We start from the raw sequence: 288,358 nt of genomic DNA on the forward strand, positions 1-288,358 counted from the left end.
ATGCTGTTTACCAGATGAGTCTATCCTCGTCTCTAAGATAAAGGGAAGTTTTAGGAAGGGCACCCTCCACCGTGAGCCTATTTGGGAGGACAGGTGGGGCGAGGGAGGGAGTGTGGGCTCTGAGCGGAAGGAAGCTTGATGGTTCTACACACAAGCCCAGTCCCCTCCCCAAGACGATGGGAGCAGCAGGCTGGTTTGAATACGATCCCTTGGTGAGGGAGCATCTAAGACTTCACAGACTCAGCCCTAGACACACGCGTCATCAGGCCAGCGTGTCGGAGGGGAGCTCAGCCTGTAGACACCTGTAGCATTTTACCTGCGTCTAAACAAATGGCGACTCAGTTTGACTGCACCTGGGCGGCCAGGCAAACACAAGTTGCCCTGAAGCAACTCCTGGGCTTAGGTTTGTTCTTCCTTTTAGGGCTCATCAGAAAGGAATATTTTTACTGTGAAGGCGAAGAACGGTGAAGCGGCATCAGGAAGGCAGTTTTGAGCATTGACATGACACCTTTCTGCATTAAAAACCAAGCTGATGTATGTTATGGGGAGTGTGAAGAAAAGCAGTCAGAGAAACTGACTTGGGCACGTGCGGCTGCTATGAACAAGCACCCACCACCCACGCCCGGTGTTCAGCGTTTAGCCTCCTGTCCACTTGAGCCAGGCTTTCCACCCTCTGCCCCAGAATTAGATCTGGTTATACTGATCCCTATAGACCCTTTGCTAAGGGTTTTCCCCACAGGACTTGGCCACTCCTTTCTGCAGAAATCAGAATGCTTTCCCAAGATGAAAATGCTTGGTTAGAATAAATCACTGTGGACCTCAGGGTGACAAGCGTCCTTACAACTGGTCCTGGAAAGAGCACTGCTGATAAAAATACCTGAGACGTGATTCCAAAAGGCAGCGGTAATTCGGAATCAGAAAATTAGTTGCTGCTTCTGCTAGTTTTTATCCATATCCTTCCTAAATTAGGCTACCACTAAGTCCATTAGGCAGCACTCGTACCTACCTGTTCTCTTCGCTGCAGGAGGGAAACTAATGGTCAAAGGACTGTCAGGCTGGTGCCCATGGCAAATGTTTACTGGACTCACTATTCTGTCAAAAGCAAATTTGGGATCTTACAGGACATTCACTGAAAAATCGCCGGTGGGCATCTGCTCAGAATTGGGCTGTGTGTGTGCTCTGTGTGCTAGGATATACTTAGGGATAATAGGGAGAAATCTGATGTAGTTGCTATTTTTCCAAGGGGCAACACTTGAGAGTTCCTGTTCTGATTATGACTCCAGGCAGCCTCTTAGCATGCTTCTTAGCTGCCCGTTTGGCATTAAAAATACAATATTTCAATTATTTAACAGGGGAGAGTCTTCAGTGGAAAAGTTGGATCACTCCTGGAACACAGTAGCTTCGACACCAGCAGTATTACAATTGCATTCATTGTTCAATAGATCTAGGGAAATCTGGGATTTGTTTGAAATCGGATTCCCTAATGGAGTTCATGAAATTATAAGGCTTAAGAAATTCAATTGATTCTTTGCAACAGCAGGTATAAAAGTAGGTCTGCATTTTACTTTCTTACCAAATCTCTAAATTGAAGCCATATTTTCTCTATTTAGTTTGCTATTCTCCTTTCGGCACTTTGGTGAAATAGTGGATATTTAAAGACTGATATTTTGGAACTGTGCAAACCACATAAGTGTTTTTGCTAGAAGAAGTTATTTCTGTTAGTTGCCTTCTTTACTTGCCAGTTAACTGGAATTGTCATGAAGTTTACGCCCTATATAAATTGCTTTCATTATGTTGGGTTTATGTAACTTCTTTGTGTTTGTATAGGCTAAATTTATGCATGAAATTTTTCTATAAACTCTAGAAGCATGTCGAATGTCATAGTAAATAAATACAACCATAGTTAAATGAATGTATTTATTCTGACTGGTTTTATTAAGTCGAGATCACCAAGATCATTGTCTTTGTACGACGATACTTCATTTTGGTAATTAAGTGGGAAGAACAGGACAGTATTCTCCCAAAGCAATCCCAGATGGCAAGTATAATTTTTAGACTTCCAGTTTACCAACATAAGAATCCTTCCTACCCTCTCCGGTGTCCCACAGAAACAAACATGGCCCAGATGCCGTGATAATGTGTGGGATTCATCCTATATTCTTGAAGAAACATTTGTCATGGCCAACTCTAATTTAAGACCAAGAAATGTTCTCAGCTGTTTCTATCCAGTTGCTAAATCAAATGGCAGTACCAGAAAGAAATTCGAGGAATTTGGAAATGGCTGAAAAGCTAATATACTATGAAAGTCTCAATAGAAAATAAAAAATGCCAGCATAATACCTGCGACACACATTTTGGTTTACCCAACAGTCTGAAGTCAAATTTGACATTGTCGCATAAAATATAACAAAACTTCAAGGCAGTTAGAAAATTTAATCATTGCCCATATTAACTGTACTAATTGCTGTCTGGTTAACTGATAAGGTAGTTGCACATAGTATTTAAGCACGTTCTGAATATCCTCCTTTTAGTGGATACTTCTATATCCTTTCTGTTTTAATTCTCTTCCATTTTACCTGTCTTGATAGTTCACAGTACATTGACTATAAATAGAACTGAAGAATGTCACAACCTGCCTTCCTTGTTTTTTTTTTTTTTTTTATTTCATCTTATTGTTATGGGGGATACAGAATTGCAGGTTACATACATTGCCCATGTACCGCCTGTCCCCCCAAGTCAGAGCTCCAGGCGTGTCTCTTCCCCAGGTAGTGCGCGTTGCACCCATCATGTAGGTATATATCCTTCCCGGTTGTGATAATGTTGTCCTAGTGAAAAATCCAGATCCTCTGAAATCTTACGTTACTACCTAATATCCAATTCCTGCCTCATCAAGGACTAGACTTATGTTGGTAAACATTTATAGATTATTCAGAAAATGGCCTAGTTGATGATATGAGGGACATTTTATTCATGAGTAGATAACAAAGTGAGTAAAGTGCTGAGGAGATGAGAATTAGATAGAAAATATAAAACTTCTCAGGGTCATCCTCCCTTGTACTCTGCTTTGTGCTCATTTGCAAGCTCACATATACCAATTGGGTTCTTATAGGCCTACTATATGGAAAACTCTGGGTTGGGCACGTGAAAAAAATCATATCACCAGTTATCTAGGATAGGATTTTGGTGTTACAGATACACAATGAGTTTCTTAAGTAAATAATATAAGTAAATGTTTATAATTGGTTTTAGTAATAATTTAAATTATATATTTCCTAGGGCTGCCATAACAAACTGTCATAAATTGAGTAACTTAAAACAACAAAAACTTGTGTCTCCCAATTATGGAGGCTGGAAGTCTGGAATGAAGATGTTGCCAGGGCCACGCAGCCTCTGAACCCTGTAGCGGCGGACCCTCCCTTGGCTCCCTCTCCCTTGTGATGGCTTGTTGGCGATCCTTGGCCTCCAGCTGTAGCACTTTAAAGCTGTTCCTCTCCCATATGTCTTGGCTTCACATGGCATTTCCTCCTTGTGTGCCTCTCTCTTCTTATACAAACCTCTCTCATTTGCATGAAGGCCCACTGTACTCCAGTATGGCCTCGCCTTATCTTGATTACATTTGCAAAGACTTTATTTCCAAAAATAACGTCACTTTCATCGGTACCGGGGATTAGGACTTCAGCATGACTTTTGAGGGGGAAACAATTCAATCCATAACATGTATGTTTTTATTTCTCCAGTCTAGGGTGTTGGTGACAAGCACAGAAGAAACCCTGGCTAGCTTGGCCAAAGGAAAGTGATTGTGCGGTTATCTGGGAGTGACATGGCGCATGGGAGACTGGAGGACTGACCCAGGAGAATAGGCAGGAACCAGGTACAGGAGGACAGGTAGGCAAGATTGCAGCCAAGGTCATGTCCCAGGAGCAGTCTGACCTCCATTCTTCTCCTGCCCCATGACTAATCTGCGCTCAACTGTTTAGATCAGCATCTCAGGAATGAGTGTCTGGTTGGCTGAGTGTAGGACCTGGCTGTGCCAATTGTGCGTGGAAGAAAAATCTGCCACCCTGAGCTTATGAAGTGGGAGTCAGTCAGCTGGAGTTTCCTTCTTGTCAACACTATAGTCAATAACGAATTTTCTCGAAATGATGATGCTGGTGCCATTAGGAAAAGGGAAGGGGATCAGACACTAACTATCCCCATATGACAAATGTCTCCCACAGGAAGGTAAAGTCCATGGCACCAAACTAAAATCTCCAATTTCTCAGGTTTTAAAAATATCTTCAAGTTCATAAATAAGCTGGATTTGCTTTGTTTTCTACTGAGTTATATGTTGGCCACCAATACTGGAAGGAATACCGGTGACAAACACTTAACATTTTGGAATCTGTTTCCATGTCTATAAAGCCAGGAATCTAAGACTGCTGTGAAGATAAGAGATTATGGATGTAAAGGAGCTTGTGCAGTGCCTGTGGTAAAAGGAAGACATCCCACAAGTGACAGTTATTAGTTGTTTCACAGCTGAACGGCAGAGCTTTAGGATGGTGGGTTAGAGGCAGCCTGCACAGTACCACTGTCATGGAGAGGACTAAAATTGGCAGTTAGACATTCACCTTCAGATCAATAGTCTAAGAGAGAGTATTGGGAATTAACAGAGAGGCAATGGCCTGGCTCGGTGGCTCACGCCTGTAATCCTAGCACTCTGGGAGGCCGAGGTGGGAGGATCGCTTGAGATCAGGAGTTCGAGACCAGCCTGAGCAAGAGCGAGACCCCATCTCTACTAAAAATAGAAAGAAATTATCTGGCCAACTAAAAATATATATAGAAAAAATTAGCCGGGCATGGTGGCACATGCCTGTAGTCCCAGCTACTCAGGAGGCTGAGGCAGGAGGATTGCGTGAGCTCAGGAGTTTGAGGTTGCTGTGAGCTAGGCTGATGCCACGGCACTCTAGCCTGGGCAACAGAGTGAGACTCTGTCACAAAATAAAATAAATAAATAAATAAATAAATTAGAGAGGCAACAAGAGGCACCCAGAGTGAAGAGGAGGGAAGTGGGGTGACCAACTCAGCAATATTGGAGGTACCTGGGGATGTTGCATGTGGGGGGACAAAGGAGAGAGCCCCGGGGCCCTACCCCTCCCCTGTGGACACTGCAGCCAGAGCTGAGGGAGGGCCCCTCCACGGCAGCAGGACTCCAGACTGATACAGAGAGGTGACCGGAGGCTGTGCAGTTGCCTTGGGCCAAAGGGAAGTCACAGTTGGCTTCTGAACCCTCGCTGCTTCATTGTTAGGTCTCAGCCCCAGAGCACTGTGTCTACCTGCGGGTAAGATCCACGGCTGCTGCTTCGCCATTGTGCCTGCCAGGCCAGGGAGGGGAAGGGAAAGCTGGGTGCTCTTGCGTGCCCTGTGGGTGACAGCTGCACACGCCTACCACCCCTGGGGACCTGGGCAAAGCAGGTGTGCACAGACCCGGCATCCGCTGCCATAGCCCGGGTGACCCTTCACACTTCCCATGGGTCCCCCTGGACTTTGGCACCTATTGTTTGCCCTCTGGAGGTGCAACAGCCACTGCTGCCTTGGAAACCCTGCTGCAGATGGATCGGGGTGGGGTGAACGCTGATGTAGCCACAGCCACTGCCACAAGACCTGGGCAGATGGCCCAGCTGCGGGGCTGCCCCACCAAGTGCCCGTGAAAACCAAAGGGGAAAGGTGAGACACAGGCGAGCATTAGTGTTAAAGGCTCACACTATAGCCCCCCGCCCCCTGCCTCCTGCCTGGCCAATCTCCTGGAGCAGGACAGAAGCATGCCATCCATGGACCTCTCCTTCTCCACACTGAGCAACAGAGGCCTCAGCAGAGGAGAGCTGGGGTACCACAAAGTTATCTATTTTGAGCAGAGAGAAGAGGTTCAGGTGAGAAAGAACCAGCATAAGAACTTTGGCAACATAAAAAAAAAAAAAACAAAAACGGCTGCCTTGACACCCCAAAGGATCACAATAGCTCTCCAGCAATGAACTCCAATCAAAAGGAAATTGTTGAAATGTCAGATATAGAATTCAGAATGTGGATGGCAAGTAAGATCGATGGTATTGATAAGATAGTGAAAAACCAACACACACATGAAAAAAAAAACAACCAAAAACCCAAAAAAGAGATTCAAGACGTGAATGAAAAATTCAGTAAAAAGATAGATAATATAAGAGAAAATAGAACATCTGGAAGTGAAAGAGTCATTTAGGGAATTTCACCAGATGACAGAAAGTTGTAATAACAGACTAGACCAAGCAGGAGAAACAATTTCAGAGTTTGAAGACAAGGCTTTTGAATTAATCCAGTCATTCAAAAATGTAGAAAAAAGAATCAAGAAGAATGAACAATCTCTCTGAGAAATATGGGACTAGGTAAAGTGAGTGAATAGAAAAATCATAAGTATCCCTGAGGGAGAAGAAGAAAAAGCAAAAGGCATGGAACACCTACTTGAGGGAATAATTAAGGAAAACTTCCTTGGTGTCGCTAGGTTCAACATCCAGATACAGGAAGGTCATGAAACACTTGGAAGATTCATGGCAAATAGGACATCACCAGGCACATAGACATCAGTCTGGCAAAAGTTAAGGAAAAAATCCTACAGGCTGCAAACGAAAGTAGCACGTAACTTACTAAGGAAAGGCCATCAGACTAAAGGCAGATTCTCAAAAGTAACCTTGTAAGCCAGAAGGGATTGGGGTCCCATTTTTAGTTTCCTTAAACAGAATAATTGCCAGCCAAAAATTTTGTATCCTGTAAAACTAAATTTCATAAATGAAGGATAAATGGTCTTTCCCAGACAAGCACATGCTAAGGGAATTTGTCATCACTAGACCTACCCTACAAGATATGCTTAAAACAGTTCTGTACGTAGAATAGCACCATTGATAGCCACCAGAGTAAAAACATGCCAAAGTTACAACTCACAGCTTTTATAAAACAGTCACACAAGAGAGAAAACAAAGCAACTGGGTAACAAACAGTATGATGAGCAGAACAGTATCTCACATATGAATATTAACATTGAATGTTCATGGTCTTAATGTTCCACTTAAAAGATCTAGATTGGATGAATGGATAAAAAACCACAATCTAAATATACACAGTCCCTAAGAAACCCACTTACCTCTTAACTCACAAAGGTTTTCATATACTCAAGGTTTAGGGGTGGAAAATATATTCCATGCAAATGGAAACCAAGAGTGAGCAGGTGTAGCTATTCTCATGTCAGATAAAATATGTTTTAAATCAACAATGGCGAAAAAAGACAAAAATGGTCATTATATAACGGTAAAGGGAGCAATTCAACAAGAAGATATAACAATGCTGAATATATATGCACCTAACACAGGAGCTCCTGGAGTCATAAAGCAAATTCTACTAGATCTAAACAAGGAAATACATAGCAACATCATAACAGCCAGGAATTTCAACGTGCCAGTAACAGAACTGGACAGATCCTCAAGGCAAAAAATCAACAAAGAAACACTGGATGTAAATGGGACTCTGGAACAAATGGACCTAACAGACATTTACCGAACAATCTACCCCCAAACTGCAGAATATACCTTCTTCTCATCAGCACAAGGGACATTTTCCAAGATACACTAATAACAGTCAAACTGAGAGTCAACTCAATAACTGAATACTTTTACAGTAGGTGCAAAGAAAATCAAATACCTAGGAGTATACTTAACTCATGAGGTGAAAGATCTTTATAAGGAGAACTACAAAACACTGATGAAAGAAACTATAGATGACACAAACAAATGGAAAAATGTCCCATGGTCATGGGTTGGAAGAATCAACACTGTAAAAATGTCCTTACTGTCCAGTGATTTCCAGATTCAATGCAATTCCCACCAAAATACCAGCATCATTTTCCAAAGAGCTAGAAAAAATTAACCTAAACTTCATTTTGGAACCAAAAGGGATCTCAAATAGTCAAAGCAAATCTAAGCAAAAAGAACAAATTTGGGGGCATCATGTTATCTGAATTCAAATTACACTACAAGGCTATAATAACCAAAACAGCATGGTACTGGCATAAAGTTAGCCACATAGACCAATGGAACAGAATAGAGAACCCAGAAATAAAACCATATACCTACAACAAACTGATCTTCAACAAAGCAGAAGAAAACATACACTGAGGAAAAGACATCCTATTCAATAAATGGTGCTGAGAAAATTAGATTTCCATATGCAGAAGAATGAAAATAGAACCCTATCTCTCACAATATGTAAAAATTAACTCAAGATGGATTAAAGACTTAAATGTAAGACCTGATACCATAAAAATTCTAGAAGAAAATGTCACAAAAATCTTTTCTGGACATTAGCCTAGGTAAAGAATTTATGAGTTAAGACCTGAAAAGCAAATACAGCAGCAACAAAAAGAAATAAATGGGATTTAATTAAATTAAAATGCTTTGTCACAGCAAAAGAAATAATCAACAGAATAAATACACAGCCTAAAGAATGGGAGAAAATATTTGCAAAGTATACATATGACAAAGAACTCCTATCCAGAATCTACAAAGAACTCAAATAAATTAGCAAGAAAAAACCCAAATAACCCCAACAAAAAGACAGGAACAGTTTTTCTTTTCAGAAGAAAATAGACAAATGGCCAACAAACATATGATAAAGTGTTTAACATCATTAATTATCAGGGAAATGCAAATTAAAACCACAGTGAGAAACCACATCATCCCTGTCAGAATCGCTATTATTAAAAAGTCAGAAAACAAGATGTTGGCACAGATGTGGGGAAAAGAGAATGCTAATAAATTGTTGGAGGAACTGTAAACTAACACAGCCTTTATGGGAAACAGTATGGAGATTCTTCAAAAAATTAAAAGTGGAGCTGCCATTCCATCCAGCAGTCCCACTACTATCTACTCAAAGGAAAAGAAGTCATTTTATCAAAAAGACACCTGCACCCTAATGTTTATCACAGCACAATTCACAATCACAAAGATATGGAATCACCCTAAGTGCCTGTCAACTGATGAGTAGATAAAGAAAATCTGGAACATATTCACCATGGAATGATCATTAGCCATAAAAAGAAATGAAATAATGTATTTTGCAGCAACTTGGGTGGAACTGGAGATCACTATCTTAAGTGAAATAGCTCAGAAATGGTAAAATATATACTACATGTTCTTGCTTATAATTGGGAGATAAACGAGGGATATATATAGTCATGAAGTGGTGTAATCTGCATTGAAAACTAAGAAGGGGGAGGATGGGAGGGGGCCGAGTTTATAAAAACCTACTTACCAAGTACAGTGTTTACTATTCTGGTGACTGGTACAATGAAACCCCTGACTTTTCAGCATTGCACAATTTATCCATGTAACAAACATTTGTACCCCTGAATCTACAGGGGGAAAAAAAAAAAGGTGAATTTTCATTCCACTTTCACATGGAGGATTTTAATTTATATAGGTCCTTGAGAAAATAATTGAAATTTCTCAAAACGAATGGTAGAGAACATTTTGTTTTAAAATATAAAATACAGGCATTATAATAAATGCCCTGAATGGCAGATTGTTCCTGTAGAATGTTTTGCTTTTAATTTGAATGAATGTTTTTGTGTCCACCCGGAAATCTAAATGGCTCAGAGAATCAATTGCAAAAAGAGGTGAAGCAAAAGATATCCCTGGTTATGTAGAAAAGGACGTCTGTCCAAAACCCCAAAGTTTCAGGCGACCTACAAGCTATTTTGTATGCAGGTCAGAGACTCTTCCAGAAACTGTGTGATCAGTGTGCTCCACAAGTTCTACACCTTAGGTCTCTTTGTTCCAAATTACTTTTTTCCCTTCCTTATTACTTTGGGTTTTTTCAAATGGAGAAGTGATGCAATAATGAAGAATATGAAAATTAAAATAAAAAATTTCCTTAGTTTTACTACCTAAATTAATTTTTTTCCTATTCATGCTACCATGATTATATATTTCTACATAGTTATTTAAATCTGCACTACATAATGTTGTGTTCTATTTCATGTGTTATGTGTTCTTTTCTACTTAGATTTCATAATAACAATGTTGTGATGAGTCCCCTATTCCCTCACTCTCTAACTTTTCCTTATTTTTATCTTTTCATAGCATTTATTGTTGCTTGGCGTTAATAAATACACTAATTTCTTTAATAGCTATTCCTCCCACTATAAAATAAACTCAAGGTAGAAAGGCAAGGAGAAGTGCCCAGAACATAGTGAGCACTGAAGAGACACTTGTTGACTAAATGGATTGATGAATGTCTAAAACCCTGTTGTTGGCTGTTTAGATGAATTTCACTCTTCTGTTATTGCAATTAATTCAGTAATGAACATCCTACTGCCTGTAGGTTTTTATTTCTTTTGGATTTTTTTCCTTATGATTACACTAATAAACAAAATTTATATTTTTGTTCACTCTTTTTATTCAGCCATTTATTCATTGATTCACCTAATATTTAAGTGTTTGTGATGGTCATTGTTTTATGTCTGGAGATAAAGTTGTGAAAAAAGTGAAGGAAGTTCCTGTCTATGGAGTTCGTATTTTGGTGGGGCTGCCAAAAAGACATAAACCATTAAGTACGTGACAGATGATCACAGAGTGCTAGGTGCTGTGGAGGGAAATAAAATAGAGAGGAAAAGTTACGCTGCTGTAGGTAGGAATGTCAGGGAAGGCCTTTCTGAGAAGGTATGTTTTGAGAGAATTCTTTTTTTTTTTTCAGGATAGAAAAAAGAAGTTTATTTACTTTTCCAGAGGCAGGAAAAGGGCCAGCACAGAGTGAACGAGGTAGAGAGTGTTGGGAGAGAGAACCAGGTATTCAGGCTAAGAATTCTTCAATGGAGTAAGACGTTCAGGCATCTGAATAGATGAAGTAGATGGAACAGCAAATGCAAAAATCCGTTACAGTCAATATTTTCTGTATGTTGCAATGTCACGTTCCAATGGAGTTGTATCTCATCAATTTTGCTTGCTCTTAGTTAAAATTTTTATTTTTGTGCTAATTCATCAAGTGCAAATTCTTAGGATAGTTTTTTTTAAAATGGATTTAGTTATGATTTTTAATTAATTTATTTATTTTTAAATTTTTAATTATTATGGGTACATAAAGGTTGTAAACCTTTATAGGGTACATATGATGTTTTGATACAGGCATACAATGTCCATTAGTCAAATCAGGGTAATTGGAGTATACATCACCTCAGGCATTTAACATTTGTCTTTGGAACTTTCTGATTCCACTCTTTTAGTTATTGTTGATTATAGTTACTTTGTTACTTTGTTGTGCTATCATATAGTGTTCACTGTGTCTGTTTAACTTTATTTTTGCTTCCCTTTACCATCCCCACTTTGCCTGGCCCTCCCCGCTACCCTTCTCAATCATCATTCTACTCTCTGTCTCCATGAGATTGTTTTTAAAAGTTAGCTCCCACATATGAGTGAGAACATATGAGATTTTTCTTTCTGTGCTTGGCTTATTTCACTTACCATAATGTTTCTCCAGTTCCATCCATGTTGTTGCAAATGGCAGGATTTCATCCTTTTTTGTGGTTATGTAATATTCCATTGCCTATATGTAGCACAATTTCTTTATCCATTCATCTGTTGATGGACACTTGGGTCGATTCTTGGCTATTATGAATAGTGCTGTAATAAATATGGGAGTGCAGGTATCTTTTTGATATACTGAATTCCCTTCTTTTGGATATATACCCGGCAGTAGGGTTGCTGGATCATATGGAAGTTCTATTTTTAGTTTTCTGAGGAACCTCCGTACTGTTCTCCATAGTGGTTGCACTAATTTACATTCCCACCTGCAGGGTATGAGTGTTCCCCTTTCTCCACATCCTTGCCAATATTCATTATTGACTGTCTTTTTGATAAAAGCCATTTTTTTTTTTTTTTTTTTGAGACAGAGTCTCAATCTGTTTCCCAGGCTGGAATGCCATGGCGTCACCCTAGCTCACAGCAACCTCAAACTCCTGGGCTCAAGTGATCCTCCTGCCTCAGCCTCCCGAGTAGCTGGGACTACAGGCATGTGCCACCATGCCCAGCTAATTTTTTCTATATATCTATTTTTAGCTGTCCAGATCATTTCTTTCTATTTTTAGTAGAGACGGGGTCTCGCTCTTGCTCAGGCTGGTCTCGAACTGCTGAGCTCAAACAATCCACCCGCCTTGGCCTACCAAAGTGCTAGGATTACTGGCATGAGCTACCACGCCCGGCCGATAAAAGCCATTTTAACAAGAGTGAGATGATATCTCATCGTAGTTTTGATTTGCATTTCTCTAATGACTAACGGTGTTGCGCATTTTTTCGTATACCTGTTGGCCATTTGTATGTCTTCTTGGTGTATCACAAATTAGGATAAATATTTGTTTCATTTACTTGTCCACTGCTTGCATTTCTTCTTAAATGAACTTTTTTCCTGTCCTTTGGGAATTTACCATTGGAATCTTGACGTTTTTTCTTATAAATATGAATGTGATCTTTATATATCAGAGATGAAAACGTTTCTCCCAACGTGTCACTATCGTTTTAATTTTGGGTCTACTACTTGTCATTGTATGGCTTTTCCTTCTGGTTTCGTATGCCTTTTAATGGGATATACTGACATTAAGAAGTGTCTGTGGTAGATTGGTTGAATTGAGACCTGATTTTTCTCCCTTCCCTGTATCCACGTATCTATGGTTTTTGCCATGTGCCTTTTGATTCTCTCCACGTTGACTAGGGTCAGCCATGTGCCTTACTTTGGGCGATGACATGCAGAAAATGTAACAATAGAAGCTGGAAAATACTTGTGCATTTGCTGCATCTCTCTTGTTCTCTGAAGTTGCCGTAAGATTGCCCGGGCTGCACTGTTGGTGGATGGGAGATGCTGTGCAGAGCCAAGTTGCAAAGTCCCAACCCGGCCACCCTAGGTCAACGCAGTCGGTGACTCCCAGCAAGACCAGCAGAGTCATGCTCTTCCCCAGGGGACATCAGACCATGGTGCTTGGTGATTATCAGGTAACTAGTATCATATCAAGAAAGAGCTTCATTCCAGCTGCCTATTGTTTGTCCATCAAACCTGTAATGGCCCCTGGCCCTGAGAAAAACTTGGTGTCTAGTGTGAGGTAAATAAAACAGATAAGACAATAACAAGTTCTGTGTTTGCGCCACCACACTCTAATAAATGAGATTCTGCTTGAAGTGCTCATGTCAGGAGTGCTTTTCTGCTAAGCTTACAGTCTAGGAATGAAAATAGATCTGATGGATAACAGACTTAAACCTACGGCGTGAAACCTTAAGAATTCTAGAAGAAAATGATGAGAAAACTCTTAATAGACATCGGCCTAGACAAAGAATTCATGAAGAAGGCCCCCAAAGCAATCACAGCAGCAACAAAAATAAATACACGGGTCCTGATCAAATTAAAAAGCTTCCACACAGCCTAGGAAACTATTATTAGAGCAAATAGACAACATACAGAATAGGAGAAAGTATTTGCATGCAACACATCCGATAAAGGGCTGCTAACAAGAATCTATATAGACCATAAGAAAATTAACAACAAAAAATCAAACAACCCCATCAAAAAATGGGCAATGGACATGAACCAAAACTTTTCAAAAGAAGACAGAATAATGGCCAGCAAACATATAAAAAAATGCTGAACACCTCTAATCATTAGGAAAATGCTCAAAACCACAATGAGATATCACCTAATTCCAGTGCGAATGGCCTTTATCAAAAAGTCCCAAAACAAAAAATGCTGGTGTGGATGTGGAGAGATAGGAACACTCTTACACTGCTGGTGGGACTGCAAATTAGTACAACCTCTGTGGAAAGTAATTTGGAGATACCTCAAAGAGCTAAAAATAGAACTACCATTTGATCTAGCAATCCCACTGCTAGGCATCTATTCAAAGGAAAAAAAGACATTCTACAATAAAGACATCTGCACTCAAATGTTTATGGCAACACAATTCACAATTGCAAAGATGTGGAAATAACCCAAGTGCCCATCAGTACATGAGTGGATTAATAAAATGTGGTATATGTATACCATCGAGTACTACTCAATTACAAAAAATAATGGTGAACTAGCACCGCTTATATTATCGTGGATAGAGCTTGAGCCCATCCATCAAAGTGAGGTATCACAAGAATGCAACAACAAGCACCACATGTACTCACCATCAAATTGATACTAACTGATCAACACTAAGGTGCTCACATGTTAGTAATATTCATTGGGTGCCGGTCAGGTGGGAGGGGGGGGGTGTGGGTAAATTCACAACAAATGGATGCGGAGCCCACTGTATGGGGGAAGGGCACGCCTGTAGCCCTGGCTTGGGTGAAGCTAAGACATTTTGTGTAACCAAAATGTTTGTACCCCTGTAATATTCTGAAATAATAAATAAATAAATAAATAAATAAATAAAAAGAAAACAGATCTGAGCAATTGCTGTCTTGACTCAGACTAACTGGGTCCACCCATCAGCATTCGATTCGTCAGTTTTTTCCCTTTGTGTATCCACTATATTTCAAAACTGAGAAAGTTATAATCCAACCACAGACTTGATAAATGTTTCATTTTTGTGCCAGATTTTCTAAAGTTTGTTTTTCTGTCATCTGGATCTTCAAAGTAGGATTTAAGTCAAATTATGAGGTTATTAATAATGAGGGTCTGAACATATTTAAAGAGGATATAATCATATTCAACACAATCTGAAATTTTTATGTCAAGAACAGAGCTAACAGAATAAGAACTAATCAATGAATAATTTAATGCTGATGCCTTGGTTATAGATGTAAGTAAAATTCTTCCTGAATTTGTGATTTGGTATTTTTAGATTTTGATGAAAAATGAGTTTAATGAAGGTCATTGATTTCACTAAATATCCTTGGAGAAATAACTTAAACAAGATCTAGATGCCACAAATCGGTAGGCAATGAGTAATGTTTTGGCTGCACCTGTGGTCCTGGCATTTAAATTTCCCATTCAAGCTGTAAGCTATTATGTGCTTGATTATATAAAGTTCAAAAGGATTTCAAATTGATTATAAGCATCTGACTAATTTGATGCTATTGTATTAGATTGATATGAAAGTTGAACTTATGTCAAGAGGAATAAGTTATTTTATGAATCAGGTAACCCAGAAGATGACCTCATACATTTTAGTCATTTAAGAAACACCAAATAAGCACCTGCTCTGGTGACGGTGCCCAAAATGAGACTTGAGTATCAGGGTAAATAGATTGGAAATTTGAGTGAACTGAAATGTTATCAGATAAAATCTAATTAGTGAAAATCTGAGTTAAATATAGAATGTGGATGTGACACAGTGTGCCAAGCAGAGCTCCATGGAGGAAACAGAAACCACCCTGGATATTTGAATCAAAAAGGGATTTAATAAAGGGAATTAAGAGCTTAAATCATTTAGAGATCCAGAGTGGCTGGTTCGGGTTAACACCACTACAGCCAAGATCCAGCGGTCAGGCAGCCACCACTGATGCCACCGCTGATGCCACCACTGATGCCACCACCAATGCCACCACTGAGGCCACCACCGAGGCCACCACAACTGCCTCAAAGCGTGGAGCTGGTGACTGGACTCAGGAATGTGGATCCCATCAGCCTCAGACACCAACGTGGGTGGGTCCTCGCCAGACACTGCCGTGGCGGAGCGACGTCCTCTTTCCCAGCCTCATCATTCCTATCTCCCACGAGACTGTGTCACGGGCAGACTGTACGTCACTTGTGGCCCCCGCCTGCCGGGGAGCCCGAGCATCGTAGCGTTTGCCTCAGTACCGCAGCCTCACAGAAGGGGTGGAAATGGTTGCTGAATCCACATCCGGAAGACCCCCGCTGGCTTCCTGTCTGTTTTTAGAGAGATGAGCAAAAATAGCAGGAAACCTTCCTGGAACTAGTCTACATTTATAGGTAGCTTCCTAAATGACCAAAGTTTGACTTTGTCAGACTTTAATACAGGTTCCTATGGGTCCAAGAACTTTAGACGTGCAGTCCAAAATTAATTTTCAAGTAAAATTTTAGCATCTGTATTGAGTACAAAGAAACATGTTATCACCTCAATTGCAATGTCCCTGAGGACACCGAATCCAGCTTTACCTAATTGTTGCATTTCAACATAAGAACTAATGGTGCTGCTGCTGCTGATACTGAAATAATCATTCAGCGTTGGAGGATTAGCCAAATTTCAGGTGTTTGATAAGCATTACTTGTTTCATCTTCACAAGCACACAATGAAGTAGCATCATCATTACATGCGTTTTAATTCTCCATAGGAAATGGAGAATTAGATGAATTGATCTGATCAATGTCACACAACCCATCAGAACTCATTCTGTCTTCTCCATCGCAGCAAATGATACCGTCACCCACCAAATTGCAAGGCAAGAAATTCAGCCATTATCCACATTGTTTTTTCTTACCCCAACATCAAAGCCATCAGTAAACCCTGTTGACTTTATCACCAAAATATGTTTGAGGTATGCCTCCTCTCTCTGTCACCCTGTTGTCACTGTATCCAACCAGCTGTGACCTCTCGAATACTACACCTTACCCCTGCTCCTGACCCTACTGTCCGTCCTCCATCCTGCAGGAAGTTTGATTCTTTTCTGCTGAAAACCAGTCAACGGCTCCTCATTGCGCCTAGAATAAAACCCCAAACTTCTTACCTAATGTTGCGCCTACTCACCGCTCCAAACTCATTTCATGGCTCTCGCTTATCATCTACGGTCTGTGCACACGGATTGTGTCAGTTTAGTAGGGTCGCCGTTACAGCAACAAAACCATGCGAACTGCGTGGCTTAAACAACAGGAATCTTTCCTGTCACAGTTCTGGAGGCTGGAAATTGGAGATGGAGGCGCCAGCAGTGTGGCTCCTTCCCAGGGCCTTGAGGGAAAGATCTGCTGCAGGCTTCTGTCCCTGGTAGGTGCAGGGCTGTCCCTTGCGAGCTGTGTGCGGGCAGAGAGCTTGACCCGTTGTCAGCAGTGTCTGGCACAGGCGAGACGAGAAGAAAGAACCAACGGCTCGGCAGCGGCTTCAGCGTTTGACATAGTTCAGTCTAGAGCAACCCTTAATGGTCTCACGCCAACTAAGTGGGACCAAACTGGATGGTGATTTGAAGATGTGATAAAACTGTAGTGTTTTATCTAGAGATATGTTTACAAATTCCTTTGTTTGATGACAGGTGACAGCTGTCAGATTAACTTTATTCTGAGTGAAACTAACTTGTATTATTTGCAGAATTCAGAACCTAAGCTTTCACTTTTTGCTGGCCAGGTGCAAATTGCATCATGCATCCCATTGCTTTATGCTAACCAGGTGCAAATATGTGTCGTGCACGCCACCGTCCTCCCGCCCCCACACTGTCACCGACGGCGGGCATCATTAGTTGATCACGATGTAGGTTCCCGTTGAACACAGGTTTCACACCCCGTCTCAACACGTCATGCCAGGCGTCCCTTGCCAATCTTTCTTTTCTCACTCTTTGGGGAACTTAGGCCAACTTACACGTACATAAAATGTAAGCCAGCGTTTCTCAACCTTTGTGGGTTTATTTCAGGATTAGTTTTCGAAACTTTGATGTACATATATGTTATTTAAAGCAGAATAAAATACACAGTGTTTTCCAAACTCACTGATCACAGGACATCTTAATTCGCTTACCCCCTATGAATTTCTTGAAACACAACCTGGGCAATACTGCTGTCCTTACCTGACCATTCTTGGTTTTTCCCCCTGGTGCTGCTGTGTATGGGCGAGCCAGGTGTTCACGCATGCTATAATCACATGCCACAAGGCTGTGCAAAGCAGCCAGCCAGAACAAGCTCACGCAAAGCAGCCATAGCACTAACATCTCCAAGAGGTTTATTTTTTGCCAGCGATCTTCATTGTCCATTTACTCTCAGCCAAAATGTCCCAAGAACGTAGGTCTCATTTAAGTAGAATGACCACACCCCCCAGCTGACGCCTGAGGCAATCCCAGTTTCCCCTAGTTTTCCACCATAAACATAGTGCTCCCTTCTGCAATCCAAAGTGTCCTCTTTGGATGATAAATTAGTTAAATGACCTCTCCACATTTAATTCTCCAACAACTTATAATGTTGGTATTATTACCCCCATTTTATCAATGATGAACTTAGGGTCAGGGACAGGGAAGAACCGGCTTTGCCCACAGAGCTGGCACTCGGCTGAGCGCAGACGCAAACGAGGCTGCGCTGACACCAAAGTTCCTGCTCCTGCCTGCAGCACTGCGCTGCGCATTTAAATACACGCTGGCATTTAACACCCATAAAGTTATGTAAGAAACATTGCCATCTGCATTTTATTTTATTTTTATTTATTTATTTTTATTTTTCATTTTTTTATTTATACATAATAATTGTACATATTCATGGATTACAGGTTACATCTTGAAACAAGCACACAACATACAATGGTCAAATCAGGGTAACCAGGACAAGATTCACCTGAAACATTCATCATTGCTTTATGTTGGGAGCATTTGAAAACTTCTAGCTATTCTGACATCAGTAAACTATCATCAACTATAGTTGCCCCATCGTACCACTGAACATCAGAACTTCTTCCTTCTATTAAACAGAATTACCCCTTCACCAACATCTCTTTGTTACCTCATCCCACCACCCTGACCAAATCATCTACATTTGGAAGATGAGAATACTGAGTTATGAGAGAGATGAGAATACTCCGTTTATAAATTGGAGGTCTGTGGTACAGAGAGTCTTACCTGCCTCTACAGGTGGGCCCCACAACACGTGGCAGGCCCAGTGTGGCTGGCAGGTGCGGCTGTAGACAGGCTTCATGCCAGCCTTGTGCCCATTAGCTGGAACCCACCAGATTAGGCAGATCCGTCTCCTAAATATTTACTCACGTAGTGACGCAGTATGAAGTGAAAATTCCAGGTAAGCCCAAGTTATTAAAATCAAACCCACTGAGCATTATGGGAAACAAGAAGGAACTGAGATGATCAAATACTTCGTGCACAAATGAGATGAAATGACTCAGATTACAAGGCCACTGTCATTTGAAAATTCGAGAGTAGTCCTGTTTTCTAAAAATTAAAGTTTCCATTGGTAGAAAACTCTAATATTGATTTATGAAAATATACTAGACTCATCCACTCTTCTGAATGCTCTATTTCATGATCCGTTTAAGCTTAAGCGATGTCCACTTCAAAATTAAGACATGCACTTACGCTATCATGGGGTTTCTACTTTCAGAAAACTCTGTACACAGTTAACTGTTTTTATTTTAACATTGTTTTAAGTATGAATCACGTTTACTTTATAGTCTCGACCAGGGTTTCTCAGTCTTGGCACTGTTGACATTCTGGTCTGGTGGTCGCCGGTCCGCTGTGTCGCAGAATGTTTGCTGGCGTCCCCGGCCCTGCACCTGGGTGCCGGCAGCACCTCGTCCAGTCACGACGATCCAACCTGTCTCCGACAGTGCTGGGTACCCAGGGGCTGGGGAGCAAAACTGTCCCACTTCAGAACTCACTGGTGGACAGGTACTCTCTTTGTTAGCCTAGAAAATTGCCTATGTAGAAACTAAGGGACTTACTATAAAAAATAAAACTCTTGATAACATTTAGTACCAGTTCACATTTTTCTAAAAGTCAGAGTGCTGGTAAATTTAAGAATCTGAGAAAGGGGATGCCTCTTGGCTAACGTTAGGAGCAATGGCTTGAGAATATGTCTGATTTGAAGAAGGGATGACGAAAACCATAAGGTCTATTAACTCCTGGCTGCTCCGGCTTCCAGATACAGAATAAAATCTTCAGAAGATCTCACGTGTAGGCCTTTCCTTCCTGGCAGTGACTAGGCCTCTTTTAGAAATGCTCCAAATCCGCAAAGAAAGGCCAAGTCTTTTTGTTCCACTTCCCTGCCCCTTTGCTGCTGTTCCCTGATCTCTTCCACCAACAAGGAGAGGCGTCTGTCACGTGGTTCAAGTTCAAGGGCCAAGCATACGAAGACGCATAATTTGCATATATGGGCTTCATCCCAAAGCTGGAGAGAGGCTGCTTCCCTACGAAGCATTTTCAGTTGGGATCATTCCTACACTGGGATTATCCTTTCTACCCCTTTGCATTTCTTTATTTTTCATTTCTGTCTTCCATGCAACAGGTATGATAAGGTCTCTCTGGCACCCCGACTTCAGCCTTCTCTAACCATCTCCGCGTCCCTCCCAAAGCCTAACCAGTCCAGGACAGTGGCCACGGCCGAAGACGTGTAAGAAGGACTCAGTTACTTCTGGATTCCTTTTTCTACGTTTCTTTGTGATGAAAAAGTAGTAAGATTTCAAGGGCCCGAGAGTCAGGGAAAGAGGCTGTGAAGGGGGCCTTTGCCCACGGTTTTGATCTAAGCCAGCCCAGTTCCTGGCAGTCGTATTTGGAAGTCCTGATTTCAGATTTCTATCTGGGCTACAGACCTATAACACGTGGGGCTCATCTCCTACTTCTACCCTTCGTGGAGCCTCAGGTAAGAAGCGATTTAAGTGTGATATAATTAGAGAAGTTGACATTGTACCTATCATTGTGTTTTATGTTTTTAATAAGAATAAAGCCAGTGATGGGAATGGAGGTATCAGTCACAGGCCAATATGGAAGTTCTTCCTTTAGAAATGATATATTCCTTTACATTTTATAAATTTAGAAAATTATAGAAAAGCAGTCAGTTTCCTATAGTTTTTCCTAGTTCTTTGCACGGGACAGTCCACAGAAATGGGGCTGAGTGTGAGGAAAGGAATGCCAGTTCTTGTAATCTCTAATGTCAAACTATGGACTGAATTTCCAAATTTCATCATCAAAACCTCCTTCTGTTAGGGATTAATCAAGGAAACTTGAGCTTATTTGAGAATGTTAGTAGTTATTAGAAACCCATGATAAATGTTTCGTAGAGTTACCTTAAATAGATATATTTGTCACTGGTTAGAAATTAGAAAAAAATCAATTGTGTTTACTATATGGGCCCTATACAGTAACTATTCTTGAGTTTCTTTATTTTTAAAATTTTTGGTAGACCTCTGCCTTTATACTGGTAGGCAGAAAAATGTATTGGTTAATTCTCATACATTTATTTTGGAAAGTCAGACAGAGCTTTAAACACTTGATTAATTTGTGGCGTTTGTACATGGAAAGTACAGTATGATAAAGCTGCATTCTATTCTGAGCTAGTTAGTAAATTGTTTCTAAGAAATAGGTTGTTGAAATTGTAAGACTTTTAATAAAGAATACAGGTTATAGAAATGTCTATTAATTTGAGACGTAGAAAATTTTTCAAACAATATTCTCAGGGTTATATGCAAATAGGCAGTAAATAAGAGATGGCTTCTACAAACATGATGCAATAATAACAATTAAAACTGTGAGTGTGACAAACCTAGAACGTGGACCAGCCATTGAAAAGGCAACTGTATAAGTGAATTTGTATGTTCATGGTTTATTCTAAGGAAAGCAGAACTAATCTATGAAGGCAAATGCCCCAAGCAAACCCAATAACTTTGCTACACAGCATTTAAGTTCTCTGCCTCTGTTTTCTTTTATTTTTCAAAATGAGAACTAGCAAAAGGCAAAGTGCATTGTAAAATGCAAGAATTTTCAAAGAACGCGATTGTTCTATGGCATTGTTTTAATACTGATAAACCCATATGAAGCAGGTATAATGCCAATAAATTGTGGCAAAAACAAATTCTGAAACCCAGGGTCTTGCTTCTGCTTTCATAATATAGATTTGCTCTGGAGAGAGCAGGGAATCCAAATGTAAGCTTGTTTCACCCCGAAAGCACAATGTCTGCAGATTCTTGAGTTTCATATAATAATCTGAAAATGAGATCATAGGAAATGTGTTAGTGAATAACAGCTCCTCAGTTGAAATTGATTAGCTAGCATAAAATCACCCCATACATAAACCTTTCTAAGGAACAATCACCTTTAGCTTGAAAAATGCATGTTTATCCTTTTAGAAGAAGACAAATGAAATATTTAAAGCATTCTGTTTTCTAGACAAATGATTCCTTCAAGTCTCTAACAAGCCTGCTTTAGGTTTTCGAAAAAATAGATATATAGCTAATATTTTACCTTCTTTAATGATCTTTCCTGCAACAGAAACCAAGTTCCTTTTCAGCCTGGAGTCGAGCAGGAAGCTGAAAAAGAAAAAGATACAGAGCTAGCATTTTTCCATTTTGATGTTGAACAAAGAAATATGGTAAAGTTATAGTTGCTCCTCACATCATGGAGAAGCAGCTGTGTAGACGCAGCTGGCAAGACAATCTCCATCTTGATAGGAAACAGAATCATTGCAAAGTTCACCTGCAACCGAGTCCTTGGACTCAGATTTTATTTCCATTTTGAGGGAGAACAGCTTAAGCATTGGGAATTTGGATTCTTTTCCTCCTATTCAAAATCTTGCTCTCAAAAAACTATGCCATCGTGGTATAGTCCTTCAGGCCTTGTGAAAGAATCTTTTTTTGACAAGATTTTTTTTATAAACTCTCATTGGTGGGCCACAGAATGATCCAGATATGGAAGATCAGCTCTTAAAGGTGAATGAATTTTACGAATACTTGTGACTTATCTGAAACACAGGAGGAGCTTAGAAGGTTCCTAAGATTTGGAAAACTACAATTAGCTCATTATAAGAACTTCCCAAGGACTCTATGATTCTGGATTTTAGCCTTAAGCTGCCACGTGGCCCTGGGTAACAGTGAAAATGTTCCACATCCCATATGCAGATAGTTAGAATAACCTGATTTTTATGAAGAAGAATTTGTGATCAGGACATTATCAGTGTTGTTTTGAATTGGTCTTGGCTTTCGATGGCTGCTGTCTTTGCTGAGTGTTACTTTTAGCTTCTCATTAGCAATTTATTTTCCAGTTAGCTCTATGATGTGAAGTGATGCATCAGCAATATTTTGGGACTGTATTTTTCCTATTAGACTTTAAGAACTGTGTACATTGCGGTTCAAATACAGTAGGTTCATCATATTCCTATTGCTAAAACACATGTACTCATAATTCCTCTAAGATTTATTTGGTCTGTACCTGTTGAATTTAGACACACATTGGCCTTGGTGGCTTTTTCCTTTGAGTTCCTTCTTGGTTTTCTTTTAAATAGTTAATTTCCTGAAATTACTGGCCACAGATTTTGCACCCAAATGCTTACCTAACCTATTTTGTTTATGTTTGTTAGACTATTTCAAAGCACACACAGGATGGCAGGTTTTAATGTTCTTTTTCAACCAAGAAGTTACTTCTTTGCTTTTTACAAAAATGCAAATACATACAACCTACCTGATTGCTGAAGGCCATGTTATACAACACACTCTCACTGTGGGCAATTTCCTTACCTAGAAATACAAACTCTGTTACTGTCGTTTCAGTCATTCACACATTTGATGATTCATTTATTCAGCACTTCTTAAAAATGATTTCTAGAAACAGCAGGGTATAGGTGAAGGGAAAAATGACTAACGAGATAAAAAGGGCACATTGGAAAAGGAACTCTTGGCAAGAATGGGATTTTCTCCTGCTTGTGTGCACTGACTTGGAGAGAACACTGAGGGGACCCTGCAGTCACTTCAGTTCGGAAATAATCTCTCCAGCACCTTTGAGTAACAACCTCCACTCGATCGCAGCTTGTTTCTCTTCTCCTCGTGCGCCAGGACCGGCTCCTTGCGAAGCACCGTGCTGTGTGGACGCCTGTCCCCACCACCCACCCCGGGCCTGTCCCACTGCTCCTGCTGCCGTCCCCACGGCTGCCCACGGTCCAGCCCAGCCACACCGCAGCCTCTACTCTTCATCCCACAGTCAGTGCTTTGGCCCAGGCTGTAGACAGTTGCTTCTGGACTATTCCACAGCTCCCTAGCTGGCCTCCAGCTCTGCATCGCCCTCCCAGTATTTGGCACACCTTCCTCCCCCCTCGCGTTGAAAGGAGTCACCCTCTCAAGTGTCACTCAGATGTCATTTGCTCCATCAGTAATTCCCGCACACCACGCATCAGCCTCATTCACACAAATCATTATCGGTCTTTACAGCAGTTCGCCCCGGCACAATTCTTATCTACATTTTACATATGAGGAAACTGAGTTACCTACAGAGCCACAGTGTTTGGCCAAAGGTCACAACTAGAAAGCTGTGCACAGCCGAGTCAATCGCAGTCGAAAGCACACGGTTCTTTTACTGTATTACGCTGCCTCTAGCACTGCTATTCTATAGTCACATCACGTTTATTTTGGATGTACAGTGCTGTTGGAAATAAATATAAAGTCTGAATTTTTACACTGACCTGCCTGATCATATTAGGTTTACCTTAACATTGAAATCGGTTTACTATATACTTTGCTTTAGTCTTAAATCCTTCAATAAAAACCAAGCACTTACCACCTGGATGGTGCACGATGGTGAGCTTATCTAGAAAACAAAAAACAAAAAAGCACATTCTACCGAGTTTTTTTTCAATATTTATCTAAACTCTCCCTCTCTCTCTCTCTTTTTTTTTTTTTATTTCTTGACCACTTTGAGGTGACTATGAAATCTCACAATCTAATCCAAAAATACTCACCCCAAATTTACCTACCTAGGGCCACTAAGCATGACACCATGTCTTTGGTTACTTTTGCCTTTCCCCCCCCAACCCTCGTCTCGAGGCATGTGGCTGTGACACGTTTGACACAGGAAATGCTTCATGCTCAGCCTTCTTTAATATTCTGTTGCCTGAGCCCCTCTACTCTTTTTAAAAATCTACATTATTCAGGAATAATTTTGCAGTACAATTCAAACATCTTTAAGTGTATAGGTCGATGACTTTTGACAAATCCATACAGCCATGAACCTAACAACCCGATAAGACAGAGACCATTTCATCACCCTAGACTATTCCCTCACCCCCTTTAGGTCAGTCCTCACCCAGACATTACTTACAGCAACTCAGGATCTGATTTCTGTCTCTATAGATTAGTTTCGTCTACATTAGTTGTATCTAGAATTCCAAATAAAGGCAATCTTACAGCACGTACTGCTTTGCGTCTGGTATCTTTCACTCAGGATAACGTCTGTAAGATTCTTTTATATTGTTGTGTGTAATAGTAGGTATTTTTTTCATTGCTGAGTAGTATTCCACAGTATAAATATACCACGATATAATTATCTATTCTCTTACTGGACATTTTGATGGTTTCCAGTTTGGCTATTATGAATGAAACTGCTATGAACTTTTGTAAACAGATCTTTGCGTTTATTTGTCTTGGGAAAATACTTAGCGGTGGAATATCGAGGCCATGGAACAGATGCATATCTGACTTCTCCATCATCATCACCCCACTTCGTACCCCCATCAGCAATGCACGTCCAGTCCCACAGTCTAACCGCTACTCAGGTCTGACAGTCTTTTCAAATTATAGTCATCGTAGCTTTTGTGTATGGGCATCTCATTGCAGTTTAATTTGCCTTTTCCTAATGATTGATGACGTTGAGCATCCTTCCCCATGCGTCTGAGCATTTGCTGGTAAGCCGTGGGTGCTGGGTGTGCTCATCGGTGCTGGGAGACAGAGCCAGGGAAATGCACACGTTTGTGCACACAAGTGTATTTCTATGTTTATCTATCTGTGATCATATGTTAACAGCCATTATTTGTTATGTTTTTATCTCTTCCAGTGCAACACCACAACACGCTTTCCAGCTTCCTTCTTTCCTGGTTATAGCTCATTTCTCTGACAATAGGAAATCTGGCTCTTGTTATCCATAGTACATTTATAATATTTATTTTTGCTTACATTCTATTTGCCTCCTGTCGCTGCCATGTCTTTGTTTATTGAATATGTGGAATATTAACAAAGTTCTAAAAGTAGAACTGTACAAAGAGGTATACTCAGAGAAGTGTTGATTTTTCTTTTCTTTTTAAGTCAGTTTTGGTAAATTTTGTTTTTCAAAATTTGTTCTTTTTTTGTCTAAGTCATTTAAGATACTGGCAAAAAGTAAATTATATTGTCTTAGTATCTTTTTAATGTCTATTGTGATAACCCACTTTAATTTCTAATATAGATAACTCTTGTTTTCTTTTTTTTTTCCTTGATCATTCTTTCCATGGGCTTATCAATTTTATTTATATTTTCAAATAACTAATTTTTGGTTTTGTTAATTTTCTTTTTCCTTTTTTTATATATCAATTTCTGATCTTATCTTAATTATTTATTTCCTCTTGCCTCTTTTTGGATTTAGTTTGCTTTTCATTTTCTAGTTTCCTAAGGTAGAAACATAAATCATCGATCTTAAGCTTTTTATCTTTTCTAGCATAAAATAAATTTTCCTCTAATTTAACTGTTAACTGCATAACTGTTTTAGCTGCAATACGCAGATTTTGATTTTTTTTCATTATAATTTAGGTTGAAATATTTTCTTATGATTTCTTATTTGACCCATGGGTTATTTTGAATGTTTTATTTAATTCCTAAATATCATGGGTGACTTTCTAGACCTCTAATTCTTAATTAATTTCTAAATTTACTTCTGTTGTGGTGAGAAAATATAAGATTTCAAATGACCGAAATCGTTGCGAGATTATACTCTGAAGATTTCAGTCTTTTGAAATGTACTGAAATTTTTTTGATAGTCCAGCATGTGTTCTATCTTGGTGAACTTCCATGCACGCCTTTAACAAACACATATTCTGAATTTTTTCAAGGTCTTGTTTTGTAAATGTCAATTAGGTGAAATCAGTTGATAGTGTTGTTTAGGTCTTCTGTATCTCTGCTGATTTTTGTCTATTTGTTCTATTGCTTACTAAGAAAGAAGTGAAAACATCTCTGAGTACTGTCAGATTTTGCTTCATGTATTTTGATATAACTCATAAATACATATATAATAAAAATGCATAATTATTTATGCCATTTTATTCTTCTGTAATATCCCCTTTAATCTGTTGTAATAATCTTTGCCTTGGCATTTATCTGGTCTTACACTGATATATCCATGGCAGCTTTCTGATCATGATGCTTATTCTTGGCATAGTAGACCCTTTACCATCTTTACTTTCAAACTATCTGTCTTCTGTTTACAATGTATGTCTTTTAGATGGCATAACGTTAGGCATTTCTGTTTTATCCAGTGTGAAAATGTCTGCCTTTTAAATGATGTGTTTACTCCATTTGTCTTTAATATACTTATTGTTATGCCTTAGTTTAACACTGCCATCTTGTTGAATCAAATAGTTTTTTAATGCTCCATTTTATTCCCTCTATAGGTTTCCTAAGTGTACGTCTTTTTATTTAATTTTTCAGTGGTTGCTTTATGACTGTATTTTCACAGTGTGCATCTGTAACGCATCAGAGTCTATTTTGAGACAACAATGTGCCCCTTCTTGCCTCACACCGTACACCGAACACTTGATATTTCCTGCTTTACCTTCTTCTGTTCTGACTTTATACCTGAGTCGTTACATTCCACACTTCATGCTTCACCATATGAAAACGTTGCAAGTATATAATTCCACTCATCTGTGCCCACTGTCCTTTGTGTGACAGTTCTCATATCTTTTCCTTCTTCATATTATATATCAATAAATCCCAATTCATATATTATTATTTTTGTTTCAGTCTTCAGCTGCCCACTGTCCGCCTCCCAAAATCAGTTGCTGATATCTTTGCTTTGTATCAACATTCCGTACACTGGGAAGATTTGTCTGGTGCTATTTATTCTATTGTGGCTTAAAGGAGAACTAATTGAGTCTTAATTAAGACATCAATGATTCAGAGCGTTGATTTTGAATTAAATGGAAATAGACTGTAGTTTCTAATCTGTGTGTCCACTTGTTTTTTTTTTTTAGTTTCTCAGACCCTCAGTTTCCTCATTTATAAATTGGGAATAATATCTATCGCATAGGCTATCATTTTAAGAAACAATAGTGTATGTAGATACTTAGTAAAGGTTAGCTGCTTAATATTTCTTAGTAAAACTATTTATATAACTTGTAATTTTATAAATTGTTACAATTTTAATCTTATTCCACATGAGAATGGAGGTCTGTAGACCTCTATTGGCTCAAAATTAGCCCTGACTCCATGACCTTAATTATTTCAGAAAGTACTTTTCTGTTTTAGAAAACATTTCTAAGAGTGCTTAAAGAATTCTTTATGGAAAAGTAGATAATAGTTCAATAACGTGAAGAGAAGTGAATTTCAACGTGAAGGACTAGCTAAAAGCTATGCAATATTATTGAAAATGGAAGATATAGAAGCTTTCACACTTTTTTAGAGGTTGTTAGTTTTGAATTATCTGTGCAAGAGTAGAGACTTGGGGAAAGACTGGTGAGATGGCGACAGTATAATTTATTTTCAATATTGGAATGTGTTGTTTAGCTTTGGGGAAGATTTACCGTCTTAATAACGCTGAGTTTGCATTGAGTTTGACCCTCTCACTCCCCCGCCGCCAGGGCAACTGTTAATTATTAGCAATGATCCACATACGGAAAATTTTGAGACTTGACCACGTTGAGAATATTCCAACTCATTAAAAAGGATGGCTCCTTAATTATTGATTCCCTATATAATGGATTATAAAAATGTAGAGCAGAATTCTCTCATTTGCAACTTACATAGAAAGCAAAAGAAAGTAATGAGCATTTATTGAGGGTTCATTATGGATCAGAGAATGTGATAAATATTTTACGTGTTAACTCCCACAGGCAATCCCAGATGCAAGTATAATTATTTGGTTTTGCAGACAAGGAGGCTGAGTCCTAGAGTTTCTCTCGCCCGTTCAGACAGCTGGGAGGTGATGAGGCGAGGATTTGAACGTAGGCTTGTTTGACTCTACAGTCCCTGCATTTCCACTTCGTCATGCTATCTTTTTTGAATAGCAGGCAAATTTTACTTACCGCAGACATTTTCTTCCTCTGGCCTTTTCCCAATAATGCAGTCTCGTAGTTGGCGTAGCTTTTCCTTAACGAGGAAACAACCAGGGCACACAAGTCATGAGTTACGAATGTTTTATGGGTCAAGATGAAAACATCAGCCACTGTTAGCAATACCAACCCTGCTACTTACTTAGTATTAATTTACTACCTATGATGTCCTGATGATCATTCTTGGTACTTTCATGTATTATCTCACTTAATCCTTACAACTTCATGAAGTGGATGTAAAATGTCATCATCCCATTTTACAGATACGAAAACAGAGGGACAGAGAAAGGGAAGTAACTGTCCCAAATTACACAGTTATAAGTGGCAGAGTCAGTATTGGATCTCAGAGACCGAATGTTTTGGAAGACGTTTTCCCAGTTTCATGCACTGGTTATTTAGTGTCCCAAAGCAGAGGCGCGACACAGTGACACTTTGTTGCTGTCTGAGCCCACGTCCTTGGGTAAAGTCCTTGCTGGTGTTCTAGTTCTAAAAATTACAGACTCTAAGTCTCTAAGCCAATGACACACAACTAGAATCCCCTTCATAGCACATTTGCGATAACTTTTTGTTTTTCAAATATTTTACATTGAATATTATCTTTTTTAGGCAAAAAGTAATACAAGTGAACATTCAATAAATCCCCTTTCAGAAGACAATCTAAAAGTGGCACTTTTTCCTCAGGGTTTCCTGGGAAATCTAGAAAGCATTTCCCATTTGGTTGTTGCATTGCCTTGCAGACCCTCTCCTACGCGTGGGGCTGAGACCGTCCTCAGGCGCTCTGTGACTGTGAGCAGGAGGGAGAGGAGGGGGAAGGGCAAGGGTTTCACCTTCACCACCATCTTATCCTCAAAGCCAGACGTTCTACACGGTTCTTCATCATCCTGCAAACTAGCTTCCACCACTAACTCCAAGTTTGCACCATTTTTCAAAGTTTAGTTGCCTGAGATAATTCCTCCATCAAATCCAACAATACTAATATAACTTCACAATGACTGCTGATAGAGTCACTTCTAGGATACAAATGAATACTTTTGCAAACTGCAAGAGGAATATTGAAAAGTAAATGGGAATAAATATGTGTATGTGTGTGTGTGTTTGTGTTTGGGAAAGGGAAAGAACATTCATCTTTCTGTTCTTTGGACTTTGGCCCAGGCCCCTATTTTAAGGACTGGCCGATTCCTCTAACAGTGTTTGGCCAGAGTCACTGCATTTTTGGCTCTTACGGAAAGTAGTCTTAGTGTGTCTGTGGCTTGCATTTGCAGGCTAAAGAAAAATAATTTTTATAAACACTAATATATTCATCATCCCACATGTATTTCTTGTGAAGACAAAACACAAAGAGTCTAGGCGCTCCACAAGGGAGAGAATGTTCCAGAAGGAATTGGGGTCAGCATTACCTGCTGAATCATTTCCAGGCCGCTCTTTCCCATCTGCCAGTGTTTAAATTTCTCCAAGGCTTCGTCCACAGACATTTTCCCATTCTTGACTTTCTCCTGCAGGAGGATGAGTTCTTCCTGCCCAGCGGTCAGACTCTCCATCCGGGCTCTGTCTGGGATACGAGGGGAGGGTGGTTTAACATGAATTCATGTGTGGACAACGGGGGAAGGAAAGCAGCCTAAAAAATAAGACCTTGGAGTTTCTTCTTCTTAACTGTTTATAAGCACCTATGGAATAAACCAGCACAAAATGTTGAGTGAATTTTTATCTAAGGCTAGTGGTGCCTGGTGCCTAGTGCTATGGGTAAGAAGATTGTGTCTTATCACTAACAAAACAGAAAGGGCCAAGGAGGAAAAAGACAGTAGCAAAAGTTCTTCACTGGACTTCTCGAGGGCAGTGCCAACTTCATATTCTTTTTGTGAGGATTAAAACAGATCACGGGCACACAGTACTTGGCATAGTGCCTGCCACGTGGTATGCTAAATGCACATTGACACTGTTATTAAAAATAATTATTTGTAGAGTAAGCAATCTCTCTAACTTCGGGAAAAGAGATCTCAACCAACATCTAAATGTCATGAAAGGCTTAGGATCATTTGTAAATTTATTCCTGAAAGATTAAAAATAAATAATCGGTCGTTTTGTACTGAAATGCTTCCTTTTCAAAAGCGTTTATTTTGGAGCATGACGCATCTTTGCACGGCACCTTAGAACATCAGGTGGCAGTTTCTGGTGTGCTGCTAACGCCACCCCAGAGACAGCCTGCGGCGCAGTGGCAGCGAATTGGCAGGTCATGGGCAGATTCGATGTTTCTTTTGTCCGCCATGATGTTGGAAGGCATAAAAGGGCCTGCGTGCCTTTGGGGGGCGTGTCTGCTCTCCACGTTACCCCAATCCCTGCCACTCCTGATGGTCACTGAATGACAACACACTCTTGCTACCTGTCTGGCCACCAGAACTCATCTGAGTTTGTACCTGCTCATTTGTATATCTGCATTAAGTCCAACATACCTTTTGTGCCATTTCAGGAGGGACAGGGTAGCTGGGCAGCTGCACATGTCTTAACATCCTGTCAAATCTAAACGTGCCCACAGAGCCCAGAAGCAGAGAATAGCTGGTCCTGCCCAACTGTATACCGGTGAGCTGTTCCTGGAGAAATCTGCTCATTTCTGGAAGCACTTCTTCAGGAAAGAAATAGATAAACTAGACTATAGCTAGACCATGTTGGCAAGGACTTGGGAAATGAGGAAGGCATTCATATTCTATGGTACTTAGGATTCATTGATAGAATTGGGGTTTGGTTATCCTGGGAAGGAGAAGTTTCAAGTATTTGACAGCAGGTTTTAAGCATCTGAAGGGGAATCGAGGCTTGGGGCTGTCCTGGATGACCTCTAATGTCCCTTGCAGTTTTGAGAAAGACTGCAACAATGAATCTTGGGACAGGGCCGTGGAGAGGGCTCCTTTCCAAAAAGATCCCCATGCACATAAAACTGCTCCATGGCCAATCACTCTGATTCCCACGGGGGCTGTCCTAACTTGGCTTTTCTCTTTGGAAGTCTATTTCCTCAGAACTAACAAGATGTTAACAGACTTTCTATGCTGAATCTTCCTTCAGGGGCCATGCGGCCTGAGATCCCAGGGGAACTGGAGAAGCACAAGTGAGCCAGAGGGCTAACTGGTTCAGCAGCAAAAAGCACAGATAACAACTGAGATCCTGCTTCTTATACCATTTGCTTTTCATAGGCTCCTCACTCCAATTCAATTCATGAAACGCAGTTTGCGGGAGAATTCTATGAGCCCGGCTGCTGGAGCATGGCGGTTTAGCATCATCCTTTAAGAGCAAGGCCATTTAACCGTCACTTCACTCCCATCATCCTTTTGCCTAAGTGTGAACCCATTTTTATCTCACGTAGCCCAGACAGCCAGAGTTTCTGCGTTTGGAAATGATCTCAAGGAAAGTCTTCCCAGGAAGCCTCATCAGCTTCAGTTTTGCTTTATGTGCTAGTTTAGCTGAATTAAAAACAACAACAACATTGAATCCTTTTAATAATATGCATTTCAATTACTCATGCATATTTCATATTCTAGTTAAAAAAGATGACTTTTTTTTTTTTTTTTTGAAGGGACAGTCGTGTTCAGTTGCAAGATTGTGCAGCGAGAACAAAAGAACAAAAGTCAGGAGCAGCAGATGTCTTAGGTATCAAGTCCTGAAAGTGAGTTGTTATAACTAGACTCATTTTACATTCATCTGCTCTTACTTTTTTTTCATGCTAAAGAGATTTAAAGCATTTTTCTTGATAAATTACTACTAGGCATGACAAATTGCAAAGAAAAACAATTTAGGCCTTTAACTACCTCTTTTTCTAAGGGCAGACAAGTCAAACCAAAACGTGCAACCTGGAGTTTTTGGTAGGGTTTGCCAGATGGCTTTATCACATTTAGATTATTGTTTGTTGGGGAAGAGGAAGTGGTGTAAAATATTCCTTCCTCCTAATTTTATGTTTCTTTTTAGTTTACTTTCAGAAGAATTACTATAAGTTTAACATGATTTTCATTAAAAAGCATTTGTCAGACTTCTACCTATACATATTGTATTACAGATTCTTGGTCTCTTATTGTAAAAGCTTCATGACAAATTACTTTCTAAAGTCATAGTACTTTTTGGATAAATTTCTCCTTACGAGGTTTTCTATTTGATCAAATATTGATCAATTCCTTTTGGATACATTTCTCTTGACTTTCTATTTGATCAAATATTGGTCGTATAAGCATCAAGCAACTCATGGTAGCAAGTCTGTACATCTATAGATAGGCAAGAAAGCACATTGGGTTTTACATGAATATGCTATTATTGAGTGACTCACTAGAAGAATTTTTTTTGCAGCAAATTTTTACTAGGAAACATTTTTTACTGAAATGTTTCCTTCTGAAAGGAAACAACTTGATTGCCCAACAAAAAGGAATGTAAAATAGGAAATATTTACTTAATAAATACATAGTCATCAAAATAATAATAATAAAGATCATGTATCTCAGTTACCTTTTTTCAGCCTTAGAATTAGTTGGAGTTAGTCTCAGATTCTAGCAATTTTGTTTTTCAGTCTTTGTTCTCACTATTAGGAATTTTTTTTTTTTTTTTATGCCTTGACTTCATTTCTGAGAGAGGCCACTGTGGGTGGGAACTCAGCTATCACACCAAGTTTTCAAGGTGTGACTTTAGCAACAGCAACAGAAAACTTTTTGTGAGCAACATGACAAATGGAAATGCAAGTTGGACTGGAAAAGAGAACCGAGGCCATTATTGTTTTATGGAGTACAAATGACCACGTTTGACAATTTTCCCACTTTTCTGTTTAATATATCCAGTTCTGGCAAAAACAGCCCGATGAAAGCACCTCAGAGCTCAGCATTCTCTTTTCCCCACGTAAGGGTAATACCGTCCACATTTCCCCAGGTCTCCTGCTTATAGACAATTTTATTAGTTAACATTTATCACATCGCTGCAGCACTGGACACTTAGAGAACACAGAAAAATTACATTGCCTGACTATATTTTTCCCCCGAGCACACGTGGCCCTCCCCACAATGGACCAGCCAATAATGACTTTGGAGTCTGGAGTGAAGATTGGTGGCCAGGGACTGTAGCAGGGGTTGCAAACTCATAAGCCTACAGGGGCCAGACAGATAAAATCACTTAGCAAATAAGGTTTAGTACCTGCTTATTAAATATATCTAATAAATATTATCACAAATATCTGTGATAATGAAGACTACTCATTATCACAAATAAAAATATTCTTTCATTTTTTTTCTTTATAACATGACTCTCTTGATGTACCTTTTACTTTCCCACTTTTTATAAAATTATGACTTAAGGAAATGTGTCTCAAATATAAGAAAACAACATGGAGGGCAGGACAACAAATAACAGCAAAAGTCATTTGTAGCAAATGGTACATTTATATAATAAGGAGTGGTTGGAAATTTGAATTTTTATAGGAAATATGGTCCTAAGTGATGGCAAAAAAATTAGATTATGTTGCATGGGTTATTGTTAAAATATATTTAGGGGCTCAGTTTGATCACATGTGGCCTCTGACATAGTCTTACGTACCATCTAGTCACTGGGAAGCAATTTTCCTTATTAACGGTTTAATATTAATAGATTGGAATTGGGGATAATAAATCAGTCCTCTGTGAGCTTGGATAATATAACCCTGACTTTGCAACCCTGATCAACACCAAGCACACAGACAAAATCCAGTTCTCTGGTCTGCAGCGTTGAAGAACAACCCTTAACTTCCATGTGAGGCTCAATTTTGGGAAGGGGGTGTCAGTGCAGTGGCAGCTTATTCTGTGACACTACTCTTCGGCATTTTCTAATTTCAATTCCAACTTGGGAAAATTGATTTTAAAACTATTTTGATGGAAAATTTTATCTGTGATCCAAAGTCCTCAGTATTTTTCCTTATATTTTTTCAAGACACGAAAATTGAATTGAAAGAAATCTGTTGAGTTTCCACGGAAATGGTGCCAATTATTATTATTTTTTTCTGTTTCTTAGGAAAATTCCTTGACTTAGCAATAATGTAACTTCCTGGCAATCCCTTGGCAGTTTTGAACTTAGAGCATTTGAAATGCTTACGCTTTCAATGGGAAAATAGTTGGCTCTCACAATCCCTTTTCCTTCCAGCCTACAGAGGAAGAATTAAATAATTCCTTTCACTTTCTTTGGAGAACTTGTCTAATCCCTGTAGAAAATCTTGACTCTGACAAACATTTCATAAAAGGCCCTTTTCATTGTTTTCTACCAAATAAAGAAATTATCATTGCTGAAGTATGTATTTGTACCGCTTTCATATTATACCACGAAATCCCAGAATATTTGAAGAGTGTTTATTAGTTCATTAATAAGCAGTTTTCATTGCCTAGTATGTTCCCTGGACGGCACAGTCATAAGATCTGAAGCAATTTAGAGAAAAATAGTTGAATGCAATAAGCCCGTTTAGGTGCTTAGATACTTCATTCTTTTATTTCAAAATATTTCCAATTATGTCCAGTTATCATTTTTTTCTCATGCTAGATTCTGATTTCCCTGCAGACTGTAGTCATCAGGGAGGGTTTTATTTTTAATATTTCATGAGGTTTTATGTTCCCTTAGTCTGTACAAATAGACCAATATTCTGTTCCATTCTGGTAAGTTACCCATGTCCAGGTTTAAAGAACTTTAGGGAAGCTGCTCTAAGGTGACTTATCAAAAATATCTTTGATAAGTTGAATTTTAGTATGTAGAGAGAAAAAATTTCCCATAAAATATGATTAAAATTATAGTTTCTTAGTCCCCAAAGTTGTAAAAAAATCTAGTGATAATTGACATTAATGATGCAAATTAGCTAGTAAAATATGGACAGTAATCCAATGAAATATTGTATAATTAGGTCCTTGTTTCTCTTCACTACTCTCTCCTCCTCTTTTTTTGGTACTAATATAGTTACTACTTTTCTAAACAAATGGTAGAATAATGCTTGGGCTTTCCTGGTCTTAATGGAGACCAGCACCTTTTCCTGACATCGCTTTCTGCGGGGCGGACAGAAGGGTAATTGATAAGATCAAGTGTTCCAGGGATTTCTTCATCACACTTGATACTTGTCACTTTTCCCTCATCTCCTGTAGCCCTCTTCATAGTGTCCCCTTAATTCTAACAGAGTTTAATTAAAACATAATTGAATAATTCATAAGAAAAACGTTCAGGGGTTTTTCTCCCAAAGAGCTCAAAGCATCTCCTCTCTTTATTCTTTGCAAAGCTCTGAGAGCTACGTGGGGGACCCCAGGAGGAATAATCTTACCCCCTGTGCTTAGTCCTTCAGCCGCTGTTCTGATCCTAACGGTGCCATGATCTCACGGAGAGCTTTGCATTTATTTCTTGAGAGAGCTAGAGGCAGACTGGGAGGATCATAGTGGATTTAAAAAAGATCTATCTCTCTCCCCCCCCATATGCAATCACTAAAAATGGAAAATTGCCAAAGAAAGAGAGGTTTTTGCATGCCAGTTTACAAGCAGTCTGTGCAAGTGATTCATGGCAGAACAGAAGTTCAGTTTCATCATGCGTGACATTCACCCGCCATGCACTCCACTGGAGGAACGACCCGCGTGCAAACTTGCTGCTGCGGGAAACGCCACTTGCGGTGATGAGTGAAGATCACGCACTTCAGAGCCCACCTCTGTCCAGGGGACCGTGCACAGGGCCCGGCGCAGGTCCGCTGAGGTTCTGTATGTCACAGTTCAGCGGGTGGGAGCAGTTGGCACGATCCCTACTCAGCCCCCTCCCCAGCGCACAAAGGAGACTGACCATGGGCGCGTTTGGTGGCTGCCGTGAAATAACTCCCTGGCTGCCTTTTCACATCTTTCTTACCAATGTCCAGGCTCGAGTCACTGTGGAGGGGCTGGGCCTCCACACGCCTGCCAGTCACCAGGCAGGCTAAGGCGACCCTACTTCTGCTGTCTTTTAAGTTGTTCATTTCTGAATACAGAGTAAGGTCTTATCGTCAGAAAAAAATTATAACAATTTGTTAGAGTTTCTCCTTTCAATAGAAGACAAGCGTTTCATGGAAAACTGGAAGCACAAAATATTCCTCCTGTGTGAGCTAATTCTGTGGCTACAGTTTTCAGCTTTTCTCTCTGAGCGGCAACCAATTGCTCCAAAAATGTTGGATCAAGTGCTGAAGGCAAGAAAATAGGGGAATAGGGTGCAGTCTTTGACTGACATGTAAAGCAGGGCAGGGACAACCGACACTGGTCCCCTCCTTTGGGGAGCAATCATCGCCCCTCCCACCAAGTTGCATTCCAGAGACTTCCCTCTGCAGGTCTACGAATCTGCAGCCTCTGCTGCCCATAGAGAATTCTTCTTCCTCAGCCTTCCCGAAGGCCTTACACAACGCCAACACCGTCACCACAAACACCCTCACAAGGCCATTTCCTGCCTTTGGGAATGAAAATAATTTTTTTGCACTGATTTTATTATGGAAACGTTATATTTGGGCGAGCCACTAACTCAAGAGTAAAATTAATCAAGCACACAATTACTTACTTCTGTCCTGGGATGCTTTATTCAGTATTCATAAGATTTCTGTAAATCTTACTTAGAGATTATTGAATAGGCTGAAGTTAGTGTCAGTACCTTGTTTCTTAGGGACACCATGAAACTTGTCATCATCAGACTGTCTTCTGGGTGTCTTTTTTTGGAACACTGTAAAAAAACACAGAACATAGTATCTATTTAACAAAAACAAAACAAAACAAAAACAAACAAACAAAAAAAAACCCACACCGTAGAAGTCTCCAGGAAGCTAGAGTGCAATATATCATTTTCCTTAGTAACAATTCCCCAATTGCGCTATTTTTGAGCAGGCAGTTTATTAAATTTATAATTTTCTCATTTGTGCAGCCCATCAGTCATTCTGGAAAGCATTTTCTCTGAGCAGCGTGGTAGAATGCTGAGGCAACGCTGCACTGAACCGCTTACATCAATATGTGATTCCATCGGATACCGGGTTAAAATAAAAGCTGCATTGTTAAAAGCGATAAATGTTAAAATCACATGAAAAATTTCATTTGCACAGAAATTACTCATGCTGACTTTCTGGTGATAAGCAAGGATAATGGCTGTTTCTTCTTAAACGGATGAAAAGACTGCTGTAGTTCACAGATGCGGTAATAAAGAGACACTTATTCTTGTATCATCTATCTAGACCTCAGACCTATTAAAGCAGCTTATTCGAATTACTTCATTATCTGAAAAGAGCTTTGTTCTCATTTATTTCTCACACGAAGTTCTGGGAGACAAGTCAGCATTACTCACCCCATTTTGCAGATGAAAGATAAAATTGATTGCTTAATATTTATTGAGCACCCACAAAGTTTCGTACAGCTTCTGGCATTTGTTAATGAAAAAGTCCAGACCCTTTACAACTTTACTTTAGAAAACAAACATTGCAGAGTTACATTTATTTTTTTATGGGCAGTCTGAATTACAGTGTTTGGGAACTGCAAGGGGCCTTGGAGATTTAGTCCAACCTCCTATGTTTAAAGATGAGGGAGGTGGAAGGAACCAGCTTGTAAAAAGGCTAGGTAATTTTGCAATGATCCCAGAGGTATGGTTAGCAGAGATGTGATTTAGACCCTCGAGCCTTGAACTTCAATCTGTTCCCCTCCATAACTCTTCCCTTTTAAAGGTAGAGAAGGAGACAGAGGTTGAAGATTAGAAGAAACCTAGAGCATTTGCCACATGGTTGTATCTGTTACTCCTTTTAGCAGCTCAGCGAGATTTCCTAGGATGACTGAACGTGCTCCAGCTGGGTGGGCTCTGACCACTCTGACTGGGAGAAACATCCCAACAGCTACCCCGGATCTCTGTCTTTGGTTTTAATAGTCTTTAAACCAATCTAACCCATGAAATCAACAATTATTTGCTAAGCATATATAATTTGCCAGATGCTGTTAGGAGAAAGGGTACTCCCATCTACTGTGCTCCTTCAAACAGAAGAGGCAAATAGATTTGCAAAATATAATGTGTTTGAGAAAAAGTGTACATTGAAATATCATTTCTGGTTGAAAATCAGTTTTCTGCCTTCAAGTTAGTATTTGGAAAACTTGCTAAAATACAACTAACTGGCAAGTTCTGGGTTTGAGGCTTACATTTTTCCTAAAATAAAATATATTCAGGAATATATGGGATGTGAATATATTTTAGGATATCAGAAGAATTTTTAAAGAGGTGCCTGTTTTTTTCCCCATTGGCCAGTTCTAAAAGTCTTTTAAAAATGCTATGTTTTGAAATTTTAATAACATGCAGTCTCTGTGCTTTTTTTTGCCAATATTGTTAAGGTGTAATTGAGAATATCTAAGGCTAAAAAGCTGTAATCTGGCCTCATTAATCAGGCAAATGACCTGATCCAAAGATAAATTCAGATAATAAACTCTTCAAATAAAAATTACATTAAGTGATAAGAATTACATTAAATTTTAAGAATTTAGCTGAGGTTTGAAGCTGCAAAGTACTTGAAAATAGAGTTATTTTCTAGCTTTTGGCCTTAATTTGTTAAAAATTATTTTACACCCTACATTTTATTGGGATACTTTTTGCTGATAACAAATGCTCAGCCTGTGTAAAATATAGTAAATGCTAAACAAACAAATGCTCTCTTTCAGTTACTAGACTACGAACTTACAGGTACCATATTTATTCATTGCTGAGATTTCACCAGGGCTTATACTTGGACCAGCCTGGGACGAGGCGTGAATATTGGGATGTGAGAGGAGGATGCAATGGGGCAATTACGAAAAGGCTGATGACAGGAGTCTTTGAAAGCAGATGTGCAGTAGGTCTCGCCCCACAGTGTAAAGGTCGTCTCTACCAGAATCCATCTTGGAAATGTCTTTCAATTCCCCTCCAGCTGCGCCCGCTCCGCCCTGTTTCCTTTCTCCCACCTACATGAGCCTCACTTCCTGACTAGGAAAAAAAAACCAAAAAAACAAAAAACAAAACAAACAAATAAAAACCACAGAAGCACAAAAAAAAAAAAAAACAAAAAACTGGCAATTAACACATTGCCAAACACATTGTCTTCCCATCGCTTTGAATGTTAGGAGTATTTTTAAATATGAGGTAATCTTGGGAAAAGGCCTATTTTAATTTGTTTCCCAGAGAAAGAGCTAGCCCATCCAAATGATCACTGAAGCAAACATGTATATCAAGAATACAGACTCCATCAGCCTTAGGAAAAAGAATAGGTAGATGTAAAATCCCGAAATTTGTTAATCTTTCTTTTTTGTTAATATTTGCTGAAACATTTAAAATTGCTTCCACCAGCAATACCTTTGTTTTTAAACGTTTTACACACTTTATGTTGACCATGTTCTGCCTTCCCACACAACATTTACAGGAGACAAAGCTATGAATAAAATCCATAATAGAGTGAGAACTGGGTGTTGGGTTATGGGTCACTAGATTTGTATACAAAGTACATAGTTTTGTAAAGTGAGATTTGTGGTGAGTTAGATGAGAATCTGTTTTAAACATACAGTCATTGAAAAAAATCTTTATACCAGAATTTTAAGCAGCTTGGCCCAGTGGAAGGGTATAGTTTTGTCTTCATATCAACAACATACATGGCATGGGCAAGGGGCTTTCCCCTCTTTCTCCTCCAAGACCTTTATCTTCTCGCCAATAAAATTAGGGATTATGTGTGATGGTCTGTCACGCTTCGCTCAGTTCTAACGTTCTAAATTGTTACCAATTCTTATTTCCCAAGTCATCCCAGGTCCAATGGTGCTGGGGTAAATTCTTAAGACAGTATGAGTCCAGTTAGAGTGCTATGTTGTAAGGAAGAGATTATTTGTAATCTAGAGATTTGGAGATTCAGACTAGTAGAAAAGGTAGATCATAAACAAATGCTAATTTTTGTATTAATATATTGATAGGATCCTTTCCCTATATGTTGAATTCCTGGAGAATATGATTTCAACCACATTTTATCTCATCAACGTTCAAAAAAGACTATCAAGGCACTTATGACATTCGTCCCTTTGGCTGACTCTGCTCCAGTGCAATCTTATCTTGCTCTTCCTGCCTGAAATTTGAAGTTGGGAAACACAAATGCATTGTCAGTTGTTAGCACGACCTTTAGACATAAAAAGTCCACAGAGAAGGAAAAACATTCTTTGAGGTATAAAATAATGCCAAACAATACAGATGTCCCAAATAACACTCCGTTTTAAATAGTGGTGAAATGACTTCTGTAAAATTTTCTCCAGAATAGGTATGACATTGAATGGAAAAAAAATTAGCATAGTATTAAATATTCAAAATGTTAAGCAAAGGAGAACTAGCAGAAGAGCAGAGGGGGAGGAGGAGGTGAAATTTAACGAATTCGCTTGCTCCATTTGTCTATTCAGGCTGCTTCTGCAAGAACATTCTTCACGGCAACCTCATTTGTATCCTGCTTCGAGCAGAGAGACTCTTCCATAGCTGCCCTTCCTAGAAAATCTGATAAAGCCTCTTTTGAATTATTTTATAAGTGGCCAAGGTGATCAAAAGTCTGTGCAGCAGCCAACTGCATTCTTGTGAATTATAAACCACAAAGCTCGTATGTCCCGTGCCCATTAGAAGTGGGAAACAATATGTTATTTAGATCTGTACGCATATCATTTATGATCATTCTTGAAACTAGAGATTAAATATAAAATAAAACATACAGATCTACATTGTTTTCTGGGATTTCAGCGAATGCTACTGTACGGGGCAGCAGCAGAGTGTTTATTACCCAAACAATAACTGCGTAGCCATGTGCTCTCCTAGGTTCTGAGGATGCAGAAGTAAATAAGGAACAGTCACGGTTTCCATGCTGTCCTCCATTTTGGTGTATTCATTTAAGTCAAGGCCAAATGTCTCACTAGTGCCCATCAATGAGAGAAGATGGGGACGAGCAACAAGCAGGAAGAGCAAGGTCATGATTCAACCCTCCCAGCCCCATTTTCCCTACCTTGTTGCTCCGGTTTACACCGCGTAAAAGCTAATTGCATAAAGGCAGAATGAGGTAAGAGATGGCAGTGTCTCCCATCCAAGTACTCAACAACCCCTTTGCACAGCCGGTAAATACAAGGCACAGAATGTTCTCACCCTGTAAGTAGTTATAGTGACTAGTCTGCAGCTTAAAGGAAAGATGAATATAGCCTGTTTGCAAAGGGACTGAAAGAGATTGAGCACTTTGGTCAGCTTAAAACCACCATTTTGTTGTGCTAGCAACAGGTTATTAATTTCAACACATTTATCGAATACAGCAACTAAATTTGAACAGACACACTCAAGCTGGGGTGACTAACATGGGTTACAGCTCACTCTTGAGATCGGCAGAGATGGAAAGTTGGAAAACACATTTCTACCTGAAGGAAAATGGCACAGAAATTCTAATTCGATGGTGGTATCGATGAGTGCTTTAGTTTCCTAAGGAGAAAATATTAATTTTCTTTCCAATTTGTAACAGAAACTTTGTCTGATGGAAATGTGCCCATTAAAATCCTCTCTCAAACCAGGAAATCTTACTGTAAGTGATTTTTTTTTTCTCCTGCTAAGGAAGCAAATTTTTACTGCAGTAGAACACAAACTGTTTTTATTTGCATAGGTATTGTTTCTGATGCAAGCATGACTTTTTCTATTCTAGAAATATTTATAATCCAGGAAGTTGAGACATTCGGAGAGAGGACTGTTGGTTTGTGGAATTCTCTGCAATTACAGCTTGAGGCCATATCAAGGAGTCTGTCAGTAAAACCTCCTCTCGTCCTAGGTGGGCCGTTTTCCTTCCTCTTGGCACTGGGCACCCACAGCCTGCCTGGCACTCCACGGGGAGTCACTCTTCTCCCATGAAAACCTGTTTAGGCTCCTCACTTTCCTTCTCTTCTTTCCCATTTGTACCAATAAGGAAATGGCATAAGTGCAGACATTACTCTAGTAATATTCTAAGTAATTTTTCTTTTGTTTCAAAGATATGTGGTTTGTGTAGCAAGGGAGCCACTGGAAGACTCTGGAAACTACAGAGTTCACATTTTGGTTCCTGCTTCCTGATGACCAAAAGTAACTTCTATTGCCCGCCCCCGCCCCCATATCAGGAAATGTTGCCATCCTAAGAAATACCAGTGGGATCATGATTTGCATTGTGTCATATTTCATGGGATGATAAAGCTTGGTACTCTAAATCTTTTTCTCCCCTGAACTTCAAGCTAAACCATCTGATTAGGCTCCCTTTGAACACACGTTAAATACTAGTTCTGCTAATAAGACGCACATTATATAAATGCAGATTGGAAATTCCAAAAGGACAGGGTTATGCCCGTTTGTTCTAGATAGTCTGCTATTAGTAGTTAATAAATACTTTGGAAAAGTCATACAAGATGATGTGCTGGCGTACAAAAGCCATGCAAGAGGCAAGAGGCAAAAGGCATCCTAACCGGGATCTGCCGCCAGCCCTGTGTCTGCAGAATCCTTTCTGTCGTGGTGACTGTCATTTCCTGCATGCTACTCTGTGCCAGCCACTGTACATACGTAGCTTTAGTTCTCGTGAAAACCCTGTGAAGTAGATATTACCGTTCCTTTACAAACAAAAACAAAAGCAGCAAGGGCGTGTAACTTGCAGAGTAACACAGCCCTAAGCGGCAAAGTCTTAAGTCCGATTCAGTCCATCTGGCTCCACGGTCTTCATGAGCCTCACCCCGCCACGCTGCTGGGCTCCCAGGGCAGACTCCTCGCAATGCGCCGACCCCAGGGAGCATCTTATTTTTGTCTAACTGCTACTTATTTAGAGTTAAAAAGATGCACCCGTTAAAAGTCCTGGTGGAAAATATTGTGAATTCAGGAAATGTTAAGTGAGTAAAAGGCAGTATGTGTGGATAGCTGTTTTATATAGTTTGATACACCTATGATTTCACCTTTGAATGACCATTCTTTAAAGTATTTAAATATTTAAGCTGGCTTAAAAATGGAAATAATCTGGGTCACAGGTGCTAAACAGTGGCACTGTTGAAATTTTTTTTTTTTTTTTCTTTTGAGACAGAGTCTCACTCTGTTGCCCAGGCTAGAGTGAGTGCCGTGGCGTCAGCCTAGCTCACAGCAACCTCAAACTCCTGGGCTCAAGCGATCCTCCTGCCTCAGCCTCCCGAGTAGCTGGGACTACAGGCATGCGCCACCATGCCCGGCTAATTTTTTCTATATATATTTTTTAGCTGTCCATATAATTTCTTTCTATTTTTAGTAGAGATGGGGTCTCGCTCTTGCTCAGGCTGGTCTGGAACTCCTGAGCTCAAACGATCCGCCCACCTCGGCCTCCCAGAGTGCTAGGATTACAGGCGTGAGCCACCGCGCCCGGCCGTAGCACTGTTGAAATTTTAGACTGGACTGTTTGTGGGGGGCTGGCTTGTGCCCTGTGGGCTGTGTAGCAGCGTCCTGGCCTCTGCCCGCTAGATGCCACTAGCATTGTCCCCGTCCTGACAATCAAAATGTCTCCAGATGTTGCCAAATGTCTTCTGAGACGCAAATCGCCCCTAGTTAAGAAATACTGCGGTAGGTCAATTAAACTTCTTACTAAAGATGCACTTAACAAATAGTTTAGTAGCATCACATGTTAGGTGGAAAAAGACCAGAATTCACTCTGCTTCTGAATGGCAATCTAAGTGCGTGATAATATTTGCATTCATTTTCTCAGGTAACGCAAATAATTTGATGTCAGTTCACACCACAGTTGATAATCGCCTCCTTCCCACTTCACTAACGCAAAGGAATTGAATCGTTGGAAGATGAGGCTGGAAAAGTCCATCATTATTATGCCAGTACTCTAGCAGATGGTCTGCAAAGCCTTCTCATGTTTCCTTTAGTGTCTCTGTGCAAACGCCAGGGGATCATGATGTTCTGGTGCGAGAAGGAAGGACAAAGCAAATCAAAACACCTGGGTTCCACAAGCAGCCCCGTCCCCTCCCATGGGAAGTACGAGCACAGTCAGAACGATTGTTCCTTTGCAGAGCGACACCAGCACCCTGTCAAGGAAAGGGGAGATGCAGAGTCACAGGAGAAAGGCAGGAACACGAGGCTTCCACACAGAATGATAACTACGTCACTCTATTCTGAGAGCGCCTGTGATATCCATGCTATGTTCCACAGCTAAATGCTTTGGATAAGGTCACCCAGCCAGAGAGGGGACCCAAGGCACTTGATCTAAGACCTACTTTAATCCACTTGATCATATTTACCAATGAGGACAGAGACCACTCTACCCTGTCCCATTTACAGTGATACAAATTAATTTTCCTAAGAGTTTCTACAAGGTCTTTTTTTTTTTTCTATCCACATTTCAATTGCATTGTACATGATCAATTTCAAGTACAAGTGACTTGCAAGCGGAAAATTTCTGAGAGCAACTGAGTTGTACTTGACATTTTGGGGTCCCAGTAGCTGAGTAGCTCTCAAAAAGGTCATACACAACTTTGTTGCACTGCAAAATGCCAAGGGCAACTCGGTAGCGATTGGAAATTGGAAGGGAAATTATATTCTACCCCAGATCAGTCACATGGACTCTGAAGAAGGATCTTTGTTCTATTAATTGTGTGATGGGAAATGGAAAACTCTCCACTGATGGTGAAAAATTTTACCCAATAGGCATTCATCTCTTTGCATGATTTGTGAATACAGTTTTACGACTGAGCTATCCATGCTATGCCAAGAGCTCATTTTCTTTCCTTGATTTGTCTTAAATCAAGAATTCTGTCACTAAAGAAGACTATAAATCCATGTTAATTCCTGTATATTCTTGAAGCTTAATGTACCTGATCCTTTTCAATATCCCAGGGAGAAAAAAGGAGAGAGAATATGATATCTGAAAAGACAGACTTCAAAAATTTTCTGTTTAAGAAAAATGAGTTATTCTTGTTGTGCTTGTTAACCTAAGATTAGATTTAGTACAACAGCAATGGGATAAAAAAATCAGAAACATATCTCTTGGTAAAATAAACCAACGTGGGTTCAGTTTAGCATTAATAAGTTCTATTTCTAGGGGTGGGGATGGCAGTGATGGTCGAAATAGAGCTTTTCTCACATAAATTGGACTTTGTGAGAACAGAATGTTTAGCTGTATGTGAATATCCCCAAGCGTGGCCCCTCGACCAAATCTAAACTTCACAGAACAAATCCCTTTATTAAGAGGATTTGTTCTGTACAATTTGGATTCACTCAGAAGGCCACACTCAAGGGCCCAGAAGGCCACACGTGGCCCCAAGGCCGCAGGCTGCCCACCCTGGCTTCCCTTCAAATCAGCAGTGCTTTGGCCATGGGGTGGTTTAAAACAGGAGAAATTTAGGAATTAGTGGAGTAATATATTCTTCTGACTATCTTTCAGAGTGTTAATGAAGTCTTCTAGCCACACTGACGTGGACCTTATCAATTATATAATTTTATTTAGTAAATATTCATCAGATAGGCGTAGTTTCTGTTAGCAATTCAGCATTAATCTTGGCAGCAGAGATATAATGATAGGCAAAACCAGGTGAAGTTGATTTCTTCCATCATGGATCTTATGGGTCAGAAGGGAGACATAAGTATTGATGAATGATCCAGAAATAAAGACATCAGTGAAGGTAACATGCAGTGCCACGTGGGAAACAGACTACTGTGGGTCTGACTCCCACCTCTTCCTTTCCCTAATTTTATCACCTTGGGAGAGAAACTGAACTCACTGAATATCAGTTTTCTTACTTCTAAAATGAGGCTATTCCTAGCAACGAGGCGGGACTGCTGCATGAATTAGAAAGTACCATGAAAGTTGCCTGATAATAGATTGAGCCAACTTGTCCCATTAGAGGACAAAGGCCTTCCTTCTCCGTCCACTCCGGCACATCATCTTCCTTAACTTCTGACTCCCCCAGAATCCAAGAGACACGCAGACATTTTCTCTATAATTTAAAGTTATTTTATCCAAGTCATCTTCTGCTCAGAAACTGAACAAAGACAAAGTAGAATTGCTTTTAACTATAATGTGTTGAACATATACTAAATACCAAGTATTGTCCTGGGTATTTACTAATTTCATCTCATTTAAAGATTATAACAATCCTTGGAGTAGGTATGATTTTTATCCCCAATTAACAATGAGAAAATCAAATCTCAGACATGAAGTTTCTTGCTTACGTATTGTCAGCTGAATCTGAATACAGGTCTTTCCCCAAAGTCAACACGGTTTTTCTGTATATGCCTGGTTTTCCTTTGCCTAGTCTCTTTGCTAGTATTTTCTCGAGTTTCTGGAATAGTTAAGTTAGGATTCTGCATCCTGTATTCTTCCTCCATCCTCTCTGTTCTACATCTTTCCCTTTTGGCTACGCTAACGCACCCTGCATATGCCAACATTCTGCTCCCACTTTTGTCTTCTGGGAAGAATTAGGGCAAATTAATGTTCTTCTAATTGAATGGACGGCTTTCTGGGAAATAGTGGCAATTCTATTTAAGAGATCTGCCTGAGCTAGGAAGAAAAAAAAAAAGAAAAGAAAAGAAAAGATGTGATGAAGGACTTTTACCCTGTGAAATGCAAAGAACATCAAGAAAGAATTAGCTGATGAGGCAATGTCTTCCTAATGTGGGAACAGAATGATCAACAATCAATTGCATCAAAGAAGAAAGCAGGAAAGTATATCCCAGTGAAACAGAAAAGAAAAAAAAAAATGCAAGGGGATTTTGGTGACCTCATTTACAATATAGCTTTTGCTACTGATTTGGGATGTGGTGCAAACAACCATACCTGTTTTATATACTTAATTGCAAATACAAACAAAATATAACACTGGTTCCTATCTCCATGTAATACAAATATCATAAGAACAAATTACGTTGTATACTTTAATTAGAAAATGTGTTATAAATGTTGAAGGCTACCAGGCTTGGGATAGGTAGGTGAGATAAATAACCTTTAAAAATTTCTTAGGAACTCAAGATTTCTAAGATTCTTTAAAGTTCTTATGGATGCATATACATATAGGACAGATCATACCACTGCATGTAGGGAACTCTCATAATTAATACACAGAAGGATTTATGATTGGTAATAAATCTTTACATAATTAATAAATAAACAAATGAGAAGAAAATCATCACAATGCACTTATTTAACATGGGGATTATTTGAATGTCTAAAGTAGCCATAGCCCCAAATTCTTTCTTCAATGTTGTGAAAATGAGGCAATCAGCCACGATGGAGATTCATTCATAGAGAGAAATTGAAAGGAAGTAGTTCTGGACACGGGACACAAGGCACAGTGGGTGGCAGGAGTCACACACTAGACAGAAAACAGGGAGAACAAGTTAAATTGTGCATTCTGAATGGCGAAATTCCCCGTCTTCTTTCCACACTCTGATCTCAATGTGCTGGCAACCAGATATGTAAGTGTAGACTAGAGTTAGTTGGATTTTATTCTAGCAAAATGAGAAAGCATAGAATAGAGCTGCATAAACTAACATTTGGGGTTATTCAATGAAAAAACTAGTTACTTACCTCCCTATTACCCTATAGTCCACAAGTTAACAAGTAGAGCTTCCATTCGGGCTTTTGTTGCTTCATTCTTAAACATAAAAGCATAGCTAAGAATAGACATATTTGATGAAAGTGTCAAACATAGCAGATAGAACAAACAAACAGCACATAAAGACAACAGAGACCATATGAGAGCAGAAGAAAAATAAAAGTCAAAACAAAAGATATTTAAAAACCCAAATAAAAACAAAATGAAACAAAACTGTAACAAAGATATTGAATTTCACTTCTCCCCATCCCCTATCTCCCCCCAAAAAGAGAAAAGAATGCTATAAAAAAAGAACAAAGAGATCTTGGAAAACAAGAATATGACTGCCAATAGAAAGATGGGAAGATAAAGCCCAAAACAGAACAACACAACATGGGATTCAATATTTGTGATCCTGAGAAACTCTCTAAGGATTGAAGTATAAAAGATGATGTATCTCGCCAAAAATTTCTAGAATATAACTAAATTCTTGTATCAAGCTATATTTATTTTTTCTATTTAAAAGTATTTCTTGGGATTTAGCAAACTTGTCAAAGAGATAGCAATATCTTAGAGATCACTATGATAGGCAATCTGAGAATTTCTAATTAAAGCTTATTCTCTGCCTTCACAATTTAGATAATTGTTTCAATTCACATTTTACTTTAGCTGAAACATTAATTTTTTATAGTTTTTTGAGAATTATCAGCAGTAGATCACTGTTAAGTAAGTATATTGTACAGTAATAAATAACTATATATAATCACTAAATTTTCTTATACTAATGTCTCAATATATATAGCGTTAGGAATACAATGGTTTCTTTTGAAAATATTAAGCAGAGATGAGTAATTGTGCTTCTCTTAGTAGATTATGCTTCTCTTATATGGTATATATTTAAATGTCCTTGTGTTGTACATTATTTATAGGAGCTGAGCTTCCCTCTTCAAGAATTATGAAGGAGGTATCAAACAGAATTTCTACATATACACTATGGTTTCATGTTCCCTGGATGGTTTGTCAAAATTATCCTTCTTAATGAAAAATTAGAAACTGGTACCCAATCTATCATTCCTATTTTCTTCATTCACTATGTTTCTAAATTTAAAAAAATGGGGCCAAACAACTCACCTGTGACTTGAAGACATTTCTAATCTTTGGAATTTTAGAGCACTAACCACATCACCTATACCCTCCTCCCATACACAAAAGGAAAAAAAAAATCAACAATGATAAAACATTACCTTGAGCTATGTAAGGTGTGGTTTTTTCTTTTGGAGGCATATTTGTGGGTCGGGGTGTGGGGGCAGGAGGTCTGTTTATAATGAAAGACCGACTTCCAGTTTTTTTCTTTATACTCAGACTGGCCAGTATCATGTCGTAGTCACTGTCATCAATCTCAGCAAAAGTGTATGGGTCTTCTTCCTCCTCCTGCTCCTTTTCGTCTTTCTTTTCTTCATCTCCTTTAGGTTCATCTCCTGTTTCTTGTCTTATACCACGATCACACCAGGTTTGACTGCTCTCCATGTGGCCTTCCACCATTGTCCCTGCTAATGAAAAATTTAGACTGTGTTTACTCTTCTATTATATGCATTATTATTGATGTCCATCTACTACTTGCTTGAGCTTCCCAGAGTAGCTTAGTCAAATGCCATGGGATACAATATAAGAGACAAGCTTCTGTCCTCAGAAAAATAATTTATACATTATCCCATAAATTCTAAAGGAAAAGTGAGCTGTATAATGTACTAACATATCCTCCTACAGTTTGTGATTGTTAATTTTATTAAGAAAAACACTTTGATTAAAGCACGGAATAAAATGCTAGCAAAGAAAATTCAACAGCACATCAAAAAAATAATCCAGAACTCTGGCAAAAGGGAGAATATAAAAGTAAATGTAATTCCAGAGAAAAATAATAATCCACCATGACCAAGTGGGCTTCATCCCAGTGATGCAAGGATAGTTCAACATATGTAAATCAATAAATGTGGTTTACCACAAAAACAGAAGCAAAAACATAGACCACATTTAACAAAACTCGGCACCCTTTTATGATGAAAATCCTCAACAAACTAGGCATAGAAGGAACATATCTCAAAATTATAAAAGCCATAGATGATAAACCCATAGCCAACATCATGCTGAATGGGGAAAAGTTGAAAGCATTCCTCTTAAGAACTGGAGCAAGACAAGGGTGCCCACTGTAACCACTTTTATTTGACATAGTTCTGGAAGTCATAGCCATGGCAATCAGACAAGAGAAAGAAATAAAGTGTACCCAAATTGGGAAAAAGGATGTCAAACTATTGTTTTTTGCTAACAATATAATCTTGCACCAAGAAAACCCCAAAGTTTCCACCAAGAAATTCCTGTAATTGATAAATAAATTCAGCAAAGTCTCAGGTTACAAAATCAATGTGCATAAATCACAAATGTCCATAAATCAGTAGCATTTCTATATACCAATGATAAACTGAGAGTCAAATCAAGGACTGAATACCATTCACAATAGCTACAAAGAAAATAAAATATTTAGAAATATACTTAATCAAGGAGGTGAAAGATCTCTACAAAGGGAACTATGAAACACTGAGGAAAGAAATCGGTGAAGACACAAACAAATGAAAAAAAAAATCTTGCTCATGGATTGGTAGAATCAACATTGTTAAAATGTCCATACTACTCAAAGTGATTTACAGATTCAATGCAATCCCCATCCAAATACCAATGTCATATATCACAGATCTAGAAAAATTAGTTCTATGCTTTGTTTGGAAGCAGGAAAGAGCCTGAGTAGCCAAAGTATTCTTAAGCACAAAGAAAAAATGTGGAGGCATCACATTATCAGACTTTAAACTATACTATAAGGCTATCATAACCAAAAGATCATGATACTGATGCAAAAATAGAGACATAGACCAATGGAACCAAATAGAGAACCCAGATAGAAAATGATCTACCTATAGGCAAGTGATCTTTGATAAAGCAGACAAGAATGCACACTGGGGAAATGAAGCTCTATTCAATAAATGGTGCTGGGAAAATTGGATAGCCACATACAGAAGAATGAAACAGGACCCCTATCTCTCAGTACTTACAAAATTAATTCAAAATGGATAAAAGACTTAAATCTAAGACATGAAACCATAAGAACTGTAGAGGAAGATGTAGATAAAAACTCTTCTAGATGTTACCTAAGAATGTATGTCTAAGACCCCAGTGGTAATCACAGCAACAATGAAAATGAATAGGATTTGATTAAACTAAAAATGTTCTGCACAGGTAAGGAAATAATCAACAGAGCAAACAGACAACCTGCAGAATGGGAGAAAATATTCACCAGCTGTGTATCTGATAAAGGGCTAATATACAGAATCTACAAAGAACTCAAGCAAATCAGCAAGACAAAAAACAACCCCATTACAAAGTGGGCAAAAGACACGAACAGAAGCTTTTCAAAAGAAGATACACAAATGGCCAATAAACATATGAAACAATGCTCAATGTCACTAATCATCAGGAAATTAAAACCACAATGAGGCAGAACCTGACCCTAGTTAGAGTGGCTTTTATTAAAAAGTCAAAACCAGCAGATGTTAGTGTGGATGCAGAGAGAAAGGAACGCTTATGCATTGTTGGTGAGACTGCAAATTAGTAAAATCTTTATGGAAAACAGTATGGAGATTCCTCAGAGAATTAAAATTAGACCTAACATTCGATCCAGCAATCCCACTACTGGGCATGTACCCAAAGGAAAAGAAGTCATTTTATCTAAAAGACACCTGCACTCAAATGTTTATTGCAGCACCATTCAGAATTACAAAGATATGGAATCAATCTAAGTGCCCATCAACTCATGAGTGGATTAACAAAATGTGGTATATGTATGCCATGGAGTAATATTCAGCCATAAAAATGGTTGAATTAATGTCTTTTGTAACAATCTGGATGGAAAATGGAGACCATTATCCCAAGTGAAGTATCTAAGGAATGGAAAAACAAACACCACATGTACTCACTATTAAACTGGAACTAACCAATAAGCACATATGTGCACAGAGGGAAATAAAACTCAGTGGAAATCAAGTGGGCATGGGGGGAGGAGGGGAGTGACAAAAACCAACCTAATGGGTGCCATGAACACTCTTTGGGTAATGGGCACACTTATAGCTGTGACTCAAGCATTACAAAAGCAATCCATATAAGCAAAAACATTTGTACCCCCTTTAATACTTTGAAATTTAAGAAAAAGACATGGATTTCTTTGAAATATATAAACATTTTTCACATTTCCCTATTATTTTGTGAATATGATAATATATATAACAATAATAGAGACACATATATGTAAAATGAATGATTTAATATCAGGACAATGGAGTTATAAATCTAAGTTTCAAACTCCAAACACTTTGAAAACTTATATTTTTCAAGCATAATACTCTTAGATTTTCTTTTCTTCATTTGAAGTTGTTTTACCTTTCTTACTGCTTGCACTGGATGTTTTGCCTCAAATTAAATGTCTCTGAAAGTGACAGGGGGAAACAGCCAATGGCACCATCGCTTGGTTTCCCAACAGTTGCTCCCTGGCCATCACAGACTGACCTTCAGACACACAACTCCTCATTTCCACAAGCCACCATGAGCCTTATTCGCAGGCAAAGGACAGCAGAAGTGGGGTTCATGGCATAAAAGGCAGTATGGATAATCAATGGTTTGAGAATTAGTTCATATGAAAAAGAATAAAATCACAGGTTTCAGAAATTTGTATGGTTTTTATATTCAGTACAATGTTTACATATTTTTATGAAAATGTGTAAAGATATTTTAGTAGCAGTTATTTAGAGGACAAAGATATGATATATTTGATTAATACATAAATCGAAAAGAGATTTTATGTCTCTCTATAAGACCAATGAGAGTTTCTTTCTCTCTCTCTCTCTTTTTTTTTTTTTTTCCAATTTGCTCTTTGGTGAGTAAGAATCTGATCCTCCCCCCACCAAAAAAATTAGTTTACCTATGGGGATTTTAGTGGAAAATCTTAGAAGCTAAGGGGAAAGATGAATAGTCGAGCTCAATAAAAGGATATTATTAGGATATTATTAGAGCAAGATTCAGCAATTGTTATATGTAGGTTTATGAGGCGAGGCCAAGGTAAGCTCCCAACAGAGTTTTAAATCTTATTGTTTCAGTTTAACCTAAGAGGTAGTAATTATCTAAATCCCTAGCACTAACTTTAAAATCACCACAACTTGCCTTCTCGCCTGTGAATAATACGGTTCTAAGATTTTGACTTTCTGACTTCTGTTCCACCGACAGCATCACGGGGGAGCCCGGATTAAGTGTGTGGGAACCACTTTACGGTGTTTCATTTTTAGCGGAATGTGTCAGCTCTCTCGCTTTTATGAACTGATTTCCTGAGTTGTTAACTCTGGTTCCCCACCCACCTCTCTTCCCAGCTATTTCTAAAGTTGGGTTTGCACTAGAGATATTACATTTTACTTTTTATTTTCCAGAGTATCCGATGATACTTTTCGGGTAAGAATAGGACCTAAGGCCGGGCGCTGTGGCTCACGCCTGTGATCCTAGCACTCTGGGAGGCCGAGGCAGGTGGATTGCTCGAGGTCAAGAGTTCGAGACCAGCCTGAGCCAGAGCAAGACCTCCGTCTCTACTAAAAATAGAAAGAAATTAGCTGGACAACTAAAAATATATAGAAAAAATTAGCCGGGCATGGTGGCACATGCCTGTAGTCCCAGCTACTCAGGAGGCTGAGGCAGGAGGATCGCTTGAGCCCAGGAGTTTGAGGCTGCTGTGAGCTAGGCTGACGTCACGGCACTCTAGCCCAGGTGACAGACTGAGACTGTCTCAAAAAAAAAAAAAAAAAAAAAAAAATACTGGTATTTTATTTGACACTCACTTCCAATATCAGCTCTATGAAAAGATGAGATCAAAAGTAGCACTGCATATAAAATGTAAAAAAAGAGTTTTGAAATAAAACAGTGGGTTTTATTTGATTTTCCTTGTTACATTTGGTAGTTTTCAGGAGATGTACTACCCAGCATTACATTTGTGTCTCAGTTATCTGGCGAACACTCTGGGTAGAGCAGTTTTAGATCTGCTGACCAACATACCATAGATAGAAATTTACATTAGGAAAAACACGATTGAATATCAGTTCTTTTAAGAGATTTAATCGGACACAAGACAACCTTGCCTTCTGAACAATGAATTTTATTATATAAAATTAGTCGAATCCAGAAATGTGAGAAAAATATGCCAGAATTTTGTTGTCAGTGTACTATGTTTTCTTCCCCCAAAATATTAATATATCTCCTCTATTGATATGTCTCCAAGAGCTTGGGACATAATGAATGAATGAATGAATCAGAGGAGGGCTCCTTAGGTTTCAACACTTTCCACCCCTAATTACAGTGCATGACCTTAGGACGGCTCATGCTGATAAACTCGGGCCTGAGCAGAGACAGAGCCTTCAAGCACACAAATGCTAAAGTTCACTGCATCAAAATTCACTTTTCGAAACAGCGTTTACGTATTAAACACTTTTCAGCCTTCTAGGACTTGACAACTGAAGTATAGTGAGAAACGGGGTTTTGATAATGGGCATTTTTCCCCATCTTTCTTATTGAATTTTTTTCGTAAGAACATTTTATGAATTTGGAAAGTAAATATAAACTAATGATAAAGAACATGCATGATAATTAGTGACCGTAAGAGGAAAACGGGAGCCGGAAGCTTTCCTGGCTGTTGCTAATTCCAGGCAGAGAAGCCCAGTGTGGGAAGGCCCCTGTGTGCCCTCTGCAGGGTTGAAGGTCACCTTCGCACCCTCTGCCTGTCCTCTCCAACTCCCGCACCCGGGAACAGGCCAGCGCCAGCTGTGCTAGCTGCCCTTGAACTTGGGCCATGGACGGGGTGTCCCCAGACCCTGGTGTCAGGGCCCTGTGCAGTAAACCCTTACCCTCTCAGCTCTTCCACAGCTACTAGCCAGTGAAGTGCCCAAGGCCATCTGCAAATCGTCTGTAAAACATTAGCCTTTCCCTCTTGCCTGAAGATTAACAGTATTTTTTTTTTTTTTTTTTTTTTTTGAGACAGAGTCTTGCTCTGTTGCCCAGGCTAGAGTGAGTGCAGTGGCGTCAGCCTCGCTCACAACAACCTCAAACTCCTGGGCTCAAGCGATCCTCCTGCCTCAGCCTCCTGAGTAGCTGGGACTACAGGCATGCACCACTATGCCCGGCTAATTTTTCTATGTATATTTTTACTTGTCCAGATAATTTCTTTGTATTAGTAGAGATGGGGTCTCGCTCTTGCTCAGGCTGGTCTCAAACTCCTGAGCTCAAATGATCCACCTGCCTCGGCCTCCCAGAGTGCTAGGATTACAGGCGTGAGCCATAACAGTATTTTTTAAAAGCAATGTTGTCATTTGCTTTTCCACAGGCTGCCTGAGGTTCATTTTACGTGAAGTCCTACAGACTCCTTTCAAGTTTTATTTCTTTACTTTCTTCAGTGAGACTTTGTTTCAGGAGGGAGAGAGCAGAAAAGAAGGAAGGAACAAAGGAACGGGGTGGTGGCAGATGTCTCTCTCTTCCTGTCCCAGGCCCTGGGCATGAAAGAACAGGAGGAGAGTTGCTCCTGGTTTCCAAAGCTGCTCTTCCCTGCATAGATCTGCCACCGCGCCACATGCTACCTAAGCCTGTCAGAGGTGGCTTTTGTTTTTAATACCTGAAACTGACCTTGCAAAGTGAAGTGAGGCTTTTCCAGCTGGAAGGCCGCAGCCACAGGTCGCGGTGGCGGGGGAGGGGGTCGGCTGCCGGCAGGTGGCTCTTGGGAATTACCCGCTGGGTCGACTCCGGGGATGGACACGTACAAGTCGTCATACTGGTCCTCTGGGGGGCTGCGCTCAGCCTCCTCGTCTGATCCGTCCTCCTTTCCTCCCCCCGCAGGCTCGCCGGCCCCCGCTGCCTCTGCGCCCCGCACGCGCGTCTTCCCACTTTCGTGATGAAACCCGGGGCTCTCTGCGGCTGTTTGCGACGAAGATTGCGTGATGTCAGTTAAACACACCATCTGGAGGCATCTCATATTTGTAAATTCGTGTAGAAACGGTAGTACCGCTAATAAAACTTTTATCACCTGATATCGTGGGAAGCCGGCAAATGCATAACTTTTAGTGAACAGTCATTTATTTCTGGGCTTTTAAAATACCCACCAAAGTAACAAAGCTTCATTATATCTTGCTACATCAGTATATGACACACTCATGCATATAATGACATCATGATTGTAGAGTTATTGGTCGAGCAGATTCACATATATTCGATAGTATCCTTGCATTTTTATTACAAAACATTAACTGACCTAATAAAGTAAGTAATAAGCGATAGGAAAGGTAAAGAAAAGGGAAAAGAAATAAACCTTGTAAATAATGATCGCAAATTAATCTGTGACTCTTATTTAATTATTTTAATATATGTTTATATACATATTAATTTTTATAGCTGCTATGCTAATTTCATAGTTTATTATGATAAATTGATTACAGACATTATATTAGTTTTGAAAACATTACTTGGACGAAAGGTTAATATTTTTTGATGGGGAAGGCATCCAAATCACCAATGGTAGGCAAATTTTTCAGAGGCTCAGTTTTTTCACATATAAAATGCATTCTGTCCTAAAATTTAACCAAAAGATTCAAATTCCCTCTACTCAAAGAACCATGCCATCATTTTTTTTATATGATATACAATAAATGCTCTTTAACCATGCAGGAAGAAAATAGAAAAAAAAGATATTATAATATAAGAACTAAATCTTCAAAAATTTTTTATTATATTTTCTATATAAAAACTTTCTCAAAATAAAGGATTCAAAACAATTTAAAACAGACTTTTGGAACTTCTAAACAGACTCTGGAACTTCTATAACAGACTTTAGAATATATGAATTGTTGTATTATCAATGCAAGTAATGGTGTTGAAATGTTGCTAAACTAAAATATATCTAAAAAAACCAGACATCAGAGTGTAGAGAAGGAATTTATTTTAAATGAAGAATTACATTGTTGGAATTTTTCTAAAATAGGAGAAAAATTAGTCATGTAGAAAAATATTGCTGATGAAGGTAGTCCGCATTACTACCCAAAATTTTCTTTTCTTTTTTCTTTTTGTCTTTCATGTGAGAAAGAAGATATCATTTCCAGAGTACTACAACTGAACCAAGATGGGCACAGCAGATGTACGTTCATTTTTGCACAATCTGTCTACACAGATATCATTCATCTTTCTACTCTTAACACAAAACACTGCGCCTGAAAAAGAGGAGCATCTAGAAATGTTGATGGAGGAGAAGATGGAATGAGTGAAAAATCATTGCTCAGGCTAGCAAAGGGACGTCACTGTTTCACTCTGGGCAAATCAGTCAACTTATAATTATATTCATGCTATAGGAAATTACTCCTAGCCACACCTCTGTTCATGTATTCAGTATTTCTTAATCCTGAACAAACTACAGTGTCTCCATGCTACTTGTATAATATGCCCAGACCTGGAACGCAGACCTGAAAAGTCTGGGTTGGTGGGTCGGTGGGTTTCAACATGCTTCTGACTTTGAAATCTGCTGACTTCGGACGTTCTATGCTTCACCCCCTCTCTCAGGAAAGAGCCTGGGCCTGAGCCCGGTCACACGGTGCTTCAGATACCAGAGACTCCACAGTTCCAAACTGTAGAAATGAGACTTTTCTTTACAAGGAACCAAAATAATGTTTTCTTACAGAGTCAGTTCTTCTGAAAATTAAATGTCATGATGAATATAGTCATTATCAATAATGACCTTTATCATCATTTTGTATTGTCATTAAAAATGATAAGATATATAACTTTCAAACTTGGTGCATTAGTCCATTAATTTAATAGTTAGCATTTTTGTATTCTGCAATGATGTTTGAAGGAGTTTACTAATTTTGCTGAAGCATGCTAGTTAAGTCTTTTATTAAATAATTACATTTAATTTTATTTGATTTGTAGCTCAGCCTGCCATTTGAAAAACCTGTGGCCGATAATGTTTAATTGAGCTTAGACTAGGTACTGTTACCAATGCTGGAGATACAATAAAAACAAAAACGTCCTGATCCCTTTAAGAATATACTTTAGAAGGAGAGGACAGGCAATAAACGACAATCAGATATAATAAATAAAATATAACTTTAAATATTGTTAACTGCAATGAAGAAAAAAAGCAGCAAAAGGGAATTTAAAAGCAATCACAGAAGAGGGGTCTTATTATGAAGGAAGAAATGACGAAGCCAGCGACGTGGGTTTATGCAGGAAGTGCAGAGAAGGAGCTCATGCCCCGAGGCAGGAGCATGCTTGCTGCGTGAGATGGCAACAAGCCAGGGAGGGGTCAGAGATGGGACCAAAAGATCATCTAGGGACTTGCAGGTGATGAGAAGGATTATGAGTACAATGGGAAAGTGTTGGAGGGACTGGAATAGAAGAGTAATTAGTTCCTCCAGGAAGCATAGAACATGAGGGGCAGCAAAGGGAGAAATTGCTACTGTAGTGTTTCTTGGCAATTGTAGTACTATTGACATTTTGGACTGGATAATCCTTTGTCGTGAGAGCCTGTCCTGAGCCTTACAGGATATTTAGCCTTTCATTTCTCTACTGTGATACTGCAACAATCCAGCGGAGAGCTGATGATAGCGCAGACCAGCATAAATAACAGTGAAAGAGGAGAGACATGCTTAAGTCCTGGCAATATTTTGAAGGTAAATGAACAGTATTGTATGACAGATTGGATACGGGGCAGGAGAAAAGCAAAAAAGCCAAGATGAATCCAAGAATTTGAAATGATTTGAACAAAAGAGGGAAGGCGTTTTCAGGTACTGAGATGGGGAGTCAGCAGGGGGAGAGGTTTGGGAACGGAGGCAAGCAGGGTTTCCAAAATTGTCATCTGTGAGATGCCTATCAGACATGCTGGTGAAGAGGCTGAGCAAGCCGTCGCAACCTGGTGGAACTTGGCGTAACAGGGAGAGAGTTTACATACGTGTAAGAACACTGCATTAGTCTTCAGACATTGGAATATATTAATAGAATTACAACTATTAGAGCCAGGGAAGACCTTAGCGTGTCCTAGTCTAACCATCTCATTTCCTAACTGAGAAAACTAAGGTCTGCAAAGAATGTGGTTATGTTTAAAAAAAAAAAAAACAAACAAAAACGAAAAAATATAGTTACAAAATAGAGTATTTATAGCAATAGGACTTGTGCATTCTCTTCGGGAAGGAAAAACTACTGTTTGATTATTAAACCTTGAGCTTATTACACATATTTAAATTAGCAATATAATGTAGTGTAATATAATGTAGCAATATAATCAGCAATATAATGTAGCTAATATAATGTAGCAATATAATCTCTACCTTATTATAGATTAAAAGCCATTCAGTTAATTACCTTTCCACATTGTCTTCAGCTTCCTTTTCCGGTTACACATACCATAACATAAAAGTCACTTATATACATAACATATGGAAAACTTACAAGGAATGTATGTGGAAAATGAGATAATATCCTGTTCATAATCATTTTCTTGCTCATAATTTCTGCCCATTTCTTGGATCTGAAAAAAAGAATGTAATTTTCAATAATATGCATTAACCTTAATAAATCTGCATTTGATGCCTGTGCAAATAAGAAGCAGTTTTAAAGTTTTTATTTAAATACTTTATTATGTTACAGATCGATAATATATTTGTGCCATCTATAAGTGCTCAATGACACATAGTACTAAAATAATAACTGGGGAAATAGAACGTATGTAATAAACAATAAATTAATGTAAAATGAAACTTACTGCAACTACTTTAAAATGCAAAGAAAGCAATAATCATAAAATTTAAGGGCAATAAAGAACTTCTGAATAAAATTAGACACAACTATTTTTCTTAAAGAGCTATGAGCATTGCTTCTCCTCTAACATTCTGTATCTTCTACAGTTCAAAAGATATTCTTAATTACATCGAGTATTACAATACAGTGAAAGACAATAACATAATAAAGTGTTTTCTCTCCATCTTTAAAAACAAGAAAGAAACTGAGTAAGGGTATTTCTGTTTGTCTTTCTGAAATAAGTTCCACTACCTGTTCTTAGAAGACAAAATTAACTGAGAAAGGACAGAAACCTCTTATCCTCAGAATTGCTAGTGTTCGTTTATAATCTCTGAAGGTGACATAAAGTCTACAGTTATGGAGCATACTGATGCTCACAGAGAAAGCTAAACAACACCAGTGAGAGTTCCATTTGTGCAAAAGCATCTAGGGAAAGAGATGGCGCTTAGCTGGATTTAACATAGGTCACATTTTGTTACCATAACTTCAAGTGACTATTCAAATGATTTATGGTTTTGTTCTTAATAAAAGTGACCGAAATGATTAGGCAAGTGCTGTGCATTTGGAATGTCCCTTTAAGAATACGAAGCATCCTTCATGATAAATTGGAAAATAAAAATATAATACAGAGGATCAATGGAACAAAAAGTTGGTTCTTTGAAAATATAAACAAAATTGACAGACCTTTTGCTAGATTAATCAAGAACAGAAAAGATCCAAGTATGTTCAGTCAGAAATGAAAAAGGAGACATTACAACTGATACTGCAGAAATACAAAACAACATCCATGAATACTACGTAAATCTTGATGCACGTAACTAGAGAACATACAGGAAATGGATAAATTCCTGCAAACAAAAAGCTCCCAAGACTGAAACAGGAAGAAATAGAACTCCTGAATAGACCAATAATGAATAGTGAGATTGAAACGGTAATAAAAACCCTCCCAAGATCAAAAATAAAGCCATGGGCCAGATGGATTCACAGCTGAATTCTGTCAGACCTACAAAGAAGACCTGGTATCCATACTACAAAAATTATTCTGTAATATTGAGAAGGAGGGAATCCTCCCCAACATATTCTATGAAGCCAGTACCACCTTGATATCAAAACCAGGAAAGGACACTAGAAAAAAAGAAAAATACAGACGAATATCCCTTATGAATATAGATGCAAACATCCTCAATAAAACACTAGAAAACCAAATTCAACAGCACATGAAAAAAAAATATTAATCCACCAGGACCAACTGGGCTCCATTCCAGGGAGGTAAGGATGGTTCAACATATGTAAATCTATAAATATAATTCACCACAGAGACCATATGATCATCTCAACAGACGCAGAAAAAGCATTTGAAAACATTCAGCACCCTTTCATGATAAAAACGCTCAAACAAACTAGTCATAGAAGGAACATATCTCAGAATTATAAAATCCATAGGTGACAAACCCACAGCCAGCACCATATTGAATGGGTAAAAGATAAAAGCATTCCCACTAAAAACTAGAACTAGACAAGGATACCCACTGTCATCACTTCTATTCAACATAGTGCTGGAAGTCCTAGCCAGAGCAATCAGGCAAGAGAAAAAAATAAAGTGTATCCAATCAGAAAAGAGGAGGTCAAACTATTGCTCTTTGCTGATGATATGATCTTGTATCTAGAAACCCTAAATATTCCACCAAGAAACTCCTGGAGTTGATAAATAATTTCAGCAAAGTCTCAGGATACAAAATAAATGTACATAAATCAGTACCATTCCTATAGACCAATAACACTCAAGGTGAGAGTCAAATCAAAGACTCAATACCATCCACAAGAGCTACAAAGAAAATAAAATACCTAGGAATATACTTAACCAAGGAGGTGGAAGATATCTACAGGGAGAATTATAAACTCTGAGGAAATAAACCACAGAGGATACAAATAAATGAAAGCCCGAAGGAATTTATTAATTTTCTTTATTTAAAGAAACAATAATGTGCAGAGAAGCACCATGACCCCTCATTTCCAGTGGAATTTTGTAAATAAACATATTTTAAGCATTTTTCTAGTGCGCCTGATGTAGTAACTCATTTTATATTTCCATTATATTTTCCCTTTGGTAGATTTCACTGAATGGTAATACGAAAAATCATGTAGCTTTAGTAGAAGGTTTGACATGACTGATATTTTTATGGTTTGGTATTAGAATCATTGTTTAATATAGCTATTCTTTGTTTCCAATTAGCCTGACCTATATATTTCATAAGGTAGGTTAAGAATGTATTTTTAAATATCCATAGTACTCTCTAAACCATATCAACGAATTTTTTACTAATTGAATAACAGGAATGATTTTCAAGGATTTCAGGAATTGTACAAAAATTACTATATATTGTTCACCATCTTCGGCATTATGAGCTCAAAATCATTGTGAATTAATAAGAGACACCGGGAAAAATGTGTAGATGCCTGTGCATGTATACTGAGGTTGATACCTAATAGAATCATTTTTTTTATCATAACACCCTTAAGCCATATGACATTTCCACAAAAATATAAACCTAACCCAAGAATGTCTGAAAGAAACCTTCTTCCAAATTAAGAAAAAATAGCCTACTTTGACTAATTTGAGCACTTTTGTAAATAGTATGTACAATTGATACTTTGTATAATCAGGCTATGAAGATATTAATTGTTTTCTCAAGAATAAGAGGATCTTAGAAATATTTATGCTAAAAACCAAATGCTTCTTTTTGGGGTTCCTTACACTTACAATCATATTTATTTTGAAAACCATGCTAGAGCTAATGATATATTAATAACTGTTTAATAAAATCAATGATGGCTTCAGAGACAAGTTTCACGGCACGCTGAGATCTAATCACTTGAATGCTTGGCTGTGTGGTGTGGTGGACAGACCATGGACTTGACAGTCAATTTAAGAACAAATCACAGCTCAATTATTTATTAGCTGCTGTGTGATATTGGGTGAGATCCTTAACTCCAAGCCTCAATATTAGACCATGCAAAATCTATATAGTAATATCTATGTCATCAGTTTGCTGGAAGGGTTAAGTTGGAATAATGTAAGAAAAACACACATCACATCTTCATAGCAAGGGCCCAATAAATGTAATCTGCACATGTTGGAATTTCCTTCATTGTACAAAACAGACATCTACTTTTTGGCAAGCATGCTTTCTTTTTCTGGGGCTAGAGTTTGACTTTATTCATTCGTCAAGTATGTATGTAGGACTACCACATGCTAAATACTCTGTTAGCTCTTAAGGAAAGTAAATTAAAAATAGAAAAAGAGACACAATTCCCACCTGAAAAACATCACATTTTGATTGGAAGAGGAAGATAAATAAAATGATTAGAATACAATATTTTACTTATGTCACTACAATAAACTCAGTCCTTTTAGCTGAAACGGAAAATAAAGAAATAGATAATCAGGGCAAAAGTCTTATCCATTTGCTTTTGGGTGAGGAGATTGGATTAAAACTTATCTTTGTGCTTACACTGATTCTCACTTGTCGAAATGAAAGGTCAAGATTAAATGACAAAATCTATTAGTTAAATAGGCTCAATGTAATATTTCCACCTATCGATAATCCTTGCAACACACAATGTTTATTAAGATTAAAATCAGACATTATCAAAGATAAACTAAAAAGAGAACTTCTTGATGACTGAGGTATATCAAGCTCCACATGGCTTCGGCATCTGGTCCTGTACAAACTGATCATAATATTCAGATTCTGAGGGAGTGAATAAAAACAATCTTCACATGGCAGTTGGATTCCAGATCATTTTATGAGACTCTGATTGGCCCAACTCTTGTCCAACTTTCCACAGTGTTGATTTTAAATGATTTTACCAGCTTTTAAAACACATGGCAGTCTGTGGGATGAGAAGACAACATATGCTATAAGAGTAACAAATTGACCTTGTAATATTTTAAATATTACCCCAAATGAATGTACTCGGCTAAAGAAGCTGAGATAATATTCAAATGGAAATAACAGAGATTATTCTTACTACACGTTAAGAATAAATGACCAATATTATACTAAAGCCACAAATATAGAGTCCCAAAAATAAAATTTTAAGGGCACATTGTGACAGTGTAATATCTTAGCTCTAATGACATCTTTTAATGTTTGCCCTTAGGTAGTCTAGGAATATGGCCTAAAAGCAGATTCATATCACTTCCCATGAAAGTTTCTTTTTATACTATAGAAATTAAAATGCTGAGTGAACAAAATGAAATAGGGACTCCATCCTTGTCCATTAATAAAGATCTGTAGAGGAAATACAGAATGCCACTATGTCAAAAGTATAAATTATTATGCTGCTTTGAATATCCCAATCAATCCAAATTTTTAAAACACACTTTAATTTGGAGAAAACTACACAGAAAGTAAATAATAGATGCAATTACATGTTTCCAAGTCAGTAGACTGAAGTTAGAGAAGAGGAACTCAGGATTGCATTTATGTAGACTATTGCAAAGAGCCAATTCTTTTCTTTTTTTTTGTTGTTTCTTCTGAAGCTTTGATAATTTAAGTAAGGGTCAAAGAGAATCAAATGTGCAAAAACAAGCCAAATAATAAAAGACTAGCATTGTCATCATAGCATTTATCTCAAACAGAGGAGCAAGTGGCTTCTGAAATTCAAGCCAGAAGCAAACATAAAATACCACTTAGAGACCTAGCAATTTCCCTCAAAGTTTATACTCTTTAGTTGTTAGATAAGTGTCATTTGACAAATGAAATAAAAGACACTTGAAGTTTCTATTATCACTAGTATCAGAAAATAAGTGTTATTTGACAAATTAAATAGAGAGATTCTTAAAACTTATATTTGTTGCAAATCTATTCCCAGTAAATGTTCGCGTGGCTGAAATAATCCCTAGCTTCCAAATACAAAATGAGAAGTATCAATTCTTATTGATCAGAGTATTTAAAATATGAAAAATCTACAGGTAAAAAAGGTAAATCATAAATTCAATGAAGACATAGTGGAAGAATAAGGGAACAGACACGCCTGGAGCTCTGACTTGGGGGGACAGGCAGTACATGGGCAACGTATGTAACCTGCAATTCTGTATCCCCCATAACAATAAGATGAACTAAAAAAAAAAATTTGAGGGCAAGTAACAATTCATAGGGCATTATTCCTGTGGGGGAAAATTATAATAGGTAAGATTATACAAAAGGTCCACATGTCTATATCTCTCTTTATACATAGATATGTATCCATCGTTCACCACATTCATCCCCTCCCAGCTTGCCAGAGTCCATCAGACAACCTTTCCTATCACACTTAACTTTGGTGAGTATATTTGTAGGATCTGTCCTCTTAGATTTTACCTAAATGCAGATCTATTTAAGGAACATTATTTCTCAACAAAAATTCATTTTATGCACCAAAATAACCAAAAACTACCATAGAATAAATTTGATAAGTTGATACTAGAAAAAATATGTTAAAAGTAAATTTGCAGCAGATTTAAGGTAAAATACAACGGAAAACTTTTCTAGTAGAAGAAACAACACTGTGATTAAAGAAATATACTTCCCCTACACCAGCATGTAGAAGCAAAATAGAAGAGAATCCGTAAAACCAATAAGCTCACTTTGGAAGAAAAATATCAGAAATCTGAAATTTTAAACTTGTAATGATGAAATAAATTTTGTTCTGTGGGGGCTCTAACCGAGGCTGATTATGTTCTGCAAACCCTGTGCCACGAGCTCAGCCCACCTCATTCTGCCACCGAGAATCACACAACCTCCTCGTTGTGAACTGACAGCTTAGCATTTTAAAACTTCAAGTGATTTACTAGACATATTGCAGCGACTTTTAAAAATACTTCCTAATTTTCATAGCCATAGCCTAAACCAAATCAGGATGCGTCTAACAGAAAATCAGTGTGTCTAATATCCATCTTAATTTGGAAGTGACTCCTGTGAATGTGTAGCCTTACATGAAGTTTAAACAAATTTGTGCAGATTAACTTCAGCTTTAGCGTTACATAGCTTTTGAGAGGGATTTTTCTGGTTCCAGACGTAGACAGCTGTTCATTTCCAAATGGTGAGGCCATGGCATTTGACGGAAGGATGGTTTCACAATAAGATATGTGTAAATTTAAAACAGTCTCTTTAAATTCAAAACAAAATTCATGTGACAATTGATAGAGGATTAATGTTATTCATTTTGTCTGAAAGTGCCTCTGAAATAGTTTAAAATTCTATAAAAATGAAATAGCTTTATAAAATAGCTTTAGCACATATAAGCATAACATTGAAATAGTGGGTCACATCTAGTTTTCTATTAATAGCATATTCTATGTTAACATTTTGTCTAGATATTAGAACAACTGTACCTTGTTATGGATCCTGTAATTAAACTAGTAAGGTAAGGACTCAGTTACTTTATCTGGGCTTTGCATTTATTAACAGCTAAGCTAAGTGAATAGATAAAAAATTAATTGTTGTACCCGGAGTGTGAGGACATTTTGAAGTTTTATAAAGATTTATTTCTCACTAAAATGTTGAACTGCTTAGAAATTCATCAAACTAAAGCAATTTCAACTCAGTTTAGGCAAAGTTCAATCTTCAGAGAATTACAACAACAATGGCAATTTTATTTACTTATTTTAAAAATACATTGAGAACCTACTAAATATCAGAAACTGGGTTAGGCAATGGGAATATAAAGAAGGATAAGTTCAACTTCTCTTAGAAAACACAGATATATACATCCACATTTATAATATATATGAGAGGTACAATCATATTACCACAACTAACAATTTACATAATATTTGCTATATACCAGACGTTGGTCTAAGGTCTATACTTATTTATATTAACTTATTTAATCTTCAAAACAATTTTCTGAGGTAGGTTTACCGTTGTAATCCTCATTGAATGAATGAAAAAATTAGGCACAATGAGGTTAAATGACTTTCCCAAGGTTACAAAGCTAATGTCTCTACTGGGGCCCAAAACAATAAGGGAAATAATGAAATAAGAATATACAAGGAAGAATGTGCCAAGTCACCTAGCAGTACTATGAATCGAGAGCCAGACTCATAGGAGAGACTGCTGACAGAATTTTCCAAGAAATGCACAAGCCCAGGGTGGTAGCATTTGAGACATCTTTGAAAGATGATAAAACATTCAAAAGCAGGGTAGATTCACAATCTCAAAGATGTGGAAACAACCCAAATGCCCATCAATTCATGAGTGGATTAGTAAAATGTGGTATATGTATACCATGGAGTATTACTCAGCTATAAGGAATAACGGTGATATAGAATCTCTTATGTTCTCCTGGATAGAGCTGGAAGCCATTCTACCAAGTGAAGTATCCAAGAATGGAAAAATAAGCACCACATGTACTCACCATCAAATTGGTTTCCCTGATCATCACCTAAGTGCACATTTGGGAATAATATTAATTGGGTGTCGGGCAGATGTGGAGGGGAGGGGATGGGTGAATACCTACATAATGAGTGTGATGCGACTGTCTGGGGGATGGACACGCATGAAGCTCTGACTTGGGGGGGTGGGGAGGCAAGGGCAATATACATAACCTAAACTTTTGTACCCCCATAATAAGCTAGGGTAGAGACAGGGCAGGGCATCGTGGGCAGTTAAAGCCAAATAATCGAAGTGCGGATGTGGGAGGCTGCAGGTCGTGCTGGTAGACCAGGAGTCTTCCAGCGTGGCTGGAGGGTAGGAGCAAGAGACACCTGTCTGTGGGGCACAGATAGGGGACCCCAGTTGTTTTTGCTGTTTCCTCACCGCTTTCCAGCATGCGGGTCCAGCAGCCAGAGTCGAGCTGTTTGCCAAAACTGCCTACAGAGCACACACTGGGTAAGTGCTGTATCGGCTGCTGCCTGAGTTAGGAGGGAGCAGAAGGCCCACTCTCAGCTGCCAGAGAGGAGATGGGCAAAACAGCACTAATGGCATTTGAAAGCAAGAGCGAGGCATCACAGCACCGTGGCACACAGGTGCCAATGCAGCAGCGCTAATGGAAAGGCTGGGGCCCGGGGCCAGGAAAAGCAGGTGAGCCTTAGCAAGATGACTCTGCTGCCTCCGCCTGCAAAAGAGCCAAGTGTGTTTTGAGAGCCGGGAGACAGCCACAATCTTACACTTGGCTTCGATGCAAATACAGTGAAAGTATCTTCTGCATGTTTCTTGTGCTCTGAGAAATAACCGATGAGGTGAATGGAGATATGTTATAATCAGAGGATGTTGCTTTAGGCCCAGTCTTAAAAAAAAAAAAAAACGAAAAAAAAAAAAAACGGAAAAAAAAAAACCTGTTGTAAGATGAAAACGCTGCAAGTAAGAACATGCGGGTTTCACAGTGCTATAGTCTGATGCGTTAAGGGTCTGCATCTCATTGGTAGCACAGAACTAAAGTGTGTCTGGCTATTCCTTCCAAACCCACCTCAAGCAATACATGCAATTACATGTTACTATACTTATATCACAAATGCGATAACAGAGGCTGAGAAGTTTTGTTAATGATTTGTTATGATCACTAGATGCAGTGAGTTTCTTGTAATCGGAGTTTTATCTACAACTCCTTTCTCAGATATATGTGACGTATCAAAGCACTAACCTCTATTTTGCTGTCAAACAGGAAGAGATGCAGATTCCATGATTTAGGAAGACCTTGATGACAGTTCTCTATATGTATAAAACAATGAATGGTTTTCAAAGCAGTTTCACACTTATGACACTCCTCCTATCAACCCAGCAAGACAGGGAGGGGGCATCCTGCAGATGGGATATTAAGACAAAGGGATGTTGGTTTGTTCACGCTCCATAAAGTAAAAAGCAGATATTCACATCCAGAATAACTCAGGGCTTTGGGATCTGTATGTTGTGAATCCAAACCCAGCACGCTTTACACTGTAACATGAGGCTTTCTTCCCGTGTCAAAACCACCTGTACTGTGGACAGGTGACGCTTACAGAGACACAGTAAAAGATAATAGATTTTGGGAAACAAAATTTCTTACTAAACAAAGAAATCACGTTTGACTATAGCTTAAAGTTCTACTCCATAAATGAGAAGGAAAGTTTAAAAATTTATGTTGGTAGTAAAAACAAATTTGAGATTCATATCTTCTATTTCTGACTAATAAAGGGATATTCTAAAGAGTAAGAATAAGGGAGAAAATTTTGGAATTAATTCAACAAAATTTAGTAATCAATTAAAATCATCTGATACAGGTCAGGAGGAAGGATGACCACTATGATTTTAAAGACATTAAAAGAGGATGCCGAATATTCCTAATGATACTAGAACAGAAAAGTCTGTATTTTACTATTTCTTTGCCAGCAATTGAATTTTCCAGAACTTGTTACCCTTTTCAGAGGAGAAACATTTTTATCAGGTAGACTTTGCCTATCTTTTGGTAGATGTAATTGATATGGAAAAGTATAATTCCACACATTATAGTTACTTTTCTCTAAGTTTTGTGACAAGAAGATTAAAATTAATTTTAAATTGTGGTTTCAGATTACCTTGTTTCCCTGGCCGCATCACCACAGCAAATTTTATGTCCATGCTTGCTTTCTTTTTCCCAGATTTTTAGCTAACATTTCAAAAATGTCCAAGCACTTAGCGTTTTAGCTCTGATGATGCTTGAACACAATACCCACAATAATTATCAACTCTTCCAGCACAAAGCCTACTGCCGGGGCATTGGCTGAAACAGAATTGTCAGATCTGTGTTTCTCTCTTTTCATTCTTTTTATCTGGTCAAATAACAGCTGTCCAGATAAGCGTTTTCACTTTATCAAACACCTACCACATTCTGATCCAGATTTAGGTATTATTTTAGGGACTAGATTTTTTTTTAACCTTATAACATTCTTTTTCAAACTTGTCCATTAGCTCAATGTTTTCTTACTTGTTCTTTCAGTTTTAAAAAGAAATAAATATAGACCACAGAAGGATGTGCTTTTACATAATGAAGTAATAATCTTTGCTGCCACCTATAATGTAGTTTGCTGAGACACTTGCATGATTCAGGTGACCACTGTGTCACTCTTCTATGAATCAGAGCCGCAGTAGCTAGAAAAGTGTGGGCCAGGTTTACTAAAGATAAAATTACAGTAATACGTCAGTAAATTAAATAGATCACATATCATAGAAAGATTATCTGTCATGCAGACCAGAGAAAAATGAATTAAAGATGATGACATCTTATCCAAAACCACCTAATATTTGTGAATGGCTTAAGAAATCCACTTCACATCTAACGCCCATGTCTTGTGTCTCAAAACTCATACTAAAAAGTATGTAAGGTTTTCAGGCCGGGCACGGTGGCTCACGCCTGTAATCCTAGCACTCTGGGAGGCCGAGGTGGGTGGATCATTTGAGCTCAGGAGTTCGAGACCAGCCTGAGCAAGAGCGAGACCCCGTCTCTACTAAAAATAGAAAGAAATTAGCTGGACAACTAAAAATATATAGAAAAAATTAGCCGGGCATGGTGGCGCATGCCTGTAGTCCCAGCTACTCGGGAGGCTGAGGCAGGAGGATCACTTGAGCCCAGGAGTTTGAGGTTGCTGTGAGCTAGGCTGATGCCATGGCACTCTAGCCTGGGCAGCAGAGTGAGACTCTGTTTCAAAAAAAAAAAAAAGTATGTAAGGTTTTCAGTGGCTTAAGTTTCCTGTTTATACCTTCCTCGTCCTGGAAAGAACAATCTAGATTATAATATTTTAGAGGCTGAGATCAAAGATAATTTTAAGCTGAGGAACAGTTTCCGGTGTGTAATGGTTCTTTGCCCCAAATGCATGTTAATTTATGTGGGAGCTTTTATAAACTGCCTATTCCCAGGCCCACCCAAGACCAGTTAAAATAGAATTATCTAGAAGTGGAATCCAGCCACTGGCTTCATTAAGGGCTCTGCTGGGAATTCCACTGTGCTTCCAGGAGGGAGAACCATGAAGACGGAGATTACGAGAACAGATCTGGATTTGGAAGACCTACATTCAAAGTGGTTCTTGACTACTGATGATCAACAAATTGTTTAATCTTTCTCAGAACCAGTTTTCATCTGTAGATCAAGTATCTACTCCTTTGGATTCTTTCACAGATTAGATGAGCTAGTCCTTGGCGTAGATTAAGGACTATTACTATCATGCAACAGGGAAAGAACCACTTCTTACGCAGGTGACATAGGACAGTGTGTGCCGATCTCTGAATTTGCATTTTAGTTCTTGTACCCCGACACCTGATGGCATTCCAAATTTCTACTATTTCATCACCTCCTGGATTAGAACTGAAAATTCTTCTTAATAGGTGATGTTGTACCTTTTTGAAGAAATATAGCAGTGTGGTTAAGAGCTTGAACTCTGGAGCCCATAGCCAAGCGTAAATCCTGACTGTGCCCTCTGTTAGCTCTGTGGTATTGGCCAAATACTTAACTCTTTGTCCTTCAGTGTGCTCATCTATAAAATGGGCTATTAATGGTAATTGTCTCAAAAGAATGTTGCAATGAGTAAACTCATTAATACATAATGCATATAGTATTTAATATGTTTGTGGCACATTATAAAGTACTCAATAAATATTGTCTATCATGATGATGACAATGATAATGATGATGGTGGTAGTGAGCTCCTTTATTTATATTTCAGCCAAAGGTTGAATGGAAAAGTCTACCACTGTGCCGGCCATTGCTGTCCTCCCACGCATGGCCACTGGAACTACCTGTGAAGAATAGTTTTCAAGAACTCGGCCCACATTCCTCTTATCTACTACTTCACAGAACTTTTTGAATTAATGATTCACATCCATAACCACTTCTTAAAAATGGGTCTGAAAGACCATGTCATCTTAATAAGTAGCATCTTCTTGTCCATGTGTCTATTCTATAAACACTTTTGATCATATAATTTATGGTTATATGTGATCCCAGATTGATGCTGATACTAGAATAAAAAATTAAGAGAATTCATAGATTATTGCTGTGTCGCAGTTCTCATAGAGAAGCTTCTTTTTTGGGATTTAATAGAAATATTCTTGATGGCATCTTGAATATAGAGATGTTTGATTTTCCCCAAATAGTGTTGAATATCACAATTTAGCACTTAATATTATTCTTTTGGCATCTGTAATCAAAATTTAAGATTTTCAGAATGCTGTACCACAGAAACTTTATGTAATTCATGAATTTTCTAGTTGTTTCTCCCCACTAAAGCTATTAGGTAGGGAAGGTTTCATCAGAACCGAACCTTCCATGGAGGAGATCACACAATAGTGTCAAGAATCCGAGTGAATATCACACTTAGCATCCAATATAAGGTGTTTACAGCTAAAGCTGTGGCGGTACTTGTCACAAGGGATTCCTTACAATGTATCTCATATCTGACAAAAGGCACATAATCATCTTTTATTGCTTTGTATGCTTTGAGGGCTTTAATTTTTCTAAAGCCAAACAAGATCTTTTCTCATGATTTTTACTTGACCCTTAGTGTGTCAAAAGATGTGTGAGTAGCAACTTCCACATTTTCTGTAATAAACGCTGTTATGAGCTACCGAAAACACCTACAGGCAAAGCAGGCAGCTGATTAAGTACGACTTTATGAGGCTTCGAGATTCCAGCTTGTGGAAGGCAAACGGAACCCTTGCATCTGGCTCTGCGTTTCCATAACGCTTCACAGCTGCCATCCAAATTCCCTCTACTGAAGCTCCTAGCAATGGCTGGGCGATGAAAGAAATACAATGCAGAGGAAAAGTGGTTACAGAGGTTACATTTCCCATAGGATTGGAAACGTAGGTGTCAGGACCTTCAGACATTCTTGCTCTGTCATGTTGGTCAATGGGTTACGGGTGGAAGAGAGTGCCATGAACCTCTCCTTTCACCCACGTCTCGGTGTCCAGCCCGAGAGCCAGCACCTATGCTGGTAAACCAATGGTCCTATCTATTGGAGGTTACACCCATCCACGCACACATCCGTGCGCTCAAAGAGAAGACTGAGTTCCCATTATGTGCCAGGCCATGTTCTGGGTAATAAAGACATATCAGCAAATAAAATATGATAAAGTTCTGGCCTCCGTGGAGCTTCATTCTATGGAGGGTACGTGGACACTAAACACATAAATACACGATATGCCAGGTGGTTATAACTGCTGTGGAAGAAAATGGAGATAGGCCGTGTGAGAGGAGAGTTGTTATACACATGTTGTTATACAGAGCTCGAACAGTTCATACATTGGTATGTACATATATAAATACGTATATGTACATATGACTATGAAATATATTTGAATATGATATACATACATATAAATGCAGAAGTATGCATATTTGGTTATGAAATATATATCACATATTTACATACATGTGCATGCATATATATAATACCTTTCCTAGCCCCGCTATTTCCCACTCCACATGCTCCTTCAGAACCTTGCCACCTCCCACCAACAGCAAGTATTTATGTCACCTCTCTTTGAAAAGGAGGGGACCTTTTTGATTGCCTTAACTAAAGAGTAGGGCAGAAGCACACCTGTAGGACATTTTGGGGGTTTTCTTGAGACAGGGTCTCACTCTGTCACCCAGGCTAGAGTGCAGTGGCATCATCATAGCTCACTGTAACCTCGAATTCCTGGGCTCAAGTGATCCTCCTGACTCATCCTCCCGAGTAGCAGGGACTACAGGTGCACGCTGCCATGCTTGGCTAATTTTTCACAGGGAAAGGTGGAGCAACACGGGAAGCTGGAAGACAATGGGGGCGATGCCGTACAACTTCCAGGAGAAAATGATTTCCAAACTAGATTTTTATATCCAGCCAAATTATCCAGCAAGTTTGAGCTCAGAATACAGGTATTTTCAGCTGTACAATTCTCGAAATATTTTATGCTCCTCGCACCTTTTATCAGGATGTTACTAAAGAATATGCTCTTCCAAATACAGAAGAAGCAGCAAGACATGGGATCCAGGAACCGGAGAATTCGAAGGTGAGAGACAATGAGAGGCCCAAAATGAATGAAGCAGGGGGACGCCTGCAGGCCCAGGAAGCCATCGATGTGTGCTAGAGCACCACGGCCCCAGGGACAGATGAAATTAGTGAATCATCTGATGATTTTGATGACTTGAGGTTTACATTTGTGTCAGAGGGTTTGGGTGTGAATTGTTCATAGCGATGCAGCGTAGTAACAAGCAACAGTAACGACTAAACCACACTAACTCCAGGGGTGAAAAACGTGGACCAAGACAGGAAATGCAACGGCTCAGCTGTGAATATGATTTAAATAATTATATCACTGAAAAAAATGCAATGTAAACACTGAATATTAACCTAATTAAAATGAACGCTAGGACTACACTGGGAAGATGGGGTGGGTGGAGAGAAGGGTGTCTGGGTGTAGACGGGCATGAAGAGCTCAGTTCTCACCTTCTGTATCAGCAGGTCCACGCATGGCATCTAAAACCAATGATCGAGAGCTGACATTCAATAGTATAAAATATTTAGGACTGTGAAAGCAAATATTAAAAGGAACAGCTAAAGAAATAACTGTGGGCGCCTCTGGGGCGTCACATTGCGAGTGGGAAGAGGCGGAAAATATCTATTTTATTTGTAATAAACCTTGTGGAATGTTTGGCTTTTCATCTGTGCCCCTGTGAATTATTTTTTTTACATTAAACAACTTTTAAAACTTTGTTTCTTCTAGTTTCACTCTCATTTTAGCGTCAAAGGAATTTTAAAATATCAGAAGTAATGTACTCCCATGAATGAGAAAGATATTGCAGGAATCAGGAGAGCCACGTTTTGTGCTTTGCCAACAATTAGCTGAGTGTTTTTCCTCATCTACAAAGCGAGGTAGCTGGACTAATTGATCTCTGAGGCCCCGATCAGCTCTAACATTCTGTCTCTGATTTCGTTGTTATGCACCAGGCACAACTGTATGTAGCCATATCGTTTTGATTTTTTTTTCACATGAAGCATTTACAAAAAAGAAAAAAAAAAAAAAACCCACATAGATTTTTATCAATTAATTCAGGAAACAAATAATTGCTAACATTAGACAGATGGTGAAACCGTCACAAGGTAGAGCCAACAGGATAATGTACCATCCCGTCCCAAAGCAAAAGGGTCATTGATGAGTGCATCCCAGCCTTTGCAGAAATCCCCCAGATGTTTTCTTTCCACCAGGAACAGTCCACGAATTGCCATAAGCATTTGCAGCACACATCACACCAGCCCCTGGGCTCTGCATACTCTACGTGGCAAACTAAAAGCCAGATGACAGAACTCATTCTTTAAGTGAAATTTAACAAAATTGAAATACACTCCTTTTTTCTTTTTTGAAACCTCTGAAAGAAATTTTCTTCCCTACTTATTGATCCTCAACCTTTAATCTAAATTGAGCCATGAAATAGGAAGGCCGGAGGGGACCCTAGTCCAAAGGTCCCACCTTGCAGATAAGGAAACCAAAGCCTGGTGGGACGAAGAGCTGTGCCCCAGGTCACAGACACAGGGGTCAGTAGCACTGCGGGGTCGGGGCCCGGGCAGCTGCATCTGTGCCTCCACGCTGGCAAAGATAAAAACAGCTAATACAGCCTGTGTGAGCTTGTTATTAAAATAAAAATAAATCAAAAGAAACCAAGCAAATATAAAAACGGTAGGAAAAGCTTAAACTGCAAGTCCTTGGTGGATCTTTCAAAAAATAGAATCCGGAAGGCATTTAACCAAAAGCTTGACATCATCTACTGTGTTGTGCCAGATTTTTTAATTTGGCAGAAAGAAAAGAATATTCTCTGTAATCAAACACCCTGCCTATTCTGGGCTATAATAAATTAATGAAGTGAGTTTCTCCACTCTATTAGATTATCAGTGGCTACCATTTTCCAAGACAGAGATAATAAAATATCATACCATAAAGTGCTCTATCAGCAAGCATTTCTTGAGTGCCAAGAAATTATTAATGCTGGAAAGGAAATATGCGTGGTCAGCTCTGCATCTAAAACGTCAGGCCCTGGAAGTTTCTATACATCCCCCTACCCCAATTTCCACACTTACTCCCTCAGCTCTACCTCCTCCTTTCTATTGCTTTCCGTAACGGAGAATTCTAGAATCAGAAAACTTGAAGGGTTTTATAGGGATCCACTAGGCTAGTAGTTCAGGAGAGAATAAAGTAAATTATCTGAAAGAAATCCTGATTGCTACTGCCGGTGAAAGCCTAACCACAGAGAATCAGAGGACTACATACAACTTGTGCAATTGTTTCAGGGCTCCTCTCTGCCGGAGTTACTTCCCCCTTCTTTCAAAACTGGAGCATGATTTGGGCAGATATATTACAAAACCTATGGCTAGATGCATAGTTAATAGTGTCCATAAAATTGTAACCCCGAAAGATGGAAAATAATTTGCAGCCTCCATGAGAACTGAATGCGCCTTTATGAGTGCTCTAAATTCGCTTGGGGATAAACAACAGTTTCTGTGGGGGGCTGTGAAGCTACACGTCCACTCGGGTTCGGGCTGATTGTAGGGTGACCAACCAGAGACTGTCTAGGTTTTGGCCCTGCAAATCCTGAATCTTCAGAAACCCCTCAGTTCTGAGCAAACGGGGAGTCCCCCACGGGGTGGTGGTGTTTCTTAAAATACCTGTTTTAGATGTTCGAGTATTTGGGTAAAATCCTAAGATGATATTTTGACATAAAATGAAAACACATTCTTGCAACTTAAGTAATAGGCATTTACTTCCAAAATATTTGATGTTTAGCAGGTCACCTTGCATATGTTATGAGCTTTGAGAAATGTGCCGTCTTGCTCGTTGTTTGCAGTTTAAACGTCTCACCAGCAGCTGGGTGGGCAGGGGTAATGTGCAGAGTAAGTCATCCTCAAAAGAGATGTGTAAAAAAAGAAATCTTGGGTAATATTGCTACACTCTATTCTAATGCAGTTTCTATGAATCGCTGTGCCCATCATACTTATGTCTTTAAACACAAGCTCTATAGAAAGACTGATAAGATAATAGCAAAAAATTTTGAATTTAAAATCTTGCAATTTAAGATATTCTTGGTAGAACAAATGGAAATGCTTGTGCCCATATTTCCTATGCCATCATCGTGAGATTTTCGTTGGGAAGATTTACTAACAAACATCCACATTATTTCTTAGCATCGCAATGGGAATTGGGCCTTCAACATATAAATCTGGGGAGGGAGAATACAGACATTCATTCAGTTCATAGCATTATTTTAATGCTACCTATTTAATATTTTTGGAAAGACATATATCTTTATACCTACATTGCTTTGCCATTTGAAGGATTTAAACAGAGTGATAACTATTGTGAGTGTTACGGGAACTAGTTGGCAAATTAACATCCTATCTAGTTAGTAGAGTCACATGGTATGTTCGGAAGACTTTCTCTGCACAGAGCATAGTTGTTAGCATGGGCAAAGCTGCAGAGTAGCAGCACATAACTAATGTTGACCTTGAAATTGGAGCACCAAGTTCCAGTCCAGTTCACTGGCTGTGTAACCTCAGCAAAGAGTCGTTTCAACTGCCTGTGCCTCGGCTTCCCTATCTGCAAAATGAGGGAGCGGAACTAGCACTCGGTGGCTTTGAACTCTGATAATGTTCCGATCTGCTCATATTCAGAGAAAATGCTGTTTTTACTGCATCTTTTCCTATTCTACAATTTCTCTTCCCAGTTCAAACACAAAATCCTAGTTACTCTCCTTTTTTGTTCTCCTATTATCACTGTATATTTTGAGCAAATCTTGAAACTGTCTGTCTTGTCCATTCAGCCTGCTATAAAAGAATGGCTTAGATGGGGTAATTTATAAACAGCAGAAACTTATTGCTCACATTTCTGGAGGCTGGGGAGTCTAAGATCAAGGCAACCACAGATTCAGGGTCTGGTGAGAGGCTGCGATCTCCTTCAAAGATGGCAGCTGTCACTCGTCCTCACATGGCAGAAGGGGGTCAAGTTTATAAGGACACTAGTCCCACTAACGAGGCTGGAGCCCTCGTGACCCAGTCACCTGCTAAAGAGGTCTGTGAGGGACAGCGAGTTATCTATATATTTGCACTGCTCTTATGCATTTCCAATATTTCCTGTGAATGACAATTTTATTCACAGTGCTCATGCTTGATAATTTAAGAAAAGTTTAGTTTTTGAATTGCATAGATAATTCAATTTCTGGACAATGAAGTTAGCCAAATTTTGGTGTCCATAGATTGATAGTTTCTCATATGAATAAAATTGTTCATTTTTTTCTTTTTATGGGCTAAGGAGTCTGACATCAGTCTTTAAGCTTTCCAAATAACTCAAAATACACAATATAAAATTTTACTAGTCTACAGAACTTAGTTTTTCTAAACTCCATTGAGTTAAAAAATACCTTTATTGCTAAAATGTATGATCAAATTTCAAAATTTTAGTTTTTTTCTGATACCAATTTTTTGACTATATAATATGATACAAACCACTTATATTCTGCCCAAGACTCAGCTTCCTTGTCTTTAAAATGGGAGGAGATTTTGACTTACATGGAGCTGGGAGGATGAAGCGAGATATTAAGTATAAGAATGTTATATAAAACATTAAGCATGAAATAAATATAATTCATTATTTTAAAATATGTAAGTCAAAACTAAGTTTTAATACTTTTTAGCCCAAAATACTATATGAAGACATAACTTAATTAAATGGAATTAATTATACCAAGAAGGCAGGCAACTTTTAGTCATCGTGCTCGAAATCTACTCACTGGTTTTTCTCCTTATTAATTAGGGAGAGTGAGCTCTAGGCCCAGCATCTCACAGGATGACCGTCTGACACAGTTTGTAACTGCTGTGGCCATCTTCCATTCTGTGCGCGTGATGCTGGGTACAAGACGTGCTGGTCCCTGCAGGCATGCTTCAACACCATGCTCCACGGCTGCGGAGCACGTGGCTTTTCCTCCTGTCAGGCTGTGTTCCAGCTGCCACCAGCCCAAGTGCCACTAATCACCCATTTGCTGAGAGGTGTGAGATCACCGCTCTGGCCTCTGTGAACCTTGGCTCGAGCTCAGTCAGATTCAAGTTATCCGAGTATAAAATCCGAATCCTTCCTGCTGCACTGCCAAATGTATGTTGGATCTAAGTGATTCTGCTTTCAAGTTACTTTCTTTCAATTATTCAAGAACTGAAGATTGGGTTGAAACCAAGTATGTGCTGCTCTAGTGGGAGAAAAACTCCAGGGAAAGGGATATTTAAGTAAATAAAGGAAATTTGTAGCGAATTTTTATGTTGCACACCATGCAATTTTCATTTAATTCTGTTTTGTTAATGAAATAGCTAGAAAGAGATATAATTTCAGTTTTATTCGGAAAGTTTTAAGGTCCAGAATGAAGCAAAATACAATCATTTTTTTCTTTCATTCTTTATCATATGGCTGCTGCAGGAGCCGAGGTGTATTTAGGACCAAAATTTTAAGCTGGGGTTAAATGTGTCCTTAGGCCAAATGGCCCACAACTATGTTTAGCAGAGTATGTCCATATCAACCTTTCTCATAAAACCGAGTCTTTTATTAAGAATAAATCACTGCTCTGAAAAACGTGGAATAGGTAGAAAAAATAATACTGGGAATCCGCCAGCTTCATTAGTGTCTCTCCAGTTTCCCATCCTCACCAGCATTTCACCTCATGTTTGGGAAGAGAAGAAAAAAGAAAGGCGGGAGAGATGTGCATTCATTAAAAACATCTCTTTGTTAGAATGAGAGCGACTTTATAGTGGAGGAATCTAGCGGATGCCATGCTGTTCAACTGGTCAAAGCCAACACCAGCAGCAATGAGATACGGCAACACCATGTGTCTTGGTTTGATGTCATGAGGAAGACACATCGTTTCCCTGGCAATCCCACCAAAACACACAACCGGAATTTACTCATGAGGAATATATCAGACAGCCCCAAAGGGAGAGACTTCATACAAAATAACTATATTTTCAAAAACATCAGTAGTGAAAGAGAAAGAAAAACTGTCCCAGATGAAAGGAGGCTCAGGAGACTTGACCATAAATACACTCTGCCCAGGTTGGATCCGGGCCCAGAAAAAAGTATATTAGGAATCGACAAAATCGGAATAAGTTTGGTAGACGAATTGATAATATTGTATCAATATTACTTTCATGGTTTTGAAATTGTTATGCTGTTATGTAAGATGTTAACCTTTTCAGAAGCTAGTCTATGAGAATTTTGCTGTCCTATTTTTGTAAAATTTTGTAAGTCTGAAATTATTTCAAACGGAAAATTTTAAAAATAAGAAATACAAATTTAAAACCTCATGTAATTTGAGATGTTCTAGATCACACAGTGGTAAGTAGTGCCCCATCCAGGATCGCATCCCAGGTCTGATTTTTCTTTTTTTCTTTTAATTTCAGGATATTGCAGGGGTACAAATGTTTAGGTTACATATATTGCCTTTGCCCCACTGGAGTCAGAGCTTCAAGCATGTCCATCCCCCAGACGGTGCGCACCACACCCATTAGGTGTGAATATACCCATCCCCGCCTCCCCACTCCCATCTGCCTGACACCTGATGAATGTTACTACTGTATGTGCACATAAGTGTTGATCAGTTAATACCAATTTGATGGTGAGTACATGTGGTGCTTGTTTTTCCATTTTTGGGATACTTCACTTAGTAGAATGGGCTTCAGCTCTATCCAGGATAATACAAGAGGTGCTAGATCACCATTGTTTTTTGCGGCTGAGTAGAACTCCATGGTATACACATAACACATTTTATTAATCCACTCATGGATTGATGGGCACTTGGGTTGTTTCCACATCTTTTCAATTGTGGATTGTGCTGCTATAAACATTCTAGTGCAGATGTCTTTTTTATAGAAATGTCTTTTTTTCCTTTGGGTAGATGCCCAGTAATGGGATTGCTGGATCAAATGGTAGTTCTACTTGTAGCTCTTTGAGGTATCTCCATATTACTTTCCTTAGAGGTTGCACTAGTTTGCAGTCCCACCAAGCAGTGTATGAGGGTTCCTATCTCTCCGCATCCACGCCAACATTTATTGTTTTGGGAGTTTTTGATAAAAGCCAATCTCACTGGAGTTAAGTGATATCTTATTGTGGTTTTGACTTGCATTTCCCTGATAATTAGAGATGTTGAGCATTTTTTTTGTATGTTTTTTGGCCATTTGTCTTCTTTTGAAAGTTTCTGTTCATGTTCTTTGCTCACTTTTTAATGGGGCTGCTTGATTTTTTTCTTGCTGGTTTTCCTGCGTTCTACATAGATTCTAGTTATCAGCCCTTTATCAGATGTGTAGCATGCGAATATTTTCTCCCTTTCTGTAGGTTGTTTGTTTGCCAAGTCTGATTTTTCATTCCAAAGTTAGGTGACTAATAACATATCAAAAAGCAATTATATTGTGCTTTCAACTTAACTTTTTATATTCAATTACTACATCTAAACACCAGGTTAATCATTCTTATAGAGAAGACATCATTGGTCAGTAAGAAATGATTCACTGACCCGTTATTTGAATGGACTCTTAAATTCAGGCTTATCATTTTCTGTGTAGGAAGATAGCCTGAATCGCCCCTCCTCAATTAAATAAAGTGAAACATTAAAACAATTATGACAACTTTTCCCCTCAAAACCTAAACAATTTCCTTGCAATATATTGTAAATTGGAAGGAAAACTACTTCCTTACCCTTTTTCTGTGACCCTCATGAGGATTGCAACTCCCAACTTTGATGGCCCCCAGAATAGATTTGTATCAGGAATCTCAGTTAGAAATAACAACAAGGTAAGGTGACTTACCTTGCTAGGATTTTTTTTTTTTTAGCATAGAAATAATAAAAATATGTTGTTTGTTATAAAAAGAGTAAAAACTCTACAAAACAGATTTTGAATGACTCATATTTATATTTTTACCTAGAATATATTATATATGGTTTTATTGGTATAGATTGCCAAATATTAACTACTCTATTGAAGACAGAAAACCATTTTTTTCTTCACGAGTCTTATAACATGAAAAATAGTCTTGCTGAAGGCTAGGTATATTGCGAGGAAAGAATCAAGCATTCACATCCATGATTTTTAAATAGGATAAACTGTACCAAATAAAAACCATGATGTCTATCACAAATCACTGAAGCCCAAACGTTTTTAACAACAGTCACCCAAATGTTTATGCCACAAGATACAACTCTAAACAAACTGACCTAACAGTAACGCTTCACAAACTTACTTGGATGTTCTAAAGATGAAAGAAATCACTTACTGGTCCAGCAACGCCCTGGTTTGTACATTCTGACCAATCCCTGCCAAGACTATTCCCAAACTTTTTAAACTTTTGCCTAACTCACCCCTTTTGAGACGACGGCCCCCCAGTGACCCACGAGGTACAGGCTCCCTCGCTGCAGCCAGTGACGATCCTAACTTTGTTGTCTACAGATGTGTTTCTGGAGGTCATTGGCAACTGTTACTTTAGAGACCGATCTTAACTACTAGAGTTGTATTTTGTAATGTTAGGAGCCTTAAGCAGAACTGCTTTATGCCTTTAGAAAACAATGAAGCACAAAGACAATAAGAAAATGAGCACCTATACTTCACAAGAAATAGAATTAAAATCCCCAATATCGGAAGCTGTGAGGATACAAAACACATCCAGAACACTATGCGGGTGAGGGGTGAAGTGCAATTCTATCCTAGAGACAACTCTAGCAATGGCTCTCAACCTCGGTTGCATATGAGAATTATCTAAGGGGCATTAAAAAATCCTGATTCCCCAGGGACGTCCTTAGAGCAGTTTAATCAGCATCTCTGGAAGTGGAGCCCAGGAATCTATATTTTAAAAGCTCCCCATGTGATTCAAATGTGCAGCCAGACTTGAAAACCACTGCTGTAGGGTGTTCAGATAACATTCTACTATAATTATTATAATTTTTTTTTTTTGAGACAGAGTCTTGCTCTGTCACCCTGGCTAGGGTGCAGTGGCATCATCATAGCTCACTGCAGCCTCAAACTCCTGAGCTCAAGAGATCCTCCTGCCTCGGCCTCCTAGAATGCTACTTATACTATAATTTTTATTAGTTTTTTAGTAAATGCTAATATCCATTCAACTACCCATGAGTGATTTGGTGTTGCTTCCAAAAAAATTACAAAAAAAAAAAAAAAAAAAGAAAGAAAATGAGAGAGTTGAGCACTAAGAAGTTACCCAACTGAGATAAATTTGATGCAAACACAATAAACTCCTCAACTTAGAATATCAAAATTTGAACTTAGAATGCCTCCTTCCTGGCATGTAAGATGTTTCTGAGAACTGGAAAGGCCAATCTTTCCAGAAGATGCAGCTTCTAGATAGACGTATACAGCAAAGAAGGGGTTGGATACCCATTAATAGACACATCAACTCTAGAGACACAATGAGGTGATGAATGTCAGAGGCGGGTGGTCTCTCCCGCCCCCGGCACACTGCTGGCCCTGCCTCCGTGGTCGCTGGACACACGTTCCAGGAGGGCAAGGAGCTACGACACTGAGGAGGCAAAGACGCTGCCTTTATAAAATGTCATACCGTGACCTCCAGAGCCAAATGTTACGGTCATGCCTTTTGGGTTGGTTCTGGCTTTGAATTTGTGTATAGTGCTCTTACCTTCCATGAGTTTTAATAATCTACGGTTTGCCCATTATAAAAATGAAATTTGACAATGGTCCAAGCTGGAATGATCCAAAGACTGGCGCAGTCTTTGGAAGAGTTTCCTAAGGACATGTCAAAGTACAGGTGTTGAGGCCGCGATGAGCACACATGCATATTGTATGTTGTGTTTATCGTCAGCAGCTGGTATGATAGTGGGAAGGACATGCTGTACAATCAGGAGTTATATTAAAACATTCTGGAAAATACTTTGTTGGGGTAGCCTACGACTAGTAGTCCAGAAATAAAGGAGAAGAGTGAATGAAACATTCACGGCAACTCAAAACAACAACGACAAAAATAGAACGTTAATGGCGCCAGCATATGTGTGATTATGAGTAAATTCATTTCTCAAGGCACATCCCTGCAAGTGGACGTATAGGCTATTTCAGAGCTAATTAGAACTTTAAAAGCTGTTTTAACACTTAGAAAATGTTTTCATGCTTTATGTTTATAAAAAACATACGTTGTGGAAACTCACAAAGCATGAAATTTGAGTCAAATGATGCCATGGAATTTGCTATTGGAAAAGTCCACTATCTTAGTTAGATATCTGTATCATATAAATTACGTCTAATGTTAATTAATTATCAAAAGAGTCAAGACAAGCCAAGTTTTGATGGTGACCACACACATCTCAGGAGCTTAACTCAAAAAGTGTCTATTTCTTGTTCATGCTTTGTGTCATTGTGGTTGCCAGGGGTCTCTGCTCTACTTGGTCACTCTGAGACTCGGGCTCTATCTCCAGCCATGCTACTCTGCTCATTCTGCAGTGGCGGGATGTGGGGCGTCTTGCCGTTTTCTTGGCATCTCCTTTTCTCCTCTCTTTGTTTTGTTCTTCCTAGACTAGGTGAACACAATTCAACTTCAAACATATTTACTAGAGGTCCTACAATGTACGCAATTAAAAACCTAACAAGGTAGCAGAAAAGTAATCATGTGAGAAGAAGGAGTATAAGCCAGAAGTCGATTTGACAGGAAATCCAGAGTTCCAGAGTCAGAAAGAATTTTATCAGGTGGTGGTGGTCGTGTCGTCCAGTTCACGGAGGTCAGCATGGGGACATCTTAATAACAGCGGTGACTACCGTTTACGGAATGCTTAAAAAATGCCAAGTACATTGACTCTTATTATTTCTTGTCATCAAAAAACTCAGAGAGGTGAATTTATCATCCAGAATTTAAAACTAAGAAAACTGAGGCTCAGCAAGATCCGTGTAATTTGAATCCTGTTTTGTCTGACCCCCGGAGCCAGTGAGGATTTGCATTTAGGTTATTTCCATGAAGAGAGGGGAAAGTGAGCCAACTGGTTTGCCTGGAGCATTTTGAATTTAGGGAGTTAGCAGGAATGTAATTAGAAAGGTCTAGTCCATGCATTAAAACTCTGTATTTCTGTTGTCTGGTACCCAAGCTCCATTTGAAGAACACGTGCGTCTCGAATGCCTGAAACACCCGTCTTGGGGTCCCACAGCATTTGACACGTGCTTTGGATCCTGCTCACAGACATTAGCCCTTACACATAGATCTACTGGAGCACTTTAATTATTTGTTAATGGGTCTGTAGGAAAGAGAGCTTTGAGTTTCTCCAAGGGAAGAACACGCTTTATTCACCTTCATCTCTCTAAGCTCCTATCACAGTGATTGGTAGACATATAAATATTTCCTGAATGAATGAATGAATGAATGGGAGAATAGGTGAATTAAGGCTTTTAGACATACAGTTCTCTTTTATGCTTAAATATTTTCTTGACTCTTAGTAAGCTCTCTCAAGTCCTTTGAAATATGACAAAATATAAATCTTCAATAAATGCATAAACTACATAAAGACTCATTTTGCTAGAGGTAGATGTTATTTATAATTTAATGTCAGGACCCTAAAATATAGTTTTTTATTTAAAATTTTTTCATATAGTTTCATATTGGAATATATTTTGCACTGATAACAGACAGTAAAGGAAACACAGGAATTAATATGCCAATATTCTTACATGCAACAGTTTGTGTCTGAGGTATAAAGCAAAGTCAACTAACTGTGGTGATGAAATACTAACACGAGCAAGTAGCACTGATTTCCAGATCGTGAGTTAAAATTTAACACCCTTTCTCTAATATTATGAAATCCTGCTATGGAAATTTAATAACTATTAAACAGTAATAGATTTTTAAAACTAAAGAAAATAACTGGATCGTGTGATGGTTATTTTTATGTATCAATTTGCCTGGGCCATGGTTAAACATTTGGTTAAACATTATTTCCAGATGTGTCTGATGGTTTTTTTGGATGAGATTCACATTTGAATTGGTAGTTAAGTAAAGATTGCCCTCCCTAAACAGGTGAGAGGTGAGCCTCCTCCAATCTCTTGAAGGCTTGAATAAAATAAAAGGCTGAATAAGAAAGAAAAGAATTCCTTCTCTCTACCTGCTTTCCAGCTGGGTTATCCGTCTTTTCTTCCCTTCAGGCTTGGGCGTGGACTTGGACTAGAACTTACAGTATTGGCTTTTCTGGCCCTCAGACCTTTGAACTTGGATTGAAACTACACCATCAACTGTCCTGGGTCTCTAGTTCTCTATTTTATTTACTGTAGCCTCCATAATCATGTAAGCCCATTCCTCAGAGTAAATCTCTCTCTCTCTCTCTCTGTCTCTCTCTCTATAGATAGATAGACAGAGAAATATAGATGCACACACACACACTCCTATCAGTCCTGTTTCTCTGGAGAACACAGCCATCGAATGCAGATTGTGTACCTGATTAAATACGCCACTGCACTCTTCACAGGATCAATGATTGTTATAGGTTGTCACTGTCTCCTAGTAGCTGTCACCTTAGGTTATGTTCATGATCACATAATCTCAGAACTGTCAAGGTACTCAAAGGATCTCACCCCACCGCCCTTTTCTTATGCAGATAGATACTTAAAATAACCCAGGATGATCGTTTTTTCTTTCTGTTTTTAAAAGTTTCTGGGAATGAAGATGGCATTTATTCCTCCCCCAAGAATCTCATTTTCATATTTGACACAGTGATAACCAGCAAGCTTCTTCTTAGATCTAATTGAAATTTGGTCTTTAATTAAGTTGATTTCTTAAGAATTATTGTTATTCTATAAAACTATCCATGGAAGTAATAATAACATCCCTTAGTATTGTTACTTCAAAAGTACTTAGGACTTTCACTTCAAATTTTGTGTTATGTGTTTCTGAGAGGTCAGTGGTAAACCAAATAATATTCTTGTTTTCTGGATAGGAAAACTTCATCAAAGCAAAGAACTGTTTCCGCTGAGCTAGTGGTCTTGAAGCTGGGAATAGCTATCTTTTATACCAAGAGAACAACTGCTCAGCGCCATTTTCATAAAATTCCATCGTATTCTTAAAGGGAGGTTGATATTGACCTTGGGCTCTACTTCTTAAGCTAACTACTATAATCCATAACTTTCTTCACAGGATCTCTTTACTACAGATTTCTTCTCCAATCCCCTTTTCCAAGTTTTCTTAGGTCTTTTATGTCCTTTTGGAAATGTGGCAACTTAAGCCATACACAGTATTTTAGTAAGATTATAACTGTTTAGTTTCCTGTAATGTAAATGAAATTCTCTGCTCACCTAGGCTAGATGTGCTTCATATCTGATAGCAGAATGTCTTGAAGCACCTATACATTCCACTGTCTTATCTACTGTAAACATAATTGTGGAAACATATGATTGGTTCTGAAATGTTATTTCTCAAGAACGTCAGGCTTCTCTTTCTGAGCACTATTCTTTGCTATTATGCCTTTGCCAGAATATTAATGCAGTCCCATATGCTATTTGGATCACATTTTGGCAAATGGTTAAAATAATATTGAAAAGTGAATAAGCTAATTTGGGGAGGCTTTGAAGCAGTGACAAATGAAATGCTTCAAGATAAATAATTTCGTTCTGTGTTAAATATCTGGAACATCGTTTTTTGTCTCTTTCTTGCCAAAACTCCTTTGTTGTGGGAAGTCTTTAATCAGATCCACTTAGTTCCTTTAATCTCACGGTTAGCTTTTAAATATCTGTGAAGACCGTGCTACACTGCAAGTGGATCAGTTATTCGTAATCTGGTCTTCCAACAATTGTACGAAAGGGCTATCCTGAAATTCTAACAGCCACCACCCTGCGCCAAGCATTGCTGGAAGGACTTCATGTGTATTAACATGCTTTAGCCTCACAACAGTTTGTTTTGAACAAATTGTGGAAGCTACTATTTTATGGTTAGGAAATGAAGGCACAAAGATTTAATAATTTGCTTAAAGTCACAGCAACTACTAAGTGGTAGAGACAAAATTCAAATCCAGGTCTATGACTCCAGACTCTGATCTTTGACCACTGCACTAAATTCTCCTAACTTCTGAAAGATTTTCATACATTTTACCTAGTTTTCCTTTAACATGTGATGTGGCTGAATGTCAATACCATATTTGAGAGGAGGAGGTAAATGTGTATTTTAAAATTAAAAGTATTAATTTTAACTTCAGATTATCTATGACTTGGCTTTGTACTTCAAGTATATGAAGTTTTAAAGATATATCAGTGATATTTCCATTACTAGTTAAGAATAGAAAGAAAATAAACATAAAATTTGAAGCCTAACAAATTGACAATTTGTTAGAGAATAATTACAGTGTGCCTTGGGAGAAGATAAAATAAAAGTAAAATAAAATCTTTAAAAATTGCTATTAGAAAATTACTCAATGACAAATTTTCATTATTTAAGGAGATTAAATTTCAGATAAAGCCTCCACATGATCCTGGTGAAATTCCATGCATATACATATGTGTAGCCTTAGAATAATATTATTGAATATATAAAGTTGGTTTAGTTTGTTGCATTGGTTGGCAGTTTTTTAATCATACTTCATGATTATATTCATTGAATATACTTGTCAATTGAATGAAATAGAACACAACTGCTCTTCTCTTTACATAGTAATGATGTATTCTTGAATATTAGAAATAAATCAGGTATAGTACCATATATGATAATCCAAAGGTATAAGAGGAGCTCTATATTGTATGAATATTGCAGTAAGTAGTTTTATGGAATAACAAATTGCTTGAAAAGCTGTGGATTACTCACAATTTGTGTTAAAGAGAATCCAGTATTTAAATAAATCATATTTGCTTATTGTAAAGTAAATGTGTACCTATTTGGCTAAAGTATTCCTTAGGTATGATGAATAACACAATAAATAAAAAGGTAGTTCTCTACCAGACTTCACAATGGTAGGAATTTCAGGTAACGAAGAGGCTTAATACTTCTTATTTCTACAAGAAGATTGACCAGTATTAGAGCCATAGACTGTCAATGCCAATTCACAGGGGTTGTTAAAGTCCCATCTTTAAAACACACTCTTAGGTCTTCTGTTGCACGGCTGTGTAAATCATTTTCTCTGTCTCTTCTGGAAATCATCCAAAATCAACAAGCAGGGAGAATAAAAGTAGCAAATTCTGTTGTTAATGAAACTGGAAGAAAGACATAAAAAATACCAAAGGTTGCCCAAAGCTACTGGGTTATTGTAGGAGCCAGCACAAAGAAAGAAATTGAGGCTTAGAAGGGACCCTTGTGGAGAGAGTCCAGCTGTGGCGGATCCCAGGGAGAAAGAGCAGGAGTCTGCTTCCTGAAGGTAAGGGGCTGTCAGAGGACCAGCCTCGCCTGTGATAGGAGACACACAGGCGAATCCAGTGAGGGGCAGCAGAACCTCACCCCCTATGTCCACACTGCCATACCTAATTTAGCTCAGAAAAACAGAAGAGGGCAGGTTACACCAAGAACTGTTGCCTGCAGCCATGTTTCAGGAAGCCTCTTATTAATATTAATATTTAGTAATAATAATAAATATTCATAATATTAACATTTTATGGCAGCTGAAATTTGGCTAGCCTATCAGACAACCTGGTTCCTTTGCAACTAGATAAATACCGTATAGGAAAACCTGACTCACTGAATGTTAAGTATTAACAAAAGAACCAGCACAGTAGCTAAGAAAAGATATAGGAAGAAAAAAATGATGAAGAAAGCAGCACATTTTAATAGATGAGCCACTCTCTCACCAGAAATCCTCTGCTGTAGATCAGGATAAGTGATTAAATATATAATTCCAGTGTTACTAAAATGTGCCAAAGCATATTAAAAAAAGGAAGTACCTCCAAATTCTTTTTGAACCATGAATACCAAAAATCAACAATGATTTCAGAAACAAATACACTACAGAATATTTTTACTCATGCATTTCAATGTTAAAATAATATAATTTACCAAGCAGAATTCATCGGCCCATTATAAGAAAAATATATCATGACCGAGGGGGATTTATTCCAAGAATACAAAAGTAGTTTAATATTATTAAATCTATTCAAGTATTTGATGATATTAATTAGTCTAAAGATAAAAAGAATATTCCTCTCTCCATTGATACTGAAAAGGTATTTGATACAATTTAACACGCATTCTTGATAAATAGGAATCAATTCACAAAATAGGAATCAATGAAAGTTTATATAACCTGATAAACACATCGATTTCAGTCCCAAAGACACTATCAATTTCAATGGGAAAATAATAGAGGCATTTTCACTGAAGTTGGAAACAAGGCAAAGATGCCTACTGTCAGTTGTTTAATAACACTACATTGGGTTAATAGTTATAATTAACGAGAAGACAAAATTAGAGGTACTAAGATTGGAAAGAGGGGAAACTATCACCATTCTCAGATTAAGAGATGCTTGCTAAGGTCATGAAAATCATGTACAGTGTAATACAAACATGAAAATTATTTAATAAGGTATAGTATCTATGTACATAAATTAATAGCCTTCATTATATATAAACAATAATCTTTTATAAGATACTAATAAAGATCTCATGTATAACAGCAAGAAACAATCACATGCTGAGAAATAAACTTAACAAGAATGAGCAAAACAAAGAAAAAACGTAAAACTATCCCTACGAATGTGAAAGAAGATGAGGAAAGATGGAATAACATGCTGTGTTTATGGAGAGGAAGACTCAACATCATGAGAATGTAAATTGTCTCAAATTATTTACAATAAAAGCAATCTCAATAATATTTTTATTTTTTTGAGCTACACGATGTTTTTCTAAAGTTTGAATGTCAAGAAAACATAAATGGGAATATCCAAAAAAAAAAAAAAAAATCTTAAAAAGAAGAACAATGGAAGGAGAGGACCAGCCTTACCAGATTAATGTTTATAATGACTCATTTATGAACAGAAAACAGAATAGTAGAAATCAACCCAAATGCACATGGGATTTTATTATATGCAAATGATGGCATAGCAAATCAGCGGGAAAAAATGAAACTCAGAATTGTTGAGATAATTAGATACCCATGTGGAACAAAAAAAGGATCCAATCCTCAGTCATTAAACCAAGATAAATTCCAAATGGATAAATGATTTAAATGTTAAAAATGAAAACAAAAGTTATGAAAGACACACGGCAGAATTTTTTATAATTTCTTCAATAATCATCTATCATTGACACAAAAATCTATAAACCATAAGAAGAAACGGTTAACGAACTTGTCAACACAAAAATGATACATTTCTTTACAGAATAAAACTTAATGTAAGCAAATTGAAAAAAACAAATAAGAAGCTGGGGAAAAAAAAACTTTTGCAATTTATATTATAAACAAAGTGCTAATTTCTCCCAAATCTAGAGGATTTATTGAAATGAAGAAGGAAAAGACTAATAATTTGGCAAAACAACCACAAAAACAGGCAAAGAATATTAACAGTGTTTACAAAACATGTCATACAAGTAACTTGAAAACATATGAAAAGATGTTTAATCTCGCTCATAATAGGAGAAGTGAGATGTCACTTTACCCCTATAAAAACAACAAGATTCTTTAAGTTTGTTAATTCATAGCTAGGAAATCAGGCACTCTTCTTCATTGACTTGTAAAGGTATAAACTTGTTCACCACCTACGGAGAAGAATTTGGCAGTTCCTATCAAAATATACATATTTATTCATAACATAAATCTATATTTGTTATATACACATATGTGTAAATGTATAAATTAGCAGTCCCTAAAAATGTGGCAATCAAAATTGTGTCTACAAATATAGACAGTTGAAATTTCATTTTAATGACCTGACTGAAATACAATTTATTAAGACTTTCTGTATGATTTTCTCTCAGTTTATATATCTTTCTAAAAACTACTTATTCCCTAAAAATGTTGATAATTGACTCTCTGAAAAAGAAACGTTTAATAGCATGTGAGTCATTTGCTGTGTTTCAGTAAAAGCCAGGTAGTTTCCTACTCAGCAAGAACAGGCTGTTTACTATTCTTTCTCTTCCTAGATTATATTCATAGCTTTACTGGTTTCCATTGAAATCATTTATACAAACTAATTTTCTGTGGTCAAAAGCCAATGCTATACAATTTCACATGCCACCAGACGCAGTTGCTTTTTTCTTAAGAAAGCCTTCACTACAGTGAGATAGAACATGGCTATACCATTCTTTTCAAAGAATAGGATTTTAAAGTGGCCATTATCTTGCAAACATTGACATAAATTTATTTCTTCCTGTCTGATATTTCACAGGTATATTGGATCTCCATTTTATAAAACTGATTGTGCCTAATATTTGCATTATTGCTTCTTTTGCTTGTCCTATGTTCTCTGACAATTCATAAAAAAAGATAGAATGCAAAAGGCATGTGTTATTCCATGGCTAATGATTAGCCAGCCTCTTTGCCAAATAACATCTGTCAGTTTTACATTTAAGTAGGAAAAATAAACCTTAAAGGATATATCATTACATTGACAAAAACGAATGACACAGTATTTTAATTTTTAAAATTTGGTGATGTCAGTTAGGTGTTACATAATTTGCGTTTCCAAAGAATATATTGCATCCAAGTATGTATTCCAATAGCAAAAATATTTTAAGCAAAATTTTGTGACATTAAATAAGAAAATTAACCAAAAATAATGACATTCTTTCTTGTGGTCAAGCCATAATCCTTTTTTTTTTTAATGGGAAAGAAAGAAACTGTGGCAAATTATGGTCACTAATATCTAAGTTCTCCCAGCATATTTCAAAAATATAATCAAGAAAGCTTTCTAAGTGTCTTGAAAATCTCTGTAGATCCAGAAGTATTTCATCAGGCACTAAACGTATATATCAAGAATCCTTGATAATTAAATATTGGGAGAAAAGTGGGAATAGAGGACCACCTCCAACCAGGTAACAATGATAATTGCATCTAATGTTTATTGAGTACTTTCTATATTCCAGGCATGTCATATATATTACTGTAATTAAATCTTTTAATATCTTCCCCCATAGAATTTAATATTAGGAAGGAAGAGATTTGGTCTATCTGTTCACCAGTAAATTCCTTGGTGTGGAATACACAAGTTTCCTCATGTGTAAAATGCTTAGGTTTAAATACATGGTCTTTGAAGGACTGCTTTAAAATGCTGTGATTCTAAAGTCCATCATTTTCTGATCTGGAATTATAAAACTGAGTAAATGGAACCACCAGAGTTTCATTGTTTTCAAAAGCATCTGTATTTTTTTCCACTATAACATTTAAAAATGTTTTAGAAATGCTTCTTTAAAAATAAATTTAATACATTGGATTTTTCATTGGGATTTGTTGAAATTCAAGAAAAATATTTGATTTTTGGTGAGCACATGTTCACCTTTATGCATATTAAACAGAATCATCTATTTTTAAAATAGCAATTCTTATAATAGTTCTATCATTTTTCTTTAAGAATGATGGAGAAATAAGAGCAGTGACTCATTTTTTGCCAAGGATAAGCTTTTTGGCTGGAAGACTGTGGGCCTGGCTCAGTGTGGTAATTCATGGGATCTTCCTGATATAAGGTCAGAAAACACATGAAAGAAATAAATTAGAAGAACTCAGCTACTTCATTTGTCTGGAAATAATTGGACACTTTACAATTGCCCTCCTGCTCCTCAGATTAATTTAATAGCCAGTAAGGTAGACACATGGGCCATATCACAGAAATATCTTGATTCTAGAAGCAACGACAGAGTTTATGATCAAAATGGTGCAAACAGTGGCACTCACTGTCCACAATGACGAGAACAATTTTAGGGCTAATCTGTGCCATTGGGACTATATATTTTGAGGCTCCCCTTTTGGGCAGATTATAAGGTAGGATGACATTCCTTTGTCTTCATTGAGTTAGGGTTGGCCACAGGCCTTACTTTGTCAGGGAGCTTTTAAAGAAACAGTGTGTGTTCCCCACAGTCCTTCCTCCTGCTGCAGGAAGTGTGAAAATAGGACTTATGGTGGATTCTACCAGCCCGGTCCCTTAGTGACTATGGTGGGCAGAGACCTCAGGCTGAACGGCATTCGACACACAGGGTGAATGAGCATTGTTTTAAGCCACGGAGAGTTCTATGTTTTCTTTTGCTGCAGCTAGTTGAGCCGACTGAAACGGCATTTCTTGGAATTCAGACTTTCTCCATCCTTGACTACATGTGTCAGTCTTGATTAAATGCACAAAATCTGGATGGTTTTCACAACACTAAAGTAATTTTACTTTCTAATTAATGATATTTCTGATTCACAATATGATTCATTTCATTACAATAGAAGTAAATTGGACATTGCATCCTGCAAAATAATCCTACCCTGAATGTTCTAGTGGGCAGGATTCAGGCTGCGTATTCAAACTCGGATGCTACTAAATCTTTTAAAAGTTGCACCCATGAAAAATGCCTGTTTTGACTAAGCTTGCAGATCATTTATTTTAACACCTTTACTCTAAAGAATAAGCTCTTCAAAAGCATGAGTTATAAAAGCGAATAAAATTCAGAGATAAAATTTATGATATTCATATGAAAGCATATGGTGTTCTGGTGATAGTCAGATGAAATTTAGAATTGAAAATCAAAATATGATATTTATTTGGCATGTGAAGGGAGCCAAACTGGACTCCTTATTATTCAAAATTTCCATTTCAGATATATAAATGATCAAAGCAGAAAATTGCCAAATCCACACCTTACTCTGCTAGAAAATTAAAGAAAACGTTGGGATGCCAAATCTCTATGAACCCACTAAATGAAATATGCCATTAAAATGACGAAAATAAAATATCTTCAGTCATCTTTTTCTATATGATTTTGGTATATTCTTTGCCAGCATTAGTTTGAATCCTGAATAGTTCAATATTTTCTCAGTTCACAGCAAAGTCTCAGACTTAGAAGATTAGTTTAGAAAATGGTGAAACCTCACCCCTACTCTCAGCATCTTGTGTTATTACTATTGATCTTCCCTGTGGCACTGAAGTATAGATCCAGAGACAGCCAGGCTGTATTTAGAATGCTGAAAAGAGGCAGCAAGGAGCAATGTCTCTAATTCACTGTTTATGACCAGAGGTGCTTTAGATCTTTGGACAAACTGAAAATCTGAGATGTTTCTTTAGATGCCCTACAGTGTTCATTTATACACATACCAGGTGCTGAAAATTATTTACTCAATGAATTAATGTCTAATCAGATTCTTCCCCCTATTTGGGGAGGGTATATGGTACAAAAAGAGTTTTGAAAAAAAGATCTTATGGAACAAAGGGCTGAAAAGGAAGACTGGCATATCTGAATGAGGAAACTGGGAGAGAAAAAGGATAGAAGTTATCAAACACTGTTAGTGGTTATAATCAGTCACTGGTTCCATTCTCATTAACACAAGGCTTGACTATTCATTTATTCATTTATTTAATAAGCAGTTCCTGATCTTTTGCCACATCCTAGACCTGTGCTCATTACTAAGGCTAAAGAGCAGAAATGGAAATGGACTTCATAAAGGTTCTAGCCTATCAGGAAAGCCAGCAAATAAAACAACGATTACAGATCACGTTAAGTGTTGCCATCAGCTACTAATAAAACCACTTTTAATGCATTAACCCATTTAGTGCTTACAACAATCTTACAAAGCAGGGTCTATTATTAGCACTGCCATTTTACAGATGAGTCAACTGAGACACAAAGAGAACCGTCTCTGGGCAAATAACTAGTGAGAGGCAGAGCGAGGTTCTGAACCAAAGCGGTCTGCAGGCACATCCCACGCTATAACCACTATGTTCTGTGGTCGTTCTGATGAACTGCAATGACTGTAAGGTCAGAGAAATACAGAGAGAAGTATGCTTTTTATTAGGGGAATCACTTAGATAGTCTAGACTGACATGAAGTACCCATCTTAAATCTGGGATTGGATGAAATTATATAATTTATATCACTTAATCTGAATAAAAGGAAAAATATTTGGCTTTACATGTTTAATGACAATCTAAATGATATCTCCAAAATACTTATATGATTTATTTGAAGCCATCTTAGATGGGCACTTTTATCATAGAAGTAACTGCTTGTGGAGTCAGTACTTCCTTCTAAATATTTTAATATTTTGGAGAATTTTTCCATTGACATCCCTGAAGATAGGTTTAGAATAAAGCAGATATTCCCCCCAGTGTCTCTCTATTATTTTAAGCATTTAGGGAGCCATGTTCTCCATATTACTTTCCATAGAGGTTGTACTAATTTGCAGTCCCGCCAGCAGTGTATGAGCATTCCTCTCTCTCTACGTCCATTCAAACATTTGTTGTTTTGGGACTTTTTGATAAAAGCCATTCTCATTGGAATTAAGTGATATCTCACTGTGGTTTTGATTTGCATTTCCCTGATGATTAGAGATGTTGAACAATTTTTCATTTGTTTGTTGGCCATTAAGCTCTCTTCTTTTGAAAAGTTTCTGTTCATATCCTTTGCCCATTTTTTAATGGTTTTTTTTGATTTTTTTCTTGCTAATTTTCCTGAGTTCTATACAGATTCTAGTTATCAGCCCTTTGTCAGATGTGTAGCATGCAAATATTTTCTCCCACCCTGTAGGTAGTCTGTTTGCCCTAATGATAGTTTTCTTGGCTGTGCAGAAGCTTTTTAATTTGATCAGGTCCCATTTATTTATGTTTGTTGTTGCTGTGATCGCTTTTGGGGTTTTCTTCATAAATTCTTTGCCTAGGTCAATGTATATAAGAGTTTTTCCAACATTTTCTTCTAAAATTCTTATGCCTTTCATGCCCTAGTTTAAGTCTGTTATCCATCATGAGTGGATTTTTGTGAGAGGTGCAGATCCTGTTTCAGTCTTCCACGTGTGGCTATCCAATTTTCCCAGCAACATTTATTGAATAGGGATTCTTTTCCCGTGTATGTTTTTGTCTTCTTTGAAAAAGATTAGATGACAATATGAGGTTGGTTTTATATCTGGATTCTCAGTCCTGTTCCATTGGTCTACGTCTCTGTTCTTGTGCAAGTAACAGGCTGTTTTGGTTACTATAGCCTTAGTATAGCTTGAAGTCTGGTAGATTGATGCCTTCTAATTTGTTCTTTTTGCTTAAAGTTTTTCTGCCCATACGAGGTTATCTCTGATTCCATGCAAAGCATAGAATTATTTTTTCTATATCTGTGAAAAATGATGTTGGAATTTTAATAGAGATTGCACTGAATCTGTAGATCACTTTGGGTAGTATAGACATTTTAACAATATTGATTCTGCTGATCCATGAGCATGGTATGCTTTTCCATCTGTTTACATCCTCTGCAATTTCTTTTCTCAGTGTTTCATAGTTCTGCCTATATAGGTCTCTCACCTCCTTAGTTAAATATATTCCTAAATATTTTATTTTCTTTGATCCTATTGTGAAAGGTATTGTGTCTTCAATTTGAGTCTCAGCTTGACTGCTGTTGGTGTATATGAAAGCTACCGATTTGTGTGGACTGATTTTGTATCCTGAGACTTTGCTAAATTCGTTTATCAATTCCAGGAGTCTCTTCGTTTAGTTTTTGGGGTTTTCTAGATATAATATCATATTGTCAGAAAAGGGCAACAGTTTGCCCTCTTCTGTCCCCATTTGGATATCCTTTATTTCCTTCTCTTATCTGATTGTTCTGGCAAGGACTTCCAGCACTATGTTGAATAGAAGCGAAGACAGTGGGCAAACTTGTGTGGTTCTATCTAAGTGGTAATGCTTTCGATTTGTCCCCATTCAGTGTGATGGTGGCTGTGGGTTTGTTGTATATGGCTGTAATAATTTTGAGGTATGTCTCATCTATGCCTATTTTGTTAAAAGTTCTTATCATAAAAGGATGCTAAATTTTATCAAATGCCTTTTCTGCATCTATTGAGAGGATCATATAGTCTTTGTTTTTGCTTTTATTTATATGGTGAATTACATTCATAGATTTGTGTATATTGAACCATCCTCGCATCTCTGAGATGAAGCCTACCCGATCATGAGGAATTATTTTTTGGATGTGCATTTGAATTCGGTTTGCTAAGATTTTATTGAGAATATTTACATCTATATTCATGAGGGCTGCTGGTCTGCAGTTTTCTGTACATTGAATATTATAAACTTTAATAAAAGAAACTGAATAAGACATAAATCAGTAGAAAGAAATCCCATGCTCATGGCTTGAAAAAATTAAAATTGTTAAAATGTTCACACTACACAAAGCAATCTATAGATTCAGGACCATTTCTGTCAAAATTTTAATGTAATTTTATATAGAAGCAGAGACAAATCTAAAATTCATATGGAACCATCACAAAATAAATAAATAAAACAAAATAAATAAACAAACTCAAATAGCCAAGACAATCTTGAGCAAAAAGCAAAAAGTTGAACGTATTATACTACCTGATTTCAAAGTATATTACAAAGCTATAGTAATTACAACAGCATGGTACTGGCAAAGAAAAAAAAAAAAAAAAAATAGAAACATCAACCAATGCAACAAAACAGAGAGCCCAGAAATGAAGCCATGCCTGTATGGCCAGTGAATTTTGGACAAACATGCCAAGAATACACAATGGGAAAAGGATAGTTTCTTAAAAAAATGGTATTGGGAAAACTGGATATACCATGTAGAAGAATAAAACTGGACCCTTATCTCATACTGTATTATATAAAAATCAACTCAAAATGAATTAAAGACTTAAATGTAAAGCCAGAAACTGTACAACTACTAGAAGAAAACATAGGGGAAAAAACTACAAAACATTGGTCTGGGTAATGATTTTTTTGGACTTGACCTCAAAAACACAGGCAACAAAAGCAAAAGTAAAGAAACAGTATTACATAAAACTAAAAAACTTCTGCACAGCAAAGGAAACAATTAACAGTGTGAAGAAACAACCCTGGATAGTTTTAGATGAGAAGATACTCGCTAAGTGGATCTTATTGTTTTTAATAAACAGACTGATTTCCGGCTGATTTCTAATTCTTATCATATGTCTAGGTTGCTGTAAAAATTTCTACCAAATAGATCAGTCATTCTTAATCTTTTTTCTGCTTTTGACACATTTTGATTAATAACTCTTTGGAGGTGCACTGGATTAAAAGATACAGAATATCTCAGTGTCCCGCGGAGTCTCTAGAGGCATCCAGTTTTCACCCTAATTTACTTGATTATCCTTCAGCATTGCCCAGAGAGTGAGTCCTTGTATATTGAGAAAGCTTGAAGTTTCCTGGGAAGCACCTTTAAGGTATGCTATATTTCTTGCCACTTCTTTTTCTTAATTCATAGCACAGTTCACACTGTATTGCATAAAGAGTTCACCTCAACATTCTACCAGGTCATTCACCTGCGAAGCCTCAATACACACCTACATGCTGTGGCGCGTGCATGACAAACAGGGACAGTATAGTTAGAGTCCTACTAAACAGAAAATGTGTAAATGATCATAGAGAGAGGCTTAAGAAAATCAGGTTTCCTTTTCACATCTCACTCTGGGTTGAACCTAAGGGAGGAAAACCAGCTGTTTGGTTTTCTCTAAGGAAACGTTATCTATCTGGGGAATATGGTAGGGTTAGAGAGATTTCCCAAACCAGGACTGTGGGGACTGGCTGGAAGGCTGGGTGAGTGAGCTGACAGCCACCCTCGCCTCTCCCATTTGCTTCTTATTTAACATGCCAAGTTGCACAGGCCAAAGTGAGTGTTCAACTCAATCTAAGGTCTGAAAAAAAATTAAACCAGAAAGCTAAGTCATCTGAAATACACATGGAGCTTATATTACATCGCAATTATGTCTCAATTTGTCTGACTTAAAAATCAGCCCAAAGGAGGCTAACAGTGATTTATTTCCAGGCTTATTTGCTGTTTGGTTGTTGCTGCTTCCCCTTTCTCAGGGATAGTGGTGGTAATAGGACAATGATGTAACGAAATGACAGGAATTAGGGACTGTTCATTTCTGAAACTTTTCTACAGTTAACTTACTTTAACTTTCCCATTCCTGATTCTTACAGGTAATTCCTGAATGTTCGAATCACATCTCATTACACAATTGCCAAACTTTCTTTCCTCAACTTTCCTCTAAAACTATCTCCATTACCCTAAAACTCCATAATCCTAAAGCTCCAGTCTTAATTGCTTCATTAAAACAATATCCATGGTAACCGTAGCTATTCATTGAATTCCTAATATGTGCCAGCCCCTCTAACTCTCACAGCAGTCCTCTGGATGACAGTGACCGACACGCAGCAGGAATGCAATAAAAAGTTCAACCTAGAGTCACGTGGAATGGTGGGAACTCCGAGCAGGAAATGGAGGTCTAGAGAGATGAAATTGCTTACCAAGGTCACGCAGCTAGGACTGTCTGGCTGTCTTTGCAAGAGCAAAATAGGCATTTTATTTGAAGCTATTTTAGCATCTAAAACCTTCTATACGTATAACCAGTCCTAAATACACACTATCTACAGAAAGGCTTAATTGGAAAAATAAAAATTTTCCTGATCCTTGATTATATTCATGTTATCTGAAAATAAGCATGATAAGAGAGGAAGTCTGAAATGATCTCCTACCAGTAACTCTGCTGGTGTAGACTGGGGAACGCCACGGCTCTCTCCCTCCTTACTCAACTGCTAAGGAAGACTGGTTTCCAGTGCATCCATAGTAACCAACAGGGGTGTCTATTTCACTCGGTAATATAATTCTCTACACTCCATTTACACATATATGCTTAGCCCAAATAAATTCGGACTCCAAATTTAGTGAGAAGGGTCATTTCTTATTCAAATCACTATTTTTCTCGGCAAAAATGTGTTTAGGAGAAAAACTTTTAGAGATTTGGACATATTAACTGGAGTGGAAGGTAGTGTGTTGTTAAAAAATTAGTAACTTTTGATAACTAGAATTTTCTTAGCTCATGTAACATTTATCAAGATGCTTTTAGCTACCCACATTAATCAAACAGTATCTGAGACTTCACTTTTATCAATATGCTTTTCATTATGCCCAATTTTAAAGTAATTCATAATTAGTTGTGTAGGCATTTTTGTTAGCCAGAGAGAGACACAATTTTCTTCCAATTTCATTTACATTTGCTAATGATATAATACAAACTCCATATGTATTGCAGATGACTTAGCTTTTTGGTTTAATTTATTTTTTTTTTTCAGATGTTTGCATCTCCATTTCTTCAAGGTCAAGTATGGAGAAGGATATAGTTCAGGGCTCTAGTCTGACCCTGTTCTTTGTATTTTTATCTCATTTCTGGATGAGGCAGAGCCTCTAATCTTTATTAAATACAAGAAGCTCCAAGTCATGCTGAAACACACAGAGAACAGTCTGTGGTGGAGACAACTCTCCTTCCAATGAGCTCAAGTTTCAGACATTATCTCACAGCAGCTTTCTCTGTCTGTCTTCAGAAACCTCCAGCAGTAACAACGTCTGGGAAAGAGGCACAGTTTCTCATCTAACCTGTATCAGCACCACCCCCCTTCGGGTGTTCCCATTCTCCATAAAGTTTTAGCTTCACATCATTTTCCAAACAGTCTTCCATTACTTGCAGTTCACTTTTCTCTTGCCTTCTCGTGAATAAGACATGTGTTTGTTTGGATTTCTCTCCCTCTGCCTTCTCCATAAGAAACTTTCTAACATTTGCATGATGTGGGAGGGAAGAACGCTTACGGATTGTTTTCTCTGTAATCCCTGGTGATTTTAAAAACTTTCCATTTCATATCTGAATTAGCCTCATTTCGTCCTCAGCAGTGCCCTGTACCTTTGTCCTCCAGAAGCGGAGCCCACCCCTCCCCCTCCTACTTCTCGGGTCCTCTCACTGCAGCCAACAGGGCTTCTATTGCAGCTGCTCGCCTACCTTTGAGACCTTTGGCTGAGGAGGGGAGGGGAGGGCAGGGGAGGGGAGGGGAGGGCAGGGGAGACAAATCAAATTTTCTGTACAAATCTACTTCATACCTGAATTTTTCTACATGGGCCCAAATCTACCAGAATCCTCCTTTGGAGAGTCTGCAAGAATAGAGCAGACACATCATCATGTTCTTTCTTTCCATTTTGTGTCTACATTGAATATGCTGTTTTCATCCTGTGGCTGTTTAATAGTTTCTCTACAATTGCCTCCCAGCAATCCCGTGGCTTTCCTGTATCCTTATGTTAACATTTGGCATGTAACATTCTATCTTAAAAGGTAAAATCCAGTTCTTCCTGGCTGGCATTTGGAATTGCAGCGAATAAATCTATGGACATAATACCCAATGAATTAGTGAAACCCTGTCCTCTCCCCCACGTGGCCTCTAGTGTGGTCATGTCTTCTTATCATTTGTGCATCTTGCACTGACAAGAAATCAGCATTCACTTTTGTGTGCCCTTTTCTTTTCCTCCTTCTGAGACTCAGACGCTTTCCCTTACTTAGTAGAGAAACTTCTTCCTTCTACGTCAAGACATGGTCAACTTTATCCCGTATCTTGCTTTGTTTAATGCTGTGTCTCTACAGTCGTTGCTTGAAAGTTTTATGCTTTGGAGTCTTATTCTGAGTCATCCTAAAAGTTCATTGTTTCCACGCAGCTGTTTAATTTCAACTTTGGTTCTTCCAACGCTCCTTTTTATTTCCCAAGTTATCTTTCATACGACCGCCTCGGCTTGGTCCATCCTTGGGAGTAATAATGGAGTTAAGGTTTAATCCCAAAGAAGCAGCACGTAAGAGTGGAATTCAGACAGTCTGGGAGAGCAAACCTAGTTCTGCTATACATGAGCTGCGTGACCTTAAAACATTCAGAGCCAGAACATCTTTTTTAGTAGAACAACAACAAAATTAGGATAATTATAGAGACTTGTGGGTTTACTGAATTTAATGGAATTTTCTCTGAACTTCTCATGCATGTTCTTCCCTCTGAATATGCACTCTACACCCCCTCCCTAATTTAATTATATCTATCACTCCCTTTTCTGCGCTGCTCTGTGCCTCTCAAGTTCTCTAGAACCACACGGGCGCCATTTTATTGCAATTATTTCTCGAGACAGAACAGATTGTGATGTGAATTCTGGAACCATACACTTGGCTATGAATTCTGGCTCTGAATTGTTGAATTGGACTCTCTATGCCTCAGTTTCCTCATCTATAAAATGCGATTGTAATAGCACTGACCTTATATGGCTACTGTAAGAATAAATTATTTAATTCACGCAAAGGACTTAAAATAGTGCCAGACACACAGTAGTTACTAAGCAAACACTATGACTCCCATTTAACTGTGACCCATCTGATGGCAACATTTCAGTTCCACTCATTTATTTTTTTTTTTTAGAATTGAGCATATTACCTTGAATACGGTAAGTGCTCAATGATTGTTTAATGAATTGGACTATACTGAGTGAAAGCATCTAGAATGCTTTCTGGTTCATTTAAGGCACTTGACAAATATTTGTTTTTTCCTTGTGACAAGTTTTAATTTCTCTGTAGGATAATTGAGCCCTGTTATCCTAATTGGAAGAAAGTTTGTCACAGAAAAGTGTGTAGGTAGCAGTTCCATTAACTGGAATTCAGCTGTACAGAAACCCAGGTGTTATCAATGTCAGGCTAAGATCTGCTGCTTCTTGAACTGACTGTGGGTCTTAAGTCTCACAAGTTCCAAATCTCACATTCTGGCCCACGGTAAATATTTCTTATCCTTGAAGATGTTTGATGGGATTTATTCTGGCTTGCGGGCCAAGGCAGGAGGTGGCTGGCGGTCCAAAGTGTGTCTGACAGCAGCAATAATCAAAGGCCGCTTGAAGTTCCAATCTATTTCTGAATCAAAGACTAATTAAACATATTTGAATTGAAAGACATAAGCTCTTAATATACAAATGGAAAATGACTTGTTTTTCTTCCTCCCCAACCTTTTAGAAGCTTTTAAAAAGTCAAAGAACTGCATTAACCACTCTCCACAATAACCACTCTCCATGATGTCTATCATAGCCAGATTCAATAATTTATGATTATTATTGATAATCATTAAATTACACCCATGTGGTCCAACTATTACTTTCCCAGATAACAAACTCTCGCTCTGCTTCCTGGCATTGAAAGAAGGCTTAGTAAAAATTTTCTAAAACCAAAATCAGGTATTTATTGTAAAAGCTTCCTTACATCTTGACTTCTGTTTTGTAAAAAAGAAGGAGGGGGGAAGGGAGGATGAAGAAAAAGATGGTTTGAAAAAGGGAAAGTAGAGTAAACCATTAAGGAAGTGGTTACAGGTACTGCATTTGAACAGTCTACTTGAAGTAGCTCACTAACAATAAATTTGCTTCTTGATTAGTATCACATAATTTTTAGGAAGTATGAATTTTAACCTTATGGCCATTCTAATAGAAAAAAGAAGAACAAATGCGTAAGGAAAATAGGCATATGTTAGGGGAAACCTTTTGGCACAACAAGTCTTCTCCTGGTATTTTGTGTGGGCAACTGAGTTGGGGTTTGATTGAGCAGCAAGCCACAGAGTAAATGGACGTTGGCCTTTGGGACAAGAGGGTTACCAAACCTTCCCTAATGTCCTAAGGCTATGAGTTCAAAGTGCACTATCTAGTATGGTTCATGCTATTTTAAAATGAAACCTTCTGAAGAAAGGTCAGACCAGTCTAGCAACTGGGAATTATTGGAACTTATGTGGCGCACTGTGAAATGGTCAGAACGCTCAGTGGTTCCTGAACATCTAGGCCAGTCTCGGGATGGGGAGCTGTGGTTTTTGCAGGAACTACCCGCTGAGACCCGAGGCTCCTGCACCATACAGGGTCTTGGCACCCTATGTGGCTTCTTAGAGAAACGTGCCTAGTTTTTTTAGCGTCTTAGCCAGGAGGTTGTTTTACAAGACAAATAGGTTAGCATAATACAACCAGTCTGAAATACTCTTTAGATCTCAAAGAAACTTTATTCTAGCAGTACTGTGCCCTTTAATAAAGAAAACACAAGCTGCAACATCATCTAGGGCTTACAACTCTACTTCACGTTTGCGTGAATCCAGACCTAGTAGTTTATATACTTTGTGGCACTGTTTTTTGTTTAGGTGATTATAAACGTAGAGAAACATTGCAATGGAGACTGGGAAAAGCTATTTAGTTTCTTTGGGATTTCCAAGTGCCTGTCATTTCAGACTGAAAATGCTTCCCTTCTTTTTTGAGTAGAAGTGCAGATTAAAAGGTAGAAGGCTTTCAAATATTATGCATAAGAATAAGTCAGTATTTTGTGTGTCTATTCTTTCATTAGAACACTTCTCTTTCATTTAAGTTAATCTCATCTCTAATGGAAAAATAGTTGAGCTTCTCCATCCCTAAGGAAGAGGAAAAAATTGTTTCAGTAAAGAAGTCATTTAAGAGGGAGCTTTTGTAAAAAATGATACCCTGTTACAGCTTTTAATATAAATGGATTTTCTAACTTTCATAATTGAACTCCAAGGTACATACTAGTTATAATTGTAATATAAAATAACATTATGTACTTTTAAAACATAAAATTAAATTATAAAAATAAAAGGAACATTTTTTCTTTAAAGTAGAACATTTTATCAGCCAGAAAAAAAAAAGCAATTACAACCCCAGTTCTATAGCTCAGTTAAGATTTTGCAAAATTTTATTGTTTCTATTGGGCTATGTAATGGTTCATTTTTAAGGTAAAGTGGAAGTATGATTCATGAGGAAGAAATTAAATAGCATTTTTATTAAGTACATGAGCCATTTCCCCCATGTTCTGTTGACCTCCTCATTAATTAGCCTACAGCTGATGGATGGCCAACCAAACTTTAGTCCTTTCGTGATTAATGTAGAGCAATTGGATGAATAGAAAATGGAACGCCCTGGCTAAGATTCTAGACTCCAGACTCGACGCATCCAATTGAATAAAAGCACATCCATTGAGCTCTTGAACAACATACAAGGAAGCAGCACTAGATGCAGTGGAAGATACAAAGATGACAAAATGATAATCCCCCACCTCCAACTCACATACCATCTACAGGCTGATGTCAAGCGATTCGTACAATAAATAAGTGCTACAGGAGCTAGCAGTGTAGGAGGAGGTTTCTCAGGAGGAGAAACTGAAATGATGTTAAAAATATCAGGAAAGGATTTTGGGGCAAGATGGAAACAGAAGGACAGAAAGAATGTCAGCAACCGACATGGAGAGGTGAGGGCAGGCCCTGCCGTGGAGGGAGGGCTTGGACAGGGGAGAGTCAGTTCAACACAGGTGAGAGAGCAGCTCTCAGATGAATGATCTGGCTGAAGATTTGTTTCTTCCAAAATGCAAACTGTTGCTGTTGTGCTTAGGGTTCATAAAGTATTGTATCTCAGATTGAACTAAAATAACACAGAAATCTTATGATGAAAAATATCGAAGCCTAAAAGAATTAACGAATGTATAAGATAGGTTTGTTGGGTGGAAGATCCAAGATGAAACTAGCAACATCAATAGCTTTCCTATTGTAATAGGCTAAAAATACTCTGCTAGAAAATATCATAAAAATTACATCCGTGTAAACAACAATGTTGCTGGAGAGGAGTCTAATAAGTGCCCAAAACCTAAATGAAGAAAACTGTAAATGTTATTGAAGGATGTTAAGACAACTCAAATAACTGGAGCTATAAGTATCTTGTTTCTAAAAGGAAAGATTTACTGTTGTAATGGTGTCCAAGATATGTAAATTTAATGCAGGCAAATAAAATATTAATTTGCAGTTGTAAGTACAGGAGGACTTATAAATTCTTAGAAATGCTCAGCTTTTATTGGGATAGTAAGAATATGAGAACAGCCATGGGGTTTTGGGGAACACAGACTAATATGGAGAGCCTCAGCAGACATTGACATGCTATAAAACTACAGTTAGAAAGATTGTATGGCACTGCTGAACAACTTGGTAACAATCAATGGAAATATATTGCAAATTCAAAAAAAAAAAAAACCAACATACATATTGGAACACACAAGGGTATTTTAGGTCACTAGAATAAGTATGAATAACAAATGCACTGCTAGAACAAAGGCAAGTTTGTACAGTTTGAGGGTTAATTTGACAGTATTCTCATAATTTAACTGTTCATACCTTTAGATGCAGCAATTCCACATAGATGTATAAATAATGACTTAATTATAGCATTGTTTTTCATTTAAAAATGTTTGGACAATGTTAACATATAGCAACAAGAGATTAAAGACATCATCATACACCAATAATACTCTGGAATATTATACAACTATTTAAAAGAAAATATGTTCAAACTGAAAAAGGCATATTGAAGAACATTGTTTACAGCATGGTTTTCATTGCTTGAGGCTGGTGTGGAAAAGGACAAGAATCAAAGATAGTTCCAAAGTATCTATTCAATTCCAGAGGGCAGGCAAAGTGTCAGAGCTACGAAAAGAAAACAAGTGGGAGCAAGCAGTTGGTTTGGTGGAGGTGATGAACTAATGTTTAAAATGTCAACAGCTCAGACTGATGAATTTGTCAAGCAGGCAACTGGAAGAGGAGGTTTGCTGGTCAGTGGAGAAATTTGGGAGAGACAAATATTTGAGATCATCTACATAAAGATGAGAGTTGGATCATAGTGGCAAAGTCCCTAGTGGTAGAGAAAACGGAGAAGAAATATTGTCCAAAGTCAAAGATTGGACAATACCTATGTCTGGGCTAGAAGAGAGAGGCAGGAAAGAACACGATAAGAGAGCCAGGGGCAACAGAGGAAAACCTGCTTTGTGCTAAGCTGCGGGGCCGAGAGGGAGAGTCTGGGGGGGTGAACCACGCCACTCACTGTGCAAAGAGTCCACCAGAGGGAAATCTGAGCAAAGGTGACTGACACCGGAGTTGCTGATAACGTTTGAGAGAACAATCCAGGGGAATGTGTGATAAGAAAAGACAGATTAGAAGGCAGTGGGTGGTTGGTGCCCCATTATCTCTCTGACTTAGATCTCTGCGTGCTTTGTAACCTTTCTAATGATTTCACCAGGGAGGCATCATCATAAAATGAGCTGGAGTTAAAAGGATGAAACAGCAATGACAGTACAATTATTCCCGGTAACTGAACTTACATAAGCAAGCACTTGCAGGCCTACCTATAACATTTTCAAATTTGTTCAGGAGACACTTCAGTGTCACACTTAGCAGGGCAAACTGCTTCCCCATCTTAAGGGACCCCACTGGATGGAGGTGAGAGGTGGAGGGTGACGCAGAGGACGACACTATTGCAAACAGCACGGCAGGGCTGTAGTTATTTTGTCTTTTGTAAAGAACAGCAATGGTACGCGGCACATTTCTTTAATCTCTCTGAAACCTTCGGTTTCCTTCTTCACCTAAAGCAAGCTGACTTTTAAAAGTTTCATTTATTTGCTGCGGATGTTCCTTAAAATAAACTACTTCGGAGCCATAGTTTGACAGTAAAACCAATAGGCTCACCAGAAAAGCAGGGACACCGACAATGAAGAGAATCAAGAAGATTCTGAGAAGACATTTTCTTAATTAAATGAGAAGAGTGTGATCGAAACAAATATGATTTCAGTTCCCAGGGAGACGAATCTGCCAGCCCTCTCAGAGCTGGCTGCCGAGTGCTGGTGGCCCTTCATGTGTGGGGCCCGAGTGGCCGAACAGGCTGGTAGGGACAACTCGTCAAAACAGGGCGAGTCAGCAGCAGGAGAGGCTGGACGTGGCTGATGCTGACATTCTCTTCTCACAAGAGTGATGTCACTGACACCAATTTATTGACCGTGGGTGTTCATCTAATCAAAACTTCATTAAACTAGTATAATGACAATAGAATGCTCAATATAATTCTTTAATAATGAAAGATCGTAGCTTGATTTCTGGATATCTCCCACTCGATAGTTTTATTTGCATTTACTGGTTAATAATCTTTTCCATATATTCCTAAATAAGTAATCAAAAACTGGGACAGGAGACTTTAGAAGAAACACCATTATTTCTCCTTCCCGTATTATCAGCATCTGACCATATTAACTCCTTTTCTCTTTTTTCTCAAGTCAGAAAGATGGAGAGAAGATGGTAAAAAAAAAAAAAAAAAAAAAAAAAAAAGGAAGCTTTAGTGATCATCTATTAATAGTTAATTTCTTCCATCTTGTAGATGAAGAAATTGAGTCCCTAAGAGGTGACTTACCTCGAATCAAAGAACTTGTTAGAGAAAGAGACAGAGCTAAAAATCTTGCTGCTTTATTCTCAATCCTTGCTCCTTACATACACAGATCAATTGAACATTTCCTTAGCTTGCTGGTGGTTTAATGACACATAGTTATACTTTCAACATTGCTTATTGATTCATGAAGTCTTGGTACGTCTGAGCAAAGCTAAGAAGAACAATTAAAAGAAAACTTCAAATCAGATGAGGAAGACAGACTCCACCAACCATATCTTCCATCTTTCACTACAGGTAGAGATAATTCTCCTTTTCCTCCGCTTGATCCCTGTTAATTTCTCCACTGCATGTTGTCTTAGCCTGTGGTCTCCTTAGATCCTTCCAGTTCTCCACTGCCAACTAAATGATAATCTGCACAATTGTCACATACTACACTTGTGGGTTGGAAACATGCACAGATACAGAATTCGATGAGACTCCCAGCGTGCTTATCCAGATGGCGAAAAGCTCACAGTGAACGATTGTTCCTACTGTTTGGGGCCTTCAATCTCACCTCATCAATCTGTACTCTGCTGTGCATGGCTTTGCAAATTATCTACATCCATCCTTCCATAGAAACTAGGATCCTTAAGCAGAAGGACCACGACAATGTAACTTTTCTATCCATTTCCTTACAAAGCAGGACGGTGCTGTGCGCACGGGGCCCTCTTCACGAATGCCACTTGCGTTTTTAGATTATGGTGATTTTGTGATTTCCAGTAAAAATGTCTTCCTACTTTATTTAATAAAAGGGAAGACGAATGAGAATTAGAAGTGTCGGTGCTGGCTCTTCCTGTAATCATCCGCCTGGACTTCATGCTTTTCATCCATACAGGGAGAGAGTGTCCTTACTCCCTTGTAAGGTTCCTTCCTGACATGGGTCAACGTCAGAATCCTGACTCTTGAGGATGAGATCGGGAAAGGTAATGACTACGTTTTCTAGAGATGCCACTGAGTGCTGCTTGGGACAGAGGATGCCAAACTTTAAAGTCTCTGACAGCTTAAATCCTAATCCATGTGCTATTTTTTAAAATTGTGTAGCAGTTTAGTCACATAAGGTGTTTTTCTTGTCCACCTAGCCCATGATGGACAGGTCCCTGCTCCGCCAGTACCACTTCCACCCTGGTGGCCTCCCCGGTCACATTTATCACACAGCCAGGGAGACCGCCTTTCCATTAATGCTAATGGTGCCTGCAGACAACGTGGGGAATATATTGGAGAAAAGCTTTGTGATACTTTTATTATCTTTTTATAGATATGGCCACTATTTATGACTTTATACTTTTAGCTTTGCTCTGGCGTTATGAGCATTTTCATGCTGCAGTTAATTTTTCAAATTCCAGAAAAGGTCCTATCATGATTTTCCTTGTCTGTATAAATCAGAACATCAGACATCTACTCTCTAGGAGGCAGAATATATAATAGCTTTTAGTATCGAGAGTACAAATTTCTACCCGGACGTAGGTTTCCCTGCTGTATACTGCCTGCCTTCAACTCTCTGTGCCATAATCATGAATCCGTAGGGGAGAGCTGATTTTACGGGACGATCTCTGAGTTTTATGCATCAAAGTGAAATTATCAACACACCAAAAGCTTTCCCACAGTCCCCTCAAGGACTTGATCATATATATTCTCAGCTAGTTGAGGTGTAAGAGTTTTCCCCAAAATACCCGCACTGCCGTCCAGTCTACACCAGCGTTTTGGGACGCGGCCAGCGTGCTAGCAGCAAAGCAAAGCTCGCTGCACCAAGAACTCTGCTGAGCAGAGTGTGGACAGGATGGATGTCGGGACCCGTTATCCACACAGCTACTGGGATCCTGCTGACAGCTTCCTGCCCACGTGCTCAGCTCAGCAGAATTCAGTGTGCAAGTGACCACAGTAAAGTGACCATGGCAAGGTGAGCACAGCCAGTGTTTTAAGGAAATGTTAAAGTGTATCTTTGAATAGAAAAGCAGTTCTATGAAATTCTAGAAAAACAGCACCAGATGGGCCAAGCTGGCACACAACTATCAGAAACAAGAAGCAAAAAAAAGCATTGGGGCAGCTTGTAAAGCAAAGACAAAAAGACAGTGAGTGTTTGTAATGTGACTTAGCAAAAAGGGCAGGGGTTTTCATCTCAGACTTGTTTTTAAATCCCAGCTTTTTAATTTATTAGCCTATTTTGGGAAACAACTTAGATATTTTGCATCTCAATTTTTGCAAATCTGTAAAATAGGGATGGCAGTGAGGTTTTTCTGAAGAATAACTGCAAGGATTCAGTAAGTCAAGCACCTCTTCTAGTGCCCAGCGCATACCAGATAATGAATAAATAAGGCTAGGCACGCACAAACACGGACGCCTCTGTAACACACTTAAGGGCAGTTTTCATACACACAAAGCGGAGCAAGAAGTTTTGGCTTCGAAGTTTGTGTTTCCAAACCAAAACTTAATAAATTAAGTAAAATGCAAAAAAATTTTTCCACTTTAAGTGGAAAATTGAAAACACTTTCAAATTTTTCACATAATCTGGAAACGAACTCAGAAAGTGGGAGGACAGTGTCCCAACAGTATTCCCTTTTGAGTTTCCAGAGTGAGTTCAGCCAGTTTTTTCTCCACGATGTGTAAACGGCTCCAAGCCGGTGAGTCACGGTGGCCTCGGCCCAGAACTCAGCTGAGACAGGGATGGGCGCTGTGGCTTCCTCTGAGCAAAATAACGCAAAACAAAAGGAGATTCTGTATCTTTTCATCAGTAAGTATATTTTCTGGTGCAATGAAGCTCACAGCTGAGGGGAGGGAATGGACTCACTGGCCATATGATCATAGGAAAATGGCCCCGGGATTGCTGGAAGGAGATGGTGGGCAATGTTCTTTTTGTACCGAGCAGCAATGGGGCCTGAGAAAGATCAAGCTAACGAGGAGAACTGGGTTTTTATAAGGACCCTACTTTTAAATTATCTGACCTTGAGTAACACTCTGAGCCCTGTAATTGTCAATTTTCCATCTGTACTATCAGATTCTGAGATTTCTCACTTCCATGCAATTCTGTTCCCAAGAGGAGAAAAAACAAACAAACAAACAATCGATTGGTTTTTCTGCAAATTTCAAGGGAGCATATTTCTTTACTGTTTGTTCTGCATCGGCAGTAAGGCAGAGGGAGGCAGGGGCTGAGGGCCAGGGGTGAGTGCTGCAACGTTCCTGGTCCCCCTCCAGATAAGCCGAGAGCTGAAGCTTCTGAGCTGGCCTGGCTCTTCTCCAGTCTGCGCGTCATCTTCCAGTGCTGCATTCTAGATCTGCCACCAACCTGATGTGCTTTTAGTGGTTGGGTGTTACCAAGGGAATTGCCCAAACTGCCTAAAGTAGACGATCGCTGAGACTTTTGGGTCTTAGACACTTGTTTCAGCCCTGTGCTCTGAGTTTGCAAACGTAATTAAAAATAAAAACAAAACAAAACAGAACGAGGTAGTATTACAACTGCCCGAATAGTAAGAATTTTCTGAGGACAAAGATAATGATAAGGAACAAAATGATAGGCCTGGTTCCCATGGCAACACAGGATAGAACCTTGAGGAAAAGTGGAGGTCACTTAGTCCCCCCTTTTCCCTATGTGGGGGTCCTGCAGGTGACCCTCTGCCTTTGCTTAAACATTCCAACAAGCAACACAGTCAGAAATAGTCTTCCTTTTTTGAGTCCCAAATTATATTTTCTTGTATTCTCGAAAGATTGTATAGAGAACTATATCTTAAAATATTTAATCGTATTTTTAATGAAATGGATAGTAGCATTTTCTCCAAAAATTCCATAGGGATTATTCTGAAAATCCTTAATTTGGAAATATTTTATTTTTCTTTTGGTTTCACAGTTATTTAGCGGTCATTATATAATACAAATACTGCGCTAAACATTTTACATCAATTGCTTCATTTAATCCCCACCACAAGACACGAAATAGGCACCATTATGTCCATTTTCCAGAGTAAGAAACTTGAGTACTTTGCTTCAACAAGTATCTATGGTTAGTTGGTGAAACTGGGACATAAACATGCACTCATAATCATAAAGCTATCATGAAACACATTTTTAGCTTATTTTTCTTTAAATATAGATTCTGACATGTCATTTTAAGGGGAGAAATTCCGTAACTCAAAAATGTCAGTGATCTTACATAAACACATTTAACCAAGGAAAGGACCAGTAAAAAGACAATTTCCTCCTGAACAAAACACTGAGTATCACATTCCTGTTACATAACCACGCTGCGTTATCTTTCAAGAGGTTGACGGTAGAATAATACACAGGACACCATTTGTCTTGTTTTATATGATGGAATAACAACTTAAGTGGAAGAATGCATGGCCTGAAAGGAAAAAAAATCCAATGGCTGTAACTACGTGACAGTGTTACGGACAGAAAGAAGGGCATCCAGACTGCGGTAGGAAATGAAAATCAAGTTTATGTCAGCAACACTGAGACACAAGAAGAGATCTGGTCCTAGACCTGATAAATTTCTTTTTTTCTCATCTACGTCCAGAATGAATCTTTTGAACAACCTCTTTGGATGCGTGGTACATCAGTAAATGCAACGGCTGTGCGGGAAGAATATTATGTCTCCCGAGTTGGCTACATTGTCCCTCTCAGTGACGATTCCATCGCGGTTCCGGTGCTCGTCTGGTCCATGTTTCCCCCCTTGCTGCAGGGCTGCCTGTGCATGCACGGTGACTGTCATTCCCCTTTCCGTAGCACCTGTCACCGCAGCTTTTATAAGTTGCAAATGAGGACTACACAGCTTATGCCCACAGAGATAGTACATTAACATAATCCTTCATCAAGAAAGGTTTCTTTTTTCTCTTCATTAATTAATTTAGCTCCTGCCTGTCTATCACTGAGCTTCACATTTCTAACGTTTGGGTCTACAAACCGTACATCACTCTCTGGGAAAAACAGACACAGATTTAGAAAATGTTTCTCTGCTGCTCAAAACTGCCATCTCGTTTAGCAGCAGAGGATTCCTCTTGGGTGAAGCGCAAAACTCCCTTCCTCTGTGACTTTAATGTGTTTGTGACATTAAATAAAATGCTTCAATTTTATTTCAAGTAATTGCATGTGTTTTTTAAAAAATCTACTCCGAAAGACTGATCGCATGTTTGGTGAACTGTGGTGGCACTCAGTTAACTGGGAAAAATTCACAGAACTCCGTGGATGTGAGTCGCTGGCTGTGTGTTTCCCTATTATCATCTTGATGGTTCTTTGGCCAACACGCCAGCCCTCCCAGTGTACGTCGGGCCTTTCCCCACCCTCAGCCCAGTCCCCTCGCTGGGTGGCTGCTTGACAAAGAGTTCCTCTACCATGGGGTTTATCGACACCTTCTCCAGCCCTGAGGCTGTTCACCAAGGGCTTCATTTGAAGTTGACCTTCTCACTGTGCATGGAAATGAGAAGAGCAAGACTCTGCAAATGAACACTAAGTTTTCCAGACTGTAAAAGTCACCTCAGTTATTTCTTCTGAGTGAGATTTCATGAGGAACGTGTTGTGAGTTGAACTGGGTCTCCCCAAAAGCTATGCTGAAGACCCAATTCTTGGCACCTGTGAATGGGACGTTATTCAAACATAGGGTCTTTGCAGATGTAACCAATTAAAATAAGGTCATCCTAGATGAGCATCTACTCTGCGTTCACTGACTGATGTGCTTTGGGAAGGCCTGGAGAAGACACAGGGACACAGAGACAGGCACAGGGAGACGCCATGCGAGGACAGAGGCAAAGCAGCTTTAAGCCGAGAAATGCCAAGGACAGCCAGCCACGCCAGACGCTGGAGAGAAACACGGAGCAGACTCTCTCTTAGCGCCTCCAGAAGAAACAAATCTTGCTGACACACTTTGATTTCAGACGTCTGGCTTCCAGAGCTGCGAGAGAATAAATTTCTGTTGTCTTTAGCTCCCCGGTTTGTGGTAATTTGTTACTACAGCCCCAGGAAACAAATGCAGAAGGCAAGAGGTGCAAGATAATCAGAGGCGCAAGAAACATCAGGCACAATATCCAGACTACCTTATGATGGACAAAACACACCAAATAACAATAAAATACAATCTCATGACTCCGTGAGGTTTTACTTAAAAGACCACAAGATTTTCAGAAGACAGTCCCTACATTTTTTAAAAAGTCACAACTTACAAATGCATTGAGCTCTCAGAGAAGTGAGCGTGAACACTCGGGGAGGCAGGCGGAAATGGGAGAAAGGCAACAGTAGTACACTTTGTGAGCTTTACTTTAAGCCACTCGATTTTTTTCCCCCTAAATGGATCCAGAAAACAAGCAACAATGCAATAGAACAAGTCTGCTGCAAAATTTCAAATTTCTATAATCATTTGTTCTACCAGCCCCTTCTAAGCAGTCTGTTCTCTGCATGCAATTCTACCTTACTGTGATCCGGATATTTACGAAGAACAAAGACGCCCCAGCTGTGAGAAGGTGGCTCATTGTTCACTGTTTCAAGATTAAGTGTTCTGTGCAAGGCATTATCCACAAAATGACAAGGGAAGGAAAAAAACAGATGGGAACATTTCAATCCCTGCTTCCCTATGACTTATGCTACTTTTGTTCTCAACTGAATACCTTCAAGTTTATCGATGAAAGAGCACTGTTGTATTACCCCAGGGCTCCTGCCCCATGCAGCACAGCTTCAGGTGAGACAATGTCTTGTTTCATTCCATTTCCCTCCTCTGAGCTTCGGTGTGACAATTAACCTTGACTCACCTCCGCCCTTCCCAACTCACCTGTTTAAATAGGTGTAGGGCGCCCTCTATCGGTGCAAATGGGGACAAAAGGCCCAGTCCCTCTCACTGATCATCAGTCATTACCGTAGAATTTTTGTTCTTTTCAGTTGGTTGTCATTTCACGAAGAAAAAAAGACGCTAGTGATGTCAAAATGGTTGGTTTGATTTTATTAATTTTAGGCAAAAATCTCCTGGCATGAATGGGACGTGGCCACGCAGGAAAGAGCACAGACTTAGAAGTCGTTAAGTCCTGGGTTAGAAAAGTTACTTTGCCATTTATTAACTGTGAAAAAGTTTATTAACAACTCTCATGCTCTTTTGCTAATATGCCCGATGAATAACTCCTGCTTCATGTATTTGTTGTAACCAAGGCCTGGTATTCATTTATCTGACAAATATTATAGTGAGTACCTATGGAGTACATTTGACCAATGTTTTAGGTCAAATTTCTGTCTTTTTGGTGTCTATAATATAGTGGATGTTTTACCAAATTATAGTCCTATCCTAAGCATGCAAAAAATGATAGTTAATTTATTGTTATTACTATGTTCATTGTAACTATTATAGAATTATTAAACATAAATGTCCTTTTGCCGAAGTGTTATCTTCTATTTAGAGCAGAGGGAATCTATTGCATGTATGAGATAACTCTTGTCTTCAGGAAATTTCACTGTTAAGATAAACACAGGTAGTCACAGTAACTAGAATATTACTAGCACACATACAAAGGCATGCATGCTTAGATATGATGAACAGTAAGACCACAATGGTGTCGATAGGTTCTTGGAAATTGTGACTGTAAGTAAAACAATGTACAACAAAACCATTTTTATTTTTTCTCAACAATGTTATAGGGAAACAATGTTGAATAAAATGACAGTCTTCGAGGACCTGCTGTATGTTGTTTTGCTTAAAGTTTCGGTTTACAAGAATCTATCAATGCTGTTAAGTAAGGACTCACTGTACTCCAATACTTAGGGCCATTTATTTATTTCTATAATAGGTAAAAACTATGAGTCAGACAGTTATTTAAAAGTGTTCATCAGGTACCCACTTAGTTCTAGAGAGAAATATACTAAAACAGCCATTGACTCGCTACAGCTGAGCTCTAAAATGATCACAGAAGTTTCACATTTTTCTGTTTGTGAGTATACAATCTTGATTTTTTGTTTTATAAATTTGAATGGGCTCTGAGCATAAAAAGTAAAAACTAAAAATCAAAATTGTTTACATTAATAGTTATTAATTTTGGCTAGATTGTTGAAGGAAAATGCCCCGAGATATTTATAGGTTTGTTTGTATCACTTCATAAGGTACCCTCTTGTATTTGAGTTTATCAGATTAAAACCAGTATTTTTTAAATATGTTAAAAAAAACAGCATTTTTGTTTAATTTTTCCTTATAGTCCATAAATGTCTGCATTATATAAATTGTAAATCTAAGGATTTGTGTTTCTTACAAAGGGAAACTGTAACCTAGGATGATCTTTTGAAATTATGAATAGTTTAAAAAAAGTTTTAGGTTTTGTTCAAAAAACTGTAGAATAACAATGCAGTTATAATGCATTTCAACTTTGTTTTTAGTTATCTCAACCTCTCCTAGTAAACTGGTGTTTGGACTAATGTTTGTGAAAACAGTCCTTGAATAGAAACATACTATAAGTATTGAATATAAAATTGCTCACATTTTTATAAAAAGACATTTCTTCCATCTTGTTAAAAAATGTCTGAGTTCTTAATTAAGTTACAAGTTAGAACAGGCTTTTAAAAATAATCTTTTAATTTTAGAATAGTTTTTGATTAGCAGAAAAGTTATAAAGATAGTACAGAGAGTGGCCTTATACCTTATACCCAGTTTCGTCTAATATTAACATCTTCCACTAGGACGGTACGTGTGCCATGATAAATGAACTGACTGACACGTTACTGTCAACTAACGTCCGTATTTTACTCGGATTTCCTTAGTTTTTACCTAATGTTCTTTTTCTATTCCACGGTTTCATCCAGGATGCCACACTAAATTGTCTTGCCCTGTCTCCCTAAGCTCCTCCTATCTGTGACATTTTCTCAGACTTTCCTGTGTTTGATGATGGGCAGTGTTAAGGAGCGCTGGTCAGGCATTTGGTAGAAAGTCCCTCAGGAAGGATGTACGTGTCTCCATGTTCTCACTCACATGTGGGAGCTAAGCATTAGAACCATTGATCTCGTGAACACAGAGTGTAGGATTATGGCCACCAGAGGCTGGGCAGGGCAGGGGGAGTGGGGCCCAAGTGGGGATGGTTAACGGGTGCAAAGACACAGCCAGACAGTTAGATAGAATGAACGACATTTGACAGCAGAACGAAGTGACTACAATCAACAATAAGTTAGAGTACCCTTTGAAGCTGTGGTCCCAACCCCCGGACCACAGACCTGTACTGTCAGAGACCAGGCTACAGAGCTCTGCAGCCTCCCCGCACCCCTGCCCCTCACCCCCCACCCCTGTCTGTGGTCCCTAGAAAAACTGTCTTCCATGAAACTTAGGGACTGGGCCGCATGGCAGGAGGGGGCCAGTGAGTCAAGTATTCACAGCCGCGCCCCACGGCTCGCATCACCCATGGCCTCCAACCCCGGCTGTGGATAAACTTTCTTCCACGAAACCAGTCCCTGGTGCCAAAAAGGTTGGGAACTGGTGCTTTAAAATAACTAAGAGAGTGGAACTGGAATGTTCCTAACACAAAGAAATGATAAATGCTTGAGGTGATGGGTCCCCCAATTACCCGGATTTGATTACGACACCTTGCATGACTGTATAAAACATCATATCTCATGTACCTTATAAATAATACAACTATTATATGCCCATCATATCTAAAAATTAAAAAATATATATTTAAAAAGAGATTTGTATAATATTTTTCTCCTGGTTAGACTGAGGTTGTAGGTTTGGTAAACGAAGACCAGAGAAATAGAGCACTATTTTAACATCATACACAACATCACATCAATGGTCATCTTATCAACCTGGTTCATCGCTGTTGATGGTAGCGTTTGAGGTTTCTCCACCGTAAAGGTCCCTTCCCCATACTGCACTCCCAAAGGAAGTCACGTGCAGGTCCCATTCAAAGGGTGGAAATTTAGCCCTTTTTAAAACTTTAAATTTGATGTGCCTTTTTCCCAATATGAAGCTGTAATGAAGTAAATTTGGGAAATATTTGGTTTTCAAAGAAAGAGCAGTAGAAAATTCATCCATAGGAGAATGGTGTCCTTCTTCACTAAAGCACACAGCTCGGGGTGAGGTTCCAAATGGTGACAGGGCTCACTGGAGAATTCCCATCCTCAAGAATTTTATCGATTTAGATCCCAGTTCTCCTTACATCTGAAGAATCCCAGGAATCCACATAGAATTTTTATATGCACACAGTACCTCTTATTTTACTCTTCATTCACCCAGGGTGTATACTATAACAGTCATCTTTCCTAAATTTAATAGTAATTGCCTGTCTTTCGTGGCTTATGTATTTCACTACTACAAGAGAGTAAGAGCAGCGTAACGATAGAAAACCTTCACTAGCAGATCCAACCAGTCTTATGCTTCATTACCGCCCTTTATCCGTCAGCTTATCTAGAAGCCAGGGGCCCAGCAATCTGAGAAATGCCAGAAATGATATTTCATAGGGTCTCACCTGTGAAGGTGCATACACACACACACCCCCACACCCACACACACCCCTACTTTACTTCCTTAAACTAAATTTAGTTTATAGGTATTCCTGCCCATGGTTAAATTTTTTCAATGGTCTTGAGATACTTTGCTTAGAAGAACAGCCCCTAGTTCCACAAGAATGGGAAAACCAATACCACATGTACTCACTATTACATTGCAACTAATCGATCAATGCCCATGTGCACATATGGTGGCAGAACTCAACGAAACCAAGCAGGTACCGGGGGGAAGGGTCTCTATGCACCTAACAGGTACAATGCACACTGTCTTGGTGACGGGCACACATAACTGTCACTCAAACTGCACAAAAGCAAATCACGGAACCAGAACGTTTGTACTCTCCTAATGTTCTGAAACAAAAATAAAATAAAATAAAACAAAACGAAGCGTCTTGAGACAATGTGATTCTAGATAAGTCAAGGCTTCTCCCATGGGACATATTTTTATTCTTTATTTTGCCCCATAATTTAACTTTGATAAGTCACATGAATTTATTGATAAAGAAATTCAGGCTCGATTTCAACTAACACTGAGTGCTTGTGGAATGAGAAGCACTCTGGTGAACATTTTCTTATATGCTGTATTTTAAAATCTGCATAATTATCTGTGTACTTTTATTATTTAATACAGAAAGGGAGGCAACGTATGCCCTTTCTCCCATACCAAGGGACAGTCCTTCAAAATGCTAATTCAGAGTTTAACATCTATTCAAATGCATAACAAATTATAGTTTTATTGAAAACTTATCATATGCCAGGAACTATGCTAGAGCTTTACGTAATGTCTTACTCAATGCCCCTAACGTTGTTATGTAGCAGGTTCTATTAGCATTCTCGTTTTACATTTGAGGAAATCAGGGCTTAGAGAGTATGTTAGATCAACCGTGTGGGGGTTCTAATTAATGGCTTCCTTAGATCTATGTCTTTTGCCTTGTAACTTTGTAGTCCGCTCCCACACTGATTCTACCCTCGTAACTTGGTTTGGCCACAGGTCAGCGACAAACTTAATGCAAGCAGATGCTTGCAAAAGAGCTTGCGTGTTTTTGCTTTCTTGCTTGCTTCTCTGTGTCCATCCGGATAACATGCCCAGGTTAGCCTGAGGTTATGGCTCAGCTACCTGCTGGGAAGACGTCCATACAAGAGACACGTGCACACGAGAGCTTACAGGGAGCAGCGTCAACTCATCCTAGCTGAGACCATCCCAAACTAGCCAACTCCAAGCTGACCTGCCAGCTGACCGCAGAAATGACAGGAAGCCTCAGTGACGGGGCCAGGATTAAGTGAGGCACTCGCAAAATTTTTAAAACAATTATTATTTTAATACCAAAATTCAAAAAATAAAAATTAATGCAAAAAATCTATGATGAACAAAATATCAAAATTTTAAATAAATGTACGGTGAATATTACTGATTTTTCCTTTCGCCTCAGATACCAACACAGCCTGGCAGAGAGCACTGTTCAGCATGACCACACACCCAGGACTCACAAAAAACAACGGTTTTTGCTTTAAGCTGCTCTGTTTTGTGATGTTTTCTACACATTGACAGCTATGCACTGGGATGCATATTGAGGTCTCACAGATAATGCTTAGGGGGAAATTTATTTGGACCTGAGACTCTGGTTCACCCCTGCGACCATAGGGCAACGTCCACAGCACGTCCCAAATGTTGAAATGCCGTTTAGACAGACGTAAAGGAGTGCGGAGAAAATATGAAAAACAGAGTCATCCAACAGAGTCCGAGTTTCCTGGAGTGATTGCTTTAATTTCTGGAGCGTACTGAATTTACTGGATTATATTAAATAATAAATCATTCCCTTCCTTATACTTTGGGCTGAGGGCATTGTAAAAAAGACAAAATCAAAATCAAACGTTTCATTTGCAGATCCGGACTGAGTGTCAGTTATGAAATTCTGCAAGCTGTTACATGATTACACAACCTTCTGAGAAAGGCAGTCCCATTCACAGGGCGATTCTGCCGAGGACGGTGCGCGGGCCACGAAAACATCATCTGCGCAGAGCATCACTAGTGTCCAATGTACAGATCCGGGTAGCTCTGAGTCTCAATCCATGGCCGTTCACCAAATTGCTACAATTCTAACATTTTGTGTTCTTCCTCTTTGGTAGCGCTACTCTCGTAGTTTGTTCTTTTCCTTGCAAAATATTATGAGCTATATGTAGTTTGGTTTATGGATGCATCCAGTGGTCAACAGGGAAGCTAGGAGACAAATTCGCTCTTGCTCAAGTTCATGGTGTCGTTTGGAGGGTATCTGAGTAACACGAGAGAAGCTAACTTGTCAGAGGAGATCTGTTTCAGTGATTTTGCAAAGATATTTGAAAATTACTTTCTTAAGGATGTACTTTGTATTATCACTGTTCAGAGTATCTGGACACATTTAAAATGCAGTTTTATTAAAATAATGTTAACGTTGACGTTTGATTTATCACGTTGGTGCCCGTAGCTGATGTGCAAATCATGTGTGGCAGAGATAGTCCTCACCAAATGTTCCATGTATTCCATGACATTTATCACAATTCCTTGTAGGTAGGTTGGGGCGTATGACTGGCATTGCCCAGATGACTTGTGGGAGGAAGTAATGTCAGTCATTCCTGGGCAGAGGCAGTTAGAAGTCCAGGTCTTTCCCACTCCATCCCTCTCTTCCCCTAACACTGTGACTTCAGAAGCCACGATTCCAGGTGAGGCAGCTACGAGATGATGGAGCACCCACCGGCCAAGGTTTCTGAGTTACCGTGTAGGGCAGAGGCCCCTCCTCAAACCCTGCCAGCCTGTGCTGAACACGCAATATGTGCTTCGGGTTGTGTGATTCCCTGAGACATTAGAGTTTGTCCGTTGCTATATTTAGTGCTCATTACACTATAACTAGCAAGGAAAACTGCATATATTTTAAGAAATTAATGCTACATTTTAGGCTATCTTGCTAAAGGCAGTCAGAAGTAGCTTTTGAGATTACTATAAGGTTTGTTGGCCACAGATCCCAAATCACTGTACTTTATCCCACACAGGATATTATAAAAACATCTATTAATAATTTAAAAGGGAGCTGGTATAGAAGTTCTGACTCGGAACAGAGGTGTTTATGGAACCCATTTGGGAAGGAAAGTAACTCTTGTCAAGCCAGGAAAAATGACATCAATTGAAAATATTGGAAAAATGAGGATTTCAGGAATATATCAAGATTTCATTGGATAGTATTTCATGAAAGGATGCATCTTAGGTAGAGCAAGTGGTAAGTAATAGCTCCTGCTGGGCCCGTGACCTTCAGGGATATGGATGAAGAAACCACAGATTTTTCAACTTGGGCCATGGTATTATTGCCGGAGGTAGGGAGAGACGGGCGTTGCCTGAATGTAGTTTAAAGTATTTTGGGGTCTGTGCGTAAGATGCTGTGTATAATTTTTAGAAAATGTAGGGGTACGAACAGAGAATACATTCATACTCTTCATGCAAAAGACCAGCTCTTGAATGCATTGTCATTAGTCATTATCATTCCAGTGAATGGATTTCATGGACTGAGAGTCCCTAAGAGCTATCTGCCATTTTCATAATCATGCCTGATATATGTGTTGTTAAGTAGTTTTTTTCTTGGTAATTAAACTTCTTAATATGGATGCTGTGAGAGGATTTGTTCCGTGTTTCATTATTCCCTAGGGCCCTCCCTGGACTAATTACTTGAGGGAAAAATGACAGGTTCTATCCATTATGGTACTACGCACAGACAAGATCTTCAATGGCATTTGATGATAAATTGAATAATAAATGCATTGAGTTTAAGCAACATTCCCTTTTACTCACCCCCATTTTTAATCTGGATAAGTGATTTCAAAAGTTAAAATAAATACCTTCTCAAAAAGTAGCTTATGGGCCTTGGGTTAGGAAATTAATGGTACGATTCTCTCCACTCAGCTAATGTGGAGTCCCAGCGCCCCCACTAATGAGCCAGCTGTATTTTTTAGAAAATTAACAGCCCACGGAAAGATTTACATTTCAATTTGCATCCACAAGGCAATTTTCTGACACAGCTGTTTTCCTGATTGACTACTTAAGAATTTTTCTTACAACTTTTTCATTGCTTTGCTTTTAGAATTGCAGCGTGGGTGTTCCATTTTACTATGTTAATTTAGATAATCAGCTTTCTTCAACTTTAGAAAGGTTTTTAATGCAATAAACACAAAACAGAGACCCCTGTCCTCATGGTACTTGTACTTTGGAGTTGGGGTGGGGTAAGGTGGAGGCAGACAATAAATGCTACCGTGTAGTATTCCAGAAGGTAATAAGTGCTGTGACAAGATGAAAAAGTCGAGCAAGATAAAGGGACATGAGAATGCCGGGTGGAGGGGTGGGGGGACTGGGAATTTTAAATAGAGTGTTCAGAGTAGGCCTCATTGAGAAGATGACATTTCAACAAGGTAGTCAGTCGTGGTCTTGATATGAAATAGGTAGGTAAACACTGCTCATAAAATCAGTGTACAATCAAGAATTGTAGCCTTGGTGCATTTGTGTGAAATTCACAAGAAGCTCCCCTAGCAAAGTGGTTCTAAAATGGCATTGGAATGTCAGTCATGTCACGATAGTGCTTCTTATCGTGCTACACAGGGAATCTTCAATTTACAAATTTTTAGTGGGTGTAGGTGAGTTAGTGGTTTGATTTTGTTTGGTTTGGTTGTTTTTAGGTTTTGATCATAAGGTCACTGGCTCCCTTAATTAGGAAGGCTTATTAATCTTTGTCTTATTTTAACAGAATTGACACTACAAGTTCTCTTCACAAACCAAAGGCAAAGGAGTAGCCCTGGTTTCTAAAATTCACTTGGGATGCATGTGATAGAGCCTCCCACTGACAATAATTTTCTTTCATTTCAATCAAAGGAACCAAGAGTTTCTCCTCTAATGATTATGGTCATCCTTTCTCCTCTACTCCCCCCAATTGTCTGTTCCCCATTGTAACTCAGTCTACCTTTCTGTCTTGTTAACCACTGAACAGAAAGGTATTGAAAGACTCATTTCAAACAAGTAAGTTGCAGGATCACCGTCTCTTTTTCTGAATATAAAGCTGCTGCAAAAGGTTCAGCAAAAGGTTCACCTTAGGCTGCCAGTGGAGGGTTTTATCATCAGCTCTGGGAGTTTAATTGGCTACTGCTGCTGCACAGTCGGCTTTCTCTCTAGTGGTGAGAGATCTCACCCACACAGGCACGGCTCTCCCTCGTCTGCTGGCTTCACAGCCTGGGCAGCGTGCTCCTGGCATCCAGGCCCCCAGGCCGGGGGCTCAGTATTTGTGTGGTTGCAGTGAGACACGCGTTCAGACACCAGCTTTTTTACCAGCAAACTGGAACGGATGAAAAGACTCAAATCACGCTAAACAAGCCAGCAATAATTATAGGAGAATCCGGACTGCTGAATGACAGCGTCTCACAGATTTTGTAAAATTGCACACAGTCGTGGCGCTAGCAGTTTGGTGGCCTTTCAGGACTGTCGTGAGACCTGAGCGGAACTGCTGACTGCCCTGACTACCTTCCCCTAGACTATGCGGCAGGATTCTCACCCTTGCAGGAAGTCCTTGACCTTCCATGGTTATGCACTTGATGCTAATTCAGTAATTCTTGTCTGCGATAATTTGTTCTCATCTCTGTGTTGTACTGTGCTATGTGGCTCAACATTCTCTCTGATAGTCATGGCTATAACATTATACATGCTAAATTATATTAAAAAAATAACACATGGATCAAATGTGATGATACACATGTTGAGACTGCAACACAGCAATTCGAACTGCTGCCCTGGGGAACGCTCACCTTCTTATCAGGCCACAGGAATAACAACCCCTTTGTATTGGCCAGGTGCCAGTGGCACAGCTATGCAAAACCTGGTACCCCTTTACCATGCTTTGCTTCCATTAACTTATTTTTTTCTGAAAAAGAAATTACTCCCAGTGGATTAGCTCATCTTTAACTCTTTTTTTCCCCTTCACCTGACTCTTCTTACCTGGTCATTGAGTATGTTATCTATTACACGGATGTAAGCAAAACTCTCCATCTTATTTCCATTAGTTTCTCCAAATAATCTCTCTTTTTTATAGCCCCAGCCCCATGATGGGCCATTGTTTTGTGTAAATGTCATAGGAGTTATTTGTCAATTATTCATGATCGTATTACGTCTAAAACTCATGCTTGCTTTTGAAAGGGAGCAGAGTGTGCAGTGGAACTAATTCACACATAAATTACGGAGGCGCAAATATTTTTCGGTGTACCTGCTCCATTGGACATTATAGTTTAGCCACAATATGAGCCATTTCAAAACCACAGGAAAAAGCACAGGAATATCAGACGGCCCTATATAAACACCTTTGCCAGGTCCATTCTATTCTTATCATTCAGTTTTATATTTAGTTTTACCCTGTAATTTCTACCCGTCCGTACAATTTATTGTTCTGCTTCTTATCTACCTTTGAGAGGTTGGCTTAATTCTATCGAAAAAAATACCTCTATGTTCTGTCTCCTCCAGGACATGTATATATTTTCCCAGAAGAGTAAGTGATCTCACAATATTTCTTCTTTCATAAGTGTAAAAATGTTACTCACAAGGAAGAGAGACATCTCATTAAAGTAGGAAAGAGACACTTAGTAGCTGACGTACGATATGCCAGCTATAATTCCAGCTTAAATTTTACTCTTCGAAGCTGTCTAAGCTGTGCTCTCTGGTGATGATGGTGACAGTTGTGTCTAGCAAAATGTCAGCCCACCAGTTTCTAACACGCTACAAATAGTAAAACTTTTTTATGTATAAATATTTAAGAAAACGAATTACGAGAGGTCAACTAACGTGCAACAAAAATAAGTCCCCTTAGAAAAGTCCAAATTCTGACCTCATAGTTAGAGCTGAGAGAATTTTTATGAACATGCACAAACGCAGAGTCAGATGCACACACGCATAGAAAACACTGTTTCAATCCTATTTAATATATCTACTCGCCAAAGGGATAAGAACATCCGAAAGAACATGGGAAACGGTGAATTCTAGGTTCACTGAGGTTAGAGCGTAATCAGCTCAAAAGCATTTGCTGGGATTTCTCACGGAGGGTCCCCTGGCATTTGAACAGGCCGATTCTTCACAGGGGGACTGTCCCTCACACTACAGGACATTCAACATCCACTTAATACAGTCAGGAGAACTCTTCAGCCCTTAACACAGGTCCCCTGCTGTCCCAAACACCTCCTAGGCAGCCCTTGAAAATCACCACAAAGATCTGAAACAAATTGCATTTGCATGTAAAGGGAAAGTTTAATCATTTTGCCTGCTATCTTCCTACAATGACCGTAGTCACTGACTGCTGACCGTAGTCACTGACTGCTGAATACCGATGTGTATTGCTCTGCCCGGGGGCCCCGTGTCTGCTCCACTCTGTCTGCCTCCTGGGGCTCCGCTTCCTTGAGTGCTCCGGCCCCTCCACGTGGCACCCACCCTCAGCCACAGCCCACGGCAGCCGTGACATGATATGATTAATCCTGCATGCGGCTTCTTTCCTTATCTTGATTTTACCACCGAGCAATCGAGGGGAAAATGTCATAGAGACTTAAAATCAAATTAATACTTGTATTAGTCAAGGTTCACCAGAGAAACAGAACCAAGAGGATGTGCGTATGTCTACATATACATTGTGTGTGTGTATATATATATTGCACATCCTCTTGGTGTTGTGTGTGTGTGTATATATGTAAACATATATATACACACACACACACACACGTGTGTGTGTACATATAAAGAGATTAATTATAAGGAACTGGCTTATGCAGTTATGGAGGCCAGTAAGTCCTCAAACCCAGAAGAAACAATGGTGTAGTTTCAGCCCAAGTCCACAGGTCTGAGAACCAGGACAGCCCATGGTGAAGATCAAGTGCAAAGGCAGGAAAAGAAACCAGTTCTCCAGTTCAAAGAAGGGTCAGCTCCTTTGTTCTATCCAGGCATTCAAGTCATTGGATGAGGCTCACCCACGTTTGGGGGGCGATCTGCTTTCCTCAGTCTACCAACGTAAATGTTAATCTCATCCAAGTCACCCACACAGAAATACTCAGAACAATATTTGACCAAATATTTGGGCACCCTGGGGCCCAGTCAAATTGACACGTAAAATTAATCATCACAGTCCTCTTGAAAGTCAATAAAACTATAGCAATAAAACAGTTCGAGAACAGAGCAAAGGGTAGTGTTAGAAAGTGTTACAAAGTTAAGCACGTAACAGCTATTACCTAATTTAACTGGACCTACAAAAACTAGAATTTGGTGTTTTCTTGTTCTGTATTCTTATAGGGTCTCTAGTCCTTCTGCACAGAACAGAGGTGAAACTGAATGCAGACCCCGACTTCCATCTGAATTAAATCTTGTATGATGCTTAGCAATAATCTTATATAGAATAGAAGCCATCGCCTAAATAGAAGAGAAAAAAAAATATTCATGTATCATATAGGTATTTTTTTAATTAAGAAAGACTAAGTGTTAGAATAATTTACTCAAACTGATTAAAGTAGTAAAATATGCTTACAGGGAAGTTTAAAGATGATGATGATACTACTAAAAACTGTGCTAAAGCTTCACAAATTCCGAAGGCCTTTCATATAAATAATTTGAACCTTACAACAATCTGATATTCCATGAAGTAGATTTCAGAGTGGAATAAACATGTGGTATATTTTCTCCTTCCTTCTCTAACACTTCCTGTCATGTCAGATGTGGAATGCACGCTTGGTAAGTACTTGGGAAGTGTTATGGTAATATAATCACGGGGCTGACATTGTATTCAGAGGCATCGTGTGGACATAAGGTTGGAATGTCTAGGAAAGAACAAATGAGGATTTGGGGTAAGGACCTGGCTCTCTCACTGAATATTTATTATTACATTGACATCACTCTGGCTTCTTTTGTCCTGATACAAAATCCATTCTCTTTCTCCTCCACCCACAGTCGGCACTAAAGTTGGAAGGAATAATCCTAATGATCACAGAATTCACGAGGCGAGACCATAACATTAGCAGTTCTCACTGTGTATGGGCAGCCATGTTTTGGAGGCCTTTTGACGGCTTCACAGTTCACTAACTCTCCAACTTTCGAGCCTCAGTTTACCAAAATGTAAAGCAAGTAGAACTTTCTCAGAGGGTTGTGGAGAACATGGAATGAGGGGGTGTGCATGAAGCTTCTCACTCAACTTAGCTTCCAATAAATAGGTCCTCAAAATTCCCAACCCCGAGCACTGCCCACTCCTACAGTGCTATTGTGATCGTGTTGTAGGCTCATTTAACTGCGCGGTCCAGGACTGCAGGAATGAACCAGATTGCTTGGATAATTGGCACTCTCCCCTCCAAATGCAAGATTGATAGGTTCAATATAAGCCCATGCCGTTATCCATTCTTGTAATAGAGAGTTCTCATTAAGGAAATGGATTAATTGGCTTACTGATGTTTTACCGAGAGCCAAATTTGAATAAGTGAGCTCGGCAGTAGTGAGAAAAGAAAATTAAACACTAATAAAGGGAGAAATCTGCTGGCTTCGGCTGAAAGCTCAGCCACAGGCTCAAATCGGGGATCTGAGTGTAAGATTTGTCAATGTGAATGGACATTAATGTCTGCCAGATAAAAATGCTCTGATTTCTTTTCTTGACAGTTCACTTTCTCTCTTAGACACTCACACCAGCTGGAGGTCAGATGTTGTGTCCTGCCCTGGAAGATTTTCACGAGGGATTCCAAACCACATGTCGGGAAATGTGTGTCTAAAACAGATCAGTGGTTCACTCTTGTTTCCCCAAACAGCTAATAAGAGGTCTTTGGGACAAACTAAATTAGAGTAAGATATTCATCAGAATTGTCCCCAAAGTATCATGCAGTTCATACTTCATTAGAAAATTTTATCTTCATCTCCTTCATCTCCCATGAATCACTGGTCCATCTTTCCAACATTTGGAAAGGGTTATTACTATGATTAATTTTTAAGGAGAAATATAGAAATCTGCACATACAAATATACATAGACACATTGCAAAATCCAAAAGTTGATCCTGTATCCTATCCTAGCTGACCTGTCAGTGGTATTTGATGTAGTAGTCCACGACCTCACATGTGAAAATTTCTCTTTTCACTGGCGTCCAGGTCAGTAGATTCCCTGGTTCTCTTCCCACCTCAAAGGCTGCCCATGGTTGGCCTTTTTTGCTGGTATCGCGTCTCACCTCAATTTCTAAACTTTGGAATGTCTAGTAGGCACTTCAAACTGAGTAAGTCCAAAACCAAACTACTGATCTTCCTCAATTAACTAGTTCTTTGTGCAGCCTTCCATATCTCAACAACTGGCAATTAATCCATTCTACTGCGTCGACCAACGTAAAAGCCCTACAGATGCTGGCCTTGCTGATCTCTCTGACCCCGTCTGTTACTCTTCTCTTCCTCTCCCATTTGCTCAGCTTCCGGAACGTTGGCCAATTTGCTCTTCTTTGGCCAACTCACCTCAGGGCTTTGCACTTGTTATGCCGTCTTCTCTCGCTGGAATACTTCGCCCTCAGATATCTGCATGACTTTCCCCTTTACGGTTTCAGGTTGTTACCAAGAGGCCTTTTCTCAGCGAGTACTTCCATAACTACCATAACTACTCATCTCGAAATTCCCCCTCCAGGTCATCTCAGACACCGCTCTGCAGAAGGCTGTCCTTTCTGTTCCTTCTGGGCCCCAAATGCTAGTGCCTGCCATATACGTTACATGTCTCATTTATCTGTTCCTAGTGCTTTTTCCCATTATGGCAGGAGTTTTGGTTTGTTTTGAATTTCTTGCATTTAGACCAATGCTTGGCACCTAATAGGCACTCAAATACTTGTTGAAGCAATCAGTACATTGATGTGTGGAACTAAAATTAGAGAGACTATGGGTTTTCTGTCTCAAGTGAGAGTTGATTAATTTATTTAAACCAAACTCAAAATTTAGCTTTCAACTGTTACCATCTATTTTCTTTTGCATTTAAGAGGCCAAAAAAGTTGATCATAATCTTTACTTTCTTATATCCATATATATCCCATGGATGGTGCCGCACAAGGAGAGGTGAAAAAGAAATCGTATTGCTCAGGCTCGAAGCTGAAAGAGTTGATGAATATTCCCGGTTTTTAAATTATACAGGACTGAATTTTATTCATATGCAAGCAGACCCTGGAGAGGCCTTTGTATGAATTTAAAGTAGAGACCATTTCAGAATACTGGTAGAAGAATCTATACCCACTATATTAGATTATATTAAATACTCCTTTTTATCCTCAAGTATCAAGAATGACTAAAATTCAAAGCCAATTAATAGAGAAGAATTCCCAAGAACCATGTTTTCCCAGTAAAATTTTAATTCATTCACCTTTGCATGCATTCCTTCTGGAAGGATAATGGCATTATGTTTATTTCATGAGGTCCACTCTCTAAAGCTGTGGTGTCAATACCGATTACCTTAATTACCATTTGTGATTAATTTTGCACTCTCTGAAATTGCATTTACTTTTGACCAGCAGGCATGTAAATGACAGCTCTAGACTCTTCTGTTCTACACGAGCTAATTGGTTTGAAAGAAGCCAGAAAAAAAAAAACAAAACAACTAAAGTTTAGAAGGCTTCTAAAATTTTATAGAAACTTAGGGTTTCCAGGGGCTTTAAAGATCATTTAGCCACCATATGCAGGGATCTGACCCTCAATAGGATATTGGAGAAGCAAATATATCAAAGAGAGTGAACTGTTTAGAATGAGATAATGTTTCAACCTTAAAAATTATTTAATAGTGTATTAATGATCTTTATTGGAGAAGAACTGTAAGCACATGTATGTTATTTCCCTTTATTACTTTTATGAATTGCCGTGTTACCTGTGGGTATTCAATTAATTTTACTGTAATGAGCATAAAATCATCACCTACTTAGTCAATACGTAATCAGATTCGTATTGTGTCTTGTCCTCATACAGCACGGTTGCTGCATTCCCAACAGCTATGGCGTCTGGTGCAACGGAGACCAGAGCAGAGATATCACAGATTCTTCTGAAATGGCTAAATCTGCCACCCTGGCTGTTTTCCATTTACTCTGAGAGGAGGACAGTGGGAAATGGGCTTAAACTGTGGATGGACGGGCTTAGCCTGGGTCTAAAGAATATTTTCCCAAAAGTGAAGAATAAATAGATATTCAAATAAATATTGCAAGATAAATCTCCTTTAACAATGAAATTATGACATCTGTCCAAAAAGCTACGATTTTCCTCGGCCTGGGATAATGAGCTGGGGCTCTTCAGGGTCCCATTGTTGCTGGGACACGTTGCCCTCCAGGGTTTATCAGAAAAGTTATTATTCAATAGCCTGTTTAAATGTTTGACTCAGAATAAAATGCTCATGGCCTATCCAGATGGTTCACTCATCTTGCTTTTTCCCAGTGATGCTTTCGCCCTTTTCTCCCTCAAAACGATCACACAGCCACGGAGACTGGTGTGTCATTCTGCCCTTGTTGCTTCTGTGTCCTCCTGGGTGGAGGCCGAGAAAGGAAAGAGAACCCAGGAAAACTTTTTAGAATTATACCCTGTGTGTACGTAAAGATGGAGTGTACAGATCCTGTTGGCTATTCTAGGAAGTTTACGAAGATATAAATCATTTATTACGTAGCGACACACTGAGAAAACAGCAGCTATGAGATCTGCGAAGTTCTCACCAAGAATTACAAATGGGGCTTTTGCTTGTCTCTGTTCAACCAAACCAACACCATGTCTGGGAGGAAGAGATTATTTTCAGCAGTCTCACACACTGGGCATGAGAACCGTCTTTCCTCATGACCATTCTACTGAGATATAGCCTAAGGACAGTTTTCCTAAATAATATTTTACAGTTATAAGATACATTTGTCAAAATTATTATTAGCTTCTCCATTTTGGATTCAGCAGACACATACATGTTGCATTAAACATATAACCTGTGGGAAAATGTATAAAGAACTACTTAATTAAAACCAAGTATTTTCTCAGAGAAACAGAGAAATACCACAAAGACCTGGGTTTTTAAGTATCTACCATTAAGGTATGCACGAGCACCTTTGGGCTCTACAAACATTACTTGGTGTATATTTTACTACTGATAAAATCCCATATTAAATGTTAAGTTTTGGCCGGGCGCAGTGGCTCACGCCTGTAATCCTAGCACTCTGAGAGGCCGAGGCGGGTGGATCGTTTGAGCTCAGGAGTTCGAGACCAGCCTGAGCAAGAGTGAGACCCCGTCTCTACTAAAAAATAGAAAGAAATTAGCTGGACAACTAAAAATATATAGAAAAAATTAGCCAGGCATGGTGGCGCATGCCTGCAGTCCCAGCTACTCGGGAGGCTGAGGCAGGAAGATCGCTTGAGCCCAGGAGTTTGAGGTTGCTGTGAGCTAGGCTGACGCCACGGCACTCACTCTAGCCCAGGCAACAGAGTGAGACTCTGTCTCAAAAAAAAAAAAAAAAACCAAAAAAAAAAAAAACGTGTTTTTTTTTTTTAAATAGATGCATGATCCTTCATAGGTCATTACTGTAAACAAGTTAAAGCATAATACATATTCTATGAAAACAATCAGTGGCAAGATTCAGTTCTATGGCCTAAGAAGTCAGGGCTCACATGTCTCCGCCTTTTCTTACTACACGTCCCATTCATTTCACCCAGACGCGCCCTTCCTGTTTCCCTCTACAGCTCTTCTCACTTGAAATCCTACCGTGGCTTCTCATCTGCTTCATACAAATTCCACGTGACTTCAGCTGTTCCAGCTACAATACTGCCTTCTAATCACAGGAGAAGACAGTGCAGGAAGAATCTTTGCGGATGGGGTAAGGGAAGGAATTCACAACGGGTCAGTGGGGACTCGGGAGAGGGCAGGGTCAGGGACAGCAATGTCAAAGCCTGAGCCCCAGGAAGGAGGAGAGGAATTCGCTGGACCTGACATAGGGTCGATTGTTCATGGCCTGTGACGCAGCAGCTTTATACTGAACTAAAGGCAAAGCTTTGACACATACACACTCACACTCACACACACACCTGCTTGAAACAATACAAAGCTGTATGTCCACACCAAGCATGCGTGTGTGTGTGTGTGTGTGTGTGTGCACACACATGCTTGAAACACATGCTTCGTTTAGGGAAGACTTAGTCTAATGGGAGAAACTGAGGATGCAACAAAAAGAGGGGGTGTGACAAATGGGAGGTGCATCCTTGGTACAGATAACAATAAATCATCCACAGCAAATAAAGTAAATGCAGTCACATTTTTTGTGGATCTTCTATATATTGAATGTTTTCCCATTTATTTCATCAAATCTTAAAAACACCCTCCCTGTAAGGAATTACTTTTTTCCAAGGATGCAAGCTTGGTTTTTGATGAAGTCAGGTTGAAAATCCGGACCTGGCTGAGTCTCAAAGGCTCTAGGAGTAGAGGAATGACAATTTGATAGGGAAGAGAAGAGAGTTAAGGGAGTTTACACAGAGCATTGAGAGCTGGGTTTGAGGATGTGGAGAAGAGCAAAAATCTGCAATAGCCACTATGGTGCATTTAATGGAATTTTAGAGCGAGACTGCTAAGTAGCTTCAAAAGCACATAACTGAGATATCAGTGTGTAATGCACACCGTCCAGTGCAGTCATGCAACTTGCTCCTGTTTCTTCGGTTCTAACAGAGCGTCAATACTGAACAAAGGCCAGGATTCTAAAATCCAGTGTGGTCTGGCCTGTTAAAAATACAGGCTAAAGACAGCAGTTGGGCTATCTATGAATTCTTTAAAACCAAACTTTAAAAATATTCTAAGTATATAGGGAATATGGCCAATTATTTTATTTACAATATGGGGACTAGTCAAGGATATGATTGGGCAAGTGAGATCACACAAGCCCTTAACGGGACGCTGGCCTCTGTCCCGTCAATGCGTGGGTACCTGCCGAGCACCTTCTGGGCACCTGATGGAGGAGGGGACGGGGCCACTGCCCAGCGTGAGCCTCTAGACTCACAGGAAACAAAAACGACACAAGCAAATCATTTAAGCTTAATTAGATAATACTCACATATCCCAAATTAAATGGAACAATCTGCTTGAGAATCAAACAGTTATACGTAAAGAACTGCGTGAGCAATTCGAAGAATAAGGGAAATTCAGGGCCAAGAAGAGTGAATGTTCACTGGCCTGAACACAAAACCCAACTTCTGACAATTTGTCCTCGATGTCAGTCAGTTAATTATTGCTTATGTTACGAATACTGTAAGTGCTTCAACACCTACTCCTTGTCCCTGCGTTCCAAACCCAACCATGCGAAAAAAATCAGAGTGTGTCAGACACCAGAGGGCAACGGAATCAACCACTCAATCTCAGTCTCTCTCACAAACACACACACACACACACACACACACACACACACGCGAGCCCACCGTCCACGGGGGCAAAGAGAAGGTGGGGGTAGCTCAGTGAGACCATGACATCGCAGGAGTCTCATCACACCTCGAGCAATGGAAAGACTCCCCGACAGGAATCCTCCGGAAAAGCCAGCAAGAGAAAGTGCATGAAAAGCTCATTTTTCTATTTCTCAAATTTTCGTGAAGAAATTTTATTACTAAGATCTTAATATTTAGCCAAACTACAGGAGTGAACACCGGTGGAAGAAAAAACATATTTTCTGAATATTGTTCCCAAAATAATAAACACTTGTTGGTTCTCCAAATCCATAGCCAGCCAACAGAGAAGGATGTGTTTTTTTTCTTGACTATTTATGCATCAATGTAATCATTTTGTTAAGGGTTTTAAATGGGGGTGGATGGGGTGACATAATTGAGCTCATACAAGGAAGTATCACTTATATTAATATTATTTTACTTAAAACACATGCTAATGTTTGTTACATACTTTACCTTAAATCTCAAAGTACCTCTTAATCTGATGTAAACCAACTTTCAGTTTGGTTTCAAATTTTCACGTATTTTTAATTTAAAAGATAAGTTTTTAAAGCACTGAATTAATCACCAATATCACTATTTGCTATTTGAAATGGAGGCTTCCCTCAAGAATTATGTTAAGAAAATCGTGGTTTATACCCAGTTGTGGATTTAAATGCCAAATCTTTTGCCTTTTATCCATGTACCTTTCATATTAATTCTTTCAGGAGACAGTGTAAGAAACTAAAATACCAGTAGATATTTGAAAGATCATAGAAATATATGATAGAAATATATGGTATTATCATCCAGTAACAGCACTGAAATTATGAATGAAATACAGGTGTTAATTAGATAACTCTATCAAACCATGAAAGTTATTCATTCACAAAGAAGAGGCTCTGTTCATAGACTGTGTATAAATTGTTAACGAAAGGAAAAAATGTCATGAAGCAACATAAGAAATATGATTTGAGATGTCCCCCTAGCTCTTGTCGGCATAGCTGATACTAAGATATGGGTGCTATATGTTTTATAAATGCCTTGTTAATGCTTTCCTCTGTATTTTTCTAAAATCATAACTGGTTTTTCTTTCTATCCACTTTAATCAGTGATGACCCAACTCACTGTATTGACATGCCCAGCGAGATCCTCAAATGGGCAGTGTTTCATTGATAGGGGATTAGGAAGAATTGAACAAATCAGTAAATTAGCTAGAGAGGAAATATGTTTGAATTTAAAAATAGATATTTCTTCAGCACAGAGTGTAGTCCACTGGTCAATTGTGAACCTCAAACTTGAAAAATATCTGCTCCCTTCAACTCTTCTGAAACAGTGATTTGTGGAAACTTTGAATACATGTGTGATGATCTCAGATGTATCAGAATGTGATTATGACAGTAAAGCTATATAAATATTGCAAACAATAAAGTATTTTAGCAGCATGATGAGATGCCACAGTTTTTCTCTTTCAGTTTTAGATACACTCTTACAAAGACATAGCTACTGTAACTTAGAATAGATAATGTTAACATGTGGTTACCCAGCATAACTTCACTAAGAAGATATGACTTCTGGACTTATTTTAAATAAATTTGACAATTAGAAGCATAATTTATGTGGTAGATAAATCAGCAGAAAACACTCCCATGCGTGTCACAAGCTAACACATATGTTTCCATTTCCTTCACCACACATTTGCAAAAAGGTCTTTGGTAGCTTGCAAAATAATTATACCTAAAATTATCCACAGCCATATTAGAATACATTTGCACATCTGTTGTCCCATGCAAAAGCCATAGTCACTTCCTCACTGACAACAAAACATTCACAAAATTATGGATCTCTCCTATCTATAATGGTAATGTCAACTTCAGATAGTCTGGCAGAAGGTAGCAGCTCCCAAAGAGACAGGATATAGAAAATCATTTAATAAATTTCCTAGAATAATTATCAAGTATAACTCTGCGAAATTAGAATGCAGCCACTATAAAAGAGTGAACAGTCACCTAGACACAGTGATAGGTATCAATTCACATCAGTGCTGCTATTGCAGGAACAGAAGTATACACGCCCAGAGGATTGAAGAGAAAAAAATAATTTCTCACCTCCATCAGCCCACACCTCCTGGTCTCATAATGACTCTCATATCTGCTGTCATATTAAGCAGTACCACGTTATTTATGGAGCACCTGCAGTTTGCACAGAGTGTATCTGTCAAGAGCCGAGTCTCCACCGGAGAGCGTGAAGTGGAAGCATCACTCTTCGAAAACCAGGGTTTATCTTAGAAAGTAACTCTGAATGCTGAGGCTTCTGGGGAAAATTTTAACCTAAGCCCATCAGTAGGTCAACGTTAGAGGATAGGGTTGCAGAGAGTTGGAGACAGACACCCAGGATGTGCAGAGAAACAGTATCGTGGGAAAATACCCAAGGCTCAACTGCCCCATTGACTTACCTGAAGTAGATGACACGCTGCTCTGGTCAATGACTACAGACAGCGGGTAATTATTAAAACGAATGCATTCATCAGACAAAGTGCGAGAACTAGTTAAACATTAGCATACATGACAATCAGTATCTAAAATCCCCCCACAAATAAAAACGATACTTATTTATGATTTGAAAGACTTAGACTAAAAAATATAGTAGCTTATTAATTTTGTTACAAAACTTTATGTTTTGTATTTCTTTTAAATATGGTCAAAAGATTCCTATTGTGGATTGTGGATATCCAATGCCAGTTTGTGGATGATATCCATGCTTTTCTAACTATTTTGCTATTTCTTAAAAATGGAAAGAAGTTTCATTGGTCATCATTTCTCTTTGTGGAAATCACAAATAACAATGGTTTTTTTTTTTTTTTTTTTTTTGGAATCCAGTATTAGATTGCCTTGATCTGATAATCAGAGTAAAAACCAAAATAACCAGAAGCTACTGATAGCATTTAAATGTTCTATAGTAACTGTTAATTGGCAATAAAATTATTTCTGTGCTGAGAATCCAAAGACAAATTTTGGCATATTTACCACCAAAAACATTGTCCTTTTATATTTTCCTAAGCGTCATCAGAAGAGTAATTCACTCTCCAGAGCAAAATGTACATAACTTTGCTACAAACAGAAAACAATTACTTTTCTAAACTTGATTATGGAAACACAAAATGTGTTTTATGTACTGAGATAGTATCTTCTTTTAAACTCTTCCCCTGGTTGCATTCTTACAAAACTAACATCCTTTAAGGAGTGTTCTGAAATTTGGGGCTTTAACTTACATAATAAAGAGTTGAGACTTAACATGGAGAAAGAAAAGGAATCACATAAGAAAACAAATTTAAGCAACATGAATTCACTTTTTATTGGGCAGACTTGGAATGATTGTCAACATTCCTTCAATCTAATAATTACTGATCTGTTTTCACGTGTCTAATAGTGCCATCTCTGGATGCTCAAACAAGAGAATAAAAGTAATAGGTTTTCATTTCCTTTTTCACCATCTCTTCTCCAATAGCAAACCGGTTATATAGAAGCCAGAACAAACAGATAGGTTTCAAAAAGGGATATTTAGGGGTGGGAGTATGGAGTCAGAGTTGGTTTATGGCAATAGTAAAACAAGCAGACTATTCTTGCAAAATGCTTTTTAAGACAATGGAAGACTCAGGACCAACAATCTAGCTGTGCAGGAGCATCACTTTCAAAAAAGCAATGTCTGTGCACAAATACACATACACACTTACTTTATAAAAAGAGTTTTAGAGATATAATGGCAAAAAAAAAAAACTTACTGAAAAGTCTTCAAAGATTTTCTTGAGTTCTTCGTGACCATGCCTTTCAGCAATATGCGCTGGGTCTGAGCCTTCTATATTTTTCATCTTTGACGCCCAGGTTGCTCCTGAACATTGAAGCAAATGAGTAGCCAGGTTCTTTAGGCCAAATTTTGCTGCACAGTGGAGAAGAGTTGGAAGTTCTTTGAAATGCGTACCTGTAAGCATTAAGAAGTGGTAGGATTTAATGCTTTTATTATACTGGCACTCCTCTCCAAAAACTAAACACAATCTACTCCTAAAATTAATTCCCACAAAGCAGAGCAGACTTTTAGTGTAAATTTGCATATAAAAAAAAAACCATCAATGGTTTTAGTAATGTAGAATGTTTATCCACTTCACTTTCTTACCTTAATATAAACATAAACTAACGTTCTCAGTAGCATTAATGCCCCAATCTTACTTGTTGGGTGAGTGTAATTTATAAAGCCACATCAACCTCTTAAATGTAAAACAAAATTTACTCAGCTATTAGAAATAATGGCGATATGGCATCTCTTTGGTTCTCCTGGAGAGAGTTGGAAACCATTCTATTAAGTGAAGTATCCCAAGAATGGAAAAGTAAGCACCACATGTACTCAACCAGCAAACTGGTTTCCCTGAGTGCACATTTGGGAATAACACCAATTGGGTATGGGACAGAGGTGGGGGATGGGGGGAAGGGATGGGTGTTTACCTACTTGATGAGTGCAATGCACACTGCCTGGGGAATGGACACGCTTGAAGTTCTGACTGGGGGGGTGGGGTGCAGGGAGGGGATGGGTGTATACCTACATGATGAGTGCCGTGTGCACTGTCTAGGGAATGGACACAATTGAAGCTCAGACTCGGGGGGATGGGGGGCATGGGCAATATATATAGCCTGAACTTTTGTACCCCCATAATGAGCTGAAAAACAAAAAAATTAAAAAAATAAAAAATAAACCATTATGTTGTAATTACTCCTTTCGAATGTACTTTGACATTAGCCAAACACTAAATAACAAAATTCTTTCGGTTCATCTGCACAATGAGTTTGTGTTTTCTACTGCCATGCCTAGTTTGCTTCCTTCTGAAGTTGAAATGAACATGAAATGCCTGGAGGGCTTACATTAGATTTCTATATGAAATTTTTCTTTCACAAACCAACTGCAGCAGAAAATACAGGTAAGCACTTTTATAAACTTCAGTAGGGAAATTTCCATCAGGATTTTACAACTTTCGTGACAGCAATGTTTTAGAGTTTGATTTTCATAATTGCTTAATTAACTAGGAATTAGAAGAAATATTAATGATGCATAACTATAGAACAGTAGATGTAAAATGCTATCCCGATGACAAACAAAACAAAACACAAATTAATGAATGATGGCTTATTAGTATTCTATACTTTTATACCTGGCTGAAAAAAATGTTACAAAAATTATACACCAGCTTAAAAGCTGTGGCACTCTCAGAGGCAAGAATGTGAAGACATAACAATAGAAACAAAGGCATTAAAACAAAAGTCAATTCTCTTCTAGCAAAATTTAAAGCAATGGAAAGTCACCTCATGACAGTTTTTAAAACTGTGACTCTACATTAATAGTCTTAGTTCATACACTAGCTATTATATTTTCTTAAACTTGCACATTTCCTTTACAAGCAATTTATAATCTTGTTAGATTAAAATACTAGATTTCTTAAGAAGACACAAGAATTTTTTAGAATGTCCTTAATTTACAGTGTGCATTTGCTTCATTTCGTGGCAATTTCCATTTAATTAATCCAGATTCATGACATCTGTTTTATTATGATATCAAGGCATAAATAGAGTAGCCATAATTCACACTAAAGTGTGGCAAATTTGCTTTTGATTTTTTCTGGACAAAATACATTTTCAATTTTCAGTTGTTTCAGCCAACGTCTGTCAAATGGTAATTTCAAGAGAACAGAATAAAATATATGGGGTGAATTTTTTAAGGAAAGTCCTATTTTACTAGTTTTACAAATATAAATAAACAGATGAGTTGGCACATGGCAAAGACACTGAGTCATAGACTTGTTTGTGCAAAGCTGTTTCTAAACTTTTCAAGGTAATCCCTATAAAAGATGGCCAATAATTAAATTGAAGTAATAAAAAACAAAGCTTTCAAAAGATTAACCTAGCTCACTAGAATGATAAAATGGGAATATACCCCAGTTTGGGAGGTAAGCATTAAATAAAAATTTAACAGTAAGATGAGTATAGGAACTGGAAATGCACGACCATGTAATCCATTTGTTCTCATAAACGATTATCTGGAACAGTAAATACTTATTCACTCGGAGTAGGACGACCAGGTGGCCATTTCAAGAGAAAGCAATGAAGCACACAATGAACAGAGGATTAACAGTCAGGAGATCTGCATTCCAATCCCAGTTCAACCACTAAATCTGTGATGCTTAAGAATCCTTCATCTCTCTGGACTTCAGTTTTCTCATTTATAAAACTAAAGAGTTGGCGTCAGAGGTATAGGTCTTCCGATATTCTTCTGGGCTGGATGCCATGCTACAAATGGTTTAAGCCAACAGACTCTCTGGAGGGTAATTGTTTCCTGGGTTTTTAATGAGGTACCAATGAAAGGAGTAAAGGTATTTGTGAAAATTGAAGAAAGGTAACAATTTTCATTCCTTTTATAGGTTTTGAAATCTGGCGAAATGTTAGCATTTCTGTGGATCTGTAAAACAGAGCACTGCTGGGTTTATGACACTGTTTTGCTCAGTGAAAGGAGGGCCAATACGCGACGTGTGAGGTGTCACTCTTCCCATCCCGTCAAAATGGTAGATACATAGTCCTATTTAGAATTTCACATAGCAAAATAGATTGCGAAGGTTATCATATTCCTAAAACCTTGATAATGTGAACAAAATGCACAAAGTACTAATAGTTCATCAAAGCCTCCAGCTGCAGTTTTGTTACCTCTCATATTACATAAAATAGAAGGGCGGAAAGTGCCTAAGTAGATACACACTTTACTACTAACCTCAATTTGTATTCACCTCACTAATTGTTGCAATTGAATTCTTGTTACTAAAATATTCTTAAATATTTTAGAGAAAAAATTAAAAGTTGTATCCACTTTGTATTTCTCTTGTCTCAAGAAACTTCATACAAAATATTCTTTCTTTTTAATGTTTCAATTGAACAGGTTAAGTTCCCAATCTGCATTATATTCAAATGAATCTTAATTTCTTCTTAATAAACTTCAAAATAACAACTTTTTTACTTTAAACCCCCCCAATTCTAAAACTTAATACTTATTTCTCCAAAGAGCCGATATAGTGTAGCACGTAAACATTAGAACTTTGGAGCCAGACTGTACCTATTAAATCCCAACTCTGGCATTTACTAGTAGTATGATTTGTACTAGCTGCTTGAACTTCCTGTGTCTCAATTTTGTCAACCATTAATTGAGGACAATAACATCAATTCAATCAGAAATTCAACCCAGGTCCAGTGTATTCTTCCATACAAATAAGTAGTGCTGATCCTCATTATTTGAGGATTTTGTCTTTGCAAATTCATTTTCTCAGAATTTATTGATAACCCCAATATCAATACTTGAGGCACTTTCCTGCCATTTGCAGACACGTGTAGAGCAATGAAACATTTGAGTCACCCACATGAGGGCATGTTGCCAGCTGAGGTCAAGCAAGTCAACGAATGAACGAACGCTTTGCCTTCTTATTTAAGCTCTCAGACTGTAAACCAATATCCTTTCCGTGGTCCATTTAGTGCCACATTTTCCATAGTTTTCATGAGTTCCGTTGGTGATTTAGCCATTTAAAATGCCCCCCAAGTAGAGCGCTCAAGTGCTGGTTAGTGTTTCTAAGCACTAGAAAGCTGCGATGTGCCTTCCGGAGAAAATGTGTGTGTTCGATAAACATCATGCAGGTGTGAGTTACAGAGTCATAGGCAGTGAGTACAATGTGAATGAACAGTATATATTAAATAAGGTGTTTTAAAACAGAAACACACATCAAACACGGTCATGTATCAATGCACTGATGAAAATATTGTGACCAGAAGTTTGCAGGAACCTAACCCTGTACCACCTGTAGGAGCAGTGTTGAGTATTTGCTTACTCAATGACTTTATAGAACATAAGAACTGTGACCATGGGGAATCAACCGCATTTCAAAGCAATCCAGAAGCCCTTTCCATGTTGGAGAGGGAGTTCGGAACTGGTTTCCTGTGCAGCAGGGCCACTCCTTTCCCAACGTATTGTGCTTCTTTGCTTCCCTCTGGCTCTGAGAGCCGCAGCCCCTGTGCACTGCTGCTCTGGGCGGGGGCGGCCAGGAAGCCCGGGCACTGCAGGAGGCAGCTGGGAGCATGCAAGATGCAAGTCCCAGATTCCTGAGGACTCCTCCCTGGCTCTCCCTCTGCTCTCAACCTACTTAGTTTAAATCCAAACTGGGTGTGCTCAGAACCCACTCCCTGCAGATAGAAAGAACAGTCCTAGAGCCTTGATTCTCTCTTATTTATTCTTGTACTTGTCAGGCATAGACAAACAGTAGGAAAAATCTAGGATGAAGATGAATCACAGTAAGCGTTGGTCTGCCCTTCAGATTTGCCAATATTTATATCTTATATGTACTTATTCATATATTTATTACTATCTACTAAATATATATTTATATTTTATCCATTTATTTATATTTTAGATATATATTTTGTATCTGTAATATATATCTTACAGAGAGGTATTTATGATATATAGTATCTGTACATATCTCTATCTACCTACCTCTATTTATCTATCTACACATATATACGTGCACATATGCAAAAGTGAGAGGGAGTTCCTTACATAGGAACTTATTGAAGACGTTAGTAACATTTCCACTGTGTGTCTGTGTGTGTGTGTGTGTGTCTATGTGTGTGTGTGTGTGTGTGTGTGTGTCTAACTAAGGCCAACCCATGCATTTTCCTCATTACAATGGATGGATATCAAAGAGCCCATTTCCCGTTATCAGTTACTAATGGATATTATTTATGTTTCTTTTCCTAACCCTCTGATATAATTATAGCTGCTTAGTACTATTGACCCTGGAAACCCACATCTTTGTGTTGGCCCAGAGACGATGAACACACATGCCCTGGTGACTTGAGCACAGTCCGTGCGTGGGGCACATTCTGAAGGCACGTGACAATTTCTCACTCTGCTATGGCAGCTGCCATGCATAAGAGGAAGAAAATAAGATAAAAGACAAAATCACGACAATCTAAATAGCTGCCTTATTCCAGCAAAGACGAATTCTTTTATTTTTGGAGCTCAAGTATTACTAGACTAAATTGATCATGACCAGGGTTCATTTTAATATATGGTTAGCTTTGTTGCCATTAACTAATTAATTAATGTAATAAATTTGTACTGAGTGCTAGAAACTCTTCTAGGCACTGGAAATAAATAACCTGTTAACCAAACAGGGCTTCTTCCTAAAGGCAAAATGGCGGACATGAAGATAAGAAACAAAAAAATCACTGTTTTTCTAGGATTGCAAAAAAATAATAAAATAATATCTGAGATTATTTCTAACTTGCCTTTTAAATAACTATTCATTAAAATAGTAATTTATATAATGTAGCAGAAAAACGCCATAACCCTTCCTCTAAATTTATTAATGCCATCTCCCCTGTGAATTTCCCTCTGACCCTCTTTCTGTCGTGCTCCATGTCACCCTGGAGTGACTGCTCCCAACAGTGGACAGGGACACAGTTGTCCAGTGGTTGGCAATGTGGCCACGGGCGCCAGGCTCCCTGGACCCGTGTCCCAGCTCTGCCACGTACCTTGTGGGCAACATCTGCGACTTCCCCAAGCCTCACCTGTAAAGTGCAGATTAAAATCGTACCGATCTCAGGATTCTTGAGAGGCGGTAAATGGGTCAATGTGTGCAAAGTGCTTAGACCTGTGTTTTGCACACAGTTAGCAAGTGAAGGCATTACCTACTATCAGTAGAGCACACACTATCTAAATGGCACTTATTTTTGTGACTGTTTTCTCTTCCCGTGGCGTGTGTGCCCTCGGAGAGCGTGGCTGTGCCCTGTTGTGCGTTCAATGTTTTATAAACATTCATAAGGTCATTTTTTCAAATAATGATACATAAAAAATACATTTTTTAGATAAATTGCCATTCTAACACTACTTAATTAGGCACTCATTATTTTATTTTATTTATTTATTTATTTATTTATTTTTTTGAGACAGAGTCTCACTTTGTTGCCCAGGCTAGAGTGAGTGCCGTGGCGTCAGCCTAGCTCACAGCAACCTCAAACTCCTGGGCTCAAGCGATCCTCCTGTCTCAGCCTCCCGAGTAGCTGGGACTACAGGCATGCGCCACTATGCCTGGCTAATTTTTCTATATATATATTTTTAGTTGTCCATATAATTTTTTTCTATTTTTAGCAGAGACGGGGTCTCGCTCTTGCTCAGGCTGGCCTCGAACTCCTGACCTTGAGCGATCCACCCGCCTCGGCCTCCCAGAGTGCTAGGATTACAGGCGTGAGCCACCACGCCCGGCCGGCACCCATTATTTTAATCCCAGGATACAGACTGATGGAATAAAAACGTCTCCTAACTTGATTTTAATTTTATTTATGTCAATTTTACTTATGTGCATAACAATGGTGGCACGATTACTGTTGAGTTCACTCAGTGGGTTTTCATTGCCGATTCATAGACCAGGGGCATCCTCTAAGAATTTGTGAGAAATGTAAATTCTTGTGCCCGTCCCAGATCTACTGTCTCAGAAACGTGGGGCGGGGGCAGTAATCCGACTTTTAGCAAACCCTCCAGGTGGTGCCTGCTAACGTTTGCAAACCACGGCATTAAATACAAGAAAGCATAGAGCTTGGTTCTAATAATTCAATAGGGACAGACGGTCAAGGAAATTGAGGTTAATCTTACCGAGAGCTAAATAAAACTGTAATGTACACGAAGTCTGTCTGGAATAGACCTCGCCATTCTGTTTAGCTACCGTAAAGAATGTCCCCTTCTGTCACGGTTTATACATTTCAGAGTATGTTCTCAATGGGGTCAATGGACAAGGCTATAATAGAAGTGAAAATTATGTGTATTCTATTTGTCCCACTTTTTTTTTAAGCTTTATGATGGTATGATTTACAAATAAAAACTATATTAATATATATTTACTTTGCAAACCATGATAGCATAATATACATATACATTGTGAAATGGTTACCACAATCAAAACAATTAACACGTCCATCGTCTTATACAGTTACCATTTTTGTGTGTGTGGTGAGAACACCTGAGATCTACTCTGTTAGCAAATTTCAAGCATACAACCCATTACTATTCAGTATTTAATAACTATTGTCAGCCTGGTGTACATTAGATCTTCGAGACCTATTCACCTTATAACTGAAGGTTTGTGCCCTTTCACCAATACCTCCTCTTCCCCCACCTCCCTGGCCCCTGATCATCACCACCATTCTGCTCTCTGTAGCTTGAAGTTTGACTTTTTTATTTTAGATTCCAGTATAAATTAGCTGATCATGTAGTATTTGTCTTTCTGGGTCTGGCTTGTTTCACTTGGCACAATATCCTTCAGGCTTATCAATGTTGTTGCAAATGGCAGTATTTCCTTCTTTTATAAGGTAGGATAGTACTCAATTATATAGATATATAACACATTTTCTTTATCCATTCACCCACGGATGGACATTCCTGCTGTTTCTGTATCTTGGCTATTTCAGATAATGCTGCAATGAGTGTGGGAGTGCAGATACGTCTTCAAGATTGTGATTTTATTTCCCTTGGCTATACACACAGACGTGGCGTTGCTAGATCAGATGCTAGTTCTAGTTTTAATTTTTTATGATGGGCAAAATGTAAACATTTTAAATTAATTTTTTATTTATAAATAACACATAATAATTGTACATCCTTATGGGGCACAGTGTGATGTTTCAATGGATGTATACACTGTATAATGGTGACATTAGGGCAATTACTATTTCTATCACTTCTGTTTTATGACTGAATGGTGTTCCACTGTGTGGAACTGTGTGTGTGTGTGTGTGTGTGTGTGTGTGGCTCACATTTTCCTTATCCATTTATCTACAGATGGGCATTTAGGTTGATTCCGTATCTAGTCTATGGTAACACCGCAATGAACACAGATACGCAGATATCTCTTCAACATGCTGATTTCATATCATTTGGCTGTATGCCCAGTAGTGAGATTTCTGGATCATGTGGTAGTTGTGTTTTAATTTTTTGAGGAATCACTACACTGTCTCCTACAATGGCTGCATTGATTTATATTCCCAGCAACAGTGCATCAGAGTTTCCCTTTGTCTATATCCTCATCGGCATTCGTTCTTTATGCATCTATTTTATAAAAGCCATCTAACTGTGGTGGGGTGATATCTTATTGTGGTTTTGATTTGTATTTCCCTGATCGCTGATGTTAAGTATTTTTTCATATATCCGTTGCGTATTTGTATTGTTTTCTTTTGAGAAATGTCTATTCTGGTCTTTTGTCCATTTTAAACTTGGATTAATTCACATATATGAGTAATGATTTTCAAGTATCAGCGAACTCAATGTTGTAGTTAAGGGAAAAAGCTTGACAATACGGATAAAATAAAACAAAGATATAAAAACACATTCAACTTCATCCTCTTTACAATGGGCATATTTTAAAACAAGGAAAGTTTGAAAGTAAATGAAGAGAAGAAGACATACTCTGCATAAACTAATCAAAAGAGCTGTGGTAACTAGAATAATATTCAACAAGAACTCTAAGGCAAAAACCACTAATAGATTTAGGAACATTTACCTGTGTGATTTTCACAAGGAATACATAGTTAAACATTTAAAATGTCTAAGAATATAGCCTCAAAATATATTGAGAAGGGAAGGAATTTAAGGAAAAACAGACCGATTCATTACCATAGTGACTTATTTTAACACACTTCCCTCTCAATGTGGTAGAATAAGGAGACTAAAAATCAGTAATGTGGCAGAACATTTGAATAAAACAATTAACAGGCTTAATCTAAAAAATATATAAATATTGTACCCAAAAACTGAAGAATGATATTATTTTCATATACACAAGGAATAAAAGAACTGATCATATGACTTAAAGCAAGTCTCAAAAACCTTCAAAGGTATACAAATGGATAAAGATACCATTAGAACAACAATATAGACCTCTGTAAACACCAGAATAAAGTAAAAAGGGAATAAACACCAGTTATATCAATACATACGAATAGGCTTAAATCAACTATTATAAAAAATGGTTTTAAATTTGTAACTCCAAAATAAAGCACAAATCTATGCTAACCTCGAGACACCCTTTATACAAAAAGAAGTGCAAACTACATGCTAAAAGATATTTATATTAATTTATTTCTTAGAGCAATGCACAACCTTAATAGCATCTAGAGGAAAAGTATTGTTAGAAAAACTATTTCAACTAAACACCAGCCATTATATTCCTACAGAAGTACTTTTCATTTGGATTTTGTCGATAATGATCACAGAGGATATAATTTTCTATAGTCAACCAAATGTCATGGGTAGAAGTCATGCTTATTTTCTAGATTTCCATTGTTGTCTAAAATTTCTTCTGCCAGAATGTAACTCTCACCTTTCCGGTCTCCAGGATGACTCAGAAACTGACACTCGGCCGCACAGGAATGGTATGGAGGTAGCAGGAGCTAATCAGCCAACTGTTTTGGCTTCAAAGCCTCATTTGTTCTTTGCCATGTGCCTGTTGACTTTGCTCTTCCCACACTGATTCTCAGCCTAAGTGGTTATATATATATATTTTTTCCTTTTTTTATTTCAGTATATTACAGGGGTGTATATATATTTTTAACTCCTCTGCTATCCTGTCCTGTGTATTTTACATGGACCTGTTCATAATTTGTCCTATAGGCTTCTATTCATACCTTTCCCAATATCTGTGCATCTTAACTCAGTCTTATTTATCTGATACAAATCTGGGAGATGTTCAAAATAGGGGAAGGGTATATACCAAACGAAGTTGAGGTCTACACCCATCAGAAAATGAGCCCACGTTCATTGAAACTTTATATGGTGTCGTCTCTGTTTCCTCTGGACAATGCTTTCTCCCCCTTCATTCATTAGCATCTTGCATTGTCTAAGTCGGTGTGCATTCCCATCTATTTTTAGATATTTGTGATCTTTGTGAGTTGTGGGGGCATAGTTAATCAAAACCGTAATTCTTTCTCCTCCCAGCATTTGCTCTAGAAACACCATCTACTGATCCTGAGTTTCAGGAGAAATAAATGGATCTACTGGATATTCTTGGTACAAAGAGCTGGGGGTAACGGGATCCACCGGGAGACATGTTTGGCACTAGTGCCCCGTGTTGTAAATCACATGTCATTCTGTGGCCTTCTGCTCTTCCGTTCTCTGCAGTAAGGCCTTGCAGGGTTGATCACTTCTCTCGGAGAAATTATCCTAACTTGGCCTTCAAAACACCACTTTCCTACATCAGGGGCTGCTGCTTCTCAGTCTCATTTATGGAAATTTCTCTTCCAGACTCCTAAACATTGCAGCGCCCGGGACTCAGACCTACGCTCTGATCTGCACATTCTCTACAGGTTTCAGCCAGGCCTTGGCTATGAATGCCACATACGACCCCCGACCTGGGCATTTGACTCACATATTTAAAACCACCACTTAATTATCTTTAAATTAGCATAGTCCAACTACAACGTCTGATCACAAGGTCAAAACAGTGTCATCACACCGACAAAACTATTCTTGGACAAAACTATTCATTTCAGTTCACAGCCTCAACATTTATTTTATTTAATTTTTATCAACATTAATGTAGTTACACACAGACCCTGTTTCCTTCACCTGCAACCTTTCAGCAAGTCCCGCCATCTTTATTTTCAAATATCTACCATGGCCAAGCAGGTCTCATCACCTCCACGGCTACCACCAAGGTGACAGCCACCCCCACACGTCCCCTGAGACTACTAGAGTGGCCTCCTGTTTGGTGTCCCTGCTTCCATGTTTAAACACCTGGAATCTGGTCTCCACATAACAGCAAAAGTAATGTTTTTTAAAAAATACAAATTAGATGATACCAAGCCATGTGTACAAGTCTTGCATGGCTTCCCATCACCTCCCAACTCTGTCTTCTTCCTTTGTGTTCATTTTTCTCATAACCATATCACTATTTGCAGTAATACTGTTTATTTTGTTGTTGCTGCTGCTGTTGATCAGCTTGCCCTGTTGTCCTCACAGAAATAAAGGCTTCATAAAAACAGGCTTTTCTATGTCTGACACCTGTCTCTGCAGCCCCTAAAAGAGGAGGTGGCACTTAGTTTGCCAATCAACGAACAAGATTGCTGAATGAACTTGCAGTTCAAGAGTCTCTTAATCTGGAGGAAATGCCATGTTCACAGAGTATAGTCCTATAATTATTAACGTATAGTCCTCAGTTCTTATAGAATATGTGTTGTTATGGTAATGGAAATGGGCCGAGGAGGAATTACGAATGTTGAACAGTGAAGGGTTTATTTACGATTTGTAAATGCTTGTTCCTTAAAGATCCACTCAGGACAGTACATTGCCTGTGCCCCTCAGTGTTGGGACGCACCCGGCGGCCAAGGAAGTTTCTCTGATTGTGTAGGAGATGTTGTCTTTTCTGTGCTTCTCAGCCAGAGGTGATTCCTCATCTAGGAAATGATTTGAGTACGGTGAAGGCAAAATTCTGGTCCTGGTAACAACCTTGATGTCTTCCTCCCTCCCTCCTCCCTCCTCCCTCCTCCCTCCCTTCCTCCCTCCTTCCTTCCTTCCTCCCTCCTCCCTCCCTTCCTCCCTCCTTCCTTCCCTCCTCTCTCCTCCCTCCCTTCCTCCCTCCCTCCTCCCTCCTCTCTCCTCCCTCCCTTCCTCCCTCCCTCCTCCCTCCCTTCCCTCCCTCCCTGCCTTCTTTCCTTCCTTCCTTTATTAACATCCTCCAACCACAGTTAACGATGTTCTTTATAAGCATAACTTTTCAAACTTCACATCTGGAGAAATAGAGAATCTTTGGAGAAACTGTAAAAGTGAATAACAGTATAATTCTGAAGAAATCTCTTTTTCGTTACTCAAGTGCAAAACCATTTTAAAAGATTCAACTGGCTGTTTTATTTTATTATCATTTGATCCAAACTGAAATTAGCTTGAGAATATGCTAAAAATATTATTGGTAGGAGATGTGAAAATTTGCACTTGTGGGTTGTGTTAGCAAAAAATGAAGTAGAAAAATTTATAATTTTACAGTCAATTTACAAGCCAAATCTCCAATTTACTCAGTCACTACAAGTTTTCATAGTGTATTATGCATAAATCTATTTTTAATTTAGTGTATTTACATAACAGTGATGTGTTTGTTACTAATTTCAAATGAGTTTACATGACTACATTTTCCCATATCATCTATTACTTTTCATTCCAGAAAGACAAATAATCTTGCTCATTTTTTTAACATTGATTACTTCATGGCTTTTGATTTTCTTCTCAGGTGGTTTAAAATACAAACTGAAAACACTGCTACTTTGCAAAACTCACATTCTGAAAAAAACATTAAAAAATTGTTTTTGTAAAAATCTCCTCCATGTTGATTCTATTTGTTCCTAATTTTCTTTTTAAAGAGTAGATGAGTAATTCCTCATTTGCTAGGACTTCTCTTTCTCTGTGCAACAAACACGCTTTATACGATACTTGTCTCCATCCCATGGGTATCAAGGAAAGGAGTAGCACAAATAATTTAAAAACATAATTTTTAAACAAGATTTTTGATACTAACAAACCTTAAGATAAATAAAAATAAATCTAACCAAGGTTTTCAAGGTAATTATATGTCCTGAAAAATTAGTCCACATTTTCATAGGAATCCGTATGCAAGATTGTTCATTGTAGCACTAATTGCAATGATAAAAATTTAGAAACAACATTAACATGTTAGTAGAACAGTTACATATTGTAGAGTAATCAAACAAAATAATGCTCTAGAATATTTAAAATGCATGCCCTAGATCTACAAATATACACATAAATAATACAAAAATTAATATTGGGCAAAAATAACTGGAAGGAAAGAGTATATCATTTACATAAAACTTACAAAATTGTGCCACAATATATATAAATTATGGAAACAAACATATGTAGTAAAAAGATAAAGAACTGTATGGGAATGCTTGTCAAAAAATTTAATTAAAGTAATGGTTACTATTCAAGCGTGTGGAATCACAGAGTGAAACAGAGAAATTCAATTAGATCTGTCATGTTTTATTCATTAAAAAAAATCTGAAGCCAATGTGGCAAAATGTTAAGCTTTGACAAACCTAAGTGGTGGATACAGGTGTTTTTCATATTAATCTCTATATTTCCTGCATGTTTAAATTATTTGACGATATAAAAAGGACAACCCAATATGGACAGTTTGTTCTTCTCCACTCAGGAAATGATCTATTTTGATCATTTGAAAGTAAAGATATTACAAGTTCAAGACAAACCTTAGAGCTACAATGACCACCAGATATGTACTGACTGTCCAGTTACATGTTCCACATTTCATAGATATATTAGGAAATAGTGTTCGAAGCTAATACTTGCACATGTCACAGTGATTATATGCTGTGCTCTTTCGGATTAAAATATTGTTACTTATTTTAAACATATATATCCTGTGACATGCTTTTCTAGAAATTGGCATGGGCCTTACTGAGTTCTTTCTGGGTAAAGGTAGGTAATCTGGGCAAAATAATCTAGTTTCCTTTTTCCTCAACTAACTGCCACTCAGGGGGATCGAACAAGCAACTGTAGCCTCTTTCAAAACAAGATAAACTATTTCATTTTTCCTGTCCATGACAGGAGATTCTCTGCATTATCCAGGCTCTGGAAGGGCTTTGAAGAGGAGTTAGGAAAATCCACGGACCAGCTGCAGTGAGATTTATGAGACTCTGCTGGAGAAGCCTTGAAATTCAGACTAGGCGAGAAGCTCAGAGGGACTCAGGCCACTGTGCCTGGCTGAGTGTGCTGTCCTGCCTCACCACCGCACACGTCAGGGGCGTTCAGACTTTTTCCATGGTGTGTAGCATGAAATGTAACAGCATTTAGCTCCATCTATATCGCGTGTGTTTATATGTACAGCTACAACCAAAGTAGAAGCTGTTTACAACGATGCTCTTCCTTTGATGCACTCTGATATTTTCTCTTCCAATATCTTACACATCAGCAAAAAGGTGCCTCTCGCAGCCCTCGCATTGATTTCACAGTCCCTGATGATTCACCCTGGAAAGTTCTTCATGAATTATTCCTATGCCCTTTTGTTCAAAAGTCCTATTACATTAATACAGCAAGTTCATTTAGAAACCTGATATTATTCTACTCCCAGGGAGAACTATTTTGTATGGAAAATTCTTGTCGATGGCAAACATTATTTTTAAATCAATAACAGACACGGAAGCAGATTTTTATTTCTTATGTACTTTCCATCTTATCTCCGCCCACCCCCACCTCTCCCTGCCTGGCGGGGGAGCCAAGGAAACGAATGTCAACTGAGAAAACTTATTATCTAGACAGGAGTAAAAAGGACCAAGATATGATGACATGGAATAGTAGTGTACATTTTAAAAAAGGAAGTAGCAGGGAACTAAACTCAGAATTTACCAAAATAACTTGGGGAAAAAGCAACGATGGGCAATGATAAGACAAACAGTTTTGACTGATACAGCCTCTGGCTCTACACTTTCAAAGAACCACAGGTATCCATGGGCGATGCTGTGACTCACCCTTAGGGCAGGTCACCATCAAGGTGCACTTTGTCAATTCCTGTCACTACATTCCCCTGATAATGCTCTAACTTGCCATTTATTTCAGCTAAAATATAGAGGACAAATAATAAATGTTTAATCAGTAACACATGTCACCAAATAATTAGAGACCTGTCCTCAGGAATAGACACCTGGGGTTATATTTGATGCATTTTTTTGCTGAACTTATCTCTCAGAATACTTCTAGTGGGCTCGTCAATAACCTGCCATTTCTCTCACGTATTCCCTCAATTAATTTATGTCTAAAGGCAACTCAAACTTCATCAGCCATCAGCTCGAACATTATGAAACACAGGTGCAAGGTCTTAAAGACCAGATACCCGAAGCTGCCATTGATCCAAGACTACAGGGTCATGTTCGTGTTTACCTTGCATATTTGTGTCACACAACTTTTCCTACGTTATTTTGTATTACTATTTTTAACTAGAAATTAGAGGCTGACATTATGAGGATTGTTGGTTCTTTTATAGGTTTAATGGCATCTGTTATCCAACAATACACTGCAAAAATGTTTCTAAATAAGTTATCTGGGTTATATCAAACTTTCCATTTTTAGCTTTTTTTTTAAAAAAAAATGTAACCGAATTTTGTAACAATTTTAGTAAAACACAAAATTATCATTACGTTCTAGCAATGGCTTGAAATTTTCGTATGCTACTAACTTTATAACCTTTGCAAAGAGAGGCTAATATTTCCTCTGTGTCACCAATCAGTTTGAGGATGAATTACTTTGCTGGTCTATAATACCCTGAAGCATTTAGGGGCTGGTAAACTTGGCTGCCCATTGGAATCACCTGGGAAACTTTGAAAACTACTGCTAGCTGGGACCTACCCCCAGATTAATTCATCAGTATAGGACGTGCTTTAAGCAGGGATGGTTTAAAAGCTCCACACGTGATTACAACATACAGCCACATTTGAGAGTCACCACTTTAAGCCCTTGATGCTCAGTGGGAGGTCTGAGGTTTAGCGGAATCAGCTTCACCGTTTTGGTTGTTAAAAAGTCAGACACTTAGAACGTTCCCCAGCCCTACTGAATCCGATTCGTATTTTCAGGGGCCCTGATTTAATCCATTCCAAATTCTTCATCTCTAAAAATAAGGGACCTGGCTGGGCGCGGTGGCTCACGCCTGTAATCCTAGCACTCTGGGAGGCCGAGGTGGGAGGATTGCTTGAGGTCAGGAGTTCGAGACCAGCCTGAGCAAGAATGAGACCCCCGTCTCTACTAAAAATAGAAATTATATGGACAGCTAAAAAAATATATATAGAAAAAATTAGCAGGGCATGGTGGCGCATGCTTGTAGTCCCAGCTACTCGGGAGGCTGAGGCAGGAGGATGGCTTGAGTCCAGGAGTTTGAGGTTGCTGTGAACTAGGCTGACTCCATGGCACTCTAGCCGGGGCAACAGAGCGAGACTCTTTCTCAAAAAAAAAAAAAATAAATAAATAAAAAATAAGGGACCAATCCATTCCATTCTTTCAAACTCTGAAATTCTCATTCCATAATCTAAACAACATACTGAGAAGCACTTTTAAACTTATCTATAATCCTCTACCTATAAAGAGAGACCAAAACCATTTCACCCTCTCCAACTCCACAATTCCGATTCCACAAACCTACTCAAATAAAATTCTGAGGAAATGTGTAAAAACTGTGTCATAATTCCATCTTCATACCTTTGCATGCACTTTCTCTTGCCTAGAATTCCTTCTCCTTTTCTCCCTCCTCACTGGTACCCTATCCATCCTGTAAGGCCTAGGTAACATCCAACCTCCTTTATGAAGCACATGCTGAAAAACAATGTATCTTTTACCTAAAATTCTTCTATCAATATGATTACTTCCATAAAGTTTATCACATTGTTTCTCTGTATTATTACATGTATATTATCTTGTTTCCCCAATTAAATTGTAAGCATTTTAAGTGAGAATCATGTCACATTCCTTTCCTATCCTAAGCTAATACCTAATTTATTGAGTTATATATTGTTAAAATATATATAAGAAGCAAAAATAAATATTCACTAATCTCACAAGATTACTTTCTCAAAACTAGCATATTACTGACTTTTCCCTATAAAAAAAGCTCACCCTTCTGCAGCTTCTCACATATCCAGGGGAATCGCAATCACTGTGCCTTAGCACTCCTACTCTTGATGATAAAACTGCTTTAAATAGCACAGAGACTCTACAGAAAAAAAATCCCTGCTCATTAGTCCTTAATACATCAACACCAGACTTATACTCTTTAGCTTCATGCCTGTCTTATTCGCTGCTATATCGCTACATTAGTGTTTTGCACATACTAGGCATGTAAATGAATTATAAACAGTATTTCAACAATGCAGGAACAAAAAATTTCTAAAATATACTACTGAACTCATGATTACACATGCAAATAATATATAGTCATTGTAGAAAAATGCAGATGCGATAAAATGAAAATTAAAGCTTATCTTTGAAATTGCACAGCCCGAACGTAACTACTATGAACGCTAAGTGTCTGTCTGTCCAGATCATCAGTTTATATGGATAAACATATAAATGCAATTAAATGTAGCCCATGCATTTTTTTAAACAGAAGATCACACTCTACTGCTACATAGCCTGCCTTTTATTGAATAAAGTATACATCAAAACATCACTCAAGCCAGCCAATAAATTTATAATAACATTAATTTCCAGTGGTTACATTAACAGATGTACCAAAATTTATATAATTAATTACCAATCTTTAGAAGATAAAGTCACTTCCATTTTTTTGGTAATTATAATCAATGATATGATAAATAATTTCCATCATAAATCTACTTGCTCAAACATTTCCTTAGAAGATAAATCAGGAAGTTGGTTTGCTAATTGCAAAGTTATGCACATTTTTAGGGTCTATTTACCAAATAGACCTTCAGAAGTTTGTACTAGTTACCCTTTCACTGGGAGTCAGGAGTTGTCTAAATCATTCAATCGGCAGTGCAGCCAGCCATATTCTTGGATATAACATTTATTAAAGAGTTACCTACAGTGGCATATGATCAAGAATAACTATTATAATACAGCTGGAAAATACTTACATTCTTTTTGAGAGGAGATTTCAGTTTGAAGAGGCTGGAACTCATAATACGGTATCTCGTGTTGGAATGTGGCTGTCAGAATGCCGTCAAGCTCTTCAATGTCGTTCTGTTTCCAAATGAAAAGGAAATTTTTCATTAGGTCAGTTATTCAAATAGAAACTAATCTTAATGCAATATAACAAAAATTTATTAGCTGGAATAAATACTGGGTAATCTTTAGTAATATTGGGAACTTTTTTGAAAGAATAATGCGAAACATTAGGGGCTTTCCTAAAACCAATTATCAAGATAATGGATGCAAGAAATAAAAGTCTTACTTTTGAATGAGTAACTATAACTTCACTTAAATACTTAATTAATTTTAGAAGAGCACTATAACAGGTAATGATAACACTTAAATTTGTTTCCATAATAAATTCTGGTAAAATATATGTTCTATTTTAATAAATAAAATAAAATGATGTGTCTGATTCTTCAATTTAAGGGTTAGAAGTGGGATGGTCTTATATAGAGTATACTACTTCTTTGTCTAAGTGAGGGAGAATATTTATCTTGGCCTTTTTCCATCATGCAGACAGAAGCAACTACACAGCTACACGATTTCTCTCATCCAAGCACTTTGGGGGGAGCCATGCACGCATGCTCTTCTCCCAGTGAGACACCTGTCACAAAGACCAGCATTCTTTTCAGACTGTATCATGTCAGCTCTGACTGGTACGGAACCACTCAAGACACAGATGATGACAGCTAGGAGCTGGGACAGTCCTCACGGAAGGGATCGTGGAACAAAAGTTTCTAATTAAGACTTTTGAAATTATTTCCAACTAAAATTAGCTATATTGTCAATATATAGTCACAAACTAAATGACCAGATATTTTTTTAAAAAGGCATTCTTGTTACTTCATTTTTCAGAATTCTGGGTGCAAGTAATAAAGTGGTTTAGGCCTCCTGGATTTACTGAAAGTCCTGCTGAGAAGTGTAGAGGGAGTAAAAAATCTTTTTGTCAACCTATAGTTCCATAATGCGGAAGAAAAACCAACACTCGTGAGCATCTGCTAAACACTAAGGACTATGTGAAGCCCTTAGTTCTGGAACATTAAAAAAAAAAAAAAAAAAGGAGGGAAAATGTGACAACAAGCTCTGCCTTCAAAATATTTAGTCATGCCATTACAGATGGACAAAGAAGAGTCCTAGGTATCATGATAGAAAGTCACCATGGGTTAGGTACAGTGTAAGGCAAAAGGAAACTGCCTCCGTTCCACAAAGGAAGAACTGGACAGGAAAGGCTACATGGAGCTGAGGTTGCCATGCATACAAGGAACATTCTAGAACAAAGAAACAGATTGCATATATGCATAGAGGTATCATGACGCATGACCTGGTTAAGGACTTTAGGTACTTGCATAAGAATACAGGAGAATGAGAGATAAGAAGGAAGTGGGCATGTCTAAAAGTGCCTTAGAAGGCTAAGATGTTTGTCATTTGTCCGGTAAGCAATTAGTAGCCTATAATGCTTAATGTGGAAACATTTACTATGTGAATTAAATTAAGATTATTTAGTTTTCAGCATGATTAAGATTGCTTATGTGGCTGAATATTGATATTGAGTGGAAGCTATTCTATAAATGAAGATGTGACAATTTTAAATTATTAATAGTTATTACTCTTTCATGGCAAGCCTTTGACAGGAGCAGTGGGGGAAACATTGAAAATATGCTTGTGCTTTCTTTATACTAAAGTGCAGATATATGTTTTACATATACAAACTGATAAAAATAATGAAGAACGCATAAAAATTGTAACATTAGTTTGTAAATTTTCTTAAAAATTTGTGTCCATGGCCATGACAGCTCTGCATAGCCTATTATATAGTCATTGGTATTTTTACATGAGAAGGTAAGTTTACTATTTCTTTTCAAAAGTATGCAAAATTTAGTGGGTGGAGAGTGGTGTGGTGTAGAACTATGACACTCAGTTATAAGTTAGGTATAAGATAACCTCTGAGAGTCCTTCCAGACCTGAGATTCTGAGGCAGATGGGAATGCAAAAGAGTAGGACTTCCCACTAGGGAGATGAAAGTACCACTTCTCAAGCAAGGACAGCACAGCATTCTAACATGGGAACTGCTGCAGATGATACTGTTGAGTTTTAAAAATAAAGTAGCAGTGTTTTCAGAATCAGAGAAAAAAAAAACCCACCATGTAGACAAAGACATTTAATAAATTAGGAAAAAATACTCATATTTTTTAATATTCTAGCCTACCATAATTAGCTGAATCATATCACTCTTATTTTCAATTTAATAATCATATTTCCAGTATTATGCTTGCATATAAATAAGTGGCATAGAACACAACGATGTGAAAAATCATGGAAATGGCTGCTAAAAATAATTCCAAAAGGATTTTTCCCCAGAAGACAGTTTAACTAAAAAGAATCTGATTTGAGTAGTCACGCTTCTTTTAAAATTATGTTTCAAAGGCACAATAAGCATGCTTTCTAAACATTGGCGTTGAAATTTGAAAATGCCATAAATTAGAATTTTTCTTTTCTTAAGATAAATTGTACAACCCAAAACATACTTGATGAAATTGATATAATTGCTATTAAAAAAGAAAGATGAAAATGAAATAGTGTAATATTTGTTTAGCTATATTCACAATTATCCTAAGATTTTAGTTAATCAACAACTTGGTGTGAAATTAAGAACAGAAAAAAAATGACAAAATTATATGGTACTATTATGCGGTTTTATAAAATTAAATATATATATATATACACATCTATACATACATCTGTATCTATTGAAGATGTTAGAAAAAGAGAAAATAAAAAATACTAAGACATGAAATAGACAGAAGGCTGGTTAAAAAATCATAATGCTCTGTAAATATGAAGCAAGTATATGACTTCTCCCAGGAGAATTTTTTTCAGTGCTATATGACAGATTCAGGGATTGATGAGTGTAATTTAAATAGTCATTCATATATATTTACAAATCACAACTCTGTTTGAATTTGAAAGTGTTATATAAACTTATACTTATTCCTGATAAACAATTTAATTATATATTTCTTCCTAAAGAGAAAAAAATATATAAAATATCTGTTTTAAAAGGTTATAATCATGGAATTCCACTTCTGGGAAGATAAAGTAGTCATAATTTCACGTTTTCCTCCTCCTAAATGCAAATAAAATTTCCAACTTTCAATAGAAAATCACTTTTTATACCAAAAGTCATCAAGATCTTGCATTGAATGTAAAGAAACAACCAATAAACGCCAACACCAGGAAGACAATTATGTTAGAATTATCCGTCAAAGATTTTAAAGCAGTCATGGTAATAACAGTTCAGCAAGCAATTACAATCTTACTTGAAACAAATGAAAAATAGAAAGCCTCAGTAAGAAAATATAAGATATAAAGAAGAACCAAATGGAAATTTTACAACTGAAAATGCAATAATCAAAGTAAGACCTTAATGGACAGGCTCAACAGCAGAATGGAAAGAACAGAAGTAAGAGTCAGTAAACTTAAAGACAGAACGATAAAAATTGCTCAATCTGAACAACAGAGAAAAAACATACTGAAAGAAATAAATAGCGTGTCAGGGACCTGTGAGAGCTTAACAATAGATTGGACACTCATGGGATCAGAGTCCCAGGAAGAGATGAGAATGAGGGTGGGGCTGAACGGAATGAAGAAATGATGGCTGAAAACTTCCTGAATTTGGCAAGACAAATACACCTATCTATAAGAAAGAAAAGAAAAGAAAGAAAGAAGAGAGAGAGAGAGAGAAAGAAAGGGAGAGAAAGAAAGAAAGAAAGAAAGAAGGAAAACTGGGCAAAACTCAAACAGGATAAATCCAAGAATCTTACGCCAAGAAACATCATAATTAAACTTCTGAAAAATAAAGAGAAACAAAATTTACCTATAGTGTAAAAACAATCAGAAAGTCAATGGCAGCCATGGAGGCCAGAGAGAAACAGTAAAATGTTTGCCAGGTGTTAAAAGACAAGAACTCTCAACCCACAAAAACATCTTCCAGAAATGAAGGGGAAATCAAAACACTCTCAGATGAGGAAAACTAAGGGAATTTGTTACTAGCAAATATGCCTAAAACCATGAAAAAAGAAAGGTTATCTAAATAGTACTGACATAACGATAGAATCTTAGAACATCAGAGGGAAAAACACAGTAAGTAAAAATATAGGTAAATACAATAGGTTTTCCTTCTTCTCTTAAGGTTTCTAAATTATGTTTGATGGTTAAAGCAAAAATTATGAGACTGTCTGATGTGTTCCAAATGTATGTGGAGGAAACATCTAAGGCATTTATATTATAAATGGGGAGTGGATAAAGGGCAGTAAAAGTAGGTAAAATTTCTATACTTCACTCAATCTGGTAAAATGAGGACGCCAGTAGACTACAGTAAGTTATGTATATATTATGTAATACCTAGAACAACCACTGAAAAATTTATGCAATGAGGTGCACTTAAAATACCAAAGATAAATAAATATGGAGTTTAAAAAAAAAAACTGAAGTACACATGAAGGCAAGAAAAAAACAACAGAAAAATGAAAACAGAGAGAAAAATAAAAACAAAAAATAAAATGGCAGATTAAAGCCTAACATATCAATGATTACATTAAATGTAAATTGTCTAAATATGGAAGTTAGAAGACAGAGATTGGTAGATTGGCTTAAAAAAACATTACCTAACTATATTCTCTCTTTAAGAAACTAGCTTCAAATAAACAAGATAAGCAGGTTGAAAATAAAAGGATAAAAATATATACATCATGCAAACGTTACAAAGGAAAGCAAGAGTAGCTATGTTAATATCAAATATGGTGGACATCAGAGCAAAGAAAATGTCTACTATCATCTATTTGATAATCATGGCACAAAAAATTCAGTAGCACCCCAAAATTCCAGAGCTACTAAGTGGTAGAATAAGGAAAGATTCACTGAGGAAGTGATGCTGGAATTAAAATTTGGAGGAGGAATTAAAATGAACTAGGTGAAGATGGTGAGAATGAAAGGGGGACTGGAAGAGTGCTTCAGTTAGAGAGGGAAGTGTACGCAAAGGCCCTGAGTTGACTGCATGGCGTAGTCTAGGAACTAAAAGCAGACCAATGCACCTGGAATGCAGCGGGGGAGGGAGAGGAGTGAGGAAGAGAAGGGTCAGTCTCACAGGGCTCTATGGCTCATGTTAAATTTTTTTTTTTTTTTTTTAAATCCATACAACAGGTGGAATCCACTGAAGTTTTGGAGCAGAAGAATTACATGCTGAAATCTTTCTTTTTAAAACAACCCCTCAGTCTATGAATTTAAGGTAGTAGGAGATGGGCAAGAACCCATGGGGGGGACCACTCTGGAGGCCATTACAGTAGTTCAGGCAAGAGAAAAAGTGGTGGACTGGGTGTTAGAACTGGAGAGACATGAAGAGATGTGATCAACACTTAGTAAGTAAAATTGATACAGCGTAGTGTGGATTGAATTAGCCGGGTAGGGGTGTAGAAGGTATTAAGGAAACTCTTATATTTGTGGTTTTTAAACTGGACTGGTGATGGTGTTTCCTGAGTTAGAGAACATTGAAAGACTGGAGCTTAAAGGAAATCCACATTTGGAACAAATCTTAGGAATTAATGGGATAACTTGCAGAGGGACATTTATCAAGAAAGAAAGAAAGCCTAAGAACCAAAACTTAATAAATTTGAAACTTTATTTTCTAGGTCTCAGAATGAAAAGATTGCAAAGGATATTGACAAGGAAAAGCTAAGGAAGAGGAAAACCAGGAAAAGATGGGTTCGTGGAAGCTAAGGAAACAATTGTATCAGGACAGTGAGTTTGGTCTATGGTGTTAATCGCTGCTGAACTTAAATTGCACAAGAAGAACCATCCACTGGAACGCTGCAAGAGACTTGAGCATAATAGATGTATATTTGTGTTTTGCTACCTAAGGTTCTAAGCTCGATGAGACTACATGGCTGACCTCTGCGGAAAAATTCCTTAGGAGTTAAATTTTCCTTCTCAGTGATTTCTTTTACTCATTTTCTATGTCTTCATTTGGGTTACTGTAAAAGTATGCTAATTTAGAGTTTTCAAATTATACGTCTACTGTCTTTCTTTATCTCCTTACTGATACAGCACAATAACTGTTATTAGTACTGACACCTAGAAGATTCCATGGTGACTTTTAGAAAATGAAAACAAACAGTTTTGGCACAGGAATTTTTCAGTCTTCTCATTTCCAAAGGGTTACCGATGATTTGAGGTTTGTTCCTATCAGAAGCAGATTCTCTAATTTTCTCTAATTATCTTATTATGAATAAGAACCATGAAGAAACACCGTTAACTGTGTTTGACTTGTGCTTTGCTTTTCTGGATGGTTTTAAAATGCTCCTTGTAGCTAAAGATCTAAACCCTCTGAAGAAGTGGGCAGGAAAAGCAGAGGCCACGTGAACGGGGCTGGTCCCAGGCAGCGTTCGCGCCAGTACACGGTCATTCCCGCCATGGTGACCAAAGCCAACCTTAGCAAATGAAAGAAGAAGGGCCACGGAGGAAGTAAGGATGTGCTTTAGTTTGAGATAAATAAAAACGAATGGAGTATTTATTTCCATGGAGTGAGCAGAAAGGATAATACAAATTCGTAAGTCATTAGTAAAATATATTCTTAACGTTAGCTACACATAAGTTAAACCATATGGGGCCCAAAACTAGGCAAATGAACTGAAATGACTTATGACATAAAAGAATTGTAGAGAACCAACATTATTGTTCTGTTAATGGCTAAGTAATTGTAATCAGAAATATTTATTGTCCTCCCAAAACAGCTAGTATATCAGCTGTTAAAGCTTAACAATTTATTTATTTTTTTAAAATAAATGGATGATCATACTAAATGGTATACTCCTGTCTAATTCAATGATTTGTAGCTGAAGTGAGTACAGTTATTAAGTCTGAATGACCCTAATCAGGCATCATTTTCTCTTGATTGCTATCACAGGTAGAGACACAGCACAAAAGAGATGTTATTTATTTTATCAGTAAAATACATACTTCCATAAATGTGCCTTTTTCTTATTGATCCATTCTCATAAGGGACACAAACAACATGAAAAAGTGAATCCAGAAATAAATCTTCAAATTGCATTTGACTGTTCTTTCTCTACTCGTCTCAAACCTTTCATCACAAATATGAAACAAGTAATAAAGCTGATGGGAGACACGTGAACTTCAAATGACTTTCTTCTTCTTTGAAAGGAAAGATAGGAAGAAGTGCAAATAAAAGTGAAATAAAGTCTACATGGAGAGCTCACATATTTGCAAGTCAATCCTCTTGAATTAAGAGTAGTTGTAATTTCCAACATAAGTAGGTAGTTTTCTTGGCATAGAGTTACGGAATATTGAAGTTGGAAGGGACCTTGGAGATAATATATTCTAGCTTCTTCCTCGGACATGAGCAAATCCCTTTAGCACTAAGGAAACAGCTCCCACAGGGTAACAGATTGCTGATTTAGTGACAGAGTCTCATTCCTGCGCCTGCCCCATGCAGCCCTGGTCTCCTACGCCATCACGCCCCTTTCCAGGAAAGGAAGAGGGAAGATAATACGCAGCCTTTCAAAATAGTGGTAAGACCTCAAGCATTTGCATAGCAAACATTTCCTTAATAGCCAAAAGAAAGGAAAGACTAGATTTGCATGGCTGTTAAAAGTCCAGAAGGAAATGTATTAACATAGTTCATACGGAGGTAGACAATGAAGAAAAGTTAACAGCACAAATTCTTGATTTTTCTAGTGTCTTGCACTTCTGAGGATTCCTCATTTTCTTAAGCATCGGATTCATTTATTCAATTTCATAAATAACAATGTATTTTGAGACGGCAATTTTTATTTCTTTACATTTATATGCTATCATTTTTTACTTACTTATTCAAATACCACTAGAAAAGAAAGCAAACTTGTGTTTTTCCCACTTTTTTTTTTGAGACAGAGTCTTGCTCTGTCGCCCTGGGTAGAGTGCCGTGGCATCATCATAGCTCACAGCAACCTCAAATTCCTGGGCTCAAGCGATCCTCCTGCCTCAGCCTTCTGAGTAGCTGGGACTACAGGCCCATACCATGACACCCGAATAGTTTTTCTATTTTTTTCAAGAGACAGGGTCTCACTCTTGCTCAGTCTGGTCTCAAACTCCTGAGCTCAAGCGAGCCTCCCGCCTCGGCCTCCCAGAGTGCTAGGATTACAGTCGTGAGCCACCACGCCCGGCTTTGTTTCCTCCACTTTTTAAAGCAATTAGTGTTAGTTGTAGCCCATGTTCTAGGAACTAACTAACTGAAAGATACTGAGCATACAAAGATGAAAAGCACAATGCCCATGGCTTAAAGAATGTAGGAGGGTGATAGCCTAATGTGCTCTAAAAGAGTGGTTAGAATATAGGAACCAGAGTTAAGAATACTTGGAGGGGATAACACAGGCGGAGCTGATTCTGGAAAAGACCCCTTTCAAAGGAGCTGGAGTCTCCTTATCCAGCGAGCCGCTTGACAGCATGTAGCTAGGGAGCGTCTTAGATAACACTGGTGTACGGTGAAGCTTACACACTGGATGCACTTGAACTTCTTACCAATAGGAGCTGATGAAAAGAGGAAGGAAGGTTTCCATCAACCTTTTGAGGGAGACAAGGACCTTTCAAGAAATTACTAAAAGGCCAGGGAGTTCCCAGTGTCTCTCAGCGGGAATAATCTCCTAAAAAAATTCCTTGACGGCGACAGCTGCTGACACTTAAGCTTTACCTCTATGAGGTTAACCTTTAAGAGAACTATTAGCAGAGAGACTTGTGCTAGGAAATGCCTCACCGTGTAAGAGTTCCCTAAGTCCTCACCTTCTTTCACCCCAACCCCATCTGGCTTCGCACTGTATTAAATATTTGCAGGCAGCAAATCAAAGATTGAATAATATATTCAATATACTAATAATAAAAACAGAAATGAAGTATACCTAATACGACGATAAAATATTTTAATATGTATAAAGTAAAATATGCCAAAAAGATAAATATATGTACACAGCAATACCTTTTTACTAATAAATGTAACTAAGAAGAATTATTTGGTACCATATGAATGGGATCCTAATACTTTGATAATTGCTACATTATTTTAGCATTTTGATCTAATTTTGTTTTTGTGTTGTATCTAGTTGTTCCTATCCAAAGTTAACTTTACCGTTGCCCCAAGACACTTTTGTAAATAAGATGCAAATCTCAAAGGTTTTAATTATCTCAGTTAAATAGGAGATACTAGTATTTCTAACACTAGTACTTGAAATCTAATTATAATCCCAAATTAGGCTTTGGATTTCTTTCATCTCTTATAGTTACTGCTTTAAGTGATGCTCTGGAAATTGCACCATTATGAGGCTATGTGCTGGGATTTAGTATTTATCCAAAAAAGATGAAATGATTTAGGAAGCAGATAATTAAGCTAATTCAGGTACGTGTTTTAAAACTTAATGGACATAATTAAAAAATAAAATGAGAAAACCAGATTTCTCATTATTTCTTTTCTCAAATTCACAGTTTGCTACATGCCCAATAGCTTTTAAATGATAATATTATAGAAAGTCTCTTATTACAAACTTAAGGATCACTGAAAAATAAAACCCAAAGATTTCTCATTATTAATCCTTTCCTCAAATTCAACAACGTTCATGCTAGTCTATGTTCAATAGCTTTTGAATGATTAGGAGAAGGATCTTATTACTAATTTTTAGCATTACTGAAATCACATCTGCCATTAAAAGTTAGTGGAAAACTCAAATATTTCTCACAATATACCATTTCAGCTAAGTAGGTGGAATATTAAAACAATTCAAATCTGCTGGTAAATGTCCCATGAACAGTAGCTATGGTGCATAAAATTACAATGTACGTTGTGTTTTGAATAGGGATGCTCAGCAGACCATTTGCAGACTATCCAAATTTCCCAATTAGGTGACAGAGCAGCACACAAAAGAAGCAATTACTGTGACGTTCTACAGCAGAAAGGAAAAGCACAGCTTTTCACACAGTTCTTTAAATATATCATCTCTGTGGGAGCGAAGCCTAATGTCACAAGGGAAAACCAAATGCCTGCAGGGAGAAGCACGGTGTGGCGCTTCCTGTGAAGCCAAACAGACCTAAACCACACCGAGGAAACGCTTCTGCGGTGGCTTCTTCATCAGAGATGGAGTCTGCCTTCCACCGTCTTCGTGCATTCACGGATACGTTGTGTGGTCCAGACGCCGGCAGTTAGATGGACCCCGAGTTATACTTAGTCCCAGATTCTAGGGAAACTGACTAACGTGCAGTCCTTCCTTTCTCCCGCCTGTTGCAATACAGCTCAGTAAGTCTGAGATCCCAGTCTCGAAATTTGTTTATTATAATCCCACAACGCTTCTACTTCCCCTCAGGACAGTAGCAAAACCTCTAGACCTATCTTAAGTCATATGAGTTAAAACTAATCTCTTGGCATCTCTCCCTGCCACGCCATGAACGGCTGTTACCAAGTTAGAATAATTCCACCATTCAGCACTCAGACCTCTGGCTTACAATGGCTCTTTCCTGGTGGTAAAATCTGAATCAAGGTGTGACTGCCCAGCATTTTCCCCTTAACTAAGCCACCAGATCTTGGTACACGGGAGAAATCCTAATACACGGCCATAACCCTTTCTTGTCTCTCATTTCTGACATGCTGGGTAAAAATGAAATAGACAAATTTCTACTTATCTAAATACTATGCAAAAACAGTTTTTATTCACATCAAGCTGTAGACGAAATCATGACTTGTATATTATAGCAGTCTGAAAAATTGTCCAGGAGTCATAAACTACATTTAATTTTCAATATATACAAAGAACCACCCCCAACAGAAAAAACAGCAGGAAAATGTGTTTAGGGTCTACTTTACTTCTGCATTGACAGAATGCTGATAATGCAATATATTGCCTTTATTAATCTTTTTGCTAGGAATAGAATTTTTAGGTAGAAGATAAGGTAACTTGCCACAAGAAAATGAAACAATCTGTTTTTCAAGCTATTACTTCTGTACTTGCTTTGCAATTACGGTGTAGACACTTTGTCAAATGTCCTCAGAGTCCCCAGTTTGACAAATGGTAGTTTACTCCCTGTCCTTTTCTAAGACATTTTTACCTTTTCCATTGTTCTAAAATATGTCATTCATAAAAGAGAACTCGAATAGAAAAGTGTATCACATGAAATAAATAACAAAGCCTCCAATTCCAAACTGGTTTAAACATATAAAGCTTCATGAAAATCTGTCAAACACACTATCATTGATAGTTCTATTATAAGTCTTATAGGCTATTTTATGGTAAATTTGAAGATCACATTGTTCAATTCAACTACCTCTTTCTCTACCTCTAATCCCTTCTACCTTCTACCCCCCAAAATCAAGTCAATTAAGCAAAATTGTATATCTAATTATCAAGTAACTACAAAAAGAAATGACATTTATTTCAATCTGAAAATTTGGTGGAATAAACACATAAGGGGTGAAAGTTCCACATTAAGCAAGCTTTCTCTTTATTGAAAGTGAGTCAGGTAACAACAACAAAAAAATAAAATTCAGAAATTAAACTAATGGCTTAAGATTAGTCAAAATGTAATTGTTACATTCTAAAATCCCTAAGAGCTGGGCATTCACAGGAAAAAGTCCCAAACAAGGGTCTTTTAAGGGACTAGACAGGCCTCACCCAGTCATAATTGCTGAATAATGCTTTGTCACGCTGGGGAAACAAACTGGGGCTTGAGATACCGCTGTACACACTTTCCAGGAAATTCTAGTCTTTCTGGAACTCCCGATAAACCTCACTACCAGAAAACAATAATTTTCGCAATCAGATAACAGGAATAGATGAATCTAAGGAAAACATACACTAAACTTGGAAATGTCCATAGGAAAATAACAATTTCCAGATTTACACATGTTCCTTTTTTGGTGGTATTTTGGATTGTCTGATTCTTGAACATCAAAGCTTCAGACAGATGATCTGATTTTCATTTTATTTTGTGTTGTCCATATCTGAATAAAGAGGAAATTAATATCCTAGAAGTTCTTTCTGATCCCTTTTTTCTTTATCTACTCTTTAACAGTGTTAAAATGAGCACGCCACAGTGGCTATTTGTAATGAAAAAGCTGTCTCCCGTTGTCATTACCTGGAATGACCTGACCTAAGCAAAAGTAATTTGTCTGTATCTTCATGCCGCAGAGCTTGGCCTCTTCCCTTCCTATTGATCAGTAATTCAGTTTTATTCAATCAACATTCAGATTTTGCACCGAAGCATGAATCCTCTTATCCTTCATTAGCTCTTTGGTTTACGTTATGATTACCTTCATGGAAAGACCAACTCACCTGGCACAAACTCTCCCCTGGATCCACCACTCCCAATGGGCATCCCCCCAACTTGGCTGCCACATAGTACTTGACCTTGGTTGTGGCCTTAATGATTCCGTCACAGTAGACATCAACGTTGACCAAGCCAGCAGGAAATTCTTATTAAAAGAAAACCAAAAAAAAAAAAATCCAGGAGAGTTAGAAGCTGAGTATATAATGCATACTCATACTATAACATCTTTCAGAGAATATGAAAAAAGCCTTTAAGAATTCATAACAATTTTACTAACTACTCTAGCACTTAAAATATTTTTTTTCATCCTTAGTAGTTAGAAACCACAAAATGGAATGTACAATTTTGGACTTAATCGTTTTAAAAAAAACTTAAAAGATAAAAACACATGTTAAAATTATAATAAAAGCAAAGCACTGTATCTTTTCTCCCTGCTTACTAATGTCCTTTTTAAAATAGTGGTCTATGATCATTTTTACATAATACTTAAGAATTTAGAAAAGTAAAGCCATTCATCAAAAGTTAGGTGTTCGTTATTAATCTTATGAAGAAAATTTCAATTAATTATAGGCAAGTTTCTCAACATTGTGTTTGGAAAGAGTAGAGCTGACTGAAATTATATAACTTGTATTCAGTTGATTATAATAAAAACTCTGTGAGGGGCAAGATTTAATGTCCTGATACTTAATTACTATTTATACTACACATTCATCCAAAGCCTTTTTGAGAAAAAACTGTTCAAAGGGACTGATAAAATGCATTGTGAATTCTGCTGTAATATATGAACAGATTTAAAGTTATATAAGAATTTAGGGCTTTCCATGAAATAATAAGAATAAATCACTGTAATAGAAAAGTTACTGTATTTAGTATAACAAAAGCAAACAAAATTTAGCTCTTTAAATTCATTTGTAGGACAAACCTTAAAAGCGTTTACTCTGTCATGGAGATACTCTCCAAATTATCCTCGAAAACTATCAGCCAACCATCTGGGGTTTGGACTAAATCATTAAATATAAGAGCTTTGAATATTTGAAAGTTCTTAAGGTTTAAGTATGAATTTCACTTTATCTCATGAAGCTGTTAAAGGACCTCTTACAATACTGCTCAGGGAAATTTAAAGGCAACAAAAGCACTCTTAAGCTTAACTAGGCCAAGGAGTTGAAATTTCCTCCTCCTCTGTCGCTTGACTAGACACCTAACCCGTATTATAAAGACATATGTAGCAGAAATAGAAGTTCTTGCTTCCCAAAGAAGTATCCAATCCAATGGAGAATATAAGAGAAACCACAATAAAAAGCTGCAAGTTGCAAAGCGCATCTCATCAGCTGACGCAGTGGGCACAGGTCGAAGGGGGTTGTAGTGTTACTGGAGGCAAAAAAAATTGATTTCAGTAGATTTTAAATTTAAATGTTTGTTTTATTGTGGTAAGTCATAGAATGATTTTGAAAGAAGATATTAATTTTGTTTATCTGAAATTAGGAGTTTTACCATAGAGTTAACCTTCTGAAAGAAAGTCGGGCAATAAATCATGAGAGATACATGGTGAGAAGGTATCTGGAAGTTCTTTGATACAGAATACTTCAAACAGTCCACTTTCTTTAGAACCTAACAGGAAAATGAACGATTTATTTCTGATGTAGTGAGTCATTAGTTGACTCAAATCTTTACCAGCGACTCCACTGAGAACCATGTTGATGTGAGTAACCCTCCAAAGAGATGTCCTTTGAAGCACTTGCTGTATACGCTTTCATGCCTGTTGAGTGGCAACTATTATTATAGATCAAGACCTAATTACTACTCCCACTTGTGTATTAGAGAGGGACGCAGGATGGATTCTTCTGGCTGGGAGGCCCTTTTTAATAATTGAATTGGCCTTTTCATGAATACTGCTTGAGCATTATTTTACTTTGTTCACTATGATGACTACATTTCACAGCACGTTAGTAAAAATAAAAACCAATTAATTGAAGGACACAAATAGAAGAGAGTAAAATCAAACTCTGCTATTTACCATCTAGACTAAAGTAGTCCAGTTAGCATTTCACACTGGAAGGACACACGGATGCAAGTAAAGATCACCACCCCCCGCCAGGGCGTCACCGACACTCAGCCACAGAGAGGAAAACCGGCAAACAGAAGGCAAGACTGGAACTCCTTGCCCGATCAGAAACAGTTACACAATACAGTGTGATCACAGAGCGGCAATGATAAAATGAATTCCATTTCAACTTCAAACCTCAAATTCCAAGCCATTCGAACGTTTTTGTCAACCTTCTATCTCTCCATGATTTAAGTGGTCTTTCCTCCCAGACGAAGTGCAAACTGAAGGCATTTATGAAAAATACAATTCAAATGTATTTCTGAATATTCAAAATATTTCCCTATGCCCATAAAAATAGATATTTCACCAATCCACTAGTTTAAGAGCTCTTTTCCTTGTGTATTTCCATTGTCTGCCAAGCTGTGTCCTATATGAACCAATTTTAGCTCCTTCCCATATGGTAAACGTTAATGAACCCACCCAAAACTTCCATGAGAACTGAAATCGGCATGACTCTGTTTTCATTAGAAGATTATCATTAAATAAAGATAGATGACTTCAAGACCTTGGGCATGCCTCAAAAATCAGTATCAGTTTAAAATATGTTAAAATTGTTTTTCTGAATTTTCTTACCTAGAACGATTTATTATAGATTGTTATTATTTTCCTAAGCAGGTTCAGGATAATATTTGGCATATCCTGAAGTATTTTTCATGGTTTTTCATGCTGTTCTAATGAAATAGAAAGATATAATTTACAATATCCAGAGCACAGTTTCTTAGTTAAAAAAGAGCTTCTGCATCTTTGTGGAGACATTATGTATTCCTTTCAACTTTTAATTGCTTGTCTCCCTGCTGTGCTATATATTTTTTCTAGCTATGCTATAGGTACCAGAGGAATACCTTCTTCCTTCTGCTTAAAAACACTTAAAACTGCTAGTTTAAAGCCTTCACATATATTTTAACAAGTTTTGGCATAAGCTAGAAGTATAGTAACTTTAAATTCCTTTAGCACAAAACAGTCCCTGTCAGATACAAACCTAAGGAGACCATTAGGAAGGTGTGTTTTCTAGAAAATGAAGCAATTATAGGTGTATCAAGGTATTGAGCTAAGAGGAAATGGCAAAACCAGAGGATATTTTCTCAAATAAAAATGTCAGGTTAATATATGGAATTGTGTCGGAAGGAAAAGATGCTACTTAGAAAAAGACCTCTAAGGATTTCCTCACTGGTCAGCATAACTGTACTTTAATATAATTTTTGTTTCTTTCTGCATTGCTACCTTATGGAAGGTCGATAATTAATGTTTCAATTTCTTTAAGATATTCAGATTATCCACTTCTCCTTGTGTGAGTTTTGGGACCATCAAGGGATGGTCCCTTTGTCTAAGTTATCAAATTTGTAGGCATACAAAATTTGTTTTTCATATACTCTTTATTGTCCTTTCCATGTCCATGAATCAGCAGTAATGGCCTCCATTTCAGTCCTGACACTGGTGACCCATGTCTTCTCCCTTCCTTGGTTAGGCAGGCTAGAAGTGCATCAATTTTGTTGATCTTTTAAGAGAACCAGATTTGGCTGTTGCTGAATTTCTCTCTTATTTTCCATTTCATTGTTTTCTGCTCTAATTTTTATTATTTATTTTCTTCTGCTTGCTTTACACTTAAATTCCTCATCTTTCTCTGGTTTCTTCAGCTGGGGGCATAGGTTATTAAATTTTGGATGTTTCTTTTTTCCTATAACAGGTTTTTAATGATAAAATTTTCCTGTAAGCACAGTTTTCTCTGCATCCCACAGACTTTAAGTTGTATTATCGCTGATTATAAATTATGCTTTAGAAGTCTGTTTTTAAATCTCCAAATGTTTGAGGATTTTCCAGTACCTTTCTGTTACTGATTTATATTTCAAGTCTACTGTGGTCTGCGAATATACTTTGCATGATTTATATTCTTTTGCATTGATTAAGGTGTATTTTTTAAGATGAAGCATGTGGTTTATCTTGGTGAACGTCACAAGTAAGTTTCAGTTCCCATGTGAGTTTCAGAAGAATGTGCATTCCACTGTTGGATGAAGTAGTCTATAAATGTCAATTAAATCAAGTTGATTAATAACACTGTTCAGGTCAACTATATACTTACTGATACTCTGTCTACTAAATCTACCAATTACTGAAAGAGAGTATTCAAGTCTTCATATAGAATGCTGGACATGTCTATTTCTCCTTTCAACTCTATCAGCTTTTGCTTCACATATTTTGACACTCTGTTGTCAAAGTGCAGACGTGTTTAGAATTGTTCTGCTTTGTTAGAGAATATATCTTTATCATTACATAATGCCCCTCTTTACATATGGTGATTTTTCTTATTCTGAAGTCTGCATTATATGAAATTATCACAGCTCTCCCAGCTATCCAGCTTTTGTTGTTTCTGATTGGTGTTAGCATGGTATTATCTTGCTCCATCCCTTTTACTTTTGATTTATCTGTGTCTTTATATCTAAATTGAGTTTCTTATAGAAGACATGTAGTTGGGTCTTGCTTTTTATCCACTCTGGCAAGCTCCGTCTTTTAATTGGCGCTCTTAGACCGTTCGCTAAATTTAAGTAGTGAATACTTGGCTTCAGGTAAATGATTGAGTTACTACCTACTATGTTTGGAACTTTTTTTAATTCCCTGTATTTGTTCTTTTTTCCTTGTCCCTACCCCAATTTTTTCTGCTCTCTCTGGTTTGAGAATTTCATAATTCTATTTTCTCTCCTCTTAGCTTATCAATTATATCTTTTTTTTAAAAAAAAAAAAAAAAAAAAGGTTATCCTGGAGTCTGAAATATACATTTTTAACAAATCTAAGTCCACCCCTAAACAGCATTATATCTCTTTCCTTGCAGTTCAGGTACCTTGTAATAGGGTATTCCCAATTCTCACCTCTTGTCCCTTATGATATTGTCACTCATCTCACTTAGCCACATGCTGTAATCACCCCACACATTGTTACTATGTTTACCGCAGACACACATTTATCTTTTAGACCAATGAAGAATAAGGAAAATAAAAGACCTTATTTTTTTCCATTCAAGTGTTTATTCATTTTTTTTTTTAGATTTTTATTTATTTATTTTTTTTCAGCTTATTATGGGGGTACAAAAGTTCAGGTTATATATATTGCCCATGTCCCGCCCATCCCTATTTTTACCTGCACTTACTCCCGCTCAAGTGCTCTTCCTTTCTTTATGTAGGTCCACATTTCTGACCTATGTGATTTCCCTTCTCCCCAAAGAACTTCTTTTAAAATCTCCTGCAGGCAGTTCTGCTGTCCATGAGTTCCTTCCTGTTTTAAATTTGCCTCAGAAAGTCTTTACGTCGCCTTCATTTTTAAAGTATAATCTCACTGAATATAAAATTTTAGATTGGTGGGCTGTTTATTACAATACTCAAAAGTATTTCACTCCACTCTCTCCTTGCTTGTATGATTTCTGAGGAGAAGGTTAATATAATTATTATACTTGCTCCTCTAGAGGTAAAGCGTTTATTTTTCTCTGTCTTGTAAGATTTTCTCTTTGTTTTCAGTATCTGCAGTTTGAATATGATATATCTGGTGTCAATTTTTTAAATTTACCTCACTTTGTGTTATTTCAGCTTCCTAAGTCTCTGTTTTGGCATCTGTCATCAATATTTGAATATTTCTTATGCTTAATTTTCTCATTCTTCTTGTGTTCCAATTACATGTACATTACACCTTTTGAAATTGTTCTACATTTCTTAGAAGTTCTGCCTTTTTAAAAAACAAAAACAAAAACAATTTATTTTTCCTCTTTGCATTTAAGTTTGGGATGCTTCCAGTGACCTATTTCAAGTTCAATAATTTTCAATAATTCTTTTCTCACCCATGTCCAGTCTATTAATGAGCCTATCGGTTATTTTTATTTCAGATGTAGTATTTTTTATTTCCAGCTTTCCCTTTTGATTCTTTCTTCTTTCACAAAATTCCTCTCTGTTTACATAATCCACATGTTCTTGGATGTTGTATACTTTTTCCATGAAAACACTTAACACCTTAATCATAGTTATTTAAAGTTCCCCCTCTGATAATTTCATTATCTGTGTCCCACCGAAGTCTGATCTGATGCATGTTTTGTCTCTTGAAACCGTGTTTTACCTTGCCTTTTGGCATGCATTGCAATTTTTGATTTAAAACCAGACATGTTGCATCAGATAATAAGAATTGAACTAAATAACACTAGAATGAAAGGACTTAGAGTATTCTGTTTAGGAGTCGGGCTGTATTTAATGTTTGCCATAGTTGTAGGTGCCAGAGGCTTCAAATTCCCCCTTTGTCCTTGTTTTTGTCACCTTTCTTGATTTTGTACTTTCCTAAATACTTTCCCCAGAGAAAGTATGAGTCCTGCAGGTTTTTTTTTAAACAGTAATCCACAGTCATCATACGGGAAGCCTGCTGCGGTGGTGACTATAATGTAGCGAGGCAGGAAATTATTCTATAGTCTTACGATTAAGTCTTACTCTTTCAGTGATTCTTGGCTGGGCCTTTCCAAGTGTTTTTGCCGTGGTATTTCTTCTCCTACTCCCCCTCAGTGAGCCAGGAAGGTGAGAAGGGGCTGCAGAGAGACGCTGCCCTTCCCCAGCTGGGATAAAGCTCTGATAAAGTGTTTTCCCCTGGAAAGTAGGTCTGTGCTATGGAGAACGTGCTGGAGGATTTCACCACGATTGTTCTTCCTCTGGTCAGCCAGAGGCTCCCCGGGCTCCTTCTCAGATCTTTACTGTGTGAATCCGGTGGATTCCTGGAAGTAAATCCCACAAAAGTGCGGGCACCTCCTAGAACTACAGTCCCCGGGGGTTTCTCACTCTCCCATTAATCTATCTATACTCAGCTTCCAGTAACTCATCGAAATTAACAGGTAAGTGCTCCTACTAGTTTACGGCTCCTGTGACTTCTGCTCTAGGGAGGTGGATCTCAGGTGTCATTCTCTTGATTCACTTTCTCTTCAGGTTTTTAGACAGTGGTTTGCCCTAGTCAGGGTTCACAGCATGATACCCAAAGTTTGGTGCCTTGGTGTGCTGAATACTTTGAACATAAGAAGATTGGAAAAGCTTCATATGAAAGATATTTCTGACTTTCTTCCATCATCCTGTCTCCTACCACTCTTTCTTCTCCAAAGTAAGTCACGGAAACCAGAATTTCTCTTCTCTAAGGCAGGTCACAGAAATTAGAACTCCTCTTCCCCCAAGCATGCCATAAAACCTATACAGGTCTCCCTTCTCCCTTAAAGATCCTCATTTCAGAGGAGTCCTGCCCCATGCCTGAGAGGAAAGACCCTCCCACAGAAAGGCCAAGAAGAAGCGGAAGAGACAGGCCTTACTGGATCTCTTCCAAGTCTGTCTGTCACCAATAGATCCTGTCTTTTGTTCAGTCACCTTTCTGCATGGCTGACTGTTCTTCATCAAACCTACGCATAAGAATGGACAGTTTTCCTTGGCTCTTTGGGTCTTCGTTTCTGACGGCTCCTGTGCCAGGTAACACTTTGATGACACATATTCGTTATACTTTTCTCTTGTTTGTCTGTCTTTTGTTATAGGAGTGCCGGCTGTGATCCTTATGATGGGCGGGGAAAGGTATCACCTTTCTGCTCCTGTACCCTGCAACCTTAGTTCTCTGATGGGTTCAAGTTTTTCTATTTTTTAGTTTGTTCAGCTTTTTCTTGTAAAAAGGGGCTGTTCATATGTTGGGGCTAAAACCACCAGTCTAACTACTACTTTTAAACCTTTGCTTTCTTTATGTATTTGTGAATATGTACTGGAGTCCCAATGTAAAATGCAGTTCTTAACAGGGTTCAAAACATTTCAAGGAACAGTGCCATGAGGCAGAGAAAATAATAACCTAGGCCTATTTCTGCTGAGGCATTGACCATCTGCATTCCCAGACAGGCTCATGGTACCATCTTGTATATTGCTACATGGCAACCAACATTTTGGAAGAAAATCTCTTATTAATTTACAGAACACATAGGGTGAAAGAAAGAGAAGTTTAATTAGTATAGCTGGTAAATAGCGATTTATTTATGTATTTACTACAAATTGTTATTTAACCACGCAGTCCATGTTGTGCCCTGGTATATCTTCAGCAACATGGAATTATAGTTTTTTGCTTTTCTGATAAACAGTTTGAACTTTGACATGTTTTATTTTTTGCACTACTCTTAGCCAGTAGGTAGACTGAGCAAAAAAATCTGAAGTAATGTGAATAATTATGTTTGACATCTTGGTCTATTTGGGAAATATTATTTAAGTACTTCTTAATTTGCAATATCGATTTTTCTGTAGTGACTTTAGATTTAGTTTAAACTCTGAAACTAATTAATTGGAAATTATTGTTCATTAACTCATTTAAGAACGTGATGTATGAAGCAAGGAGCATTGAGACAAGAAAGGAAGAAAAGGAAAAAGACAGTTTTCTCTCACATCCTTCTGCATATGCTTGGCCACGACAGGAAGTCATGTCGGAAATGTTTATAAATGCTCACTATGGAGTCTGTCTTCCTTATAATCCAACTCTAACCTAAGCTGTGCAAGGAAATCCATGAGGGGAAACATCCTTTGCACAACACAAATGAAGACCTATAAATGCTCTATACATGGACTGCATAATAGCCACATTCTAAAAGGACAAAAAACAGCTCAGGATATGTTTGACACACTCTTTAATCCTAAATGTTTTCACTACATTTCCAAATTCATAAGATTGAGCATCTTTTTATTCCAGAATATTTTAAGAAGTTCACATTAATGAAGTTTCATAAGGTAATTTGATCCTCTGATCATAAAAAGATATCAATAATTTAAAAGCCAAGCAATCTTACATTTATATTAAAACAGTAAGAAATTAATATATTAGATTTTGATTTCAGTGCAATTTTTGTGGCAAGTGTGGTTATTCCATCTGGAATTTTAAATCTGATATAATTTATCATGCCTCAAGCAAAAATAGATAATCAGATGATTAGTTTCATAAATGAAATAAGGAAAAGATGGGAAGATTATATGTAGAAATTATACCATGATGATAAAATAATGAAAAAAAAATGCTTTTCAGAACAATCAAAAATATAACGGAGGCTTGGGAGAAAAAAGAACGGGAAAGAAGAATAAAATTCATCAATAAAAATCCAAATATCTGCTAATCCTAATATTATAATAAAACAAATAATTTAGTTCCATGTTTAATAGCTGGTGTATATTAAAGTGCTCTCTGAAAACATGTTTTAAAATGTGTGATGTTACTGGGTGTCATTTCACTACATGGTGCGCAAACTAATTTCTCATAATTTACACATTCTTACTTTTGCAAATCCAGATTAATAATAACAACTTGGGTACGTGAAAACTAAACACAGGAAACACCTGCAGAACAATATTAGTTTCTGCAGGGAAGTGAAACTATTTATCATAAATTTATTGGAAGGAACTCAGAATGGTGTTGTATACTTACTAAATCATAAAAATTCTCACCTAAAGCTTTCATGCACCAGACTTTCTTATTCCAGGGGGCTGGCTGTGTTCTCACTTGCTTGTTATTTGATGTAAATTCAACCTCCACAGTATCAACAGTGACTTCATCTCTCAAAATAATGAATATTTCACCAGGATTCTATAAGATGAAAATGTAACCCAGTTAAGCATTTCAAAAAGTTTACATTAACCGAAGAACTCAATACATTTATTAATGATTAAGGTCATGCACTATTACTGAATACCCCTTCGTATGGTTTGTAATTTCAACTATCTTCAGAAATGAAATATATAAATGTAATTCTCACTACCTTTTAAATTTATCAATTTGGTGCTGATTGAATGCTCTTTTCCTCCTCATACCATGTTTTGCTCTGACAAAACAATGAGGATATAGCTGCTCCCTCTTCCCCCTGCCTCTTCCCGAGTGTGACTCACTATCCCAGGGCATAAGCATCATTTTGGTAGGGGACTAGAAATTCAGGTGTTAACCAAATCCTTTTTCAAAATCTTTTTTGATATGGGTAAATTTAATTCAATGAAGAAAACATTGGGACATTCAAATGGTCATAAATTTTGTTTTCCCAGTTGGGAAGCTGCTGTTTTGCTCTCAATTTTTCTGCCTTTTCTGTGTATCCCTTATTTGGATCTGCGCATTCAGGGAGAGAAAGGGTTATTACAATTATCACTTCCAAACTCTAAGCTTTGCTGCACTGGTCACAAATCTTGAGACCTAAACACAAACACTGAAGTTTGGCCTACGCTGTAACATTTACCTCTGAGTCTCTCGGGTAGGATACAGACCTTATCGTTTTTTAATAATGGTTCCCAGTGTTCCCTGCAGGCACCTCAGTTTGAGAACCACTTGGTTAAAGGAAAAAGACGTCTTTTGGTCACTGTAAAACCTCACCTCCAAGAGAGTAACATTTCACAGCATAGATATTTTAGGCATTAATGCACACAACCATCTTTTGCCTTTTTTTTTTACTATATTTTTAAATCAAATCACAGGATCAGGCTTTAAGTTAAGGTTGCTTACCAAGAACTAGTTTGTGATTTGCTGTTAGAAGTAAATGGGGAGTGCTGTTAGCTTTTGCATAGTGTTTTAAATTGTATTCGGGGTCAAAGAACGAGCTGGCGAGGAAGTCGTCTCAGATTCTTCTGCCCCTGAGAGTCACACCCTTTCATGTCACCTCAGGGTGTCTCTAAGTCTGTTAGTTACATAATCCCTGGTGTGTCCTACGGTTTGGAGACGTCTTATAGCTGCAGCCTCAGAGGTGTGTCAACAAACAGGTCAGATAAAACAAAGGGCTTTATTAGAGAATATATCATGTTCTAGGATTCAGATTTTTTAAAAAAATCAATGAAATTAATATATATCCAAATGCTAATAAGGCCACCTAAAAGGTCTTTTGCGGTTGCCCTATGATTTTAAGAATTAAATTTTCTCATGAAATCAACAAGCGACTGAACCAGTTTTAAAAATGTTTCCGTCTTATCATCCGGGCAGCAGCAGTGGGAGAATAAAATAGAAATAAAGCAATATGGGTTGATTATACTAAAAGAAGTTAAGGCCGGGCGCGGTGGCTCACGCCTGTAATCCCAGCACTCTGGGAGGCCGAGGCGGGTGGATCGCTCGAGGTCAGGAGTTTGAGACCAACCTGAGCAAGAGCGAGACCCTGTCTCTACTAAAAATAGAAAGAAATTAGCTGGACAACTAAAAATATATAGAAAAATTAGCCGGGCATGGTGGCCCATGCCTGTAGTCTCAGTTACTCGGGAGGCTGAGGCAGGAGGATCGCTTAAACCCAGGAGTTTGAGGTTGCTGTGAGCCAGACTGATGCCACGGCACTCTAGCCTGGGCAACAGAGTGAGACTCAAAAAAAGAAAAAAAGAAGTTAAGAGATTTTGGGGAGAGAAAAGCAGAGAGTGCAGTGGGCAGACTCTACTGAAAGGAAGGGGAAATGATATATTGAAGATCAGCGTGCACAGATAAAAGAGGATAAAGAAAGTAAACTCACTCTAAATTTCTCTTTAGGATGGTACTACCGCAGAGACAGTGTAGACGTCGTTACCGACGGAAATAGCAGGAGAGGCTTCAAGGCATGCAAACCGCAGTGCTCCCTAGGGACCCTGTCGAGGAAGACATTTGGAGGCTCCTGTTTAGAGCTTCAGGGGAAATCTCTAAAAAGAGTGACTGGAATCACCCTTAAAGAGTAGAAGTTCCAGCACGTGAATATGGAACAACTGGGCAGACTGCAGAGAAGCCTTCGAAGGGGAGCATTGAATTCTTGAAGCCATTGGTAGGCAGGTTTGAAGGTGACATATTTGTTGCATGGGGCACGGATATCGTTCCCACACTCCGAGGTAAGAGTTAACCTTGGCACTATTGGCACTTTGGGACCAGGTAAGTCACTGCCGTGGGAGCTGACGTGTGCGTTATAGGACGTTTAGCAGCATCCCGTGGTCAGACACACTAGAGGCCAGTGGCAATCTCCCAGTTATAACAACCACAAATGTCTGCAGACTTTGCCAAATGTCCCCTAGGTTGAAGGGGACAAAATCACCCCCAGCTGAGAACCACTGCTCTGAGGGAATTTGCTTGAGAAATTTACTGAATTAGGACTTAGGAATAACTGACCACACAGGGAAGAGAAGTTCCCAAATAATAGACCAGGGTAAAAGAGGAGACCAAATTAAAGAAGCCAATTCCAACTGTTGAAAGTCACCTAGACATTTCTCAAAGAGACAGAATAACTCACAGAAGTGAACCATGGAGGTACATCTTCACTAGTGCATGGAAAAAAGTTGAAGAAAGAAAAAAAATTTTTTTCTGCTATTTTTAAAGGGGTACAAAATTTTCAAGGGCCTTGGAAATCCACGGACCGGCGCCGGGAAGAGTGACAAGGCAGAGGGATGGACACGGGCAGGTTCCCAGGGTCAAAGACAGCGGCACCCGCTGCCTCAGTGAACGACCCTCTAACGCTGAGTCCCCAGAACACAGGAGCTGGCGGGGCAGGGGCACAGACCCCGGCAGCTCCGCAGCAAGACGCAGCTGCAGAAGGGACTTAAAGTCACTCCCTATTTGTCAGAGAAAACGAAGATGGTGCCACCACTACGTAGAACTCATGGTCAACCCGGTGTCCGCATACTGGAAACGCGAAGCTACAAAGGGAATTAACACGGTTTGAAAGCGCTGGGCGTGAACAAGGCACATCTCAAATAAGACCTGGCGACTGGCAGGGACAATGCAAAGCTCTAGATTTTGCAGGATGGCGGGGAAGCCTCAAGTGTCACTTCCTGCAAGAGAAGGCTGGCATTTTAAGCAATCTCTATTCACCCACTACTTGGCAGACTTTTCAGCACCGAGTTTAAGTTCAAAGGTTGCACTTTCAGACAATCGGCGTAGACTGGACATTATCTTAGCAAATCTGAAATACAGTTTTCAAACGGTTGGACACAGAGGGTCTTTTCTGTGGTGCTTGTCAACAGTCACATGGATTTAGATCGTTAGTAGATTTAGGTTCTAAGAACACAAGATTTTGCCTGCGATAACTATTGTCGGTCCAAGGATTAGCTTATTTTGAATTTTTAGAAATGTAGGGCTGGTGTTAAAATAATCCTGTTATAACCTTTCAACTTTCAGGATTCTTAAAAAAGTGGGTTACCCAACGACATTTGATATTTAAATAATTTAACTTCAGAAGAGCTGAAAGAATTATATCCATGTCAATAAAAAAAAAAAAAAATCCCATAATTCTGCTATTGAAAGAACCCCTACCCTGATCAGCCGTCGCGAGATCTGATTTCTGGACTTTGATTTCTTTGCTATTTTAGCAACGAGAAGGTTTTATAGTGCTCAGATTTTACTGTTCCAGATATTTTTAAAAGCAGCTATTTAGACTCACTGCATAACTCCTGGTGAGCTATTTTTAGTTTCAGAGGGTTTTTTTTTTTCCCTTTCTTTGATTTCACCTGCTTGAGAGTAGTAGCTATTTCTCTTTTATTGTAGGTCTTTTCTGTCTCTTCCATTATTTCTGGCTCAGTAGGAGCCACCAGTACTCACTGTTCAGACTGATACCCCTTTCTTAAGTTCCTTGGTCCTTTAAATGAATCGTAATTTTTCTCTGCCTGATCATCTGTGTCAGTTCCCTTGAAGCTGTAGAGTTCAGGTTCCTGGGGTCTCTAAGATAGTGTCAAAGCATTTTTTGTTACTCTGGCACTGACAGCAAAATAGCTTAAAATAGTGATGCTTTTTGCTCAGGCAAGAGGGGAGGGAGTGGAGCGAGGGTGAGGAAATTGAATCTCACCCAGCTACATGGAGGTCCAGCTGCCCTCAGCACTACTGGTACCAACAGGATCAGGGGACCCACCCAAACGGTCTGTGAGCTCCTGTCATCTGGTCCTATAAATTCACTGGCTTCCACCAGAAGGACCGTTCCGTGCAACTCCCATAAGGGTCTCCTGTTTCTTTGGCTTTTTCCACTCAAGGACACCACAGACATTGAGGCCCAGCATCTTCTTACTGTCCAAGATTACACAGCCAGAGATTCGGGTAGCTTATGTTAGTGGTTCATTCCAAGTTAGACTTAGGAAGAAGAAATGTCAGAAATATGGATTTATATAGTCAACTTCCCAGAAATCCTTTCCCCACATGATACTTTTATTCCCTGAAGGACCAGCTCTTCTAACTTTTATGATATTTCCACTTAATGTCAGCCCTTAATATATGTTCTATAATTGAAAAATTGGTGAACCTAAAAATAAATATTTTCAAATTCTATTCAAGGGTATGTTTTCCTTTATGAAACTAAACTCTTGATATGCTTAACGTGAACCTAACTTTCTTTTATTAATAATTAGCTGATATATACACAAATTGTATATGTTTGCAAACTGTGAAGTCACAGTTGATAAAATTGTGCTTTCCTAAATTCTCCAATATTCAATTATGTATCAAATGCCTACGATTTGCCAGACACTGTTCTAGGTCCTGGGGACACAGTCACAAACAAAGTGGACAAAAGTGCCAGCTATGCTGGAGTTTACATTCTTGTGCAATTCAGTATCTGTTGAAACAATGGGGCCACTTAAAGAACAAGGCATCGTTACTGACCTCACATGGAATTTCAGCAGGAAGCACCACTGCCAGCGGTGCGGTGCTTCTTGGAGCTTCTGGAAATTCTTCCCTTTCCCTTCTGTCATTCATTTCCCTAGAATGCTTCACTCTTAGGCTCGTTGGGATGTCGACCTCAAGGTAGTCTTCAGAACCTAGAGAAAATTGTATGAATGGAGAGCATAATGTAACAAAAGCCGTATTATTTTCTCCATTGTTATAAAGAATAACTGCTGAACCACTGATTTAATGAATATATGGGAAAGCCAAACTGAGTTTAAGAGAGCTGCAATAATTGAACCAATGTTAATCATTAAAATAATACTTCACAATTTAATGTTATAATCTTTATGACTAAACTAATCAACTATATAATAATATGTTCACCTACTAGTTAAATATTTTCCAAAAAAAAAAAAAATCCAACAATTTTTATTTTCTCTTAATATTAAAACAGTAAATTTATAAAACATAACCCATTTCTTTTCCATGATGGTTATTAAGAAAATGTACTTTACTTTAAATCAGAACAATTTAAATCAGAAGATTTATTTACCCTTTACATATATTTCTAATTTCTAAAAACAAAAAGCATAATGATGGGACAATTACTAAATAAATGAAACTAGCATCTCTATAAAATTTTAGTTTAATAGTGAAATATTATACTAGTATTCATCAAAATGTTAATGTGTTCTATGAAAATAAGCATTCTATATCAAATAAATTGGGTTTCTTTATGGCAGTATTATTGAGCACTGAAATATACTAATGTGAATTTTGAATCTCAAGGAAGGGCTACAGTATTTGATTTTTTAAAAATCTTAACATTTAGTCATTAGCATTTGGGCACAATCATTAAAACACTGTTCTCTATTGAAAAAAAATGTGTTAAGAGAGACAGATAATTTGTTTCTATTAGTCAATGTTTCAAAGCCCAAAGTGTTTCATTAGGGCACAGAACCAACGTGGCTCAAGTTAAGACTCTCACAACAAGAAGGTCACATCTGTAAACTCTTAGGCCCACTCAAAAGAATTCCTCAAGTCCCCAAAGAAGGGAACTGGAAGCAAGAGACGCAGCCTTTGACAGCATGACACTGGCCCAGTGGGTGAGAAGGCCTCGGCCCCGGGCACTCGGGGACCCAACCTAGCTGGCACCCACAGGTGGACTCCGGTGTTCTCCTGTCGAGCATCAGCAACGTCACGGAACATCAAAATCAGACAAGGTCACTCTGTCACCATGATGGGTCACGACAGAGACAAGACTACTCTGCAGTCATACTGGAATACGTGCAGAAACATGAACATTGCCCAAACCACAGAATGACCAAACAGCCCGAATCCTGGCCAGTATGCATAGTTATGGATACTGCTTCTTGCCCAGTTCTAGCTTCAGCCTCTTGTCCTTTCTCCTGCCTTACACATGGATGACCTACCCCTCCTGCTTTGCCTGGGATTTTCAGGGTGTGGGCATCGAAAATGCCATGTCCCAGGAACCCCGTCAGTCCCAAGCAAACAGAAACAGTTGGTCATCCTACTTCTAAATAGAATCCTTAATAAACCATTAATATACAAAATCACAAAATGACCCCTGCTTCCTGATAGCAAGCAAATGTACCAAAGCCCTGCTTCCTTGAACCCTCCCTCAAATCATTTAAAAGAAGCCTAAATCCCTTAAGTCTTTTTTCACATCCTTTTACTAAGACACCCCACGGTTCTCCAGGGTGTGCCTTCTATTCACTGCAACAACCGAAACATCCAAACAGTTCAAGGACGGGTATGTTCCTGGTGGTCTTTGGCTAAAGGGCATTGAGAGACTAAAAAGGAAGAAGAGTCAAAGACAATAGAGCGGGAAGTAGCTAGAACTTTGGTCTCACTGTATCCAAAAAAGTGAAGTCACCAGTTCCATATAAGTAATGCTATCAGAGAAGCAAAGTAACAAAGAGATTCCCCCTTGAGAGGCGCTCCATGCTGTATCCAAGAAGCAAAGGTTTTTTTTTTCTCTTGTTTCTGTCTTATGAAAGTTGCAAAATTAAGGCAGAAAAGCACCTGGGATTTCCAGATTTCTCCCCATATTGGTCTCATTTGAAATGAAAAACAGCCTTTATTGCTCTAACAATTTCAACACTTTCATAAGCAGTCCTTATTGTCTCACTCTCTTTCTCTCTCTCTCTTATGCACACATACTCACACACACACAAATCAAAATAGTGAATGGTTATTTAAAATAGGAAACTGATTTTATTTAATACACCTTAAAAGGAGGAGAAGTTGTTCCACCATGTCGGTATTTGGAATTTTCTGCTAATTCTTCAGTGATATTAGGTTAAGAAGAGCTATTGTATTTACTCTGGAGACATAATCACAGACGTACGTGAAGATTTATGTCTACAAATGTTTACGGAAGCACTGTTTATAATACTGAAAATTGGAAGCAATCTAAGCAATAAGGGACCAGATAAAAATATGCTTTGTGATAGAAGATATTATCATTAATAAAAATGTTATCAAAGAATATTTAACAAGGAACAGGTTTATGATATAACTGAAAAAAATCAAGTAACTAAATTGTCAATTTAGTAGGTTCCCATTTTAGTAAAATAAAAAGTATACATGTACAGAACTATGTGGTAGGAATTAAAGACATATTCTGGAATGAGTAAGAATAGACTATCTCTATAAGTACAAAAATACCAAGAGTGGTTACTTCTGGCTGTGGGTTATGAGTGAATTTATTATATAGATAGATAAAATTAATAATACCTAATAATATAGTATATGCAATATATTATTTTCCGGCACTAAAATGCACTTATTTTACAGATTAAACTATGTATGTACATTTAAGTAAAGAAATGAATCAATCAGATTGCAGACTGAGAACATGTATCTATTCCTCTTCTCTACAACACGTAACTGAAATAATAGAAAAGAGTATTTTTAAAAAAATACATGTATTATAGCACTAGAAATTGATAAATGGTACAATTACATAAGAACAATTTTTGAGGGGTTAAATAGAAGTTAATCTGGAATTAGATGAACAGAGATACCAGAACAGAAAAAACAGAGCCCAAAACATCTTTGGAAAAGATAACTCCAAATATTAAATTCATTTTTCAAAACTAATTAGTTTCCAAAACTAAAGAAACTACAGACTGAAAATTCAAAAAGCAAAAGGAAGACCTGGACAAAGATAATGGTCATAAGTTCAAACCTCATTTGGAACAACTGAGACAATTGGAATTTTCCCAGCTGCTGCTTCTACTGAGCAAAAGGCAGTTTTGCTTTTGCCCTAAGAATAAAGCCCTAGACTTAAAAAAAAAAAAAAAAAAATACAAGCTCGTGCCAGGACTGGATAAGATAGCAGAGTAGAACCTGATGTATTTCCCAACCTTCCCAAAGACAGCAGAGAAAGGGAAATGCTAAGAGAAGAGCTGACTTCTGCACTTTTTCTAAGGGTTAAATTTGCAAGCACCATGCTCTAGTGTGTAGGTGTTTTGTCCAGGAGACTCCACGGGAGGAGCCACAGCTATTAACTGACAGTGATTCCCACGAAAAACATAAACCGTCACCCAAAATGACCCTTTTCCCCTTCTGCTATCCTAACATCCGCAACTCATTCATTCTTCCAACGCACCTTTTCCTACCAACACGTCGGTCAAACTTGCCACACAGAGATGGTGCAACACTGTGCAACCCAGAGTGTGGTCCTGGGACCAGCCGCGTACTGGAGACGCGGACTTCCAGCCTCCACCTTAGTTAGACCTACTGAGTCAGAATCTGCATTTCAAAAGAACTGCCAGTGATTTGAACGTGCACCGAAGTTTGAGAAACAGCCTGCAGTAACAATAATTTATACCTTGGCGTGATATCTTTCCATGTCATAGCATAAACCATTAACTGAAATTATAGCATGATTGATCTGTTTCCTTGTTTCCTGTCTATCCGATTTAGAATGCAAGCTTGTTAGTTCCGGCAATTTTTTTGTTAACCTCTATATCTCTAGTGTATACAATAGTGCCTGGCATATAGTAGAGGCTTAATAAATATTTGTTGCCTAGTTAGAAGAAATCACCATAGCTTAGAAAGTACTAAGTTGACCTCTTGATGTCTTAACACATTTTTGTTAACGTTTTTGAGAGTTGCTAAGGCAGTATTATTACAGCATTGCCTATAACATGCTCTTGGCAGTTATTTCCTGCAACTGGATCTATGAAGCAATGAGCTAGAGGAATCAAAAGATTAGTTAATGAAACAAACCCCAATTATATTCTCTCTGAAGAAGTTCAACATGTATCAACAGCAATCCCTTTGAGCAGCTTGGCCACAATGAAATAAAACCAAGATCTACGGAATAACATTTGAAACAAAAACTGAGAATCAGACTTTCAATTATTCTTTTTAATGAATAACAATGTAGTTTCACATTCATTTTAGTTGCTACTTTTTTGAAATGTTGGCTTCAAGAAAAGTTTGTGAACGCACTGATCATCACAACTTTGCGTGTTAAATTATTCATGGGACATATAATTCATGAAAAGTGGAATGACTTTCACTGGAATGTCTTACAAAACATTCCAGTGAAAAATACCTAAGGTATACTAATGCACACTCAACCCAGACATTCAGCAACTTACTGGTTTCTTTTTTTGTATTATTATTATTATTTTACAATGAAGAAAAAAAAAAAAACACAGAATGATCTGAATAGAGATTCATGAGATAGAGCAGGGTTGCCTATGTGTGGCGGTCCCCGACCTTTTTGGCACCAGGGACCATTTTCACGGAAGACAATTTTTCCACAGATGGGATGGGGGTGGAGGATTTCTTAGGCCCAGGCTCTAACAGGGCGACGGACTGGTACCGGTCTCCAGGTTGGAGACCGGAGCATGTTAGGTTGTAATAGCATGAAAAAAATTTTGTTACATGTTAGCTTAATAAAAAAGAGTAGATATTAATGTGTGAATGCATGTAAATATATGCACATATATGTATAGATATGCATACATATGTGTAAGTGTATATATGTATATATAAATATCCTGTGTTTATAAATGTATGTGTATGTGTGCGTGTATAAATGAAAAAAAAAAATCACCATTCTGTTAGCAGTGATTATTTGAGTGGTTAGAATAAAAGTCATTTTTAAAAATTTTCTTCTTCATTCTTTTCAAAATACCAGACTTTTGACAAGCCATAAATATTACTTTTCCAATCAGACAAAAATGAACACCATCAAAAATTATTCATCGTTTTTACTGGATGAGAGGACAGCAGCAATTCCATCTTTCAAAATCAAATTTATATGAATTTTTTACATAAGTGATAAATATTCATTATATATAATTGAGAACACATAAAGAGAAAGAAGAAAATAAAATCACCTATAATTCTGTCTCCTAGAGATAACCACAGCTAACTTTTTGATATATATCGTTCTAGTCTTTGCCTGAAGCATGCAAATATATATTTTTGAAAAATGGAAATGGGACAATCATACAAGCATTTATACTAGAGGTATACCTTAGAGATAGTGCAGGTCCCTTTCCAGACTAACACTTTAAAGCAAATATTGCAATAAAAGGAGTCATACAAATTTTTTGGTTTCCCAGTGCATATAAAAATGTTTACACTATACTATAGTCTGTTAAGTTTGTAATAGATTTTGTCTGAAAAAACAATGTACCTCCCTTAATTCAAAAAATATCTTACTACTAAAAAATGCTAACGATCATCTGAGACTTCAGCGCGTTGTAATCTTTTTGCTGGTTGAGGGTCTTGTCTTGATGTTGACGGCTGCTGACTAATCAGGGCGGCGGTTGCTAAATATGGGGGTGGCCACAGAAATTTCTTAAAATGAGACAACATTGAAGTTTGATTAATTGATTGACTCTTCCTTCACAAAAGATTTTTTAACAGCATTTTATCCACAGCAGAACTTCTTTCAAAATTTGACTCAATCCTCTCAAACCCTGCCATGGCTTTATCTATTAGGTTTATGTCATACTTTAAATCCTTTGTTGTCATTTAAAAATGTTCACAGCATCTTTATCAGGAGTAGATTCCATCTCAAAATACTACTTTCATTGCTCATCCATAGGAAGCAACTCCTCATCCATTCGAGTTTCATCCTGAGTTTACAGTAATTCAGTCATGTCTTCAGGCTCCACTTGTAATTCTAGTTCTCTTGTTATTTCCACCACATCTGCAGGAACCTCCTCCATTGAGGGTTAAAATCAACTTCTTCCAAACTCCTGTTTATGTTGATATTTCGACCTCCTCCTATGAATCAGAAATGTTCTTAGTGGCATCTAGAATGGTGAACCCTTTCCAGTAGGTTTTCAATTTACTTTGCCCAGATCCATCAGAATAATCACCATCTATGGAAGCTGTAGCCTTACAAAATGTATTTCTTAAATAGTAAGACTTGAAAATCAAAATGACTCCTTGGTCCATGACGTACAGAGTGGATGTTGTGTTAGGAGGCATGAAAACAGCACTAATCTCCTTGTACATCTCCATCGGAGATCTTGGGTGACTAGACGCATTGTCAGTGAGCAGTAATATTTGGAAAGGAATCCTTTTTTTTTTTCCTGAAAAGTAGGTCTCAACAATGAATTTAAAATATTCAGTAAACCATGGTATAAACAGATGTGCTGTATTCTAGGTGCTGTTGTTCCATTTATAGAGCACAGGTAGAGTAGATTTAGCACAATTCTTAAGGGCCCTAGGATTTTTGGAATAGTAAATGATCATTGGCTTCAACTTAAAGTCACCAGCTACAACAGCCCATAACAAGAGAGTCGGCCTGTCCTTTGAAGCTTTGAAGCCAGGCATTGACTTCTCCTCTCTGGCTATGAAAGTCCTAGTTGTCACCTTATTCTGATATAAGGCTTTTTCATCTACATTGAAAATCTGTTGTTTAGTGCAGCCACCTTCATCAATAATCTTAGCTAGATCTTCTGGATGACTTGCTGCAGCTTCTACATCAGCACTTGTTTCACCTTGCACTTTTTATTTATCTATTTTTTTTTTTTTTTGATAGAGTCTCACTCTGCCACCCTAGCTGGAGTGCAGTGGTATCATCATAGCTCACAGCAACCTCAAACTCCTGGAGTCAAGCGATCCTCCTGCCTCAGCCTCCTGAATAGCTGGGACTACAGGCACGGCCCACTGTGCCCAGCTAATTTTTCTGTTTTTAGTAGAGACGGGGTCTCACTCTTGTTCAGGCTGGTCTCAAACTCCTGAGTTCACCTTGCACTTTAATGTTATAAAGACAGCTTCTTTCCTTAAAAAACCCTCTTCTAGCTTCAAGCTTTTTCTACAGCTTCCTCACCTCTCTCATCTTTTATAAAATTGAAGACAGTTAGGGCCTTGCTCTAGATTTGTCTTTGGCTTAAGGGAATGTTGAGGCTGATTTGATTGTCTATGCAGACCACTGAAACTTTCTCCACATCAGCAATAAGGCTGTTTCACTTTCTCATCATCAGTGTTTTCGCTGGAGTAGTAGTCTTAACCCTTCGAGAACTTTTCCTTTGCATTCACAACTTGGTTAACTGTTGGATTCAAGAGGCCTAGCTTTCTGCCTCAGTGTGCTTTTTGTCATGCTTTCCAAATTAAGTGAATCGTTTCTAGAGATTTCAAGTGACAGATGTGTGACTCTTCCGTTCCCAGGAACACTTAGACGTCACTGTAGGGTTATTAACTGGCCTAATTTCCATACTGTTGTGTGTCGGGGAAGAGGGAGGCCCAGGGAGAGGAGAGAGACGGGGGACACTCGGCGGAGCTGTCAGAACACACACAACACCTGTCACTTACGTTCTCCATCGACGTAAATGCAGTGCACGGGCCCGAGACAGTTAGGAGGAACATCACAGATTAGTGATGGGGGAGAGGACAGAGCGTTGAAGGCCGATGCCCACCTGCGGATGGCCCCTCTCGGAAGGACACTGTAACACTGTGGAGAAGCGATGGGGAACATGCAGGGTGAAGAAGGTGATGGGACGATCCGTTCGCTAAGATGGACAGGATCTGTGGGAGGCACATCCCCGTGGGCAGGGCAGGAGGATGGAGCCCGGCGCTCCACGCCCACCCTGCGGGCGCGCGGCCCTAGCTGTGGGTCCCCTCCGCCACCACAGACCCGTGGACTGGCTGGGGGGCTGCTTAGAGTCCGCGCAGAGACATCACCCTGGACCTCGGGTGCAGCGGGGACCCGGTGGCTACCGATCCTGGGTTTCTGCAGCTGATGCCGTCCTCGCTCTCAGGCCCAGGGCGCCAGGGCTACGTGGCACTTGGCCCGCAGCGGCAGCCTTCGCATCGCCCCACCGCGCCAGCGAGGGAGCAGGGACCGAGTGGACGCTCCCCGTGCTGTGCCGCGCGACTGCGAGCTGAGTGCCCCTCCCCGCCCCCGACACAGGATCGGAGCAGACGAGGCACCTGAGTCGCCACAGGTACCACTTGGGAAGCCTTGAGTGACTGACTGCCTTACCAGGACCTAGGCAAGGGGAGAGCCCCAGCCGTCCAGCAGCCCTGGCCTCCCTCTGCGGTCCCTTGCCCGCTGGAACCAACCCCTCCCATCATGACTCTGCCTCCTCGGTCCCCAGTTCCAGTTCTGAGGATCCAGCTATGCCCGGGTACAGGGTTCCACCCCTGTGGCTCCAGAGCTCGTGATGGGTCCATGATGCCACCCCTAGGATCCCAGTGTCGCGCCAGGACCCTGTGACCCAACTCCCGAGCCTCCACCACTGCTGCCGGGCCCATGAAACAGCCCCGAAGTCCAATGCTCCTTCCAGGACCCGCCAGCCTCGAGCTGCCATTACACCTGGACCGGATCTGAGCAAATGCCCACAGCCTAGACACACATGACTACTGCCTAGATAGCCTCATCCAGCTGCCACTGTCACTTCCATGGGGAGACCCTAGACAGACCAATCCCTCACAGCTCCAGCTTCCATGGCCAGGGTCTCACCCAGCCCCCAACTTGAACGTCCAACAGTGATAGGGGGAGCAACCTACCACCCCACACAAAGATCATTCAGCACGAGATTGGACTGTGACAATCAGAGGGTAATGAGACAAAACACAACAGCTGCACTACAGGCTCACAGTGTACCCATCCCTCCCCTGCTGGGTCAACCTTCCAGAGTAGGACACTCAAGTGCCATCTAAGGACCACCCCTTCTTCCCACCAAGTAGGAGAGTCACCAAAAAAGAATAGGTGCCTGGCAAACCTATTATCAATGAGTCAAGAAAAGAGGAATCAGTTGAGAAGAAACCAGCAAAAGAACCCTGGCAACATGAAAAAACAATAGTTCGACATCTCCAAGGGATCACAATGGAGCTACAATAGTGGACTATAGCCACAAGGAAATTTCTGAAATGACAGAACTGGAATTCAGAATATGGTGGCAAATAAGATGAATGGAATTGAAGAGAAAGTTGAAAACCAACAAAGAGAAGCCAAAAAAATATTTCATGAAAAATTTTCAAAAGATCCTAAACAACATAGGAAAGGAAATGAAAGAGTCATGTAGGGAATTTCAAAACACAGCAGAAAGCTTCAACAATAAATTAAACCAAGCAAAAGAAAGGATCTCAGAGCTTGAAGGAAAGGCTCTCAAGCCAACCCAGTCATTCAAAGATGCAGAAGAGAGAATAAATAGGACTGAACAATCACTCTAATCACTCAGAGAAATGAAACTATGTGAAGCAAACTAATATACAAATCATAGGTATCTCTGAGGAATAAGAAGAAAGAGCAAAAAGCGTGGAAAATCTATTCAAGGAAAATACTGAGGAAAATTTCCCTGGTATCACCACAGATTCAGACATACAGATAACAGATGGTCATCGAGCACTGGCAAGATTCATAGCAAATAGGACATCTACAAGACACATAGTCACAACCTAGCTGAAGTCAAAATGAAGGAGAACATTTACAAGCTGCAAGATGAAAGCAACAACTAACACACAAAGGAAAACCCATCAGGTTAACTCCAGGCTTCTCAGAAGAGACCTTACAAACCAAAAGGGATTGGGGCCCCATCATTAGTTTTCTTAAACAGAACAACAGCCAGGCTAGAGTTTTGAAACCTGCAAAAATAAATTTCATAATTAACAGAGAAATAAAGACTTTTCTAGACAAGCAAACACTGAGGGAATGTGTCACAACCAGACCTGAACTGTAGACAATACTCAGGACTGCACTGTGCATGGATCAGCACAATAGATATCCACCAGTATAAAAAACACCCAAAAGCTAAGGCTCACAACTCATATGAAACTCATATAAAACACAACTCTTATAAAACAATATCACAGGAGGAAAAACAAAGTAATTAAATACCACCCCACAGGACGAACAGAACAGCATCCCACATATCAATACTATCATTCAACATTAATAGTCTGAATGCTCCACTCAAAATACATAAGATAGCTGAATGGTTGAAAAAACATAACCCAAGCATCTTCTGTCTCCAGGAAACACATCTAACCTAAAAGGACTCACAAGGGCTCGAGGGGAAGGGATGGAAAAAAATAATCCATGCAAATGGAAACCAAAAGACAGCAGGTGTAGTCATTCTTATGTCAGATAAAATTACTTTAAATCAACAATGGTAAAGAAAGACAAAAATGGTCAGTATATAATAGAGAACGGAGCAAACCAATGAGTAGACATAATGATCCTAAATATATATGCACCTAACACAGGACCTCCCAGATTCATAAAGCACTTTCTACTAGATCTAAGAAAAGGAACAAATCGTAGTGTCATACTTGTCAGTGACTACAACAGCCCACTGAAAGAGCTGGACAGATCATCTAAGCAGAAAATAAAAATAAACACTGGATTAAATGAGACTAAAACAAATGTAAATAGTAAACATTCACAGAATATTCTACTCCAAAACTACTAAATACACCTTCTTCTTATCAGTACATGGGACGTTCTCCAAGACTATTTATATCTTAGGCCACAAAACATGTCTCAACAAATTCAAAAATATGAAAATCATACCATGTATCTTCTCAGACCACAGTGGAATAAAACTAGAAATCAATTTACAAGAGAAATACTCTAAACTACACAAAATCATATAATTAAAAAACCTGCTACTGAACAATTATTGGGTCAATGATGAAATTAAGATGCAAATCAAAAGATTCTGTGAACAGAATGACAAAAGGTACAAAAGCTATCAAAATCTATGGGATTCAGCAAAAGAAGTCCTAATGGGAAAATTCATAGCCTTACATGCCTACATCTAAAACACAGAAAGATCACAAATTAACAACCTAATGTCACATCTCAAGGAACTAGAAAAAAAAAAGAGCAACCCAAACCCAAAGCAAGTGGAAGAAAAGAAAGAACAAAGCTCAGATTAGAACTAAAGGAAATGGGAACAAAAACAAAGAAATAATACAAAGGATCAATGAAACAAAAAGTTAGTTCTTTGAAAAGATAAACAAAATTGATAGATCTTTTGCTAGATTAACCAGGAATAGAAGAGAAAGGACCCAAATAATCTCAATCAGAAGTGATAAAGAAGATATTACAACTGATACTACAGAAATACAAAATATCATCCATGAATGCTATAAAAATCTCTATGCAAATAAACTAGAAAATGTAGAGGAAATGGATATATTCCTGGAAATACACAACCTCCCAACACTCAATCAGGAAGAAACAGAACTCCTGAACATGCCAATAATGAGTAGTGAGATAGAAGTAGTAATAAAAAAAATCTCCCAAAAGCAAGAATGACAAGAAAACAGAAGAGATGGATTCATAGCCTAATTCTACTAGGCTTACAAACAAGAGCTGGTACCCATCTTATAGAAATTATTCCATAACATTGAGAAGGAGGCAACCCTAACTCATTCTATGAAGTCAGTATTACCTTGATGCCAAAGCCAAGAAATGACAGAAGAAAAAAGGAAAACTACAGAACAATATCTTTTATGAATATGGATGCAAAAATTCTCAATAAAATACTATCAAACCAAATTCAACAGCACATCCAAAAAAATAGTCCACCATGACCAAGCGGACTTCATCCCAGGGATGCACAGATGGTTAAACATACATAAATCAATAAACATGATTCACCACATAAACAGAAGCAAAAACAAAGATCATGTAATTATCTCAATAGATGCAGGAAACACTCAACAAAATCCAGCACCTTTTCATGATAAAAAACCCTCAACAAACCAGGCATAGTAGGAACACATCTCAAGATTATAAAAGCCATACATGCCAAACCCACAGCCAGCATCATACTGAATGGGGAAAAGTTGAAAGCATTCCCCCTAAGAATTGGAACAAGACAAGTGTGTCCATTGTTATCGCTTCTATTCAACATAGTTTTGGAAGTGCTAGCCAGAGCAAACAGGCAAGAGAAAGAAATAAATGATATCCAAATCAGGACAAAGGAGGTCAAACTATTGCTTTCTGCTGATGATATGATCTTGTATCTAGAAAATCCCAAAGGTTCCAACAAGACTCTTAGAATTGATAAATTCAGCAAAGTCTCAGGTTACAAAATGAATGTACACAAATTAGTTCCATTTCTATTAATATATACTAATAACAGTCAGCCCAAGAGTCAAATCAAAGACTCAATAGCATTCACAATACCTTCAAAGAAAATAAAATACTTAGGAATATACTTAACCAAGGAGGTGAAAGAACATTGAGGAAAGGAGTCACAGATGATGCAAACAAATGAAAACCATATCCTGCTCATGGATTGGTAGAATCAACATTGTTAAAATGTCCATACTGCCCAGTGTGATTTACAGATTAAATGTAATCTCCATCAAAATTCCAAACTCATATTTCACAGATCTATTAATAGAAAAAATAATTTTACATTTTAGTTTGGAACCAAAAAGAGCCTGAATAGCTAAAGCAATCTTAAGCAAAAAGAAAAAATCTAGAGCTATCACATTACTAGACTTCAAATTATACTACAAGGCGATAGTAACCAAAACAGCATGGTATTGATGCAAAAATAGAGACATAGACTAATGGAACAGAAAGAGAACCCAGACATAAAGCCATCTACCTACAACCAACTGGTTTTTGATGTAGCAGACAACATACACCGGGGAAAGGAAGAGCTATTCAGTAAAAGGTGCTGGGAAAATTGGATTAGCCACAGCAGAAAATGAAACAGTACCCCTATCTTTCACCATTTACAAAATTAATTCAAAAGGGATAAAAGACTTAAATTTTAGACATGAAACCATAAAAATTCTAGAATAAACTTCAGGAAAAACTTTTCTACACATCAACCTGGACAAAGAATTTATGACTGAGATCCCTAAAGGCAACGTTGGCAAGAACAAAAATAAATAAATGAGACTTGATTGAATTAAAAAGCTTCTGCATAGCGAAGTGATTAATGAACAGAGTAAATAGACAAGCTACAGAATGGAAGAAAATATTCTCAAACTATCCATCTGATACAGGGCTAATATCCAGAATCTACAAAGAACTCAAACAAATCAGCAAGAAAAAAACAAACTACCCTGTTAAAAAGTGGGCAAAAGACATGAACAGAAGTTTTTCAAAAGAAGATAGACAAATGGCCAACTAACATGAAAAAATGCTAAAAAAATCACTAATCATCAGGGAAATGCAAAGTAAAACCACAATAAGATATCACCTCACCCCGTTGGAACCCTCATTATTAAAAAGTACAAAAACAATTGATGCTGGCATGGATCCAGAGAGAACGGAACTCTTATACACTGTTGAGGGGACTGCAAATTAGTGCAAGAAAAAGAGGCTGCACATTGGAATAACCTATGTTTAAGCAACAATAGAATTGTTTTGTTCTGTTTTATTTTTACTGCCCTGAATGAATGATTAAATTAAATGATAGAAGCATGAAAAAATTAATTAGGAATATTATCCTTCCCTTTAAACTCCATGACTTTGACACTGCACTTGAGTTTCTTTTATATCCTCGGTGAATGACTAGATTATCTTAGCAAGTGACTCTGACGCCTTATTGTGCCCCTCTCAGGGTCAGCCTTAAGTCACCGTCAGGAAGCTGGAATGTGTTTTCTTTTTTTTTTTTTTTTGAGACAGAGTCTCACTCTTTCCTGGGCTACATAGAGTGTTGTGGTGTCAGCCTAGCTCACAGCAACCTCAAACTTCTGGGCTCAAGTGATCCTTCTGCCTCAGCCTCCCGAGTAGCTGGGACTACAGGCATGTGCCACCATGCCTGGCTAATTTTTTCTATATATTTTTAGTTGTCCAGCTAATTTCTTTCTATTTTTAGTAGAGATGGGGTCTCGCTCTTGCTCAGGCTGGTCTCGAACTCCTGACCTCGAGTGATCCTCCCACCTCGGCCTCCCAGAATACTGGGATTACAAGCGTGAGCCACCGTGCCCAGCCAGGAATGTGTTTTCTAAGGATCACTTCTAGTTTAGCAAGTGAAAAGGAAGCTACAATCAATTCATTGCCTAAAAGGAAAAGAATTTTTAATAGGGATTTGATCTAAATGAATGCCCATGATTTTATGAACAAAGTTCTCAGGAATATTAATAACTAACAACTATTGAGCATTTATTAATACTATCTGCCAAGTGCTCTTCTTAGTGCTTCACACATATTAACACACAATGCCCTACCAACTCTGGGGTAGGTAATAATATTATCCTCATCATATAAATTAGTGCATTTATTCTTTGAACTAATATTTATCAACCAACAATGTACCAGGTGCCATTCAAGATGTTCAGGAGGATGCGGTGAGCTTCCTTCACAGGATTTGCAATCTAATGGGGATAGGCAAGCATGTATAACATAAGTAAAATACAGAGTGTGGCAGACGCTGGTAGGTGCTAGGAATAAAATTAAAGCTAGGACGGGGAGTGCAAGGAAAGGGAATGCAGATTGCTGTTTTAAATGAGGAAAATAAGATTCTGAGCAGTGAATTCACTCTTCCAAGCCACCCGGCTAGTTACTGCTGCAGTCGGGAGAGGAACTAGCGAGCCAGACTTCAGAGAACCCGGATCACCGCACTCCACTCTCGCCCAACTCACAGTTACATCCACGCACACGACAGTCAATCTATCACAGGAATTATTGGATAGAATCGAAGATACAAAATTTTCAGAGCTGTTAAAAACAACAACATATGGCTCAAACCTCTAGGGACAATGTTTAAGGAATTAATTTTTGCCATAGCATAAGATTACACCCTATTTGACATGAAATTGATGATTTAGTTAGGATTGCTACTTTGCATAGAAATGGTAGTTGATGTGATAGTGAGGATGTTTATCAGTTCTCGCTTCTCACTGAATGATCTCGCAAGAATGTTTTATGTCACAAAGAATTCCCAGAGGTGGTTTATATGTCGTCGGATTGGCTCTCACGGCCAGAGAAAATGACTGTTTTTACAGTGCCAAACGTGGAATCCTTACCAACAGGCAATAACAATTCTCAGTCTAACATGGGTTTGCAGAAGACAGATCAATTTCTGCGATTTTTTTCCCTTCAGAGATCTTCAAATTCTTTGCAATTATCTAAGAGGCAGAACTTGAACTTGCAGGCTTCCTTTGGCATGTTTTTCAAAAAATGGCCACCAGCAATATTACATATTTTAAATATTAATCAATATCTTAACCTGATATATATTTAGGAATATTTCCTTCCATAAAACTTCAGGGATGCCATACCTAAGGATTTGATTTTAACTTATAAATTACATAAGAAACCTTACTTTCCTACCTCCTCCATTAGACAGTGAGCTCTTGATGGTCATCACCAATCATCTTTGCATCCACCTCAACTCCAACTGATTACCAGAGGCCTGCCACAGAGTAGAAGCTCAATAAAATCAGTTGATGTGGCTAAAACCATTATTTAGTGAACAATCAGCCAAGCGAAAGGGGAACACAAAGGAAAGTAATTGTTCCTAATAGCCAAGAGCCATATTTAAAAGAAAATTATGCAAAGCTGAGTAATGAGGAAAAACAAGTTATACAGATAGTTTTAACTAGCATGGGGAGTAGGAAAACATACTAGACACAGAAAGTATAAATTGTGTGCTTAATGGAGAAAGAATTACTAATACCTAAATGAGTTTCATGGTTATGAAAAAAACATTCCTAATATCTAAATATAATAACAGGAAAATGACAAAATGGTTGATACAAATATTTTAATTGATGATATGGAAATACATCCCAAAGATCAAAAGGCTAATACGAAGAAAGTGTCTAAATGCACGATGGTCAGAGTAATTTGGTTTGATGAATTTGATGATGAAGAAGGCACTCCAAGGAGCCCTTTATATCATTGACTCAAGATTAATGCAGTAGAATATTTATCAGAAAAAGCACAAAATAGGTAAGTAAAATTGACAACAAAATGTGAAAATAAATCTTACTGCAATCAAATGAGACCAAAGAGGGTGGGCGTCCTAAGATGGTAAATAAGAAAAATGGATAATATTTTTGTTTGCAGTTTTGATATACAATACCTAAAATGAAAAATGATACATTTTTGTATAAATAGAAAATGTTTCAAACAGAAAATTCAGAAAGTTATTTACTCTGAAATTTTTACATTTTCTAAGTAGTACTACATGTTCCAAACAGAAATCATTTTCTAAAGCTCATTTACTGTGAGAAAGATCATTGAAATGGAAGACGAGCTATACAATATTGTATTCAAATAAAATACATTGCAAGTTTGTAAATGAAGGCACAGGGGCTAAGACGTTAAATGTGTTAAATTGTGACATTCTTGTTAAACCTAGAATGTGGAGGTGCCAGATGGAAGCCCGAGAATGTCCCTACAACTGTAAGCGCAGCTGATGAGGAAGAGGAGGATTCGCCGCCCGTGACGTCAGTGGCTGGCGAAGATCGTCCCATTGCTGCCACCTCGTCTAAAGTTCTTCTAATGGTGCTTGGCTCTTAGAAATTCATTAATAAATATTATAAAATGATTTTTTAAATGTAAGGAATAAAGGAATGGATCATGAAAAAACAATGGAAGAGAAATAATTTACTTTCTTCCATAAGTGTTATTAACATTTGACATTTGGACTTTGGAAGGGAGAAGCCAGTGCTCTCACTCCACATGGATTTTTCTAGATTCCTCCCCATTTCTGGACGATGGGTCTTGCACAAAGAATGTAATATCTTGGGGTTTCAGTCTCATCATCTGTCAAATAATGACGTTTGACGAGATATTATTTGTGATCACTTTTAAAGCTAGAATGTCTATAATTTATTTATAAGAAGAGTTTTTTTAAATTCTTCAAATAAAGAACTAGAAAAATCTTCATCTAAATTTATAACTTCTATTTTTCATAATATTTCATCTGTTTGTAGCTTATCTCTGAAACATTTATTTTTGCTTCTCCCTACATAAATATAGTGCGCAATTCTGTGTAATTAAGATTCTCATTACCATCTGAATTTATGCTCCAATATATTAATTTTTTGTTTCATTATTTTGAACTATGTGTTCCAAGCTGGAATCTTTTATTACAGTACAACATTGATTGTGGTGAGATTTTCATTTTCTCATGGAACAGTTGCTAATATATCATTTTTGAGCCAAAGGCAAAATCTGATATCCTGGCCTATCATTTCAGATTTTTTAAAAATGTTAAAAAAACATTATTCACACATTCACTTAAGTATAGCCCTATACTTGTCATTTATGTTTTGCTTTTTCCTCCGACATAAGTTATGGTTTGTTTTAAAATGGTTCTATGCACATATTTGGCAAGTACTCTTTCAACTTTTAAATAGCTTATATTCTACATTATAACAATTTATCTAAGGAATGAAATATGCCAAAATGCTAACAAAGATTGCCTCCAGGTACTATCACTCTAAGTGACATTTTCTTCCTGCTTCTTTTATATTGTCTGTACTATTAATTTTTTTGGAATTAGCATGTATGACTGTTATAATTAGACAAATAAATAAAAAAGATTAAAATAATTTTCTTTGAATTTTTACATTTTCATCCACAATTCAAAAGCGCTATTATATATTTGTTGAGATCAAATACTCCATAAAGTTAAATATTTAAAATTATATAGTATGTATCTTAGAAGAAAAGTGAAAAAAGCAACTGTCTAACTCCCTTTCCCTAGTTTCTACACAGCTTTTAGAGACTAAGAAACAATTACACGTTAGATATAAATCACACTTTCTCATATTCTAAAAGAATTTTAATGAGTTGTAAAGAACTTTGCCAGCTGAACAAAAAAATTATTGCCTATGGTGCTAGTCACTGTGAATGGTGGAACAGTGATTGAGACAAATCCCTCTTGCTTCAGAAGACTCCAGACTAGTTGAAGGGATGATAGAGTATTTATTAGGGGACCGGGTGGCATTCAAGTAGGGCTGAAAAATACATGTTCTCAATTTCCATAATGTTAGTCAAATTGAAGGTACTTGAATAAAAAGTAATGCTAAATAAGAGTTAAGCTTCCTCATATGGAAAGCTATTGAAGAGATTGATGAGCATTACTTGCATTCCTACAAATACGTTTTACAGCATTACGATACTATTAACAGCCAAAAGATAATATGTATATGAGATGAGTTTAAGAGGACTTGTGTTGATTTTCATCCATCCCAACACTCCTATTACAACTCAAAAGGAAACTGTAATTGCCTAGTAGGGAGTACAACCGTAAAAATTTAATGGATAAATATAGTTCCTGGGAAAACAGGTAATTCCAACTCTGCTATTAGGCAACTTATAAAAGGAAATTTTACATAATTTAAATTCTCTCAGTATATAGGAATATTCAGACACTAGTTAAAGTAATTTTAAACAGTTCATGAAAATTTAAGGTTAAAAATATGTCCTCAGTACATGAATGTAAGTGAATTCCCATTTGGTGGTATCATAAAATGTCTGACTTTTTAAGTCTTTATTTCAGAACTTAGTTTAAATTGCCTACTGTGTTTCTCAGTGATGAATAAAGTTAAAATACACACATATCTCACTTGATTCTCTACGTGAAATACAAAAACATGATAAAGCTGTGTCAGATACACCATCTCATATCAAGCTGCCAGCTGATCTGATACGACATTAGATCTTATCTTTGAGCATAAACATAAGTGTGAATGAGAAAATGTTCCTGATGTTAAGAAAATAATGTTTAAAGTGTTTTAAAAATAATTATTGAGATTAGCAAATGATTGGTCACCAGCCAGGGCAATGCATGTTTAGGTCAAACACAGCTGATAGGAAAAATTTCCCTCCAACGGTGTAATCATTACTTATGGGTAGATTCCTGTGGACCTCACATCACAGTTCTGTAGACTTCAGCACACCAACTGTCTTGGCCTAGATTTCAGAACCAGATATTTTATTCAATAAGACAGAGTAAAATTTTGCTTTTTTCATAGGCTTTATACATAGTTTCTTCCCTTGGACACTAGAGTCAATGTTCAGAAGAGCCTTGGAGGGTTCTGTTAATGCAGCAGAAGACCGTTCCTGTGTGGAACTGAATCATGAAAAGAAGACCAGCTTTTAGCAAAAATGAAGAGAAAATCATCTAAAGAGAGGTGGGATATTTAGAATAGCAAAGAATAAATAGCATGAGCTAGCTAGCTGCTACTGAGTAGTTAATAGCACAATAATTCTGAATAGTGTGCATTAGTGCAACTTAGTTTGGCTTCCCACAGGGAAGTGGCAGAAATCTGGACTAGGGGCACTACCTTCATAACATGAACACGGTTAAAACCACCCAGAGCCAGAGCATCGCAGAGAAAGCCATCACCAACACAATGAAAATGCCCTGATCAGATGTCCTTATCTTATCTTACTAGCAATAAACAAATTGTGATTATATTCCTGTGCCTAAAACTCATAAACTTCTTGGGGACATCCTTTGTAACCCATTAACAGACTCAGGGGTATGCAAAACAAACCTGGAGGTCCTCAATTTACATGACAAATGTATGTCCCATGTCCCATGGCTTGTCTCCGATTAACAGACCCCCTTATCTTAAAACATTCCAAGCCTTTAGACAAAGCTTCATGTCTTTAACCAATTACAAGTCAAAGAATCTTTAAACGCACCTATAATCTGTGAGCCTCCCCTTTGAGATGGCCCACCTTTTCAGGCCAAACCAATGTATGCCTCCCACGAATTGATTTATGACTTTACCTGTAACCCCTGTCTCCCTGAAATGTATACAACCAAACTGTAACCCAGCCACAGCGAGTCCACTTGCTCAAGGCTTCATGGGCTTGGCTCTGGGTCATGGCCCTCAAACTTGGCTGAGAATAAATCTCTTTAAAATTAAAAAAAAAAAAATTAGTGTTTGAGTTTCATTCTTCAAGATATGTAAGAATGATCAAAAATGACATTTAGGTGCTCACTTCGGCAGCACATATGCTAAAATTGGAACGATACAGAGAAGATTGGCATGGCCCCTGCGCAAGGATGACACACAAATTCATGAAGCGTTCCATATTTTTTCTGTTTAATAGAACAGTTTATTGTATTTCAGAATAGCTAGAAGTTTTCAAATGCTCCCAACATAAAGCAAAGATGAATGTTTCAGGTGAATCATGTCCTTGTTACCCTGATTTGATCATTGTATGTTGTGTGCTTGTATCAAGATGTAACATGTACTCCATGAATATGTACAATTATTATGTATCAATAAAAAATTAAAAAAAGAAAAAAAATGACAGAAGATAAAATAAGAATAGAATTTTAAAAGATTAAAAAAAAAAACTTCTTCAAAGAAAAGCTGAATATATATCATACCTTGAGAAAGAAACCTTGGAACCTCAGTCTTCACAGCCTCAGAAATCATTTGAGCTACTCTATTAAATCACGCAAGCCAGAGAAGCTCTTTGGGACAAAATAAAACCCTTGTGTAAAGTATCAGGTACCTGAACTCACATTTATAATTCAGACTTTTTGAGTAATATACTTTTCAAACACTCCATCATTTTAATTGGAATTCTGAAATTATAATGAACTATTAGTTTCGTAGAGAAAGAAAAAAAGCAGATATTCAATCCCTGAATCTGAAAGTTGGCAGCTAATAATTTTTCAAACCTTCATAAATTCTAGAAGTATGAAAACAGTTCTACTGGCCTTTGTCCTAGATGTAAGTTATCATTCCACATTCACTGTTATAATTGAGTAATTATTGCCTAAATCAGTGAACAATTAATGTAGGTGTTTTAAATCCTGCTGCTAATTTACAAATAGTTTACATAATATTTGACTATGAGAGGCCTTGTCTGTTATTCTAAGGGACTTTGACTTTATTCTGCAGGCCATGTAGAGTTCTACAGTCTAGTGTGTGCTTTAGAAGAGCAGAGAGGAGAGAGGAAAGCGACTGGCCCTAGTAGATTATGAAAGGGAGGAGGAAGATTCAGGCCAATGGATGAAAAATGGGAAAGGAGAGTCATTTCTAAGGCGGAGAGATTAAGTGAACGGGGAAGAAGGGGAGGGCTCTGGGATAGCTCTGGGGTGATGGTTTAAGCCTTCTTTACTTTGGAACAATAACTCATCCTTTCTTTTAGTTTCTTGACCTTAATATTTTTGAAGAGTACAGAGCAATATTTTGTAGAATCTCCGTCAATTTGGGTTTTTCTGGTATTTCTTCACGATTACATTCATGTTATGAATTCTTGACAAGAATACCACAGCAAACCTTTTCATGGAAGTGGAGACCCCAACGGCTCTATAAACATTTAGAAACCTTCACTTACAAACACAATTTGTCTTTTCTGTTTTTTTTTTCTTTTTTTTTTTTTTTGATGTTTAGAATGCTGAAATGTTTTTAAAAGTAAGTTAATAGCATCACATTTTAAAAAATGTAAATAAAGAAAAGAAAAGACATGGTCAAAATAGTTCCAGTGAATATAGACTGTCATCAGAGTCATACGTAGACAACAGTCAAAATTAATGGAATTAGAGACGGGGAAAATATTTTTCAAGCAGAAAAGATCTGAGATGAATGTATCGATAAAGCAACTTTTCCACTGACTTTGAGGATGGCTGAGATTTCAACTGAAAATATAAGGAAGGAAAAGAGGGAGGAGGACAGCGGTGTGCGGGCTGTTCCTTGAATGGGAACCACGAGCTCACCCTAGCGCGCAGCATGGCCACACCAGTGCTGATGACAACAGCTGTCTGGACATCCGCGCTGCAGCCGGGACTTCAGGGAGCTGAAGGGCTGTGCAAACAGGACAGACTTCACTGGACAGGCCACGAGATCTCACCAACCAGCTCTGAGCAGCCACGGGAACCAGAGCTCTTACAGCAGCACACAGCCCAGACAGGAAGAAAGGAAAGTCATGCTTCTGCATAGTTTGTTTCTGTTGTGTTGTTTGTGTTGTTGTTTGTTTTGCTTTGTTTTTCCAATAACGCTACTGTTATGCTGCTACTCTTCATTTTGGGTTTCTTCATTGAGGTTTAATAAAGCTAAACATTTGGAATCTTTGGTTTGGTGATATGAGAACAAAATTGAAATGTTAAGGTTCTTCATGAAAGAATGAACAGTTTTTCTTATCATTGGATAATGATGAAAATGTAAGAAAATCAACCGAGGAGAGAGCTGTTGGTGAATGGGAGGCAGGTGCTGAGAGCAAACCAGAGTGCCTGGTCCAGAGACACAACGTGGCAGAGTCAAGGACAAAGAGTGAGGCAGGAAGGTGGCCCAGAAGAGGGGCCATGATCCCAGAAACCAGTGAACATCTGCTTTTTCAAAAGGAGGACCAAAGTATAAACTGGTGATACTTCAAAATATTAGTTGACTTTGTATACATTTGAGATTAGATTAATTATAATAATTCTTTATATATTATGTTTATATAATTAATTATGTAAACAATGCTGCAAGAAACCTATAAATGTAGAAGGACTGGAAGAAGAAAATTAGGTGAAAAACCAAAAGTAAATAAAGAAGTAACAGACAGAAAAAGGAAGAACTATCATCAATGCAGTTATAAAACGCACAAAAAGGTGGTAACACATCTGAATTTGTATTATTCTGAATCTGAAAATTGAGATAGGAAATTAGTTTTCTTAATTCCTTAAAAGGAAATAAAATACTCAGATTACACATGAATTACTGTATCTTTCCTTTTTAATATTCAAAACTTTTCTCTGGAGCCTTGATTGATTTAAAAATCTTTTTCTCTCTCATTAAGTATCTTAAAAATTCCTCTGATTTGTCTTGGTGTTATATGAATATATTTGAACATTTAATATTTGCCATGACTTTCCTGGCATTTTTATTATTCTCTTCATCATAGCATGTCCCTGAATAATGTTTCTCTTATTCTTTATATAATTTCTTTATGGAATGTGGGAAAAGTAGAAAAGGGGGAGTAAAGATTGAATTTCACACCTTTTGCCCTATTTTACCCATTTTTACACTGATCTCAATTTTTAAAACCAGAGTCTATATATTCAATATAAATGTCAACATGAAACATAAACTAATTTAGCAGACCATGTAAGCTTATTAAAACAAATTTATTAGACTATAGCAATTAATGCCAATTTTGTCAAGGGACACAACCCATATATAAAAGTTATTTTATGCATGGCTTGGGAATTGCTTATACACCTACATTCTGGAACAAATCTGGAGGCATCACTTTATCTACTTGAAGATATACTACAAGGCTATAATAACCAAAACAGCATGCTACTGGCACAAGAACAGAGACATAGACCAATGGATCAGAACAGAGAATGCTGATATAAAATCATCTTTATATTTCCATCTGATTTTTGACAAAGCATACAATAATATACACTGGGCAAAAGAATCTATATTCAATAAATGGTGCTGGGAAAATTGGATAGCCACATGTAGAAGAGCGACGCAGGATCCACACTGCTCACCACTCACAAAAATTAATTCATGATGGATAACAGACTTAAACCTGAGGCATGAAACTATACGAATTCTGGAAAAAGAGGTTGGAAAAACTCTTATAGACATTGGCCTCGGCAAAGAATTTATGAAGAAGACCCCAAAAGAAATCACAGCAACAACAAAAATAAATAAATGGAACCTGATCAAATTATAAAAAGCTTCTGCACAGCCAAGGAAACTATCAATAGAGTGAACATACAACATATAGAATAGGAGAAAATATTTGCATGTTATACATTTGAAAAGGGGCTGATAACCAGAATCTACAGATAAGCAAATCAGCAAGAAAAAAATCAAACAACCCCATTAAAAAGTGGGCAAAAGACATTAACAAGTTTTTCAAAAGAGGATAGACTAATGGCCAATAAACATATGAAAAAATGCTCAATCTCTCTAATATCAGGGAAATGCAAATCAAAACCACAATGAGATATCCCCTAGCTCCAATAAGAATGACTTTTATCAAAAAGTCCCAAAATAACAGATGCTGATGTGGATGTGGAGAGAAAGGAACACCTATACACTGTTTCTGGGACCGCAAACTAGTTCAACCTCTATGGAAAGTGGTATGAAGATATCTCAAAGAACTAAAAGTAGACCTACCCTTTGATCCAGCAATCCCATTACTAGGTATTTACCCAATGGGAAAAAAAGACATTCTATAATAAAGACATCTGCACTCAAATGTTTATTGCAGCCCAGTACACAACTGCAAAGATGTGGAAACAACCCATGCACCCATCAATCCATAAGTGGATTAACAAAATGTGGTATATGTATACCATGGAGTACTACTCAGCCATAAAAAATGGTGAACTAATACCATTTGTAACAACTTATATAGAAATGGAAACCTTCTAAGTGAAGAATTGTAAGAATGGAATAACAACCACCACGTGTACTCATTATTAAATTGGAACTAAATGATCAATACTTATGTGTACATACGGTAGTAAAATTCAACGGAAATCAAGCAGGTACAAGTGGGTAGGAGGCGATGGGTAAATTCACACCTAATGGGTATAATGCACTATCTGGGTGATGGACACACTTATAACTTTGACTCAAACTGTACAAAAGTAATTCATGTAACCAAAACATCTATGCCCCTATAATATTCTGAAATTAAAATACAAACTTTCAACTTTTTAATCACAACAACAATAACAACAAAAGAACAAAGAAGATTTGGCAACACTACCTCTGAACATGATACTCTGGATGACAGAGATGTAGTCTTCTGGCTCCTGCTCAGTTGAGATTTCCCATCTGCTTCCAGAGATATTTAATAATTTGTAGAGCTGGTCTGAACTCTTCACTCCACAAAGCATAGTGACTACACTTTCTGGTGAATCAAGTACCTTTTCCAGAAACTGACATTTCTTTGGGGTTAGGTCTTTAAGCAGGCTGTTTGATAATATCAAAAGTTTACATTCGTAAGACGGTAAGTTCAGCAATTCCAAATGCCGAAGGGAGAAATTCTCCAAGCAATATAGCAGGATTGCTTCCCTTTTCACAACACGTAAAAAGATTTCCCTCAAGTACAGAGCCCATTCCTCAGCATCTTCTTCATATATCACTATGATGTCTTTCGTATTTCCTGGAAAAAGAAAAAATAATGTCTTAATTTTCTTATATTTGCAATGCTAACAGCAGGTGAGATTATTATTTCTCAAAATTTAAATATACTCTTTAGGAAACACATTAACTTGTTTATACCAGAGACTAATAATAAAATTCATATTATCCCCACCATAATCATACAGGATTAAAGCAATAATTAAGATGTAACACAGTGCATGTTTTGTGTGAGTCTACGCTGTATTCACTACACAAATGTGAATCTAGGACGCTCAACAGAAATATTTAATAGTACAAGGCCTCACAGTGGAATGAACAAAATACTCTGAAATTAGGGGCACTGGGCATGGCCCTGCCAGTAAACACAAATTTTACCTAAATTATGATATTTCACTCCTTTGAGCCATTGTTACTTCTTCTCTTAAATGAAGGTTTAATAAATAAACCTTGCCCAATGAATGAAATTATTTTGAGCAGAAATGTAAGAATTTACATTAAAGGAATTTAAAATTTTTCTTCCAGGTAAAAATGAGTACATAAACTCGGATTACAGAATTTCCATCTCCAAATGCCCAACAAAATAAAATACGCATTTTCTTAAAATTGAAAGAAATTCAACAGCGGAAACCAAACAAAGGGGTGCTAGCTCATGTCATAAACTAAATTAAAGTTGATGCCAATGAAATAAATTGAAGGTTCTGGTAGAGCAGTATGAATTTTAAACCTATCTCCCACTCCAGAATCAGTATTGATGAAGAAACTTGAGTCACCAAAACGCTCAGGGTGCTCATGAATCCCTTCCCCATCTGAAAACAGATTTTGGGGTATCCACAGAGCTGAAAAACCTGTCAGTATCCTCCCCAAGTCGGGGCTCAAAAAGCAGCCAGGAAAACGAGCCAAATCTCACAAACTCAACTACATCCGTGGGCAGAGGAGAGGGGTCTTGCAGAGGACATTTAACAGTGTCTTAGCAGAGACCACAACCCAGATATCCAACTAGAGCATCACACATATTTTCCTTCTCTTCTTTTCCCTCAGGCCATAAAAAAAATGACAGGAATAAAGATTCTGTCTTTTCACACTGTAGCTTGGAGGGAAAAATAAAAAGTACCAAATAAGGTAGGTAGGGGAATTTAAAGGGTAACTTGCCCACACCCTATTATGTAAATAAAAAGTCTAAACTGAGCTAAGATGAGAGATTGCAATACAAACTCGTGGCTATGGAAAGAGTATGGCCAATAATGATCATCACCAGAAAGAAAGTAATACAGCAGGCAAAAACTAGCGGAGATCACAAGTAGGGAGGAGAAACTATGAAAGTCCTTCATAGCATAAAAAACACCATAGATTAAATAAAACCAAAATCCAAAGACAAGTTGATTTAATTAAAAAAGAATCATATGAAAGAATATAATAAATAAGACAAATTGAGAAAACAATTGAAAAAACAATATTGACAAAACAATATTATTACCCAGATAATAAATAAATTAGAGAAAGTAATGACTAGATTAGACACAGGTAATATTTTAATTTCTGGCCAAAAATAAAAGCGTAATATTTTCATAGCAAATACAAAAAGAAAAAAAAGGAGAAAAAGAAAAAGCAGAGCAGGGTTAACAAAATTGGCGAAAATATGATATACCTAAATACGAGTCAAAAAAAGAAAATATTGAACATAAGGATTATCCGAAATTCTTAAGTAGAGAAGAACAAAATATAGATAAAAATATTGCAAAATATTTTATGAATTTTAAAAATTTTAAAAGTCCTTGAAATAAGGAAGGAAGATAAAGGAACAGCTCTACGAATCAATGGGACACAATCAGATTCCAAGAAAAATTGTTAAGAAAAGCCTATCTTAATTAAATTCCCCTTGGTTTAATGATGATTATAAAACTTCACATATCTAGGAGGGAAAAGCAAGTCATCAACAAGAAGAAAAATACTAGGTTGGTCTTGATTTCTTCAGAACAATTTCAAGGACAGATTTTCATGAATTATAAGAAAGTTCTTACAAAACTTATATTTATAGTATATTCATACTATGCAATACTGCAGAACAATAAAAAAGAATGAACCAATGCTACTTGCAACATGGATGAATCCAAAGACATAATATTAATTGAAAAAGAAAGAGTGTATGATTGTATTTATATAAAGTTACAAAGCAGAAAAACTTTATCCATGGTGATAGATCAGAATATGTGAGGGTAGGATTAATGAATGAAAGCAGTCATAAGGGAGCCTGCTGGAGTCCTGAGAACGTTCTATACCTTAATCTGATGGTGGTTACATAAAAGTATACATATATAACAATTCACTCATCTGTATGTCTTAGATTGTGTGTGTAAATTATACTGCAAAAAACAGGTAAATTAAAGTATCAACAGAAAGTTTCAGGATGGCAGCTGTTCAAGAGGCCTGGAGGCTAGCAGGACTTACAAAAGTTAATGAACTGGGGAGGGAAATAAATAACATAATTGTAATATTATTGCATGTATTTGAAAAGCTGAGAATAATGCTAATAATAGAGCTTGGACAGTTCAGATAGGACATTTCCAAAAAAAATAAAGATGGGTACAAGACAATCTTTTGCACATAATATAAAAAATGAAATAAATATTAATTCCAGAAAAACAAACAAAAAAGTTAAAAGGTTATAAAAAGAAAGCAGAATAATTATACACTATGTGGATCGATAGCGTATAATGTAGTAGTAATATAATGTAATAGTGTAAACGTGTATATGATCATAATACTGTAAAAACTGATAAATGACTTATCTACAAGTTGAGATTTAAATATTCTGAAAAATAAAAGTCAGACAGAGTTAAATATTTATCTAACATATTACAGGAAGCCAATAAATAATAGCTAAAATTAGCAAATGAAGAAATAGTAATATAAATGTATCTTTTTAAAATATAGAACAAGAAAGAGACATTTGAAAAAAATATGGTTCTTAGGTTCTTATGGGAAGTGGAATGGTGTTTGGGGCAGGGGAGGGCAGAGGATGCCAGAGGTTCACTACAGACCTTTTACCACTGTTTTAAATGAAAGTAACTGCAATCAACATTTATTTATTTTTTTTTTTTTTTTTTTTTTTTTTTTTTTTTTTTGAGACAGAGTCTCACTCTGTTGCCCAGGCTAGAGTGAGTGCCGTGGCGTTAGCCTAGCTCACAGCAACCTCAAACTCCTGAGCTCAAGCGATCCTCCTGTCTCAGCCTCCCGAGTAGCTGGGACTACAGGCATGCACCACCATGCCCGGCTAATTTTTTCTATATATATATTTTTAGCTGTCCATATAATTTCTTTCTATTTTTAGTAGAGATGGGGTCTCGCTCTTGCTCAGGCTGGTCTCGAACTCCTGAGCTCAAACGATCCGCCCACCTCGGCCTCCCAGAGTGCTAGGATTACAGGCGTGAGCCACCGCGCCCGGCCAACATTTAAATAACAGGAAAAAAAAAAAAAAAAAAAAAACCTAAAAAGTGGCAGAACCAAAGTAAAGGAAATGGAAGTGTAAAAAAACTTTGCAAAAAGAACAGAGGGTGAGTTAAATACATGTACACATAGAACAAAGACCAGACACTGAGTGCACCATGATTGCATTACAAAATGTACATATCAAAAATCTTGATGAAATAAAAATAATTACAGAAAAGGAAAACTGAGCAATTGGGGAGGAGAATGTACAAAGTACTAAACTCAGCTTTTACACAATTAGTCCTTCAACACAGCCTAAAGCTGAAACATAAATTTAAAAAATAAACTCATTCTCTCAGCATTATTTATATCATCATTTTTCCTTAAGCCATAATATAGAATCTAAAAAGTACTCAGAGTGAAGAAATTTTTATATAAAATTAATACATCTTTCAATTTTACCTTATATTAATTTTTTATGTAAAGTATAATCTCATTTTTAATTAAATAATCACTACCTACCAATCTATTTAAAATAATCCCATCAATTGTTAACAACAGTTGTTTATAAGAAAGAGAACTTTGAGCAATATATGGCTTTTTTTTTACTCTTCCATATTGCTTATATTTTTATAATAAACTGGTATTATTTTACAAAACAAAGTAATCATCTTTAAAGATCAGTTTGTACAATATTATTATTAGTACAAAGAACAAAGCACCAAAACTGCTCCACAATCATCTTTTTTCCTTCGAATACAGGGCATGTGTTCTCTGCACCACAGATGTGGTGACTACTATAATGATTTTGTGAATGTTTGCATTTTTATTGAATTATTGGGTTTATGTATTGTCACCTTGTCTCATGATATAAATATTACCTCTGAGAGCAGATACTTTATCTTTCAATTCATTGATTTCTACACAATGCCTAGCATAATTTCTTGAAGAGATATTCAACAAATTTTTTTTATATGTTTATATACACAGAATGAGAAAAAACATCTGGAAGAAAACATATGAGAATCACACACAAGTTGTGTATGAATCATCAGTATTGTTCTGTTGTTCTGTGTGTAGTGTCTCACCCAGCCTGGATGCTAAATAAATACTCACTGAATAAATACAAACATGATGCCATAATACAGTATTTTTAAATGTAAGGAACAGAAAAAGGAAGAGTTTTCTTTATATTACATATATAGCCAGAGTAAGCGGGTATATATTATAAAATAACTGGAGTAAAAATAAAACTAAAAATAATTGAAATTATCAAGCACTTAAAATAAACTAGGTCTCTATGTGTTTTCCATATGCTATTTCATTTAATTCCCCAAATTACCCTATGAAGTAGGTACTAATGTTATTCCCATTTTATAGATGAGAAAACTAAAGCAGTATTAGAATCAGGATTCCAATGCAGCAAAGGACACAATGACATTATTTAAAAGATTAAAACGGGTTATTTGTAGTGATATGGGTTAGATTAGTCAATATTAAGCAGCCCATGAGGTAGGTAATCGTAAGTACGCAAAGAACGTGAAGGCTTACTGAGAGTCTGGTTTTCTATCAAAGAAAAAGAACATACAGTGTCCTCCACGAGTACAGTTATCTATGAAGAATTTATAAAATCGACTTATTGACTCTAAAATTTAAATCAATAAAATTATAGAATAAGCTCTGAGTATATATTAAAGTTTGGAATGAACACCCTCACGTGATGTGTTTGGATATCACAACTGGCAGACAAACTTCCCAAGACAATTGCACGGGTAGTCTTTCTTTCTCAATACCCCAGATTCATGTTTACTTATGCTAATATTAATCCTTCTTTTAAAATTTGTATTTGACTTATACTTTGTCAATAACCTCTATATGACAATTTTCAAAAATCTGAATTTGGCATCAAATGTCATCCCTTGGGTCTCTATGGATGAAGTCATTTCAGTCTTTTCATCTTTAATTTTCTCAACTATTATTTACAGAGACTTCCCATGTATCAAGGACATTGATTGGCAGTTAACACACATCCCCTCATTTAGTCCTCAGGAAACTGGTTGGAGTCGGTCTCGTGCACTGATGCTCACACTGCGCCTCGGAGGGGTTAAGAAACTCATCAGAGCCCCAGAGATAATCACTAATCGTCAGGCTACTTTCCATGCTTTTCATAGCAAACTAAATTGAGTCAAAATATGAAAGTTAATAGCCATTTAAATAGCCATGGTTTTCTTTTCCCTTGTCCTAGAAAACAGAGGCTTGTACTTGAGAAATATTTAGGCTAGAGACCCAACAATAGTTCTCTATGAATTCTCAAGATTTCCCTAGTGGCCTTGCAATGCACTTCATTTTATATACTTGAGCTAAATCAAGCCTAAAGTATTTTCCCAATTCAGGAGGTTATTGGCATTAAGATTGGCCAACTATTACAGGCTGTGAAATGAAACAATAAATGATGAACCTGAAACATAAAAATACAAAATTTTCATTCCTGGAAACTTCATCATAATTAAAGGACATTACTATTGAAGATGGAATCAAGATCTGCAAATAAATTACTTAAAATGTACATCTTGGGCCTAGCAACATAAAGTCAATGACAGCATGATATAATGGTTTTATAGGAACAAAATACAACCAGGTTAATTTTTATAAAATACTATAAAGTGTTCTTTCAGATTCAATAGTGCCCTTATTTATTCATCTTACAAAATGATGCAACAAATTTTTAAACCTGAAGGAAATGTTTATCAATAATTTAAATCAATAATTGCATTTCCACTGAAAACAGATTACACTACATATTACCAAGAGAATGAGACTAAATATAAATCAAAGTTCTTCCTATTACATATGCACAGCTTCAAATGGCAGATTTTCTTCTTTTTGAATAAGATCCAATCTCCTACCCATGTTTTGATTGCGCATAATGGAAAGAGATTGCGTGATATATCTTTTCAGTATTACATTTTTCTAAACAGTAACCAAAAGGCAGAAGAAAAGAAAGCAGAAAATCACCATAAATAAATAAATAAATAAAATGAGCTACGGCAATGATGAATTCAGTAGGGGCAACATAAACATTAATCCTGATATAATCATACACACACACATGCATCATTATTTAAATTATACTGTAAGTATAACTCAAATACCCCAACTTTCTGCTGCTATTTCTAGTACAGGAGGGAACAAAATGGGATTTGTTAAAGGTGTTAAGTGAAACACACTGTAACTGATGCATGTCCCACGTCTCCCTGGACCACCTGCTACAGCTTAGTGGGCAGCTAACACTGAACGCTGAACACTTCCGACCTCTGCTTTGCTGCCCGAGGACTTTCTCCGGGGCTCAGAGAAAGCTGCCGGAGCTCGTGCTCTGCCCAGCGGCTCAGAAGTGCTGAGGATTGAGCGCACGGAGGGGTGGGAGGCAAGCTGAGCCAATAAGGAACGAAAGTAAATGTGTGAATAACTCAGCTTCTCTGCCCTGCGGTGGGACAATTCTAAGACAGTAATCAGAGGGTCCCAGTGGTCTTGACCTGTAGCTGCTCCTTGCATTCTTTTGCTTATTAACACACACATCGTTGCCTTTTCTCCCTCTCTTTCTTGTCTCATTCCTTATGCTCTCACTAGTGATTCATGGCCTCATTCTCAAACTATCTGTACTCAAGTCTGTTTCTCAGAGTCTTCTTCAGAAATCTCTATGCACATATGTTATTTAACTTAGTTCTTCCTTTCAAACACAGGAAGGCACCAACACGTAATTTTAAGATTGTGCTTTTTAGCTATGGTGAAGAACGACCAGCAAAAATTATTTTTATACAAACCCAGAACTTCCCCTTTCTTCTTTTTGAGGTGCAAACAAATACTTCTGTGCCTCACAGAACAACCACGGAAGAAAATTCTGTCCCTTTTATGTAAAAAAAAAAGTGTGACATTAATTGTTACAGGATTATTTTGCAAAGACTTCCTTACCCTGCATATACAAACTGAAAATGTTCAACTCCCACCTCTAAATACTTTTTAGGCCTAGTAAGCCCACTTATAAAACTGCAAAAACACAAGTACCTAACAGGGTTATTCAGAGTATTAACTGCAAAAATGCATATAGTGTGCTTATCACGAGGCATAGAAAATAGGAGTCAAGGAATAGTAGATCCTGCCAGTAAAACCGTGTATATATGAAAACAGAAGGGTATATTCAAAAGTTTCTTAAAATATTTCCTCAGTAATAAGACACATAAATGATTAGATATAGTAGATCTTAAAATAAGTTATTTCCAGAGTTTCCATATTTCCTATTTTATTTATAGACATTGGAATGGGAATTAAAAGAAAAATTTAAAAAATATTTTGTTATCAATAAAGAGATATCATAGATGAGAATCCCTTGCTCCTTTCCAAGTTCCCAAGATAATTTGTATTAAAAGAAGGAAAGATGTAAGTGACAATTTGGGAAATGTACTATGCTAGGAATAGCTTTTACGTATCTAAGAAGATGTCTAGATCATATTTAGGAAACTGAAGAATAATAACGATAATAATAGCAGCTAAGTTTTACAGTCTCTTACTGTGTATCAGGGATTGTTCTAAGAGATTTATTTAATCTTCACAAAAATCCTATACAGTATATACTATTTTTGTAATTATTTTGCAGATGAGGAAACTTCAGGTGCTTGACTCACCAATTAATTAACGTGCTCAAGTTTAACACAGATATTAAGTAGCTCATTTGATATTCAAACCCAGGCCACTAGTGCAATACAATTATTATACTGCCCCCCGCCCCAGTCCACTTCATCATTTAGGATGAATCAAAGTCTCCATTATAATATGGTTATTTTAACTGACCCAAGAGTTCATTATACAGAATATAGATTAGCCAAATCCCTTTTCCTCTTCTCATTTCTATGGTTCTTTGAACATTGCCATTGTTTTTACATACTCAAAAACAGAGTAGATTGGAATATTGAGGCTCTAAGTGGTACAAAAATTATCAATGCTCCACTTAAAAATTTATGAACATAAAAGACTCTAAATGTACGTGGAAGTTTAAACATGTTTCATATTTAGTGCAAGTTTGAGGAGTGCTATTCCTGTGATATCCATATCTTTCCTCTCCTTTTATTGCTATTACTCTATAGATTATTGATCCTAAGACAACATTGATCATAAAACAGCTGATTATTTTGTTTCTTTAAGAAAAGAATAATGTGATCAAATACATTAGATTACAAATTTAAAGATGGATTTTTAATTTTGGAGAATCTGAATAGCAAAGAAAATAGAATCACTGAAATATGGTAACCGAACCATCTCACGCAGCCTCTTAAGTGCACTCATTTCTCCAATTCGCCCTCAAGAATGGTCTGCGGAGAGCCTGGTTATTCTCTCTGCTCTGCCCAGGGTGGTTCCTTTCCTGGAGGCTGGTCCCCCCGGCCCACATCACCCTGGATCCCAGGCCCGTCCCAGTGAACAGCGCTGTCAGAACATCAGAGCATCAGAAGAGAAGAGCGTGCATTTTTTTTTTCTCAATAAATAACCCCTTTATTACAGTTTTCCAGTTAAAATCTTTAATGATGCCATCCGTTTCCCGCCAGGAGCCTGATGAGCATAGGTGCAAGGCGCGCCCACAGGAAACAGACTGGGAGACGATTGTGAAGTCTGGGGAGCACACAGACACCCCGCCAGGGGCAACGGTGCACGGCGACTCGTGGCACACGCTGGCGTCGTCACGACTCGGGTTGTCACCGCTGGTTATTTCGGATAACGTGCTGGCGACGGGGAAAGTTTTGCAGACCAAATGTCTGCGGAACTGAGTGGAGATGGAGGCAACAGGGACTCCAGGGCCTGGGAGGGGGTGGGGCCTACAGGGCCTGGGAGGGGGTGGGGCCTACAGGGCCTGGGAGGGGGTGGGGCCTACAGGGCCTGGGAGGGGGTGGGGCCTACAGGGCCTGGGAGGGGGTGGGGCCTAGCAGCCGCTCCCCCGCCTGGAGAGCACAGCACGCATGCGCACAAAGGCAGCCACAGCGCCCCCCGCAGGCAGGACGCCCCCCAGGACTCTTTAGACTGACCTAAGAGCGCAGTTCCGGGAAGTAAGAAATCTTAACACTAGCGACAGCAAGACTGAGACAGTGATGAGGCTGAGAACTTAGAACTTCCACATGCCCCTTTTCTTAACAGAAGGAACCAGTATTTCGTTGTAAAATAAACATGCAAGCAAACAAACAAGACCAAGACCAAAAAGAAACGTTTTTAAAAACTTAGCACCCGAGGCTTGCCTTACAAGTAATGTTAACTTTTCTCAGTATATGCCAACACCCCTCGCTGATCGCCTCTAGGGTCAATAACTCCAGAGAGGTCCCACAAGTGAAAGGGGGGATATTTCAGAAAAACTATTTCATACTCAGAAAGTGTTATTGGACCTTGCTCGTATGTGTCAGTGTGAGTCTGGGAAATATGCATGCGATGAATTGTAAGGGTTATTAAACCGAGGACGGCAAAGTGTAAGGTTGGATCTGACTGAATTTATGGATGTGGCTGTGTTCACACAGGATTCAGGATTTAGTGTTCCATCTCAGGTACCTGGGGTAGCATTAACAGCCTAACAGAATAACTGTTAATTAAAGCTTGGACTCCATGGTGGCCTGCAGTCAATGCGGTTGCAATGCCAGAACTTCCCTGCTGCGAGATAAAGCTGGGGTCGGCAGGAACACTTTCCCTAAAGGTCTAGATGGTAAATACTTCCGGCTTCGTGGGCCACATAGGATTAACCTGTGAGTTATTACTGGGTCCTGATAGAAAGTAATGTCTGCTTACAGGATACTAAATGTTTATGAGGTCCAACTGGCCATTTATAAACTGGGGGTTCTGTGTTCCACCAAATTATAAGTTTGGCTGTGAGTAATGACATTCTATTAGAAAAGAGATGTGATGTGTACAAAACCAGAGCGTGTGGCTCAAACTTCTACGACACTAAATCGTACCACTTTACCACCTCGCCCTCAATATATAGCTATAGCATCGTGGAGAATTACTTAACTCGTTAACAGAGAAAAAAGAAGCATGACATTAGTTTCTGGATGGCTCTGAAAAATATGCTAGCACAAGTCCAAAGTGAATGGCTGCTACCTTACAGCTCCACTAAAGGAAATTCTTTCCCTTGATAGAACATCGCACAATATATTTGATGGTCCACTTTGATTTGAAGATAGGAAGGCTTGAACTATGTATGGATATACATTGAACAAAAGATGAAGAAAGAGTAGAAAAGGATATGCTCATTTCATTTCAGAACTAAGTACACAAACTAGGTCACTAAATAAGAAAAACTAGCTGGGAAATACGAGCCTACGTGTTACGTTCTTCCATATAATGATTTCCTTATGCTTTTTGTGATATACCAAAGCAAATAAGGTTTGAATTCATGTTTCCCAGTTTTTCTTTGTAAGTAATTAAACCTGCGTAACAAGGCTTTGGCCACATTGGTGATCAACAAATGCTTACTGAAAATTCCTTAAGTTACAATTGAGGCTGCAACAAGATCAAAGTTTTATAGGTTTTATATGGTTTTATATGGTTGTATGCGAATTCATCTTGGAATTACATTGCCCTGTGGCAAAGCACTTTCCACAAACAAAGTTAATTTCAAGGAAAAACTATAATTACACAAAAGTTAGGGTTGTGAGGGTAGATATTTTGAAGACATGGAACAGAGATATTACCAGTATGCCACTACAATAAATTTACATGTTGGTTTGTTAAGTGAATAGATTTCTAAAACTCTTTGGAAAAGTACAATAAAAAGTGAATTTTATTTATGTAGATTGTACCTCAATATTCTTGTCTATAAAGAAACAGTCTGATAAAAATTAATACCAGTTATAAAGTTTGATTTAAAAAAAAAAATCCACAGCTCTGGTGGCAACTCCATAATACAGTAAATAAAGGATTTAAAATATATTTTAAACTCTATCAATAAAAATATCTTTATCATTTAACTCTAAAAACTTATAAAGTCAGGATTTGATACAAATATATCAGTCAGTAATAATTTCAGTATATCTCTGATCTGAAAAGTGAATCTTCTATAAATAACGTAGTAGATATTAGTATAATTGAAAAATCAAAACCATTTCTTGAAGAAATCACAAGTGACATTTTCAGCAACAATAAATGTAGGCTCTAGCATTCAGATTTCAAAAGGAAATATTTTAAAAAATCCTGGATGCCATACTTACAATTTTATTTTGTAGTAGATTAGTAATAGTTTTTACTATTCCTCAAATTTTTATATTTCCAGTCTTATCGCATCAGTATACAAGATGGAGAATGTCCTGGAGGCCAGGATTCAGAATAAGTTTGTGATCAGTTTCCCAGTTCTTACCTATAGTCATTTTGTTAAGCTTCTGTAGTGTATTAGGGCAGATGTTCTTGATAGCTTTTGACCTAGGTCTCTGGTGGCTGGGTGGGTGTATCTGTCTAATTCTGGGATTTCACATTACAAACTCCACTTTATCACAGATATGAACCATGCTAGCCAATATCAAATTCACCAATAATAAAGGCAATATTTGATTTCCCACCCCTCCTTTATTCTTTTGTTGTATTTCTTAGTATTGCTTAGCAACTCAGACACTGGAGAGGGACATTTACTGCTCCATCCCTACCCCATCCTAATACATGTCCCTGAGTTCTTTTGCTGAAAAATGGCTGGACATTTGATTGTAAATGGACACATTTCAAAGTAACATACACTGAAATTCCATTCAATAGTAATATTAACATTATACAAAGTGCATTCACAAGAATGATACGGTATGTTTTATACTATTCTTAGTATTATAGTTTCAAGAACAGTATTTTAACTCAAAAACAAAATGTTAAGCTTGGAAAGACACAAGGTAGAAAGTTTGAGAGACTTGACCAAGGTCACACCAATAGTAAGCCAGGAAGGTGGACTTGAATTCTCCTCATCTACCGCCAACTCTGGTTCCACTATCAAACTACTCCTCAGACAATATTATTGACAAAGTGAAATAAAACTGAGGTCCTTTCCTTGGAGTTCCCAACGGTTAAGAGCGTATGACCAGCTGATCAGATTAAAAAGAAAATAACTTTAGTTCACTGGCAAATCTAATTTTGTTGTCCCAGTTCTGAGCAAAAGAAAACTGTGTTGGCGTTCCCTTGATGCTTTGTTTTCTCTCACTCCAGTTCAACCTCTTCTTTCCAGAGCAAAAGATGATGGCAGTGGTGGAAAAAAAGGCAGAAAGTATGGCTAATCGTGACTTCATAGCAACGACCCAAATCGGTTTTCCTTCCCGAATTCCTTTTGTGGACGTTAGGCAGATCTACCTGTACAAATGAATGCTTTTTAGCCTGTATTACTGAAGTATACACATTAAGGATGCCATTAATGCACTCCTTATCCTCCACCTCCAGTGGGATCTTGCAATCTAATTACATTGGCAAGCATTTGATTATCACTTTAACACTGTCTTTCTATAGTTTTGTTATGTGCAGAATTACACATGATGTCACATTTTGAAAACATAATGATTAAGAACATATTATTAGCAAAACCCTCTGCCAAAATATCATCTCAAAATTTACATCCTACGGTGGGGATTGTACATTGTCTTAGAAATAGCTATATTCTAGAAGACATGTGCATGCTGAAGCAAAGAAGAGCATGAATTTCTACTCATTTGATGCAAGCAAACCCCCTTCCTGATGTCTGCATCCTCTGTGGCCATTCTTGACCAGAAGGGAAACAGCAGACCCAGCAAAGTGTGTCTCCTACCACCCACAGAAGCTCCCCAGGGCCTCCTGGGGCCTGTGCTGACAGTAAACATGACATCTGGATAGATTTCACAAGATGGCAAGTGATCAAAACACTAGACAGCTCAAGAAGAATCCTCAACTCTGTTACAGCACTTGATAACAAGTACATTTCTCCCACACTGACAACACTGCCTTCTCAAAACGTGATCCAGGGCCCACTTGCATCAGAATCACCTTTGAAAGCCTGATACAATCTCCATTTCCAGACCTGGGGCACAAAAGGATCATCATGTAACTAAGTACCTGAGTAATTCTTAAGTCCACTCAAGTTTGAGAATCACTGAAGTGTCTTTTTTATGCTGATAATATTTCTAGTACCTTACTAGATGCTTACAGCTACTATTCTTATCTCTCAAGTCTTGCTGATATAGAAAAAGAAAAACAATATTCTAGTCTCTCCTCTAAGGAAAAAAATCCAAATATCTTAAACTGTTATTTATTAAGGAACTGAATGCATGTGAATGATTCCCATAATCATTAATATACTTATTGACCAAAGTGATTTTGCCACATGAGAGTCAAATCAATTATTTACCAGGAACACAATATTTAAAATTATGTGTCTTAAATTTAAATTGCTCAAATTTAAATTGAAGTGAATATTGTATTTATGACGTTTATCTAAAACTATGAAAAATGATATAGATGGTGATTTAGGAGGAATTTTATAATATAATACAATAGGTGATTAAGAGCAATTTGAAAAGTATTCTACTTCATAGTAACTTTTACAGAGATTTCTTTTTTACTATTATTAATTCCCACATTCCAGAGGTCATATTAGGAAAATCAACAGTCCAGAACTCAGGACTTTTGTAACCTGGTTAAAAAAATTCAAATTCAAAAATTTAATGTTCAATTATTTTACCCATGGCTGACATTTTGTACAAGATTGAATACCAAACTACTTTCTGAAATGAAATAATGAAAACATTGGAAATTCCTGATGGGGCTATTTTTATTAATATTTGATACTTCAAAGTGTATAACAAGACCTATCCATAATTTTTATAAAAATGTGAACTTCCAGACAAAGAATATGATATTAGAATATGAAGAATCAGAGAGAAATATTCCAATTGTTTATATTTTCTTCTCTCCTATTAAAATGTATAGGATACTATCATCAAAAACTTAAGCTTTATACCATATAAGAATTTTAAAGGTAGAACTATGTCAAGAAAATAAATACTTTACATACAAAAATAAATACTTTAAATTTATTCTTAAATAATTTTAGTAATTCATTTTATTTATTGAATCTGATTGCTTAATTATTTACATTTAAATGCAGAGTAGAGAAATAGCTATGTAAATATTAACTTTCTCCCTAGATATAAATTTTTATCTGAGTTTGTAAAAATAAGATACAATTAGTATTTAAATTTTTTACCACTTGAACTTGAAGATATTCCTATAGGTTAATATAGTTTAAAATTGTAATCAAAGTTGAAAGTCAGCAACAGACACTTAAAATATATGTATTTATTGGTACAGATGATTCATTTTTTGAAAATTCTTACTACTCCCAGACAGTCATATTTTATCCTTCTGTTATATAACCCTAATCTTCACTACCCTAACATTTTATAGCTCTCTCATCATTTGAATTTCCAGATCAAGTATTTTGAAATTCAACAGGATAATTTACCATAAACATTCATAAGTATTATAATATTGATAAAAATACCTAAATATTAATTTCCTAATCATTTAAACATTTTTATGTTTATTTAACAATCATTTAATGATTATTGTAAAAAATAATTGTTCAGACTTTAAGAGATAATAAGATTATAAAACAATTCCTGCACTTAGAGAGACTTGTACGTTATAAAACAGAAATGGATTTGTATAAATTACTTTAACAAAGGTAGTTTATTTTAATATCATTAAGACCTGTGGTTAAGGAATCTTCTAATCTTATTTATCCTAGGGTTAACATGAAATTATTATCTTAGAAGAAAAGTGTTAATAAATCTTTAAGTATCACAAAGTACAGAATTGAACAGTTTACAAATCAAGAAGATCTAAATTTTATAACATGTCCCTGAAAAAACCTGAAAAATGTATCATGAATTAACGTGTACACTACATTGAAAACTGCAAAATCATAAACACAATAGGAGCTCCTTTATGTCCTATAATTTGAGACAAATATTATCAATACTTATTTCAGAGTGAAGGACTGTAGTATAATTTTATTCTTATGTTATTTTCCATTCTTCAAATGTTCTATGATGCATATATATTATTTTTATAAGAAAATAACTTAAAAATTATGCCATATGATTACATATGATCCTACTTCAACTGAAATTTTATGATTAGGAGAAAATTGTCTCAAAATAATTCCTTACCAAGTTTAAAAATGGTTCGTGTTCTAAGATATTAAAATGAAGTGGATTCATAAAATAACATTACACACTTTTTAAAAAGAACAGAATGATACTCGTACATCTAAGTGAGTTGTGTCTTTCAGAACATCTTTGCCTTTGAGAGGCTGGGTTGGAATAGGACTTTATTTAATGGAAGCAGACAGCATCTAGCACTAAAACTAGTAGAAGTTTAGCAAAGCATTTCTGGGACAGTCCTGATCTTGTCATTTAAAAGCTCTTCAATTTTGATTGAGTTCCTATACTCTGAGCTTCAGTTTCCTAACCTGAAAAATGGAGATAATCAACCCTAATTCCTAGAGATAAAATACGATGCCAACATGCCTGGTTTATGACCCAGTGCCCAGCAGTCATTGATAGGAACAGCAGTGATACAGGCCAACGGAACAGAACAGAGAACCCAGACATGAAACCGTCCACATACAGCCAACTGATATTTCACAAAACAGATAACCATGTACACTGGGAAAAAGAATCCCTATTCAATAAACGATGCTGGGAGAATTGGATAGCCACATGCAGAAGAATGAAACAGGATCTATAGTTCTCACCACTCACAAAAATTAATTCAAGATGGATAAAAGACTTAAATGTAAGGCATGACACCATAAGAACTCTAGAAGGAAATGTTGGAAAAACTCTTCTAGACATCAGCCTAGGTAAAGAATTTATGATGAAGACCCCAATAGCAATCATAGCAATAACAAAAATAAATAAATGGGACTTGATTAAATTAAAAAGCTTCAGCACAGTCAAGGAAATAATTAACAGAGCAAATAGAGAGCCTACAGAATGGGAGAAAATATTCACAGGCTATACATCTGATAAAGGGCTAATAACCAGAATCTACAAAGAACTCAAGCAAATCAGCAAGAAAAAAATCTAACAACCCCATTAAAAAGTGGACAAAAGACATGAACAGAAGTTTTTCAAAAGAAGGTAGACTAATGGCCAATAAACATATGAAAAAATGCTCAAGTTCACTAATTATCAGGGAAATGCAAATTAAAACTACAATGAGATATCATCTTGCCCCAGTTAGAATAGCTTTTATTAAAAAGTTCAAAAACAACAGATGCTGGGGTGGATGCAGAGAGAAAAGAACACTTATACACTGTTGGTGGATACAAATTAGTACAACCTCTATGGAAAACAATATGGAGATTCTTCAAAGAACTAAAGGTAGACTTACCATTAGATCTAGAAAGCCCGCTACTTGGTATTTACCCAAAGGAAAAGAAGTCATTTTATCGAAAAGACTCCTGCACTAGAATGTTTATTGCAGCACAATTCACAATTGCAAAGATGTGGAATCAACCCAAGTGCCCATAAATTCATGAGTGTATTAACAAAATGCGGTATTTGTATACCATGGCCTACTACTCAGCCATGAAGAGGGATGACTTAATATTTTTTGCAACAATGTGGATGGAACTGGAGACCATTATCAGAAGTGAAGTATCTAAAGAATGGAAAAACAAACACCACATGTACTTACTATTAAAGTGGAACTAACCGATGAGCACACATGTGCACACAGGGAAGTGTAACTCAACAGAAATCTATCAGGGGGAGGGGAGAGAAGGAGATGGGCAAAAACCTACCTAACAGGTACAATGATCACTATCTGGGTGATGGGAACACTTATAACCCTGAGCGTTATAAAAGTGATCCTTTTAACCAAAAACACTTGTATCCCTGTAATACTTTGAAATTAAAAAAGCAGTGATAATGACGATAATGGTGATGGCAACCATAATAAAGGCTACTAAAGTGTAGTAAATGCCCAATATGTGCCAATGAATGTGTTGGCATTTTATGGGCATAATTTACTATAACCTCATAACAACCATGTGCTCTTCTTATAGCATTCTGCACTCATGGTAAAGGAAGCACCAATAACATAAATACATATTTGTACTAGTATGAATTCTAACAGCAGCACCATCCAATAGCATTATTGACAAGGATTATTAAACTGGTAAAACCACTGATTGTAAATAAACAATAATGAAACTTTATCGTCTGACCACTAAAACAACGGCAAATTCCAAAACTATGTTCCAATAATAAGTATGTATTTTGCCAAAGATGACTACCTAAAGGTAACAGTGGGATGTTCTTCATATTTTATAAAAGCTTATTTCTTCATGCTTGCATCCAGTTTTTAAACTAGACTGATGGTGTATAAATGCCTGATGGCTGGAGTCCTATCTGTGGTATTTATGCTACCCTTTGCCTTTGCTGAGCCCACTTGCATTTAGAAATCTGTAGTATTAAAATAGTTTCCTATTGCTGCTATAAAAATGATCACAAAGTTAGTAACTTTCAAGCCACACAAATCTATTATTTTGCAGTTGTGGAAGTTAGGAGTTTGAAATGGGTCTCATTTGCCTAAAATCAGGATATTGGCAGGGCTATCTTCCTTCTGGAGCCTTAGGGAAGCCTTAGGGAAGAATCCATTTACGCATTTCTCAGCTTCTAGAGTCTGTCCAGTTCTTGGCTCACGGCCCCATTGCTCCATCTTCAAGCCAGTGACATATGACTCCTTCTCACACTGCCATCTCTCTGGTTGTCCCTCTTCTGCCTCCTTCTTCTTCTTATAAAGACCTTTGTGATTATGTTGGACCCACCTGGACAATCCATAATAATCTCCCCATCTCAAAGTAAAATGATTAGCAATCTTAATCCCATCTGCAACCTTAATCCCCTCTGCCACGTAAACTGCCATATGCACAGGTTTGGGGACTGAGACACAGACATCTTTGGGGCACCGCTTTTCTGTCCACCATACCATCTGAACACTGCCTTGAAAATTTCCTTAAAAATATGAAGCATTAGGCAGATGCAAATTATTAGCCTTGTACCCTTGGGTCTTACAGTGCTCTTTATTGCTGGCACTGTATGATATGTTTTAATCACATCTGTATTACAGCCTTGGTAATTTTTAAATACTCTAATGGTGATCATTAAAGACATTGTTTTTCTAGCATTACATTGTCGATATTTTGCTTCCTGTTATGAAGTCATTTACTTTATAAATTTTTACTATCATCAGTTGGAAACTGTGCCTTTCTGTTCTATCCCTCTTAAAAAATGTTTCTATGTGGATCTATTAATAGATAACAGTATCATCTTGTATGTTGCGTAAGTTTCCATTAAAATAACTACCATTTTATCCATTACAAAAATGGAAATGTCCACATGGGAGAAATACCTTTCTGATATGGGTGTAAATGTGTACTTATGTAAGAATGAAATGTGTTTACTTCAGAGAAACACGTAGTGCTTAAGGGACCTGGCTTTGAAGTCAGGCTGTCTCGGATTCAAAAATCCAGCTCTGTTGTTGACTGACTATATGAATTGAAGCAAACAATTAACGTCACGGTGCCTGGATTTCCCACTGGTTACACCTGGGTAACTCTACCTATGAAATCACTGTTGGGAGAATTAGGGGAGATAAAGTACATAGAGCATTTGTCATAGTGCCTGACACCTGTAACTGCTAAATACAACTTTGTTTCAGATTTCTGGAAAATGAAATCTGCTGTTATAGAACAGCCTTTGCCAGCGAGTGAGATGCAATCTCTTGGAAACACAGTGACAGGAATTCATGAAGAGAAAAAGTCAGTTTCTTTAGAATACTTCTCCAATCCTGACGACTTCCAGGACAATGTCTCAGTTTGGAGCTCTTGTGACCTTATGAATTTCAATACTATCAAAGAGAAAGTCACCTTTATGCCCAGAGCCTATCCTTGGCTACAATTTTTTCAACACTATTTTTAATCTTTACTTTTGTATGGTTACCATCTATTTATGGTGGGAAAGATTTCTCACTTATGGCAGTGATATAAAATTCTCCTTTATATTGTGGTATGTTTAAGCTAAAAAAAAAAAAAAAAAGTCAGTCTAGGAAAAAAAAATTTAAACAAGAGGACAGGTAGAATAGCCAAAAATTGTGGAAGTTCCTAATGAGAATGACTGGAGTTTGCAAAGCGCCATCTCAGGGGACTGTACCCATGAGTGCCTTCTGAAACAAGTTGTGACTTTCTGGAACAGAAGTTACGCATCGGAAGTCACCCGCAATAGCTGCAGAAAACACATGTGGCTGTTGCTTGCCCTTACTAACTAGTGCTCATGACTGAATTATTTAGACCCTCAGCAAGGTTAGGGCTTTTGAGTCATCTGACACTGAGTTGGGGTGAAGATAAAATGAAATAGAGCTGTCCGGCTTGTTCCCTTCCTATTTCACTTAAACACAGTCCCTGAAGGCTAGAGTCGCCTTTTTGTGTATCCCTTGAACCCAGCACAGGAGATCAAGAATAAGTGTTTGAAGAATAAGTGAATGAAGGGTAAATAAGATATTTAGTGCACTCTTTCCTGAGGAATATCCTCAATTCTGAATGCCTAGGAAAAAAAATATTTTCATTTCTGCAGTGATTTTCTAAGATAAAAGATATTAATTGCATAACTATTATGAACCAAGTATTTTTATGAATAATTAATGTAGTCACCAATAAACATAATGCCTTCTAGGCATCAGAGAAATTGCATGCCTTGAAAAAGATTAACGTCTGTTAGTGATAGAGCCAGGACTTGATCTGTGTTTATTTGACTTGAAATCCAGTACTAGGTATTTCTAAGTTATTAAAGCTATTCAGTCTTTCTTTAGATTAATTAATAGTCTAATATGGAGAATTATCTATTCTCTTATCCAATAAATCATTGTGGAGTTTTCTTTTTTTTCTTCTGTTTTTAAACACTGTATAATAGATTTATATGGGGAGAGAGCAAAACTGAAATGTTTACAAATGACATTTCACCAAATAGCTATACAAACGTAACTTCAGAGCACCTGCAAATATTAAATATATTAAAGCTACCAAATTGAACAAGTAAAACTACCAAAAGCAAACATAGAAAAATAAAAACTAGAAGTACATAATACCATAGATTTTTTTCTACTTCTTTTTTTAAGTCTTTCTCACATATTTTCAATTATGTTCATGTATTATGTTAGAAAAAGAAAAAGAAAACAAATATATTAATCTTCTAGACACACATAGAGGATATTAAATTTCATTGCTTTTATACTCTAATCATACTTTTTCACTCTGCTTGCCCCAGAATACATTTTAATTTGCCAAATACTCTAAGTTATATTAAAAGGTTATAGAAATCTTAGGAAAAATAACTACTCACTATCTAATTAATATTGGAAAATACCTAAAAATTATCTTCCTATAAAAGGCTTCATGAATTTTTAATTTTTTTCCATAATCAAAGGAAGCCCTCCTGCAAACCAAACAATTTGAAAAAGATTGCCAAAGGTAAAGTAGTAATCCAAGAGTGAATATAAAAACTCTGAGGATATTCAGACATGTGGCATTGAGAATGCCCCAGAAATAGGACATTCAGAAATGGCTAAAACTTTATCCTTTTTCACAAACTTAATTAGCTACTCTAATGTCACTCTTAGTACAATCTAATCAGCCAGCATCTATTAATATTCTTATCTCTACTGAACTGATGCTAGAGGTGATCGCTCTCTTTAAAGAGCATCCCATCTATTTAAGTAATGAAGTCACTGTCATATTAATGTTATTTTCTACACGGCCTGTTGAGTTAGTCAACCTATAATATATAAAATTCATTCTTTGTCTAAATTACTTGAACTTATATCAGTTACTGTCATTTTAGGTAGAAAAAAATCTCAATAATTTATAGGGTGAATCTTAACAGCCCACACATTTGCTTCAAACGTGGAGATTTTTGTTTTTGCCGTATATTTAGAAATTTATTTTTTGCTCCTTCTTTTGCGTTATTTATTTATTTTTTCAATATATTTACAGCATACAAGTGGTTTTTGTTACATAGGTGAATTGTATAGTTGTGAAGGCTGGGCTTTAATTGTATCCATCACCCGAATAGTGTACATTGTACACTAGGTAAATTTTCATCCCTTACCCTCTCCCACTCTTTCCCCTCTGAGTCTGCAATGGTTATTCTATCACTCTGTGTGACCACGTATGCCCATAGCTTAGTTACCACTTACAAGTGAGAACATGGGGTATCTGGTTTTCTATTCCTAAGTTACTTCATTTAGCACAATAGGCCCCTGTTCCATCCAAGTTGTGGCAAAAGTCATTATTTCATTCTTTTTTATGGCAGAGTAGTATTCCATTCTGTATGTATATATTTTTTCTTTATCCAATCATTGGTTGATGGGCATGTTAGTTGATTCCATATCTTTGCTATTGTGAATGGTGCTGTGATAAACATTTGGGTGCAGGTGTCTTTTTGATATAAAGACTTCTTTTCCTTTAGGTAGATACCCTGTAGTGGGACTGCTGAATCAAATAGTAGATCTACTTTTAGTTCTTTGAGTAATATCTGTACTGTTTTCCATAGAGGTTGTACTAATTTACATTCCCACCAACAATGTAAAAGCATTCCTTTTTCACCAAATCTAGGCCAACATCTATTGTTTTTTGGATTTTTAATAATGGCCATTCTGACCATGGAAGGTGGTATCTCATTGTGGTTTTAATTTGCATTTCCCTAATAATACATGATGCTGAGCATTTTCTCATATATTGGCAATTTATATATCTTTTTTTTGACAAATGTCTGTACATGATGTTTGCCCACTTTTTAATGGGTTGGATGTATAGTTTGCAAATACTTTCTCCTTTCATTATAAAAACCCTCAACAAGCTCAGCATAAAGGGAACATACCTCAAAATGATAAAAGCCATATATGACAAATCCACAGCCAACATTATAATGAATGGGGAAAAGTTGAAAGCACTGGCCCTAAGAACTGGAACAAGAAAAGGATTCCCACTTTCACTTCTTTTATTCAACATAGTACTGGAAGTTGTAGCCATAGAAATCAGGCAGGAGAAAGAAATAAATGGAAAAGAGGAAGTCAAACTACCTCTGTTTGCTGATGATATAATTTTATACCTAGAAAACCATAAAGATTCCTCCAAAAGACTTCTAGATTTGATAAATAAATTCAATAAAGCGTCAGGTTGCAAAATCAACGTAAACAAATCAACAGCACTTCTATATACCGATAACAACCAAGGTGAGAATCAAGTCAAGGACTTAATTCCATTTACAATAGCTGCAAAAAAGAAAATACCTAGGAATATGCTTAACCAAAGAGGTGAAATATCTCTACAAGAACTACAAAACACTGACAAAAGAAATTATAATGATACAAACAAATGGAAAACATCCTATGCTCATGGATTGAAAGAATCAATATTGTTAAAATGTCCATACTGCCCAAAGTAATCTACAGATTCAATGCAATTCCCACCAAAATATCAATGTCATTTTTCACAAAATTAGAAAAAATAATCCTATGGTTCATATGGCACCAAAAAAGAGCCCAAACAGCCAAAGCAATCCTAAGCAAAAAGAGCAAATCTGGAATCATCACAATACCTGACTTCAAATTAAACTACAAGGCTATAGTAACCAAAATAGGTACTATTATAAAAGTAGATACATAGATCAATGGAACAGAACAAAGAAACCGGAAATAAAACCACATAGCTACAACCAACTGATCTTTGACAAAACAAACAAAAACATACACTGGGAAAGGACACTCTATTCAATAAGTGGTGCTGGGAAAGTTGGATAGCCACACGCAGAAGAATGAAACTGGATCCCTATCTTGCACCATGTGCAAAAATTAATGCAAGATGAATTAAAGACTTAAATGTAAGACCTGAAACCATAAAAGTTCTGGAATAAAATGCAGGAAAAACTCTTCTGGATATTGGACTATGCAAAGAATTTATGACTAAGACCCCAACAGCAAACGCAACAAAAACAAAAATAGACAATTAAACTAAAAAACTTTTGCACTGCAAAAGAAAAAAAATCAGCAAAAATAGACAACCTATAGAATAGGACAAACGTGTTTCATTGACAAACATTTCTAATGTGGAAACAATCTGTTTATGGTTACTGTAGTCAAATTGTTCTTAATTTTAGAATGTTTTGATGAATGAAGTCCCAATATTTAAATGTGATGTCACTTACATAGCTCACATGACTATTGACATAGTGTCAGGTTTACATAATCTAACATGTAAATATCTTCAAAATCATTTGATTAGTTGAGATGCACACATGCTTTTTAACTGCATAAACACATGCTCAAAATATTCTTATATGGTTGACCCTTAAACAATGCAGAGGTTAGGAGTCCTGACATCCACTGCAGAGTTAAAATTTGCATGTAACTTCTGACTGCTCTAAAACTTAACTACTAATAGCTTATTACTGACTGGAAGCCTAACTGATATAAAGTCAATCAACACATATTTTATATGTTATATTATTATGTACTATAATATAGTATATGTTATACTGTTATATAACACTATTATAGTCTTACATATATTATGTTATATTATTATATAGTACTATTATATAATACTATTATTATATTCTTACAATAAAGTAAGCTAGACCAAGGAAATGTTATTAAGAAAATCATAAGGAAGAGAAAATACACTTACAGTACCATACTGCATTTATAGATATTGTAAATTTATGTCATGTGTTTACAGGATGATGGTCTCTCTGAAATGGCAGGCAACTGCAGCTGCAGACCTAAGTCTAGATTCTAGGGTGTACATCAAGCAATTCAACTTTTTCTTGTAATGTCATGACTTTTCTCTGCCTCTCAGGAGCACTTGCAGCATCACTAGTGGCACTTCAGTGGGTCCCATGGTGTTATTTGAGGTTTACGGTATTGCAGTAAACACAATGAAAAATACATGAGAACTGTGAGAGATCACATTTTATTGCAATATGCAATTTACTAGAGAGACAAATTGCTCACACGGAGATGAGTAGCATCACATGGCATTTTAAGCGGATACTCTCAACACTTGAGTTCACTGCAATAGCAATAGGAGATGACTACAAAATTATTACAGTAGTACAATATGTACTAGAGTTAATTTTATGCAGTTTTGATTTAACACTGAATCTTTACATTTGTTTACACTTCTATGCAAACGGTAGCTTTTCTGGTCTATATGTGTTTATACATATAGAAGTTTTGATAAATTCTAACTTTTCATAATAGATTTGTATATATTTTATGGCAGTAAATGAAAAAATAGACTGACATCTATTAATACATATATTTTATGCATTCATGACATAACTCATTTTTTCTTAATTTTTTGATATTTCTAGGTTACATTCATTTTCAAGTGTTTTCAAATTGTTGCTAATCTCTAAAAATTCTTCCAATATAGTTACTGAAAAAAATCTACGTACAAATGGACCCATACAGTTCAAACCCATGTTGTTCAATGGTCAACCATATCTAGAACTCTCTATGCACTTTCCAACTTCCATTCACATACTTTACTTTCCCTAAAAAATAATACCTTCTCATTTTCATTAGCACATTCCACAGTCACCCCACCTGAATAGTTGAAATTCGTCAAAAGGAATTAAAGAAATAGGCAAACTGTCTGTGCCCTACTAAGCCTACCAATGCCATTTTCCCTACTCTATAGACCCTTCAGTTTCTATTCCCATAATTAGTTTCCGTCCCTCACACTCAGTCAGAATGGGGCCATCAGGAAAGGATCAGAACTTTATTTACACTGTGATATACACAGCATTAAAGAAAATATAGCTAAAAGCAGTACTACCAGTCTTTGGCTGAAGGAACCATCCTCTAAAGAACTATTTGCCATTTAACAGAGCTGATAACTTTGTGCAAAAGAACTTGTTTCTCTACCAGTGTTGAGAACAATGCATCCCATGGTTAAACACATTTGTGAAACAATGGGTTAGAGGAAATGGAAGAAGCATTGTTAGTTGCAGAATTTCTCACACATTAAAATATTCTAATATTCACATTCAAAACATTTCACCACAGAAAATTTTTTCCAAGTAACATACAGTATATGTTACAGAACACAGCTTGGGCAACTAATGGAATAAAGCCCTGGAAGGATGAGTTCAAGTATTTCAGGTATTGACCACCAGGTAAAAAAAGTATGAGTCACCCTTCATAATGTCCCCACATGGCCACACTCACCTACCCACCTAGCAACAGCCATAATAACTATCAATGACAGAGTGCCAACTTTGCTCCAAGTATTACTATATGTTCTTTCATCTTTTGCTGATGAAAAAACATTAAGTATAGAGAGGTCTTGTAATGGAATTACTTAAGATCCTACAACTACTTAGTGATGCATCTATATTATATGCATCAGTTCAGAAAATGATTCCAAAAGGCATAAAGTAATAAATTACTATAAACACAAAATACATCCTAAGGAAAAGCAGAAATGTAATGTGCTTTAATTGCCAACTTCTTAGCAGACTGGTCCTCATAAAAGAAACAGGAAAGCTGTCTTTTTTTTTCTTTCAATAATTATAAATGCTTCCTAATTACCCATATGTTACTCAAAAATAGAAATTTGGTTGGGGGACCATTCTCTTATCCTGGTGACTTTTACAGGTCTAGATGAGACACTGTAGATTTATACCCTATAAGCAACAAATTAATTCAGACATCATTTTAACAATTCTGAATATATCACTAATGCTTTATCCATACAACTATATCCACTATCACTTTTACCTGTATAATGATATTATAAATGTCTTCATCAAAAAGTCATTAAGATACTCCACTATAATCCAGTCATTTTGTGTGTGTTGTTTTGTTTTTCTTTTTCTCAGGGGAGGGGTATAATATATGATATAGTTGTGGACTAAGCCTCCTTCAAGAAAAAGAAATGAAAACATTAACCACATTCTTATTAAAAAGTGATGTCTAAACAGAATTAAATTATCAAAATGAGAAAATTTTCTTTATCCATTAACTACATAATTTTACACGTGGTACCATATGACTTGTTTTCGTAGCAGATCATAAGTTTCATCAAGTTCAATTTGTAGTGAATGCGCAGAGATACATATGTTCGAGAAATTATAATGTTCAACACAGCAATAAGAAAAATCAACCAGGAGCACATGAAAGAACATTTATACAAGGTTCTCAGTCCGGAGATGTGTATGAATGTGACACCAGGAGTATAGAGATTGAGCCACATAAGCAAATTTCTTCTAATAAAAGTGAGGACTGGTGTTCTAATAAAAGTGAGGACATGGTAGTGTTACCCCATTCTGCAAGAAATATTTGCCATTTGCTAAGCACCTGCTGTGCTCTAGGCATTTTACATACAGAGTTACATTTAATCATCATGGCATTCCTATAAGTGTGTCACTCACTCATTTGAGATATAAAATAAGTGTGTCACTCACTCATTTGAGATATAAAAAAATTGGATTTTAGGCCGGGCGTGGTGGCTCACGCCTGTAATCCTAGCACTCTGGGAGGCCGAGGTGGGCGGATCGTTGGAGCTCAGGAGTTCGAGACAAGCCTGAGCAAGAGTGAGACCCCATCTCTACTAAAAATAGAAAGAAATTATATGGACAGCTAAAAATATATATAGAAAAAATTAGCCGGGCATGGTGGCGCATGCCTGTAGTCCCAGCTACTCGGGAGGCTGAGACAGGAGGATCGCTTGAGCCCAGGAGTTTGAGGTTGCTGTGAGCTAGGCTGACGCCACGGCACTCACTCTAGCCTGGGCAACAGAGTGAGACTCTGTCTCAAAAAAAAAAAAAAAAAAAAAAAAAAAAATTGGATTTTAGAGTTGCTAAGTAATGTGTTCAAGGCCATACAAGTGAAAAATCTTATATTTGAGTTGGTATAGATAGATACAGGTATAATCTGCTCACAAATGTGAACAAAACCTGGGGCATTAGTTATCTTTTAAAATTAAGTTAGTTGTATTTTTAATGTATAAAAAAGCAGAGTGGAGATTAGGAGATTTGTTTGATTGGTCTGTAATACAAATAATAATCTTGACATATTTAAAACTGAAATTCTATATGCATATCCAAAGATATAGTTTAAATTCCTTAAAAAAGGCATTAGATTTTTAAAATTTCAGTATTTTACACAGTTTAATACTAATCAACAATTAGATTTTTTTCTATCATTTCAATGAAGATAATTTCTAATTAATGAGACAATTTTGTGATAGAATTTTACATGGGAAGACGTTTTAAATATAGAAAACAGTATCTTGTTCCATTCATTCACATAACTACCTTGGGAAAGTTCAGCCTTCATGTAGTTGTAACATGAGTGGATGGAAAGTTTCCAACTTTGTCATTTGATTTAAATAAACCAAGTTACTATACATTTCTTCTGTGACCTATGATTTTTCATAGACAGGATTTTCTACCCAAATTAATCCAATAGACTATTAACTACTATATCAAAGTTAATGCTCTCTAATTAATATACAGATATAATTCATTTCCAGTGGAAGGAAAGGCATCTATTTTTATTGGTACAGATCCATCAAACAGGAGATGGCTCAGGAACCAGAAATTCTTGAAGTCCTGACAATTGTGTGTTCCAGATGCCAACAGCTGGGTCAGTGCCTTTCTGATTCCCTCACTTCCTGCTGGCGACAGAGACAGTAGATCCCCCTAATAAACTAGTTAGGAAAATTATTTCTGGTGGCCAAGCCTAGAGATTGCTCCCAACCCCCCATATCAATTTTATAAAAAGCTAATTCCCTATATTCAATTTCCTTCTGCTTAAAATTGTTAACTGCTTTCTATTAAATGCCTGTAAACCATGTGTTATGCATCCCAATAGTTTTATGGAAATGAGTAGATAAAATAATCTTTAAATGCAAGTGAAAGAATGGAAGAATAAATAGTAATAGGCAAGAAAATTATTGAGAAGATTTCTTGGGAGAACTTTTCTTAGCAGATATTAGCTTTGTAATAAACTATTAATAATACATTAGTATAACAGAGTAGAGAATAGAGAATTCAGAATACAGACTGCAGGATATATAAAACTTTATTATATAGCAAAAGTGGTATTTCAATTCAATGGGGGAGGGTTTTGTTCATTTGGTAAACACTGGTTTCTCAACCAGCTGCCCTTATTCTAAAAAATTAAGTTGGATTCCTGCCTCATGCCATACACAAAAATAAAGTCAAGGCATATTAGATATTCAACTGTAAAAATTAAAATCTTAGAAAAAAATGTAGAAAACTGCATGTGTAACATAGGGGGTGAGAAGACTCCTTCAGCCAAGAGAGGAAACAGAAGCTATGGGAAAAAAAGACAAGACACATATTTGACATGAGTGTTAAAAAATGTTCAATGGCAACAAATATCAAAATCATCGAACAAATGATAAATTATGAAAAATATTTGTGATGCATAAGGTAAAATTTAGATTTTTAATATGTAATGTGATCTTACAATTTTTTAAGGCAAAAGACACAATGGCAATATGAGTAAATGATATGAACATATAACACAGAGAAGAACAAATCCCAATACCAAAGAAATAGATGAAAAACACTCAATTTCAAGAGAAAAATGCCAATTAAAATAATTGTAAAATATCACTATGAAAATACCTCTTGTAGTGAGCATGAATAGACAAAGAGTCGTCGTTCTACACTGCTCGAGGAATTGTGAGTTTTACCAGTACCTCTACGAGAGTAATCTGATAATATATACCCAACAATATGTCACGAGAGAAAAATAAAATCTCTAGTTCATCTCATTGAAATTTTTTTCTGAAGGCTGAGAGTAGTGCTGTCCAACAGAAGATATAATGCAAATAGCAAATGCAAGGCACATAGGAAGTTTTAAGTTTTAGCAACCCTAGTCCAACAAATACAAAGAAATAGGTTAAATTAATAACAATATTTTATTTAATCCAATAAAGTCAACCTATCATTGATATAATTTCAAGATGCAATCAATATAAAAATGATTGAGAGGTTTTACATTCTATTTTTTTGGCTAAGTCTTAGAAAATTGGTGTGTATTTTATATTTATAGCACATTGCAATTTGAACCAGCCACATTTTAAGTCCTCAACAACCACGTGTCTAGTGGCTACAGTGTCAGGCAGCACAGTATAGTTTTTTTGCTTCTCAGCATGTAGAAAACATGTCGGATTACAGCAATCCAACATGACAGAAAAATCTGTATTCTACATTCTTGTTGAGGAATCCAATTTTGAGCTCGCTCTCTTTTATTGTAAAAATCTTACATGAAACAATTATTATGTAATAAGAATTGCCTAAATTTATAATATTACCAACCTGTTTGAATGTGCTTTTATCTAGCAATATTCATCTCCTAAATTCAGCCAGGAAAAATGCAGCTGGAGAGACTGATTTAGGGCTGGCGTTTTATCACATGTTGTGACAGGCAAAGTGATGGATCAGGGATGGTGATGCTGACACACAGATTCTAATTTGGATGAAAAGGAAGGGATCATGTACAGAAAACAAAGCCAAAAAGTAATTTAATACTGTACCAAAGTTTTCACAGGAAGAAGTATCAGTTATTTGTTTTCCATTAAGGTCCATATAAAAAAAAAAAACAAAGGAAGAGGGAGAGGAAGGAGAGGAACAGGAAGAGGTGGAGCTCCAGAAACAGAAGAAAAGAAGGAAAGAAAAAAGTGAGGCAGAAATACATAAACACAGAAGAAAATTTATACATTAAAATGGATTCCTAATGGAATTTATGGAACACTCCTCTGAAATTTCATAGAGGAAAATCCCCTTTGGTGTGATGCTATCAGCTTTTGAGAACAATTAAATTGCTATAGTAACACTGATCTCAAAAATATAAATAAAGCCCTTTCCTTGATGCCACATCTTCTCTGACTGCCTCTCTGACACCCATGCTATCAAAAGGGTGTCTAGGTGGCCTCCACATCCTGCCCTACCTTCGCCCATCAGCTCGTTCCAATCTGGCTCTCATCTTCTACTAAAGCTACTTACTTCTCTCTCTGAGGTCATCTCCAAACTACATGATGCCAAATCCACTGGGTAAATTCAATCCCCATTTTGCCTGACCTATTGCAAGAACTTGGGCTGACCAGTTACCACTCTTACCTACCTGAAAGTCTTCTCGTTGCACTTTTGTTGTCCTTCTTTCCTTTTTAGCCTTTCCTCAATCCTATTGAGCAGCCCCTCCTCCTCCTCCTCTACCAACACTCAAATGTTTGCTTCCCCTGGGTCTCTGTCCCGGGTCATCTTTTCTGTCTTATTTACTGTTGCAGTTTTAAATACCATATTTTTCCTAATTTTGTATCTCCAGCTTGAAACACATAACATCCAGGTCCTAACATCAAACTGCTTACTTGACTTCTCAACCTGATTCTTTCTCAGGCTCCTCAAATGTAACAGAACTGAAATTGAAATCTTGTTCTTTCATACCCTCCCAGTTTCTTCCCAGTGGAGTAAATGACAACTTCACGATCCTCCCAGTTTTCCATGCCACAAATCTGGGAGTCATTCTTCACATCTCTTTCCCCATCTCACTCCAACTCTTTTATGTTACAAAAACTACGTAAGTCATAGTTGTTAATGAATCTGTCCACTTCTCCCTGTGTTTTACTGTTTGGTAAACTCCTAATTGTTCACCAACTTCCATTGTTGCCCTCTTCCAAGTAACTGCACCAATAGCAGCTCATGTGATCCAAGAACAGAAATCTTACGTCAGACCTCTTTAAAAACTCTTCAAAAACTCTTCATTATACTTGGGGAACTTTTTATAGATTTATGCTATTTAGTTTTGGTATATTTTTCCAGCTTCTTCTGCAACTCTGTACCGCACTCATGATAACACTGTGAGTGTGACCTTGATAAATCTTGAAAACTTTTTGTCATTCTGTGGCTCAGTCCTTCTCCTACATCACTGCACTTAATTGGTCACACCTGAACTTCATTAATTTGTTCCTGTCTCTATAGTTTACAAAGAGCACACAGGATTCTGATTTGTTTTCCAGGGTGATCATTAATCGCATTGTTAACATAATCACATTTACCTTGATGAAGATACTAAACTTTCCACTGTATTACAAAACAATATGTTGGTGAAGGACTAATATTAATTCACTGATATTACACATAAAGTGCTCACAATGGCCTGTCAGTGGTTCCATGTTTCTTCATATACCATGGGGATTGAGATAATAGCTAGTAAATTACGCTACTTTTATATCCTATCTTCCTCCTTTACTAAGATAAATGTCTCAACAATTTTTCTCTCTGTATGCCTCAATTTAAATACATTTTAAAAATTGGCCAGAAACACTATAAATTTTTCATATAAGTAAAATGTCCTATTAACAAAAACAAGGAAAAATACTGTTGTTATAAATTTATAGCTAGGTAATTCAAAACTCTAAAGTTCTTAACAGTGCTTAATTCATAATGTTAACCTTTGAGCGAATTATTTTCTCACCAACTCGAGGGATTTAAGATTGGAAACAAAAGTAATTGCGAGAACTTTTCTTCAAATTTCAATATTAGAGCTACAAAACTCCACATATATTCTTATCTGGAGATTTACTCCACTAGATTTACTCATCTTCTATTCTGAGTGCATGAAAAGGATAGACTTGATTCTCAGGTTGTTTAATTTTCAACGGAAGATATATAGCAGACATCATTTTAACAATAACAACAACTTTCTAAAAGAGAAGAAGCTTATTAGGAACAGAAGTGGCAATTTTTGAGAAATAAAAGGTACTCTAGCCCAAATTCTTTTTTTCCTCTAAAAAGGAGAAATTCACTCAAACCAGTTCCTATAAAGAGAGAGTAGATTTAAGGATACCCCGGGCGATTCCATGGATGGAGAAGATCAGTAAAACAAGCGCAGCTGGGTTTTATATGTCCTGGAACTAAGAAGTCAGAAATTAAGACTACTCCCTTTATCTTTCGGTCCTCCTCTACTCTAGTCAGTCATAGCTTGTTCCTAATTATCCATCTTGTACAGGAACCAACTGCCTGTCATCTTCGACTGTATTTCCACTGACAACAATCTCATTATCTTTCATTGATCTTCCATTGAAAACAATCTCATTGTCTCTCATTTAGAAAGAAAGAAGGGCTTTGTTGAGTCCAACATATCTGTATAAGCCTGACAACACATGTCATTGGCCATTAAGCAGCCAGTGGGCTGGCTGTCTTTGAGCCAAGTGCCTATTCTTGGCCCAAATGACATTTTTCTGGGAATCTGAATGATTTACTTGGTCCTACTAGTTTTACATGGCTACAGATCTACGGGACATGAAAAAGAAACGTTTTCTGACCCACAGTTAAGTGCTTAGATAAGTTAATGTTTTAAGCTTTCACTGAAAAAATGACTAGAGAATTAAGGAAATTATCTTATTAATTGAAACCAATGTAGATTTCTACCTCAATTTTATCTTACTTGCGTTTTCCAATAGTGATCTAATAATTCACAAACTATACTAAAAATGCATTTATCTTCTGATATTTCAAACTGTATCAATGTATTAAACCTAAATAAAACATGATAACCTAATAGAAAATATATAACAGTATGTATTTTTCTGGCAGTAACAAGAAATATTCTATAATTGCCTTTACAGTGTTTTTGTAGAATCATACTTGGTTGTGTTTCTCCATTCCTTGCCCCAAAAATGGTGAGTTAGAAGTTCAAACTTTAACAGTTTAGAAAAGCTTTCATAGATGAAAGAACACAATGAATTATTAAATATTTCATGTAATTATACTAAACAATATAACTTCTTGTCCAGAGTAAGCCCTACTCTTCTGAGGCTATCACTTACCAAGTAACATGATGTCCATTTCTTATGAATTCAAAGGAGCAACACAATAAATGGGAGCCATTACAAGAAGGCCAAAATTTCCAGTGGTCTTGACACTATATTATCTCTCTGAAATTTAAAAATGACCCTATGACTAATAAGGAATGAGAATATTGATCCTGACCAAAGGATGAGGCTTTATTCTCAGCATGTATCAGACCAAAAAAATGGGGCATATTATAAATGAAACTCCAACCTGGGGACTATTCTGGCACTTTCAGTATGTCTCATAATGTGCAAGACATAACAAAATGAAGCAATGGGAATTATTAGTATGGAAAAGTGGGAGAGGACCTTGAAAGAAAGGAAAATATGAAACATAGTGTGATAAAAACACAATATATTTTAATGAAGTAGGTATAAAGGAAATCTTATAAAAGACCAGAAGGCACTGATGAATTACTCTTCATGATTACAAAGGGAAGTCATCTTTCTGGATCATTGCAGTATGGAACACTTGGAAATAACAAGGAAATTTCTATCCAGGGATATATGTCTCCGAGTGAAAAATAAATACAGGAGGGGTATAGTTCCATACAGTTTTTTATATTTTCATCACCTGGACTATTTCAATGTCTGCAGTAAAACTTAGGTGCCATTCTTCATACTTAAAATAGAAGGGAATTATAGACCAAATAACAACTTAGTTTTAAAATAGTAACTTCTGTAATGTTTGCTCTTTCTATTCTTATTTCATAGCTATTTCCAAAATTACTGTAAGATATTCTACAATCTTTGAAAAACGTAATAAAATAGCAACTGTAACTTACCTAATAGCCAGTTGAATTCTGAAAACACGATTTTTGTATTAGGCGAGTTCCTAGTTCCTCACTTCGGATTGAAATTTTACTTTAACCTGGCAGTAAATATTTTGGTAAAATAGATCCTTCATCTTCTTATAATTTGAAATATCCCACCATTTTCTGTTTGACGCTTACTCTTTCACATTTATTTATTATCTAAACTGAGTCACAGCTGGTACTTTGTGATACAAGAAGATAGAGCATGCTGTCATTCTGTCCCACTAAATCCCTGTTTTATTCTTTCCTGCAACTGCTCTGGTTCACTACCCTTTTAATCAGTCTGTCCGTTGTTCTTCTCATGTCAGTTCTTCCCTTCTCCTCTCAGAACCACGTGCCACGGTGTTTCCTCAATGACATGGCAGTGTCTTTACACGGAGAGCCACACTCCCTAACTGTTTTGATGTGGGAGTTTGATTGCTTCATTCATGAGGTTGTCTCCCAGGTCAGTATAAGGCGGTCTGTATGAGGCAGTTTCTCAGTAAAAACTCTCTCTTGCATATGTAAAAATAACACTATCATTGATCAATGACCTAAACATGAAAATAATAACTATCACGTACGAAGCAATTACTATTTGTTTTGAAACCCTGAAAAGGACTTCACTTGAGTTTCTCTTTTAATCCTCCAAACAACTTTCAAATAAATGTTATTGTTCTCCCAGATTTTGCTTTTTAACAAGGAAATGGAGATAATGAAAGATTTATTTTTTTATCTGAGATCATAGCTCAGATAAGCAACCAGGCTGGGCGGGAATCTGAGGCAGGGCCAGTCATCCCAGGTGGGACGTGATCACTTACAGTGGCCTCAGATGTAGCTGAAAAGGACCCTCTACTAGCCCAAGGGTTACTTCCAACATGCCGCTGTTTAAGCTTGAAATCTTTAGCAATTACATATTTCAGTATTAGTTCACATTAAAGTGAAAAAACCCTGAAAACACTCTTTTTTTTAAAAAAAAAAAATCTCAGTACAAGTGATCTTATCAGAACCTTTCAAGACTGACCTGAAGAAAGCAAGTTTTTCAGCCATCAGAATGGAACCAGTGTATTTCCTTAGCAGGACAAACCTAGGTTGTTGGGTATGTTGGAAGTTTCAAGTCAAAGCATAAAGCTTCAAATCTTTAAGAACTTCAAGACAGAGGGTAGAGACCTAGACAAACTATGGTCCTCACAAGCTATGTATAAACATCAGCACAGGAGGAGACAAGATATAGGCCAATCCCACCCTTTCGTGATTCCTTTTGTAAACAAATCATTTATTTAACTTTTATCAGAGGCATCAAATAATATCAATAAAAATATACAAGCTACGGAGTGGGGAATAATCTAAGCTTTAATAAATCACTCCTTAATGAAGGTAAAAGTTAAAAAATTATATTTTAAAAATTATTAGTTTTGGAATAAAATAGGACACGGGTAGGTAGTATTCAGTTAAACATAAACCAAAAATACATCCATTGTGCGTCATTTGTACTTTGTTTCAGTACTGAGTATTGCATCTTTCCTGCTCCCATTAAAGGACAAGTTGGATACTCAACAGTTAATAGATCTCTCATGGCAGCAGACACAGAAGTTATCTAGCAGTATGTTCTACCTACTGGTGGAAATACATCTTCATAGACATGAAACCCTTTGACCACTTTGCACTCTTATTATCATACTGTGCAACTCTTGTAGGGCAATAAAAGGTAGCTGGTAATGGATGATCTTCAAATAGTTACTATTAACAGTTGTGAGATCACGAGCAAGCCACTCTCTGGATCTCAGTCTTCTCTCTCTAAAATGAGGCAGTTGGACTAACTGATCCCTAATGTGGCACACGAAGCTACATTCCACACTATGTGGAGAAGCATGCCCAAAGCAGAGAGAAAGCTCTCCAGGGAAAAAAAAAAAAAAAGAATTAATAAAAACTCGATGAGTCCTCATATCCAGAAAACGGATATGGAATAATTTCAAAAGGCAACGCATTATAAGAAAGTTTCACTGAAGGAAAGTAACTGAAGCACATGATGAATACCATATTGAGAAAGACCCAAGGAGATGGGGAAAATGCTTGGGAGGAACAAGAATAATCAGTCACTCTAGGATTATTCACGACAGCACGTGCCTCGAAGTATTACTTGTATCAAGTGAAACAAAAGCCATTTTCTGGCTACAGTGCTCAACCTAGAGTTTGAAATAAATTACATCCCATTCTATTTAACTAAACTTGTTAAGCTGAAATTACAAAAAAGGTAACTAGTTCAAGGTTCTAAAGACAAGGTTGGTTTATTTACAGAGGGTAGTGAAGCCTCAGAGCCACGGTTTTTAAGAATGTCAACGTACAACATAAATATATTAGGATATCATGGGCTCTAATTTCTTTTTTGTCATTTCATCACGAATACATTTCCCGTTCTAACCGAAAGCAATTTTTAAAATTTATTTATTAAAAATGCACTAGCCAAGAGAAGCCAAAATCACATTACCTAAAAAATGCTAGTAAGCTATGAGAAATTTAATACTGTTTAGCAAATTAAAAGAATATCATTACAATATATTTTCCTCTTGCATTTCGCACCACTCACATCTTCAGTAATATTAATACCGAAGTTTTTGTTTCTAATTTTCAAATTAAACACTTTTTATAATCATTACATAATTTGCAAATGCATTTGAAATACTTCAAAAAGGCCTAAATACAACTGCCCTAACGTCCACTTGGAAATGTAAAGCCATTTATTTATGCATTCGACCAAACTGACCGTCTTCCTTCCACCAAGCCAGTACAGGTCTGGGACAAGCCACCTGCCCGCGCAGCCGTCGCGGTCCCGCCCAGCGACGACCCGTCGGGTTTTGTTGGCCCGGCGGGTCTTTACAGAACTTGAAAACGCGCGCATTGCCGTAAAACGCGTTCCAAAGCGATTTCAGAAACTACAGGACCCTGCCCTGGGTGCTCTGGAAAGTTCCAGGACCTCCCAAGTCGCGGACGCGGGTGTCGCCCGCCGGCCAGGACCCGAGCGCGCTGCCACCCCCGAGTCCCCGCGGAGAAGTCGGCCGGAGAAGCGGTCCCGGCGGCCGCTCGTCCCCGCAGAGCCACCCACCTGGGGGCGCAGGGCCGCCGCGGGGCCCGTCCGCGCTGCCGCCGCCCCTGCCCGGCGCCGCGGGCCGCATCGTGGCCGCTGGAGCCCGGGAGCTGCGACGGCCGCCGCGAGCCCGGCCGGAGCGTCCCGCGAGCTCCCCCGGCGGCGCCGCCCCCCGCGCGGCTGTGGCCGGGTCGCAGGAAACGCGGCCCCCGGCCGGGCTGGCCGTGCCGGGCGCCCTGAGGAAGTGAAACCGCCGGGGGGTGGCCCTCGCCTCTTTTTCAAAAGGCCGTCTGAGTTTGTCACAGCGCCCGGGCCGCTTCCTTCCTCACCTTTGCACCCGGCGAATCCTTTTTTTTTTTTTTATTTCATCTTATTATGGGGGATACAGAATTGCAGGTTACATACATTGCCCATGTACCGCCTGTCCCCCCAAGTCAGAGCTCCAGGCGTGCCCGTTCCCCAGACAGTGCGCCTTGCACCCATCATGTAGGTATACACCCATCCCCTCCTGGCATCCCCCTCTCCCTGAGTCAGAACCTTCCAGCGTGACCACTCCCCAAACGGTGCGCAATGCACTCATTGTGTAGGCATACACCCATCCCCTCCCCCACCCCCACCTCAGTCTGATATCCGATTGGTGTCGTTCCCAGATGTGAATTTAGGTGATGATCAGGGAAACCAATTTTCTGGTGAGTACATGTGATGCTTGTTTTTCCATTCTTGGGATACTTCACTTAATAGAATGGGCTCCAACTCTCTCCAGGAGAACCATAGAGATGTCGTGTCTCCGTTATTTCTTATAGCTGAGTAATACTCCATGGTATACATATACCACAGCTTGCTAATCCATTCATGTATTGATGGGCATTTGGGTTGTTTCCACATCTTTGCAACTGTGAATTGTGCTGCTATAAACATTCGGGTACATGTGTCTTTGTTATAGAATGACCTTTTTTTCCTTTGGGTAGATGCCCAATAATGGGATTGCTGGATCAGATGGCAGGTCTACTTGAATCTGTTTAAGGTATCTCCATAATGCTTTCCACAGGGGTTGCACTAGTTTGCAGTCCCACCAGCAGTGTATGAGTGTTCCTGTCTCTCCGCATCCACGCCAACATGTGTTGTTTTGGGATTTTTTTGATAAAGGCCATTCTCCCTGGAGTTAAGTGATACCTCACCGTGCAAATCTTTACGACCCAGTTGCCTGTCGCCATGGCCCCTCTTGTCCCCTTCTAGGTCTTCACCACCCGCCCCACTTCCAGGCAGGCACAGGGATCCCAGATGTGGGCATTTGCCGGAAACGGGGAGCAATAAATACAGATACAGGTATAGATAGATGGACATTACGATGTAGATAAGATTGTAATTTTTTAAATATTCCATTTTACCCAGACTTTCTAGGCTAGGTTGACAAATTGAAAAGTGATTTTAAATCTCATGTAAAATTTATTTCCTACTCCTGCTCCAACTCCAAAATGGGCCCAGTAAAAAAATATTATGCATCTAAATAACTTCTCCAAACAAGAGTTGTTGGGATGTTGTCAAAACTGAGAAATTCCAAAGGAATTGTCCCCGAGCCTTAAAAATAAATAAATGTCTCTTCTATTCTCAAGGATCTCTAAACTAGTAATTTACCTTTTGAAGTTGAAGATATTTTTGAAGGTCAATTTGAAGATTTGGTAGCAATACATGTTTTAAGTGCCCCCTCCCCCTTCGTATAAGAGAAACCTAAAAGGAAGCTTGCTTAGCAACTATTTCTCTCATAGTCTTTTTTTAGGAATCCTATAAATATCAAGTATCAAAGAAAATGTTCACTTTTCTCACATAACTAGACTTGTTCTTAGAACTTTATAACATAATACAAAAAATGGAGAAATATGTGAGGTGTCAGAAAAATTTGAAGGCTGTTATAGATATATTTATCTGCTTGTAATTTTATTAACATCATCGTTAATTTCAACTTGATTTTCTGAATTTGAAATAATGGAGCAAAAGATATCTAATTTATGAAAAAAATGTCATATTGACAGATATATTGTCTTTTATGGATGCCTCTTTACCAAGAGACCTCAATATATTAAGTTAAAAAAAAAAAAAAGAGAGAGTTTGGATTGTAGGGTACATATAAACTCCTGGTCAATATTTTTAGAAATTCGATTCCTAGGAAAGTGTAAGTCTTTCTGAACAGACCCACTGGGGAAATAATGTCCTAACTTGTGCATTTTCTAGGGTATATGTTCCTGACAAGAGCTACTTTAACCAGCATAAACACTCCAGCTTATGCTCTAAACTTACATGTCCAAACCTTCAAAGGCACCCGTCCAGCACACAAAAACTTGTTAGCAAAGACAGTCTTCAAATAGTGAATTACATCTGTCATATGTACGGAACAGTCTTTCTACATGCAAAGCCCTGGACCGGAAGTCAGAAGGCTGCAGTTGTCATCCTGACTCTGCACCCTGCTCTCAGGGCGACTGGAACAATTCTTAATATTTTTCTGAGCCTTGCATGTCTCTTCTAAATGAGTAGATTAAAATAATTATATTCAAGTCTTTGCCACCTGTTAAAATTTTATGACACTGTCTCCTATCATAGGTATGGAAAATAAGATTTACAATACATAGGAAAATTAAGTACATTTCAGATGCTTGTTTCCACTATTTATACCAATATGACCCCAGTAAATAGAAAGATGAAAGCAAAAATGTGCTTAAAAGGATGGGCTGGTTTCTAAGAACTAGCTTATTTAATAAGACTTTGTGTTAGGAAATCTTAAAAATCTTCCACTAAAGTTTAAAAATTATTCTAGTCTTATTTTTTGTTTCAGGTACTGAATGGGAAGACGATTCTTGTTCAAAAGTTATAAGCTAACATGTAGCCCATCGACTTATTTACTTATTCTTTTGTTTTACAGTCTGAAGTTAAATCAACTACTCTTTTTTAAGAAAAGTATTTTATATGCTAAGCATTATACAAGAGTTTCACAATATTCATGCCATTTTGTTCTCAAAACAATGTGGCTTTAAGTGTATTTTGCAAATGAGAAATCTAAGTTTTAAACATTTTAAGTGACAGAGCTGGAACTCAATCCCAGATCTGACTCCATAGCCTCCCCTCTTACTTATGATCTCCCCTTTTCTTTTAAGGTCACTTAAGGCCATTAAGAAAGATGACATGGACATCATAGGCTAGGTTATACATATATATACACTGAAAAATTGTTTTTATTTTCCTGCCCGCTTTCCCACAGAGCTATAATCCCATAGAGCTAAACACCAATATCCTTAAAAATAGGTGTGAATTACACTTACAATTCATTACAGTTTTGGTGCTATTTCATTGAGGATATGTAGACATTGACACAAATACACACACACACACACACACACCACATTTATGTGTGTGTATGTATTTGTGGTGACCTATGTCTTATATGTATTCAAACTTTGCCAATGCATTTATGAAAATATATTTTAGAAGAGTTTTCACTCATTTTGGTCTGGTTTCTGTGTCAAGCACATCTTTCATCACTATATTTTTCCCATGCTTTTTCCCTTAAGGAGATGATACCATCTGAAATGTTGGGCTATCTCTTGGTTTGCGTTTGTTCTCGGGGAAGAGGAACTTAGTAGTTCTCACACTGTGAGGCTTTTGCAGTCAGAATGCCACCAGCAGCGTGTAATGGCAGGTCTCTGATTTCACCTCTGTTACAGAATGACAAAAAAATGCCAGCCACAGTTGGTTTCTTGTTTCTCAATATATCAAACTCTTGGATCCATTGACTTCTTCCCTTGCATTCTTTGTTCTAGCAGCATATTGACAGCCTCAAGATTATTCCCCAACCCCGTGGAGACGATAAGAGCTTCATGCTGACTCTGTGTTCCAGTAAATGGACAGCTACAGCATTTGTGCTGCCCCGTGACAGTCGCCACGGCTGATTCCTTGTCCCCTGTGCAGACTGGATGCTGCTGCCCACGCTATTGGCTTCATTTCTGCTTTTGGATTCTGGATGTGCTTAAAGAACAAAACTGGTTCTTTCCTGAAGCAACAGCCTATCGTAAAAGTGAAATAGTTTACTTCTTCATGACTACTTATTAATTGGAGAATTTTCCTGTTGGGAGACATGCCTGGATTTTTAGACACTGAAGTACATTATTCCTCTAGGGTATATTATATTTCTTATTTGCCAGCTCAAAACTAAACCAAATACCAGGAAGGTTTGAAGGAATTTCCTAGCAATCATATTTTCTTTATCATTACTGGGAACCTTTTTTCATTTTCTTATCTTCCCCCACATTTAACTGAATTCTTTAATACTAATCTACCCGCGTAACGGCCCCCCAAAAATGTTCACATCCTAATCTCCAGAACCTCTGTGTATATTACTTTACATGGAAAGTGGAATTAAGTTAAGGATCTTGAGTTGGAGAGATTATCGTAGATTATCCAGGGAGCCCAGTGTAATCACAAGAGTATTTATAAGGTGTAGGCAGAAAAGTTAGACAGGAGGTGTGATGAAGAAGCCAGACACTGGAGTAACGTGCTTTGAATATGGAGGAAGAGGCCACAAGCCAAGGAATACAGGTGGCCTCTAGAAGCTGGAAAAGGCAAGGAAATGGATACTCCCGCACAGCATCCAGATGGAGTTATTCCTTTTGATACCTTGACTTTTAGCCCAGTGAGACTGATTTTGGACTTCTGACATCTAGAATTCTAAGATAATAAATTTGTGCTGTTTTAAGCCACTAAGTTGTGGTAATTTGTTGTAACAGGAATAGATAACTAACACATCAATTTATGGTGATGAGTTGAGTGTTTGGGAAGATTCATTAATAAGGAAAAACTCTTGACATTCTTCTAAATAAATATACATTAAATAATATTTAATATGCTTTCCCATTAATTTGCTAAGTCCCTATGGAGCAGTAGCTCATTGCTAATTGGTGATTGTGGTAGCTCTTTGGTATTCCTTCCTGCGTGGCTGTTTGCGTTATGTACTCGCCTTTGTTCTCTAGTGATTGAATAGATGTGCAGAATCTTCTCGATTAGGTTGGGTCTGATTGTAGAGGTAACCAAGTTTTCTATTTACACTGTAGCACACACCACTACTTCCACCCCTCCAACCACACCCTTGCCTATGATACGAAGTGAAAGTGAGTTTGCTGGCAGTAAGCTTGCCCGGTAGATCTGAGTTTTAACAATCGATACCATAAAACGCTTGCATGTTAAGAAATCTAAAGTTCTCCATTTCTCTTTTTGATTTTTTTTTAGTCTCTTTGTGAACTATGATCGTTTGCATGCACTCTTACCCTGTCATTGTTGATTTGAGTTTCAGCTAATTCACCATAGATCTTTCACTATCCAAATCTGTTAACTTCATTCCTCTACAGGATTGATAAAACAACATTGCTCTTCATATTTTTATTATTCATTAATTCATTCAGAAGGAATTTAGTAACTGCCTACTATATGCAAGACACGGTGCTAGGCACTGGGCATACAGAGGTGAAAAGATAAGGCCCTTACTTCCAAAAATGTCTACCTTCTAGGCATTCTTCTGTAGTTTTTGTGAAAAATCATATAGGATAAACTAATACTAATTAGTTCTATCGTAATTGAAAAATACTTTTGGACCCTTGGAAGGATCAAGAATATTCTTATAAGTAGCATGATCATTAGGGCAGGTTTCCTTATAAATAATTCATAGTAAAGAAACACATTGAAGTTGGGAGTGTTTGGAACTGGAAGATAACAACAGGAAGTGGTTGGAGAAAAATTTCAACAGGAAGAGAAGCAAAGATAACGTGCTTTAGCCAGTGGTGTAACTACCTACTAATTGTGCCAACGGCAGGTTCTAAGAATGTGCCTGTTGAAATAATCTAAGAATTGGAAGAAAATATACAAAAGAATATAGACTGTCTACCACACGATTTTCTAGGGCAATGAGTAGCTTGTTAAGAGCTTAGAAGAGAAGAAAATGCAGAAATGTATTTGAGGCAAGTGAAGTTAGTTTCTTTCTAAGGTCCAGATCATCTTGGACCTGAAAAGCAAAAGTTATTTAAGCCCATATCTGAAAGACCACGCAGAGAAGAAAAAGCAGTTGGCATAATGAACTCTTTCCCAAAGGACTGAAAAAGGAAATAAGCAGAAAGTGGCATTTTTATGGTAAAAATTCTCACTGAAAAGCAGAACTGTTTGAAACAAAGCTGATGCCAAAAGAATACCATCTCCTGCAGGTCTTCTGAATGTTCCTTTTTCTCCTTTCCTGGGGCTGGTTTAGAGTGATCCCCCACCATCTGAGGGACCAGCTGCGTGGTAGCAATTAGTCTTTTGAAGAGGCCACCTACGGAGGGCCCCTGTTGCCTTAGTGAGCAATCTGTGAGATTTCAGGGTGGAGGGCTCCCAAGGCCCTAGGTTCTGTTGCAAGACACTATGTAGAGTTCAGGGATGCTGAGCCTTTGAGGAATGCTGAAGGAGAGAAATCTCAGGCCATCCTGAGATTTTCATAGGGACCAATAAAAAGTATTTCTTCATGAAGACCCTTGGATAAAAAATATCATGTATATTTTTGAAGGAAAGAGAAGACATTATTTAGAGGTGATTTATTTCTGAGTCTAGGTCAAGCATGCATGGGAGACATGTTTAAAATTATATTGAAATAAAAAATAAGCAATTAAGTCATAGGCGTAGCTACCTCTTAAGTGAATAGGCACAAAAATAGAGGAAGTAGGGGATATGGTAAATTTTTCTAATTCTAGAAATATGAGCGGAAGAGCACTTTGAAAAATTCTACTGAAGGAGCTAGAAAATGTATTTAATTCCATGGGTGCCATAGAACTTTTGTTACATTTGTTTCCTATTGAAAATAATTTGGAAAAGATTAAAAATAATACTGAAAAGTAATAGAAAAGAAATTTAGAAATTTAAGACTAGAAACAAAAGTTATTTTTCACTCTCTAAAATTTAGTGAGCATCTTCTATGTGTGTAATATTCTAATAATGGTATATAAATGATGAACATTTCATGTACTAAAGAATATAATTCATAATGAGATATTAACAGTGTAATAATTGGTAAACACAGTTAATTAAAATTCAACTTAAAAATAAATGAATCTTGTTTTATAGACCCAATGAATACTTGCCATAAAATTGCACTAAGGAATTTGAAAAAAGTAAATATTCAAAACATTCATGTTGGATTTTTATGCAGGCATTCTGCAATTGTATAGTGAGTATCTACTATGTGCCATGATTTCTATCCTTGGAGTGGTTAACATAAGACAAATAATAGCAATTATAACACAGTAACTGTAATAGAATATTCCAACAGAATAATAGAAAAGAGAGGATATAATAGAGAAGGCACTGGATCATGTAGAATATTTAGCAGATTAGGGCAGGGCAAATGGAAGTTAGCTTGTCCTTAGAGTAAGAAAAATGCTCCCTGTTCTCTACTGGGGAACAATCTAAACTAATTAAAGTACAGTCTCTAATCTCCATTCAGGAAAAGGCAGCTGCCCCTTACTACATCAAAACTATTTTTATATGTGTATTTCAACCTACACTAAAAAAAAATGTTTATATAAAATAAATCAGCAAAGATATTGCAGTATAGAATGCTTATATGACACTTTATCTTCAAAATGTTTACTATAGTTTTCATTATTGTAATACTCTTAGCAGGTGGTAATTTTTTTTTCAGTCTTCTTCTCTTCAAACTCTGAAGTCGAGTGGACAGATACCGACTATATTGAGAGTTTCCCCCTTTTATACTTAGTAAAAACAGATCTGCTTTCAGTGACTAACTGATAGATCACAATTACTATCTTGTCAGCCACTTAAAAACTCAGAAAAAGTACCTTAAAGGAGACAGAAAGCAGCTATCTGTGAAATGAGCATGTCATTTTTTTTTTTTTCTCCCCTGTGTAAGTAACTATTACCCAGGGGTCTGGATAATTCCTCTCACACAAGCATGACCAGTGAGAATGGTTCAGTAGGCGTGGACTGGGATCCTCTCTCTTTCCAGGAGGAGGCTAGCTACTTCATTCTCACCCATACACAAAAGAGAAAAGAGATCCACTGTCTGACAGATGTCCACGTTAACTAGAAATCATAGTATAGATCAGTTTGAGGCTTGTGGACACTTTGTCAATCTGAAATGAGCTAGTTAGTGAACTCACAAACAGCAGATTAGCCCTGATTTAACCATTGTTTATATTCATCAGAAGCTAAAAGAGATTCATTCCTTCCCTGGACTCAACAGTGGAGGTTCTGTGGCGTTAGGTTGGGACAAGGAGGAAGGGGAACAAACGCTTTGTCTAGGGGGTTTCCGTTGAGAAATAGATGACGTTAGGAGATACTTTGTCAGCTAGGAGGAACAAACCGAGCAGAAGTGGGGCTTCCAGGAAAGAAGAGATGACATGTCAAGGGGGCTTCCAAGGACTGAACAGATGTTCATTCTACGATAGGGGGTCTCCAAGGACTGACCAATCAGAAAGACGGAGAAAGGCCACCAGAAATGAGGGTCTGTGGAGCATGCGCACAAGGAAGGTGACAGCACCCTCAAGTGACCTCATTGACATAGTAAAACTCACACCACCAGTGCCATGACAGTTTACAAATACCATGGAAACCCCCAGAAATTGCCTTACAAGGTTAAAAATGCGGAGGGTTCCCAGTTCTGGGAATTCTCCATCCCTTTCCTAGAAAAAACATGAATATTCCACCCCCCACTTAACATAAAATTAGGGAATCAGCATAAAAGGGAAAATCTTGTTCAACTCAGGGTCTCCTCCACTCACGGGGTTCACCCATTTCTCTGGAATGAATGATGCTTTAATGAACTTTGGCACTTTACTTGCCTGCATCTGCTTCGCCAGCCCATTTGCTCTGTGGACTCGGTACCAGTGACCATTCTTCGATACTGGGAACCAAGACCCAGGAAACACGGACCTGACACCTGGTCCCCACCCTGACATGTGGTCTGAATGGAACTGACCACATTTTGTGAACTTCCTGTCCCCTGTAACTATTGCTATTTTTACCATACCACCATTTATATAGTTTATTCTTATTTATTTAATATAGTCTCTGTATAAAACGTAAGTGCCTTGTGATGGTTAATTTTAGGTGTCAACTTGACTGGGTTAAGGAATGCCAAGAGAGCTGGTAAAGCATGAATTCTAGGTGTGTCTTCAAGACTGGCGTGTAAGTAAGTGGACCGAGTGAGGAAGATTCGCCCTCAATATAGATGGGCGCCATCCATTCAGGTGGGCCCAGATAGGACAAACAAGGAGAGAAAAGGATTTCTTCTCTCTCTCTCCTGGAGTTGGGATACTCTCCTCCTCCTGCCCTTGGACATCAGAACTCCAGGCTCTCTGGCTATAGGACTCCAGGACTTACACCAGTAGCCCCTGGATTTTCAGGGTTTCAGCCTCAGAATGAGAATTAGCCATCAGCTTCCTTGGTTTGGAGGCTTTCAGGCTTGGTCTGAGCCAAGCTACCTAGTTTTGCAGCTTGCAGACAGCCCATTGTGGAACTTCCTGGCCTCCATAATTGTGCGAGCTAATTCCCCTAATAAATATCCTCCCGTCTATCTATCCATCCACCTATCTATCCATCCTATTGGTTCTATTACTCCAGAGAACTCTGGCTAATACAAACTTTGGTGCCAGGAGTTGTTTTAGAGGAAAAGAATTTAATAATGAATTTTCTTAATTGTTTTGGGGTTTCTGGAAATGGCTCTGTAATCTGATTAGACTGTAAAATGCTAAGGGCTCTATTTCTGATAGTACAGAGAACACTAATAGTCCCTGGCATGAACTGTTTACAGAGATATGCAAACTATCTGCATTGGATACTCCCAATCCACCACTCATAAGAGGCGAGGAACTGGTAGCTCTATGTGACACTTTCAAACATTGGTGGAAAACCAAGGAATATAATGACTTTGGCTGCCTCTAACGTCACTGGACAAAATGACGAGAAAAATAAAAGGATAAGCTTAGGGATTCAAATGTCTGGCTCCAGCTCCTCATAATTAGCCTAAAGGCTTATAAGTGCACCCTGAGCCAGAATCTTCTCTCTTGTAGCCATAGGGCTGAAGCTGCTGAAAGTCAAACACAAGGCCTTATCCTTCAACTGTCTAGATTACAATAGAAGTTGAACTCTCAGGCTCACAGGGTGTCCACTGTTAAAGTGAGAGCGTTGGTTGGGAAAGAATGGGATCCTTTAAGTCAGGTTGGGGCCACGTGGGAAGACCCTGATGAGGCTGGGCACATTGAGCTCCTAAATTCTGAGTTTTGTTTGCCAGCAGAAGTGGCCTCCCTACCCCACCCACAGTGGTACTGGCCCTTCCTCCTCTGTCTCAGGGGTTAACCCGCATGGCCTGAGGAAATGGGAGTGGCGTCCCCGGAGGCCGTGGGACCCACACCCACCACTCCTCTTTGCTTCTAGACCTATAACTAGACCCAAGTCCCAGCAGGACCCTAAAGGGGAAGGACAAAATGTGACCCATAAGGAGGTGGGCTACACTCCAAAACCATTTCCTGAGTATTTTTTTAAATTTATACAAGCAGAAATCTGGGGAACGTGTGGATATTAAGGGTATGAGATAATGGTGAAAAGAACATTAAGTTGGATCAGGCTGAATTTATTGACATGGGCCACTAAACAGAGCGGCATTCAATGTTGCAGCTCAAGAAATTAAGAAAAGTACTAACAGTTTGGCTGATTGACGGAAACATGAATCCAAAGCGGACCACTGTAAGCCAGTTGGAGATGCTCAGTCTGTCTAGGTTTACCACAGGGGAAGAGATTCAAAGGCCTAGGGAGATTGGAATGCTAAGGTAGGCTAGTCACTTAAAATCTCTCACTCACACTGAGATGGTCCAGAAGACATACCTTTCCCTAATACCTCGAGAAATAGATTTGTGAGGGGAACCCCAGCACCCCTGAGGAGCTCCATGATTGTTCTTCTGTGTAGTCTAGACCTTATACCGGAGACCTCAGTCTCTCAGTTGGAAAACGTCAGTGCAATGGGAATAATGAATCCCAGGTGGTAGGGGCCAGGTGACAGCACTCAGCCATCAGAGTCCAGGTGAGTGTAGTTCCTGCAGTAGGACAGCACAGGCAAACTAGTGATCAGAATAGCCTGACTCCCCTAGATCTATGGTGTTGGCTAGTTAACTACAGTGTTTCTGGAAGTGATAGAGATAAAAAGTCTACTAAATTCTTACTTGATCTGTATGAGTAGAAAACTTTCCAGTCAAGTGCACAAAAGTCTAACTTGAATCATAGAAACAGAGGATTATAGTCCCTCAATCAATTCCCAGACTTGAGCCAGTTTGCAGACTCAGAACCCTTTGAATGAAGGAGAGGCTCGGTTCCCTCCAGGAAGGACTCTGGTACACTACTGACAATTTATACTGTTACTATTTCTCCTATACTTGCCTAGAGGGACCTACAGCCCTTTACCGTGGTAATTGTCAATTGGGGAAATGGAAATAATAACGGATTTGGGGGACTACTGGACACTGGCTCTGAAGTGACATTGATTCCAGGAAACCTGAAATGTCACCGTAGCCCTCAAGTTAGAGGAGGGACTTTTGGAGGTCAGGTGACCGGTAGGGTTTTAGCCCAGGTCCAACTCACAGTGAGTTCAGTGGGTCCTAGAACCCATCCTGTGGTCACTTGCTCAGTTCCTGAACGCACAATCGAAATAGACACACTTAGCAGCTGGCAGAATCCCCACATTGGTTGCCTAACCTGTGGAGTGAGGGACATTATGGTGGAAAAGGTCCAGTGGAAGCCGTTAGAGCTGCCTCTACCTCGGAAAATAATAAATCAAAAATAATACCGCATCCCTGGAGGGATGGCAGAGATTGGTGCCACTGTCAAGGACTGAGAAGATGTAGAGGTGGCGATTGCCATCACGTCCTCATTAAACTGTCTTATCTGGCTTGTGCAGAAGAAGGACAGATCCTGGAGGATGACAATGGTTATCATAAGCTTAATCAGTGGTGACTCCAACTACAGATGCTGTACCAGAGGGTGCCAGATAGGTGACAGTATTTTGCAGGGGTGGACAAGGTTTTCTAGAAGGTTGTATATGCTCTGAATTAGCATACTGTATATGGTACTATTCCTTCCATGGCCCGGATTCATGGGTCCAGGAACCCAGGGGCAGAAATGAGAGTGGCACCACTCGCCATGACCTCTTCTGACCCACTAGCAAATTTTTTGCTTCTTGTTCCTGTGACTTTATGCTCAGCTGCCCTAGAGGTCTTAGTTCAGAGGGAGGAATGCTTGCCACCAGGAGACAAAACAACGATTTCATTGAAATAGAAGTTAAAACTGCTACCTGGCCACTTTGGGCTCCTCTGAGTCAACAGGTGAGCAGGGAGGTGCAGGGTTGGTGGGGTAACTGATCCAGACTACCAGGGGGAAATTGAACTACTACTCCATGGTGATAAGGAAGAGTATGTCTGGAGTATGGGCGATCCCTTTAGTCTTAGTGATGCCATGCTTGTGATTAAGGCCAATGGGAAATTACAGCTGCCTAACCCAGGCAGGACTACAAATGGTCCAGATACTTCAGGGATAAATGTTTGAATCACCCTGCCAGGTAAAGAACCATGACCAGCTGAGGTGCTTGCTGAAGGCAAAGGAAATACAGAATGGGTAATTATAAATACTAACTAGACCATGTGACCAGTTACAGAAATGAGGGCTGTAACTTTTGTATTTCCTCTGTATTTTGTTAAGAATATGTTCGTGTATATTTACATATATTATATATACACATATATATTAGCAAATAATTTTGTTTTTTCCTCTCATTTCTTATCAGATAACATAAGATATATTGACTTTATATCATTATGTAAGTACAGTCATGTGTTGGTTAATTAGTATGATACATTCTGGAAAATGTGCCCTTAGGTGATTTTGTCATTGTGAGGATATGATAGAATGTACTTACACAAACCTAGATGGTATAGCCTACTGCACACCTAGACTATTGTTCCTAGGGTACAAATCTATACAGCATGTTACTGTACCGAAAAAATTATAGGAAACTGTAACACAGTGGTAAGTATTTGTGTATATGAAGATATCTAATCATAGGGAAATGTACAGCAGAATTGTAGTATTATAATCCTATGAGGCCACCATCTTATATGTGGTCCATTGTTGACCAAAATGTTCTTATCCAGCACACGACTTTATTGTTAATTTTACATCATAGTATTTAAGTTATGGAATATCAGAGAAGCATAAATATCTCCAGGGACTTTACCTCCTCTTCTGTGGAAGGGATTAGTGTGTTTTTGGTTGTACACAGAATAGTTGTTTCATGTTAGGAGACGCTATTAACTTGTTTTCACTTGGACGCTAAGTATGGTTTAAAGAGATGAGTATGGTGCTAAGATGACAAAGGGTGGGCTTGTGATGGTTAATTCTGGATGTCAGCAGACTGGATTAAGGCATACCTAGAGACCTGGTAAACTATTAAATATTACTCCTGGGTGTGTCTGTGAGGGTGTTCGCAGAGCTGATTGGCATGCCATTCAATGGAGTGAGTGGGAAAGATCCGCCCTTTCTTCCCTGGAGCTGGGATGCTCTCCTCCTCTTTCCCTTGGGCATCAGAACTCCAGGTTCTCTGGCTTTGGGACTTCAGGACTTTCACCAGTGGCCCCTGGGTTCTCAGGGCTTTAGCCTCTACTGACAATACACCATGGGTTTCCCTGGTTCTGAGGCTTTTGGACTTGGACTAAGTCACACTACCAGCCTCTCGGGGACTCCAGCTTGCAGATGGCTGTCGTGGGACTTCGCAGCCTCCATAACAGCATGAGCCAATTTCTCTAATAAATTTCCTCTCATCTATCTATCTATCTATCTATCTATCATCTATCATCTATCTATCTCCTATTGGCTCTCTGTCTCTGGAGAACCCTGACTAATACACTCCTCAAGGGATCTTATTTATTTTTCTATCCTCAAATGTATCATAATTCTAGTATAGAATGAGTGACTAATATGCAGAATTTAGTAGAATTTTTTGAATTAGGGACCATAAGAACTGTTGTAGAGACAGAAAGTAGGTTAGGCCGGGCGCGGTGGCTCACGCCTGTAATCCTAGCACTCTGGGAGGCCGAGGTGGGCGGATCGTTTGAGCTCAGGAGTTCGAGACCAGCCTGAGCAAGAGCGAGACCCCATCTCTACTAAAAATAGAAAGAAATTATATGGACAGCTAAAAATATATATAGAAAAAATTAGCCGGGCATGGTGGTGCATGCCTGTAGTCCCAACTACTCTGGAGGCTGAGACAGGAGGATCCCTTGAGCTCAGGAGTTTGAGGTTGCTGTGAGCTAGGCTGACGCCACGGCACTCACTCTAGCCTGGGCAACAAAGTGAGACTCTGTCTCAAAAAAAAAAAAAAAAAAAAAAAAAAGTAGGTTAGTAATTGCCCAGGGTTGGGGGTTAGAGAAAAATGGAGAGTGATTGTTAATGAGTATGTAGTTTCTTTTTGGAGTGATGAAATGTTCTAAAATTAGAGAGCAGTGATGATTGCAGAACTCTATGAATATACTAATAACCACTGAATTGCACATTTCAAAATGGTGAATTTTATGGTATGTGAATTATATCTCAAGAAAAAAGTTATAAAAATTAATAAGGAAAGGCTTTAATTGATCTAGAACCAGTCCTTTTAGTTGGGAGAGGGAAGTGTGGAGCACACTGATTTATTCTACAGGGTTAAAGTGTTCATCTTTGGGCCAATCAACAATGGTTGTGGGGAGGTAGGGGGAGGTGGAGGGTAAGATATGCAGGAAAATGGCCACACAAATTCAGAGCACATAGTCGGACTAGGAGAAAATTATTTTCCAGGAAAACAGTGGTTGCTATCCCCAGAATAAAGAAAGAAGAGGTATGGAGAGGTTTAAAAAAATAGATGTATACTGTAAGAGATCAACTAGAAAAGCCCAGATGTGACTCTACCAGTTGGCTCGAGTGATGCATACAGTGGCACACCACACAGGCACATCTTCAGTTCCATTGCCCGACTCTAGCTCCTGGGGATGTTGGCTAGAGACATCTCACAGCTGTATTCTCTCCGGGAATTGTCTTTGGTCAAAAGAGGCTGCCTTGCTCACAGTTGCTTACCTTCTCCACGAGGTATCCAATGAGTTGTCAATGTGGGAGTACAGTTGCTAGGTCCCCTACCCAAATGAGATAATTCTGAAGGACCATCCAGTTTAATAACCACCCAAAGTATGGCCTGTGGTCTGTGTTGTAACTGCTTCTTTGCTCAACTTCTTCCTTTGCCTAGTCCTGCTTCCTTTACCCCTTATGTCTATTGTTCCTGAGACTATTTCCCAGCAGATTTCCTGCAGGTAAATATCAGAATATGTTTCCCAGAAAACTTACAACAGATGGCACCAGGACTAGTTCTAGGAAGCAACTCTCCAATAAGATTCGGGGCTGAATCCCACTCCACTCAGCTGGCCCTCAGGATAGCATCACTGGCATGTGGTTTCAGTGTAATTGATAAAACTTTTCCAGTGGTGAACTGGGAGGGGATCCAAATAGAAAGAAACAAACTGACAGATGCAATAGCTGAGGCTTACGAGAGAGGTTTGGGGAAAATAGTGATGACAAGGACTATGGAACTGAATGGTTATGGCAAGGGCCATTGGTTCACTGGAGGAAGAAAACAAAAGGCTAAGGGTGGTGACTCACCACCGTGAAACAAATTGTGAAAGACAGAGGCCTCCTTGGCAGTATATAAAGAATAAAGAGATTCTCATTTCCTGTAGCTGGAGTTTAGAGAAGGTTAAGGATCAGGGCCAAGACGTAATTTTATAAATATCAGAACTTCAGAGAAGTTCAAATTCTCAACCCCAACAAGTCTGCTATGCTAAGATCAGGGTCTGATTAGGAGGGAATATACCCTGAAACTCAGGGTAGTGATTATATCTGGGTCCCTGGGTCTATGCACTTGAAAATATTTCAGCCCCAGATTCTTTCCCACTCTCTGGGCCTGGAGAAGTGTACCTCTTCTCTGTATTAAATGCTAGAACTTCTTCCTCCAATGCATAACTTGTGCCCTGCAAGGCAAAATATGCCTTTATCCCATCAGATTTATTCCCTTTTCCTTTTATGGCCACCAGATTAATAATTAGGGTCCACCTACAGTATGATGAGGTAAAGGAAGAGGTGGAGTTCCTAAAGGAAAAGAGGCCCTATAAATCAAAAGAGCAAGATCTAGTCAACATGTGCCCACAAGATTGCAAAAGTATAAATGGGACTGGATCCTGAAGGAGATGAATCAAGTCAAGTGAAGCATAACGTTGGATAACAGAGGATTTATCAAATGTGATCACCTTCCTGTGGTGTAGGATTTAACGTTCTCACAATACCTCAGGAGACAGAGGCAGTGCTAATACACTACTTAGTTGGCACTTTGAAGCTTGCAAAAAATTGATGGCTCCTAATACTTTATGGTAGAACTGCTAAGGCAAATGGCAGAGTAAGGAGATTAAGAGTTTAGATAGGGTTGCTGGAGAGGATGTATTACAGAGATGGAAAACTCATGGGATGGCTGCATTTTATGTGGAGGCCCAGAGTACGCTCTGTTTATCACAGTGATAAAACTTGCACTACTGAGAAGGGAACCAGAATTGTTAAGAAGCTTAGTAGCAGCAGAACTTTTGCATAACAAGCATCCCAGACATCAGAGGGGATGAGAGGATCCCAAAACAATCAATCTAGTACTTTAGCCATCAGAAACAAAATAGGCACAAGAATTGTAATTAACCACAAGGTTGGTGTGACAGCCAGGGAGCTTGATATGCAGATACCCATGGAGATTGTTAACAGAACACATAGTTCTTGGGACAAAACAGCAAGCAAAGGTATTGTTTAATGTATAGATTAATCAAACTATATTAAAGAAATAGTTTTTAGACCTGAGCTATTTTACAGACTTAGAACCACCTTGCTAAAAGAGATTCCTAGGAGAGCGAACCCTGCATCACCACATGGAGTTTTCATGGTAATGATTCTTCAGTCCTTGCCCAGAGTGTCCTGTTGCCATTTACATAGTTTGCGTGTGCTGGAGAAATTCTTGTGTAGTCTATGGAACTCACATACAGTGCAGAACAACCCTGATTTAAGTATTACCTGTGTTCGTCTGAAGCTAAATGGGATTTCCTCCTTGGCTATGAAAGTTGATTTTCTTTTAAGTTTCAGAGGAGGCAGAACTGAAAACATTTGTCCAGCTGGATTTTGGAATTGGGATGAACCCATAACTGCTACGTGTCATCCCCCTATCCCACAAATAGAAGTATCAATTTAACTTATCCTGCTCCTATCCTGTCATAGTATGTTGGGTTGAAGGGGTACAGGGAGAAGATAACTTGGACTTTCTCTCTACAGTGCTCTATACTCAAGAAAGTTTCACTCAAAGAGTTTCACCCAAGGAGCCTCAGCCACACGTGGACTTGATTTAGAGGATAATATTCTGTACTTCAAACCTAAACTTAAAGCCTAAGCCTGAGGTTTAATGGAATGACATTTCTCATTTTAGGAAAGTATGTGTATATTTTACATTTTAGGTGCACATGAATTAGAAGCCAGAGGGGTACCTGTGGTAGCTGTCATATTGGTGGCCAACTAATGCACCAGTCCTCCTGGTATTCATGCCCTTGTGTAGTTCCTTCCCACATTGACTTGGGGATTGGCCATGTAATTTTTACTAATGGAACATAAACAATATAATACAAGCAGAGACTTGATAAAGGCTTAAATATGGGGGTTTGTCTTATAATGTTTTCTCTTGGAATCTTGAGCCACTACTTAAAGAGGTCCAGAGACACTGATAGACCATGTAGATAAGGAGATATGTCCGGCCATCCCTATTTATTCCATCCATCACAGATATGGAGTGAAACCTATGAGTGAAGAAGCCATTTCTGAAGCCAACATCACCCTGATAGCAAAACCAGGAAAGGATGCAACAAAAAAAGAAAACTACAGACTAATATCCCTTATGAATATAGATGCAAAAATTCTCAACAAAATCCTAGCAAACCGAATTCAGTTGTTTATCAAAAAAATAATCCATCACGACCAAGTGGGCTTCATCCCAGAGATTCAGGGATGGTTCAACATACGCAAATCTAGAAAAAAAAGAGGGGGAAGGGAAGAAAAAAATATATACCTAAATCTATAAATGTAATTCCTCACATAAATAGAAGCAAAAACAAAGACCATATGATCCTCTCAATAGATGCAGAAAAAGCATTCAACAAAATTCAACACCCTTTTATAAGAACACATAACAAAATAGGCATAGACGAGACTTACCTAAAAATGATACAAGCCATATATGACAAACCCACAGCAAATATCATACTGAATGGGGAAAATTGAAAGCATTCCCACTTAGAACTGGAACCAGACAAGGTTGCCCTCTATCACTGCTTCTGTTCAACACAGTGCTGGAAGTCCTAGCCAGAGCAATCAGACAAGAGAAGCAAATCAAGGGCATCCATATGGGGGCAGAAGAGGTCAAACTATCGTTCTTTGCTGACGATATGATCTTATATCTAGAAAATCCCAAGGATCTTATATCTAGAAAACCCCATGAGACCACTGGAATTGATAAACAAATTCAGCAAAATCTCAGGTTACAAAATCAATGTACAGAAATCAATAGCATTCCTATATGCCAACAACAGTCAAACTGGGAACCAAATCAAAGACTCAATATCCTTCACAATAGCAACAAAGAAAATCAAGTTCCCACTGATCTTGTTTCCTACAATGGAACACCTTAAAGTCCAGTGGGTCTTCTGCCTTGCCCTGACCAGAAGGTCAGGCTGTTGGGCATGGCCTAGGAGTCAGTGAAGATGTAACACAAAGAGGTTTGGGAGTAGCCTATATGGCTAATAATACAGGTACCATTCTGCCCAATGAGCCAATCTGCCTCACCCTTGGTCAGTGATGACGTGTTCATCTTGGGGGTGGGGGGCAGATGGCAGCTACTGCCCAGTGATCTCTGTTGGCTTCCAGTCTGGCCAACCTGTCTGTGAACCAGGTCACTCCCTCTAGGGGTACTTTCTAAAGGCAGAGTCCCTAGTGCATTATCAGAGTCACTGAGGCCTCTACAACATCCAGTGGGAGACTCTGCAGTGTGAGGCATGAACTTGTTTAACTAAGTGACCGCCTGGGGTCCTGGTCATGTCCTAGCTTGAATATAGCATTTCTATTTGATAAAGGAGACTTGTGCTTGCCCCACTTTATTTGTTGGGTTGGTGTTACCTTAGTTCAGAATGGGTAGATAAGGCCTCAGCAACACTATAGATTTGAGGATGGTATACATCTCTGTGAGTGCCCAGTAGTATGCCAGGGCTGTTGTTCAAAGGCTGGCTACCTGGATGCTACTCAGGGAATTTTCCAGGCCAGAATCCAATTGCTCGCCAGATGCAGGTTGCCATTTCTTCTTCCCATAGGCTCCAGTGAGCATGGGAGAGCATTGCTGAGACTTGTAACTTAAAAGGACTGAGGGGCTCAAGGCACCCCAGAGGTAGGGCTTGTGCAACTGCACATTGCTCTTTTTCCAGGGCACACTTTTGTTCAGGGCTCCACTCAAAGGTGGGTTTTTTTGTGAGTGATGTTCACCATGGGAGATTGCAAAATGGCCAAATGTGAAATGTGCTGTCTCCAGTTGCTAAACAGCCCCACTAAGAATTGAGTTTCTCTCTTTGAAATCAGGAGTATTGTAGTCAGAAATTTCTCCTTAACCTTTTGGAAATGTTCCTTTGTGCTCTGGCCTATGTTGCATTTAGAAAAGCAATTTATTGGTCTGTCCCTGGATATTATCAGGGTTAATAGCCCAGCTGGCTGTGATTATTGCTTAGTTCACATTGTCCAGGGCCCTTTTACCTGGTCCTAACTGAATCATGTCATCAATGTAACGTAGGCAGAGAACCAAGGCTGGGAGTTCATCCCTTTTGTAAATCCCATTCTACCTACTGATTACAGGTAATGGGAGAGTTGAGATATCCCTGGGGAAGGACAGTAAAGGTATATTTCATCCCCAGCCATGTAAAGGCAACTTGGTCCTGGTCATCTTCCCTCAACAGAATGGAGAAAAATGCATTGACCAGGTGAACAATGAATATGCTATCATGTTTGGCCAATTGCTCCATGACTGGACTAAAGTTTAGGATAACTAGAGAAAATGGTGCCAACTGGAAGTTGAATTGGTGCCACTGTGTTCTGAATGCCTTCTTTACAGGCCAGACTGGGTTGTTACATTGGGAAATGGTAGACCTCAAAGCCCCAGCCTCCATCGGCTCTTGAATCAAGACAGTTATTTCCTTTTTATCCACCCTGAATGCAATATTGTTTGATTTGGACCACTCTTTGTGGCGTGGGCAGCTCAGGGAGTTCTCAGGAGGTAACATGCTCCACTATAATTATCTAAATTAGGCCATTAGGTGGGGTGTATTCTCAAAGTTGGCAATGAGTGCCTTGTGCACAGAAGGATAAACATCTATACTCATTATGCTTTCAGCAGTGGGAACCACAATCACTGGTGTGCAAAAAAGGCTGAAGGAGCCAATAGCTAAGCACATGGTGACTCTATTTCTGTACATAACAGTGTTAGTTCTGAAACTCCCCAGGGCCAGCTGCTGTCCTCACCCATGTAGAGGCTAGGAATGATGGTGACTTGAGCCCTGGTGTCTAACAGATCTATAAAAGTGTTCACACCACATTTTTCCTCTTCTACCCTTACTGAGGCATAGGATTGTCAGTCCCTTGTGGGGCCCAGAAACATTGGCCCTACCCCTAGTCTGTTCTCTTGAAGGGGGTCAGTCAGGCAGAATGGGGGTGAGGTGTGGGCCTCTTCCTCCATCAGGAACTGTTCCTTGATGATGGCCCTCACCTCTGCCTTAACATATCCTGGTATAGCAACAGGGATGTGCAGAATGGAAAACCACCAGGCAAGGTTGTTGTCCAAATCAAAAGCACCTTTCTCTTCCTCTTCCAGTTCATGATTAGAGGTTGCTAAGAAGAGATAATTTGCATACCAGGTTCAAGGGGGTATAGTGTTTACTTGCAGAAAAGGAGAAAGAGAGTGCACAAGATCCAGCCCCTTCCAATGAGTCAGTACCCCACGGCGAGTAGATCAGCTCTGCGGCAGATGTGTGGGCAGTGTGGCTGCATGCATCCCACTTCATGCTGCAGTAGGACCCTGCCACTTGCCACACAAGGTCCAAAATACAGAAAGCTGGGGGCTTGTCTCAGGGCCATTGATGCATGCATAGCTGAGCAGTTCTGAGAAAAGTTTACCAGTGCAGGATACAGAAGGAACCGGGATATCCTGGCTGTATTCTGAGCTCTTTGCATACAATGTGGTTTGTGAGCCTGACAGCATGTCTTGTGCTGAACTTAAGGTTCTTCTTGTGAATGCAGGGAAGGCATTGGGCTGTCATGGACACCTTTCTCACACTACTGATCCTTAACAGAGATGCAGTTCTTGAACCATCAGTCATATACATGATCTGTATGTGGGTATGTACTCACACACCCATGTACACAAACACATGACATTCCTATTATGCACCGTCCTTCCTTTTAAAACTGGCTGCTTATGACTCCCTTGGTGGAAACAAAGGCCTAGAGTTGACTCACATGGAATCTTTTATCTTAACCTGCCATTATATATAGTTCTGTCTTCTTGGAATTTAGTTACTTTTATTTTATTGATTTTATCTATTTTTATCTATTTATTTTTGCCATATAACATAACATAAGATAATGCCTCACTTATAGTCTCCATGAGTACTGTCCGGAGGAGTCTAACTATGTAGGCTTCCTAGTTCCTCTGGCTCCCCTTGGATGTCCCCATTCTAATTACCAAGATACTGATCTTTGCAAATCAGCACATTAACGTGAATCATAGAAATATGGCCATGGGCGAGTCCAGCCTAGAGTGCTCTATTGATCGACATCCACGCTAGCTTTTGCAGTCATCTCATAACAGCAAAGAATGCCTAGGTGCAGTCTGTGGTTTATATCAACATAAACTTCTTTGGTTTCTAATTAATATCTTTAAAATATTATTGAAATATGGCTTATAAGAAGTTTTATGTCAACTAAATGTCAGAGTGACACAAATACTACTAAGGAAATTTATGTTAAAAAATACATGATTCTAGTTCTGTATATCTGTAACACAAGGTGATGTGGAAGAGAATTAAATAACTTTTATTTCATATTATACTTCTTACATTTTCTGGTAGGAAATATAATTGTATGGTTACAATATTTTCTGTGATGTAATAATTGGAAACTATCATATTCCACATCGTATCATTAGTTCTATGAAAGTAGAGATTTTTGTCTGTTTGCTTTTCCATCACTCTTCTCATCACTTTTTTTTTTTCCCAGCACTTTTTTAGAACTGTATCTAGCACAGATGTAGAATGTAGAATAATTAAAATAAAATTTGAATTTAGGGAGAAAAATGAGGTTTTATCCTAGGCCATAGAGTGGTTCAGATGCGCAGAATAAATCCATGGATATCTCAGGCAAAGTCTCAGATAATAATTTGGCTTTTGCTTCCCTGAGCCAACTCCTGAGAAAGGATGACAATAGACAGTATAGAATCAGGTGTTACTGGTCCTTGACTACTACTGTGTTCAATAGTAGCATAATCCCACCATCATTTCCAAAAGAGGAGGTCATCAGACTCCTAAACTCCTAAAACTAAAGTAATAGTCTGTATGGACCTATATCAAAATATTTTCATTATAGAATCAAAGATATCTGGGATCAAATATATTATGTGGTTATTGAGAAAATTCATCCATATTGTTAATATTTGCAGAAATTTTCCTAACTTGCTAATAACTCTCTTGCTTTAAGACATGTTTCACTAGAACTTTTGAGATGGAATAATTTCAAATTATTCTCAATCCAATAATGGCATTGGATTGAGAATCAAGAGATCTGGGATTGATTTTTATCTTATTACTTCTATTAGGTTTGGTCTTAGCCTTGGAAATATCGTTTCATTGTTGCTAGAATTTCATCTTCTGTAAAATGAGATGCTTGGACCAGAATTTTTCCATATTTCTTTTATGCTTTAAAGTCTAGAACCAAAATTTAAATTAGACACCCCATTTGAAGGTGATGATGAAAAGTTAACAGTTCTCCCTTCTCCAGTTGTACATCAACCAATGAATGCATGAAGGAAAGCAAGAAACAGGCAAAATCAAGCTTAAAAAAATATGTCAGCAAAACTCCAAACCACAAATTGGTAGAAGATATTTGGATAAAAAATGAAGTGAAGATATTTGTGGCAGTTGGTCATCAAAGAACTAGCAGATATTTTTATGGTAAAAGGTGTTCACTGAACATAAAACTACTCTCTTGTGTGCAGCTGCAGGATGTAAACACATAGGTTGGCAATAAAAATTGCCCTGACAGGAATAGGTCTGAAAAACAGAGAACACAGCTTCAACTAAAGAATTATTTAGAGAAATCACATTAAAAAGAAATAGTCTGTCCCCATGGGAAATGGGAGAAGAGGAAATAAGATACATACATTATGAAAACGTCTGTCTGAATATCTCCTACCTATTGGACTGGGAGAAATAAATGTTAATTCTGTGTCACATGGAAAATACCTATTAATCTGGATCACAGCCCAAGGCCCTCCCCAAATGTCTAAACAAGAAAGATCGCCTCATATAAAGCTGAGTACATACAAAAATATTATGAGGAAGAAAGGAGGAAAGAAAGAGAAAGCAAGACAGATGATGAAAACACATCAGAAAAATACTGCCATCGAAAAAGTGAAAATTGAAACCAGATATTTTGCAATTAATATCCCAGAAACATAACATAGCAATCTCTCCTATATATTAAGAATACAAAGCATGGATACACAACCTCAGGAAAGAGATATTAAAATATAAGGGAAAGATAAAGCATAGGTTCTTTGTGCTAAGGAAAAAGGTAGAAAGATAAAAACCAAATCCTAATAGAAATAAAATTAAAATTGGAAGCAATATAACAAAATAGAAACTGCTGAAATATATAAATATATAGGGACAGAGAGGACACAAATAAGAAAAACAAACTGAACAGAATAAAAATAAAGTTAAAATATAAAAGAAAACCTTTAGCTAAAGATGCTAGAATACTCGAATATACACATAAGTGGAGTTCCAAAAGAATAAAGTGAAAGTAAATTAACAATTAAATAATTAAAGTAAATCTCAAAAATATTTTCCAGTTTTCAAAGAAGCATTGGAGCTAAATGTTGAAATGATACACTGTGTCTTAGAGTCTTGGGGCCACATGTGGCCTTCTGGATCCCTGAGTGCAGCCTTTTGACTGAATCCAAATTTCACAGAACAAATTCTTTTAATAAAGGGATTTATTCTGTTAAGTTTGGATTCGGTTGAGGAGGTCAGGGGGGATCTGGAGGGCCACATGTGGCCTTGAGACCACAGGTTCCCCACCCCTGGCTTAGACTAATCAAAATTATATTGTAATAAAGTTTTTAAACTTCAAGGATAAGAAATTATTCCTTTAAAACAACAAACTTTTCACGCCTGTAATTCTAGCACTCTGGGAGGCCGAAGCAGGAGGATCTTTTGAGCTAAGGAGTTCGAGACGAGCCTGAGCAAGAAGAGCAAGACCTCGTCTCTACTAAAAATAGAAAGAAATGATCTGGACAGCTAAAAATATATATATAGAAAAAATTAGCCAGGCATGGTGGTGCATGCCTGTAGTCCCAGCTACTGGGGAGGCTGAGATAGGAGGATCGCTGGAGCCCAGGAGTTTGAGGTTGCTGTGAGCTAGGCTGATGCCACAGCACTCACTCTAGCCCGGGTGACAGAGGGAGACTCTGTCTCAAAGAAAGAAAAAAAAAAAAAACAGTAACCTTTTTGGAGGAGGGGCAAGATGGCGGATGAGAAAAACTGCCAAAGATGAAGGTCATAAGGAAGGGTGCCTGAAATTAGAGGAGACCCCACGGGAAGGGGTTGCAGAGGAGAACTGGAAGGAGAGAGGCCTGGAGAGGCCTGGAGACCGGCGACAAGGGTAGGTGGAGCGGTTAAATGTCCCCTCTCTTGCATCTTGAACTGCTCGAGGGCTCCTGAGTGGATGCAGAGACCTGTCAACACCAGCTGAGAGACGGCTGCCACCAGGGAGCGGTGAGCCACTTGTGGACAGGGCACCAGGCTCCCAGCTCCCTCGGGGACCTCCCGGCCCACAGACCTGAGCCCATCGGCAGGCGCCATATTGCTTCATTCTCCCCTTCCCCTGCCCTACCCACGGCTGCCGAGAGACCATTTAGCCACCCCCTGGGGAAATCTGCAAGGAATGAGACCTCTCCTTTTGGGGCCCTGCAGTGGACTGAGGGGTACCCAGACTGTGAGCTCCCTACCCCCCAGCCCTCCCAGGTGCCACTTGCCTGGTGACTCCAGGAGAGCGGGGCAAATCCTGAGGTGGAGAGACATCAAGCCCGTTTGTTCACCCTGTGGGTGAGGTGAGACCAGCACTCCTCTCCCTGGAAGGGTCAGGGATTGATCTCCGGGGCCCAGGGGACAGGCCTGCAGACCAGATCTCCTATCCAGGTCTCAATCGCATTGCCCAGGGGCACACAAAGGATATTTGTGAAGGAGCCTACTGAGGTGTGTGTGCCTCCAGGGGCAGATCGGTGTGCTTGAGGGGCAACCGTCCTCCCACGGGAGGGCCATGCACCCAGTTCAGGCTGCGACCCTGGGCAGGAAACCTCTAGACTCACATCACAGCCAGGGGACATCCACTGGCTTGAGGTCCTGCCTGTCAGCAGAGGGTGGGGAGAAACCACAGAATAGGGGAGGGTGGAAAGGAGCGAGGCTGCTCCAGACGGCAGGTCTCAGACAGCCCCACCCCCACACGCAGACTTTTTGGCTGAGTGGGGCCATTTCAGCCCCTCCCTGGCAGCTTTGCCCAGAAGCAGAGAACAGACCTTTGACCCCTGCTACCAGCATTTGTGGAGCTTGAGGACAGGTTCACCCAACCCAGCTCTGCCCAGATTCACTCCCCCACCTGTCCCCAATGACATGGAGGATAAGGACACACCTGGAAGTCCCAAGCCCCACCCACCACCTGAGGCACTAGGTGCCTCTCCTGAGGAACAAGAGCTGGTTACGGGACCCAAAAACAACACTGTGGCCTGCCCCTCCCAGCAAGCACCACCTACTGACAGGGAGGTCAATTTGCATCCCCTTTTACTGCATCTACTGACTCATCATACAGGGTGGGGTTCAATCTCACCCACAAACACCACCTACTGGCTCAAAGACTAAACAGGGTGTGTCATTATCCAAACAAAAATCCAAATTAAGAAGCAACAGCTGCTCCAGATGGGAAGGAATCAGCAAAAGAACTCTGGAAGTATGAAGAATCAAATGGAAAGCATACCCTCAAAGGGGAACACCATCTCTCTCAATGGATATTAACCAAATTCAGAACACTAAAATGACAGAAGAATTTTGAATATGGATTGTAAGAAAATTGAATGATATGCCAGAGAAAATGGATAACCAACACAAAGACACCACACAAAAAAATCCAGGACTTGGAAGAAAAATTCACTAAAGAAATTGAAATATTAAAGAAAAATCAAACAGAACTTCTGGAAATGAAGAATTTATTCAAGGAATTACAAAACACAAGCTTGAAGCTTGGAAAGCTTCAAGAACAGGGTAGATCAAACACAAGAAAGAATCTCAGGGATTGAAGATAACACCTTTCAATTAAATAAATCAGTCACAGAGATAGAGCAGAGAAATAAGAGAAAAGAGCCAAGCCTACAAGAAATGTGGGATTACGTGAAGAGGCCTAATGTGAGAATCATAGGCATCCCTGAGGGTGAAGAAGAAACTATACAAGGGTTGGATAAGCTATTTGAGGATGTAATAGAGGAAAATTTCCCAGGCCATGCTGAAAATCTAGATGTCCAGGTACAAGAAGCTCAAAGCACTCCTGGGAGATTCATAATGGCCAGATACCACAATGGCTCAAGAGGGAAAACAAAGCAACAAAGTTAAACTCAACAGGATGAACATAAATCTGCCCTGCTTATCAATTTTCTCAATAAACATGAATGCCTTGAACTGCCAACTAAAGAGACATAGGCTGGCTGAATGAGTAAATATACAAAACCCAATTATCTGCTGTCTTCAGGAAACACATCTAACCCACAAGGATGCATTCAGACTCAAGGTGAAGGGAATGGAAAACAATATTTCAAGCAAACAGAAGCCAAAAGAAAGCTGGCATGGCAGTTCTGATTTCAGATAACTTGGTCTTCAAATCAACAAAGGTAATGAAACACTAAGATGGTCACTATATAATGGTGAACGGTACAATTAAACAGGAAGACATAACAATTCTAAATATGCATGCACCTAACTGAGGTGCATCCAGATTCATAAAGCAAATCCTATTTGATCTAAACAAAATGATAACCAGCAACACTGTAATAGCCAAAGACTTCAATACCCATCTAACAGCACAGGACAGATCCTCCAAACAGAAAATAAACAAAGAAACAATGGACTGAAACAGAACTCTAGAACAAATGGGCCTGACTGACATTTACAGAACATTTTATCCAAAAACTACCAAGTATACGTTTTTCTCATCTGCTCATGGAACATTCTCTAAGTCTGACCATATCCTAGGCCACAAAGTAGTCTCAAAAAATTAAAAAAAAATAGAAATTACACCATGTATCTTCTCAGACCACAGTGGAATAAAATTAGAAATCAACTCTACACAAAGTCTTGGAAACTAAACAACCTTCTGTTGAATGATTATTGCATTAAGGTGGAAATCAAGGTGGAAATCAAAAGAGTCTTTAAACTAAATAAAGGAGACACAAGTTATCAAAATCTGTGGGACACAGCTAAAGCAGTCCTGAGAGGAAAATTTATATTCATAAATGCCTATATCAAAAAGACAGAAAACAGAGCAAGACCCTGTCTCAAAACAAAAACATAAACAAGCCAAAAAAAAAAAAATACTAAAGGAAGTTCTTTAGGGAAAAGAGAAATTAGCCTAGATTAAACCACAGTAATTTAGGAAGGTAAAAAAGATGACCAAAAAGTGCAATTACTTACGTAAATCTAAAAGAATATTTATGTAAGATAGTAATTATAAAGTCTTTTGAAGTTTCAAGTAGGTATAGAAATAAAACACATGATAAAAACAATGTAAAAGGCAGAAGAAGATAACTCATATTAAAAGTCTGGCATTGTCCATGAGGTGGTAATACTAATTTAGGATAGACTTAAATTTAGGTATTCATGTTGAAGTCTAGAGCAGGGTCAGCGAAAAGTTTCTGTAAAGGCCTGACAGTAAATATTTAAGCTTTGTGCATGATACAATCTTGGTCATAACAACTCAACTATGTTTTTGTAGTGTGATAGTAGTCATAGACAGTTTGTAAATGAATTGACATGACTGTGTTCCAATAAAACATTATTTATAAAAGCAGGTGGAAACCAAGTGCCCATCAATACATGAGTGGTTTAATAACATGTGGTCTATGTATACCATGGAGTACTACTCAGCCATAAAAAACAATGGTGATCTAGCACCTCTTGCATTATCCTGGATGACGCTGGAGCCCAGTCTTCCAAGTGAAGTATCACAAGAATGGACAAACAAGCACCACATGTACTCACCATCAAATTGGTCCTAACTGATCAATACTTATGTGCACATATGGAAGTAACATTCATCGGGTGTCAGACAAGTGGTGGGGAGGAAGGGATGGGTAAATTCACACCTAATGGGCGAGGTATGCACTGTCTGGAGGATGGGCACGCTTGTAGTTCTGACTAGAGCGGTGTAAAGGCAATATATGAAAGCAAAGTGTTTCTACCCCATGATATTCTGAAATTAAAAAAAAGAAAGAAAACTTCCTGGAAAAAAAAAAAAAAAAGCAGGTGGTAGACTAGACTTGGGCCATGGACCATGACAGCATTGACTAAAAAAATAGCAAATATTGTATAGCACATACAACTGTAAACCAAACAAGGGGAGATGGAACATTAAAAATAATAAAGAATCCATGGGATTCAAAGAAAATAATAAAAATTTAGATTTCAATGCAAATGTTTAAATATGTTTAAAGTAAATTGCGTAGTATTCCAATGAAATAAAGATCATCACACTGAATTTAAAAGCAACACAATTTATGATGATTACAACAGATTCATCTTATATATAAGAATACACATGGGTTGGGCAATAAAAGGATGAAAACACATATACCATGCAAATACTAACAAAAGGAAAGTATTTAATCTATAAAACTAATATTCAACAAAATTGCCTTAAAAGAAAGCAGTGTGACAAGAGAAAAAGAGGGATATTTCATCAAAATAATACAGTCAATTGAACAGGAAGATATAAGAATCCTAAATTAGTTTGCAGGTAATATTCTAGCTTCAAAGTATATCAAGCAAAAATGGGCAGAACTCAAAGAAGAGAGAGTCAAATCCACAAACACAAGAGACTGTAGCACACTCTCTTGTTACTGATGGAACAAGCAAACAAAAAATCACTAATGTAAAAATTTTGAAACACACAATTTTGACCTAATTTACCTGTGAACCAAGGAACTGCAGAGCACATTGCCTTTTCAAACGCACATGGGCCATTTACTAAACGAGAACATATGCTGGCCATAAATCAGACTTCAAAAGCATCAATGGCTTTACATAATTTTAGAGTATATTCCCTGACAATAGTTAAGTTAAAAGTCAATGAGGCAGTAAGTAGAGCAAATGCCTCATTTTTTTAAAGAAATTTAACAACACACCTATAAAAAACATATGGGTAAAAGGATAAATCATAAAAGTAACTAGAAAATATTGCAAACTGAAAAGAAATGAAAATATGACATATTAAAAATTTGTGGGATGCAGCTAAAGCTTTGTTGGGAGGAAAATTTAAAGCCTTAAAATGCATATATTATAAATTAACAAAGGCCAGAAATCAACGGTTCCAGCATTCGTCTCAAGAATCAAGAACAGCAAATTAAATCCAAGGAACGTATCAAATAGGAAACAATAATAATAACAGAAATCAATTAAAGCAAAAACCAAAATTACAAAAGGAAAACATCCCCAAACCAAAAGTTAGTTCTTTTCAGAAACTAGTAAAATTGGTAGATTCCTAGCATAAGAAATGAAGAAAAAAAATTGGAGAACATAAATTGTCAATTTCAGGAATATAAAAAGGAATATCATTAGAGACTTTACCAGTATTAAAATGACTACATGAATATATTATGGGAAATAACTTTTCCACGATGAAAGGGACAAATTGCTTGGTAAGTGTAGGCACGTGGCCGCAGGTATGGTAGAACGTGGCGGATCACCTACACAAAGAGTAGCAACTCCCTTCCGAGAATGGAGGAAAAGTGAGAATAAGGGTTGGTAAATAACTTTGCAAATGAGGGAGTGAAGTTTAGAGAGTTGATTTCTAGTGTCTTCTGTCTCTCCTGTGAGAAGGAAGACAGGATAATGTTGACTGAAGTATGCAGAAAAGCTTTGAAGTTGGTTATGAAGGTTTGGAAAAGCAGCACAAGGTCATAGGCCTGGGCCGGGGGGTGGAGGGTGTGGAGAAGCGCTGGTTGGCTTTCTGGTGAATAACATGGGAAAACACATGGGCACACGAACACACACACACACACACACACACACACAACCTTGAAACCGAGCATGCCCTTTGCCCATAACTCACAATTTCAATAATTTACCCTTAAGAAATAGAGGGTATTTACAGATATTTTTATACATTTCACAGCATTTTTATACTTATGCCAAAATCTGAATGCCATAAAACAATGAGTACTTATTGACATAGGAAGATATTTGGGATTGCAAAGTAAAAAGGAATAAAAAGCAAGCTTGAAGCAGTTTGAAATTGTATATGATATATAATATAAATTTTTGAAAAAATTATGTATGCAAAAAGTGTGATGGAAAAAAAGACACATACCAAAACTCTAACAGGGCATATGAAAAACATTACAGACTTTTCCCCTCACTTTTGTGCTCTTCAGTTATGTTCCAGGTTTTCTGATTTGAGGACATATTACTTCAATAATAAAGGAGAACTGTTATTTTGATTGAATAATTTAAATACAGGTCAAGATCTTCCTTTTGAGTCAGAGTCTCTCTCTGTCGGCCTGGTTACTAGAGTGCCGTGGCGTCAGCCTAGCTCACAGCAACCTCCTGGGCTCAAGCGATCCTCCTGCCTCAGCCTCCCGAGTAGCTGGGACTACAGGAGTAAGCCACCGTGCCCAGGCTAATTTTTTCTATATTAGTTAACCAGCTAATTTTTTCTATTTTTTTGTTTAGTAGAGATGGGGTCTTGCTCTTGCTCAGGCTGGTCTCGAACTCCTGTCCTCAAGCAACCCTCCCTCCTAGGCCTCCCAGAGTGATAGGATTACAGGCGTGAGCCACCACCCCTGGCCGGTTAAGATCTTCTTGAAGAAAGAAATGTCACAAATTTTAAACATAATAGTACTTAAAAAGACATTTTTTTCTCTATGAACTATCTTAGGGCTGACTCTCTGATCCATATGGAAAAATAAATAAATAAAATGCATTTGTGAAAAAACATTTTGTTAATTGTCATTTGGGGCTTTTTCAACATCTGAAAGAGTAATTTACCAACTGCCCCATTGGGACCTAAAGCAATTAATAACATTATTTCTTATATTTGATGTCAATCTGTAAGAAATATCTGAATAACTGCACAAATGCTCCTATTTCAATTTGGATGCTTGATGTTGTAGAGAGATGGTGTTAAAGAAGAGCTTACTCATTGGAAGTATCTCAGTTCACATCATGCGATAACATCTTCTGAAAAGCCATTGTTTGATAGCTTTTAAAATGTAACTGTAATAATTTCAAAAGATACTCGACAATTTCCTACTATGCATATTAGCACTAAAGATTGCTTGAATTTCTTTTTGTTCTTATTATTGACCTTAAAAATTCCAGCTGTAGCAAAGTTAGAATGAAATTACAGGGAGGCTGAGGTGGGTGGATTGTTTGAGCTCAGGAGTTCAAGACCAGCCTGAACAAGAGCGAGACTCTGTCTCTACTAAAAATAGAAAGAAATTATATGGACAGCTACAAACATATATAGAAAAATTAGCCGGGCATGGTGGTGCATGCCTGTAGTCCCAGCTACTCGGGAGGCTGAGGCAGTAGGATTGCTTGAGCCCAGGAGTTTGAGGTTGCTGTGAGCTAGGCTTACGCCACGGCACTCTAGCCTGGGCAACAGAGTGAGACTCTGTCTCAAAAAAAAAAAAAAAAAGAAAGAAAAGAAATTACAAAGATAGGCAGACTTGTTTTTTTCAAGGATGTTCCTTGAGTGCCTAGGACGGTGACCTGCCCATGCTGGGGTTGGACAATGTTGAATAGGTGAGGTAGCTTCAATGATAGAAAGGTGAGTCCTCGCTAAGTTGTTCTTTTCTCTGTGTCAGCATCCTCCCCCCATTGTTTCCCTCCAGTTTTATGTTTGCTCCAAATTTAATTTACCCTTTCCAATGTCACTGAGAAGTTTTGCTGAGAAAAGAAATTAAATAATGCTACATGGGTGTTGTTTAAAAGAGAGTTATAAGTTATTGAAGAGCCCGGCGGATGCTTTCTTTGTGTGTTGACAAAATTGGGTGAAGTATTTTACATTTTAAGTGCTAGTGAACACAATTTGAATTGAATTTTTATAGAATGTCTTGTTAAAACATTTTTATAAGCGCACAGTGCTTGGGTAATCATATTAGTTTTCACTGGAAGAGCACACAAATAAGTTAGGAAGACTTTTTTTTTTAACTCTGTCTTTATTCCTCCTTAATCTAATTTTTGCTTTATAGCTCTAAATTGACACATGGAACACTCTCTTATCTTTATATAAAAATCTTTAACATTAAGAAAAAGCCTCTATGAAAGTTCAGGCCAAACCTTTTAATTGCTGTCAGCTATCAGTATGCAGGACATGCACGTATCTGGGAGAATTATGAATTTCAGTGTACCTATTTTCTTTGCAGGGTATATGATAACATCTTAATGTATTTTCTACTGAAAACTAACTTCAAATAAAATAAGTGAAATTTTCTGTCTGAATATATAATGCATGAATGACTCTTTGAAAGAGATGCATAAATAATGGAGAAGCTCTCAGATATTGCTGCCATGTATTATTAATTTAAAAATCAAGATCAGATCTACATTGAAAAATCCATCATGGTGTCTAGGCTGCAACGTATCTTAACAGTAGGGATTACATTTTATGGGCAATGAAATGGCCTTTTATCACATTCATGATGGCTCAAGGCCTTTACATATTCCATTTCTTTTTCAGTAACACATGTACCTCTTTAAAGATTGATCTCAAAACACACTCTGCTGGTAACATTCAACTCTTTCTGATAACATTCCTGGAATAAATCTCATCCAAATTTGAACACAGTGTATTCACCAATATTGTAACTTATTTTCATTGTATTTCTGAACAAGGGTAGTGTTCTACGCTGAAATCAAATCAAGGTCCTCTATTTAAATAAACTCCCACATTTTTAGTACCGGAACATTATCCTGATTCCAGTCCTTTGAGCTTCATCTTTATGGTGAACATTTCCTGCTGTAATTATTGCAGTTCCCAATACCCTTATTCCTGTGGTGTGCAATGCTCCCTGTACATCCCCAGTCTAAGCATTAATAAACTCCTCTTATATATAGCACATCTAAAAAATTCTGGAATATTCTAATTAATTCTATAAAGTCCAAGGAGTTACCAAAAACAAATAAACACAAGCAATAGAAGTCACACACAAAGCACTGGTTGTGACACTAACAAGGTTTAATTTCTTCCAAAACTCAGGTATCCTTTCTTACTCTATACGAAGCCTGAAAAGCTCTCCATCCCCAAACTCTTGGTAGAACTTTACAAGTCCAACCCTGTCGTATTCACTGCTGTATCCTTAGCTGTTATTTTCTATTTCCTTTTCATGTCTCATGAGGCTAGGCTCTGCTTAAGTTTGGGATACAGACTTACCATTTATCGTTGTGTGTTTTAATTAACTGCAATTTCTTGCTTAATATGGTGCATAAACTACTCTGCAAAGAAAAATCTAGTGAGAGTCTTATATCTTATTTGCTTATGTAATCAAAGAAAAAAGGAAAATAAAAATGTGTTTGGCCACAGGTTAAGATTAAAATTTGAGCTCACATAAAGAATTGGATTGCCAAATCAGAATCACGTGAATTGAAGATGTTATCCAATATCATACAGAGAACTACGTTGTGTTCTTACTTATCTTATTCCCTTATTATATAATATAAGGTGTATTAATAGTAGTTAACTTTACATCACAGTATTTAAGCTACAGGAGAAGAATATCAAGGATAAGAATGAACATTATCCAAGAACTTTGCATCCTCTTCCAGGGAAAGAATTAGTCTGTTTTCAGTTGTATGTGGATAGTTATATTAGGCAGAAGTATGGCTCTGTTATTGTCTTTATTTGGAGAGTGAGTACATAAGGTTTAAGGAGATATTTATGGGTGTCAAGTTAACACTATTGCAGGTATTGCTGGGAAGGCATTCTGTAGATGCATTTAAAATCTAAAAGCAGTTGACTTTGTATAAAGGAAATTACCCTCGATAATGTCAGTGAGCCTCATCCAGTCATTTTAAAGGTTTTAAGAGCAAAAACCAAAGTTTCCCAAAGAAGAAGAAATTCTGCCTCAAGATTGCAGCATCAATTCCTTCTAAAAAGCTTCCAGCCTTCTCTTCTGCTCTGCCCCATGGAGTCCAGACTTGCCGGCCCTCCTAACTGCATGAGCCAATTTTTTGCAGTCTCTCTCTCTACACACACACAAGCACACACATGGAACCACTTTCATGGATTTGGCAAAATACCAGAAAATTCCCTGTAGAGCCATAGTAACCAAAACAGCATGACACATAGACCAATGTACAGAACAGAGAACTCAGATATAAATCTACACATCCATAGTGAACTTATCTTTGACAAACATTCCAAAAACATACAGTGGGGAAAGGACAGTGTCTTCAATAGATAGTGCAGGGGAGACTGGATATCCATATGCAAAAGAATGAAACTAGACTCCTAAATCTCACCATATACAAAAATCAAATCAAAATGGATTAAAGACTTAAATCTAAGACCCGAAACTATGAAACTACTAAAAGAAAACATTGGGCAAATACTTCAGGACATTGGTCTAGGCAATATTTTTTGAATAATACCCCCAAAGCACATACAACCAAAGCAAACTTGGACAAATGGGATCACATCAAGCTAAAAAAATTCTGTACAGCAAAGGAAACAATCAACAAAAAGAGACAACAACCCACAGAATGGGAGAAAATATTTGCAAACTACCCATCTGACAAGGAATTAATAACTAGCATACATAAGGAGCTCCAACAACTCAATAGGAAAAAATCAAATAATTCATTTATTAATAATAAAGTGGCAAAAGATCTGAATAGACATTTCTCAAAAGAAGACATACAAATGACCAACAGGTACGTGAAAAAATGTTCAACATCATTAGTCATCTGAGAAATGCAAATCAAAACTACAATGAGACATCATCTCACACCAGTTAAAATGGCTTTTATCAAAATGGCACTAATGAATGCTGGGAAGAATGTGGAGAAAAGCAAACCATACATTTTTCTTGGGAATGTAAATTAGTGAACCGCTATGGAGAATGGGATGGAGATTCCTCAAAAAATTAAAAATGGAACAACCATATGACCCAGCAATCCTACTGCTGAGTATATATCCAAAGGAAGGAAACTCAGTATATTGAAAAGCTATCCACACTCTCATGTTTATTGCAGCACTATTCACAATAGTCAAGATTTGGAATCCCACCTAAGTGTCCATCAATGGACAAATGGATAGAGTATTTGCAGTACATAAACACAATGGAATTTTATATAGCCACAGAGAAGAAGGAAACCCTGCTATTTGCAACAATGTGGATGGAACTGGAAAATATTATGTTACGTGAAATAAGCTAAGCACAGAAAGACAAATTTCCTATGTTCTCACTTATATGCGGGAGCTAAATATTAAAAACAATTTATCTCATGGAGACAGAGTAGAATGAAGGTTACCAGAGGTGAGGAAGGGTGGCAGGGAGAGGGGATAAAGTAGGGCTGGTTAATGGGTGCAAAATTATAGTTAGATAGAATGAACAATATTAGATAGCAGAGCAAAGTGACTATAATCAATAAGTTAGGGTCTCCTTTAACATAACTAAAAGAGTGAAATTGGATTGTTCCTAACACAAAGAAATGATAAATGCCTGAGGTGATGGATACCCCAATTACCCTGATTTGACTAATTCCCATTTTATGCCTGTATCAAAACATCCATATACGCTATAAAGGTATACAACTATTATGGATTCATAATAATTAAAAAGAAAAAAGGAAAAAGAAGAAATATGGTCAGGATTGTGGGGGGGGGCAGTGATGGTGGTAAGAACATTCCAGACAGGAGAAACACCATGAAAGTGTATGTCCAGCGTGTGATTTGGTCATTGTATAATGATGTGTGTGGGGTAGGACATTATGTTTAGCACTGGATTGTGGGGAAACTTATTTGCTTCAGAGAATTTAGGATTTATCTTCGCGGTTAATAGGAAACCATGGAAGGTTTCAGTGCACACGTGTGATTTAGAAAGGTAACACAAGACTAGCAGAGGGAGAGACTAATTAGGAAGCCATTGCGACTGTCTAGATAAGAGAAGGTGAGCAAGGAGCAAGGATCAACTCCGTTCCTAAACCAGAAAGCTGAGTCATTCTCACCTGCTTCCTCTCCCTCACTGAAGCAGTCACCAAATTCTATCAGTTTAACATCCTGAAAAGAAATCAAATCCATCCTATTTTTCATTCCTGCTACCACTTCACCGGAATATGGTGAAAAGGTGGAGTCAGCTCCTGCCTAAGCATCCTGAGCAGGTTGGAAAGGTGAGAGGGCGACTCACGTGGAAGCCCATTAGCCCCTGGGGTGGAGCCTGATTCTGTCATGGCTGTGGGCTATGTTCAGTGTGATCTGAAGGCACTAACCTGTGCTTTAGCAATGGGTGGGGAATTGCAATAGGGTAGAAGATAACGACGAGGAAGGGCCTATTGGTGGAGTCTTGGTAGAGATGAGAAATGACTAAGTAGTCATGGAGGCCATGACACACAGGACATGTGGCAGCAGAGGGAACGCTCCTACGGGAGAAAGCAAGATAGGACCAAATTTTCAGAGTAATAGAACACAAGCAGGTTACTAAGATCTGGAACCATGCATAAAGGGAATAAGATAGAAACTCAATCCATAGAGCTGGGATATTATATGAGGGTATGATCACAGAATTAAACACTAGTGATGAATTAGAGGATAAAGTTATAACAAGAAATAGAAAAATGGGCTCCATACTGACTCACTGGACTATTGATAAAGACACTTTAAGTGCCCACTGCTGAAGATTAGAGCTGGTACAAAGCACTAAATATTGATACAAAAGATATAGGAAAAAATAATGGAATCCTCCCAATATCTAAGAAAACAACATAATGATGGAACAACTTTATGAAAAGCACATATAGACTTTAGGGGGGGGAAATTCTTATATTTTCTAGAAAGCACAAGATGATAAATGGAAAGTAATTTTGTAGTTCTTGTTTTTAGCCGTCTAATATGTGTAAAATGCCACTGACATTATATTGATTTAGTGTGCCATCTTTTTAATGAATATAAATAATGCTTCAATACTCTAAAAGCTTTCATTTATGATGCCTAATCCCTCACTGTTGTTTTTTCCCCATAAATTCTTGTATTTCTCAAATATGTGTTTTCCTCTGATGGGATATTGTCAGGAATTTGGCCATTCCAACTGGGGAAGAAATAACTATAATTTCCACAGCAACATTGTCATCCAAAGTCTCAGTTTCATTTATCAAAACCAAACAGTGCATTTATCTATAATTCTTATTTTCAGCCCTTCATTTTCCAATGAAACCCTTTGCTAGGATTTCTCCCAAAATGAAATATTTAAGAGCAAAGAGATGGAGTGAGCCTAGTCAATAAGAGGAAGGGAAGCATCCAAGCAAGGAAACGGGCAGGAAAGTGCCAGATCTGCAGCTGGAAGTTCAGTGATCAAGACAAAGTGAAGGTCCAGCATTGGGATAAACACATTTGCTATGGGGCAGAGTAACACGGGTCTGAATCCTCCACATGTTCCATAGCCATGAAGACCCAGCAGCAACAGGGAAAAGCAAGGAGGAAAGTCAAATCATAGCCATTTAGGAAACAGAAATCAAAAGGAAGAGAAAGCCCAGGTTGGGGCCATCTGTTTGAACACAAGACACTGGGCCTGGGCAGAGAAAAGGATGGTGAGACTTTAGTTAAGGTGATGTGCTTTCTCCAAGGAGTTAACAACCCAACGTTTACAAATAGGAACAGGTAAGTGGCTACACGTGGATGGAAAATGCAACAAAATGGTAAAAGAAAAAGAAAATTTTGAAAAAAAAAAGAATATTCTGACATTAAAAAAATAAATAAAAGATAAATGTGGGGAAAAAAATGAATGGATTTGAGTTTCACCCATTTATTTGCTCCTGGACGAAGGTCAGTAAAGAAAGGAGAGGATGTTGAGGTGAATGCTCTTCAGAATCTAGACGGTAAACATTTCCAAATGATTAAAATTACCTAATATGTAGATGTCATATGCCCAGTTTTTCTGACACCTTGTTTATCATAGTTTTTCATACACCTTATTTGATATCTAAGCTATCTGAAAATATCTGGGAGCCTCAAAAGATGACTCAGCGAAGGTATGAGCAGTCTAAAATTTCAGTTAAAAAATATTTAAAAGCAATGAAAGTTGAGGGAAAGTAATTTTTAAGGGAAGAAATACACCATCTTTTAAATTAAAGTTTTTTTTAATAAAATACTTCATTAGGTCTGAACTGAAAGTTTCATTAAAATTGTTACTTTTTCTAATGAAAAACACTGATTAAAATATCTTTACAGATTAAATATTGTTCAACAGTTGTACAAATCTGTGTGAGGCAATCAAGGTTTTAATGTATCTGGTATAATTATTTGTTAAGCACTGCAAAAAAATAAAAATAAAAAGAATTTAAAAAGTCTCTGAACTTGGGCCAGAAATCTCCAAGTCTGTTGCTTATTACAAGCTCATTTTCAAGGTGGCTAGTATTCGATTTTCCTGTACCAGTTTGGAGAAAAGTGTACAAATATATTAAATCTTCATTAGAGGCAAAGTGACTTAGTAAAATCTGAGGTCCTTTGGTTTATGGATTACCATAATAAACTATAAAATTTTGGATAATGAAAAGATTATAGAGCCAGGAACATCCAAGACAAGTGATCTAGACCTTCAATAAAATGTGCTTAATTTGCATATATGTTAAATTGAAAATTCAATACGAATTTTACTTTAGTAATCTAATGCAGTTAATTAGTCATAACCTCTGCAGATAGGGCCTCATTATCAGTTAACATTTTTATTTATTTTTTATTTCAATAGATTTAGGGGGTACAAGTGGTTTTTTGTTACATAGATGAATTGTATAGTGGTGAAGTCAGGACTTGTAGTGTACCCATCACCTGAATAGTGTACTTTGTACCTGATAGGTAATTTTGATCCCTTGCTCTCCTTCTACCCTCCCCCCTTGTGAGTCTCCAAAGTCCTATTCTTGTTAAAAAATCTTTGTATGGACATATGTTTTAATTTTTGTAGAGAACAATCTGGGAGTATAGTTATGGAGTCATATGCTAACTTTACAAGAAACTGCCAAACTCTGTTCAAAGAGCCTATGCCATTTTATGTCACCATCCACAAGTATGAATATTGCAATTGTTCAACATCTTCATCAAAACTTGGTGTTGTCAAATTTAATTTTATATTTGCATTTATTAAGTATACGTAGATTCAAGGAACCATCCCATGTGTTCTTTGACATAATTCAAAATGTCCTGCCATACTTACGACTTCATTAAAATAATCACAAGATGTGAAAAAAAATTAATTTTAACCATTCTAATGGGCTTACAGAGGCCTCTTACTTTGGTTTTATTTTTCATTTCTATGAGTAATGACGTTAGGATTTTTTCATGCTTATTGGCCACTCGTATTTTCTTTTTGGAGTATATGCTTACATTTTTATCTATGCTTTTTTTTATTTGGGTTGTTTATGCTTTTTTATATATTCTGAAAATAAGTTTTTATAAAGTGTATGTATTATAAATATTTTTTCCTTATTTGTGGCTTGCCTTTTATTTTCTTCACGATGAATTTCAAAGAACAGAAGTGTTTTGTTTTGTTTTGTTTTTTAAGAGAAGGATATATAACCAAAAACTTTTATTTGGAATAGAGAACCTTAATAGATCAATGATTTTCAAAGATCTTGAGTCTATAATCAAAATACACATAAGAAACCAAACTCAGGTGGATTTATGGAAAAGTTTTACTGAATTTTAAAGGAAGTCTTAATCCTTACCTTCTCCAAATTAGTGCAGTGAACCTAAAACTTCCAAGGTCATTTATTTTTTTAAAAAATGTATTTAAAGTAAAGGCAGATTGTACAGTTATCGTATGTGCCTCCACCCAAACATACACAGTTTTATCTAATATTAACATCTTACATTAGTGTGGTACACTTATTAGATTAATAAACCAATATTGATACCAATAGTTAACGTAAGTTCACTTTTCGTGTGCTACAGTTCTATGGGTTTTGACAAATGCATAAATGTCATTTATCCGTCGTGACAGTATCATACAGACCAGCTTCACCATTCTAAAAGTTCTTCACCTGTTCATCCCTAGTACACCGTCTCTCACCCATGACAACCGCTTATCTTTTTACCGTCTCTATAGTTTTGCCTTTCCCATAATAGTACCACATTGACTACCACCCTAGAAAAAAAATTTTTTCCCTTAGGGCCACTGTGTTTTATCACAAAAAAAGAATACAAACTTCGAAAACAAAACGATCCTTCCTAATTTGATGCAAAAAATTTTATGTTTTGTTTTTGTGTGTGAGTTGCACGCAACTTGAAAAATATTTCACTTGGCTCTCAAGGTGAAGAGACATGAGTTACATATGCTTCACGAGGCCCCAGACTCAAAACT

The 288,358-nt window shown here is 37.9% G+C and overlaps 1 protein-coding gene and 1 non-coding gene across 2 annotated transcripts; one reads left to right on the forward strand and one right to left on the reverse strand.

Annotated features, from left to right (window-relative positions):
* Positions 1-22,144: 22,144 nt before the first annotated feature.
* On the reverse strand, positions 22,145-216,104 carry BANK1 (B cell scaffold protein with ankyrin repeats 1). The gene is made up of 16 exons (XM_069485451.1): positions 216,101-216,104; positions 209,389-209,787; positions 184,257-184,411; positions 179,141-179,279; positions 169,585-169,724; positions 157,168-157,273; positions 139,218-139,414; positions 60,036-60,114; positions 56,229-56,516; positions 49,721-50,023; positions 37,570-37,638; positions 30,354-30,505; positions 28,930-28,993; positions 24,441-24,470; positions 23,352-23,407; positions 22,145-22,204 (listed from the first exon to the last, which is right to left on the reverse strand). The coding sequence occupies exons 1-16, from the start codon at positions 216,102-216,104 to the stop codon at positions 22,145-22,147; spliced, it is 2,241 nt and encodes a 746-aa protein (XP_069341552.1).
* On the forward strand, positions 204,647-204,753 carry LOC138394018 (U6 spliceosomal RNA). Its single transcript, XR_011235286.1, has one exon. It is a non-coding gene; the product is annotated as a U6 spliceosomal RNA (small nuclear RNA).
* Positions 216,105-288,358: the final 72,254 nt, after the last annotated feature.

The sequence above is a fragment of the Eulemur rufifrons genome, chromosome 13, assembly GCF_041146395.1.
Source record: "Eulemur rufifrons isolate Redbay chromosome 13, OSU_ERuf_1, whole genome shotgun sequence".
Classification (NCBI taxonomy): Eukaryota; Metazoa; Chordata; class Mammalia; order Primates; family Lemuridae; genus Eulemur; species Eulemur rufifrons.

Coding starts and splice junctions, on each gene's coding strand:
- BANK1 (XM_069485451.1), bottom strand. Junction 50,024..56,228: donor GCCTCACTTCACTTTGCAAG/GTCAGTTTCAGG, acceptor TTTCATTAGCAG/GGACAATGGTGGAAGGCCAC. Junction 30,506..37,569: donor TGGTGTCCCTAAGAAACAAG/GTACTGACACTA, acceptor CTCGTATCCCAG/ACAGAGCCCGGATGGAGAGT.